This window comes from Ahaetulla prasina, chromosome 7, assembly GCF_028640845.1.
Source record: "Ahaetulla prasina isolate Xishuangbanna chromosome 7, ASM2864084v1, whole genome shotgun sequence".
Classification (NCBI taxonomy): Eukaryota; Metazoa; Chordata; class Lepidosauria; order Squamata; family Colubridae; genus Ahaetulla; species Ahaetulla prasina.
This window is the reverse complement of record NC_080545.1, coordinates 56,690,315-56,978,672: the sequence shown is the minus strand read 5'-3', so window position 1 is coordinate 56,978,672 and position 288,358 is coordinate 56,690,315. Positions and strand designations below refer to the sequence as shown.

At 38.5% G+C, this 288,358-nt stretch overlaps 2 protein-coding genes across 7 annotated transcripts; one reads left to right on the top strand and one right to left on the bottom strand.

The window, feature by feature from the left end:
• The first annotated feature begins 57,778 nt into the window (after window positions 1–57,778).
• On the top strand, window positions 57,779–218,282 carry MGAT4C (MGAT4 family member C). The gene is made up of 7 exons (XM_058191306.1): window positions 57,779–57,895; window positions 59,394–59,454; window positions 102,097–102,153; window positions 150,950–150,994; window positions 200,218–200,364; window positions 211,493–211,640; window positions 217,011–218,282. The coding sequence occupies exons 5-7, from the start codon at window positions 200,266–200,268 to the stop codon at window positions 218,165–218,167; spliced, it is 1,404 nt and encodes a 467-aa protein (XP_058047289.1). The 5' UTR covers window positions 57,779–57,895; window positions 59,394–59,454; window positions 102,097–102,153; window positions 150,950–150,994; window positions 200,218–200,265; the 3' UTR covers window positions 218,168–218,282.
• Window positions 218,283–253,465: 35,183 nt separating this feature from the next.
• Window positions 253,466–287,901, bottom strand: NTS (neurotensin). Of its 6 annotated transcripts, XM_058191539.1 has the most exons (5): window positions 287,674–287,901; window positions 284,761–284,869; window positions 280,048–280,109; window positions 257,705–257,926; window positions 253,466–256,684 (listed from the first exon to the last, which is right to left on the bottom strand). In XM_058191539.1, exons 2-5 carry the CDS (start codon window positions 284,843–284,845, stop codon window positions 256,535–256,537), a joined length of 519 nt encoding a protein of 172 aa, XP_058047522.1. In that variant the 5' UTR covers window positions 284,846–284,869; window positions 287,674–287,901; the 3' UTR covers window positions 253,466–256,534. The 6 variants fall into 6 exon arrangements, with proteins under 6 accessions (XP_058047522.1, XP_058047526.1, XP_058047523.1 ...); XM_058191543.1 differs by lacking the exon at window positions 284,761–284,869 and having other exon boundaries at window positions 287,674–287,896; XM_058191540.1 differs by lacking the exon at window positions 287,674–287,901 and having other exon boundaries at window positions 253,466–256,681; window positions 284,761–285,143.
• Window positions 287,902–288,358: the final 457 nt, after the last annotated feature.

Genomic DNA, 288,358 nt, shown 5'->3' with positions numbered 1-288,358 from the left:
TGCAGTATCCTTCCCCTGCCACACCCACCATGCCACGCCCACTTCATGTTAAGACTAGTAGGGTAAAAACAAACTAATACTTTAAATGCTGTATTTGAAAAGCATGACATTATTGACTAAGAAGATGTATATATCTTATTGTAATATCACTTTCCACATTTATTTACACTATAATATAATAATGTAATGCATTATACCTTACATTGTATGCAGCTTACCCAAGAAACTGTCTTCTGTCTTCACATCAGCCCATCCCACTTAATCAGGCTGGGATGGTATGTTGCAGATGACTTCAGTTAAAGAATTCCAATCAGTGGACTATTGCCCCCACCCTTGGGAACATCCCCACCCCAGAGGTGAGGTAGGTTCCCACTCTCCTGGACTTTTGAACATATTTAAAGACCTAACACTGCCACCTCATTTGGGGCTTGCAGAGGAGCATGCAGTCATGCAGCTAGTTAGTGTCCTCAACAGGGGTGAAATTCACTTACCTTCCCTACCGGTTCACAAATGTGAGAGCATGTGCAGAGGGTCAAAATGGGACATGATGACGTCCGGGTGGGCGGGCGGAGCGTCCCACCACCGGCACTACCAGATCGCATGATCCGGATAGATCTGATTGAATTTCACCACTGGTCCTCAAGCCTCATCCCCACCTTTAATTAATATTGAATTTTAAACATATTTGCTATTATTTTAATTTTTAAAATTTTGTTATATTCAGTTTTTATATTTTTACCATTTTTTCCATATACTATCTAGAGGCAGTTTGTAAATATGATAAATAATACATTAAAAAAAATCTGTACAACTCATTTGCCAATATTCACTTTTATATGCGGTAGGCATTGTAAGGTCACAGACTGAACTAAGCCTCATTAAGGTAAATCTAAATTAGTGGATTTGTGAGATACAGGTAAAGGTAAAGGTTTCCCTGTCAGTTGTCTCCAAGTCTAGGGCACAGTGCTCATATCCATTTCTTGGCTGAGGGAAGAGTGTTATCCAAAGATATTCTCCATGGTCATGTGGACAGCTATATGCCAAAGGCAGATGGAACACTGTTACCTTCCACTGAAGTGGTACCTATTTATCTACTCACATTTAAATGCCTTTGAACTGCTAGGTGGGCAGGATCTGATATATCACTTTTGAGATATAAAGGTACAAAAAAGTGTTTTAACGAAGCACTGTTATTCCCTTGCATGCAAACATCATTCCACATATTACTTTTTAGTACTTCAAACATGTAGCTTTATCTCATTAATATTGTTTCCTAGGGCAAAGTAAATGCTTTGCAATGGATTTCTTTCTCTCTTCTATTCTTAAATCCCCAGTGAAGTTTAAGATTGGCTTTGAAAGATTAACTTATGTTCATTGCAACTTTTATGGGAGCTGAAAGGGGAGAGATTATATTTCCCCATCTTAATTCTGCTGATGAAAATTCTTCCATCCCCAGAACAACCTTATTCGGTTTTATCCATACTGTAGTATTCTCTTCCAGGGACTTAAATATCTCTCTGAATTACTAAAATTAGTTACTAGATTGTCAACAGTAGAGATAGTGTTTAACAGTCCAAAATGCCATGAGGAATAATCTAGCTAATGAAGGCAGCCTTCATTACACTAATGTGCGGATAATATGAACTTCAAATACATTTTAATTTCTACATTAATTGTTTGGGTAATGAGGAAGGCATTTTGTAATGGAATAGAAGAAATGCTTTCCCAATAATAGGTAAATGTCATGCATTCATCCAATTCACAAAATCAATTTACATTGATAGTGCGATACATACATGGCCAGTAATGATATTTTTCTCCCAGCCATTCTGCTATGCCCTTTCAGTGTCCATAAGGATATGCAGCTTGTAGATCATAATATAGATGCTTATCACAGCTGAGACATTTAAGCTGTATAGCACTTGTCTGTGAGTCAATAAACCTTTTTTCCACAATTTTCCATAGTTTTTTTAAAAGTACAATTGCATTAAGTGTTGCATGAACTTTAATGAGTGGATTCTTTAAAGCAGTGGCTTTTTCTTTTTTAGGATTGTGCAGAAATGTGAAAACAATTGGGCTAATTTAATTTAATTTAATTAATTAATTTACTAATTTACTAATTAATTAAAAAACTAATTTAATGAATAACCGCATTTGACTTTGGAAGAATAGAATAGAATAGAATAGAATAGAATAGAATAGAATAAGAATAGAATAGAATAAGAATAGAATAGAATGTAAAAAGATATGATTTCTGTAATAGAGTTGTCAAAGTCTGGAATGCTCTACCTGATTCAGTTGTTTCAGCTACAGGTTTTCACAGTTTCAGTCACAAATTGATTTCCATGGACCTTATATCATACTTAAGCGGTCAGTAGAGGGGGCGTGCATAAGTGCACTAACGTGCCTAATGTCCCTGTCATTGTATTTTTATTCTTTTATTCTTGCTCTTTTTTTTGTTTGACAAATTCTAGAATAGAATAGAATAGAATAGAATAGAATAGAATAGAATAGAATAGAATAGAATAGAATAGAATTTGTTCAGCAGTAATCCTATACCATTTCAGACAAATGGTTGTCCAGTCTTTTCTTAAAAACTTCCAATGTTGGAGCATTCACAACTTCTAAAGGCAAGTTGTTCCATTGATTAATTGTTTTAACTTCAAAGATTATAGATTTTGATAGGTTTTGTTGTAGGCTCTAATATATTTGAGAAAATATATTAGAGAAATATATTATGAGAAAATAGAAACTGGAAGCTGTTATCAGGCATGTTTGCCATATAGGCATAGGAAGTATCTCAGACCTTGATAGATAAAGTGGTCAGAGGATATTACTAACATCACAAGCAGAAACTTATGAAAACTTACAGGCGCAGTTACTGAAAGACAATTCAGGTAAACTAATGTCCATTGGACCATGGGAAGTTGGTAGCGATTAAAAACCTGAACAACAAGACCAACTACCCCAATATTTACTGTTATCTACTCTTATTGATACCAGTTCTGCTGTTGGTTTTACTTCAGGATGTAATATTTAATATGTAATTAAATTTGTAATATTTAGTACCTTTAAACACAGAATTTTATCATTATATGCTGTCTCTTTATTGGACATGAAAATCCCTGAATTATGGTTTTGTTATTAGCTCATAATTGTCAGATTGCAATTTGGGTTCAGATAAGTACAAGGAAGATGCATGTCATTCTTTTACAAATCTCATTACTGTAAATTGGATAGCACAGTATAAAATATCTTTTTCAAAAAGACCCTTTTCCAAGACCAGTTGGAAATGACCAGAAGGTAGGTGGCTGTCAAATTAATCCTAACATTTTAGGCTAGAGATATTGTACTGTTTGGAAACAGTGTCTACCTCACTATATAATTTATATATAAATTAATTTTGTCTGGAGAATCCAATAAAACTTGTCTTCAGAATAAGAGCACTGGTAAAAAGAAAAAAGAAACAAAAAGAAAGCAAAGTGTCAAATTTATCTAGTCTGGAAGACCTTTAAAACCACAGTAATAGCAGCAGAGCTAACATTCATTTCACAGACAATCAGTGTTGGGAACTATTAAAAAAGGGAAGCCAGATCAAAAAATTGAAATCTTGCTGGAAAAGGGGAGGAAGGAAAGAAGGGAAAGGTTAATAAAAACCTGCAAGCAGACAGCAAAGATTCAATAAAGGATTTTGAAGAAGATATTATTGTTAATATTTAGTTCATGCAAACAATGCATAAGAAGTAAGGTCATTGGAAGACAAAAGAAGAAAAATAGTAAAGAAGTTGAATGAATTGTTTTGCGACTATGTATGTAACTAACACGTAGTTTTCTTTTTTAAGAAACCTATGAAGCCTCTGAATTCCATTAAATACCATAGTTTCCTTTTTATTATGGTATATTCCTTTCATTCAAAATCTTGAGCATTTATCCTTTCTTATGCTAAAATCTTGTTGAATAAGGCAGTAGGTTGGAGGTTTTGTTTTGTATTACTTGTTTCTGGTTAAACAGATTTGCAGATTTTCATCCAGCTGGAACATTGCTTTCATTCAGCTGGTTGAAGATTCATTAAAAACAAGCTTATGAAATCTTTATGTATAAACAATGAAACAAATGGAGTTATGGCAGAAGAAATTTGTTCTATAATATTGACTATAATTCAGTGCAATGGATATTGAAGCCAAATCTCATTAGTTGTGTATATTTTTGTTTGCTAAATTGAAGTTTATTGCATCAAGCGTTTGGTCCTATGAGATTTTATTCTTTTTTACTTTGATTTGGTCTCTACATTTATGTTTTTTCAGGCTTGTCTTTACAAAATCCAGGATAAACAATCTTATCACATGGTAACAGACAGACCTACTCAATAAACCCAGATGGGTAGAATAGCATAACATCTCAGATTTATAGCAGAACTCATCATTGCTGTAGAAAGGGATGACCTGCACTACTACACATTTATGTGCTTGGTTGTCCACTGTTGCTGTATTTGCCTACCTAAGATGCAGTAGAAGATTATTGTCGATCATGGAAGAATGAAAAAGGTAAATATTAGTAGAACTATAAACATTTAGGGCTCAGAAATATTTAAGAACCTTAGAAAAATCCTCTTGCCTATCGGTATCAATTGCGCTGACTAAAAAAATTACAAGGGAAAATATTGGGTGAGGGAAAGTTGTTCGTTTCTGCAATTGTATTAACAGCACTCATTTCAGATCAATGATTCCTCCCTCTCCCCACCAGCCTACAAAGCTTTATCATTTGACAATGTACCCCAAGCTGGTGTCATCCCAATTTATTAGTACTTTTCTTGAATTTCCAAAAAGAATGGCTAATATTAGTAGTAGAAGTGATCTTTTAGCCAATGAGAAAGGTTCTTATCTATAATCTCATCTTTGATTAATTAATCTCTGCTTTTATGCAGAGTACCTATTAGGATTGCACCAAGCAACCAGAAACAATTTATTTAGCAAATGCAATGCATGAGCTTACTTGGTCCCATAAGCAGCCATAATAGCCATACCCTCAAATAATTTTAGAAATGCTGACAAATAATACCTAGAAAAAAGTAAGTACTAACCAATGAGATTCTTCAGATGTTTAGTTAGATATCAGTAGGATGAACATTGGAATCCCTATACATTGGAATAAATAGTGTAAATATTTGAAGCATGTCATCTGTTTTATGCCATGCCCATAAATATTCCAGGTCATTAAAACAACAACTACCACCAGTAAGTCTATAGCCTTAATTTTGTTAAAGCTGATACAGAGTAAGTGATCTCTTTAAAAGTATGGCACAGTTTTCATTGCTCTTTTTAGTCCTAATGGTGATTTATATACAGATGAACTTAAAGTTGTGAACAGCCAAAAAAAGAAACTAATGGATCATTGAAGTAATCACCCCAGAGTTTTCTCTCAAGGAACAAATAACCAGGTTCAAATTATCACATGTGAAGACATAGCTCTCTGGAGAAGACCCGAATACCGGGAAAAGTAAAGGAAAGAGAAGAGGATGATCAATAGCAAGGTAGCTGAATTTGGTTATTGTGGCAATACGTACATTGATGAAAGACTTGCAAAAATAGGATAGAGATAGGTGATCATGGGGAAAATCTATGTGATCGGTAGGATTCAAAGAATGACTTGATGGTACATAATCAAGTTGCCTTTGGTTTACTGGATTAACTTTGGAAGATAGCATTCCTTTGGTTAAATGCCCCATTATCAAGTTGATGGGAAAACTGAATGCTATTAGGGTAGTTTATTCTACTCTCTGTCTAGTTAAACTATTTATATAAGATGGCACCTTAATATTAGTCTGCTGTTCTTATATAAAATGCATATGAGGGCAAAGAAGTGATGATACATTAAGTGGAGTATGCATTTATGACAAAGGTATGTTCCTAGATTTTGATTCAAGAGATACTTGCACTCTATAAAGGAAGCATACAAATCTGCCTTAGGCAATTAATGGTAAAGATGAAAGTCAGTTTGGATGACTTGACTAAATTTTTGTTTATTTGCCTGTATTCTCTTCTTTCAACCAAATCATTTGTAATACAGATATTTGACATAGAACATGCTAGTAATAGGCTGATAGGATTAAAGTAAACGGAGTCATCTGTCTTGCCTTTCTTCACAATGTAGTCAATTATGTCCAAACTTTACTTTGCATAGATTAGCTTCTCCATCAGTATAAGGTGGGTACTGTCTTTCATCTGATTGGAATGAGGATTGTCTTCTTGGTTCAGCGCCCTGGTAAGAAGGGCATATTCCTGACCTGCTAGTCTTTGTAAGGCACCAAGGACCTGGTTTTCCCTTAGGCATTATATTGACAGCTCCTCTTTAAGGGACAGGTAGGAAGGTGACTGCCCAGAGGCACATGTTTTATGTGCTTCCCCCCCACCCTTATTCTCTGCTTGATATATTTGCAATTTTAAATCTTATTAGGCATATAAAACTTCATTTTTGTATTGGACAAGCATATAAATTAGTAAAAAAACCAAAAGAATGAGACCCGGATGGATAAGCACCAATCTGAACAATTTCGTATCAATTGGAGGATATTAAAAACTGTCATAGTGTCTTTCTGGATTTGAGTTGCCAAAATGTTCTTAAACCATGACTAGTTCCCAGTCAAGCAATTGTTTGTCATCTATGTCCAGTCAAAAATTATAAATACAATATATAAATGTATTAACAAATTATTGATATTAAACTATGGATATTATCTTGGAACTACAGGGGACATTTACTAATGAACAAGTCATGGTAAAGCTTAAGCAAAGGAGTCTGGACATAGAATTTCAAACTGAATTTAGCAATATTTTTACAAGGACTGAATTTTTACAAGAATCAGTTAAAGTAGATTGGTACCTCAAGCAAAAAGTAACTCACAATTATCACAGGTCTTTCACTGAAATATAGTTGATACCATAACCTAAGCAGTTCTTGAATATAGATTCAAAATGAGCCATTTTGCAGAAAGAATCTGGCAGTATAGAGTTGTAATAAAATTGACTACTTGGCATCAAATAATTGGGCTGTTTCATCCAAATTAATTATGAGGCAATAACTAACAAAGTGATCTACGATCAATATGGAAAGTTGCTCTATATTATTTGAGAGTTCAAATGTTGATATATTGCCAGAATTAATTTAGTCTTTGATCACTTCATTCTATTTATTTATGCAGTCCACTAATCAAAGAGAGATGAATTAGCAATATTTATCACTTGACTGACTTTGTTTTAGATAAAAACAAGTGACAAAGCAATGTTAATGAGACTACCGCAGTATATTTACAGTTTCAATTTACTGCTGAAGTGAGCTTTAGTGGAGGAGAAAATTCATGGATCATTTAAAATTGATTTTTGAGTTTTCTCATGCACTGATCCATTTCCATATTTTGACTGCCGTAAAAATCTAAAGTATTTTGCATTCCATTCCACAAATATTTATTTTTCTCCCTCATTAACACCTACTCTGTTATAATATAATGTAACATTAATCAATAGATTTAATATATTTTTAAAAGCTAGTTATATTCTTTGTGTGGGGAGATACATCTGGGGGAAAAAATAACCACTGAGTGTGTTACAGGCTAAAGTAAGTGTGGTTACTGGTGGAATGCAGACTGTTCCAGTGCCACCTTTTTGAAGTCTTCAGAGCTCCTTAGATTCATGCCATGGTATTCCATGGCAAAGTAACAGTTTTGGGGTTATATCAGGGGTGGACTGCTGGGGGTTCGCAGGGATTCGGGAGAACCTCTAGCTAAGATCCGCTGCAGTTCAGAGAACCCCCAAATCCTACTCCTGGCTGGCTCCTCCCACTCCACCCTGCCCCTCCCAAGAGTCTCCACATGGCCCATTTTGGATGCAGATAAGTGCAGGGCATGTTCGGAGGCTCAGAGAGGGAGAAAAATGGGCCTACCAGAAGTTTGGGAAGGCCAGAAGTGGGCCCGTTTTGGCCTCCAGAGGGCCTCCAGAGCTTGGGGAGCCATTTTCGCCCTCCTGGAGGCTCAATGAAAGCCTCCAGAGCCCAGGGATGGCAAAATGCCCCTAAGCCCACCCAGGAACTGGGAACAGAACCCCTTGCTAATTTTTTTGAAGCCCACCCCTGGGTTATATTAGATTTTAATTTATGTTTATTTGTTGTTTTCCAAAATGAAGGTAGAAAGTAATCCCTTAACCTTTTTTGAGGCAAAACATGCTCCCTGCATATTTTAAAACCCACCATCATGGAATATGAAATAATAATAATATCAAGTCCAGAGACATTTTCAGTAACAACCTCTCACAGACTTCTTTGTTGACAAATTTTGGGTGTTCCATTTCAGATGATTGTTATGCTTCATGAAAAATATGTGCAGAAGATGATGGTCAATGTCATCATCATTTAACTGTAATTTCACGCAAAATTTTATTTTGTTTCCTACTCAATATCTACATGAAAGAACTAGAAGAAGATACCAGATACTTTGGTAATATTGATACTTTGGTGATACTTCACATGACATATTAGTACCACTTTATAAAGCCTTAGTGAGGCCATAACTAGAATACTGCATCCAGTTTTGGTCACCACATTACAAAAAATATGTTGAGATTTTGGAAAAAGTGCAAAGAAGAGCAACTAAGGTGATTAAAGGCCTGCAAAATAAAATATATGAAGAACAGTTTCATGATTTGGCTTTGGCTAGTCTAGAGAAAAGAAGGACTAGGGAGGACATCATAACGGCATTTCAGTATTTGAGAGGCTGCCACAAAGAAGAGAGGGTCAATTTATTTTCCAAAGCACCAGAGGGCAGGACAAGAACCAATGGATGGAACCTAATCAAGGAGAGAAGCAACCTAGAATTAAGGAGAAACTTCCTAACAGTGAGGATAATTAACCAGTGGAACAGATTGACTTCAGAAGTTGTGAATGCTCCAACACCGGAAGTTTTTAAGAAGAAACTGGACAGGCACTTGTCTGAAATGGTATAGGGACTCCTGCTTGAGCAGGGGTTGAACTAGAAGACCCCCCAAGGTCCCTTTCAGCTCTATTCTGATTCTGATTGATTTGCAAATAGTTTTCATTACTCTTCTGGAGATGAGATGGAATACAGTATCTGGTTAAACAGAGAGAGACCGTTGTAGACCATGCTATTACTATTTTCATTTCCTTCATATATACAGTATGTCATTAGGAGAGAAGAATATCTACTCTATATGATTTAGAAATCTGCTCTTAATTTATTCTACATGTTCATACTACTGAACCATTTGTGAAGGCTAGTAAAACTGATGATTCTATTTAACATGATGATGGTGGTGATGATGATCATGATCATGCTAATGATTATAATAATGCAGATCTGCATACCTAAAATCTGGGGTTTTTTTTCCCTCTGAGGCAACAAAAATAATGTGAAATAATCCTGCATAAGGAAGAGGGATTGGGAAGTGGCTGCCTGTCCTTAAGAAGAATTTTGCCTGAGTACACCCAGTATTAGGAGTCTGAAAAATGGACAGCATGAGATCTATATAACAGAGCAAGTTTTTCTGGCGGTTGAGAAAAGTGACAGGATGTGGCTGCTGTGTAAAATGTTTAGTAAGCTCCCCAGGCACCTATAGTCAAAGCAATTTCATTTGCATTCTTCTTGTGTTGTAAGTGGTCATTTCCCCAATGCTATCAACCAACTATAACTGGTGACAGTTTTACAAACCAAGACAGGATCTCTAACAGAAAAAAAATGTAGTTATTTACTAGCTTCAGAAACGCATCTATATGAGAGAGGGCTGGTAAATCATATTTTTTTCCAGATTGTCTGCTCAGAGCATTTTTGTCAACATGTATAGAGAGGCATTCGGAAGACCCAGAAGATTTTCCCAATGCCAGGTCCCCTCTTCTATTTATATATAATTCAACACACATTTCCAAGTGCCTGTCTTTAGTTGAAAGAAGGGTAGGAAGATTATTTTGCTCTGAGATGAGATGAGATGAGATTGCTATAGAGTAAAAAGATTTGATCACCATTAGTGTTTTTATTTTATTATGTATGTATGTCAGTTTATTATATGTACAGCCGTAGGTCATTACATAATATTGATATAGAACAGGTTCAGAATAGACAGCTTAATCTTTTTAAATAAATACTGAATTAATATGAGGTTGAATTAATCACGTAAACTAGAGTCAATACTACAGAATAAAAGCACTTTCTAAAAGCTAGCTTCTTAGTCCTAGACCTATTCCAGACACTTAATATCTGCATTTGATTCAACAAAGATATTCCAGGGAGAAACTGTCATTACTTCAAATCTACAAATATGCTGATTTCTATATCTGCTGATGCTTCAACATGTTGAAGTACTGATAAACTAGGAAATTATAATCTGCATGTTTCATTTTTGGTCTTTTATCAAAATTTTGTGACTATTAATTTTCACTGAAGAAATTTTGGCAGAATGCATGCAAAATCTAAAATGGATGGGTGGGTGAGTGAGGGGTGGGTGAATGGGTGGAAGGAAGGAAGGAAGGAAGATTTCTGATGTTTCCTGCTACCCTGCTATCCTGCTATCCTGCTTAAAAAAAACCCAACCCCAAGGGGAAGCTGACAGGAAGTTGGAAACTGTTCCCATTCCTAGGTATATCTCTAAAACAACAACCCAACAGGGAACAGGTTGTCTGATAGAAAGGAAACCAGGCAGGGGTGAAATCCAAAATTTTTCCTTACTAGTTCTGTGGGCATGGCTTGGTGGGCATGGCAGGAGAATGATATTGCAAAATCTCCATTCCCACCCCACTCCAGGGGAAGGATACTGCAAAATCTCCATTCCCTCCCCTCCTGGGGGAAGGATATTGTAAATTCTCCATTTCTACCCCACTTTGGGGCCAGCCAGAGGTGGTATTTGCCAGTTCTCCGAACTACTCAAAATTTCCGTTACAGGTTCTCCAGAACCTGTCACAACCTGATGGATTTCACCCCTGAAACCAGGTCTCTTCCTCTTGGGACTGATGGATAAACAATTTGAACTTCATTTTTGTATATGATAACCACAGCATAATTAGTGTAGGCATAAAGATTTGGCAATATCTACAATGAGTTGGTGAAGATGCTAGAATTTGTTGAGGTTGCCAAATTGCTTGATTAACAGTAACAGAGTTGGAAGGGACCTGGGAGGTCATCTAGTTCAACCCCTGCTCACGCAGGAGACCTGTACTAGGGATTCAAACCGCAGAACTGCCAACCTTTCTGATAGACAAGCCACTGAGCCACCTAGTCAGTTTTTGATTAGAGAAAGAACAATATGTACTTTTATTGTTGATTGGAAAGCCTTTATGGACTTTGCATTCAAAAAAATCTTACGATTTGTGGTTTTGATATTTAAATAAGGTTATAGACAAAAGAGAGTCATGATGTAATTTTTTAAAAAGGGGGGATTTATAATTGTACTTATAACTGCTATTGAGAAGATTGGAAGCCATTTCTTTGTATCTTTTTTTCTTTCTTTACTATTATTCTTTTACGTTTTCTTTCTTTCACTTTTAGCTCTTTAATTTCTTTATTTTATTTTCTTCCTTACTCTATATTATACTGTATTCATTTTTAATCTTTACATATTAAAATGTCAGGTAATTTTCTCTACTTTCGAACATGCTTCAGCCTCTTTTGGGTAAGAAATATTACACATAAAAACGTAAGAAAAAAAGATTATAGGCAGGAGATCAAAGAAAAGAAAAGAAAATATTTATTATGTTTGCTCTTTTCAGTTTTGATGAAATGTAGATTAATATGGGAATCACTGCAAGGGCAGCTAATAGATAGTAGATGATCATCATCCAAAGGATTTAAATCTTTGCAAGTACAGATTGACATGGCATATAAAATGATGGAAATGTTGGTGCATATTTGTAGATGCCTTTTGTCAGTATATTCATTGATTTCTGACTGAATTTCTATTTCTATTATTTAATATCTGAAAATTATTATTCTTTTAACGGATAATAAACTTTAATAAAGTTATTCCCTTAAACATATTTGTTTCAGTAAAATACATTTGTGTGGGTTTTTTTTATTTATACAGTCAATGTTTGAACATATAAACATTTATATTAAGTATAAATAAAAGAACAGGACTAATCAAAGTCCCCCCCCAAAAAAACCCCAACATCAGACAGAACTGAATAAGAAGAGGAATAAAAGATTTCAAATAAGATACTGCGTATTACTTGAAATGTATAGTACATGTTGAGTAAACTGAGATGGTGCCATCTTTCTAAGGTGCAGAGGTGGGAGATGCTTATAGAGAGGCCAAGTTAAAATCTACCAACTCTTGGAAAGCTTTTTCTCTGTGTATCTAAACTAAGTGACCCCATCCAGTTTCACGATGCAAATATTTGTGATCTCTGACACTAGAAGAGATTCACCTATTCATTTCTGAGATCTCAGACTACACAAACCAACAGGAGGCTCATCATTTTCACATGGAGAACTCTGTGTGATAAATAAGGAATTAGACAGTAACCTGCCAATCTGTAGAGCAGTGAAAAATAGTAGATTTCAATATGAGTATGTGATATTGTTATTGTTACTTTCACTATGAAAGAACCTGTTTTTTATCATCGATACTATGGACTAAAGTTAACAGGTTTCTACCTAATTAAAAGTGTAATAGTGTGCTTGTGACTTAAAATAAATCTGTTTCACATGACTATATAATTTGTACTTTCACCCCTTCCTAAACCCTTTTGAAACATTTTTTTACATTTTATCAATGGTTTCAAGCAGTGGTGGGTTGCTACTGGTTTGATCCAGTTCGGACAAACCAGTAGCAACGGCAGCAGGAGGTTCCGCCCACCTGCCCGGATGTCATCAAATGATGTGCGTGTGAGCGAAGCATGCAAGTGAACTGGTAGCAAAGGTAAGTGAAACCCATCACTGGATTCAAGAGCTTAAAAATTACTGTCCTTGGGTCTGGTGTAAGGATTGGATGCACAAATGGAATGGAATAACTGCCCATTATCCCTCACATACATTTTAGACAGTGTTTATATCTAAATCTGAGGTTTAGAAATAGAAATCTGAGAATTGTGGCAAGTTCATTTCAGAAGGAAAATAAATAATCATCTTACATCAGTACATTTCAAAGAGTGCAGCTACTTCCAGTTTGCAGAAGGCTTGTTATAATTGTCTGTTTGAGTAAACTTTAAAGCAGTTAAAGATGTTAGCAACAAAGGAAAGGTGGCAATTTATCTTTTGAGGGTGGGAAGGAAATTGGAAACATCCTAATGAATGGGTTAAGGTTTTCTTTCACTCATTTCCACACCCAACCTTCAGAGATTTTTGTACCTGTGTCTGAATTTCTTTCTGTAAATTTTTATGTGATGATCTACTGTGTAAAACCTCCCCGCTTTTTCCAGGCATCCGGGGAAAGAAGAAAACATAATCATGAAGAAAATGATCTTCTGGAGCTTTTTCCAGATAAGCAAGCAGGGATAGGCAGGGAGGTACTTCATAGTAAAGATAAAGGCAACCATTCATAGCTTCAAAGGATGGTTTAATTTGCCAGAAGCATCCAACCTGGGTTAACCTTGCTCTTAGGACCAATTTCTGAATGTACAGTTTTCTTCAAATCACAGTTTTGGCAATCAAGATACTACAACCCTATTTAAATTTTCCTTTACAAGTCCCCATAATACTGGATCCAGCACTACAACTTGTATATTCTCCAGGACCAAAAAATATTACATTTGATCACTCCACCCCGCCAGAAGCAGCAAATTCACCAAAAAGGACTCCTTTTTCCTCTTCTTGTGATCAAACAAGATTTTAGGTTCTTGTAAAAATCTTACACATTTGGTGAAATGCCAGGGGCTTAGAAGGACATTCCTATCTTCACTAAGTATATTCATACTTAGCAATTATAAAGTGTTTCCTGCATTACCTGGGGAGGCTGACAACTATTCAGTATAGTTAGCTTATTTTTGAACTGATAGAATGCAAATTATCCAATATGCAGTTAATTATTTGATTATCTTCAATCTCTGAATAATGGCTTGTTTCATGTTCAAGAAGTACCTTTTCTTCATTTAATTTTCAGATAATGGTCCATTGGGAATCTAGATGGGATCAAGGTCTCTGGTAGTAATGCAGAGTATAGATCAACCAGTGTCAGCAGCTTTGTGTGAGAGAATTTAATTTCTCTTTGTCTCATATGTGTATACTTTTCAACATTTATACAGTCATGTGATATGTTGTAAGCAGCTTTAGACATGTTAGATTCATGCTGCAATATTGAGGTTAACTAATTATAAATAGGTGACGTGGTGGCTTAATGGCTAAGACACTCAGTAACACTGAGCTTGTCAATTGAGAGGTCGGCAGTTCAGCGGTTCAAATCCCTAGTGCCGTGGAATGGGGTGAGCTCCTGTTGCTTGTTTCAGCTTCTGTCAACCTAGTAGTTCAAAAGCATGTAAAAAATGCAAATAGAAAAATACGGACCACCTTTGGTGGGAAGGTAACAGTGTTCCGTGCACCTTTGGCATTTAGTCATGCTGGCCACATGACTGTGGAGTTGTCTTCAGACAGCGCTGGCTCTTTGCCTTTGAAATGGAGATGAGCACCACCCCTTAGAGTCAGAATGACTAGCACATATGTACAAGGGAAACCTTTACCTTTTTAATTACAAATGCCTTTGACCAATATGTGCTCCTTGGAAGAGCTTTATAGCTCCCGCTGCCTTAAGAAAATCCAAAACTTTCTTAAAGACCCATCTCATTCTGGGCACCCTTTTTTTAAAACTATTACCATCTGGCAGATGGTACAGAATAATAAAAAGAAGGACAAATAGGCTGAAAAACAGCTTCTATCCCAGGGCAACAACTATATTCTACTATATAGTGCAATATTAATGCAATATCAAGGATTTTCAATTCAATTGTTTCGAATGTGAAGAATGTGTGTTTTTGTTTTATTTTTATAATTATAATATACACTGAAGATGGCATTTAATTTCATTGTATGAGGTGAAATGACAATAAAGTAAACTAACTAACTATATTATAAATGAACAGGGTGATAGGGATATTTTACAAATCTCCTTGGCAGTCTTTTTTGTCCCAGTAAAAAGAAATTGTATTAGGCTGTCATAAGTAAGGCTGAACTTCTTGGCATCCTCAGGAGTGCCATACCAAAAATAGGAGGTTATTCAATAAGCCTTAAATGCACTTTTGTTGGTGTGTATTTTACAGACTACTTGGAATAATCTGGATTATCTGAGAGAAGATTACAGAGTGGCACAGAAAATGCATAATATAGAAAGAGGAACATACTGGTCTTGAATTGTGATCATAGTAACACTTGCAAAATAATTATGACCAATATTTGTTTTAGAGTCCAGATAAAATCAAGGTCAGCCATAAGCGTCTAGCTTTATCCTTCATCCATTTGACTATATCTTTTATCCATACAAGTCCCTTAAACAATAATAAAATAATCTGCATAACAATATATAGTTCTCTTCAATTCCTTTGCATTCCAGCAATCTGAGTCAATAGAAGGTAGTATAGAAGGATTCTAGTATGGTTCAAGATAATGCTATTTAGGTCTCCAATGATTCAGGTGTACTCCATCCTTTGACTAGGTATGAGCTAATCAAGAATGATCAGAACAAACTTTTTTTAATAACAGTTTATACTGCCGAGTTACCTAACAAAGAATTATCTGGCTTTTTGAGAAATTTCACCCGTCTCTATTCTGCCTCCAATTAAACCTCAGGATTAGGGTATTATCCATCTGTGTCTGAGTGTGCACCCATAAAAACATGCATGCATACCTACATACACATACACATACACATACAACAAATACATATATGCATATAATGATACATTTTCACATGCATATGAGGCCACTGCCCATGTTTAGTAGCTTAGTTCAGAATAGCAGTGAAGCTTTTTTTTTTCTTCAGTTTTCTCAATTTGTTGATTATCTGCTTGATTATTAGAAGCATGCCAACTTGAATATATGAGAAACAGCTAAATATTTCTGGTTTAATCTTTTTTAAAAAAACCAACCATGAAAACTAGGTAATGCCATCAATTGTACAATATTGGAAACCACATAGTGTCATTCATGGTGTTATACTGGGTAGCTTTCACACAGCTGTTCTAATTTTAACCTCTCGCTTAATCTTTCTATATTTATTCTTTTGTTGGTCTATGTACATCTGTTTCTAGGTAGGATGCCATGACTATCCTTTTCTTTCTTGCCCCTGCAGTTTAACTAGCAGTGATTCAGAGTTATGACTTAAGAGTTCTTATCCTACTGTGACTGATAGAGAAAATATTCAGTAAAGACTACTTGGCGAAAGGGGCTTCAGCTGAAAAAATCTAAAAGAATTGCAACATATGGGAATTCAAGAAGATGCAAAGGTTTCAAAAGGTTTAATTGACATAAGACTACCACTTATGATTCAGAAGACATTTATTTTTAAAGCACTAATTTTTTGCCAAATATTCAATTTAACTATAGCTCACATATCCACTTTTATTGCTATTTCTGATAGCAACATATTTAAATTCAGTTTGATTATTATATATGGGAATTTTCAGTCCAATATATTGTTGCTTCTGGGCATCAAAGGAATTGTATAAAGAAAACAGAGTTTAATTATAATTGAGATCAATTAATATATCTATGTGGCTTCAAACCATTATATATAGACATATCTATATCAATACATAATTTCAAACACAGTTATTTTATATTACTTGATGACTTTTATCCAATCACTATTCTTCATGTTAAAAATTCTATACTTATTAATGGATATGAAAAAGTCAGACAGACCTATCTTACACATTCTTCAATGAAAAAGGCATAAATAGAGTTTCTTTTATATCCTCTCGTGATTCTTGGAGCGAATAAACATTTTTTTAAAAAAAAATACACATTTTAATATTTATGAAAAGACAACATTGAAAGAAAGAATAGACATTTGAATAATTTTGTCGAAGTCTAATTCTGCATGCAATGAGAAAATCATTGACCACTGTTACTACAGAAGTTCCAAGATTTATTATTAATTCTAGATTATCATCAGGGGTGGGTTCTACTTACCTTTACTACCGGTTTGCATTGTGCCCACATGCGCATGCTCGTGCTCTTCTGCGCATGCGCAGAAGAGATTTGATGATGTTTGGGTCAGTGGGCGGAGCCTCCTGCTGGTTTTATTACCAGTTCTATAGAACCGGTCTGAACCGGGGGCAACCCACCACTGAGTATCATCCCTGTCTATAAGCAATGAATCCTAATATATAATTACACAGGAAAAAAGTTTGAGTTGAATCTGTCAGTCAAATATTCCCATAACTCTACTTTCTAATACAATATAGATTGTGCTGGCTTATTTTAAAATAATTAAATATTACCCATGAATGTAGATTTTATGAAAAAATATTTAAAATAATGCCATTTCTTCTGTAGTTTTGCTTTTTTTAAATTGAATATTGATATAGAAATATAATGGAATGGAATTCAATGGACTTGGCATAAACACATTGAACTGGATTTAACTTTTTCATCTCAAGAGAGTGAAAATTTTAGTGTGTTCCTTTTTTGCCTTTAGCATTGATCCAAAAGAAAATATTTTGAGTACAGTAAATTTCTACAAAAAGCTAGAATCTTTTTGTGGGAGTGGGAAATGGGACATAAATGTTGACATTAGAATATATGCCATATGTTTTAATGAATATATCACAAGTACATTAACATTGATATTCTGAAACAAAAATGAAAGATTTATATTATTACAATTAATAGCAGTGCCCTAATTTTAATTCATTTGACACTGGACACAAATCACTTAAATTATCTCTAAAGAGCTTTATCAAAATTGTCAGAGCTTCTTTTCTGACAGCAAGTTTCAGCTTACTTATAGGAATTATCTTAACAGATGAACAGTCATGGTAGGCAGAGAGGATAAAATGCAACAGTTTCCAATGAATAGGACAAAGCAGTGTAGGGAAAAGAATTCATCCCATTCTATAGGATTAGTATCTAAACAATGTACAGAATTTGAAGTGCGAATGCCTATAAATTCTGCCCTGTCTGTTCCATGTTGACTGCTTATTCATTGTCAGTTTGTGTTATGGCTGAAATTCCAGTAAACAACAAAGATTTAGTTCATAGCTGTGTTAGTCCAAATCTGTGGGGAGCTACTGCCTAGTTCATCCTACCTTGGGGAACTCAACACAATTCTGTCAAAATAGCTTCATAGAATGTTACTTTTATTTTCTATGCTGTAACTGAGAGCCAGTTTGGTGCAGTAGTTAAGGCATCAGACTACAAGCCTACCTTAATCATGAAGCCAGCAAGTGAATATGATCCAGTTATCTCTTTCAACCATAGAAAAAGACAGGGGCAAAAACATCTTGCCAAGAAAACTGCAGGGATTAGTCCAGGCACTAGCTGGGTGTCAACACCAACTCAAATACATTGTGATGTAATAATTGATAAAATATCAGGCTGGGTGCCATGGTTTCATATTTTTTTTACTTACCTATTTTTCTTGAGCCCTTCACTAGTTGTCCTGTCCTACCCTTGATGGATTTGTTTGGTTTATAAATAAATATGAATTTAACATTGTGTGTATATATATTTGTGTGTGTGTATGTACAAATCCTTCAGAGGTTCTATTTTCTTCATGACAGCACTTAACTTTACTCATAGTAAGTCAGTCAATCATTTTATTCTGTTTATTCTGTTCATTGACCAGCAAAACAAAACAAAAGACACTGCTAATAATTAAAGTAGCAATGTCTCCTTTCACACTTCTTCACAGGCTTGAAAAAGGTTTTAAGGAATCAATTCATTAAAGCAACTTTAAAAGCAAAGGTACCATGAGTCTGAAATGAGAGAGAGAGAGAGAGAGAGACGAAAGAACAGAATTTTGAACTAAGGTGGTGTGAGACTAAATATTAATATTCTGTAAGAACATTCTTTTCAATATCTATAGACAGACTAAGTGCATACTTTTCATGCATATGCCAGTTGTATTCCTTTTCCTAATGATACAGTACTAAATTACTATTTTGGTAATACATTTATCACTTAAGAAGGCTTTAGTTTCTGCCCTCCTATCCCATTTTCTTTATATATTAAAACTTTTTTCTGAGGTTTGTCTCTTGGTAAATCCAATAAAATGTACTTTATAAAGTTAACAATGCACTATGTTCATTTATTTCCTATTTTTACTTAGTGGCAAGTAGAAACGGTGCCGATTACAAATGTTGCATTTGTGTAAACTCACATTTAGACTCTTCTAAAAGAGTAAATAGGTTCATCTAAAAGCTGAAATTTAAAAACTTCTTTTCTTACTTAGTTGTGGAGAGAAATGAAGAGACTGAAAAGGAGTCTAGGGTGGATATGTGGAAAATTGGAAGAAGAATTGAATAAGTAAGAACTTACATTCAAACCTTCGTGGTGATGATAAGGGTAATAAATTCTTTTCCACATTTATTGCATCCACAGATTCCTAACATGTTCCCCACTGCCACACAGTATTCTTATTTAAAATTAACAAGGCACAAGAGAAATATAGTTATACTCCTTGAAAGAGGATAGCTGGATTACCTAAACAAAGATGTGAGTCTAGAAGAATATTGCCAGAGAAAACCTAGATCTATTGGCAGATGTGGAATGTGCTGAGAAACAACAGTTGAGTTAATATAAAATAAAACTATGTTTAAGCTAGTAAAAGAATAGGGGGAAATAAGCTAAAAAGTGAAGTTTAGAAAAGTAAATTTTAAAGTTGCAGTAATCATCTCTTGGATTTCTGAATGAACTTGTTTGTATCTCCTGGACAAAGTATTGATCAGAACATCCTTTTTTAATTTCACACTTTCCTAGAATTTATGATAATGTGTTTTATCCTAAAATATACATATACAATATAAAATGTATATTTTAGGATAAAACACATTATTTTGAGGGTTCATTTCTTTGTGCTACAATATGACTCTTCCAAGACTTCCAGAGGATGTATGGGGAACTTTGCAGGCCCTCCGAGAGGATTAGTAAGTGCTGGAACAAGACTAATATGCACCCGCCCCCCGTGTATGCACATGTGCCCCCCCCGCACATGCATGGCAGAGACCCGTGCACACGGGTCAAAATTCAATAAATTACATAAATAACTGTTCACTAAGTTTCAGATTAATTAAGGTTATGTCAAAGAAGGCTGCAAGGTGGTTTTGCTATACACACAAAGTATAAACTATGAAGTATATATCCAATATTGTTTTTCTTTTTAAAAATTTGGTTTTGTAATATTTTTTTTTAATCCCCTTCATTGCTCCCTTTGAGCTCCATGGGCCATGGAACAATGTACCAGATGAATAGTGGTGAAATGCAAAATTTGTTACTACCGGTTCTGTGGACGTGGCTTGGTGGGGGGTAATGTGACTAGGTGGGCACGGCCAACTTTTTTTTTATTACTTTTAATAGCATTTTTTCTACAACCTCTTCAGCTAAAGAAGTTGTAGAAAAAATGCTTTTAAAAGGCTCTAGCGATCCCAGATGAGTTGCCTGATCATCAGAGGGTTTTTTTTTCTTTTAAAGGCAAAAAAATGCTTTTAAAAGAAAAGGCACTTTTTTTTGTCTTTAAAAAGAAAAAAAGCTCTAATGATCAGGCAACTCAGCTGGGATCACCAGAGCCTTTTAAAAACATTTTTTTACACTTCTTCAGATGAAGAGGTTGTAGAAAAAATGCTTTTAAAAAACTCTGACAATCCCAGCTGAGCTGCACGATCATCAGAGGCCTTTTTTATTTTTAAAAGCATTTTTTCTACAACCTCTTCAGCTAAAGAAGTTGTAGAAAAAATGCTTTTAAAAGGCTCTGGCGATCCCAGATGAGTTGCCTGATCATCAGAGGGTTTTTTTTTCTTTTAAAGGCAAAAAAATGCTTTTAAAAGAAAAGGCACTTTTTTTTGTCTTTAAAAAGAAAAAAAAGCTCTAATGATCAGGCAACTCAGCTGGGATCACCAGAGCCTTTTAAAAACATTTTTTTACACTTCTTCAGATGAAGAGGTTGTAGAAAAAATGCTTTTAAAGGGCTCTGACAATCCCAGCTGAGCTGCACGATCATCAGAGGCTTTTTTTTTTACTTTTAAAAGCATTTTTTTGGCTGAAGAAAAAATGCTTTTAAAAGTAAAAAAAAAAAACCTCTGATGATTATGCGGCTCAGCTGGGCATGGAAGCGGGACTACCATTGCTACCGGATCAGGTGATCCAGTCTGAACCAGGAGATTTTCACTCCTGCAGCTGAATCCCTCTCTCCTCAGACTTGCTCCTTTGACCTAGTTGCAATTTAACTAATTTGACTAATTGACTTGTGCTTGAAGCCCAGGCTCAAAGGAAATTGTGGTGAGAAAGGTCCTTTATAGGCAGTTTATCGGTCAACTATGGACTTCCCTTTTCTACTCATCTTCACCCAAAAAATCATACTAAGATTTAAAATAGCTAACAATAACTAACAATATAAGTAATTATTAAATATTAAATTAATGTTAAACCACAGCTTCCCAATATACTAACCAATATGCACCATGATGAAGCAAAATATACTTGAAGGTATTTTGTTAGGGGGGTATTTAATTTGCTATTAGGTTTTAAAATGTGTAATACTAGAGGTAATTTGGGAAGTAACAGAATTATGTGGCAAATCTGGATGCTTATTGCCTTGCAACTGGTGCTGGTTTTTTAAAATTATTATTGTGGCAGTAATGAAGAAGAAATTAAAATGTTTATTTGAAAACAAACATAAGATATAATAATTGTTAAAAAGTAATAGATAGCACCTGCTTTTTGTGTGTGTGTTTTACCATGTCAAAACACAGTAAATCATAATATTCCAATCATAATTAGCAGTTACATTGACCTCCTTTGGGGCCATGGCAGTGGGGTTGTTTTTTGTTTTTTTTTTACTTTTAAAAGCATTTTTTTGGCTGAAGAAAAAATGCTTTTAAAAGTAAAAAAAAAAAACCTCTGATGATTATGCGGCTCAGCTGGGCATGGAAGCGGGACTACCATTGCTACCGGATCAGGTGATCCAGTCTGAACCAGGAGATTTTCACTCCTGCAGCTGAATCCCTCTCTCCTCAGACTTGCTCCTTTGACCTAGTTGCAATTTAACTAATTTGACTAATTGACTTGTGCTTGAAGCCCAGGCTCAAAGGAAATTGTGGTGAGAAAGGTCCTTTATAGGCAGTTTATCGGTCAACTATGGACTTCCCTTTTCTACTCATCTTCACCCAAAAAATCATACTAAGATTTAAAATAGCTAACAATAACTAACAATATAAGTAATTATTAAATATTAAATTAATGTTAAACCACAGCTTCCCAATATACTAACCAATATGCACCATGATGAAGCAAAATATACTTGAAGGTATTTTGTTAGGGGGGTATTTAATTTGCTATTAGGTTTTAAAATGTGTAATACTAGAGGTAATTTGGGAAGTAACAGAATTATGTGGCAAATCTGGATGCTTATTGCCTTGCAACTGGTGCTGGTTTTTTAAAATTATTATTGTGGCAGTAATGAAGAAGAAATTAAAATGTTTATTTGAAAACAAACATAAGATATAATAATTGTTAAAAAGTAATAGATAGCACCTGCTTTTTGTGTGTGTGTTTTACCATGTCAAAACACAGTAAATCATAATATTCCAATCATAATTAGCAGTTACATTGACCTCCTTTGGGGCCATGGCAGTGGGGTTGTTTTTTTGTTTTTGTTTTTATGGAGCAATGTGAAGGGCAAAAACTCACCCAATGAGTAAGGATTTCCCTTTGTTACCATAAAATGAAAAGAAACCCTGGGAGAGCAGCATTTAAAACTTTCAAGAAGACAATGCTTAAAGAAAATCTAGACACTGAAATGCTATTTGTGTTTATATTGTTTTTCCCTGTTCTGAAGGACTTCACTTTATTTCTTCTGCAAATGCCATCATTTTCCTAAATTTTTGATAGAAGACTCTTCCTTCGAGGGTTTTTGATAGTTTTTATCCAGAAGAACTTACTAAAATAAATGCTTTGGATAAGAACGTATTACTGGCTTAACCATAAATATCACTCAAGGAAGAAAATATATGATTCTGAATATTATATGTTAGTTGAGCTTTGTGGTTGCCTATGCAAACATCTGAAATTTGGGGACTATAAACTTCATTATTTCATTATCTGATAGCAGGCTTATTTGTTGTTCGCTTATTGTGCAGGTGTATTTTTTGCTGGCCCTAGATTTGTCTAAGATGCCAGATTTCCACTATACTTTGATCTTTTCTCTTTTTTTTTAATCCTTCATTTGTGGGACAGATCACTGATCCACTTGAAAATATATTATTTTGTCATTAGCTATCCCATGGGAGACCCAAGCTTTCAACAACAACAACAAAAAGAGCTTTCCATTGCCTAAGTATTAATAGATGACTCCCAGCTGTTCCTTCATTCTTCTTCTGTCAGGAAAGATGTAACTACATGATTAAACAGCATGCAGTTCTGAAGCTCTTATCAATTATACTAATTAAGGTCAAATAGAATGCAACAGCAGCTTTTGCAAAATAGAAGAAAAAAAGCAGATTTGAAATATAAACTAAGATTAATTTGAAGGTATCCTATGTACAAATGATACTTCTGTAGTCTTCATTATTAATTATTTCAAGATGATCTTTTTCTTTTCCTTTTTTAGAATCAGAGCTATTTCAGTTGTTTTATCTTTGTTTTCCATGGGGAAAGATACACAAAACAGGACCTATCAGTATCAATGCATTTTGAGTAACGTTGACCTAATTTTTCTCAGAAAATTAGTCTGTTTTGTTGTTGGCAAAATACATAGACATATCCATGCACATGTATTTTGTTGTCACAATACATGTACATATGTACATGTGTATCTTTTAAACTATATGATGTGAATAGTTAGTTAAAAGAAAATATGGATTGAAATTCATTTCATCATTAAAGATGAAGTAAATAAAAACATCCTGAAATACAAAGAGCAAAAGAAAAGTAAAATAGTTCTTTGCTGATGTGCTGATAATACCCATAGAAAGGCAGAAAGTTAAAAGCAATGGACAGAAGTATATTTTCTCAACTAAATGCTGAATGGAGAAAACAGCAAGAAAAGACCAGAAGGTATTTAGAGAATAATAATAAACTAGAAATTTATTTATTTATTTATTTATAATTTAATTTCTATACCGCCCTTCTCCTGAAGGACTCAGGGCTGTTTACAGCCATATTAAAAACCAACACAGAGTACAAACAACAAATTTAAAAGCAAAATTAAAATCAAATATTTAATAGGCCAAATCAAACTAAAACGGTCATAGACCGACATAAAACCCATTTAAAATTTCGATTTAAAATTTCGCTTAGTCCAGTCCCGCACGATGAAATAATAAGGTCTTAGGTTCACGTTTGAAGGTCCGGAGGTTGGGGAGTTGGCGCAACCCCGAAGGCAGCTCATTCCAAAGGGCCGGTGCCGCCACAGAGAAGGCTCTCCCCCTGGGGGCCGCCAACAGACATTGTTTGGTTGACGGCACCCTGAGAAGGCCCATCCTGTGGGAGTGCACAGGTCAATGGGAGGCTATCGGTGGCAGAAGATGGTCTCGTAAATAGCCCGGTCCTGAGCTAAATGATATTTATTTTTAAAAAAATAATTGTAGAAAGAGAACCTTCTATCTCAGAAGCAGAACAAGGAGTAAAGGAAGAGAAGTGTGAATATGAATAAGAGATAATAATAATAATAACAACAACTACTACTACTACAACAACAACAACAACAACAACAACAGAGTTGGAAGGGACCTTGGAGGTCTTCTAGTCCAACCCCCTGCCCAGGCAGGAAACTCTACACCATTTCAGACAAATGGTTATCCAACATTTTCTTTAAAATTTCCAGTGTTGGAGCATTCTGCAGGCAAGTTGTTCCACTGATTAATTGTTCTAACTGTCAGGAAATTTTTCCTTAGTTCTAAGTTGCATCTTTCCTTGATTAGTTTCCACTCATTGCTTCTTGTTCTACCCTCAGGTGCTTTGGAGAATAGTTTAACTCCCTCTTCTTTGTGGCAACCCCTGAGATATTGGAACACTGCTATCATGTCTCCCCTAGTCCTTCTTTTCATTAAACTAGGCATACCGAGTTCTTGCAACCGTTCTTCATATGTTTTAGCCTCCAGTCCCCTAATCATCTTTGTTGCTCTTCTCTGCACTCTTTCTAGAGTCTCAACATCTTTTTTACATCATGGCGACCAAAACTGAATGCAGTATTCCAAGTGTGGCCTTACCAAGGCATTATAAAGTGATATTAACACTTCACGTGATCTTGATTCTATCCCTCTGTTTATGCAGCCCAGAACTGTGTTGGCTTTTTTGGCAGCTGCTGCACACTGCTGGCTCATATTTAAATGGTTGTCCACTAGGACTCTAAGATCCCTCTCACAGTTACTACTATTGAGCAAGGTACCACATATCTGGTACCTGTGCATTTTTTGGCCTAAAAAAGTAGAACCTTACTTTTTTCACTGTTGAATTTCATTTTGTTAGATAGCGCCCTGTCGTGTCCCACTCCTCCACTGACGGCTGGGTCAGGGAAATCCGAATCAGGCTTGCCTCTGCAGCTCTGCCCAAAGTCCTAGCAAAGTCCTCAGAGCAGGCAGGAGACCAGTAAGTGACTTCAGCAAGATAAGTTCGACTTTTGCCTGACTCAGAGACTGCCAGAAAGTAGATCCTTTATATAGGCCATGGGGTGTGGCTCCATGACTCAGCACTCATTAAGGCCTGCCCCTCCCTTCCTTCTGTTGCCTCCGCCTCTCCAATCTTCTGATGCGAGGGTCACTCCAATCAGCTGTTGTTGGGAGTAAACCCTCCTCAGGCTCACCTGCTGTGGAGGAGGGGGAGGGGTCTAGCTGCTCCGTTTGCCTGGGCATGGAGTCAGGGCTGGGGCAGGGAGATGCTCCTTCTTCTGCAGTTTGTGTGGGCATGGAGCCAGGACTGGGGCCGGGAGGCATACATTCCTCAGTGTTCGGGAGCAGGTAAGAAGGCCCCGGCTGCTCTGAGGGCGGGCAAGACACAACACGCCCAATGTTCTAGTCTGTCAAGATCTTTCTGTATCTTGAGCCTATTTTCTGGAGTGTTAGCTATTCCTGCCAGCTTGGTGTCATCTGACTGGATACTGGGCCGAAAACAGAGCCTTGGGGTATTCCACTGCATACTTCCCTCCATGTGGATGTAGTTCCGTTGAGGACTACACATTGAGTGCAGTTGGTCAGCCAGTTACAAATCCATCTGGTGGTGGTGCTGTCTAACCCACATTTATCTAAAGATGATGTCCATATGAATACTATTCATAAAGATTTGATATGGGACTCCAAATTTTCTGGAAAGGGAAATTAAATGGGGCTTAGAAAAATCTGCAGAAATGGAACATATACCAGAAAAACTGTTTAAGGGCTTACAAGATGATGCAATGAAAGTGCTGTATATGGTTTGTAAGCAGAAATGGAAGCAGCCAAAGTATTGGAAAATATCAGTTTATATTGTAGTAACTAACAAGGGCAGTGTAAAGAAACATTCTGAAAGCTACTGAAAATCGAACTGCCAAGCAACAGTGCCAGTAAATTTCATTTATTTATTCATTTAAACTTATGACTCCTAATTGCTAAATGAGCAAAAATTGACAAAACTACTTATTATTTATGTGTACTTGTTTACAGAGTCAAAATAAAATCACCTATTAGTATCTGTTAAGAGTTAATTAGCTAGGCAGCAGCTATGGCATCTAATGCTTCCTTTGCATGGTAAGGACGGTGAAAACTATTGGAAAATCTTAAAGACCAGGATAAAACAACTTAGCAAATAAGCATGGGGCCATGTAGATCATTACATGGTAGCAATCAATAAAACCTGCTGTTGAAAAAAACAAATTAGGAGTGTCAAATTTGGATTGTATGATATTGTCAAATATTAGTAGCCACATTAATGAAAAGGACAGAAAATGTTCATGTGAAGGAGAAAGTTCTTTAAAAAACAAAGGCCTTAAAAATGTTACATGCTTTAAAACAAACTACATAGAATGCTCCTTCATTAGTGCAGTAATCTATTGATCATTGCAGAAGGAAAAGTTTCCTTTGGTATATCTTTCTTCTTTTTTCTCAATATTTCCAAGGCAACAAGATTGTTTTGCTTCATGAAACTGGCTTCCACTTACCAAAACCTACAAGACATTGACTATAATAGCCTCTATGAATCTCTCATGGGTATAAAGAAAGGCCAATTCAAGATCAGATAATCAATAATAATTATGCACATGTACTATATTTGTATGTAATTATGTCTACAAAGCCAGAATTGAGAAAACAGCAACATATAGCAAATGCTGCTTCTGCAAAGATGCTAAAGAAACAGTGGACCACTTAGTTGCTGCTAGAAGATCAGATGACTTAATTACAAACAACATCATGACAAAGTAGCAACAATTGGAATAGCTGAAAGAAATATCATTTTCCTGCAAACAAGAATGGGAGATCACAACATAGATAAAATAATCAAAAAAGAAGATGCTAAAGTGCTTTAGGACTTCCAAGCACTACAATCCCTAATTATATAAGGAGGAAAAACTACTGATAAATTAATCCACCTCTTAAAGTTTTAGCTTTCTCCACGTAGCCATGAACAGAAATGACAAATAAATGGACAAATACAAATTTTAAAAGATTCAGGAAACATCTATTAGCTAAACTAACCTCACAAAGTTCATTGTGGAAAACATTTTGATATCTACAGCCATCATAGCCATCTTCTACAGAACACATAGTACATTACTACAAAACTCTACTTCATCAGATTAATCCCTCAATTACTCTGTGCCACTATAGAGATAGTTCAGCCAATGTTTCTACACAAATTATTGAGCATTTCTTGAAAGGTTCTAAATGAAGCTTTGCCAAGGGAAGCAGTAAGGAAGATGCCTTTGACAGAATGATGCAGGAACTCTTGCCTAGGCTAAATAAGGGGTTAAATAATTTTCAAATCCAGATATTCAGAAGTGGCTGAAACCATTGAATGTTCATTGAACTTGGAGAAGGAGGAGGAGGGGAGGAGGAGGAGGAGGATGTACAGCAAAACCAGACTTTCAACGTTTTGTGACAACCAATCTGTTTTTTAAAAATAAAATAATTTGTAAGTACAGGTAGTCCTCAAGATATGAAAGGTCACTTAATGACCATTTGAAGTTACAACATATGACCTGTTTCAAAGTTATGAGATCGCAGCACCCTCGCAGTCATTTGCTCTTAAAACTGATTGCAGGAACACTGCAGTGGCCCGCCCTCTCTTTTCCCCTCACCCCGCCCTGACTGGTCCCTGCAGTGCTTGGACCTATTTCCCATGCCTTTTGGAAGCAGCTGCCCTTTTTAGTGCTCCAAAAATTCCTTGTGGAATTGGAGGCTGCTTTTGGAGCTTTCTGCCCTGATCAGCTGGCCATCTGGAGACTGCAAGCCCCTCCTGGCTTTTGCTAGTCTTTGCGAAAGCCAGCTAGTAGGCAACTTCAGTACCAGCTTTCTAAAACCTTTCCCCTATTTAACCCTTTCTTTTCCCCAGAAACCCATATTTCTTTAATAAAGAAAACAAAAAATCTGGGAAGGATAGACTTGTTGATCCCTCACATTAGAGTCTGAAACCGAATTCTTTATCTTATGGATTCCAATCTCAGTCCTTTTTAACTACCTCATTTACTGAATTTACTGCATTCTTGGAAAAAGAGTGACAAAATCTCTATGTTATTTACCTTGATGAGTGATTGCCAGGCTAAAAAATAGAGGAGAGGAAGAAAACAAGCAAAGATTTTTTTCCTGCAGCTTGTTTGCATTGAGGAGTTGAAGAAAAAGTTTATCTCAAAAGAAAAAGCAGTTAAACCATAAACATGCAGAAAATGGTTGCAGCAGAAGCTGGATCCTAAAGTCAGACAGACAAGAAAATATTGCTTTTCTGCCTCCTTTAGGGACCCAGTGGGATGGAAAGCTTTCCAGGTATTAGTGGGTTTCAAATCCCATCACTATTGGTTTAGTCGTGGGCACGCACAATGCTTCCCCACCACCACGACTACCAGTTCGCCTGATCCGGGGCAAACTGGTAGCAACCCACCACTCCTTGCAGGGCCTCCCCCATCCATGATGTACCCCATGCTCATTTAACAATCCTCAGATTTGTTTAATGGCCACATTAGGGAAAGCAGGGAGTATGGTCATTAAGTGAGGCTGTCTCACAATGTCACTGCTTATGTAAACATAATGGACAGGCTCCATTGTGGTCATGGGCTGGGAACTACTGTAAAAGGTTACAAATATAAAGATAAAAAACTAATACCAACTAAGAAAAATCTATACAAAACAAAGAAAAGAAAAAAAGTGTAAAGAGGTAGAAAAAAGGAAAACAAAAAAGAAAATGTATGTAAAAATGGCTCGCCCTACAAATATAAACAATTTCAGAAATTTAACACCCTCTCTAATATTTTAGTTTAAAAAATCCCTTCTTCCCATATCTCATTCTTTATCAATAATTGTTGTGTCTGGACGGTGAGCACGTGACAAAGAAGAGCAGCCAATTGGCTCTTTTGATTGGCCCCGCCATGACAGCTCAGTATAAAAGAGCTGTCTATGCCTCAGAAAGGCCGCTTGCTCTCCAGGATTGTTAGCAAACCGAGTGAGTCACTGTTAGCTTACTGTTGTTAGAAAATAAACAGTTTGTAAACTGTTACCCTGCCTCGCCTCCTTCGTACTCCTTGTTCATCAAATAGAACAATAATCAAATTATAAAAGTTCACCATTTATTCCTATTAAAAGCTACCAGCTATCAGCTAATGCATACATATTTTTAACCTTAGTCAAGTAAAACAATTTCATATTTCAACTTGTCACTTTCTCTAAGAAACAAAATAAATTTCTTCCCATTTATAAACAGATCTTTAACCCTCCATCATTCAGTCCTAGTTAAAAAAACATCCATTAGAAGTTGCCAGAAACCACAACACAAAAATTTAACTGGTCAAATAAGTTTACTTTATATTTCTCCTTTTATTTTTTAAACATTGATCATAAATCCCATTATAATGTCCCCAAGTTTATTTCTCTTCGTTTCTATTAAGTCTGGTGTCCGATACCAGGAAGAGTCCAGTCAGGGACTGCTTTAACAACTTTATTAAGCAACGTGATAACAACAAGAGAACTCTGACTAACTAGAAAAACCCTTGACAGCTCTTATATACCGGCTGCCAGAAGGGCTGCACCAATGACAGGGCTCCAAATTTCCCGCCTTTCTTGTGGCGCGTCTCAACCAATCAGCGGACGCCTGCCTGTTGCCAGGCTAGAGACGCATCGTAACTCTGAGGACTTTACACCCTTCCCCTCCTGGACCGCGCATGCGTAATCAGCCAAGTATGTAGGCCGCCGTCGGCTCCGCCCAGATCTTCTTAGTTCAGGGGCGGTAGCTGCCGGAGGAGGAGGAGGAGGAGTGGCTGAGTCTTCTGCTGGGAACGACAACTCCACCCCTAAAGGAGGCCTGGCCCGTGCGGGAACTTCGGAAACTTCAGGTACGTTTCTCGACGAGATCGATCCGCCTTGAGGGTTGGAGTCCCTCCCTGGCCTGCAAGTCCGGAAGGCCGGGTTCCCGAAACGGGCCGGCGTGGTCGTGGTTTCCTTCCAGGGCTGGTGGCCTGGGAGGTGTAGCTGGAGCGGCCAGCTCCGATGTTCCTGGGTAGTCCTGGTCATAGATGGGCCCCTCCGTGCTGGCTGTCCGCCGTCTGAGTTGATTTATATGGCGGCGCCACTCTCGTCCGTCGGCCAGCCGGACCCTGTAGGAATAGGGCCCGGTTATTTGTATAATGGTGCCTGGCACCCACTTGGGTGATGACCCAAAGTTCCGGATAAACACGGTGTCCCCTCCCTTGAACCCCCTAGTTGTGATTGAATTGTCTGGCCCCCGCTCTGTGTCATATTGGGGGTGTAGCCTATCCAGAGTCGTCATAACCGCCTCCCCATCAGTAACTCGGCTGGGCTGAGGTTGGTGACCGGGCACGGTGTCGAGTGTTGTGCCAGCAGGTACCGGCAGATCTTGTCATGCCAATTCGTGGGTCCCATGCGACCCAACGCCTCCTTGGCCGATCTAACGGCCCGTTCTGCCCCGCCATTCGCCGGGTGGAATGGCGCCGTTGGTGCATGGCGAATGCCATGCTTGGCCAAGAACATCTGGAAGGGTGCCGATGCGAATTGTGGCCCGTTATCGGTAACCACAAGGTCTGGTAGCCCATGGGTCACGAACAATCGTTCTAGCACCCTAATGGTGGCTTCCGCGGTGGTAGATGACATGCATGCCAACTCCACCCACTTGGAGTAGGCGTCAACTACCACCAAAATTGACTGCCCTAAATATGGTCCCGCGTAATCCAGGTGGATTCGAGACCAGGGTGAGTGGGGGGCCTCCCATTCCCTGATGGGTACAGCTGAGGGCGCTGCCCGTGATTGCTGGCAGCTCAGACACCCAGCCACACATCGTTCGATGTCCTGGTCTACCTTTGGCCACCACACATAACTACGGGCCAAAGTCTTCATTCTAACAATGCCCGGGTGGGCCTCGTGGAGCGTCGTAAGAACGCTCCCCCTTTCCCCTTCTTGGAAGTGGCCTTAAGACGGCGGACACCGCTGTCATCGTCAGAGGAATCCGACGGGTCCGAAGCGACATGAAGGACAGCTGAGCCTTTCCCGGAAATAGCGGGGGAAGGTTGGAATTTATGGATCTCCGTCGCAGACTTCTCAGCCATCTCAGCTGCTCGGGCTTCGTCAATCGCCGCGGCCAAAGTCACATCTGCGCGCGCCAGCAGCCGCCTTTGCAACCGCAGGTCGGCAACCCCGCTCACCAGCTGCTCTAGGAGGGCCTCATCTAGATCGTGGAACTCGCACTCTAAGGCGGCCGTGCGCAAAGAAGCCATATAGGTGTTAATCGATTCGCCCGGTTGCTGAATCCTTCGCCGAAACGCGTGTCTTGAACACGGGAGGAGGGGGGGAGTAGTGGCTCCGCAGCTTGCCTAGCAGAGTGTCCCATGGCACCTCAAACACAGGAATGGGAGCGGCCAGAGCTCTGGCCGTCCCGAACATGTCTCTTCCACAAAGACTGAGGAAGTAGCCACGCTTCCTTTCAGCTGACAGCTCAGCGTAATCATTTGCCCGCAGGAAACATTCGAAACGGTCGAGGAACGCTTGCCAAGTTTCAGCGTGAGGCTCGAAAGGAGCAAAAGACGGCTGGGTTGCCATCTATGAATCAATTCGATTGGAGGCGATAACCTTGCAGGTCCGACTTGACCCTCGTCGCCAGTATTAAGTCTGGTGTCCGATACCAGGAAGAGTCCAGTCAGGGACTGCTTTAACAACTTTATTAAGCAACGTGATAACAACAAGAGAACTCTGACTAACTAGAAAAACCCTTGACAGCTCTTATATACCAGCTGCCAGAAGGGCTGCACCAATGACAGGGCTCCAAATTTCCCGCCTTTCTTGTGGCGCGTCTCAACCAATCAGCGGACGCCTGCCTGTTGCCAGGCTAGAGACGCATCGTAACTCTGAGGACTTTACAGTTTCCTTTCAGGAACAGCTTCAGTGGTTTAACATGTCCCTTTGAAAATGTAAGATATTCAAGCTTTCCAAATGACTCTTTTGATTTATTATTCATGCCCTTTTTAGTTATTAAGACATCAACCAGTATCAAAGGTAAATCAATTGTATTACCGCTTTCCATATTATTCTTATAGCTTGATTTTTGAAAATCCATTTTCAAATCCATAGCACATTTTTCAATATCACTCTTGTAGTCAGGACTTGTTCTTATCACTACAGTCATTAAAGTAATGCTTAGTCCAACACTACTTTCCTAGAAGTCCTGTTTTGATAGCAAAACTCAATAAAATGGTTTAGCCTCCTTGTGGAGTTGATTTCCTGGTCTGGTCCATCTAGTAGGTCTGATACCAGCCTTATAGACCTGACTGGGCTCTATTTCCTCCTCCTTGTTTATAATTCACTGAATTTTGTTTTGTTTAATGCATCTTTCCCCCTCTTATTTATTTTTCTATGTTATAGCAATATAAATCTAAAAAGCAAACCAAGAGGAATTAATTAAATCACAACTAAACTAACTTATTGATTTGTAGAATCTATAGTTATGGATCCCACTTCAGTACTTCAGTGATTAATGTTTTACAGCTGCTTTTGACATTGGAAATATTTTTTTAAAAAATGTGGTAGAAGGTATTGAATGTTACAATTACTAGAGCTGAAAGTGATTGTTTAAATAGATATTGTGAATTTATGGATAATAAACCAAAAATCATAAATATGTTAATAATTGTTCTTGTCTACCTCTCAGGCTTTTCATTTAATTGTTGTAAACTGGACAATTTTACTGCACATTCAATTATTATGACTAGTTTAATGGTCAGTCAAAAATGTATTTCACTTTGGTTCAATGAGACAAATAAAAAAACTGAGGGCTAGGCACTTACGTATTTAGATGGAAACAATGAGGTTCCTATGCCAGACCCAATACTTAGTGTAGGTCAACCTCAAATTCAGAACATGACGCCTCATTTGCAGTATTATCATATCAGAAAAAATTAAATACAGGAAAATTAAGAGAAAGAAAGGTTTGCTTTATCCAACAAACTGCATAAACCATCATTCCCAAATATATTCATTTTTGGGGTTGTTTTTTTCACCACACCCCACTTTCTCTCTCAAGGTCTCTCAAATCCTAGTTCCAATATAACAAGACATTAGTAATTGAAGATGAAACTGTGTTTACAACTGCAAGAACTGTTCTTCCTTAAATAGGACACAGATTCATGCAAAATGTTTGCTTAAGTAACCTAAAGCTCAGTCTACAAATACATTTGCTGTGTTCACCTTGCATTGTAATAAAATTTTTAAATGTATTATGACTGAATATGTTGGTCTGGTTCACCTAACATGCTACAGCCTACCTAATCCAATTTTATTTTAGCCCAATATTTTGTATGAACCCAGCTTTTCTGTATAGGTACCTAGAGGAGAATATGTTAGCTCAGAGTTTAGAATTGAAAGGAGGAATTCTTGGTACTTTCTAAGCTTGATTGTTTTCATGCAGATGTTTCATTACTTTATGTAACATCATCAGTGCTAGTAGGAGTGGGGTTTACTCTAATTTTATATTCTGGTGGCTTGCCTTCTCAGTTTTGGTGAAATTGGTCTTGGTTCTTTGGTTGGGCTGTTTACTGTTGGCTTGTTTGGCAGTTCATTAATTGGGGTATTGTTTTCTTCTTGATTGGGGTATTAAAGCAACTCCCCTGAGTTCTTCCTTCTATATAATCAAAATTAGAATATGCAAAGGGTGATAAAGGGAGAAGGTGAGTCAGTATTTCAACTACTTAAATCTTCAAGTATTTATTTTTTACTCAATCAGTCACTGAAAATAGCTGAAGGAGGTTTTGCAATTTAATGTTCATTTGTAGTATAAGAATAATACAATGTCAACAAGTAAATGCGTAGTCTACAATGTATGCGTATACACATATACTTTTCTCCCAGCTGAGGCAACTGAAATCTTTCTAAATCTCTTATATGTCATGAAATCTTGCAGTGTAGATTCCTCAGTGTGTTGATTGTTTGCTTCATTTAGTTTTAGTCTATCAATTTCTTTCTGAAACCTTAATATTTCCATCATTTTGAACATAAACTGCCATTTCTTTAAATGCCAAGAAGATTTTGTCATTCAGTTCTATAATAGTTTTTGGCTATGGGTAGCAGGGTTTTTTGGTTTTTTTTTAGATGTGCTTTCTACTATGCATTGCTTTAGAATGGCAGGACTGAAGCAAAACTAGGCAAAGCAATATAAAAAGATTTATGTTAGCAGACATAAAGCAGGATTAATCTGTAATAATTCACAGGAAGAAAGAAACACATTCATCTATAATTTAGAATTTTTCAGATGAATTAGCTTTTTAATTGTGCTTATAACCAAACGGGGAAAAAAATTCTCTACTGTGTTTTGAGAAATACAGTAATATATGGCTATAAAGTTTGCCCATGGATACAACAGCTTGATAAATAAACTGGCATAGGGAGGCTGTGCTTTGGCTAATAAATCCAAAGACAAGCAATGCTATAGTAGATAATAATAGTTACATTAAAGGAAATTCAGGATGCCTGTTCCAATTATTTAAGCTTCACCTAAAATTAGACAAAATATACCAAACCAATTTTAAAAGGTTCTAATCTCATAACCACTGTTTTGAGTAATTCAAGCATGAAACAAAAATATAAGTATATGCTATAAATATAGGTATAAAATATATGCTATAATCAGTATGACCACTACTACAACTATCACCATGGTTATTTCAGAAGGCGTCTTTGGAGTATTACAACTGTTTTAAGCACTGAAGTTGGACTGTGGCTTATGGCTGAGCCTTTTTTTTGTGTGTGTGTGCAAAGCCAATAGAACTTCAAGTCTAACCAATAGAACAACAGTAACCAGTCATGCCCTTTCTATTTTTAATTTTGGATGAATGGAGTGATGAGCCTGAGAAGCGTTAGGAGGACAGACGCAGTTAAACACATGGCCAGAGAGAAGACTTTTCACGGCTGCTATATGACAGCTTGCCTATTAAATTACTTTTATCTTTTCTTCCCCATGGGAAAGTCAGAGTTCATGTGGGTAGATAGTAGATTGCCAGTGTATATTCTTGTAGTATATTTCCTGACAAGTAATGCAAAGGATGCATTTCAGACAAGTAATGCTAATATGTTAGGATTGTGTAAAAGTTATTTTTATTGGTTAATTATGTTTTAGTATGGAACAACAGTCTATGTATTCCCTTAAATCTTCCAAGAGATACATTTGCTCTTTTTAAATGAAAAGATTCTATGTTGCTTTGGGTTGATTTGTTCTTGTAAAGATTCAGTATACACTCTTGTAATTTGATATTGTACAGCTAATATTAATTCTGCAAATAGGCTGCATCCCTCCCCTTCACCTTCTTCCTCCCCTTCTTCCTCCCCTTCTTCCTCCCCTTCCTTCCTTCCTTCCTTCCTTCCTTCCCTCCTTCCTTCCTTCCCTCCCTCCCCCCTCCCTCTTTCTTTCTTTCTTTCTTTCTTTCTTTCTTTCTTTCTTTCTTTCTTTTTCTTTCTTTCTTTTCCTTTCTTTCTTTCTTCTACCCTTATCTGTAGTTGAAAACTTTTCATACAGATAAAGAGAGCAGCCATAATCCACTATAGCCCATCAGATCATAAAACACACAAACAAATCATCTATAAGATACTGTCCAGCTCATCCGATCTTCATACCTCAGTTCAGACAATTCTTCATTTTGTGGAGACACAAAAAAGTTTTCTACATTTTTACTAGACAGGTTGGTTCTATATGAAGTGGCAGTGTTTCCAATATTTGGAAACAAGTCATATTAGTTATAGTTTTATAAGACCATATAAAGTTTATAAGTAAAACCAGTACTTAAAAACCAGGAAAACAATTTCATAAACACAGGTGTAATGTGCTCATGCATTTAGTATTGGTTTATTTATTTATTTATTTATTTATTTAATTTAATTTTTATACCGCCCTTCTCCCGAAGGACTCAGGGCGGTGTACAGGCAAGATAAAAACCAACAATACAAATATACAAGTTAAAATACCCTTTAAAAAACTTATTTAAAATAGCCCAAAGTTAAAAAATTGCCATCAGTTAAAACCCCATTTAAAATTAATAAAATTCCCCTTATTAAAATCCAAATTTAAGCCAGCCCCGCGCAAATAAAAAGATGGGTCTTCAGTTCGCGACGAAATGTCCGAAGGTCAGGTATTTGGCGTAAACCGGGGAAGCTCGTTCCAGAGTGTGGAGCCCCACAGAAGGCCCTTCCTGGGGCCGCCAGCCGACATTGTTTGGCGGACGGCACCCTGAGAAGTCCTCTCTATGGGGCGTGCGGGTCGGTGGGAGGCGTGTGGTAACAGCAGGCGGTCCCGTAAGTACCCAGGTCCTAAGCCATGGGCGCTTTAAAGGTCGTCACCAACACCTTAAAGCGCACTCGAAGGCCACAGGCAGCCAGTGCAGTCTGCGCGGGAGGCGGTGTTACATGGGAGCTCTGGCGTAGCTCCTCTATCACCAGCGCAGCTGCATTCTGGACTAACTGAAGCCTCCGAGTGCACTTCAAGGGAGCCCCATGTAGAGAGCATTACAATAATCCAAGCGAGAGGTAGCAGGCGCATGAGTGACCGTGCATAAGGCATCCCGATCAAGGAAGGCGCAACTGCGAACCAGGCGAACCTGGTGGAAGGCCCCCTGGAGGCGGCCGTCAAATGATCTTCAAGCGACAGCCGATCATCCAGGAGGACACCTAAGTTGCGCACCCTATCCTTTGGGGCCAATAACTGCGCCTCCGACAGCCAGCTGCGGCTGCAGCTGACTGAATCGGGATGCCGGCATCCACAGCCACTCCGTCTTGGAGGATTAAGCTTGAGCCTGTTTCTCCCCATCCAGACCCGTCGGCTTCCAAACACGGGACAGCACTTCAACAACTTCATTGGGGTGGCCGGGGTGGAAAAATACAGCTGGGTATCGTCAGCGTACTGCTGGTATCTCACCCGAAACCACTGATGATCTCAGCGGCTTCATGTAGATGTTGAACAACAGGGGCGAGAGAATCGACCCCTGTGGGACCCCACAAGTGAGGCCCCTCGCGGTCGACCTCTGCCCCCCCGTCAACACCGTCTGCGTCCGGTCGGAGAGATAGGAGGAGAACCACCGATATACGGTGCCTCCCACTCCCAATCCCCCCAGCCGGCGCAGCAGGATACCATGGTCGATGGTATCAAACGCCGCCGAGAGATCTAATAGGACCAGGGCAGAGGAATAACCCCTGTCCCTGGCCCTCCAGAGATCATCAACCAATGCGACCAAAGCTGTCTCCGTGCTGTATCCGCGTCGGAAGCCGGACTGGAACGGGTCTAGATAGATATATGATCCACTACATTTTGAATCAACTTTAGTTTTCAGATGGTAAATAAAGGCAGCCTCAGGTATAGCACATTGTCTAATCTAACTGGTGACAATAAAAGCATGAATGTTGCAATTTAATTCAACTCTGGTTCCTAATAGGCTTCTGATGCACTAAATGAAACTGAGCAAAGACCTTCTAGCCATAGTCTTACCACCCATAGAGCAAAAGATGTGAGTTCAAATGGACTCCAAGACACATACCTAGGAGTGATGCTATATTTTGGAGACACCATTAGGTTGAGCAGAAAATCATCTGAATAAATAGCAACTCTACCTTACTGGGATGTAGGTTGCTTGCTTCAGCCTATTTCCTCCCATTCAGATCTCAACAGGCAAGTACAAGACTTTAGTGGATTCACTGAAATGGTCCAATATCAGCAACATATCGTTATTATTTCAAATGGACAGATGACCTCTCCCTGTGGTTTCATATGCAGTGGTGGTATTCAGCTGGTTCTATCTGGATTGGGAGAACTGGTAATGGTGGCTGCAGGAGGCTCCACCTACCCACCTGGACATCATAACATAACATAACATAACATCAGAGTTGGAAGGGACCTTGGAGGCCTTCTAGTCCAACCCCCTGCCCAGGCAGGAAACCCTACACCATCTCAGTCAGATGGTTATCCAACATTTTCTTAAAAATTTCCAGTGTTGGAGCATTCACAACTTCTGCAGGCAAGTCGTTCCACTGATTAATTGTTCTAACTGTCAGGAAATTTCTCCTTAGTTCTAAGTTGCTTCTTTCCTTGATCAGTTTCCACCCATTGCTTCTTGTTCTACCCTCAGGTGCTCTGGAGAACAGCCCAACTCCCACTTCTCTGTGGCAGCCCTGAGATATTGGAACACTGCTATCATGTCTCCCTAGTCCTTCTTTTGTTAAACTAGACATACCCAGTTCCTGCAACCGTTCTTCATATGTTTTAGCCTCCAGTCCCTAATCATCTTTGTTGCTCTTCTCTGCACTCTTTCTAGAGTCTCAACATCTTTTTACATCGTGGCGACCAAAACTGGATGCAATATTCCAAGTGTGGCCTTACCAAGGCATTATAAAGTGGTACTAGCACTTCACGTGATCTTGATTCTATCCTCTGTTTATGCAGCCCAGAACTGTGTTGGCTTTTTTAACAGCTGCTGCACACTGCTGGCTCATATCTAGATGGTTATCCACTAGGACTCCAAGATCCCTCTCACAGGTACTACTATTGAGCAAGGTACCACATATACAGTACTGGTGCATTTTGTTTTTGGCCTAAATGTAGAACCTTACTTTTTCACTGTTGAATTTCATTTTGTTAGATAGCGCCCAATGTTCAAGTCTGTCAAGATCTTTCTGTAACTTGAGCCTATCTTCTGGAGTGTTGGCTATTCCTGCCAGCTTGGTGTCATCTGCAAATTTGATGAGTTCCCCATCTATCCCTCGTCCAAGTCATTGATGAAGATGTTGAAGAGTACTGGGCCTAAAACAGAGCCTTGGGGTACTCCACTGCATACTTCCCTCCATGTGGATGTAGTTCCGTTGAGGACTACACGTTGAGTGCGGTTGGTCAGCCAGTTACGAATCCATCTGGTGGTGGTGCTGTCTAACCCACATTTTTCTACTTTTTCTAGTAGTAGGTTATGGTCTACTTTATCAAATGCTTTACTGAAGTCCAAGTAAATTATATCAACAGCATTCCTCTGGTCTACTAATTTTGTCATTTTGTCAAAGAATGCGATAAGATTAGTCTGGCATGATCTGTTTTTGACAAACCCATGTTGGCTTTTGGTTATTACTTTGTTTGCTTCTAGGTGTTCGGTGATTCGTTGCTTGATTATCTTTTCCAGAATCTTCCCCGGTATTGAGGTCAGACTGATAGGTCTGTAGTTTCCTGGATCTGTTTTTTTTCCTTTTTTGAAGATGGGAACTACATCAGCTCTTTTCCAGTCCTCTGGCAGCTCCCCTGTGCTCCAGGATCTTTGAAAGATATAGTTCAGTGGTTCTGAGATCACGTCTGCCAGTTCCTTCAGAACCTTGGGGTGTAATCCATCCGGTCCTGGTGATTTGAACTCGTCTAGGGTAGACAGGTGTTCACTTACCATTTTCTTCCCTATTTTAACTTGTGTTTCTAATCTGTTTCTAATCATCTGTTTCTAATCATCACATCCCATTTTTGACACTCTGTGTGTATGCATGGAAGGCTCTTCCACGCATGCTCACATTTGCGAACCAGTAGCGAAGGTAAGTGAATACCACCCCTGCTTCATATGGATATTAAAAATAATGAGAAAATCAGATCCTATGGCACATGTAAGAGGCCATTTGGTTAAATTGTCTCCACTTACAACCACCAGCTAAAACTGCCCTTTGGAAATGGGTAGATCCACTGGACCCTAGTACCCCAATCTCAGTCCCCAGAAATATTCTAGAAGGAGATCATTGTGGATGATATTGAAGACTCTTGGAGGTCTAATAGAATCAGAAGATATAAACTTTCTTATCTAGGTTATATCAAGTGTAGCCAATATTGTTTCTATTCCATGAGTCCTGAATTACTGAGTTGAAAATTGTCTAAATAATCATATACATTTTTTTAGGTATTCTGAGGTTTCTTCCCTTTAATAGCCATAACTTCTGCCAGATGTTTCCCAACACAAAGGGAATTTGACACCCTAAACAAGGTATCCTCCCCAATGAAATAAGGGAGGGGAAGTAAAGCCTCTCTTATTGGTTTAGTGTAGAGTTAGATGTGAGCTGAAACACATTGTAGATCAAGTTCATTTCTGGTCTTTCTCTCTGGTGTTACTCCTGAAATAACGTCTATCACTTCTATCTGGAACAACTTCTGTCACTTCTATCTCCTGGCAGTCCTCAACAAAACAAGGGGAAAACAAACTGAACCAAGAGAGGTCACTGAAGGCCAATCAAGAGCTTGGGTCCCCTCCTGTTGCCAGTGGCAACTGACAGAACTGCCCATTGAATTATCAGAAAGATACTCAAGAGTCCACAAGAATCCATAAAAGGCATCTGGAGCAGGCCACATGAATGGACATGAGGTCAGAGGAAGCAGCCAATCTTATTGTGACAGGGAAATGATCAGATCATGGGAAAGAGCTAGATATTATGCTATCCGCATCCAGATAATTAAACATCTGTTCCAAGGCAAGTTGCAGTCTCCATACAGCTGGAGGGAACTAGACTGGGGAAAGCTGGAAAAATGCTCTTGGCAAGAATTCAAGATGAGCAATCTATTCAGGTAAGATGTACAAATAGAAATATATATATAAGAAAACCAAACTGACACTTTATGATATTTCTCTATCATTACTGGCAACTGACTAAATGGAAAACAAAACAAAATGGTTGAACTGTGCTTATTTATTATAGGACTAGGAATTACAGACCGGCTATTTTATGCATAAAACCTTATTAATGCATTTGAACTAGAATTTTTCCAAGGAATAGTGTAGTTTGGATGAGGTATTGCCTTGAAATGTGTCATAGAAAAAAAAAAACAGAATATGTGGGCTTCTCACTTCTCGATTGAAAGAAAAAAGAAGCTGTAGCTGAATGAACCAACCACACACTGATTTCTATTGAGAGTGTTTCTCTTCTTGACCTTGACTATTTATAGTAGTAAATTTTCAGAGGAATATAATTTATATATACGATATGCCTAAGCAGATTTTATTTCATAAATAATTCTTTTAATCATGGCTCATATCACCTTAACAATTACTGTGCTTTATTTTTTATCATTAATCATTAGAAAACCTCTAAAGTTGGCATCCCCATTGTCCAAATTAATCTTTTTGATCACTAATATATCATTTTGCATGGCAATGAATCTTGTTCTCTCTATATATTTCCATCTCAAAATCCACATTTTGAGCCAGAAATAAATGAGAAGTTTTTATTTCCACTTAAAGTACATTTTCACAAATAGCTTGCATTGGACCTTCCCATGGAAAACAGTTGTTTATTAAGTGTCCTGAAATTCAAGTCCTGAATTTGAACAAAGAATCACACGGCAACAATGGAGTGATTTATTGAATTTATATCTACTGTTTTTTAGCTGTGTCTTCTTTGTAGAGGATGAGAATGTTTAGCTTCGAAGCAAAACAAAACAAAAATGAAGGGATAACCTGGATACAGAACTAAATGTGTTTGCAGTATTTCCTCAAACCTCAGGTTTAACCACATAGAGATCCTGAGAATGGAAGAAATAGCTCAGCAAGAGTGGTTCATATAGTTGACCTTGGCTGATCTGTAAAATTCTGAGCTGGTTAGATGAGATTCCTAAGAAAATACCAGGGCTGCAGACTATACTGGGAAATTAAAAAAAAAATTCTTGGAAAAAGCAATACCAGGATTCAAAATTGACTTAAAGAAAGATAGCAATTGGCAGTGCTCTCTTCTGTCCGGTTCAGGTTTGCATATATTATGCTTAAGTTATCCATCCAATGTTTATATAAAACAGGTTTTCATAGTATCAGTTATTATCTTAATAGAATAGAATAGAATAGAATAGAATAGAATAGAATAGAATAGAATAGAATAGAATAGAATTCTTTATTAACATAACATAACATCAGAGTTGGAAGGGACCTTGGAGGCCTTCTAGTCCAACCCCCTGCCCAGGCAGGAAACCCTACACCATCTCAGTCAGATGGTTATCCAACATTTTCTTAAAAATTTCCATTGTTGGAGCATTCACAACTTCTGAAGGCAAGTCGTTCCACTTATTAATTGTTCTAACTGTCAGGAAATTTCTCCTTAGTTCTAAGTTGCTTCTTTCTTTGATCAGTTTCCACCCATTGCATCTTGTTCTACCCTCAGGTGCTTTGGAGAACAGCCGACTCCTCTTCTTTGTGGCAGCCCTGAGATATTGGAACACAGCTATCATGTCTCCCTAGTCCTTCTTTTTGTTAAACTAGACATACCCAGTTCCTGCAACCGTTCTTCATATGTTTTAGCCTCCAGTCCCTAATCATCTTTGTTGCTCTTCTCTGCACTCTTTCTAGAGTCTCAACATCTTTTTACATCGTATGACCAAAACTGGATGCAATATTCCAAGTGTGGCCTTACCAAGGCATTATAAAGTGGTACTAACACTTCACGTGATCTTGATTCTATCCTCTGTTTATGCAGCCCAGAACTGTGTTGGCTTTTTAACAGCTGCTGCACACTGCTGGCTCATATCTAAATGGTTATCCACTAGGACTCCAAGATCCCTCTCACAGGTACTACTATTGAGCAAGGTACCACATATACGGTACTGGTGCATTTTGTTTTTGGCCTAAATGTAGAACCTTACTTTTTCACTGTTGAATTTCATTTTGTTAGATAGCGCCCAATGTTCAAGTCTGTCAAGATCTTTCTGTAACTTGAGCCTATCTTCTGGAGTGTTGGCTATTCCTGCCAGCTTGGTGTCATCTGCAAATTTGATGAGTTCCCCATCTATCCCTCGTCCAAGTCATTGATGAAGATGTTGAAGAGTACTGGGCCTAAAACAGAGCCTTGGGGTACTCCACTGCATACTTCCTCCATGTGGATGTAGTTCCGTTGAGGACTACACGTTGAGTCGGTTGGTCAGCCAGTTCTGAATCCATCTGGTGGTGGTGCTGTCTAACCCACATTTTCTACTTTATCTAGTAGTAGGTTATGGTCTACTTTATCAAATGCTTTACTGAAGTCCAAGTAAATTATATCAACAGCATTCCTCTGGTCTACTAATTTTGTCATTTTGTCAAAGAATGCGATAAGATTAGTCTGGCATGATCTGTTTTGACAAACCCATGTTGGCTTTTGGTTATTACTTTGTTTGCTTCTAGGTGTTCGGTGATTCGTTGCTTGATTATCTTTTCCAGAATCTTCCCGGTATTGAGGTCAGACTGATAGGTCTGTAGTTTCCTGGATCTGTTTTTCCTTTTTGAAGATGGGAACTACATCAGCTCTTTTCCAGTCCTCTGGCAGCTCCCTGTGCTCCAGGATCTTTGAAAGATATAGTTCAGTGGTTCTGAGATCACGTCTGCCAGTTCCTTCAGAACCTTGGGGTGTAATCCATCCGGTCCTGGTGATTTGAACTCGTCTAGGGTAGACAGGTGTTCACTTACCATTTTCTTCCCTATTTTAACTTGTGTTTCTAGTCTGTTTTTGTAGTGCTGTTTTGATAGGTTGGATTGTTTTTCCTTTTGTGTAAAGACAGATGCAAAATATGAGTTAAGTAGATCTGCTTTCTCCCTGTTGCTTGTCATCTTCTTGCCACTTTCTCCCAGCAATGGGCCAATTGTTTCCTTGACTTTTTTCTTGTTTTTAACATGTTGGAAGAAGCTTTTTTTGTTATTTTTTACTTTTGTCGCTAGCCTTTGTTCATTGTGAGCCTTAGCTTTCCTCACTTCATCTTTACAGGCTCGGGCTATTTGCTGATATTCTGCCTTAGTTATTTGCCCCTCTTTCCACTTTTTATATTTGTCCTTTTTGTCTTTCAATTTGTCAGATAGTTCTTTATGCACACAAGGAATTTGTCTTTGGTGCATATGCTCTCAGTGTACATAAAAGGCATCTGGATGAGGTCAGAGGAAGCAGCCAATCTTATTGTGACAGGAAATGATCAGATCATGGAAAGAGCTAGATATTATGCTATCCGCATCCAGATAATTAAACATCTGTTCCAAGGCAAGTTGCAGTCTCCATACAGCTGGAGGGAACTAGACTGGGGAAAGCTGGAAAAATGCTCTTGGCAAGAATTCAAGATGAGCAATCTATTCAGGTAAGATGTACAAATAGAAATATATATATAAGATAACCAAACTGACACTTTATGATATTTCTATCATTACTGGCAACTGACTAAATGGAAAACAAAACAAAATGGTTGAACTGTGCTTATTTATTATAGGACTAGGAATTACAGAATTACTTTATGCATAAAACCTTATTAATGCATTTGAACTAGAATTTTTCCAAGGAATAGTGTAGTTTGGATGAGGTATTGCCTTGAAATGTGTCATAGAAAAGAAAAAAAAAAACAGAATATGTGGGCTTCTCACTTCGATTGAAAGAAAAGAAGCTGTAGCTGAATGAACCAACCACACACTGATTTCTATTGAGAGTGTTTCTCTTCTTGACCTTGACTATTTATAGTAGTAAATTTTCAGAGGAATATAATTTATATATAATGATATGCCTAAGCAGATTTTATTTCATAAATAATTCTTTTAATCATGGCTCATATCACCTTAACAATTACTGTGCTTTTATCATTAATCATTAGAAAACCTCTAAAGTTGGCATCCCCATTGTCCAAATTAATCTTTTGATCACTAATATATCATTTTGCATGGCAATGAATCTTGTTCTCTCTATATTTCCATCTCAAAATCCACATTTTGAGCCAGAAATAAATGAGAAGTTTTTATTTCCACTTAAAGTACATTTTCACAAATAGCTTGCATTGGACCTTCCCATGGAAAACAGTTGTTTATTATGTCCTGAATTCAAGTCCTGAATTTGAACAAAGAATCATCAACAATGGAGTGATTTATTGAATTTATATCTACTGTTTTTAGCTGTGTCTTCTTTGTAGAGGATGAGAATGTTTAGCTTCAAGCAAAACAAAACAAAATGAAGGATAACCTGGATACAGAACTAAATGTGTTTGCAGTATTTCCTCAAACCTCAGGTTTAACCACATAGAGATCCTGAGAATGGAAGAAATAGCTCAGCAAGAGTGGTTCATATAGTTGACCTTGGCTGATCTGTAAAATTCTGAGCTGGTTAGATGAGATTCCTAAGAAAATACCAGGGCTGCAGACTATACTGGGAAATTTAAAAAAAAATTCTTGGAAAAAGCAATACCAGGATTCAAAATTGACTTAAAGAAAGATAGCAATTGGCAGTGCTCTCTTCTGTCCGGTTCAGGTTTGCATATATTATGCTTAAGTTATCCATCCAATGTTTATATAAAACAGGTTTTCATAGTATCAGTTATTATCTTAATAGAATAGAATAGAATAGAATAGAATAGAATAGAATAGAATAGAATAGAATAGAATAGAATAGAATAGAATAGAATAGAATTCTTTATTAACATAACATAACATCAGAGTTGGAAGGGACCTTGGAGGCCTTCTAGTCCAACCCCCTGCCCAGGCAGGAAACCCTACACCATCTCAGTCAGATGGTTATCCAACATTTTCTTAAAAATTTCCATTGTTGGAGCATTCACAACTTCTGAAGGCAAGTCGTTCCACTTATTAATTGTTCTAACTGTCAGGAAATTTCTCCTTAGTTCTAAGTTGCTTCTTTCTTTGATCAGTTTCCACCCATTGCATCTTGTTCTACCCTCAGGTGCTTTGGAGAACAGCCCGACTCCCTCTTCTTTGTGGCAGCCCCTGAGATATTGGAACACAGCTATCATGTCTCCCCTAGTCCTTCTTTTTGTTAAACTAGACATACCCAGTTCCTGCAACCGTTCTTCATATGTTTTAGCCTCCAGTCCCCTAATCATCTTTGTTGCTCTTCTCTGCACTCTTTCTAGAGTCTCAACATCTTTTTTACATCGTGGCGACCAAAACTGGATGCAATATTCCAAGTGTGGCCTTACCAAGGCATTATAAAGTGGTACTAACACTTCACGTGATCTTGATTCTATCCTCTGTTTATGCAGCCCAGAACTGTGTTGGCTTTTTAACAGCTGCTGCACACTGCTGGCTCATATCTAAATGGTTATCCACTAGGACTCCAAGATCCCTCTCACAGGTACTACTATTGAGCAAGGTACCACATATACGGTACTGGTGCATTTTGTTTTTTTGGCCTAAATGTAGAACCTTACTTTTTTCACTGTTGAATTTCATTTTGTTAGATATCGCCCAATGTTCAAGTCTGTCAAGATCTTTCTGTAACTTGAGCCTATCTTCTGGAGTGTTGGCTATTCCTGCCAGCTTGGTGTCATCTGCAAATTTGATGAGTTCCCCATCTATCCCCTCGTCCAAGTCATTGATGAAGATGTTGATGAGTACTGGGCCTAAAACAGAGCCTTGGGGTACTCCACTGCATACTTCCCTCCATGTGGATGTAGTTCCGTTGAGGACTACACGTTGAGTGCGGTTGGTCAGCCAGTTACGAATCCATCTGGTGGTGGTGCTGTCTAACCCACATTTTTCTACTTTTTCTAGTAGTAGGTTATGGTCTACTTTATCAAATGCTTTACTGAAGTCCAAGTAAATTATATCGACAGCATTCCTCTGGTCTACTAATTTTGTCATTTTGTCAAAGAATGCGATAAGATTAGTCTGGCATGATCTGTTTTTGACAAACCCATGTTGGCTTTTGGTTATTACTTTGTTTGCTTCTAGGTGTTTGGTGATTCGTTGCTTGATTATCTTTTCCAGAATCTTCCCCGGTATTGAGGTCAGACTGATAGGTCTGTAGTTTCCTGGATCTGTTTTTTTTCCTTTTTTGAAGATGGGAACTACATCAGCTCTTTTCCAGTCCTCTGGCAGCTCCCCTGTGCTCCAGGATCTTTGAAAGATATAGTTCAGTGGTTCTGAGATCACGTCTGCCAGTTCCTTCAGAACCTTGGGTGTAATCCATCCGGTCCTGGTGATTTGAACTCATCTAGGGTAGACAGATGTTCACTTACCATTTTCTTCCCTATTTTAACTTGTGTTTCTAATCTGTTTTTTGTAGTGCTGTTTTTGATAGGTTGGATTGTTTTTTCCTTTTGTGTAAAGACAGATGCAAAATATGAGTTAAGTAGATCTGCTTTCTCCCTGTTGCTTGTCATCTTCTTGCCACTTTCTCCCAGCAATGGGCCAATTGTTTCCTTGACTTTTTTCTTGTTTTTAACATGTTGGAAGAAGCTTTTTTTGTTATTTTTTACTTTTGTCGCTAGCCTTTGTTCATTGTGAGCCTTAGCTTTCCTCACTTCATCTTTACAGGCTCGGGCTATTTGCTGATATTCTGCCTTAGTTATTTGCCCCTCTTTCCACTTTTTATATTTGTCCTTTTTGTCTTTCAATTTGTCAGATAGTTCTTTATGCACACAAGGAATTTGTCTTTGGTGCATATGCTCTCAGTGTACATAAAAAGGCAAGATACACTCGTCAAGAATCACAAGGCACAACACCCCGTGACAGTCATAGGGTACAATAAGCAATCAAATCATACTAGCGAACAATCAAGATCAATATAAATCGCAAGGGTACAAGCAACAAAGTTAACAAAAGAAACCCATTTTAGTATATTTAGTGTGTACAAATACCAGCACATTGTTTTTGCAATGAAGAACACCATCCAGATCCTTCAGTGTTGATAGGTGAAGTGGTTCAAATGGCAGAGAGTCCATAGGGCAGACAGGGGGTCAGGATGATAATAGCTGCGTCACAGTTCTGCAATCCAAAATTTTTAGACATTCTAAGCAAAGCAGCAACAGTCTCTCAGCACTGCTGGGCTCAAAACAATGTAAGGAGAAAAGTATTTAAAAAGCTGCTAGGGAACATCCCGGCACCAAAATAGGGCATATCAAAGACATGAGTTGATTGTGATTTTCTCAGCCCAAAACCAATCTAGCCATTAAGATGACCTAATTTGGAATAACAATATTAATAAAGTTCAAACAGGCAAGCACCTGTCATGTAACACCCCAGACTTATTATCATTAAGAAAGAGAATTCTGGATTGGGTCTGCTACAAGTACCTGGAGATAGCAGAATAGAAGAGGTAGGAGAAAACCACAAAATAGAAAGAGCTGCAAATAGAAGTAGAATGATGGTGCCAAAAAAAAAAAAAAAATCAAAGGTAGTACCAATTGTAATAGGCACCTTGGGTGCAATTCCAAGGCATCTGGAGTACCACTTGAACACCATCAGCATTGACAAGACCACCATCAGTCATTTGAAAAAAAAATGGCTTTACTTGGAACAGCTTATATCCTGTGACAGTACCGTTAACATGATTAAACACATCATCTGCCTATCTTAGGTCCCACAGACTGTACGTGTATTTGTATGTATGTGAATACCAACCCAGACACACCCTAGACCAGTGGCGCCCAACCTTTGCAGCTTGGCAGCCCAGCTGAGGAGAAGAGGGAAACCAAGTCACCAAGCCACCAAGATTGGGGACCACTGGTCTAGTATGTGTCTGGGTGGGTATTCACATTTGTGCAAGCTGAGCTATGTGCACACCAGACAGCAGGTTGTATGAGTTCAGCTGTGTGAACATATACATACTAGCCGGTTGCTCATGCAGCACATTGTGACTATGCCATGGCTGATAGTGGGCCACAGCCCCAAAGTTGCACTAGATAACTCATGTCCTGTTGTATCATCATTTCCTGATTAAACAAAGTGTGTCTTTGCCTAAACAAAGAAACAGAATGACCATGGGCTGATTGTTATTGTTTTGGTTTTAAAATTAAAAAAGGAAACATCATTTTATTAAAGAAGAAAAATGTATAGTAAGTTTTTGTTTAACAAAGAATGCTTTTATGACAACATTAGTAGTTAATCTGCCATTCTTTAAAATACTCTAACTTTTACTTCCTTTTCCGTGGCTTCAGGTAAGACCATGCTGAAATACCGGTTTCTCCAACTAGATTAGCACATTCTTCATGGTTTGTCCTTGTGTTTTATGTATAGTGAGAGCAATGCATGACTGTATTGGGAACCATTTATACTGAAGAGGGACATTTTCACCTTCTCATAAATTTAGCATAGTTCTTGGAATCATAACAACGTCATTTTTGAATGTACCAATGTTTATGTTTGGTACAATGACTCTTATTGCATGTACCAGTTTTCCAACACATTGAGATTTTGCTGAAATGGGAGCTTCATCACTTGAGACTTTCAAGAAAAGATTGGATGGCCATTTGTCAGAAATGGTATAGGGTCTCCTGCTTAAGCAGAGCGTTGTAGTATATGACCTATTAGGTCCCTTCCAACTCTGTTAATCTGTAAATATGGATCATGTGCTTCAATAGCACTTTATGTGGGTCTGGACTTTTTGGGTGTTGGTATTTCAGCTTGCACAAATGTATCATAATGTTGTGATCTTGGCTTGGATGTTTCATCAAGCCCAACAGACAGTGCAAATGAGGCAGACCCCACTTGGAGTAGTCCATACTTAACATGTAAGCAATACACCTACCAAGGTGGTCATGTGTTCCAGTGAGGTACTTCAGGAACAACTTTCTCTTCAAGATGAATATTTTTGTGATTAAATCTGGCTGATTATTTGGCTGCTGACTCAAAAAAAGATGCTGTTGTATTTCTGGCCTGTTTGGATTGCATGTCAATGTGAAAAATTAAGCACTGCCATACTCTCTATATGCCACCTGTTAGGTTCTGGAAGTAACGAGGCTGGAGACCAGGGTAGTGACAACAGCTCTTTAATATAGGGTGAACCCAGCAACTGGCTGGGAGAAAAACCTCTCCTTTTATACAGTTCTCTTGGAGGCTTCGTCCAATCAGCAACGTGCTGATTTCCCGCTCAAATATTTAAAGGTACAAACATAAATACATAACACTCCTCCCCTCCCAGAAAACACTTTGTTCTATTTACATATTTATTTACATGTTATTTTTCGGCGTAGTCACGCAAATAACCTGGGCGTCTCCTAGTTCTTTCTGACCTCGCGGTTCAGTTCTGGGTGGTGTTTTGAGCTGATCGGAGGGCTTTTTCTCCTCCCAGCTCTTTCTCTGGGCCAACGGGCTCTGGATTATTGGCCGACTCTTTTTCTTGGCCATCCGGCCTTGGATTACTTTTTAAAGCTTTTCCTGCTGTTTCCCTCGGGACCTGATGGCGTCGCTGGAACTCTGGGACCTCAGCTAAGTCTTGCGCCTCCCGGGTCATTGTCAGCTGTGAATTCAAATTGGCATTGGTCATGATTTGTTTCGTTTGGTTCGATTTGGTCAGTTATGCGTTTCCTTAACTGATCTATGTGGCGCCGCCACACTCGGTTGTCGGGTAGCTCTACTACATACGATTTTGGGCCGGTTATCTTTATTATTTGTCCTGCGAACCAACTAGGGCCGTCCCCATAGTTTCGGGCCCACACCTGGTCACCTATGCTCAGTTCCCTTGTTTTTTCTAGTTTCCCCTTATAACCCTCTGGTGTGTAATGGGGATTCAAGCGTCAAGTGGGCACCGGAGTTTGCGTCCCATTAGTAATTCGGCTGGGCTTTTCCCGGTAGCCGTGCTTGGGGTTCTGTGCTGGACGGCTAGGAAAAAGTCTATTTTTGTTTGCCAGTCACCTGGCTTGATCCTGGACAATGCCTCCTTAGCGCTCCGGACGGAACGCTCTGCAAGGCCATTCGACGCAGGGTGGAAAGGCGCAGAGAGGGCATGTCGGATGCCTTCCTCTGCCAGGTATTCTTCAAACTGGGCTGCCGTGAACTGGGGCCCATTGTCGGACACCAGAGTGTCCGGCAACCCGTGAGTTGCGAATAGGTGGCGCAGAGTTGCGATTACTGCTTCGGCCGTAGTGGACTTCATGAGTATGATCTCCAACCATTTAGAGAATGCATCCACAACCACTAGGAATGTTTGGCCGTGGAAAGGGCCAGCAAAATCAATGTGGATCCTTGACCAGGGCCCTTGGGGCTTTTCCCATTCTCTGACTGGGGCCGTTGGGGGTAGAGGTCTGGACTCTTGGCAAGCTTGGCATTTCCCTACCCTCTCAGCAATCTCTGCGTCCATGAGTGGCCACCATACATAGCTTCTAGCTAACCCCTTCATCCTTACGATCCCTGGGTGACCCTCGTGGAGGAGGTCCAATACCTTTCCCCTTAACTTCTCAGGAATTATTACACGATCACCCCATAACAGGCACCCCCCTTGAGCCGAGAGCTCATCTCGTTTTTTAACAAATTCTTTGAACCGTTAAGCCCGGTGCAGCGGCCACCTCTCTGTACCCAACCGGTACAGTCCTTAACACAATGTCGGTATGATGCCGAGCCACTTCCTTTGATGTGACTGGGCCAGAGTCCAACGAGTCAATAAGTAGGATGGGCGTCCCGAGTGGGGTCTTGATCGCCCCTGGTAGTGGGCATCGGCTCAAGCGTCTGCATGCCCCACTTCTTTTCCTGGTCGATGCTGCAGCTTGTATGATAAGCGGCTAAGAATATAGTCCATCGGGTCAAGCGTGGCGAAAGTGCCACAGGCGTTGGTGATCGCCAGCCAGTATCCCTAGTAGCGGTCTGTGGTCAGTCACGATTTCAAAATTCGCCCAAAGACATACTCGTGGAATTTTTGACCCTGACACAATGGCTAGTGCTTCTTTGTCTAATTGGCTGTAGTTCCTCTCTGGGGAGGACATCGTTCTAGAGTAGAACGCTATAGGGGCTTCTGTGCCGTTTGGAAGTCTATGGCTGAGTACAGCCCCCACCCCATAAGGGGAGGCATCGCAAACCAGCACTAGGGGTAATGAGTCGTGATATTGGATGAGCAGGCTATCACTTGAGAGCAGGTTCTTTACTGCTTCAAAAGCCCTATTTTCTGACTTTCCCCAAGACCAAACAGTATTTTTTCCTAAGAGCCTATGCAGCGGTTCCATAGCAGTTGCTTTGTTCTTTAAAAGACCGTAAATTTAACCAATCCCAGGAATGCCTGCAGCTCTGCTTTGTTTTTGGGCGCTGGAGCCTTCCTAATTGCCTTAACCTTGCTCTCAGTAGGGTGAATTCCTTTCTTGTCTATCCGGTAGCCCAAGAAATCGACGGATTCGACCCCTATCTGGCATTTGTTTGTCTTGACTTTTAATCCGGCTGTCCGGAAAATGCTCAAGACCTTTCTTAACCGCTCCCCCAATTCCTCCATGTTTTCCCCTGAAATTAGGACATCATCGAAGTAGGGAACTACCCCTGGGAGCCCTTGCAGTAGTCGTTCCATCAGGTTTTGGAACAGCCCTGGTGCCACACTGACCCCAAATTGCAATCGGGTGCACTTGAAGGCCCCCCTGTGCGTCACAATCGTTTGGGCTTCGGCTGTGCGGGCGTCTACTGGCAGTTGTTGGTAGGCTTGGGCCAAGTCTAACTTTGCAAAGACTTGCCTTGCCCCAAAGAGTGCAATAAGTGTTGCACCACTGGAACCGGTAAGCGCTTTTCTGTAAGGCTTTGTTAGCGTGCCTTGTAGTCAGCGCAAATTCTAATTGACCCGTCCGGTTTTATGGGGTGACGATTGGCGTCTCCCACTTTGCGTGATCGACTGGCACCAAAATCCCTGATTAATGAGCTTATCCAGCTCCTTATCGATTTTGGTTTTAGGGCAAAGGACTCTCCTCGCCTTAAGCCTAATGGGGGCTACCTGGGGTCTAAGTTGAAGGAAATAGGGGTCCCCTTGTACTTGCCCAGGCAGTCCTTGAAGACATCTTGAACTCGTTAAAGAGAATGTCTTTCAGGTTACAGTCACTTCTGTAGATGCCAGTCACTCCCATGCCCAGGGCACGAAACCAGTCTAGTCCCAACAGACTGGGCAGAGTTCCTTCGGCGATCGTGATGGGCAGGGTCTTTTGTGTGGACCGTGCTCGACTCGGACGGAGGTGGTCCCTCGAACAGGGATGCGATTCCCTGGTAGTCGTGGACTCGTAGCCGTTGTGCTTGCAGGTGGCGCCGCGACGGACGGCAGCGAGCCAAAGTGTCCCAGGACATGATGGTGATCGCTGATCCCGTGTCTACTTCAAGCCGGCACCGTACTCCCTCTATTTTGGCTTGGTGAAGATCTTCTTCTCCACTTTGGTCGGTGACCTATGACCACAGTTGTTTGGTTGGAATCCGCGCCTTTTTGTTGAACCAATCGCGGGTCGCCTTGCCGATTCCGCGCTCTGATTGGCGATTTGAATTTTCGGCGGGAAGGTTGGGCGCTCGACAAACTTGAGCTAGGTGCCCTTTCTTCCCACACCGCCGACACGTCGCGTCTTTAAACTTGCAGCGTTGGCGCTGGTGTTGACCCCGCAGCTTCCGCGTCGTCTCGGTCCCCTTTGTCGCGTTTCTCGGTCGGCAGACCCCTTCCTCATCTTCACCGTCGGATTCGGTCTGAACCTCCTCCTGGTGCACGGGTTGCCTTGCGCTCGCCTTTTGTGGGACCGGCTTCTGCAGTGTCTCTGCCGCTTGGGTGGACATTTCATGTGCTCTGGCTTCGTCCAGAGCGTTGGCCAGTGTGAGGTTGCTCTTTGCTAGCAGCCGTCGTCGCAAACGGATGTCTTTGACCCCTCGGATGAGTTGCTCGAGGAGCACCTCGTCTAGGTCGCGGTATCCGCAGTCCTTGGACGCTTTTCTTAGGGCGGCCATGTAGTCACCGATGGATTCGCCCTCCATCTGCCTTCGCTCTCCGAATTCAAACCGCCGCACGTATTTGGACGGCGTTGGTGCGAAGTGATTTTTTAGCAAAGTCTGCAAAGTTGGCCATGACACCGACTGCAACGGTGTTGGCTCTGCCAGGGCTTCCGCGATATCGATGACCTCCGGACCACAGTGGCTTAGGAAATAAGCCCTCTTCCGGTTATCTGGAACTCCGTGCAGTTCGTTGGCTTCTAGAAAGCTTTCGAAACGGGTCATATACGTTCCCCATTTCTCTTTAGCCGGGTCAAACGGTGCGGGCGGAGTGTAACTGGCCATCTCCGCTTTTCTGCCCTGGGTTTGCTGGGTTCGGGTCTATCGTGCTTCAGCTCGGTTCTGGTTCTCCTCAGCCTCGAGATCCCACCTTCGTCGCCAATGTTAGGTTCTGGAAGTAACGAGGCTGGAGACCAGGGTAGTGACAACAGCTCTTTAATATAGGGTGAACCCAGCAACTGGCTGGGAGAAAAACCTCTCCTTTTATACAGTTCTCTTGGAGGCTTCGTCCAATCAGCAACGTGCTGATTTCCCGCTCAAATATTTAAAGGTACAAACATAAATACATAACACCACCACAGCATCTTTCCATCTTTCCATCATCTATCTTGGTTTACCAAATGTTAAAGATATGTTAAAGAAATGTTAAAGATAGGATGATGCACTTTCGGGTTGCTTCTAAAATCATCATCATCATTCAATACATCAGACAGGCCTCTTATACGTTGTTGATCTCCAGACTGCTTGATTCATTTGGATGTAACTCAGTCTTTTACCTTCAATCTTAGCAGACATACCAACCACATACTGTTGGAATAGAAGGTTATTAGAAGGTTATTAATCTCATTTTCATGCTTAGAAGGTTATTAATCTCATTCTCATGGTTCATTATTCAATATGCATAATAACGTATTGCTATTCATTTCTTGTTGTACAACATTTGGAGCTGATGATTCCAGCCAGCATCTCCAAGAGGAAAGAAAAGTATGCATTGAAAACTGTTATAAGAGCTTGAATGAGAGTCTGAAATTATTTGCAAACAACCTTCTTGGTATTTCAACATAATGTGCCTTTATTGATTCAGTTCCAGTGTTGTTTGGTACAATGATGGTGACTTTGTTGTCAATATGTGCATTAAATCATCTCCCAAGTTCAAGTAGTGGCCTCCAGTCATGATCAATGACAATGAAAGCTTCTGACTTTCTCAAATTTGTTCATTTGCAAGTGAAAGAGATGCAATGTACAAGTTTCTGTGTTGTACTAGTTTCTCCAATAATTCAACGATCTCAACAAACAATCTCAATGATGAATTCCATCATTGTGGAGTAAACCCATTCTCAATTCTACATTGTCTTAAGGATCCAGGAGGTAAATTTGAATAAATTTGGCTTGATGGTTAGAATCCAGCATTAAAATGTCTGATATAATGACAAATTTTCTCTTGAAAAGTCACAGAAGGGCTCCATCTTTTCCTCATTGGAAGGACATCTTTGGCCCAAGAATATATTTGGAAGAGGTAGTTGTATTGTCTGATGTTCTTCCTGAACCTGTTTCAGTAGGTTCACCATTGCCCTATAAAATGAGACGTTCACTAGATAGAGGTTGTAAAGGGCCTCTGGTGGCTCAGCAGACTAAGTCTGTCTGTTATTAACACAGCTGCTTGCAATTACTGCAAGTTCAAGTCCCACCAGGCCCAAGGTTGACTCAGCCTTCCATTCTTTATAAGGTAGGTAAAATGAGGACCCAGATTGTTGAGGGCAATAAAAGTAGACTTTGTATATAATATACAAATGGATGAAGACTATTGCTTAACACAGTGTAAGCCGCCCTGAGTCTTCGGAGAAGGGCGGGATGTAAATTCAAATAAAAAAAAATAATTGAACTATCCTGACCTTTCCCTTTATACAACATAAATTGATGGTTTCTTCAGGAATAGAAATGCATGACAGTGAGGGTAGACTTTGGCCATAGCATCAACATCAGCAGAAATATTACCTTATGCAAATCATGTATGGAGTATTATGTATGTGCCTGAACAATGATGGGACTGATGTGCATGTTTGTATGCCAGAGAAGAGCACATAAAGCAATAAAAAATATCCAGGCCTTTCTTCATGCACCTGAACATTGTTGCTTCTTTAAGAGCTGTATGATGAGTCAATTCATTGCTGCTGGGTGGAGAAAGAAGCAAGGGATTGTGAGACTGGCTGGGAAACTGTCAAAGAATGTTGAAAATGAAGATCATGTAATTGCAGTAGCAGCCACACTGTACAGGGGTAATCAGTAGTACTGAATCAGTCACACCTTTCCCAAATTTGATTCCCTCTGGAGTCATGAATCTTGAGTTTTGGACACCTGTAACTTAGCTCATTTGAGCATCTTAGTTCAAAAATTACTGGTCTATAACTGTTTCACCCAGGTAATGATAATGATAGTTTTGTGTGTGTGTGGGTTGGGAAGGAAGATGTTTAGATAACAACTAGACTGATGGCAATGTAACCTATAGCACATGCAGAAACACAGTTGAGAAACTGGACAATAAATATGATGTTGAATTCACTTCTGGGAAGGTAGAATCTTGTGACTGACTTTGGATGGTGATTTTGATCAATTCTAGTATCATAGACTTGCAATTTGAACTTTATCTTTTCATTTAATTTGACTATAAACTATTTTAACTCCAATTTCATATACAGATGAGAACTTTTTATCTGAGTATTAATTACATTGACAAAAAATATTCTATAGAAGTCCAGTTCTGGCTTCAACAACCTTAATTATAACCATGCTTGCAAATTATTTGCAAACTATGCTTATCTCACTATTTCTTTTTAAGCATGTTTTTGTCAGCAAGATTATGCCAAAAGAAAAGACAACCCTCTAAATGCAATGGTATGCAATGTGTTATCTTTCCTTTAATATCCATTCTCTATGAGATTGTGATTACTACTGTCATTTAGTAAACAGAGTGTAGGAATGCAATTACCAAAGCTTTAATTGTATAAGCAAATTAGGGGGGTTAACTGCCTCCTCCCTCCACCAGCATTTTGTTTTCCCTCTTTAATTAATAAACACCTGTTACTCTCCTTTCTCAGATTGGAGAAACTCTGAGCATCTTGCCCCATCCCCAAATGAACAGCAATCCCGTTCAAATTTGCAGCTGCCAGTTTAGGGTTAAGATATGAATCCAGGTAACAGAAACCAATGAGAGTACACCCAGTTGATGTTTGTGACATCATCCTACAGTCAGAGTACATAGAACAGCTGAGGTAGCTTTCAGCTTCAGTTCCAGTGCTATTATGATGGATGTTTACATCTCTTCATTGAGAGCCAATTATTTTGCTTTTGTGTGAGGCCCGAGAATCACTTGTGTTGCCTGCCTGCACAAAGCCTCATTCACAAAGCCTCAGTTGGATGCAGCTGAACAAATTGCTTTTTCTACTCCGGTGGTAAGAGAGTATTCTGCTTTTATCTTCCTTTTCAAAATGAAGGTGATGATGGATATCTGTCGATGCCTAAGAAAAAGGAGCTTGGTTTAGAATCCCGGAGCTCCTGCTGTTATGTTTAAATATGGCCTTTGTTATGAAAAGGTTAATTTTTAAAGAGAAAGAAAAACACGTGTGCCTGCCTGCTTGCCTGCCTGCTTGTCTGCCTGCCTGCCAGAGTGAAATTCTATCAGCGTGACAAGCCTATGCATATTTCTCTAAATATTTGGCACTCTCTGGATAAATCTGTAATTCTGATCAGTTATTTGCTGTAGTTTCCTGCCTGCTCTTTGTATGCACTTTAATCACTTCAGTGGAATGTATGGAAACGCTTTTGTGCATAGAAGAATAATTTTACATCAAACTTTTTTTAAAAAAATGCTCTGGAGTAGTTTTGTATCAGTGATATGATTGTGATAGTCATGATTACCAAATACGTTGTTTGCCTTCTTTATGAGAAGGCATACTGGTTGTGTATTCCTCATGATCAACATGTAGAATATACAGCCTGAGAAATATCCTCTATATATGCATATATGGACATATGTTTGAGTGTTTGTTTATATGTGGAATTAAAAATTGCTGTTCTATCATGTGCAAAGTAAAGCAGTGATGATTATCTGTGGTTGTTCTTTATGAGTCTACTTATATGTATCCACCTAGGTTTTGTAACAGAGTAAACACATGTAAAGCTCCTGAACTGATGTGGATTTAAGAGATTAGCTGTGACACGGACTCTGACAAATCAGATACAATACATGTTTAATTGACTGAGAGAGTTGAAGGCTACTGTCTGAACAATCCAATAACCAGTTTAAAGAATCAAATAGTGTGAATAATAAAGACTAAACAGCAGACCAATTTAGAAGTTTATGTAGGAAAGGTTTGATTATATTGAATATTTACCACTTAGCTTCTGGGTGCATTTTTTAAACTAATCTGAGAAACTACAGTAAAAGTTGTTTTCTAATTACTGGAACTTTTATGAGGGAATGTCAATTATAATTCCATTACTCCTAATCTATAGCTATGATTTGTGTTGAGATATTAATGCTCTAGGAGTTACACTAAATTGAAACAAAAGATTGTTACTAATACAATAGTTTGCAATCATGAGCTTACTTGCTCATTTTTCCTTGTCTCAGAAGTGTTTTCACAGCAGCTTAAATTATTTACCACACCTGATTTAACTGTTTTGATACATACATGTCCAAAAAGATATGCTCAATGGAATAAACTGATAAATATACAGTATGACAGATAAATATCAGATTATAACAAAACTTCAGTTATTGAATTTTCCATCTTCCTATCATGAAAATAATAATCAGTGAGTGGCATCCTGGCTAATGGTTTAAGCAAGGAGATTCATAGAACTATGACATTGGATGATAAGTGACAATGTAGATTGAATCTAAACTTGTGGAGTTGAGATCACATAACTATCTCATTACGTTTCCAGATCCCAGATTTTCAGTGTGAATGGATATTTCCCCACTTCACAGCCCAAACATCTGGAGATGGTAAGCAAAACCTATACTGCCATTTTTCTTCAAACAGGCATGAGGATCTGAAGACAGACCTTGTTCATCCAACCATGGGCCATATACCATCTTTGAATCTATCTTCTTATTTTTCTCTGCTGTTTATTTACAAGTACATATTTATTTATGGAATATTATTTATTTATAACACTATAACTAACATTTACTTTAAAAGCTTCGGTTAGTAGTTGTACTTAATAGATTTTGGAAACACCAAGGAGGCAGCAAGACAATTCAGGAATAAAACAACGCTCTTACAGAAGAGAGTCTTGAGTCCAAGGAAGGATGGAGACTCAGAGTTACTCTACCTTAATTACGCTAGATAAAATTTGTGCAGGAGAATTGCTCTGGAAGGTGTTCAAGATTCTGTTCCATTATACCTATTAGCAATGAAGACATTTCCCAAAGTCCAAGTGGTTCTTGTTTCCTAAATTTGTAGGGCTTGACATTAATTTTGAAAGCCTCCTAAGTAATTCTATCACACAATTTATAGGGTAATTAGGGTGGAATAATTCTGAAAATCTTCCAAACTTCCTCCCTCTCTGGACTATCTTCTGTAATAACCCCATTTCTTCCTTAATTATTTTTCTGCTTTTCTCTCTTTGTATATCTGTTAGGCAGTGCAGTTTGTTTGATTCTAGCTGTGCTATGAATGATCACAGTTTCTTTTAAGAGGAAAGTGATACATAATATAGCAACAACATCAGAAATATTCATTTTACAGTGAAAACATTACTTTTGCTTTATGACCCAAATGGCCATTAGGAGGAAACTATTGAAGCAATAATTTAGGACCTGCTTGCTAGCTTCTCATGACTATGATGTTTATTGAGCAAGAAATAGAGCTACTCCGTTTAGAACCCTAAGGCTGTAATCCTATATCCACTTACTCAGTGGGATTTCCTTTCAAGTAGAAATGTATAGCATTGCAGTATTAGCCCACCGAAGGAGAAACAGATATATCCATACATCATTTCACCCCATCATAACCATAATGGCTCTCTGCGTCAGATTTCATATACTGGATTTATAGTCAGTATCTTAAGCATTTTAAACAAAAAAAGTAACTCCCAAATAGCACTCTACTTCTACTGCTAATATATTAGAGCAAAGGAAAGTCACTGTGCTTTTTCTGCACAAATAAAAGGATCTCATCCCTCTCTATTTTGCATCAGGATGCTTTATAAGCTCATCAAAACTCACTTCCATCAGAAATGAGATTTATTGTTGTGGATGATGATATTTATTTATTTATTTATTATTTATTTATTTATTCAAATTTTTATACCGCCCTATCTCCCAAAGGACTCAGGGCGGTTTACAGGCCGGTAAAAAATACAAATATAATACAAGGTAAAACACTAAATTAAAAAAACTTATTTAAATAGGCCAAAATTTAAAATTACAATTAAAATGATATAAACCCCATTAAAATTAAATTTGAAATTAAAATTCTAGTCCAGTCCTGCACAGATAAATAGATGTGTTTTAAGCTTGTGGCGGAAGGTTTGAAGGTCAGGAAGTTGGCGGAGTCCTGGGGGAAGTTCATTCCAGAGGGTGGGAGCCCCCTCTGGAATGAACTTGCTTTTAAGTATGAGAAAACAGATAGTATGTGTTGTTGTTAGAGTGATAGAATACTACTAGATAGACTGAGCTCAAAACCATAATCCATGACACATACTCAATGACTCAGGCTGTTGCTTATTCTAAAATCTCACAGGTTTGAGAATGAACTATGTATGGTGCCCTAAGGGGAAAAATAAATAAGATAGGAATAATAAAATTATTAATAACAAACCATATATCATTAGCAAGATTTCATGAGAAAGTCTAGTTTCTCAAATCTAATATTTCAGAAGTTTGGAATAATCTCCAACTATATGCAATTCCAGCTAGCATGGCCAATGATGAGGTATTTGGGCGTTTATAATTTGACAATTGTTTGGCTCCCTATTTGCATAAAAGTAAAATATATAGTCCATGTGATTAGAAATCACTGACAATTGTATTCTCAGTGATTTTTATAATTCCATTTTAACATTGCCCAGTTGGACAACCATTACTTGATTTAGGAATAAGTTCTACTATGCTTCTGAATAAACCTGCAAGACATGTTTATAGAAATTACATGTAATTTCTAATATGTAATAACTTATGTAAAAGAAATGCCACATTATGATTGTATACTATTATTAGTTCCTATCTATCACAGTATATTATTATTAGTTCCTATGTATCACAAAGGTTTTACAACAGATGCTATTTTCTACAATGCTTAAAGGAAGTGTTTGGAAAAATATGTAATGTTAAATATCCTGAATAAATATTATATTTTTCAGAAGATGTTTAAAGATATTACAAGTACATTTTTTATTTATATACGGAACAGATATAAATAGAAGTTGGTTGTTGTGTCTTTTTATATATGAAATATTTTCATAGTAACTGGGAATTAAAACCGCTCAGTCATGCTTAGGCATCTATTTGCATTCATGTTTCCACTAAGTCTTCAAAAAAGCAAATTCTTATTGTAATTCTCCATGTTGGGAGATATATAAGCAAAGTTACATTGTGGATTTTTTTTAGCATTTATGCATCTCTTCTTATATTTATGGCGTGATTTGGCCTTGGGGAGATCAGGATTTGTGGTAAATCCAGAAAGGATTAAGTTCTAAAGGGTGAACAAATAACAAGAGCTAAGTATTATAAAGATTAGAGCATACTACAAACCAATGTTTAAGAGTAGTGATAACATTAAAACTAACCTATATGTTTAGTTTTCATGACTGCTCGTTTGTATCCGCATCCAATTCAGGTTTTCTGAATTTACTTTTAAAGCTCATAAATAAGTTGGGAGACAAAATAATTTTAAGAAGCATTCACCCATTTTTCCCATATTGGTTTCCAAATGGGGGTCTTAGCCTCATTTTATTTTTCTATAATATGAAGCAAGTCTTATTTATTATGGAGTTCCTACTATGGAAACTTCTATCCCTAGTGCTAATTCTACCATGCATTCATGGTATCATAGAAACAAAATTATAGAATCATGAGTTGAAAACGCCTGTTTAGACCATCATGTTCCACCCTCTGCAAACTGAAATAATTTCAACTAAAACATTACTAACAAATAGCAGTCCAGTTTCTGTTTACGCAGATTCAATAAAGATGAGTACATTATTTGATGATGATAATTAATCATCAAAGCACTCTCACTGTTTTGCTTAATATTCAAGCAGAATGTATTTTTTCTACTTTGAGACAATTGTTCCAAATCCTGCATTCTTTCAAAATCTGGAATGATTTTGATTTTAGTCTTACATTCTCAAGGTTAAATTTATTGATGTCTCTCAGTTCTGAATGAAGTTACAGACTCTTCATCTTGTCAATCTTCTGTGAATCTTCTGTGAATTCTTCAAATGAAAAGAAGTAATATATTGCCTCATATTCCAGCTCCTTCCTCACAAATGGCACAAATTGTAAGAGCATTTAGTAAATTGAGGATTACAAAGTGGCCTTATTTATTCAAATGATATACCTTTTTTTGATGGTCCATATTCTATTTTCCTTGGTGATATTTATGTATGTAATTGGAACATTTAAATATTACTATGTACTAAAACATATTGAAAAACATAATAAAAATGCCAGAAGATTTGGGAGTTAATTTTTTGAAACAAAAAGTTTGGTCATAATAATGTGCTTAATGATACAACTGTATATCTTAAAAAACCCCAATGCTAACTTTTGTTTATCACAATGCAAATTCCTTCTTCTGGGATGGGCATACATTTGCTTTTAGATTCTGAAATGTGATATACAAACCTGCTTCATTATTAATTCTTAAAAAAGTATTCCATAAGGGCACCAGCTACTTAAATCTTTTATATTTGTAGCAACACTTCATTGCATCTCTATTCTCTTTCTCTTATACAAACACAAATATAACAAAGCACCAAGGCTCAACTGTCAAGGACCACACTTCTTTACCTGTTAGAGAGAGAGAAGGAAAAAAGGAGGCCTGCATTTATTTACATATTTTTTTAATTTGGCTAAATTAAATCTAACTATCATGAGACTTATGTGTTAGAGTACTTTTCTTTGGCTGATGACCAAATGTTTCCCTTGAAATGTAGACCCCGTTCTATTCACCCCAAGCCAAGTTCCACACATCTTGGTGTCTTAACTTTAGGTGATAGGTTTTAGGAATTGGAGCTGAGGCAGCAACTCCTAGCTCAGACCAGTGGTGGGTTGCTACGAGTTCACCCTGGTTCTGGTGAACTGGAGTAGCAGTGGTGGGAGGCTCTACCCACCTGCCTAGACGTCATCAAATACCCTCTGCAAGTAAACGGGTAGCAAAGGTAAGTGAAATCCACCACTGGTTCAGACCAGTAGTGGGTTGCTCCCGGTTCTGTCCGGTTCTTGTGAACCGGTAGTAAAAAGGCAAAAGGGTCTGCCCATCCACCCAGACGTCGTAATTGACGATCTTCACATGCACAGAAGCGCACGTGTGCACTCCCATTGCAAACCTTGTTTTGCAAACCTTTTTTGCAAACCTCCCATTGCAAACCTTACAGAACTTGTTCTGTAAACAAGTTACAGAAAGGTCTTGACAGACTTGAACATTGGGCGCTATCTAACAAAATGAAATTCAACAGTGAAAAAAGCAAGGTTCTACATTTAGGCAAAAAAAAAACACCAAAATGCACAGGTACCGTATATGTGGTACCTTGCTCAATAGTAGTACCTGTGAGAGGGATCTTGGAGTCCTAATGGATAACCATTTAGATATGAGCCAGCAGTGTGCAGCAGCTGCTAAAAAAGCCAACACAGTTTTGGGCTGCATAAACAGAGGGATAGAATCAAGATCATGTGAAGTGTTAGTGCCACTTTATAATGCCTTGGTAATATTGCATCCAGTTTTGGTTGCCATGATGTAAAAAAGATGTTGAGACTCTAGAAAGAATGCAGAGAAGAGCAACAAAAATGATTAGGGGACTGGAGGCTAAAACATATGAAGAACTGTTGCAGGAACTCGGTATGCCTAGTTTAATAAAAAGAAGGACTAGGAGAGACATGATAGCAGTGTTCCAATATCTCAGGGGTTGCCACAAAGAAGAGGGAGTCAAGCTGTTCTCCAAAGCACCTGAGGGTAGAACAAGAAGCAATGGGTGGAAACTGATCAAGGAAAGAAGCAACTTAGAACTAAGGAGAAATTTCCTGACAGTTAAACAATTAATAAGTGGAACGACTTGCCTGCAGAAGTTGTGAATGCTCCAACACTGGAAATTTTTAAGAAAATGTTGGAAAACCATCTGACTGAGATGGTGTAGGGTTTCCTGCCTGGGCAGGGGGTTGAACTAGAAGGCCTCCAAGGTCCCTTCCAACTCTGTTGTTATATATATAAACCGGTAGTAAAGGTAAGTAGAACCCACCCCTGGTTCAGACATTCTGAAATGTGAGCTCTCCACACTGCAACTCCCAGAATTCCAAACTTTTGCCCATGCTGAATGTCTATGTAGATTCTCAATCATCCAAGTCATGATTGTCCCAAAGATGCTTTTCAAAAGGCAATGGACTTTTTGGTTTTTTTTTTCTTTAAAGGAAAAAAAAAACCTTTTCCTTTTGAAAAGCATCTTTGGGTTTCTCCATGCTACTTTCAAATTTTGGAAATTATAAATATAGCATATCTGAAGCGTGCAAGGTGGACAAAAGCTGACATGCCACACTTTTGCCAGTTTGATAATCTTTCTCTTTTCCCCTCTCTGTCTCTCTTTCTCTGTCCCTTTTTATATATCTGTTTTTCTCTCTCTCTTTCTCTTTCTCTCTGGGTGTGTGTTTTATTTGTCTGTGTGCTTGTATGTGTCATGCATCTCTGTCTATCTTCTTTTTTTTTGTCACAATATTATATATAAGCACATACAATGAAAGGAAACAATAGGACAAGAATGGTAGGCACTTTTGTGCTCTTATGCACGTCCCTTATAGTCCTCTTAGGAATGGGGTGAGGTCAATGGTAGACAGTTTTTGGTTGAAGCTTTTGGGAGTTTGAGAAGAGACCACAGAGTCAGGTAGTGTATTCCAAGCATTAACAGCTCTGTTTGTTTTGCTGTGGATAGAGTAGAGCTTATATGGCAGTTAACAGATTTAGAAATCTGTCTGTCTGTCTGTCTCTCTCTCCTTTCATCATATATCAACATACTGCATTCCCAATTGATTTTAACAGTGGAGGAATTTACCCACTTTTTGTTTATTAAATTTCTTTGTCTCCAACTCACTGCAAGGTGGCTCTGGGCAGCTTACAATATCAAAATAAAACTATACATATATATACCAATGTATTAAATTACAATAAAATCACAATGAAAATACAGATTATAAAAACTAAAAGGTGGGAAGGAAAGGAGCAGAATGTGGGGGGGGGGAATGGGAGCTGTTATTGTTCAATCAACCACCTCCAATATGGCATTCCATTATTAGGGGCCCAAATCAACTGGGAGAACCAGATCTTCAGGTTCTTGTGGAAAGTCAGGAGAGAGGGAGCCAAGCTCACAACCAAGGTCCAAAGGGCTGGGGTCATGGCAGAGAAGGCTCTTCTTCTGAACCTTGCCAGCCAAAATTCCTTGACTGATCAGTATGCCTCCTCTGCCAGCATGGGTGGGATGGGCCTGTCCCATAGGGTTCCTCAAATAACTTAGACTCATGCCATGCAGGGCTTGATAGGTGATAACTAAAACCTTGAATTGCATTTGGAAGGAAGCCAACAGCCAGTGCAGCTCGTGGAACAGCAGCGTAACATGGGCCACCCTACAGCAGCGTAACATGGGCCACTCTAAGCCCCCCCCCAAAACTGCCTGCACTGCACTGTGAAGCCTATCAATTGTAGTTCCACTTTCGGTACTTTCCCTGTCTTGTCAAAAAAAAATTGTTCCACATTTATCATTCCCTCATTGATATCTTTTGGACAGAATTTGTATATAGAAGCAGACATCATTATGAGCATTGTTGATATTGTAGCTACTAATTTTTGGGTTCAGTCTGAAAAGATCTTTAATATTCCAATGTTATTACTTTTTCTGACATTTTGTAGTTAAGGTAAAGGCTCCGCTGCACATGTGTGCTAGTCGTTTCCATCTCTAGAGGTGGTGCTCATCTCCAATTCTAAGCCAAAGAGCCAGCACTGTCCAAAGATGTCTCCATGGTCATATGGCCGGCATGACTAAATGCCAAAGGCACACAGAATGCTGTTACCTTCCCACCAAAGTGGTCCCTATTTTTCTACTTGCATTTTTTATGTGCTTTTGAAATGCTAGGTTGGCAGAAGCTTAGACAAGTAATGGGCGATCACTCCATTTTGTAATGCTAGTGATTCAAACTGCTGAACTGCCAACCTTCTGATCAACAAGCTCAGCAACTTACCCACTGAACCACCACCTCCCTATATTTTGTAGTTAACCAATACCAAAAGGTGGCTTGTATTTTTTCTTCTTTCTGCTTAGAATCTTTAGTCCCGTCTAGTGCCCACTTTCTAAAATCATAAAATTATTTATACTTGTTATTCAACAAGATAGTCAAAATAGCTCTCATTCCCATGATAAATTATTTATTTTTTATAGTTAACTCCCATATCTTGTAGTAAAAGTCAATGTTCCAAATATAACTCAATCTTTAATCCATTTATAACTTTCTTAGATCAAAATCTTGTTTAGCTTTTCACTATTTCAAATTCCTTAAGTTCTTGTAATTATTATTATTATTTGTTCAGAGGCAGGGGTGAAATCCAGCAGGTTCTGACAGGTTCTGGAGAACCGGTAACGGAAATTTTGAGCAGTTCGGGGAACCGGTAGTGGAAATTTTGAGTAGTATGGAGAACCGGCAAACACCACCTCTGGCTGGCCCCAGAGTGGGGTGGGAATGGAGATTTTGCAGTATCCTTCCCCCGCCATGCCACACCACGCCCACCAAGCCACACCCACAGAACTGGTAGCAAAAGCAATTGGATTTCCCCACTGTTCAGAGGTGAAATTAAACTCCTCTCGCAACTTTTCAAACTTGTTTTATGAAGGCCTCTAATAGCTGAAAATGGTTAATAGGCAATTTCTGAAAATGATTAGAAAATGAGGCTTGCAAACTTAGTGTCCTTTAAAACACTCCACTGCAGTTGCTTTGTCTTCCACTATTCAAACCAATTGCAGTCTCCTCTGTGGAGCATCTGTCTGAAGCACACATGGGCAATTTGAGAAATTATGTATACCAGTGTATATGCATGTGTGGGAGTTCTTAAAGGAAATCAACTCTGACTGTTCTTTGGAGGGACAGATATGAAGCTGAAGCTCAAATACTTTGCCCACCTAATGAGTGTACAGAACTCATTGGAAAAAATCCAGATGTTGGGAAAGATTGAAGGCAAAAGGAGAAGGTGACAACAGAGAACAAGATGGTTAGACAGTGTCATTGATAAAATGAACATGAATTTGGACAGACTCTGAGAGACAATGGAAAATGGGGGGGCTGGCATGCTATGGTCCAAGGAATAGCAAAAAGTTGGACATAGGTATGTCTATATTATATTATATTTCCTCTCTCTATCCTCTCTCAGAGATGAAAGTTCTTAGGACAATTTTAGGTTGATGTGTGGTGCATTTAGAAGCATGACAAACTTTAGATTTCACTTTTCAGGGGTTTTTTTTTGCTTCATAGTAAGATGGGTGGCATATAAGCTTAATAAATAATGAGAAACTTTCCTCAAGTATTACTTCTGACAACCAAGTTTCTGCCCATCAATGGAGAGGTTCTGTTGAACTGTTTATACAACATTCAAAATGAATACTTTGGAACAATTCAATCCAGTCTACTAAAAGAAGGTAGACAGTTGGGAATTGAGTACGGACCTTTTTCTCTTCCTTTTCTTCTTCCTTTCCTTTTTATAACTTTAGACATGAATTAATTTATATATTATTATATAGTATGATCCATTGATAATTCTAGGACTGCTATCTCAGCCTGAAAGCTTTATTTAAGCAGATGTTCCAAAGTTTCAGGGTAAGCTAATAAACTTCCTTTTCTTAGTATTGCCATATATCTGCCAGTCAAAGTCATATGTATTGGCTCTTGCTTAAAATATATTGATGCTTTATTTATTTTCCCCCTCTACATCTCTATGAAGTCTCAAGATTCCATTTGTAGTGTTTCTTATCCATTTCTCCAAGACTCCATCTGTAGTGACTCTTATGCATTTTAATAGCATAATTTATACAGATGGTGAGAGATATACTCAGTGAGGTCTTTCTTCCACATATCATGCATCCTTGGAGTAAAACCGTTGAATGAAACAAGACTTACTTTTGAGTAAATGTGAATGAAATTTAATTGACACTGTTATTACAGTACTTAATTTATCTACTATAGATCTGCAGCAATTTACACTAACTTCTTTAAAACTTTCTCTTTAATGATATAGCAGTGCTTCTTCAAGTAATCTTTAGTTAATGAGTGATTTACTGACTTATTTCCCAAAATTTTATTTTGGCTAGTAAGGTGAGCAATCAATCTGCCATGGAAATAGAACTAATTGTTTTCTATAGCTACTAAGAGATCCCCAACTCACATTAATCATATGAAAAAAGATAAGCTCTTGCATTATTAAATAATCATTGCTTTGGAGACATTCCAAGTAAAAATCTCAATCTATCTCACATTAGTGTCTTCTTATGTCATTGAAATATTGGTAAGTGTAGCTTTTCAGTGGTTCCAAAGGACAGGCATTAAAAATCAGATGGTGGTTCAGTGATATAGATTTCAGAATGAAGAACATGCTTTTATCCAATAACCCAAAGCTTTAAACTAAACAAATTACTAATAAAGGAAAGGAAAGGAAAGGAAAGGAAAGGAAAGGAAAGGAAAGGAATGGAATGGAATGGAATGGAATAGAATAGAATAGAATAGAATAGAATAGAATAGAATAGAATAGAATAGAATAGAATTCCTTCTATTGAGTCCAAAAATTATGTTACTAAGCAAGACAATTATTAAGTGAATATTTCCCCATTTTACAACCTTTCTTGCCACAGTTGTTAAGTGAATCACTGCAGTTGTTAAATTAGTAACATGGTTGTAAAGTGATTCTGGCTTCCCCATTGACTTTGCTTGTCAGAAGGTTGCAAAAAGTTATCACATGACTCAAGAACATTTCAACTGTCATAAATATGAGTCAGTTGCCATGCATCTGAATTTTGTTCATCTTCACTTTTTTTAGTGCAATTTTAACATTGAATGGACACTAAACAAACTATTGTAAGTTGAGGAGTAATTGTACTGTGTTTTATAATAAATAAGCTAGAGCTATATTTTAAATAATTTCCTTTAGTAATTTGATTTTCAAATAATTTTTCAGGAGAGTGGAAAAATAGCTTTCTATTGCTGGGTTCCTAATAATAAAATATTTTTTCTTTCTTCTGTTTTATCTATAAATAATATGGAAAAAAGATTTAGAATTGAGGAAATGACATGATCAATGACAGTTGTTAAGAAAGAGGATGAGGAGAAAGGAGAAGGAGGGTAACAGTGGAGAGTTTTGAAACCTGAGGTGAGGGTATCTTTATGTCAGCCTCAAGTGAACAATAGGCCTCACACTATCAAGATCCCCATTCGAGTAGTTGAGGAAATATATCAGATTTTTCACAACTTGAAACTGCTCTAAATTGCTGTTTCCTTTAAGAGGAAAACAATGTTAAAATTGAAATACTTTACATTGACATAGCCTGATTTCTCATGAGCTAAGGGAAATATGATGACTGAAAAAAAAGAGATCGGTGAGACATGTTTGTACCAGGGATGATCAGATATATAATTAAATAATCAAGTGTGGATGACTACAAAACACCAAGTTAACCCCTATCCTCCAATAATGAAAAAGTGACCATAAAGAAAGAGAAAACTAGAAGATAAGACTCAGAAGGGGAATAAAACCAGCAAACCAGTCCTCTTCTGAGAGCTGACACAAAGAACGAGAGAAGGAAATAAAACACAGAGATGCATTCCTTGTTAAACAGGAGAATGAAACTATCCGCTTAGCTAAATATGAAAAGGTTAGGGGTGTCACCTGGTTGCCTTGGCAATTCTCCCTAATGTAATGCAATTAGTGTGTACTTTTTCATGATATACTTGTTTTGTGCATACTTTTATCCACTCTACATATTTTAATACACAATTTTTTACTTTATTATTAATTCTAGAAAGTACTTACATGGATGTATAATTTATCTGATTAAATCAAAGGGGAAATAGTTTAAGTTCACATTAAAATGGAAATTGAACAAATCCACATTCATTCCGCTCACAGTTTTAAATCCATTTCTATTCAAGAAGATATTCTGCTATGCTGCACGAGTTGAAACTTAATGTATATTTGTTTGCATTCATCATGCTCAAAGATTGTTGTTCTGCATTAATGAAATGTTGTTAAAGTTTCAATTTAAGTAGCTAAATTTTATGTACTTACTTATTTTGTCAATGGTGTAGAAATAATAGAAAAATCGTGCAAAATAAATGTCACTGAGGTTAAGAATGTTTCCTTCCTTCCTATTATTTTTGACAAACTAATCATAAGCATGAGAATGTGAGAGGGGACTGTAGGGAAGAAAATACAGGTAGTCCTCAACCTATTACCATAATGGAGCTCAAAATTTCTGTTGCTAAGTGAAACATTTGTTACGTGAATTTTATGACATTTCTTGTCACAGTTGTTAAGTGAATCTGTTTCCCCCATTGACTTTGGCTGCGAGAAGGTCACAAAGGAGATCACATGATCCCAGGACACTGCAACTGTCATAAATATGAGTCAGGTGCCTGGTGTCTGAATTTTGATCCCCTGACCATGGGGATGCTGCAATGGTTGTAAGTGTGAAAAAAAGTGATAAGTCACTTTTTTCAATGCTGTTGTAACGTTGAACTGCCACTAAAGGAACTGTTGTAAGTCGAGGACTACTTGTAGAATATACTAATACAGTTCTTTGATTTGCAGTAGAGTTATGATTACAAATTGCTTAACCAAAGCAATAGTAACAAATATTAGATATCTCAAGCATGATTTCAAATTGTATCCCTTCTGCTAGCATTTTAAAATATATATTTAATTTGTAAAAAATAATTTGAAAAGTCCAAAACATGATGAAAGGGGATCCCCTAAGGTATGATGATAAGAGAAGAGAAGGTTTTCCACCTTCATTACATTTTTCAAAGTATGTTGTTCTTGATAATGTTGATTTAAATCTGATGAAACCTACTTATTTTCTTTAACTTTCCTCCCACAATCTGTGCAAATCATGCTGTATTAATTTGAAATTTCTTGAATTTTGAAGGTTTCCTCAGTTTCCTCTGCCTGTATTTATATCAGAACAGAACAGAGTTGACCAGAACTGGATGCAGTATTCTAAGCGAGGTCTTTCTAAGGCTTTACAAAGTGATACTTCATATGATCTTGATTCTATCCCTCTGTTAATGCAACATATGATTGAGTTGGCTTTTGTGGCTACTGCTGACTCATATTTAAGTGTTTGTACACCAAGACTCCAAGATCCTTCACGCAGTTACTGTTATTAAGCCAGGTTTCACCAAAACTGTAACTATACATTTGATTTTTCTTGCCTAAGTGTAAAACCTTACTTTTCTCTACATTAAATTTCATTTTGTTAGATAGTGCCCAGTGTTTAAGCTTGTCAAGATCCATCTGGATCTTGAGCCTATCTTCTGGAGTGTTGGTTATTCCTGCCAGTTTAGTGTTGTTTGCAAATTTGATGAGTTCCCCTTCTATTCCCTCATGTAACTCTACATATCAAGATAGATAACTAGATAGATAGATAGATAGATAGATAGATAGATAGATAGATAGATAGAGTGATAGAGTGATAGAGTGATATATTGACAGTTTGGAAGATGGAGATTGGCCTCTCATATTTCAGGAACATTTATTCTAAATTAAAGTGAATATTTATTACATTGCATACAAGGGGAAGAGCTGTAGCATAGTGGTGGATCACATAATCCACCTTAGGGATGTGAAGGACTGTTTTGCTTTGCTGGAGCTTCAAATGAACCACTGCTTCAAAGGAAAATGAAAGTGTCACCTCAATTCTACATATAACAGTAAAATAGTTGCCCTATTTCAAAATGATGCCTAGAATTAACATAATGCCTTGCTGCTTCACTTTGATGTGGTTGGTAACAGATTGGTAGGACATATTTTATTTATATTTTTTATTTATTAAACATAATTAAATCACACAACAGCTGAAGCTCTCTGCATGGTTTACAATAAAACAGTGCAATGGCTGAATAAGTTAAATCAGTTCCAACTTGGTATCTATACACTATTAAAACTCTGATTCCATAAGGACTAAATTGACTTTAAATCCAATATTGGTAGTTGGACTTTTGTTACTGATATATTGGAAAATGTAGCACTGCTTATATTTGAAGATTGGACTAATTTTAATGGATTTAATGGATTTGAAGATTGGATTTCAATGGATTTAAGAAAGAAAAGAGAAACTTTAATATACTCAAAGAATCTTCAAGGAAGATATACACTGGAATGAAAAATTGGATCGACTACATTTAAGGCAAATTTTAGATTGAAGTGTTGAATAGTTTAAGAGTGATTGTAAGAATTGTATCGTATTAATGTATTTGTTTATAGGGGAAAGAGGAGTTAATGTTTTAAAGGGAGAGGAGAGATTATGGATTATGATTTATTGGTGTAATTTAGCTTATGATTGATAGATGCAATAACCTGTATTCTGCTCTGGGAAATCCTGGGGAGTGTGGATGGAAGGGTGGAGGGGAGGAAGAAAGGGAGAGGGAGGAGGGTGGGGGGATGGGGGGGAATTAAGTAGTAAATTTTTTTGTAAAACTTTTTTAATAAAAAAAAAACTCTGATTCCAGTAACCTTAGGAGAAACCTTAGCTGAAACAGTGTCCGATAGGGCAAAACTTTTGGTACCAAGTACATTGGATGGGTTAACTTATAGAATGTGTCCAAAATTTGGCACTCCATGACTGCTGTGGAACTGAAATCTGACAAATTGTATAAAAAATTTCATGACATAAAAATTATCCTAAAACAGTTTATAACATACTGTAATTCAAAAATGTCATAAAACATTTCCTGGGTTGATGTTTGACTATGCTATATAGGTCAAAATGGGCTGAACAGTTTATGACATAATACAAAATGTCACAAACATTTCCTGTGCTGAAGTTTGACTATATTATAGTCTTTCAAGGCAGATACATCTCTGAATGCATCCCAGTTTTTCCAGTGAAGGCAGAACATGAGAAATTCTGTCGTTGTTGAAGGCACTGAGGAATCTGGTAAGGAAATATCTCTGAAAGGATGACTCAATTGGACACAGGTTGTCTAGATTCAGTTAGAAACTTCAAGAAGTGCAAACTTATGCCTCAAGATAAAATGACTTGCTTTCTTAAAGCAACGCACCCAATTAAACTAATCTACACAGTCCTACTTGAATATAAAAGATTCTGGTTTAGTGTCTGGTGTTTACAAATAACAATGGCTATTTAGTGTAACTAAACTTAGCTTGTCGATCTAAAGATCGGCAGTTCAGTAGTTCAAATCCCTAGTGCCGGGTAATGGGGATGAGCTCCTGTTACTTGTCCCAGCTTCTGCCAAAATTGCAGTTTGAAAACATGTAAAAAATAGGGACCACCTTTGGTGAGAAGGTAACAGCATTCCGTGTGCCTTTGGCATTTAGTCATGCCAGCCACATGACCACAGAGACATCTTCAGACAGTGCTGGCTCTTCCGCTTTGAAACAGAGATGAGCACCACTCCCTAGAGTTGGGAATGACTAGCACATATGTGTGAAGGGAACCTTTACCTTTACATTAACAACAGTTTGACTGATCCAAGTATTTTCAAGTATCTTTATATTTACCTTCAAATATTTCTTGTCCAAAAAACTATTTTATTAAATAGAGGAATGACTGAGGTTTTTATTACTATTATTATTACAGAAAGAGTTTCTTTTTTCAAATTGGCAAATATCAATCCCTTTACTATTAAAAACTTTACCATAAGGATTTATGTGTTGCATATTCTACATTTATCAAACAACTAACATTTACTTCTTTATAAACAATAGGGACAATGTGTTAATTTTTATTCATAATATATTATTTGGTCCTTGGAGGAAAAAAAATCCACTATAACTAGAAAAGAGAAGAGTTAAACCCAAAGCTTGAGTCAAGGGGGCCAGTGCATTAAATTTCACGAGCTGGTTTCAGTCTCCTGATTACACTTTATGCTGGTTATTGCAAAAAGAAAGATAGATTAATGAATCAGTGGCAGATCAATTAATATTAATACTGAATCAGAAGTCTGAATGGAAAAGGATTGAATCAAGCTTTGAAAACTGTGTTTAATAATATAACTGAACACAGAGTTTAATTGAATCTTAAATGTATTTTAGCATTTAGATAAATGGGACAGAGGGAAATACTAGATCTAGGTTTGAATGAAGTATAAAGTTGGACCAGCACACTAAGAGGTATTCTAGGCACACGGATTTGCCAAATAGCAACCCTCCTCTCATGCCACATCAGATATCATCTCTAGCTATTCTGTTACATAACTTATAAATGAACCCTACTTGGTTTGACCAAGTACTTCCTGCAAAAAGCTTCTATTTGGGCTGATCAAGTAGCCTTGAAAAGTGCTTAGAGTTAACTGTAATTTCAATGTGCTGATGATATATCTTAAACTTCCAAGGTTTACTACATATAACTATTAAATGCTTCTAAAAATGTTTACCATGAGGAAGATCCCTTTTCAAATCAAGGGATGAGCACCCTGGAGTGCCATTGGCTGTTTTTTGGTAACCACAGTGGTGGGTAAACCATAAGTGATTAGCTACAGCAACCTATTTATCACCTGCAACACATGGAGTGATTTAGAGTAGAGCCAGTCCAATGGAAAGGTAAAAATCAAGAGAAATGGCATGGTCCTTGCTAAGATGATTCCTGTCAACATCTTTTAGCACCTGGCTCTCTAGAGGACATTTCAAACTTATTGTGTAGAATCATTTAAATTACATTGGTTTTAATGGAAGAGATGTATATCATAGTTGTTTTATGCATGTCAATTCTGAAAAAATCTCCATTGGGTTTTGTTTCCAGGCAAGTATAGCAAGATTTTTTGTTTGTTTGTTCAATCCTGCTTTTATTATTTATATAAACAAGTCAATGTGGTGAACATATTTAATACTCCTTCCACCTCCTATTTTCCTTAGAGCAATAACCTTGTGAAGAGAGTTGGACTGAGAAAAAGTTACTGGCCCAAGATCACCCAGCTGCCTTTCATGGTTAAGCCAGGATTAGAATTCATGGTCTCCCAGTTTATAGCCTAGTGCCTTAACCATTATTTTATTTATAATCAAATTTGTATACCGCCCTTCTCCCGAAGGATTCAGGGCGGTTAACAGCCAGTTTAAAATCACAATATAATGCAAGTTAAAAACAATATAAAATTAATATAATTTATGGCCAAAATACTAAAAACTAACAATAATAATAAAGCTAAAACCCCATTAAAACTACATTTTTAGGCTAGCCCTGCTCGATGGAATAAAAGAGTCTTCAGCTCGTGGCAGAAGGTCCGGAGGTCGGGGAGTTGACGAAGCCTCGGAAGCAACTCATTCCAGAGGGCAGGATCCCCCACAGAGAAGGCCCTCTCCCTGGGGGCTGCCAGTCGACATTGTTTAACTGACGGTATCCCAAGGAGGCCCTCCCTGTGGGAGCGCACAGGTTGATGGGAGGCTGTTGGCGGCAGTAGGTGGTCCAGCAAATAGCCCGGTCCTAGACAACTCCCATTGAATTCTTGCGCTGAAATCAACAAGCCTTTAAAGATTTAATTCCTGCTATTTGGGCCAAACATGTGTCTTGTCTTTTCACAAGATTTTTCTAATAAAAACATATTTCATAACGTGTTAGAATGGGGAGATTGATATATACAACAATAAACAGGAAACTCCTCTTGTCTTTTTCCACTTTTCCGTGACTGATTGATATACAGGAAGACTTGGGGCTATATGGTATGGAGGCAAACATTTGCTTTGCAAGCCCTTCTGCAGTCATTTCTAATAGTGATTGGAGTAAAAATATTTCTCAGAGAAGACATTGTATTGGGCTATTTCAATATTGGCTTCATTTGTGGATTTTTTAATTACCTGTATCCAAGACAGTAGAAATCGTATCGTTGTGTAAAACATTATTCTATATTCATTTCCAGCATTATTTCAGTCTAGGAGAGAGTGAACAATGATTTTAGAGTAATATCCAATTAAAATCCTGACTTAGAGCTTCTATCCAACTTTACATTTCAGTTAATTGACAGTCCGATTTCCAAGAAAGTTGGGATGCCTTAATAACTTGTTCACATCAGATAAATGTTCAGTGAGTAACAAGGACACTGTGGCTCCTTGTTTCATCATCTTGAATCTAATATGCAGGTTAAACAATCAGATAGATTGTTCTGAATACAGTATATTGGGCTTTGGATATCTTACATATTGTACAGGAGTAAATCTTCAATTGATAAAGTGGTTAGTGACTAAAGAACTACTGCTGCTTCTGTGATTCTATCTCCTATATATGCTGAGAGCTGGTGAATTGTAACAGAAAGATATTAAAGGATTTTATGCTTACAATGTGGGTTTACAATCTTTTGTCAATCAAATGGAAAGATTGATCAGATAAATCTGCTTAATCTTTATAATCTTCGTAAGGTACACATTGCATCTCCTATTTCCCATTACCTTTTAAATTGGAATGCAGAAATTTTTTTTTATCTGAGGGCTGCACTTGAGTGAAGTGCCAGGAGCAAAACAACAAGAAAAGAAAAAGAATATATGGCACCAAAATTAAGATTATATTTCATTTTATTTCCTTTATTAATTTTCTTTACACTTAACTACAGATAAAATTTATCTTTTTATACCAACTTTGTAATGATCAGAGCCAAAGCTTTTAGCAGTTTCATGGCACATCTAATGATACACTAAGACAGAAGATATATTTTTTCCTCAGAGATACTTTCTGGGGCCCACTGTTGACCTCCATTTTAATTGCTATCTTATGATGCAGTTTTCATATTACTTCTAAGCTTCCCAATAACCAAAATAATTGTGACAATCATAAAATTATAATATTAAAATGATATAACACAATGAAAGCCCAAAAGGTGATGGACAGAAATTATATATATATATATATATATATATATATATATATATATATATGTATATGTATATATATATGTATATATATATATATATCTGAAGTTTTTGTGGGTGTTTGTATGTAGGTCTTTGGTTATTCAGGTTTTCTCCCACGTAAAATTGGAAGTGTCCTGGCGACTTTTCGATGAAATCCCATTCGTCATCTTCAGGCTAGCTGTTTACAGCTTCGTGCTTCTAGGAGAAATGTGTGATCGCAGCTGTTTCTTCCTTTTAACTGCTGGTGGGGGTTTGAACTGATTGGTTGGGAGCTTGGCTGTGTTCTGATTGGGTGGAGGTGTGTTCTGATTGATTGGGGGTTTGGCTGTGCTCTGATTGGATGGTGGGGTTGGCTGTGCTCTGATTGGATGGAGGTGTGTCCTGTTTGGGTGGGGGCTTGGTTGTGCTCAGATTAGTCTGAGTTGCAGGGGGATTTGAGCTGGTGAGCTGCATTGCTGTTGTTTGGCTTTGTGTTTGTGGTCGTGCTACATCTTCATGGTGGGTGTCAGTCTGCTGCATGTATGGATTGGAGGGGTTTGAAATGGCTAATTTTGCAGTTGCGGTCTAGCTTCTGATCCTTGGTTTTGCTTCATCATCGGTGTGGGTTTGAGTCTGCTTTCTGGGTGGATGTGTGGTGGTGACATCCTGTGTGGCCCTCATGAGTGTAGGTCTGGTGTCATTCCTCGTGTTAGGGATTCGTTTGTCGATAAGGGCGGGTTTCCAAATGTCTGGTAGGCAAGAGGTATCATCTCGTTTATTCATGCTGTGTGGGCGTTTTTCTATCTCGATGGCTTCTCTGATTATTCTGCTGTTAAAGTGTTCAGTTTTGGCGATAGTTCTGGTCTTTTTAAAGTCAATATCATGTACTGTGGCTTTAAGGTGTTGGATCAGGGAAGAAGTTGGCTCCTCTTTTTTGACTGAGTTCTTGTGTTCTTCAATGCGTGCACTTATTCTTCTGTTGGTTTGTCCGATGTATGTGGTGGGGCAGGCGGTGCATGGGATTTAATATATTCCTTGATTTTCTAACTCAATTTTGTCTTTGGAGTTTCTTAGGATGGTGGATATTTTTCGGTTAGTGCAGAATGCTGTCTTGATGTTGTGTTTGTGGAGGATATTGCTGATTCTGTCTGTGGTGCCTTTTATATTTGGGAGGAGGGATGTGCCATTTTCTTGTTCTCTGTTTTGGATTTTAGTGGGGGTTTCTTTTTGGATTAGGTTGGTAATCTTATTTCTTTGGAATCCATTGGATGTTAGTAAGTTAGTGAGAGTGTGTAGTTCGGTTTTTAGGTGTTGTTTGTCAGCTAAGCATTTTTTATTATTACTATTTCATTTTGTCACAACAGTATACACAAACATTGTCATAAATAAAACAACATATCATGAAGAATATGTGTGTGTGTGTGTGTGTGTGTGTGTGTGTGTGTGTGTGTGTGTGTAAAAAAAATATGCATCAGCTATAATAATTTGATATAATGAAGGGAACAATAGGACAGGAACGGTAGGCACTTTTGTGCTCTTATGCACGCCCCTTATAGTCCTCTTAGGAATGGGGTGAGGTCAATAGTAGACAGTTTTTGGTTGAAGATTTTGGGATTTTGAGTAGAGACTATGGAGTCAGGTAATGAGTTCCAAGCATTAACAACTCTGTTACAGAAGTCATATTTTCTGCAATCAAGTTTGAAGCGGTTGACATTAAGCTTGAATCTATTTTTTGCTCTTGTAATATTGCGATTGAAGCTGAAGTAGTCTTTTACAGGAAGGATATTGCAATAGATGATTTTGTGTGTTAAACACAGGTCATGTCGAAGTCGACGGAGTTGTAAATTTTCTAATCCCAGGATTTCAAGCCTGGTGGTATAAGGTATTTTGTTGTTTTCGGAGGAGCGAAGAACTCTTCTAGTAAAATATTTCTGGACGCGTTCGATTGTATTTATGTCAGAGATGTGGTATGGGTTCTAGACGGATGAGCTGTATTCAAGAATAGGTCTGGCAAATGTTTTGTATGCTCTAGTTAGTAGTGTAGAGTTTTTGGAAAAGAAGCTGCGTAAAATTAGGTTCACAACTTTTAGAGCCTTTTTTGCTATGTAGTTGCAGTGGGCTTTGGCATTTAGATCATTTGATAGGAAAACTTCAAGATTTTTGACAGGGTGGGGGTCGTCAGTAAGGTAATGACCATAGAGTTTGTACTTGTTGATAGGATTCTTTTTTGCTGGTTGAGATTTGGATTTGCCAAGTTTTAGACCAATCGGAAACTAAGTCGAGGTCTTCTTGAAGGGTAGAAGTATTGTTAGTGGTATTAAATAGTTTGACATCGTCAGCAAAGAGAACACAATAACTTGAGATGAGGTCACAGAGATCATTTATGTATAGTATGAAGAGTGTTGGTCCAAGAACACTACCTTGCGGAACACCACTTTTGACAGGAACAGGATTTGATATAGCATTGCCAATTTTGACCACTTGTTGTCTGTTTGACAGGAAGGCATTTATCCAATTGTGAAGAGGTCCCGAAATGCTGTAGGATTTTAGTTTGAGGAGTAGTTTATCATGTACTACTGAATCAAAAGCTTTGCAGAAGTCTATGTAGATTGCATCTATTGCTTTGCCTTGATCAAGGTTGGTAGTCCATATGTTTTTGCAGTGGAGAAGTTGTAAGTTACAAGACAATTTTTTTCTGAAACCAAATTGTTTATTAGAGAGAAGGTTGTTTGCTTCAAAGTGGAGTGTAATGGATTGGTTATGGTAGATTCCATTACTTTGCATGAGACACAACATAGAGAGATAGGTCTGTAATTTTCAACTAGGCTTGGATCTCCTTTTTTGAAGATAGGGATGACTGTGGCTAGAGACCAGAGTTTTGGAAGGGAACTAGTTTTGAAGGCTTTATTAAACATTATGGTTAGGGGTTCAGCTATATTAATTGAAAGTTTTTTTAAAAAGTATGCACATAGTCCAGCTGGTCCAATAGATAATGATGGTTTCAGGTTGCAAAGGGCTTTTTCAACATGATCTTCTGTGAAGTCTATATGTGTTAGGTCGTTGTTATCTTCTGTGAAGTCTATATGTGTTAAGTCGTTGTTAACATTTTTGGTACGATTGAGGAATGTTGGATATGAGCCATCACTGTTTACAAAGACTGAGCTGAAGAATGTGTTAAAGAGGTTTGCTTTAACTGTTTCGTCAGTACATTCTTTGCCGTTAGGTTCTTTTAGTGGAGGAATGGATCTTGTTTCTTTAAGTTTATTGTTCACAAAATTATAGAAAGCCCGATTGGAATTAGTGCATAGAAGGTCTTCTTCTTGCTTGGTGTGGTAAGTGTTACATTCTGTTTTTATTTGGTTGCAAATATTTTTGTAGCAGTTTTTGAAGTTTGCTACATAACCCTTTTTGTTTTTTTTCCAGAGGGATTTTTTTTGGATTGCAGCTTTTTTATTGATATGGGTAATTTGCTTTTCCTTTTGATTTTGGTGGTGATTTGTGGTATGTATAGTTTGATGATTTTATTGATTTCAAGTAGGAATACTTTATAGTGGTCTTCTGCAGTGATACAGGTTGAGAATAGATTTTGCCAGTCAAGAAATGAGAGATCATTGTTTATAAGGTCATAGTTGGCTTTTTTAAAATTGTAGTTTGGAGTACTATTGTTGAGACGATTTATGCGAGGGCGTATGTTTAGATAAAAGTCTATCATGCAGTGGTCACTGTTGGAAAAGGGTTCTTTTACTTGTAGTCCATAAATTGAGTTCGCGTTATTACAAAAGATGAGGTCAAGGCAGTTCATGAGTCTAGTATTATTAGTGACTAGTTGTTCAAGGCCAAGGTTTGTAACTGCGTTGTATAGTGTAGTATGGATTGGTTCGGTTGTACATTCATTTGTTATCCAGTTTATAGAAGGTAGATTTAGGTCTCCCAGAAAGATGAGAGGATATGGGCAAGAGGTAGCCCATGTTAGTAGTGTGGTTAACATATTTGCATGAGCGATGTCGTAGTCAGGGGCTCTGTAGCATAGTATGAATCTAAGTGTGGTGTTGGTGGACAGGTCACATACAATAGTTTCAGGTAGAGAGAGTTTATGTGCAACTTGAATATTTTTTAAGTGCAGTGATTTTTTGTAGAAAATAGCTACTCCACCACCTCTGCGGTGTTCACGATCTGATCGAAGGACTTGGTATTCTTTGTTTGAAATAATGGAGTTAGGGAGGGATGAGTTTAGCCATGTTTCACAAACAAATATGATGTCAAATGTACCATTGTTTAATAAGAGGATAAATTCAGGTAATTTGTTTACAATACTTCTTGCATTTATTAATTTACATTTGAGACCTGTGGTATTTAGTGTAGGAGAGGTAAGGGGCGTGCATACTTACTTTTGATTGGTAGTTGATTGAGGGTTTTTTGTAACAGGTGGTGGAAGGTAGGTTGGTTGAGCAATGAGTGGTTGATCGTTGGATGATTGGAGGTTTTGAATGGGTGGTTAAGTATTTGCAGGTTGATCGATGGGTGAATGGGTGTTTCGATTTATAGATGGATGTTCTGGAGATGAGTGTCCTGCCTACGGAGTTGATCTGTGCTGGGTGGTGGTGTGAGAGTGCATGCAGATAGCGGTTTGTGTGTGTTTTCTTCTGGTAGATGGTGTGTCCTAGGGAGACATTATAGACTAAGACATCCAGGAAGGGAAGTTGGTTGTTAGTTTCCGTTTCCATGGTGAACTGTATTTTGGGGTGTAGGCTATTGAGGTGTATGAGGAAGTTGTCAAGTTTTTCTTTCCCGTGTGGCCAGATTATGAAGGTGTCGTCTACGTATCTGAGCCAGAGTTTGGGTTTGTGATCAGATTTTTCTAGTGCTTGGGATTCAAACCCCCACTAGCAGTTAAAAGGAAGAAACAGCTGTGATCACACATTGCTCCTAGAAGCACGAAGCTGAAGCCTGAAGATGACAAATGAGACTTCATTGAAACGTCACCAAGACACTTCCAATTTTATGTGGGAGAAAACCTGAATAACCAAAGACCTAAACTTGATGATAAATTGATAGACCTCTCAGATCTGCCATTTATACTATTCCAGAATCAATTCTTGTATCCCATGATGATGTCTCTGTTATGAATATGAGGCAATTAATTTCAGACTGCTAAAAAGTAAATTTGTTTTTTTGAGATATAGAAGCTGAGTGGTGTTTGTGGATGGACCATTTCTTCTTTTATGGAAACACCTCATCACATTTCCTAGTTCCTGGCCTGTAGCCATGTTGGCACATTTTTAAAGGAAAAAAAAAAGGTTAACAGCTTTTCAGTTTTTCCACATGGAAACCACTGACATTATTTGAAACAATCAAAAAAATTACCATTACAAAAAGGATATGGTTTGATGGGATGGAAAGTGGAAAATAATTTATTTTCCTTCTCTTTAGCACAGAGTGGGATTGAAGGGTTGTTGCTGGTTTGTTTTTTGCTGCAGAATCTACTCATGGTGCAGCCATGATTTGTGTTTTTTGTTCTCAGCATTTTTGAACTGGCAGAAAGGAAGACACGTTCAAGCTGTTTTTGAGTACTATGGTGTGAAAGCATTTTAACCATGTGGAAGTGTCATATAACCTGTCAAACAGGCTGTCTTTCTGTCTCAGTCAGGAATAGAAACTGAATTATACTTCCAAACATTTCCAGCATCACACATGATGAGGGATGTTTTTAATTTAATGAACATTTAGAAGGCTACAACTTCCTTATCTCTCATCTACAGAGTGGCAGGGTAAGTCAGCCAAAAACTAAAATAAGTTTACAATTCTGCAATACTGTATCTGCTATACCCAAAGATAGTAGTATTTATCAGAGCATTTCAAAGATATTCAGCTATGCTTTCAATACTCCTGTGGTATCATTACAAGAAAAATTGCAGCTGCAATCAGATTTCATACATCATTGCATGTCCTGTACAGTAATTTGTAGGAGCTCTGCTTTTGGAACAGATGTTATTGAATAACCTATTTATTTTCTTGAACTTTCATATAAAAGTAATAATTCTCTATGCCAGGTATTTCTAAAAATAAATATGCATCACTGTCCTAATTGTATCATGTGATTCAGGATATTCTTAGGATAAATAATAAAGTGTGTGTATGTATTCAGCACAGAGGTTTTATCATATCACATTCTTCTATTCCAGACATTAAAATAACTATGATTAGAAGAAAATCTATCTTTTAACCATGAAGCAAGGAGAATCTTTTTTTCCCCGCCAATACAAAAAAAATGTTAGAATTTCAGATAGTCTGTCTGCTAGTAGATAATGATAAAGTGTTATTTTATATTAGCACATTAAAATTTCATTTTTGGTTCTGAAAATAACTTAGACTATTATGATAAATGCCACTGTTCCATGGATGAAAATTCTATTTTCATGGACAAGATTAGATGGAAATCACTGTCTGCCTAAATTATTTCTAACTTTACTAAACCAATGATTCAGTTGCATTCATTATATGGCATACTTTTAAACTTCATCCATAAACTTCAAGAAATAGCATATCTGTTTTAGAAGAATATTTCATGGTAGATTTTAGCATATATAAAATTACATGAAGGCATAATGCACTTTTAAAAAAAGTTTCTGATTTTGCTAGCCTAAATGTCTATCCTGAGAGAAAGAAAAAAAGAAAGAAAAATGTGTGAGGAGGAGGTTTTTGAAAATTGCCAGTAGTCCAAAACAATAAAACAATCTAAATAACACCCTTGAGTTAAATGAATATCGTAATATTTATTTGTTTTTAATAAACTGCAAATGACTAAGCCAGATAGACTAAGTTTATTAACTGTCAACATGCAGACAAAAGAGAAGACATTGAAAGCTAGAAGTCACTTCCTCGTCTATCCCACTTTCATGAAGTTCAGACTATCTGAGCAATAATCTAGAAACAGGGCAAGGACTGTTACTATTGTCTGCATGAAAGACAATATAAACATATTTTACACACATATTTAAATCAATACAATGCTTCAAACATCTCTGTATATTTTGAGGCTAGTTAGCTATGCTTCTTATCTGTCAAGCCCTTCAAGACTGGGAAGTTCAGGAAATCCAACTGCTTGGATTTTTGAAAAGACCTTTATTGTGAATATAACAGAATCTTGCAAGCCCATCAAAGCAATTCTCCTGCACAACTTATACCTAATGTAATTATGGAGGAGTTACTGAATCTATTTCTGATGCTTCCTCCCTTTTCCTGAACTTTAGAATTTCTTCTTTAAGAGCCCAGTTTCCTACTTTAATTGCCTCAGCTGTGTCCCCAAGATCTGATAGGCATTCCATCACACTATCTTTAAGGAGCCAGGCAATCTCAAAGTATGTTTGTTCATATGAGTTGGGTGAAGTCAGTCCTTCTCCCATTCTTCCACACTTTCAGATGACTATAGAAAATTCCTATGCTTCCATTGTGTAAGGTATCACATTGTTCACCAGTATTTTTACCAGTATTTTATAAGTTATTATTAGAATTGAACTAGTTCTCAAAATAGTGTGTAGAAGTTCCAGGTGTGTTAAAAATGTTGCCAACTGCTTTAGGATACAGGATATTTTACAAAATGGCTGATAGTTAAAATGTCTCTTTAATTTGTCGATCATGATGAATAGCAGGAAAAGTTTCTAAAATGCATATATCTATAAAATCTATTACATGACACTATCCAATTATCAGTCCAGTTCATAATTCAGCAGAGCTTAGTTCTGGTCACCTCTTTTAATTTTTTTTAAAAAAATTAATTCATTTAAAAAAGGGAGCAGTTTTAAAGCTGGAAAATATAAGAAAACAAACAAATCATTTGTTTACTACTGTACTAATTCAACTATGCTTTCAACCACATCATGTTATAGCCCTTTAAAATTGAGAGCAATTGTTCCTCAGCTTTGATAAATAAGAACACATGACCTAAATCTCAAAAAGAGTTATTTGTGTTACAGTGTGCAATAGGCATCTCCCAACCCAAAACCTCAACTGAAATGAAGGGGACATGGATGTCCACAGAGTGTGCTAAAAAAGAAAAAGAAAAGTCAATATGGTTGCATATTGAAAAAATACTTGCAGCTTTGATCACTTTATTGTGGCCATTAGCGTGATTTATTTAACCATACCCTGCCTGTTCTTGAAAAAGACCAGAAAAAGGCCTGAAAGTGAGAAAGATTCTTTTTGAAAATATTGAATGACCATCTGGTTTGTACTACTGATCTGAAAAGTTGCACTGAGTTTGGGAGGCCAGTGTCAGGTCACAATGGGACAGTTTGCCTAGTAGTTTTAACTTAGGCTTTCTATAGAAAACATAGCATTATTGGAGAATTTTGTCATTTTGTATAGTATACCGGCGATGATGTATTGATGATTAATCTATTCCAATCACTGATTATTTTGATCCTGGAATAATATACCTGTTAACACTGAAAAGAGGAGGATGATCTGTTCACATTCCAGTAGCTGTGCCTTTCTCCATTTCACATATGAATTAAGTAGAAATGCAATAGAAACATGTCTGCATAAGGCAAGTATCTGATAAAGGTCAAACTTTCAGAAACATCTTCGTGACAGGTCTGGTACAAGCAATTACCATGTACCTTTTTATTTCACGTACCGGGCTGATGGATGACTTGACTTTCTCTACTAGACCAGTCTTTTTCCTCTAAGAAAAGGCAGTTTAAAAATGACAGCTCCATGGGGATAACAAAGAATGGTCGGATGTTTTAGCTGTATGGCTAGCTTTTGAGTTTCATCATACTGAGCTTCCTTCTGTGAAGACATTATTTTTATGTTTTCTCTTGCAGACAGGTGGATTTTGCTTTATTATATGAATGGTTTTTACCTTAACATTTATTTTACTTAGTATATTTCTCATGACTCGAGTACCATCTAGAGATCTGAAAGAAAATGAGAATGTCCTTAACACTTAGTGAAAGTTCTCATGTTCAGGCTTCCAATTTGAAACAGAAACTTCATCGTTCTGTTTGCATAGTTACCTTTTTTCTTTCCTATCCTCATACCTTCTTTCATTGATCAACACAGTTTTAACAGGTCAGGGCTAATTCTTAATTTTGCTTTTACATTTATTCTTCTACTGTTATACTTTTTTGTTGTTTATAATACAGGTTTATAATCTGTATTCTTATAGCCATTGAACTTTTCTTCCACCTAAACTTCCCTAGGATTGCTTAGACTAATTTAGTCCACATTTACACCTTTGCATCATGGAATTTAGTAGGACTAAATAAATTTAAAACATGATGCTAGGAAGCTGTGGGGTAATATGAACAAATTCTTTTCCTTCCTAGAAATAGCAAAACATTTGGTGGATGAAATTTAGTTTTTAAATTTATTGGTTTTAATGGGGTTCTTAGTATTTATATTGTTTTTTATCAATCTGGCTATTGAATAAGTTTTTTATGTCTGATTTTAAATTGTATTTATATGTTTGTTTTTAATTGCCTGTGAACCGCCCTGAGTCCCTAGGGAGATAGGGCAGTATATAAATCTGAAAAATAAAATAAATAAATAAATAAACAATCTATTTCACAGTCAGACCCATCCCAAAAATTGGAACAGTCTTCTACTAATATTCAAAGGGAAAGCTTTGGAATCAAAGTGATTCATCCATGAAACATTTTCTGCATTATAGGGTTCATCTGTGTGCTTTATGTTGTCATCTTTTTAAAAATTGCATGAAATTCCTGGAATTAAGAGATGTAGAGATCAGTCCAAGTTTTGCTTAAATTATGTATGCATTCATAAATTCATTTCAACTCATTTATTCATAAATCAGAATGAAAAAATTATATACATATAATTTCAAAATGTTAAAACCTGAGGTTGTTCCAACTCAAGATGTGCCCTTAAAGTGAGGAGTAAATTGCTCTAAGCTGGGAAGAAATGACAAAGAAAGTCCTACCTGGAAAAGCACACATATGGAACCATGCATGGATTAGATAGTGGTGTATGTAAATCAGTTCACTTATAATCAACTCAATTTTTTCATACCATACAGCAGTAAAAAAAATCACAGCACTAGAGATTTTTGGAATGATGTTTAAACTTCAACAGCCAGCTGTTGCAGTTTCATTCCTATTTGTATGCTAAGGAATCAGCTTCTATTGCTGAGGACATTTTTTTTTAAAAAAAAAAAGCTCCCCCTTCTGTTCTATTTAGAATAGGTGTCAAAATGTCCTCTAAGAATGAAATAAAAAAACTGGGTATCAGTTATAATGGAATCAAAAATATTACGGACAAATCACATGTAGTGGAACACTAAGGATGAATTGGTATTCAAATAACAACCATCTATAACATGTGAAGAATATAATCAGAAGGATATGATGCGCCCATTTAATTTTATAGTTCTATATAGGATTTTCAAAGGTATCATTAAAATCAAACCTCCTACAGACAGCACAAATAATTCAAGAAAGGAATGATCATCTTGCATTGGCAGCAGACAAATAACCTGCAGACAAGCTTTTCCTTTAATTAGATTTTAAATTAGGAGTGATGTATATTAGACCAGTTTCCCTGATTTTAATGCAGCATGTTGAAATCTGAAGAGGTAAATTCATATTAATTTAGAAATACTGTTTGTTCATTGGGAAATGGCATGATGAAATAATGTATCAGGTTAATTGTTCTTATGCAGCAGTTCAATATTCAGGTGATGATTGTTCTCTCTCTTATATACATATAAGCAATGATAATTTTTTATGTATATATAAATTAACATATATGTATGTATGTATGTATGTATGTATGTATGTATGTATGTCTTGGCATATTCAGGTCTTTTCCCATATAAGGTTGAGAGTATCTTGGCAATGTTTCGACGAGGTCTCACTCATCATCTTCAGGCTGGTGCTTTCAGCTTTGTGCTTGTGTGAGCAAAGCGTGGTCAGAGCTGCCGTCTCGCTAAAATTAAAATTAGTCACCAAGATACTCTCAACCTTACACGGGAAAAGATCCAAATATGCCAAGATTTACATACCTACACCTGCAAAAACCTACACACACACACACACACACACACATATATATATGCAAAGCAAGCGGACACCCACCAGGAACACATGACAGGACCTCGGACTCGGAGCCAGGCCAGGGCCCGGGATGCTCATCACAGCCATCTGCTCAAAACATCACATCACAGAACTCCAGAGGCCACAACACCAAAGCTCAGGAACAAAAGACTAGGACCACACCCACACAGGATGCTGTGAGGCAGCCGACCAATCTGCAAACACCCACTCCATCTACCAATCAAGATGCAACCACACAGCCAACCAACCCGCTCACAGCAACACTCCCCACCTCCTCACCAGTATTTATAGAGAGATAGCAGCTCTGACCACGCTTTGCTCACAGAAGCACGAAGCCAAAAGCACCAGCCTGAAGATGATGAGTGAGGCCTCATTGAAATGTCGCCAAGATACTCTCAACCTTACACTGGAAAAGACCCGAATATGCCAAGACATACATACATACATTATATATATATATATATATATATATATATAAGAGAGAAATCATCCCAGAGAGAAATCCCAGAGAGAAATCATCCAGATGCCCTAAGCTCTACGGCCTCCCCAAGATACACAAAGAAGGAACCCCACTCAGACCCATAGTCAGCTCCATAGGCTCACCTCTACAAAACCTAGCCAAATTTCTCGCCAAACAACTACAGCCCTATGCAGAATCCATCGCCTCACACGTCCAAAACTCATTCCAGTTCATAGAGATCATAAAGAAACAAAACTTACAGCCCAGCGACCTACTTGTGAGCTTTGATGTCATATCCCTCTTCACCCAAGTGCCAATCAAAGAAGCCTTGACAGCTATCCAAAACAAATATAACCCCCCCAAGCACATCCTAGATCTGACCAACCACTGCCTATCCAACACATACTTCATCTATAATGGACAAAAATACAAACAAATAGAAGGAGCACCCATGGGATCACCCCTCTCACCTGTCATTGCCAACCTCTACATGGAACACTTTGAAACCCAAGCTCTAGAAAAATCTGATCACAAACCCAAACTCTGGCTCAGATACGTAGATGACACCTTCATAATCTGGCCACACGGGAAAGAAAAACTTGACAACTTCCTCACACACCTCAATAGCCTACACCCCAAAATACAGTTCACCATGGAAACAGAAGTTAACAACCAACTTCCCTTCCTAGATGTCTTAGTCTACAGGAAACCCAATGGCTCCCTAGGACACACCATCTACCAGAAGAAAACACACACAAACCGCTATCTGCATGCACTCTCACACCACCACCCAGCACAGATCAACTCCGTAGCCAAGACACTCATCTCCAGAACAAAACGCTTAGCTGACGAACAACACCTAAAAACCGAACTACACACTCTCACTAACGTACTAACATCCAATGGATTCCAGAGAAATAAGATTACCAAACTAATCCAAAAAGAACCCCCCACTAAAATCCAAGACAGAGAACAAGAAAACGGCACAGCCCTCCTCCCATATATAAAAGGCACCACAGACAGAATCAGCAAGATCCTCCACAAACACAACATCAAGACAGCATTCTGCACAAACCGAAAAATATCCACCATCCTAAGAAACCCCAAAGACAAAATTGAGTTAGAAAATCAAGGAGTATATGAAATCCCATGCACCGCCTGCCCCACCACATACATTGGACAAACCAACAGAAGAATAAGTGCACGCATTGAAGAACACAAGAACTCAGTCAAAAAAGAGGAACCAACTTCTTCCCTGGTCCAACACTTTAAAGTCACAGGACACGATATTGACTTTAAAAAGACCAGAACTATCGCCAAAACTGAACACTTTAACAACAGAATAATCAGAGAAGCCATTGAGATAGAAAACGCCCACACAGCATGAACAAACGAGATGATACCTCCCGCCTACCTGCCATTTGGAAACCTGCCCTTATTGACAAACGTGTCCCTAACAAGAGGAATGACACCAGACCCACACTCACGAGGTCCACACAGGATGTCACCACCACACATCCACCCAGAAAGCAGACCCAAACCCACACTGATCATGAAGCACGACCAAGGACCAGAAGCCAGACCGCAGCTGCAACATTAACCATTTCAAACCCCTCCAATCCATACATGCAGCAGACTGACACCCACTATGAAGATGTAGCACGACCACGAACACGAAGCCAAACAACAGCTATGCAGCTCACCAGCTCAAATCCCCCTGCAGCTCAGACTAATCTGAGCACAACCAAGCCCCCACCCAAAGAGGACACACCCCCAGCCAATCAGAGCACCAAAAACCCCCCATCCAATCAGAGCACATCCAAGCTCCCACCCAATCAGTTCAAACCCCCACTAGCAGTTAAAAAGGAAGAAACAGCTGCAGTCACACATTGCTCCCAGAAGCGAAGCTGAAGCCTGAAGATGTGAATGAGATTTCGTTGAAACGTCGCCAAGACACTTCCAATTTTACGCAGGAGAAAACCCGAATAACCAAAGACCTACATACACACACACACACACACACACACACACACACACACACACACATATATATATATACATACATACATACATACATACATACATACATACATACATACATACATATATATATATATATATATATATATAATATATATTTGTTTTCTGAGGTTTTCACGGGTGTTTGTATATAGGTCTTTGGTTGTTCGGGTTTTCTCCCGTGTAAAATTGGAAGTGTCTTGGCGACGTTTCAACGAAGTCTCATTCGTCATCTTCAGGCTTCAGCTTCGTGCTCCCAAAAGCTGAAATAATTAAATAAATAAATAATGTAAATAAATAAATAATGTAAATTATTTATTTAATGTAAAAATTAAATAAATAAATAATGTAAATAATTTTTAACTATTTATATCAAATAAATGTAATCGACTGATTATTTATTACGTGGGGGAACAATGGTTGGCTCTATCCCAACAGATGAGAATGAGAAAGACTTGTATAATAATTGAAGGATGTAGCTCATAAAATTTGCAGATCAATTGATTGGTTTTCTAACAGCATTGATGCTAAATTTTATTTTAGATTGTTTTCATAATGCATGCTTATTAAGCACATATAAAACTGAGTTTAAATTAGTAAATGCTAGAAATAAGCAGAATAACAGTGTATCCTGCATACTCAGATGTCAACTACAGTGAACAATGGGATTTATATCCTCATAAATGTCTATGTGATTGCAGTTATTATCTTCTGCTCATTCATTTAGGGAAATATAATTAACTTGTGACACTGAATAGACATGCACAGATTGCTATCTTTTGGCAAGTATGATTTTTTTATACAGATGTCATAGTCCTGAATATTAAATGAGATGAGATTTAGGGAAACTAACATACTAATAGAGAGATATTCCATGATGCAGTTTGGAAGAACATAATAGCTATACACAATACAAAGCTTCATTACTGTGTTCTTTTATATATGGACAATTTATCAATAAAAAATTTGAAAAATCTCTTTGATGTTCTCATATTGGGACATAATATGTGCTTCTGCTTAAAGATGGCCATAAAATAGACATTTATGTAATTTTCTTTCTTCTTTCCTGTGTTTTGATATTGAGCCAAGTATCATCCACATACCTATAACAAGATCAAAGAATCAAGATCAAAACACAGGAATGGAAGTGTTCACCAAACAAATCATCTGTCAACATTGTGGACAGATACATCAAATTCACATGGGAAGATGTTAAGGAAAATAATCTAGTCTTCCTGGACTGTGCGGTACACATTAAGGAAGACAGAAGCCTTAACATTGAAGTTTATAGAAAACCCACACAGAGAGATCAATATTTACATTTTGATTCCCACCACCCACTGGAGCACAAAATGAGAGTCATCAGAACCCTACAACACTAAGCTTAATTCCTGCCTACTAACAAAGATGGGGAAGAAAAAGAATGAAAACACATCAAGGAAGCCCTCAGAACATGTAGCTATCCCAAGTATGCCTTCATCAAATTTATTTATTTATTTATTTATTTATTTTGTCACAACATCATACAAAAAGATTATATAGTATATACACATATAAACATATATAGGAGAAGAAAAGAAAAACAATAGGACAGGAACGGTAGGCACGTTTGTGCGCTTATGCACGCCCCTTATGGTCCTCTTAGGAATGGGGTGAGGTCAATAGTAGAAAGTTTTTGGTTAAAGCTGTTAGGATTATGGGAAGAGACCACAGAGTCAGGTAAAGTATTCCAAGCACTGATGATTCTGTTGCAGAAGTCGTATTTTCTGCAATCTAGATTAAAGCGGTTTACATTAAGTTTAAATCTATTGGTTGCCCTTGTATTATTGCAATTAAAGCTGAAGTAGTCTTTGACAGGAAGGACATTACAATAGATGATTCTGTGAGTTAAACTTAGGTCTTGTCGAAGGCGACGGAGTTCCAAGTTTTCTAAGCCTAGGATTTCAAGTCTGGTGGGATAAGGTATTTTGTTGTTTTCAGAGGAATGGAGAACTCTTCTTGTAAAATATTTCTGGACACGTTCAATTGTATTGATGTCAGAGATGTGGTGAGGGTTCCAAACAGGTGAGCTGTATTCTAGAATTGGTCTAGCAAATGTTTTATATGCTCTGGTTAGTAGTGTGGTGTTTTGGAAAAGAAGCTACGCAAAATTAGGTTTACAACTCTTAGAGCTTTTTTGCTATGTAGTTGCAGTGGGCTTTGGCACTTAGATCATTTGACATGAAAACTCCAAGGTCTTTAACGGGATGGGGTCGTCTGTAAGGTAATGTCCATCTAGTATGTACTTAGTTTTAGAGTTCTTTTTCCTATATGTAAGACTGAGCATTTGCTGGTTGAAATTTGGAGCTGCCAATTTTTAGACCAAGCGGTTAGATGGTCAAGGTCATTTTGAATGATAGAAGTGTTGTCTGTGGTGTTAAATAGTTTGACATCGTCAGCAAAGAGAACACAATTACTTGAGATATGGTCACAAAGATCATTAATAAAGAGTGTTGGTCCAAGGACGCTGCCTTGAGGAACGCCACTCTTGTCAGGAACAGGATTTGATAAAGCATTGCCAATTTTGACCACTTGTTGTCTGTTAGACAGAAAAGCAGATATCCATTTGTGGAGGGGTCCTGAGATGCCATAGGATGTTAGTTTAAGGAGAAGTTTATCGTGTACTACTGAGTCAAAAGCTTTGCAGAAGTCTGTAGATTGCATCTATTGATTTGCCTTAATCTAGATTTGAAGTCCATATGTTTTTGCAGTGGAGAAGTTGTAAGTTACATGATAACTTTTTCCTGAAACCAAATTGTTTGTTGGAGAGTAGGTTGTTAGTTTCTAAGTGTGAGGTAATGGATTGATTGATGATAGATTCCATGACTTTGCAGGTGACGCAGCAAAGGGAGATCGGTCTGTAGTTTTCGACTAAGCTGGGGTCTCCTTTTTTGAAGATGGGGATGACTGTGGCTAGTGACCAAAGTTTGGGAAGAGAACTGGTAGTGAAAGCTTTATCAAAGATAATACTTAGGGGTTCAGCTATATTAATGGAAAGTTTTTTTAAGAAATATGCACATAGACCATCAGGTCCAATAGAAAGCGATGGTTTTAAGTTGTGAAGAGCTTTACCAACGTTGTCTTCTGTGAAATCTATATGAGTTAAATCATCATAGTCATTGCTGGTTCGTTTGTGGAATGTTGGATATGTGTTATCGGAGTTAACATAAACTGAGCCAAAGAAAATGTTGAAGAGGTTTGCTTTGACTGTTTCGTCATTGCATTCTTTGTTGTTAAATTTTAAATGTTTAAATTTTTAAATAAATCTTTGTTGTTAAATCTCAAAAAAAAAAAACTACAGGAGTTTCTCCACAACAGATAATGAAGAAAACAATAAACAAAGCAACATTGTCATTCCATACATTGCAGGTATATCTGAAAAGCTCAGGAGAATCTTCAGCCAACATAACATACAGGCCTACTTCAAACCCAAGAATACACTAAGGCAGAAGCTTGTCCACTCCAAAGATAAAACACCCAGACATAAACTGAGCAACGTGATATATGCAGTACAATGCAGTGAGTCATGTGCAGATCTGTACATTGGGGAAACAAAACAACCGCTTCATAAGCACATGGCACAACACAGGAGAACAAACACACCAGGACTAGATTCAGTAGTCCATCTGCATTTAAAAGACACAGGCCACTCGTTTGAAGACAGAAAAGTTCACATTTTCCACAGAGAAGACTGCTGGTTTGAAAGAGGTGTCAAAGAGGCCATCTATGTCAAAACTGAACAGCCCTCTCTCAATGGAAGGGGAGGAATACGACATCATCTATCCCCAATCTACAGCACAGTCCTTTCAAGAGTTCCAAGAAGGCTCCACACCAATTTGCACCACTCATCTGATGACACAGATAAATCTTCAGGTGACCTTAATGACTCACTAAAATAATGCAAATGTCCAGCTGTCTGCAAGGAATATAAATCCTTCCAATCCCCACCATCTAGTCAGAGCTGAAGAAGCTTCTTTGTTGAGAAGTGAAACATCTTCAATAGAAAAACAGAAAGTCCAACTGCCTCTTGAAAAAGCACCTTTGAGACAACCATGACCTGAATGACTGAGAATCTCCATAGGCATTAATCATTAGAGTAATAAGGGTCATTTCTTTATTCATTTTTAATCTGTAACATTCATATGAATAATTATTTTAAAATACTGATTATATATTTTGTTAAGCTTTAGTAGATTTGTTGCTGTAATTCTAAAGGGCAAGTCACCTGCCACTAGAAGCAAAAATCCAATCTGAAACCTTAGTTCAGGTCTTCTTTTGTGAGGTGGGGGGACTCAGACTAAGGACTGTAATGTAGCTAGGGAACAGGAGTTGAAGGTTTTGAAAGAGATCCTCCCAAGATGTTAAGGGATAGAAAGGACTTTACATTTTTACACAAGAACTTAAGAAATACCAGATTCAATTTAGATGGGAGGTTCCAGTTGGCTTGACAGTGTATTATCAGGAAGAAGATATCGTATTGACACAGTGCTTAAGGCCAAAGATTTTCTTTCTACAGTGCTGAAATTTGAAATAGAAATAATAGAAAAAGAATTCAAGAGACTCAAATGGGTGTGGAAGCTGAGGTGATTCCAGTGATGTTACCATCAGAGGAACAACCACAAGAACAAAGACTGACGAGGGGAGCCCTTAAGCGTAAAGAAAAGGAGCAACAAACTCAAAGTAAAGTTCAGGACTCTGCTACAGAAGCGGTGGGAGGAGCACGGCCGAAGATACGGGAGGACGATCTTCAGTTGATTGCCCAAAGGCTTCAGCAGCCCAGTAATGGCAAATAAAATCTTGACTTGGAATGTCAATGGTTTGAACTCAGCTCAGAAGAGAAGAAAAATATTTCATTATTTGAAACAATTTAAAAATGATGTTATTTGCTTACAAGAAAATTATCAGATCAAAATATTAAATTATCAGATCAAAAGTACCTAATAAACTCAAAGTTAGGTAAACATTTTGTTGCTTCAGCTTTGGAGAAAAACATGGCATAGTGGTTTATTTGAGAAAAGATATACCAGCCAAGTTAATAGAGGCAGATATTTATGGAAGATATATTGCTATTGAACTTACAATAGAAACAAAAAGGACTCTCTTGCTTGGTATATATGCACCCAACCAGCAACAAGAAAAATTTTATAGAATGTTATATGATAAGTTGATCTATGGGATTATAAATCGTGTATTATATTGGGAGATTGGAATGGAGTAATAGATACACGAAAGGACAAGAGAACTTCTTCCAAGAAGATACCTGCACATGCAAAGCTGCCTAAATCCTTTTTTGATATGATAGAAGATTTTGAGTTAAGAGATGTATGGAGACTGCGGAATTTGGAGGAAAGAGACTATACTTTTTTCTCTGATAGGCATCAATCCTTCTCACGTATTGATTTTATTTTAATTTCTAATGATTTGCTTTTTAGGGTGAAGAAAACTAAGATATTTCCAAGATGTTTGTCTGATCATAGTCCTGTTTGGATGGAATTGCAATATGGAAAAGAGGGTAGAAGAACTTGGAGATTAAATGAAAATTTGTTTAGATATCAGGATAATGTAAATCAATGTAAAAAGCAGATGAAAGAATTTTTTGATTATAATTTGAATAATGAAACATCGATAGAAATGGTTTGGGACTGCAGTAAAGCTTTTATGAGAGGTGTATTAATATATCTTAATAATAGACAGAGAAATAAGCAACAAAGACAGCGTAGGTATTTAGAAGAGGAAATCTATAAGAAACAACAATTATTAATACATAACCCACATGATCAAAAACTTAAAGATGCAATAAAGTTACTACAGAATCAATTTAATATGATAATGGCTGATCAGGTGGCAACAAATATACAATATGCCAAACATAATACTTTTTGTAACGCAAATAGACCTGGTAGGTGGTTAGCATACACTTTAAGGAAAAGACAAAAACAACGTACTATAGAAAAAATAGAATACAAAGGTAAAGAGAGATATCAACAGGATAAAATTAAAAAAGCTTTTTTAGAATATTATACAAATTTATATCTTAAAGATAATATATTGAATAGGGATATTGATAATTATTTGAAGGAATATAAGGTTAAAAATTTAACTTTAGAACAAACGGATGAATTGAATCGGCCTATAACCTCGGAAGAAATTATTTTGGTAATTAAACAATTAAAGATGGGGAAAACTCCTGGTACGGATGGGCTTACAGTTAGTTATTATAGGAATTTACAGGATGAGATGTTAGGTCCACTTAAGGAATTATTTAATCAGATACAACTAGGAGGGGGAATTCCCCCCTCATGGAGAACCTCTTTTATTTCATTGATACCAAAGAGGAACAGGATTGTTCTAAACCTGGGAATTATAGGCCAATCTCACTTTTAAATAATGATTATAAGATTTTGTTAAAATAATAGCTAATAGATTAATGTTGATTCTGCAGCGAAGAATTCATAATGATCAATCTGGATTTATAAAAGGGAGACAGATGAGGAATAATGTTAGGCAGATTGTTAATTTACTGGAGTACTTAGAAAAGAAAAATTTTATTCCAGCAGCATTTATTTTTCTCGATGCAGAGAAAGCTTTTGATCGATTGCATTGGGATTTTTTATTTAAATTAATAGAAAAGATGCAATTTGGAGATGGTTTTTTAAGAATAATTAGGGCAATTTATGGAGAGCAAACAGCACAGATTATAATCAATGGTAGCTTAACAGAACCTTTTAAGATTGCGAAAGGAACAAGACAGGGATGTCCTTTATCACCATTATTGTTTATTTTAACTCTAGAACCATTATTGGATAAAATACGAAGTAAAGGAGATAGAGGGAATTAGAGTTAGACAGTATGAATATAAGTTAAGAGCTTTTGCAGATGATTTGGTGATTACTTTAACAAACCCTATAAATTCTAGTAAATCTTTGTTGGAAATAATTGATCAATATGGGAATGTCTCAGGGTTTAAGGTAAATCAGAAAAAGACAAAAGTGATAATAAAAAATATGGCCAGACAACAGAAAGAAAAACTAGAGGAAGTAACAGGATTTGAAATTGTAAAGAAGGTTAAGTATTTAGGGGTTTATATTACGTCATCAAATGTGAAATTGTATAAGAATAACTATGAGGTTTTATGGCAAAAAGTTCAGAAGGAGTTGATTGTTTGGAAAAAATTGCAATTATCTTTGCTGGGGAGAATTGCTGCTATTAAAATGAATGTTTTACCTATTTCATTCCTCTTTCAGATGATACCAATAATTAAGAAAGATAAGAATCTTGAGGAATGGCAGAAGGGAATTAACAAATTTATATGGGAAGGTAAAAAAGCTAGGGTTAAAATGAAAATAATTCAAGATTCTCGGGAAAGGGGAGGTTTAAAAATGCCTAATTTTAAATTATATTATGAAGCAGCTGCTCTCTCTGCAATAAGTGATTGGTTTAATTTAACAGAGGACAGAATTTTGAATATAGAAGGTTATGATTTGTTATATGGATGGCATGCATATTTAATTTATGACAAAAAAGTGGATAAGGCCTTTAAAAATCATGTGCTAAGAAATGCCCTTCTGCGTGTTTGGAAAAAATACTCTTATAAACTAAATTATAAGGTTCCTATATGGGCATGTCCTAGACATACAGTAGAAAATATAAACATAGAACAGAATCAGGAAATGATTACATATAAAGATCTTTTGTATACTGAAAGAGGTAATTTGCAGTTAAAATCTCTGCAAGTATTAAGAGAGGAAGGGAAAAATTATACTTGGTTTCAATATGAGCAATTACATGCTAGATGGAAGGGAGATCAAAAAATTGGTATAGAGCAGAACGAGGGAAATTTGGTAAAGCAAATTAGAAATCAGTCTCAGGAGCATATAAAGAGATTGTATAATGTGTTACTTGAAATAGATTCTGAAAGGGACTTGGTAAAGGACTGTATGATAAAGTGGGCACAAAATTTTCAGGAGCCAATATTATTGGAAACGTGGGAAAAATTTGGGTTAGAAATGTTAAATTCACGCAGGCACAGAATCTGAGGAAAATTTTTATAAAATGTTTTATAGATGGCATCTAGATCCTAAAAAATTATCGTGTATGTATCCAGAAATGCAAGCAAAATGTTGGAGATGTAATTGTGATGACGCTACATATTTTCACATTTGGTGGACTTGTAAGGACATAAAGGCCTTTTGGATAAAAATTTGGTGGATTTTACAAAATGTTCTGAAAAAGAAGATAAAGTTCCTGCCGCAATTTTTCTTGTTGGGAATTATTACGGATTGTACAGTAATTGAGACTAAATTGATTTTAAATCTAATAACTGCAGCAAGATTACTAATAGGACAATATTGGAAGAAAAAAGAAGTACCAACAATACAAGAATGGATATTGAAAGTTGCCAATTTGGCTGAGATGGCGAAGATATCAGCCTTTTTGAAAGACAATACGCAAGAAAGATACTTAAAGGAATGGAAAAAATGGATTGACTATATTCAACGTAGATATCAGACTAAGAGTTATCAGACTGTTTTGAATGATTATGATGTATTATTTTGATTGCTTTTGGGGAAGTTAGGAATTGATGATTGTAGGGTATAATTAAGTTGGGATGAAAACTTTTAGCATATGTTTGTTTTATTTTAACTATACCTTGTGCTCGTTCCGGGAAGTCGGGGGGGGGAGGGGGGTTGCGAAGGGAGGGGGGAGGAGGGGGGGAAAGGGGAAAAAAAAAATTTTGTAAAACTTTTTGAATAAAAAAAAAGGGTCATTTCTTTATTCATTTTTAATCTGTAACATTCATATGAATAATTATTTTAAAATACTGATTATATATTTTGTTAAGCTTTAGTAGATTTGTTGCTGTAATTCTAAAGGGCAAGTCACCTGCCACTAGAAGCAAAAATCCAATCTGAAACCTTAGTTCAGGTCTTCTTTTGTGAGGTGGGGGGACTCAGACTAAGGACTGTAATGTAGCTAGGGAAACACTAGTGTTAATGTTGTTGAAGTATTTGTTGTGATAGCATCAATACAGGATTTAGAAATGTTAACTTTTATTCCTTCCATCATATTCCACTTCTCTCTCAAGACATCATGTGGTTAAGCTGACTGGTCACTCATTGAAAGTATAGATAAAATAATAACCCACAATTTCTGGAACAGTGTTTTTTTTTTCCTACTATAAGGAGAAGCCTCCCAGTAAGCTCCATTTTCCTACATCTCAATCCAGATCCAAATATGAGGTAAGATGCAGACTGGGCTAGCTTCAGAAGCCCTAAAGTTATATATAAAGAGCACATGCAATAAAAAGAATATGATTTAATGCAGCTACAACCGTTGAGGTTTTTATTTCTTTATTCTTCTAAACAAGACAAAGTCTGGATCCCGAAATATCATATTCATATCCATAATTTATATACATTTAAATATAATGTGATCTGAACCATGTAATACAAAATATAAACTATATCCAGCTTTTGAAAAGGAAATTTGTTTTGTGCATTTGCTTGTAATCTTCTATCACAGGAAAAAAAACTACAGGAGTTTCTCCACAACAGATAATGAAGAAAACAATAAACAAAGCAACATTGTCATTCCATACATTGCAGGTATATCTGAAAAGCTCAGGAGAATCTTCAGCCAACATAACATACAGGCCTACTTCAAACCCAAGAATACACTAAGGCAGAAGCTTGTCCACTCCAAAGATAAAACACCCAGACATAAACTGAGCAACGTGATATATGCAGTACAATGCAGTGAGTCATGTGCAGATCTGTACATTGGGGAAACAAAACAACCGCTTCATAAGCACATGGCACAACACAGGAGAACAAACACACCAGGACTAGATTCAGTAGTCCATCTGCATTTAAAAGACACAGGCCACTCGTTTGAAGACAGAAAAGTTCACATTTTCCACAGAGAAGACTGCTGGTTTGAAAGAGGTGTCAAAGAGGCCATCTATGTCAAAACTGAACAGCCCTCTCTCAATGGAAGGGGAGGAATACGACATCATCTATCCCCAATCTACAGCACAGTCCTTTCAAGAGTTCCAAGAAGGCTCCACACCAATTTGCACCACTCATCTGATGACACAGATAAATCTTCAGGTGACCTTAATGACTCACTAAAATAATGCAAATGTCCAGCTGTCTGCAAGGAATATAAATCCTTCCAATCCCCACCATCTAGTCAGAGCTGAAGAAGCTTCTTTGTTGAGAAGTGAAACATCTTCAATAGAAAAACAGAAAGTCCAACTGCCTCTTGAAAAAGCACCTTTGAGACAACCATGACCTGAATGACTGAGAATCTCCATAGGCATTAATCATTAGAGTAATAAGGGTCATTTCTTTATTCATTTTTAATCTGTAACATTCATATGAATAATTATTTTAAAATACTGATTATATATTTTGTTAAGCTTTAGTAGATTTGTTGCTGTAATTCTAAAGGGCAAGTCACCTGCCACTAGAAGCAAAAATCCAATCTGAAACCTTAGTTCAGGTCTTCTTTTGTGAGGTGGGGGGACTCAGACTAAGGACTGTAATGTAGCTAGGGAAACACTAGTGTTAATGTTGTTGAAGTATTTGTTGTGATAGCATCAATACAGGATTTAGAAATGTTAACTTTTATTCCTTCCATCATATTCCACTTCTCTCTCAAGACATCATGTGGTTAAGCTGACTGGTCACTCATTGAAAGTATAGATAAAATAATAACCCACAATTTCTGGAACAGTGTTTTTTTTTTCCTACTATAAGGAGAAGCCTCCCAGTAAGCTCCATTTTCCTACATCTCAATCCAGATCCAAATATGAGGTAAGATGCAGACTGGGCTAGCTTCAGAAGCCCTAAAGTTATATATAAAGAGCACATGCAATAAAAAGAATATGATTTAATGCAGCTACAACCGTTGAGGTTTTTATTTCTTTATTCTTCTAAACAAGACAAAGTCTGGATCCCGAAATATCATATTCATATCCATAATTTATATACATTTAAATATAATGTGATCTGAACCATGTAATACAAAATATAAACTATATCCAGCTTTTGAAAAGGAAATTTGTTTTGTGCATTTGCTTGTAATCTTCTATCACAGGAAAAAAAAACTATTACATGAAATACCATGTTTTCCCCAAAATAAGACCCTGTCTTATATTTTTTGAACCCTGAAATAAGCACTTGACCTTATTGCCATGCGCTCAAAAGCCTGATTGGGCTTATTATCAGGGGACGTCTTATTTTGGGGAAAACAGAGTAGCACCTGTGTGATAACCACCCTCTTGTATTTACAGTAGCACTTCTCATTTAATTGGATTTTGAAAAAAAAAAGGCTGCATGACCTATATTAGCTCACTTTTATGAGTCTGAAATTCTGCATATCAGAGTCCTCTGGATCAGCCCCTTTATTCATCATACAAGGAGCAATCCTACTCTATTGAGTGTGACTTGAGCCATAGAAGGCAGTGTTCACAACCTGGGAACAACAGAAGACTCAGTTCTCTTGCTAGGTAGGCCTATAGGAGAGGATGTTGCTGTAGCCTAATTGATCTGTCAATTTAGATCAGTAATGCTACATGCTAGAAGGGCAAGGCTATCAGGAAATATCTAGTAAATGAGAAAAATAACCTCCAGCCACCAATTTATCTTGATAGCTGGCACAAATAGCAAGTGTTAGTTCAGCTATTATCTAGGGGGAAAAAGGGATGGCACAGAGTCCACAGAGGCATGCCAGTCCAGGCAGAGTCACTTTTCACTAATGTGTAAATTGAACATCTTTCTTTTATTTATTTATTTTTTTCTGAAAAAAGAGTTTATTGAACTCTTTGAAAACTAACCACGTCCTTCTTTCTTGGAGTATCTGGTTCACTTTACCAATACAGATAGATCTCTATGTCTATGTCTATGTCTATGTGTATGTCTATGTCTATGTCTATGTCTATGTCTATGTCTATGTCTATGTCTATCTCTATATCTATCTATCTATCTATCTATCTATCTATCTATCTATCTATCTATCTATCTATTTATCTATCATCTATCTATCATCTATTTATCTATCTCCATCTCTATCTATCTCCATCTCTATCTATCTATCTATCTATCTATCTATCTATCTATCTATCTATCTATCTATCTATCTATCTATCTATCTATCTTGCATTACCCAAAAAAATTCAGTGCAGGGTTATCTGTATCTTGCTCCTATTAAGAGACAAACAGCATGGCTGTCTTCCAATGTTTCTTTTTCTTAAGTGTAAAGAATGTTGAATGATATTTCCTGAGAATGTAGTTTTCTGTATTCTTAACATGAACTTATATCCTTTAAAAATAGAAAAGTTAGTTAAAAATTCTAAACTACAGTTGTATTAGAACAATGAATATATAGAATTTATATCTTATTGTTGGTTTCCATTCTAGAAAAAGTCTGTGGTTTAATATTTCAATTCAAGTAAGATGTTGATTCTCTTAATGTTAGCAAAGCTTGAGATTTCATAGTGTTTAAATGATTATTTCTTGTTAATTTCCATTAGCAAATTTCCCATTTTTCAATCCAATGTAAAATAAATTATTTAAATTATATAAATCAAAATCTTTCTAAAACCTAATTATTAATTCAGATTTCAAAGTGTATTTATAAATATGGGTATATTTTTAAAGCATAAAGGAAGTAGAAAAGGCTTTTAAAGAGCAACAGCTCCACAGAGCCTCAACTCAGCCAGAGGAATTTTGAGTATGATAATTCTTTATAAAACATTCGTCCTTAAATAAATATCGTGTTTCCCCCAAAATAAGACCTTGTCTTATATTTTTTTGAACCCTGAAATAAATGCTTGGCCTTATTTTCGGGGAGGTCTTATTATTTTAGGGCATGTGGAGCAAGACGTGGCTCCTCTTGCCATCTTACCTGATTTCTAGCTCTGTCTCCATAACTCTAACCAGAGGAAATGGCAGGGACCAGCTGCGCATATGTTTAAATATTTTTTGGGATGACTTATTTTTGAGGAAACACAGTATAAGATCCTGAGCAGTTTAATGCTTGCTTAAAGCAGCATTCAAACAAATGTAACCTAGAGGCAGTTCAGGATTTAGGATTTCGGGACTGCAAATTAGAATGATATAATTCAACTCCTGTAAAACCATGCTTCCTACCAACTGAGGCTCAACAGCAATATTTAATAATTTTGCTTTATTAGTTGCATTTAAAAAATACTCACATTGCAAGTCTGTTTACAATTATCCCTTCTAGTCCAAATTAAAGTTTTTTGTGGAAACTTGATTCCAGTCATAAGAACTGTATCAAGTCATATTTAGTGGGGGGGGGGAATTAAGTTTTAAATCTATGTCTTTACCAGAGCATTTCCCTTAGCTTTTCCTGCCCTTGATAGGGTTATAGGGCCTCTTTATTCAATCAAAACAAGTATGCGTACACAAGTCATCTTTTTTGGAGTGAAAATGTGTTGATGCTTTGAAATGAATCAAGTTTCCTGTGCAGCACAAAGCACCTGGTCAAGACAGAATACCATTTTGCATATCCTAATTTTTATCTCCTAATTTCCCAACAATAACAAATGTCTACTGTTAGATTCAGGGTACATATTAACAATAATATCTATCAGGTTTTATTTGCTAAATATAAGTACTAAGAAACTAATTCTCCAGCTGTCTATTGAAAACGCCTGAGTTATCTCAATTTTTCACAGTTGCATTCTTTGTTTTCCTTTTTTTATCTAACTCAGAAATTACACAATTCAATCAACAGCTACATCTCCAATACTGTCAGTCTGTATTTTAACCATGCCACAGATGAATGCTTCCTGATTTCATTAAAAAGTGAATTAGCTTTTGGTATCCCTAAGAAACTGTTATCTGCCCATTACTATCTAGTCATGTGCTACAATGATCAAGGTGGAAATTCCATTACAAAATGAACCTGCCCCCATTTTCTGCCTTGCAGAATTAAAAACAAAACCACAAAAAGCAAGCAAGCAGGTCTTTCACATATTACATCCTTTAATGTCATCCCCCTCCTTGAATATAGAATATTAGCACAAAGAAACACAAAAACAAAAATAATTGATTTTTAATTTAAGTATTTGGATTATATCCAATGATATTTGTTATTTGGCAGAAGAACAAATCCATAGCCAATGTGGCTTTTAGCTAAGTTGTTGGATAACCTATCAAAGGATCGTAAGATCTACAGGTTAATTAAGGAGAAGTCCCATCATTCAAATATAGGCTACTTTGCAATGTACTCTCTATCCTTTAAATCCTATTTTTTCAAGACAAAGGCCTTTTAAAAATCAGCTTTTAGCATAAACCATAAGAAATAAACTAAAAATAATTGTGGAAAAATAACATTCAGTAAAATCAATAATTCAGACATTTATACTACAATTATAACATTAAAAGAATAACCATTTAAACATGCAAATATGTACTTTGGTTAAGAATACATCAAAACTAAGATGAAGAAGAATTTAATCAGTGTAAAACCTAATTCAAAACTCTAATTAGAGCAGAACATATTGCAATAGAAAAAAATCCAAGACTTATTGCAAAGGCAGTAAGGATTTGAATCATATACAATATATAATATATTCCCTAAGGAAGTGTTCCAGCTACATGGAAACAACATGGTTTTTGCTGTAAACTGAAAACTTCCAAAACTAAATGATTAAAAATAAACATAAGAAAAATATTTTAAGAACTATATCACATTAGAGCAGGTTATGTTGATTTTTCAAAAGATGCTTTGTTCTGAGAAAATTTGAGCAAGCTATCCTCACTAAACTACTCCATAAAGCAACATGGCACTCCTCATTTCTAATGCCTCACTTTGCTTTGAGTGCCTCATCAAATCTTTGAAACAAATGGAAAAGACTTTAGGGCAGTGATGGCAAACCTTTTAGACACTGAGTGCCCAAATTGCACGCGTGCATGCCCAAACTGAAAGGTGTGCATGTCTGTCTGTGTGTGTGAATGCGGACCTGCACAGACGTGCACAGCAGAGACCCAAAGACCAGCTGGCTAGCAGGAGGTGGAGCATCCCAAAACTGCTGGCAGCGCAGCAAGAGGTAAGATCTTTTGCAGGGAAACAGAAGCTCACGAAAGAAACACCATGGAGATCTGACCTGGGGTGACGGCGCGCATGCCAGCAGAGAGGGCTCTGTGTGCTACCTCTTGCACACATATCATAGGTTCGCCATCACGGCTTTAGGGGTTGATTGAGAAGTAGGTGTTAAGAAAGGGCTTATCAAGGCAAATTTCACCATATTTTCACCTTGGTAAGGATAATTGTATCATCTCTCTGATACAAAATGCCACACAAATGCCAGACAAAATTGCCTTCCTTTGGTCAATTCTAACATTATATTCTGCAAAACATCTTGAAACTTTTTTTGAGAGAGAGCTAGAACTCCATTTGCTAATTGCTAAATTTGATATAAAGGACTCACCTCACAATTAAAAAAAAAACACCTCCCTTCTAAACACAGTCATTTAAACAAACATTTTTGTGATATATGTTCTAATTATAATAAGTGACAGGGTTTAGCTAAAGGAAGTAAATTGTCCTACAAAAATCTATGCTCTGGAATTTATTGTCTTTTAAATAGGTTATAAATGAGAATTAACAGAATAAAGATATGAGAGTGAGCATAATTGAGCTTTTGAGGTTTTGAGACTTGGCTGATCTGTTTTGCCAGTCTCAATTAGCACATCTTCATTTACCGGCTCTTTCTTGCTTAATATAAGTTTAATATTTAATTCAGAAAAAAAGAAGACCGCTAATTTGACCTGCTTTTGTTTTAATTTACTCATTTTTAGCACATCCTCGTCCTATAGCACAGTACAAACATAATCTCACTTAGTGACTAATATATTAACTATATGCTTATAAAATATTTCTACTATTCTATTTTACTACTTGAGAACGGAATGAAATTGGTAATGATGTGGCTTTAATTATGTAGTGCATTATAATTAACTACGTATGTATGTTTTCTGAACATATTAAAACAGATAATAAATAAATTGCACTTTAATTTACCAAACGTTTCTTTTAAGAATTTATTCTCTATTAAGAATTGTGTTATACAAGGTAAATATTGGTGGTTCCATCAGATAAATTCCTGAATATAACTTTAAACACATTAGCTAGCAATTTAAATGCTACTAAGGCAACACAATATATCCCATTTTCACTTCTGATTTTCTCTTTCCATAGAGCTATCTCTATGCTTGAATGAGCTGCATAAACTTTAGTCCCACAGATGATTAGAATTTGCAATCACTTCACACCATCTTTTTATTCAGTGGTTTCCATTTGTATATATGTGCTTTCCTTATATTGTCATAATGCCGTAGAGAAATACAATGAAGAAAAGCATGTGTATATTTTAATAAATAAAGTATTCTGTATTCTTAACTCCTGGAATATATACAAGAAATGCTTGAAGACTCGCGTACTATAATTGTGTATGTGGTATTTCATAGTTTCCAGAGATTTTTTAATTCTAGAGATGATAGAAATCCTGCTAGACCCTATTGCTTTTTTTCTCTCTGAATGTTAACAATTTATTGTTGCTTATTTGCATTCAAGTGATTTCTTTTATCACAGAGGCAAAAACAGGATGTTAATTAGGAAAACATAGTTTTTGCCTGTAGATGTTTACTCTAAACTAGTGGGGGAAAGAAACATATATTTCTCAGTGACTTTGGGGGAATGTTATAAAATAAAGGAAATTGTCAAATTTGTCTTTAACAAATTAAATAGAATGTGTAAATAGCTTACTTTTTCTCAAAGTTCTCCAGTATCTGTAGAAATTTGATTTCATGAATTTTATCAGTAAGCCATCATAACTTGATTTGAAATAAAAAAACACAGAAGTTATTATTGTTTTGCTTCATTGGCTATGCAGAACTTTGTAAGAATACTTCACTTTGACAAGGATTAGGTGAAGGACTTCATTCAAGAACCTTGTCCAATCATGTTGTCAAAGGGCTGACAGAGTAGAGTAGAATAGAATAGAATAGAATAGAATAGAATAGAATAGAATAGAATAGAATAGAATAGAATAGAATAGAATAGTTGGAAGGGACCTTTGAAATCTTCTAGTCCAATCCCCTGCTTAGGCAGGAAACCCTATACCATTTCAGACAAAGAAGTAGGTGCCACTATTGGACTTCTTTCCAAGTAACCAAAGGTCTTCAGGTTGCATGACTTTATGATTGCCCACAGCATGTATCAATGCTACTTGATCCAGATGACCCTTAATATAGCCTAGGAGACCAAGATGTGTCCAAACTATTATATTCAAAGCACACATTGCATGACAGAACTGTCCAGTGTGAAAGACCTTAGATGCACAAAGTTTTTGACAAGCTATCTCAAGGAAGTGAGGGCTACATCCCAGGGGTGAAATCCTGAGTACTATTCAGGATGTACTGGGGTGAAATGCTCCTGGATTAGACTGGATCGCATGATCCAGTAGCGATCGTGGCTGGTGGTTCGGTGATCCGGTAGCGATGGCTTACCTTCCTTACCGGTTTGGAAGTGCACGCGCCGTGTAAAAAACACCCGGGTGGGTGGGCAGAGCTTTGCTCTGCCATCGCTACCGGATCACCGAACCACCAGCCACAATCGCTACTGGATCATGCGATCCAGTCTAATCCAGGAGCATTTCACCCCGGTACATCCTGAATAGTACTCACCAAAGGGAAAAAATACCACCTTCTCTGCAGTACAACATATTCCAGCCAGACAGGATTACTGAAGCTACCCAACCTTGAAAACCTTAAAACATGCTGAGAGGTTTCCAAGCTAACCACTTTAGTCATATTGTGGGCATTTGCTAAAGGGCTTTTTTTCCAGTGCTGTGGGAAAAGGTTCCTCTCAGCCCTTACAATTAGAAGTGAAGTGACCTTATAAAATTCTGGGAATATTTATTTCAAATGCTCTTTTGTAAATTTGGAGGACTGCATTGCAGTTACAAACACAGGATAATATTTCAAGTGGAAAATGAGAGTCTATAGAAGAAAGGAAGTGACAATCACAAATCAGACATAAATGAAATCAGACAGATGGAACTAGGACATATTGCCATTTGTGAATTATTAAATAATACTGGGAAGTTGTGGATGAGAAGATGCTAGGAACAATTTTCTTTTGTTATTGTGTTTAAGAAGTTGCTTTTATAACTGTTAACAAAAGAATGCAGGGCATCATGCATTTGGGTCTTGTTAAAATCTTTAGTGGCATAATTAAAGGTTGGTTTAAATTATATTAAGTTCAGAACAGGAGGTTCTAAGCTATTACAAACCTTTATATATCCATCAGGATCTTTTATCTCCCAAACCCACCGAAATTTTTTTAAAAATGGGTTTCACTAATCTGATAAGATCACTCTGCGACTGCCATATTTCCTGAAACTTTCAGAGCTTCAAGACTCATAAACAAATAATAAAAGAGCAGCCAAAACCAATCTAAACTTTGTCCTACATAAAGGTAAAGGTTCCTCCGCACATGTGTGCTAATCGTTTCCTGCTCTAGGGGCAGTGCTCATCTCTGTTTCTAAGCTGAAGAGCCAGCACTGCCTGAAGATGTCTCCATTGGCTGGCATGACTAAATGCTGAAGGTGCACGGAGAGCTGTTACCTTCCCACCAAAGTGGTTCCTATTTTTCTACTTGCATTTTTTATGTGCTTTTGAACTGCTAGGTTGGCAGAAGCTGGGACAAGTAATGGGAGCTCACTCAAACCGCTGAACTGCTGACCTTCTGATCGACAAGTTCAGCAACTTAGCCACTGAGCCACAGTGTACTTTAAACTTTGTTCTATATTGATTTAAGCACTTCATTTTTTTAAAAAAATATTCTTATTAGTGTTACTTGAATAAAATGGTAATTCTTATTTATGGAACTAACAGGCTGTTGTTCTCTGATTTTTTATGGATTCTTTCAGTCCTTTGAATGTCTTTGACATCTATTAACTATCATTTTCATGACTGATGAGGAAATTGTTTCAGCTAGAACTCCATGGTCATATGCTGTCCTGAACTTAAGAAGTCTGAGGAAATAAAAGAAGAATGTATTTCCTGTCCAATTACTTATTTTTTTCTATACAAATTTTCAAGTGGTACTTTTTGTGATATTTTCTCAATGTAGCAAAGATTGTGATATGTATAAAAACAAAAGTCTGTCTTTTCACTATAAAAGCACAATATTGAGGAATTACAGATGGTAAACATTTGTTCTTCAGAGATATGATACAGATAGTTTGGTATCTGCCCTACAAAGCGACCTTGACCATGTGTCAGAATGGTCATGCATTTGGCAATGCCAAATCTCAACTAAATAAATGCTCCTACACATTGGCAATAAAAATCAGAACACCAAATACAAGTTGGGCAGAAATTACCTTGTAGACCACCCTCATTCTGTCAAGGACCTAGGAGTACTCACCTCAAATGATCTAAGCCCCAGTGCTCACTGTAATAGCATTACCAAAAAGGCATTAAGAATTGTTAATCTAATTTTGCAAAGCTTCTTCTCCAGTAACATTGTATTACTAACTACAGCATACAAAACCTTTGCCAGACCAATTCTCGAATACAGCTCATTTGCCTGGAACCCACACTGTATATCACAATACAATTGAGGGGTCCAGAGGTATTTCATGAGAATAATACTCCATTACTCTACTCACAATAGAATCCCTTATGCTACCAGGCTTGAAATTTTAGGCTTGGACAATCTGGAACTGCACTGCCTGTGGTCCGATCTAAGCATAGTACACAAAATTGTCTGCTACAATGTCTTACCTGTCAATAACTTCTTCAGCTTCAACCTCAATAATACATGAGCAAACAATCAATGCAAACTCAAAGTAAACTGCTCCAAAATCGATTGCAGAAAATATGACTTCAGCAACAGAGTGGTCAATGCCTGGAATGCTCTTCCCAACTCCGTTGTTACATCCTCAAACCGCCACAGCTTCAACCTTAAACTGTATACCATGGACCTCACCCCATTCCTAAGAGGTCCATAAATGGAGCGTGCATAAGCGCACTAGCGTGCCTACCATCCCTGTCCTGCTGTCCCCATTTATTTGTATTCATTTCCCTCATTCATGTCCATGTTCATATTCATACCTGCTATCTCGTACATGTTTGACAAACTAATTAAATAAGTAAATTAGTAAGGTTCTCTTAATTTAATTTAAAAGAAGCTTCACCAAACTACTGACCTCCAAATACACTAGGTATTTAACTTTAATAATTCTAATTGTCATCAGCATGTTAGAGAACTGGCTTCGTCATGATTCTTTTTAAAAAAAATGCTGATTGATTTGAATGGTTGATTGATTGATTGCGTCATGAAGTAAGTGTTGATTTATAACAACTACATAGGTAGAGCTTCTTCATGATGACCTGTCCTTTATTTGATTTTTCAAGGAATTTTTCAGATACTAAGGTGAGCCTTTCAGATCTTAAAGTGAGGTAAACAAACAATAACAATAATAATAATAATATAGTTCTTAGGTAGATGGACAAAAATGTCAATCTTGTCTAAATATCTGGTTGACTGTGTAACTAATCATAATAATAATAACAGTAATAGTAATTATTGCACAACCAAGTCAAGGAAGCTACTTCAACAAAAATACATAAAGTCCACAAAATCTTGAGATCAAAGCTGAGCAGAAGGAATGTCATAAAGGCAATTAACACCTTGGTAGTGCATGTTAATATGATACTTAGCTGGAATAATTGATTGGACTTAGCTAGAACTTGGTAATTTGGACTGAGAGCCAAAAAAACCCAAAAACCTAATGACAATAAAATAGAATAGAATAGAATAGAATTTTTTATTGGCTAAATGTGATTGGACACACAAAGAATTTGTCTTGGTGCATATGCTCTCAGTGTACATAAAAGAAAAGATACCTTCATCAAGGTACAACATTTACAACACAATGATAGTCATAGGCTACAAATAAGCAATCAGGAAACAATATCAGTATAAATTGTAAGGATACAAGCAACAAAGTTACAGTCATAAGTGGAAGGAGATGGGTGATGGGAATGATGAGAAGATTAACAGTAGTGCAGATTTAGTAAATAGTTTGACAGTGTTGCAGGAATTATTTGTTTAGCAGAGTGATGGCATTCCGGAAAAAAACTGTTCTTGTGTCTAGTTGTTCTGGTGTGCAGTGCTCTATAGTGTCGTTTTGAGGGTAGGAGTTGAAACAGTTTATGTCCAGGATGTGAGGGGCCTGTAAGTATTTTTACAGCCTTCTTTTTGATTTGTGCAGTATACAGGTCCTCAATGGAAGGCAGTTTGGTAGCAATTGTTTTTTCTGCAGTTCTAATTATCCTCTGAAGTCTGTGTCTGTTTTGTTGGGTTGCAGAACCAAACCAGACAGTTATAGAGGTGCAGATGACAGACTCAATAATTCCTCTATAGAACTGGATCAGCAGCTCCTTGGGCAGTTTGCGCTTTCTGAGTTGCACAGAAAGAACATTCTTTGTTGTCTTTTTTGATTACGATTTTGATGTTAGCTGTCCATTTTAGATCTTGCGATATGGTAGAATCTAGACATTTGAAGATTTCTTCTGTTGATACTGTGTTGTCTAGTATTGTGAGAGGTGGAAGTATGGGAGGGTTGCTCCTAAAGTTTACCACCATTTTTATGGTTTTGAGTTCAGTTCCAAATTGTTCTGGTCGCACCATGAGGCTAGTCGTTCAACCCTCACCCCCTGTATGCGGATTTATCATTGTCTCGAATGAGACCGATCACTGTTGCGAACTTCAGTAGTTTGACAGATGGATCGTTGGAGATGCAGTCATTGGTATACAGAGAGAAGAGAAGTGGGGAGAGCACACAGCCTTGGGGGGCCCTGTGCTAATTGTACAGGTATCTGACGTGATTCTGCTTAGTTTCACCTGCTGCTTCCTGTTTGTTAGGAAGCTTGTGATCCACTTACAAGTCTGTTCAGGTACCTGTAGCTGGTTTATGCACCATGTTCTGCACACAAAAAGTGATATTGAACTCTTACAGGTGAAACAAACTGTGAAAGAAGGAAAACGCAGCTTAAATGGCTACATTAAAAAAACAAAAGAGCCTTTGCTGAAGGAGGTGAACAAGAGAAACCTCTTGAAAAACAACAAGAATGAAAGCAGACTATCAAAAGGAAACTACTGAGCATCTAATTTTTAACTGGAAAAAGAAGCCTATGCACAGTCAATACTTGAAGAACATTGAAGGAAAGGCAAATACAAAACTAATATGGAGCTGATAGAAATCAAAAGTGCACAGATGGAATCCCCGGGCACAGATGGACTTACAGCAATATATTATAAAAAGTTACAGGATGAGATAGTTGGTCCACTTATGGAGTTATTTAATCAGATACTGATGGGAGGAGGAGTGCCACCATCATGGAGGACTACTTTTATTTCATTGATACCAAAAGAGGATCAGGATTGTACTAAGCCTGGGAATTATAGACCGATTTCACTCTTGAATAATGATTATAAGATTTTTGCGAAAATAATGGCAAATAGGTTAATGGAAATTGTACAACAAAGGATTCATACTGACCAGTCTGGTTTTATAAAAGGGAGACAAATTTATTTATTATTTATTTATTTAATTAATTAATTAAACTTTTATACCGCCCTTCTCCCGAAGGACTCAGGGCGGTGTACAGCCTACATTAAAACAATTAATATACACACTAAAATAACAATTAAAAAACTTATTTAATAAAGGCCGAAATTAAAACCGTCCAATTGACCATATAAAATACCCAATAAAATTAAAATTTAAAAATTTAAAATTTAAAATTTAAAAAATCAGGCCAGTCCTGCTTGAGGAATAATGTTAGGCAGATAGTGAATTTATTGGAATATTTGGAAAAGAAAAATCAGATTCCAGCAGCGTTTATATTTTTGGATGCAGAGAAAGCTTTTGATCATTTGCATTGGGAATTTTTATTTAAATTAACAGACAAAATGCAATTTGGAAATGGTTTTATACGAATACTTAGGGCAATTTATGGAGAGCAAACAGCTCAGATAATAATTAATGGTAATTTGACAGATAGTTTTAAAATTGCGAAAGGAACAAGGCAGGGGTGCCCTTTATCACCTTTATTGTTTATTTTGTCTTTGGAACCTTTATTGGATAAGATAAGAGAGTTAAGGGAGATAGAGGGTATTAGAATTAGAAGACATGAATACAAAGTCAGAGCATTTGCAGATGATTTGGTTGTTATGTTGACTCAGCCTATAAATTCGAGTGTATATTTGTTGGAAGTAATTAATCAATATGGAAGAGTCTCAGGGTTTAAAGTGAATCAAAATAAAACAAAAGTGTTAACCAAAGATATGATTAAGAACCAGAAAGAAAAACTAGAGGAAATAACAGGATTTGAAATTGTAAAAAAGGGTAAATATTTAGGAGTCTTTCTTACTTCATCAAATGTAAAATTGTATAAGAATAATTATGATGTGTTATGGAAAAAAATTCAGAAGGAAATGAATACTTGGAAAAAAATTACAATTATCTTTGTTGGGGAGAATAGCAGCTATAAAAATGAATGTTTTGCCTAAATTCTTGTTCTTGTTTCAGATGATACCAATAATTAAGAAAGACAAAATTTGGAAGAATGGCAGATTGGAATTAATAAATTTATATGGGAAGGAAAAAGCGAGAGTCAAAATGAAAATAATGCAAGATACACGGAAAGAGGAGGATTAAAAATGCCTAATTTAAAACTGTATTATGAAGCAGTTGTTCTTTCGGTAATAAGTGATTGGTTTAATTTGACGGAGGAAAGGATTTTGAATATAGAAGGTTATGATTTATTATATGGTTGGCATGCATATTTATTGTATGATAAGAAAGTAGATAAAGCTTTTAAGAATCATGTGTTGAGAATTTCTCTTCTGCGTGTCTGGAAAAAATATTATTATAAGTTAAATTATAAAATTGCTATATGGGCAAGTCCTCGGCACGCAGTAGAGAATATAAATATAGAACAGGAACAAGAAATGATTACTTATAAAGATCTTTTATATAATGAGAGGGGAAATCTACAACTAAAATCTTTGGATACATTAAAAGAAGAAGGGAGGAATTATACTTGGTTTCAATATGGACAGTTAAAGGCTAGATGGAAAGAAGATCAGAAAATTGGTATTATTCAAAATGAAGAAAATTTGGTTAAACAAATTAGAAATCAAACCAGGGGCATATAAAGAGATTGTATACTGTGTTGATAGAAATAGATTCTGAAAGAGATTTAATAAAGGATTGTATGATAAAATGGGCACAGAATATTCAAGAACCAATAATGTTGGAAACATGGGAAAAAAATTGGGTTAGAAATGTTAAAATTACATAGCGAAGAATTTAAGGAAAATTTTTATAAGATGTTTTATAGATGGCATTTAGATCCTAAGAAATTATCATGTATGTATCCAGATATGCAAGCGAAATGTTGGAGATGTAATTGTGATGATGCTACATATTTTCATGTATGGTGGACTTGTAAGAAAATTAAGTCTTTCTGGATAAGAATTTGGTGGATTATGCAGAATGTTCTGAAGAAGAAGATAAAGTTCCTACCGCAATTTTTCCTTTTGGGAATAACAACGGACTGTACAGTGATTGAGACTAAGTTGATTTTGAACTTAATAACAGCAGCAAGACTGTTGATTGGACAATATTGGAAGAAAAAAGAATTACCCACAATAGAAGAATGGATATTGAAAGTTTCCAATTTGGCTGAGATGACTAAAATCTCAGCCTTCTTGAATGACAGTACTAAAGAAAAATATTTAAATGAGTGGAAGAACTGGATTGATTATATTCAAAATAGATATCAGATTAAGAAATTTCGGATTGCCTTTGAATGAAGGATGTTGTTTTTAATTTTAATGGAAGAAGTCAGGTTATGTGAGAGAGAAGGATTATAATTGTGTTAGATTTTAAAAATTTAATGTATGACTGTTTGTTTATTGAACTATACCTTGTGTTTGCTCCGGGAAGTCGGGGGGGAGGGGGTTTTTGGAGGGAGGGGGGAAGGTGGGGGAGGGGAGGAAAAAAATTAATTGTTGTTGTAAAACTTTTTCAATAAAAAAAAAAAGAAATCAAGAGTGCTGAAGAAAGAAACTGAAGGCTTCATTTTGGCTGTTCAAGAACAAGCCTTGCAGACTAATTCTAGTATCTACTAGCCTCAGAGTTTTGTTTGCAATGAGATTATTACTTGGAACCCTGACAATACGATTTATACAATCTGAAGAGAAACCAAAGTAATAGAAATAAAGAAGTTAAAATGCTCTAGGATTTTAGAGTTAAAACAGACAAGCACTTGTCACATTAACAATCCAGACTTTAAAATTGTCAATAAGAAAGACAAAAAGATATAGTTAATGGACATGGCAATATCTGGAAGCAACAGAATCAAAGAGAAAAAACTATAACAAGATTATTTTTTTCTTCTTCTTCTCTTTTTGTTCCAAAAATAATTGCCTTCTAAAACAAGGCTCTGTTCTTTATATTCATAAGTTTATCTACTATATGTTAGTTTATTGTTTCTCTAAATAATAGGGTACTGGTTGCATCAGTCAAGAAGCAACGTATAGCATGGTAAGTTTTGATTACAAATATTTCTATAGTCTGCTCTTTCAATTTAATGAATTTAAATCTCTACAACTATCTTCCATGTGTTAATTACCATTATTTAATCACATTGGAATGTAATTATAATAGATAATTTTTTAAAATAATTAGGATGATATGCAGATTCATTAACATAACTAGGAATATAGCCAAAATGTACATATTAAATTTATGATTAAAATATCATAAGTATAAATGAACAAGTAGGTAGATGTTAAATTCACATTACTGCACATTTATTTTTGTACCTATTTTCAGATAAACTTTTTTCAACTGTTCCTACTTGACACAAATCAAACCACAGTATATTTTGCAAAACTAATAATTATTAGTTTTAAGAATTATAAGAATTCAGGTTCTGAATTATGTAGATAATCTATCAAGTAAAGCAGACTCCAATGTAGAGTGGATGGTGGAAAGGGTAGAGTTAAAGGATTGAGTTACCAAAGAAAAACAGCTTCTTCCCTTTAGTAAATATATGATATATCTTAACATTCTGTAATCCTGAGACCTGAGCGATGTAAGTTGGCAAAAAATTTCTTACTTTTTATGTCATTAAGAAACTCTCTTCTTTAAATACCTACAGACAGACTGCTTGACCTTGAACTATCCGAGGCTTATTGTATGTTCTAAAGCCAGTACTTTCAATGGGGGCCCTGAAATGTATCATAATTAATTGTTGAGATGGCGGAGAGATATCCTTCTTACTTCAATTTTTTGTGTATACAGGCTAAAATTTCCATATTGCTTTCAAAGTTGAGTTTTCATAAAATGCACAAAAATCTTTTGATATTATGTGTGAACAAATTTTAAATTTTTAAATTTTTTAAATTTGATAGTGTATTTTAAATTTTTGGGGATTCTTGTCGTTTTATTGGCTGTACACCGCCCTGAGTTTTCGGAGAAGGGCGGTATAAAAATATGAATAAATAAATAAATAAATAAAATAAACAAATGATAGCTGTTTAGAAAACATTTCTTTAGATACAGATTTGACTATAAAAATGGCCTGGCCAAACAGTTTTACTGTAAAGAGGTGCAAAGACACAGAGGCTTCATTTAGCAACTGCCTTATTTAACGACCATTCACAATTACAGCGGTGAGGAAAAAGTAAATTTATGAGTAATGACTTTTGCACATCTGTAAAGCAAAGGAAAGCTATAGTAACATACACACAGTGAGAATTTCAAATAGTGACTACTTCACTTAACGACCAAGTTGTTGGTCCCAATTGTGATCGCTAAATGAAGACTACATATATTCTAGTTTTCTCTTAATCATCCAGAATGCTGAAAAACATTTCCTGTTTTGGAACATATACTTACAAAAAACAAAGGACCATTTCCAGTGTGTGAAAGCAATTTGTTCCATTTAAAAAAACCATTGGTAATATGTATATGTACCATGCTGGAATACGTCAGGACTGATGCATAGAATTCTGAACACAACAAATCCATTGATATACTTTTAACATTCTTTAATAAGTCTAGTTTAGCAAAGTGAGGTCATGTACACTCTCTTTTTTTCCTTTGAGCCAAATAAACTTTTAATGATATTGTTGCAGGGCTTCACAAAGCAATTAATTTGTTCTGAGAGTCGAATAATTCAAGTGCTAACCTCATTTAGGACTGAATTTCTGTTCCCCGCTCCCTTTCAAACTGCTTTCCAAAGTATTAATTTTCAAGTCATGGAAATTGATAGATACTGTTGATCTTTGGGTGCTTGAGATCTATTACTTATGCCGTTGCTATGTTATTATATGTCATTATTAAATAAATGATTTTTGCATTCATGCAAGGAATATTAATTTTGTCTTTCAGATACATATGGTGGCAGGAAGAAACTTAGTATATAGTCGCAGCAAAATCCTTCAATCCATAGTAGACCTTTATTGACAGATGTGCAAAGGGATGTGACTCCAAGCCCCACAGAGCTAGGGGAAATTGAGAAAAGAATTACATAAGCTTCAGTAAGATGTTTTTAACATTAGAATTAGGGATAAATTTTAGAAATAGTAATAATTTCAACACATTATTAGTAAGTTCATTAAGATGGAAACTCTTAGAATGTTTTGAAATATTTATCTCTAAGATTGTTGACACTTTGACTCAGAAGTATTTACAGGATGGAGAGCTGCGACATCACTCTGGCAGATGCCACTGGGCGATCTAAGCCTTGCCCTTTTTAATATGTGCCACCTGCATCACATTCAAAGGGTTTCTATTAACTAGTCATGCATGCAACATTTATGTCAATTACTTCCCTTCCAGATGCCTCTTCCTGGATTTAGTTGCCATTTAAGAGACAAAGTATGAATGGACTCTTATTTCTTGTTGCTTATGTCTAACATTCCTCTAATTATTTATAAGCCTTCTCACAATCCCTGAAACACATTGCAATAGGCATTTTGACTGAAGTTAATCTCAGTGAATTGATCTCTGCTGCTACGTCTAGAGTAACTTTTTTTTTTTTTTAGTAAAAAGGGGGTTTAAATTTTTCCTATAGGTCAACTAAGAGGGATAACATGTTGTCAATAAGAGATATTCTACAGGAAAATGTCATTATAGGAATATGATTTGAAATCAATCTTAATCTTTGTTTTCTTCTCAGTTATATCCAAATTCTGTTTACTTCTGTCCTTTCTGATTTCATTCAGTGCCCAGGCTTTCTTCTTATTGTATTTAGAGATTCTCTAAATAAGTATCTTTCATAGTCAAATGGATATAATACGCCTTATGGATAATTCTATAAATTGATAAACTGAGCTGAATGTTAATTGTTGACTGCATTTTTAGTGATTAGTGAATGGACGTATAATATTTAACTTGTGATAAAAATTCATGGTTAAAAATGGCACCTGTTTTAAATCAAATATTTACTTAGTAATTCATGCAGCCAGGCCATCAAAGAGTTTTGAAGTAGCAAGTTTAGCTGTGCTGTTCAAGCCTTTATCTTTTCTGGTTCTGTTGATGCAGTATTTCCTCCTCTTTTGCCTAATTTTAACCCAAATGTACTGTTTAAAATGTAAAAGTCTATTCTGTTCTAAGATGCATTGCACCATATTGTACAATATATGCTTTTGACACCAGTATTATTTATTAAAATCTTAAATAAAGTTTCAAGCAAAAGATGGCTTGAAAGTTGTTAAGCTGTCCAGATTGCTATAATGAAATGTACCCCCTTATTTCCATAGCGAGTAGCAGGTTTATTAATAATAAACAACACCTTTCTTTTCATGAATATTTCATTGTACAGTTCAATGATCTACAGGGGATAACATCTGCTTTTTCATAAGCAGAGTATTTAATGACCTGAATATCTTAGTGAATGGCTGATTCATGTAAAACTGACTTCTAAATAAACTATAAGCCTCAGGTTAAGAACTATATATTTATTTCCTATGCTCATAGACATTCAAAATAATCTAAGATTATTTTTTTTATTTCCTCTTTCTTACTGGAATTTGTTTTAGATTTTTCTATCTATCTTATTGTTACAGCTGATCATGCCCCTATCATATTAACTCTTCAATTTCAAAAGTTTAAGCTTATGGAAGGTAGCATTTTAATTCTTATTGCAAAAAGAGGCTTTATATTAGACAATTAACTTTGCCATTTTTTGAAATTAATTCCATTTCACAAAACAAATGGGATGCTTATAAGGCATATATGCTCATAAGACGAAATGAGAAAAATGTCTTCTGCATCAATTGCTAGACACTTTAGTTAAAGAGAGACTGTTAGATTATGAAAAATAGGTCAGGCCTAATAATACGTTTTTATTAGCCAAACTACACTTGGGGGAATGTTCTGCTGACAAAGTAGAATTCTCATTGAGTCAACTGAATTATTGGGAGTTCATTGACAAAGCCAATAAGTTGTTGGCATAGCATTTTATTCAACAAAATTAACCATTTAATTTTTGCAAATTGCGTCATTTCATGTCAAGTGGTCTGATTTTAGAAAAGTGTCCCGCTTGACCATCATGGATTTTGATGAAATTTTGTGTGAACATGCACAGATGTCCCCAATGAACATTGGTAAAGTATTACATGTGCCGATGCAATACTTGTGGTAAAGGTTCCCCTCGCACATATGTGCTAGTCATTCCTGACTCTAGGGGGTGGTGCTCATCTCCGTTTCAAAGCCGAAGAGCCAGCGCTGTCCGAAGACGTCTCCATGGTCATGTGGCCGACATGACTCAACACCAAAGGTACACAGAATGCTGTTACCTTCCCACCAAAGGTGGTCCCTATTTTCCTACTTGCATTTTTTACGTGCTTTTGAACTGCTAGGTTGGCAGAAGCTAGGACAAGTAATGGGAGCTCACCCCATTAGGCGGCACTAGGGATTCAAACCGCTGAATTGCCGACCTTTTGATCAACAAGCTCAGCATCTTAGCCACTGAGCCATCATGTCCCTTGTATATAATACTTGTGGAGATATAGGCATTTGTGTGACTCCATACCACAGCCTTCTACAGTATGACTCTGAGGTTCCAGCAACTTTCAGACATATCTCCAGCAATATTTTGTTGAGAGAAGCAAAACTTGGCCATCTTGTACAACTTTTTGTGCTCTATTAAACAAAATAATAAAAACATTCTCATGAGCGATCTTCATCTAGATAATTTGGAGCAAAGTTGGACAAAAATAGTGCGGCTCAAAAAAAGGTTAAACTTTGGCTTTTTATATCTCTGGAAGGAAGACATGAGACTTTGTGCATAATAACTTAATAACACAAAGTTTTCAAATATAAAATTTCATTCTCCTACTGCTTTCCAATCATTTACAAATTGAGTGTAAAGTTGACATTTTTTGTAAAAACACCAAAAATAGGGTATTTTCAACCCACTTTTACAAAAAAAAGACCTTCTGGAAACTCTGTTAAATCATTCTCATTAGAAAGAGCATGTTTCAACCCCCCTAAAAAGGTAGGATTGATTTTTCATTGCTGATGTATAAAGCCCTAACAATAGGGACAAAGTTGAGGATGTTGCTATGGCAACGTCACATGCATTCAACAAGGTGTCACATGCATTGTCAACAAGATGACAACTTTGTCATCTTGTTTGTTTTATATAGACAACCTTACTACTATTATATTGTGTTGGGCCATGGTGACATTGTCACTACCAGTTCAGGCAGTTGAACCAGCAACCCCATTGCCATAGGGAATATTCACGGAATTAAATATATATACATTCCAAAGGAAGAAATTGAAGAAAGCAGGATGCTGCAAGAAGAAAGATGGAAAGTTAGCAGCACAATAGCTGGCACAAGAGATCATCACCAGTTTGGGCCAGTTGATTCAAATTCGATTTCTGTCAGCAAAGTTTCAAATGACACAATTAACTTTGTGGCCAAAATGTCCAATACCATCAATCTGAATTTAATATTGGCTGACATATTTCAGTTGTTATGTTGCCTGCATTTATGACAAAAAATGGTGGATAGGCAATGTTGTGGAAATTTCAATCGAACAAAATGATGTGTTGGTAACATTTATGCATCCCACGAGGCCCTGCTCATTCATTTTATTGGCCTGAAAGACATGGTGTTTGTTGGATTCCAGAACCACATCTTACCTGCATGCATCCGGTGCCTTTAGTTACATCATCAGGTCAACAGTATCAATTCCCAGAAGCGACACTATAGAACATGGCTCATAAATTCAATAATAAATAAGTGATCATTGGAATTTAGCAATTCATATGAACAGTACGGACTTCGGCTTGGGAACGGCTATATTTCCGCAAGTATTGCATCGGCACATCTAACACTTTACCAATGTTCATTGGGGACATGTGTGCATGTTCACACAAAATTTCACCAAAATCTGTGATAGTTGACCAGGGACCCCCAGACCACTTGACATGGAATAACCTAATAGATATTGAGGAGGACCAGACTGATTCAGAACTTATCAGAGTTTTTTTCCCCCTGTAAATTAATATATAGTTTTGATGATAAGGTGAATTATATGAAGCTTAATTTTTGAGTCAGGTGAAACAATTCTTATTGTTTAACTGCTATACTGAAAGCTCTTCCATCATTTCATGAACTATTTAATTCTATGTAATTGCTGCAAAATAGTAAAAGCTCCTGGCCCATATGACTTTTCAGTGCAATGGTACAACACATTTGAGGGTTTGCTGGACTATATACTTTTGAAGATATATAATGAATCTTTTAAGCAGGGGTGAAATGTAAAATTTGTTACTAATGGTTCTGTGGCCGTGGCTTGGTGGGTGGGTAATGTGACTGGGTGGGCATGGCCAACTTTTTTTTTAAACTTTTAAAAGCATTTTTTCTACAACCTCTTCGGCCGAAAATGCTTTTAAAAGCCTCTGATGGTCAGGCAACTCAGCTGGGGTCACCAGAGGAGCCTTTTAAAAGCATTTTTTACAGCCTCTTTGGCCGAAGAGGTTGTAGAAAAAATGTTTTTAAAAGCTTCTGACAATCCCAGCTGAGCCGCGCGATCATCAGAGGCTTTTTTTTTTTTACTTTTAAAAGCATTTTTTCTTTGGCTGAAAAAATACTTTTAAGAGTAAAAAAAAAAGCCTCTGATGATCGTGCGGCTCAGCTGGGCATGTGGGGGGGGCAGGGATTTTTGCTACTGGCTTTCTGAACCACCCGCCACCATGACTACCGGATCAGGTGATCCGGTCTGAACTGGGAGCATTTCACCCCTGCTTTTAAGGCTGCTAAATAGCCACTATGGAATATGCAGGGTTGATTTTAAAACCAGATAAAGATCCTAAATCCTAAAGTTATAGCCTATTTTGTTGTGGATATTCAGAATTTGGGCACTTTATTGGCAAGACTGCTGCAGAAGGTTTTATCAAATATAATTCACACTCCACAGTGCCATAAAGCATCAGACAATTTATGTTGATCAATTGATACATTGAATGTAGCTAAAGATAGGATGAATCCTTCTGTACTTTTACCTCCAGATCTATACATACTGCATTTGTAGGAGAATAACGGTAAACCATATGTATTCTAATAGTTGACATAGGCTTACAATGTATTGTACAATGCCATCAAGGTACTAAAGGCTTAAATTAAGGATTTACAGCTCTAATAAGGCCCATTGCGAATATATTTATTTAACACTCAGACTTTATAGCTATGTACTGTATCTTTATAGCTAGTACTGATCACTTGAATATTGTGTTACCAGTTTTCATAGTACATAACTGATTTGATTATGTGTTAAACTGCAGAAAAGGAGAATTAACAGAAAACTGCAAATACCATTAAATTTATGATCTATTTTTCAAGGAAAAGAAATAGGAGAAAAAAGACTTGAGTAAATGTTGAACGTATATTTTTAAACCCTTAGCAGTGCTAAATTACTGAAATGAATTTAAACACAAGATAAAATAAACTGAGGTATTACAGTTTAGCTCATCTGGCAGTGAAGTGGTGGCGATGTTGTAATGTGTTTGTATACATATGGATTATATAATAATAAAGATTCCATAAGGTGGTCCCAAAGGTATTTTTTTCAAGAGGCAGCTGGACTTTCTGGTTTTTCTTTGAAGATGTTTCAATTTCATCCAAGAAGCTTCTCCATAGACATTCCATAAGGTAGAAGGAAGTTCTTCACTAAATGAAGTATTTGGAAAATTATGTTCTTGAAAAGTACAGGAGCCCTAATGGTAGTTTCCTCATAGCACACTGTATTTATAAGCATTTGTTCTTTTTGTACACTATTTTTTCCTAATAGTGACAGATTGTGGCATGATTGTATAATAATTGATGGAGTTGTTCATTTTTGCATGACTGTGAAGATTGGTGAAAGTTATTGCTAAGACAGTTAAAGTTTCTATTTTTTTTTCATTCAGTGTTTTTCATTACATCCCAGAAAATCAAATTTTCACCTCTCTGCATTATCTGCATTTTCAGTTTACAATACCTCCTGCTAGAATTAAACCAAATAACAGAATTTAAAGCTAATAGATCATATTAATGTAGGATTTTAGGATTTGAATGGCTATGAGTGTCAAAGAGGTAAGATGAGTTTTTGTAATGGATTCTATATTACACACGTAAAACACAGTATATTCACTTTCATATGGCAGTTTGGATTTTTTTAACCACTTAATATATCTACAGCTGATGATATTTAGTTTTTTTTTAAAAAATATGAATATACTACTACATGTTTCATACATATACAGTCCTTGATAACTCTTACTTTTTAAACTGGCTACAATTATTTTTCATCTTAAAATTCCATATTTTCACTCAGCGATTTGTTTAGTGGTAGTGCAATGATTAGAATGCAGTAGTGCAGTTACTTCTGCTGACTGCCAGCTACCTGAAATTTGGCAGATCAAATCTCACCAGGCTCAAGGTTGACTCAGCTTTCCATCTTTCCAAGGTTAATAAAATGAGGACTCTATAAACTGCTTAGAGAGGGCTGTAAAGCACTGTGAAGTGCAGGGGTGGGTTCTAAAATTTTTAACTACTGGTTCTGTGGGCGTGGCTTATTTTGTGGGCATGGCTTGATGGTCATGTGACTGGGTGGGCATGGCCAACTCAATGTCACTCATGTCAAGGGGTGCCTCATGTGGCTCCTCCCCTCCCAGCCATTCCAATGTATCTATAGTTCTGTAAAAATGTTGTTCACCTTTTTTCAATTTTATTATCTACATACTATAGATGCACTTTCATAGACCATTGAAAGGAGGAAATGGCTCACATGCTTTGCCCAAGAGTGTGATAGGCAACAGGCTTTTAAGGGGCTGCCAGAAAGAAGGGGGGGCAATGTATTTCCCAAACAGTGGTGGGTTTCAAAATTTTTTACTATCGGTTCTGTGAGTGTGGCTTGGTGGGCGTGGCAGGGGAAGGATACTATAAAATCTCCATTCCCTCTCCAATCCAGGGGAAGGTTACTGTAAAATCCCCATTTCCTCCTGATCAGCTGGGACTTGGGAGGCAGAGAATAGATGGGGGTGAGGCCAGTCAGAATTTTTACTACTGGTTCTCCAAACTACTCAAAATTTCCGCAACCGGTTCTCCAGAACTGGTCAGAACCAGCTGAAACCCACCTCTGGTGAAGTGGTATAAAAGTCTAAGTGCTATTGCTGTTTAGAAGAGCTTCCTTCCCTCCATCCATCTTTCACATCCTCCTCCCTGAAGCTCAGCACTGGCTCTCCTCAGGGCTATGTGCTCAGTCCCTACCTGTACTCGTTGTACATATACAACTGCATATCTTCTGATCCATCTAATATGCTAATAAAGTTTGCAGAGGATACCACTGTACTGGGTCTTATTACAGGAGAAGACAAATTAGCATACAGGGAAGAAGTCCTGAAGTTATCCACATGGTGCTCAGTAAACAACTTGCATCTAAACACCAGCAAGACAAAGGAGATGGTACTAGACTTCTGGAAGCAGAGGAGAACCCTGCCCCACTCTCCATCAAGGAGGCTGTGTAGAGAGGGTCTCCTCTTTCAAATTCCTGGGAGTCCATCTTAGCCAAGATCTCACCTGGAAAAATAACATATTCCAGGTGGTCAGGAAGGCTCAACAGAGACTCCATTTCCTTAGGATCTTGTGGAAAAATCGGGTGGAACAATGACTGGTGACTTCCTTTTACCGGTCTACGATAGAAAGCATCCTCACATATTGTGTTTCAGTATGGTATGCTGGCTTGACAGCTGTGGACAGAAAGGCATTACAGAAGGTGATGAGCACAACACGAAAAATCATGGGCTGCCCTCTGACCTCACTGGATGACCTCACCGGGAACCACTGCAGTGGTGGGATTCAAGTAATTTAACAACCGGTTCTCTGCCCTAATGATTTCTTCCAACAACCAGTTTGCCAAACTGCTCAGAAAGTTAACAACCGGTTAACCGGTTAAACTGCTCAGAAAGTTAACAACCGGTTAGGTGGTGTGAACTGGCTGAATCCCACCACTGAACCACTGCCTTAGCAGAGTGAGGAAAATCCTCAGGGATGATTCACACCCTGGTCAGCACTTCTTTACTCTCCTACCATCAGGTAGGAGATATAGAAGCATAGCCAGCTGAATGAATAGGCTAAAAAATAGCTTTTATCCATGGGCCATCAGACTTCTGAATGCAAAATAACACAATTAGGTTTAATATGATAGACTTGCAGGGACAGCGCAACATGCAACATGTTCATATCGGTCAGGGGTGGGTTACACTTACCTTTTCTATCAGTTCACAACGGGAGCGTGAGTGCGCTTCTGCGCATGCACAGATCATCAGTGATGATGTTGGAGTGGGTGGGCGGAGCCTTCCGCCACCATTACTACTGGTTCGCAAGAAACAGATTGAACCGGGAACAACGCATCACTGATACCAGTGTAATATAATATAATGTATATGGGAATGTGTGTTATTTATTACTTATTTTGGGTTTAGGGATTTCTTTTTCTTTTATTTATTGAGTTATTGTGATGTATTCTGTTTCCGGTGGGCTGCACCAAGGGAGGCTCATTCAATCTCATTGTACACATGTTGTGCATTGACAATAAAGGTTTAATTTGATTTGATCTTAAAGCTAATTTTCTTACTATAATTTATTTCATGAGCCCAAGTTCAGTTCATAAGAGCAGAAAGAAAATGTTTTCCTGTCTTTTTTTTCCAATTTCATGAAAAATTTTGGGGGAAGAACTTTGAAAATACAGGCAAATAGCGATGGAAATAGAATATTCTTTTCAAATTTCTGATGACACTATCAAGAACTATAAAAGGGCTAACATTTGTTGAAATTTTATCCTATTATATATTGCATAATTTAATGCAATATCAATTTGTCTTGAACAGATCTTAAGTACATATGGACATTCAAATAATTCATTTGGAACATTAAATTCAAAGGCTATTATTTGTTTGAACTTTGTAGTACCAGTTTCAAAAAATTAACTCACAATTTTTTGAGTGACTCACCACTTCAACTCAAATATTCAAAGCAAATCGTTGAACTGATCTGATGTATTGCATTAAATTGAGATGCTTTTAAATAATTTTGAAAAGTTTAGACATGATACCATTTGAGTAGCCTCCTCAAAACAGCAACTGTAAGGGCTACTTGTGGGAAATTTGGCTCAGACAAAATTAACACTAGAGCTCTCTAGTCTGAGAAGTAAAACAAAAAAGAAAAAGAAAGTGCATTATTCAGAGCATCAATATAGCTGGGTTTAAAACTTGTACTCAGGATTACAAATCCTGAATAATCCTGGTATTCCTGAATAATCCTGAATTACAAATCCTGAATAATCCTGGTATTATTTTTAATTTGAGCTGTCAGTTGTTTTCTTCCTACAGAATACATCTATTTTATTTTCATATTGTTTCTTTTTCAATAATTTTATTCATGTTATAATATTGTATTCTGCTTATTTTTATTGTATTTGCTGCAAACACTTATAATTATAAAAAATAATACATAATAAATGCACATGAATGTTCAGATAAATAATAGTATTTGCTAACTAGTATAATTTTAAAATTGGATGGATCAAGGGCTTACCAGAAACTAACCTTCTATTTGTTTATTTGGATTTTTCAGTATGTTTTATTTCTGCTGACATGCGGTAAATTTTCATTTCTATGTACATCACTTGTTATGTATGCTAGTTTTATCCTCTTCTTTTCCTGTCTCTTGAGATTGCTAAAAGTGATTTCTCAGCATAGTTAAGACAGCTAAATCAACATATCCTTCTTTTTGCATTTCCTTGACATGTTATTAATTCGAATTCATTATGGGTATATAGAGGTGTTCTGAATTATTTACTTTGATCTATTAGCTGAAAGCTTTCTCATGAACCAGTCAATAAATAATTCATAATTTTTCTTGTTGCTTCTTATGCCTTGTGTTGATTTTAATGTAACAATCATTGAATTTATTAGAATATATACATTCAGTAATTTTTAAATGGTGCTTTGCTTGTGTGTGAGTTTGTGTATATTTTTGTGTAAAGAGAGAGAGAGGTGAAAGAAAATAGAGATAGAATGAGATAGAGATAGGGATGATAGAGATACAGAAGATAGAGAGAGAAAATAGAGAGCTAGAATGAGATAGAAACGATGAGATGAAGCAAGAGGGAGAGGGTATGGAGGAAGGGAGGGAAAGAAAGAAAGAGAGGAGTTGTGAAGAATATTGCATTTGGAATCAAGCTTTGGAGAGAGTTCACATCAATTTCTTGCAAGCCTGTAAGATAAGATCAGGAGGAGAGGGTGCACTGTATTTCTAACACAAAAGATGGAGATTATATGATTTCTCTTAAGAGTTGCATTTGTCCTCTACTCTCACAGTATTTGGAAAATCTATAGACACCTGTTTTTTTCTCAGACTGTTAATTATCAGCTATTTAATACGTGTGTGTGTGTGTGTGTGTGTGTGTGTGTGTACTTTTGAGGCAGTGTTGATTCCTAGCAACTGTTCATCAAGATTTCAAAAGTGGTTTGTTATTGTCTTTTTTCTATAGCTGAGAGAGTGACTGGCTAAAGGTCACCCAGATACCTTCATACCTAAGGCAGGACTAGAATTTAATTCCCTGATTTCTTGCTTACTGCCTTTAAGACCATACCAAATTGGTTTTCATTTTAGTATCTAGGTTATTGTTCTTCTCAACCTATATTGATGTTTTATATTTTCTTTTGGCTTTTCAACTTTCTTAGACACTTTGAATGCTTACCAAAGTAGAAATATACAATATACAATTTATTAAACAAGGAAATAATGTAATATTAAATCTTTGCACACCGATATTGATGTACCATACCCAACATACATTCAGACAGTCTTCCAAGCCCAGACATATATAATCCCACTTCCCACACATCTGCAACAAATACTTGGTGTGGGTCAGAGGAGTAAAAGAATGAGGTATAGTTCTACTGCATTAATGGAATTCAGCATTTTCTTTATGAATATATTAATTGTACTGCAATCCAAGCATTTCTTCTTAAAAATATCACTAGACTATTTCTAGAACATAGTAATCATAATAGTAGTTTGAATAATAATGGACACATCTGGTATTTTGTGGGTTGAATTCCATTAATGCACTGAACTATACTAACAGTGACCATATATCCCTTATTATAAAGTACAGTCCTTTATTTCAGAAAAGTCTCATTCAAATTTATTTAATTCCTTGTTTTCTTGGCTTCAATTTCTCTTTTGCAAAGCAAAATTATAAACATAAACATTTTTTATCAAGTCAAGTAAGCTTATTGCAGTCAAAGACCAGAGACCAGAACAAGTTAGAAACACTAAAGGAATATCCAGTTAAAAATTATAGAATAAAAGAATAACATATAAAATCTATATTACAATTTGGTACCCAATCTGTTAGTTAGCCATGAACAAAACACAGCATGGCTTAATTATACTATCATATGATTCCTTAAACTGCAAGAAAATATAGCCATTGGAAATATAGTTTTTGGAAGAAGGCAATTGGATTTATATTTTCAAGTTTTTGGAAATATTTTGTTTCCCATCCAAGAAGCTTAGGTGTTGTTGTTGTTATTATTATTATTATTATTATTATTATTATTATTATTATTATTATTAATCACATTTATATACCGCCCTATCTCCCGAAGGACTCAGGGCGGTTCACAGGCAAGTAAAACATATAAATACAAATTAAAATAACAATTAAAAAACTTATTCTAAAAGGCCGAATTATTAAAAAGCAGTATAAATAATAAAACCCATTAAAAACCAATATAAATTTAAAATCTAATCCAGTCCTGCGCGGATGAATAAATGTGTTTTAAGCTCGCGACGGAAGGTTCGGAGGTCCGGAAGTTGACGGAGTCCTGGGGGGAGTTCGTTCCAGAGGGTGGGAGCCCCCACAGAGAAGGCCCTTCCCCTGGGTGTCGCCAGACGACACTGCCTAGCTGACGGCATCCTGAGGAGTCCCTCTCTGTGAGAGCGCACGGGTCGGTGAGAGGTATTCGGTAGCAGTAGGCAGTCCCGTAAGTAACCCGGCCCTATGCCATGGAGCACTTTAAAGGTGGTTACCAAAACCTTGAAGCGCACCCGGAAGGCCACAGGTAGCCAGTGCAGTCTGCGCAGGATAGGTGTCACACGGGAGCCACGAGGGGCTCCCTCTATCACCCGCGCAGCCGCATTCTGGACTAACTGCAGCCTCCGGATGCCCTTCAAGGGGGGCCCCATGTAGAGAGCATTGCAGTAATCCAGACGAGATTACTGCGTGCCTTCTAGACTATATTCAAGTTGATCAATAAACTAAATACAACCAAACTGATATGTCCACATGCTACACCATTTTAATGCAAATTTGATCATTTGTGACACTTTTCTAAGTAAAAATGTAAAATCTGTGTAGCAAAACTTGGGCTGGAACATCTCAGTATTTAAAAGAATTTAAAAGGATTGGCTAGGTTAAAAATGTAATTAAAATTGTTAATGCATTTTTTCATGAAAATATGAGGACTTGACATTTCATTATTTTTTTGAAATGCATGTTTACAGTTTAAGTCAAAAATATTTAATCGGGTTTCAAATAAATATAAACTGCTTAAAATAATTGTTTAATATTTTATAGTGAAAGTTTATATTCTATAATCAAACTAAAAGCTTCAGAGCAAAACATATTGGAATGGAAAGACTTTCTAGACGTATGTGTGTGTGTGTATGTGCAGAAAAATATAGAAATGATAAAAATTGTAAAGAAAATTGCCATATTTTTCATGGTCTTATCAAAATGCAAATGTAAGCACTCATATGAATTCATTTCCATGCAGGTAGATCAGAATTGAAATTTACCTCATTACAGTTTCAAGCCAGTGAGTTTGTCTTCCTCATACAGATACCATTAAATTAAATAATATAAGTGCCTATAGTATATGCTAAATATGACTGCTGTATCAGCTACATATTACAGTGCAATTTTAATGATGTTCATTTAATATTTAACGTTTATTATTTTATCATTATTCTGATTTTTTTTAATTTTTAATTTTCCTTTTTTGTACCACAGCACAGATATTAAAGAAAACCTGTAAGGCAAACATTTGCTCAAAAAAAAAATCAGTTCCCTATATACTTCAGTGGAAATTCTTCCTCAGGTTTAACTTATGGAGAACTAAGGATAGAACAAGCCCAGAGATAGTAAAACTTTTAAATGTGCTTGCTGAATTAGAACTGAATCCATGGAAGAAAAAAATCCCCAGCATATTACCAGTCAAAGCTCATCTAAATATCTGATTAATTACATGAAATCAATCTGAATATAATGAGAATCCTGTGATAAAAACAATTGTTAGAAGCTAGCAGAGAAAAGGGTTCTTATAAGCATTTTACACTGCGCTCCTATATTCATGATGGTTTAAGTCAGGGGTGAAATCTAAAAATTTTCCCTACCGGTTCTGTGGACGTGGCTTAATTGGTGGGCATGGCTTGGTGGTCAGATGGCTTGGTGGGCATGGCCAATAACAACAAATAATAAAAATAATAAACAAAGTATAAAAAAACAATAAGAGGTACCAAAAACCAACTTTCACACTTTACACACACACAACACAACTGACTCACACACAGTGTAAAAGCAGCTGCACTTCACACTTCACACAGCCACAAAAAGCTCAAAAACCAATTTTCACACTTTACACACACACAACTATACACACACACACACACACACAATACAGCTTTCTGAGATTTTGTGTGTTTGTGTAGTTAGAGTGAAACACTACAGAAACACACCAAATCTCAGAAAGCTGCACAAATATTTTATTTTATTTTATTATTATTATTATTTATTTTATTTTATTTTATTTTATTTTATTATTTATTTTATTTTATTTTATTTTATTTTATTATTTTATTTTATTTATTTTATTTTATTGTGGACTTCAAATCCCAGAGTTCTTCAGCTAGCAAAGCCAGCCAGTTGATCACTGAGGAAATAGATTAGCTGAGCGATTGATGCTGTCTGGCTGAAACTGAAACTGCTTTCGGGCTGTGGCCATGCGTTCCTCAGTAATCAGGTAAGTGCCTTAGAATCTCTACTCTTACTTGTAGAAAACATGTTTTCTACAAGTACGAGTACAAGTAAGGTTCTGCTGTTTTTTACTTTTAAATACCTGTTTTGGCTGAAGCAAAACTGGCTTTTAAAAGTAAAAAAAAGACCTCTGCAGATGCTGCGGCTCAGCAGAGGCAGGGGGGCAGGGCCAGGGATTTTTGCTACCGGTCCTCCGAACCAGCAGACGCCATCGCTACCGGATCGCGTGATCCCCTCCGATCCGGGAGCATTTCACCCCTGGTTAAGTCTAAGCCAGTTTGGGAGTGGGGACAAACCTGTTTCTAGAAGCATTGAAAAGAATGCTTGTAGAGATGATGTAGCCCTAGACTTACTAAAACCACACAAAATGGGAAATAGAGAGGTCAGGGGAAAAGTAGTGATTAGAAAACCCAAAACATTTCTGCTGAGTTTCAAACTAGGGATATTCTATTAGTAAAATAAGTGTTCTATGATACCACAGTGAAACAGAAAACATTTTCTTGAAGAAACTTTTTTGCAAATGAGGTAAACGGTTGTTCTTTCTGCCATGAAAGACCCACTGAACTGCTTGGATTAGGCTAAAAGGAAGTAAAATAAATAGGGAGACAAAATAGATTAGGAGTCATATGGGGAAAAGATTGTGTTAAAACTGCAGTTAAGAAAACACATGGAGAGGTCGTAATTGTGATGGAGGCGAGTAAAGAGCAACTTCTGTTTCTGCTCTCTAAAAATTGTTGTGATGTTCCGCAACAGGGCAACTTAACAGTAAGTCCTATTAAGTTCTCTTCCAAATTTAGACCCAGTTTCCGACCTTTGTAGTCATTCTAATGAGTCTGAAATAACTAAAATGAAAAGATTTTACCCCTCTTTTCCTAATTTCTACCTGTACAGTCTTAAATACATTTCTTAAACTCAAGACAGATAATTTAAACTGCTGGGCTAGGAACAATAAGTCAATACCTTTCTGCTATTGGAAGCAATAATGCCTTTCTTCTTCTTCTAGCAGCCATTTCTCATAGGTAGTGATTGCAGTAAGGGAGAAGCAAAGTATTGATGTGCAACAGATAAAGTAGTTCTTACTTAAGGTGGTAGTGTATGTGTTCCATAATAATAATAAACATTCAGCTTTTGGACATTTCAGTTCTACAATCCCAAGTCATTTTCTCTTCATTCAAGAGAATTAAATGAATTTAATTTCTTATTAATTCCATTGCTAAACCAACCATCCTCCAACCACCCATCGTACAGATCCTCCAACCATTCAATGCTCAACCATCCATTGTTCAACCAACTGTTGTACAACCATCCAACCTCCAACCACCCGTCCTACATAACCCCCAACCAACTATCTTCCAAAACTAGGTACGCACTCCCTTTACTTCTTCTACACCAAACACTGTAGATCTTAAATGCAAATTGATAAATGCAAGAAGCATTGTAAACAAATTGCCTGAATTTATCCTCTTGTTAAACAATGGTACATTTGATATTATATTTGTTTGCAAAACATGGCTGAACTCATCCCTCCCTGACTCCATTATTTCAAACAAAGATTATCATGTTTTTCGATCAGATCGTGAAACCCACAGAGGAGGTGGAGTGGCTATCTTTTACAAAAAGTCACTGAATCTAAAAAATATTCAAGTTGCACATAAACTTGCTCTTCCTGAAACTATTGTATGCGACCTGTCCCTTAACATCACACTTCGATTCTTACTATGCTACAGAGCTCCTGACTACGACATCGCTCATGCAAACATGTTAACCACACTGCTAACGTGGGCTACCTCTTGCCCATATCCTCTCATCTTCCTGGATGACCTTAATCTACCTTTTATTAACTGGATAACAAATGAATATACAACTGAACCCATCCATACTACACTATACAATGCTGTTACAAACCTAGGTCTTGAACAGCTAGTAACTAACAATAATACAAGACTCAACAACTGCCTTGATCTCATCAACTGCGCAGGACTGGATTAGATTTTAAATTTTACTGGTTTTAATGGGTTTTATTATTTATATTGCTTTTTAATAATTCGGCCATGTAGAATAAGTTTTTTAACTGTTATTTTAGTCTGTATTTATATGTACTTTTTATTTGCCTGTGAACCACCCTGAGTCCCTAGGGAGATAGGGTGGTATATAAATGTGATAAAATAAATAAATAAATAAATAATAAATAATCTTCTGCAACAACACAAACTCAATTTATGGACTACAAATAAAAGAACCCTTTTCCAACAGCGACCACTGCATGATAGACTTTTGTCTCAATATATGCCCTTACATAAATCGTCATAATAATAGTATTCCAAACTACAATTTCAAAAAAGCCAACTATGACCTTATAAACAACGACCTCTCATCTCTTGATTGGCAAAATCTGTTCTCAACCTGTATCACTGCTGAAGACCACTGTAGAATTTTCCTACTTGAAGTCAACAGAGTCATTAGACTTTACATACCACAAACCACCACCAAAATAAAAAAAAAACAAATTACCCATATCAATAAAAAAGCTTCAATCCAAAAAAAAAAATCCCACTGGAGAAGAAACAAAAAGGGCTATGTAGCAAATTTCAAAAACCGCTACAGAATTATATGCAACCAAATAAAAACTGAATGCACCAATTACCACACCAAGCAAGAAGAAGACCTTTTGCGCACAAATTCCAATGTTGCTTTTTATAATTTTGTGAACAACAAACTTAAAGACTCGAGATCCATCCCACTACTAAAAGAATCTAATGGCAAAGAATGTAATGATGAAACAGTTAAAGCAAACCTCTTTAACACATTCTTTGGCTCAGTCTTTGTTAACAGTAATGGCTCATACCTGACATTCCCCAATCGTACCAACAATGAATACAACGACTTAACACATATAGACTTCACAGAAGATAATGTTGAAAAAGCTCTTCGCAAACTGAAACCATCCCTATCTATTGGACCTGATGGACTATGTGCATACTTCTTAAAAAAACTTTCCACTAATATAGCAGAACCACTAAGCATAATCTTTGAGAAAGCTTTCACGACCAGTTCCCTTCCCAAACTTTGGTCACTAGCCACAGTCATCCCTGTCTTCAAAAAAAGAGACCCCAGCCTAGTTGAAAATTACAGACCAATCTCTCTATGCTGCGTCACCTGCAAAGGAATAGGAATCTATCATCAACCAATCCATTACACTCCACCTAGAAACAAACAACCTACTCTCTAATAAACAATTTGGTTTCAGAAAAAAATTATCATGTAACTTGCAACTTCTTCACTGCAAAAACATATGGACTACAAATCTTGATCAGGGCAAAGCAATAGATGCAATCTATATAGACTTCTGTAAAGCTTTTGACTCAGTAGTACATGATAAACTTCTCTTAAAACTAAAATCCTATGGCATTTCAGGACCCCTCCACAATTGGATAACACCTTTCCTGTCAAACAGACAACAAGTGGTCAAAATTGGCAATGCTCTATCAAATCCTGTTCCTGTCAAAAGCGGCATTCCCCAAGGCAGCGTTCTTGGACCAACACTCTTCATATTAAACATTAATTATCTCTGTGATCATATTACAAGTAATTGTGTTCTCTTTGCTGACGATGTCAAACTATTTAACACCACCAACAATGCAACTACCCTTCAAAAAGACCTTGACTTTGTATCTGAATGGTCTAAAACTTGGCAACTCCAAATCTCAACCAGCAAATGCTCAGTCTTACATATTGGAAAAAAGAACCTAAACACTAAGTACAAGCTTGATGGACATTACCTTACAGATGACCCCACCCTGTTAAAGACCTTGGAGTTTTCATATCAATGATCTAAGTGCCAAAGCCCACTGCAACTACATAGCAAAAAAGGCTCTAAGAGTTGTAAACCTAATCTTGCATAGCTTCTTCTCCAAAAACACTACACTACTAACCAGAGCATATAAAACATTTGCTAGACCAATTCTTGAATACAACTTGACTGTCTGGAACCCATACCACATTTCTGACATCAATACAATTGAACGTGTCCAGAAATATTTTACAAGAAGAGTTCTCCATTCCTCTGAATACAACAAAATACCTTATGCCACCAGACTTGAAATCCTGGGTTTAGAAAATTTAGAACTATGCCGCCTTCGACATGACCTGAGTTTAACTCATAGAATCATCTATTACAATGTCCTTCCTGTCAAAGACTACTACAGCTTCAATTGCAACAATACACGAGCACACAACAGATTTAAGCTTAATGTTAACCACTCCAATCTTGATTGCAGAAAATATGACTTCAGTAACAGAGTTGTTAATGCTTGGAATAAACTACCTGACTCTGTGGTCTCTTCCCAAAATCCCAAAAGCTTCAACCAAAAACTGTCTACTATTGACCTCACCCCATTCCTAAGAGGTGTGTAAGGGGCATTCATAAGAGCACAAGCGTGCCTACCGTTCCTGTCATATTGTTTCCTTTCGTTATATCCAATTAATATAGTCATTACATACTCATACTTATATATATGATTATATATTGTATAATTATTTCATGCTTATGCTTATATATACTGTGTGACAAAATAAAATAAATAAATAAAAAACCACTGAGTGTTTAGATTGTAGAGGAACAATAAGCTATCAACATTTCAAAAGCTGCCCAGTATTGTACAAAATGTACTGTCATTATTACATAATTGACAAAGGCAGCAGTATTTGTCCATTAGGAAATGCTAAACCTACTGCTATGCAAACTAGTTATCCATGGCACTCATGCTTTTCAAAATGACTGCTTAACTTCCCCTCTAATGTGTTACTGCACTGTAGGAAGCAACTAAGCCAGCAATTTAAAGCCACACGGAGACATAAATACAACTATCTAACTTATTTTGTTTTTCTTAAACATTCTGCAGCTGTATGAAACCTCAGGTTCAGACTTATGACATAGACAAATACCATAATAGCAATATGGAAACAAGACCCAACAATTGTTTATGCTAGGGATATGGGAAATATATACACTGTGCAAGCTATCATCCAACATTGAGTAGATTGCCCTTGCTGAGGGGATATATTTTTCCCTTATATATTACTCCAATGATCTATTTTCACATTGGACCTTATTCTATGGTGAAATATATCATTGGTGTGATGACATGAGGTGTAATACTTCACCAAAAGAGCAGCTCTTAGTAGTCTACTGTACATCATCCAAATGACAGTCTTCTGGTGGTCTGTAATACATAACCATCCTAATTTCATTTTGGGCTTAAGTGCACACTGTTAACTGATATTAATAATAATGCAATGCTTCTTGGTTTAATATAGTGAAGTTAATATACAGAAGTTGGCAGAGAATCTGAAGTTCAGCCTGCATCAGCCTGTTTGTGAATAATTTCTTAAGAATTTTTTGCTTTGCGCTCCTTGATTAAAGGAAATAATTCACATGCTGTATTGCAAATATACATGTTATCATTATCTTCTCCACTGTGGTTGACAGAAGTTAGATGACAATAAAAAAAATCTTTAGGAAGGCCTTAAATCTCATCATTTCACATCTCATTTTTATGTATCCTAGTTATGAGAGCTTGAAACTTCTTTATGATCAAGGTAGCATACAATTTATAGCTGCCCAAAAGAATATTGCATGCCACTTTCCCTGCCATTAATTTATAGCTGTCATCCTATTTTTCTCTAGCATGTAATATCTTCTGTGAAGATGAAAAAGGAGGAATCATTTATTTTAGCATACCTCAAGCTGTCTATAATAGTATGATGACACCCCTGCCTTTCCTACCTTCTATCAAATAATCTGGGAAACTATGTGAGGCTCAATGTCATCTCCCAGAGTCAGACAAATGATTAATTCCTTCTTGTGACTCCGGGAAGGAAAACATTTCAAAGTTAGGACTTTAATTTTAAGTGCAAAACTCTGAAATATCCCAGCAGACTTGGGACACTAGACTTCTAAATCTTGGCAGGAAAACAATGTGAGCAGGGCTTAAAATATTGTAACCAGAGGATAATAATATAAGAGAACAAAGTGGTTTAATAAACTCAATGTGGTATTTGTTATTCTTATTTTGACAAATGATTGGTCATTGCATTTTGCATAAAATGTAACATCTTTAAAAACAATCCCAAAAGCAACAGCATAGCAGGGATGTCCACCAGGGGGAGGGGGGAGGACAGCAGGCAAAAAAGTCAAGATGGCCATCACAACCATGTGATCAAAGCTTCACCCTTTTCTATGTGCATCACAACACACATTTAAAGGTGGCAAAGCTTTGATTGCATGATTGTGGCTACCATCTTGACTTTTTTGACTCCTCTGTGATATATCTGTATCATGTTGTTGTTTGTTGCGAAGTCATGTCCGACCCATCGTGACCCCATGGACAATGTTCCTCCAGGCCTTCCTATCCTCTACCATCCTCTGGAGTCCATTTAAGCTCATGCCTACTGCTTCAGTGACTCCATCCAGTCACCTCATTCTCTGTCGTTCCATTCTTCTTTTGCCCTCAATCTTTCCCAGCATTAGGCTCTTCTCCAGTGAGTCCTTCCTTCTCATTAGGTGGCCAAAGTATTTCAGTTTCATCTTCAGGATCTGGCCTTCTAAGGAGCAGTCAGGGTTGATCTCCTCTAGGACTGACTTGTTTGTTTGCCTTGCAGTCCAAGGAACTTGCAGCAGTCTTCTTCAGCACCAGAGTTCAAAGGCGTCAATTCTTTGGCACTCAGCCTTTCTTATGGTCCAACTTTCACAGCCATATATTGCAACTGGGAAAACCATAGCCTTGACTATACGCACTTTTGTTGGAAGGGTGATGTCTCTGCTTTTTAGTACACTGTCTAGATTTCCCCAGGAGCAAGCGTCTTTTAATTTCTTGGCTACAGTCCCTATCTGCGGTGATCTTGGAGCCCAGGAAAATAAAATCTGTCATTACCTCCATTTCTCCCTCATCTATCTGCCAGGAATTGAGAGGGCCAGATGCCATGATTTTAGTTTTCTTAATGTTGAGTTTCAAGCCAACTTTTGGACTCTCCTCCTTCACCCGCATCAAGAGGCTTTTTAGTTCCTCTTTGCTTTCTGCCATTAGAGTGGTATCATCTGCATATCTGAGGTTCTTGATATTTCTCCTGGCAATCTTAATTCCAATTTTTGATTCATCCAGCCCCGCCTTTCTCATGATGTGCTCTGCATATAAGTTAAATAGGCAGGGCGATAGTATACAGTCTTGCTGGATTCCTTTCCCAATTTGAACCAATCAGTGGTTTCATGTTCAGTTCTCACTGTTGCTTCTTGACTTGCATACAGGTTTCTCAAGAGACAAATAAGATGGTCTGGTACACCCATCTCTTTAAGAACTTGCCACAATTTGTTGTGAGCCACACAATCAAAGGCTTTGAAGCAGTCAATGAAGCAGAAGTAAATTTTTTTTGAACTCCCTAGCTTTCTCCATGATCCAGCATATGTTGGCAATTTGATCTCTAGTTCTGCTGCCTCTTCGAACTCCTGCCTGTACTTCTGGTAGTTCTTGATCCACATACTGCTGGAGCCTAGCTTGTAAGATTTTAAGCATAACCTTGTTAGAATGTGAAATGAGTGCAATGGTGCAATAGTTTGAACATTCTTTGGCATTGTCTTTCTTTGGAATTGGAATATAAACTGACCTTTTCCAATTCTGTAGCCACTGCTGAGTTTTCCAAATTTGTTGACAAATTGAGTGTAGTACTTTTACTGCATTGTCTTTTAAGATTTTGAATAGCTCAGCTGGAATACTGTCTCTTCCACTAGTTTTGTTGTTGCTCAGATTTCCTAAGGCCCATTTGACTTCACATTCTAGGATGTCTGGCTCAAGATCAGTGATCATCCCATCGTGGTTATCAGGGATATTAAGCTCATTCTTGTATAATTCTTCTGTGTAATTTTGCCACCTCTTCTTAATCTCTTCTGCCTCTGTTAGGTCCCTGCCACTTTGGTCCTTTATTATGCCTATCTTTGCATGAAACATTCCCTTCACATCGCCAATTTCCTTGAAGAGATCTCTGGTCCTCCCTATTCTATTGTTTTCTTCTATTTCTTTGCACTGTTTATTTAAGAATGTATTCTTATCTCTTCTCACTATTCTCTGGAATTCTGCGTTCAATTGGGTGTATCTTTCTCTTTCTCCCTTGCCTTTCACTTCCCTTCTTTCCTCAGCTATTTGCAAAGCTTCCTCAGGCAGCCATTTTGCTTTCTTGCTTTTCTTTTTCTTTGGGATGGTTTTAGTTGCTACCTCTTGTACAATGTTGCAAATCTCCGTCCATAGTTCTTCAGGCACCCTGTTTATCAGATCTAATTCCTTAAATCTATTTGTCACCTCTACTGTATATTCATCAGGGATATGATTTAGTTCGTACCTGAGTGGCCTGGGGCTTTTTCCTACTTTCTTCAATTTAAGCCTAAATTTTACAAGGAGAAACTCATAAAGCTGCAAAGTCAGCTCTTGGTGTTGTTTTTACTGACTGTATAGAGCTTTTCCATCTTTGGCTGCAGAGCACATAGTCAATCTGATTTCTGTGTTGACCGTCTGGTGATGTCCATGTGTAGAGTCATCTCTTGGGTTGTTGGAAAAGAGTGTTTGCTGTGACCATCATATTATCTTGACAGAATTCTATCAGCCTGTGCCCTGCTTCATTTTGTACTCCAAGGCCAAACTTTCCTGTTATTCTGGTTATCTTTTGGCTTCCTGCTTTAGCATTCCAATCCCCCATGATGATAAGGGCATCATTTTTTGATATTAATTCTATAAGGTGCTGTAGGGCTTCATAGAACTGGTCAGTTTCATCCTCTTCAGCACCAGTGGTTGGGACATAGACTTGGACTACTGTAATATTGAATAGTTTGCCCTGGATTCGAACTGAGATCATTCTGTCATTTTGGGGATTATATCCCAATATTGCTTTTCCTACTCTTTTATCGATTATGAAGGCTACTCCATTTCTTCTGAGGGATTCCTGCCTGCAGTAGTATACCTGATGGTCATCTGAATTAAATTCACCCATTCCTGTCCATTTTAGTTCACTGATTCCTAAGATGTCAATGTTCAGTCTTGTCTTCTCTTGTTTGACCACGTCCAGCTTACCTTGATTCATGGATCTTACATTCCAGGTTCCTATGGAGAAAATTTTTTTACAGCATCGGACTTTCCTTTCACCACCAGATACATCCACAGCTAAGCGTCCTTTCGGCTTTGGCCCAGTTGCTTCATTCTTTCTGGCACTACTAGTACTAGCCTTCCACTCTTCCTCAGTAGCATATTGGACACCTTCCAACCTGGGGGGCTCATCTTCCGGCGTCATATCCTTTTTCTTTTTTATACTGTCTATGGGGTTTTCATGGCAAAGATAATGGAGTGGATTGCCATTTGCTTCTCCAGTGGATTACGTTTTGTCAGAACTCTCTCCTATGACCTGTCCTTCTTGGGTGTCCCTGCATGGCATAGCTCATAGCTTCATTGAGCTACGCAAGCCCCTTCGCCACAACAATCACGCAGTAATCCATGAAGGGGATTTGTATCATACAAATTACAAATGTTAGGTCTTATTAGCCTACAATGATTTTAAATAATCTGTATCATACAATTTATTTAAAATCATTGTAGGCTGATAAGACCTAACATTTGTGGCATATTCACTTCAAATAGTATATTTTTCCTTCTTGAAGAAATCATACTCTGATTAAACATAGGTGATTTCTTTATCTGTATAGGAAATGTTATTCTTTAGAAGAGTTATGTGATTGTGATCCAAACTGGGGGAAAATAGACACCGCATGTTCATTGAACTAAAAATGGAATTGTATACAATCCCATCACATATAGAACATTTATTACTTATTCTAATCCTTACATGAGAATACGCCTTGTTGAATTCATAGTCTAGTTTGCCATATAATTAGGCTGTACATTTGCTGAATATTTTTCACTGAAATAAACCATCTATTTCACACCTCACAATAAACCATCTATTTCATACCTCAAACCTATACTTCCTGACAAGGGTTATAGAAAAGCTGACTGGATATAATGGGACTTATTTCTGACTTTTGTTATATGGATCTCATCTCCCTCTGCAAAGGTCATGTGTGGCTTGGCACACCCTCATTCAAGATATACTCAAGTTTGATCTTGGATTGTTAAACTTTTAATTTGAATGGACTAGTGAAGCAAAGAGTTCTATTGGAAAGCCTCCAGGGTTGAGTGACTTTTTTCCCCTCCTGAAAATGTTTGTTTATCTCTGTAGTTTTATGAATGTTAAGCAATGGCTTCTCAGAATGCCAAGGCACCTTTTATTTCTTGTAAGTGGACTTTATTATCACTTCAGGCTAAAACTGTTCTTCCATATGCCCAGATGTGCATGTTTTACATGATTTGTTTGTTTGTTTTTCTTCTTTCTTGCTGCTCTACATCGCTGAGAGAACAGGTTTCTTCTCCTTGTGAATCCATTACTCATTCACGAATAATGACATGAACTTGGCAAAGCTTTTGAAAAAGAGCCTTTTTATTATACTGTTCTAGCAACCGTTAATATCTCTAATACTCAGCAGTTTTCTCATTTTCTTTTGTGAAAGGACAAGCTGTAACTACATGACAGAAGGCCATGAGGTCCAGAACGATTACCGGTTTCATTAATGTAGGTGAAATAGGAGGAAATGAACAATAGCTTTCATTTTTGCAGCATAGTAGAAGTGTCTGCTTTGTCCTATAATCTGTTATCAGCTTTCAGCTGAATTTATAAACACTAATTAAACCAGAAAACTAGTGATGACAGACCTATCATTTTCTTCCCTTGAGTTCTGACAAAAGAAACAATAGAAATCAAAATGAGAATTGTCCACTGTTAAGATTCTGAATTTTATCAGAGTTTATAAGAAGGTATCTATTCTCTTACTTACAGGTCAAAACTTGTATTCCCTGTGAAGATTTGCTCTTTCTCAACAATATGTTAAATGGGTTTTGTATAAAAATATTAATATTGCATGCCTCTAGTGGTGGTGTTTTTTGTATTTTGACAGTGTTCTTTCTATGTGAGTACTAAAAATCATCTTAATTGTGGCAGCACAGAAATAAGTGTACTTGGTTGTTATTACTTCTTTCATTGGAGAGTGACTTGAAATATCAAATATTAAATAATATGCAAATATTAATATTTATTTATTTATTTATTTATTTATTTATTTATTTATTTATTTATTTATTTATTTATTTATTTATTTATTTGATTGATTTCTACACCGCCCTTCTTTCAAAGGGCGGTTTCCAGCCAGATAAAACACAATTATACATATAATATAAAATTTAAATAAGTCTATTAAAAAACTAATTCAATTTGTCCGAATTAAAGCTTAAAAACAGGAATAAAACTATGATAAACCCCTATTAAGATTACTAATTATTTCAAGCCAGCCCTGCGCGATAGAATAAAAACGTCTTCAACTCGCGACGAAAGGTCCGGAGGTCAGGGAGTTGTCGTAATCCTGGAGGAAGCTCATTCCAGAGGGCAGGTGCCCTCACAGAGAAGGCCCTCCCCCTGGGGGTCGCCAGCCGACATTGTTTGGCTGACGGCATCCTGAGGAGGCCCTCCCTATGGGAGCACACAGGCTGATGGGAGGCTGTAGATGGCAGCAGGCGGTCCCGTAAATAACCCAGTCCTAAGCCATGGAGCGCTTTAAAGGTGGTAACCAACACCTTGAATTGCACCCGGAAGACCACAGGAAGCCAGTGCAGCTTGCGCAGGAGAGGTGTTATATGGGAGCCTTGAGTCGCTCCCTCTATCACCTGCGCAGCCGCGTTCTGGACCACCTGAAGCCTCCGGGTGCTCTTCAAGGGGAGCCCCATGTAGAGAGCATTGCAGTAGTCCAGGCGGGAAGTGACGAGGGCATGAGTGACCGTGCATAGGGAATCCCGGTCTAGAAAGGGGCGCAACTGGTGTATCAGGTGTACCTAATAGAAAGCTCCCCTGGAGACGGTCGTCATATGTTCTTCAAAGGACAACCGTCCATCCAGGAGGACACCTAAGTTGCAAACCCTCTCCATTGGGGCCAATGACTCACCCCCAACAATCAGCGATGGCTTCAACTGACTGTACCAGGATGCCGGCATCCACAGCCACTCAGTCTTGGAGCGGTTGAGTCGAAGCGTGTTCTTCCCCATCCAAACCCGCATGGCCTCCAGACACCAGGACATCACTTCAACAACTTCGTTGGGGTGATTGGGGGTGGAAATGTATAGCTGAGTATCATCAGCATACAGATGGTATTGCACCCCAAAACCACGAATGATCTTACCCAGCGGCTTCATATAGATGTTGAACAGGAGAGGCGAGAGAACCGACCCCTGTGGCACCCCACACATGAGGTGACTTGCGGCCGATCTCTGCCCTCCTGCCAGCACCATCTGCGACAGGTCAGAGAGATAGGAGGAGAACCACCGAAAGACGGTGCCCCCTACTCCTAAACTCCCCAGCTGTTGCAGCAAGATACCATGGTCGATGGTATCGAAAGCCTCTGAGAGATCTAATAGGACCAGGGCAGAACAGTGACTCCTGTCCCGAGTCCTCCAGAGATCATCTACCAACGCGACTAAAGCCGTCTTCGTGCTGTACTCAGACCTGAAACTGGACTGGAACGGGTCTAGATAGACAGTTTCATCCAGGTACTGGGGAAGCTTTCGTGCCACCACACTCTCAACAACCTTCACCACAAAATGAAGGTTGGAGACAGGACAGTAGTTCACTAAAACAGCTGGGTCCAGGGAGGGCTTCTTGAGGAGGGGCCTCACCACCGCCTCTTTCAGAGCGGTAGGGACAACACCCTCAGTCAAAGAGCCGTTGACAATTCCCTGGAAGCAGCGTCGTATAACCTCCTGTGTGGCCAGTACCAACCAGGAGGGACATGGGTCCAATAAACATGTGGTCGCATTCAGCCTCCCCAGTATCCTGTCCATGTCCTCGGGAGTCACAGTATCAAACTCTTCCCAGATAATATCATCTAGACTTACCTCTGTCATCCCGTCTGAATCTACCCAATTTGAGTCCAAACCATCCCGAATCTGAGCGATTTTATCGTGCAGATATTGTCCAAAATCCTCAGCACACCCTTGCAAGGGGTCATCCCACACCTCCTGATGAAGGAGGGAATGGGTCACCCTAAACAGGGCGGCTGGGCGGTTATCTGCCAATGCAATAAGGGCGGAAACATAATCACGTTTTGCCGCCCTTATCACCACTAGATAGGTCTGAATATAAGACCTTACTAGTGTTCGGTCAGATTCTGAACGGCTGGCCCTCCATCCACTCTCTAGGCATCTTTTCCGGCGTTTCATCTCCCTCAACTCCTCAGAGAACCAAGGAGCCAGTGAGATTGACGCTGGGTCAGAGGCCGCAAAGGCACGACATGGTCCAAAGCCCCAGCTGCGCCCTTTCCCAGGCGGCGACTAGTTCTTCAACTGAGCCGTGGGCTAGATCCTCAGGAAGTGGCCCAAGCTCCGTCAGAAACCTCTCTGGGTCCATCAGGCACCTGGGACAGAACCAACGAATTGGCCCGTCTCCCTGCGGTGTTGGATGGCGGTACGAAAGTCAAGTCGAAGGAGCGAATGGTCTGACCATGACAGGGGTTTGATAACTAAATCCCCTAATTCTAGATCATTCAGCCACTGTCCAGAGACAAAAATCAGATCTAGCGTGTTTCCCCCGGTGTGAGTGGGGCCATCAACTAACTGGGTCAGGTCCATGGCCGTCATGGAAGCCATGAACTCCCGAGCTGCTGCTGATGCTTCACCGATCGACGGCAGGTTGAAATCCCCCATAACCATAAGTCTGGGGGTATCAACTGCCATCTCGGCTATCACATCTAACAGCTCGGGCAGGGCTGCTATCATGCAGCAAGGGCCAGGTATGTAATCAGCAAACCCACCTGCATCCTCTGACCTCACTTCACATAGAGCGATTCACAACCGGTTATCTGTGGTACAGTGGCCTCCCTCGGATCCAGACTCTCCTTAATAATAACCGCCACCCCCCCCACCCCTACCTTGGGCCCTCAGCTGATGAAATGCTTGGAAACCCGGTGGGCACATTTCCACAAGGGGCACCCCCCCTTCAGTGCCCAGCCAGGTCTCCGAAATCCCATCAGGTCCGCACCTCCCCCCGTATAAGATCAAAAATAAGGGGGGCTTTATTCACCACAGACCTGGCATTACATAGCATCAGCCGAAGGTCCAGGCTCTGGGGATTCCAGCCACTCAGGGAACAAGAGAAGTCAGAGGGACCGGAGTGCATGATCACTCACAAACAGTGAGTGCGCACTCCCCGAACAAGATGTGGTCCCCCGCTTCCGCCATATCTGCCCCTCCCAATTACCGTGCCAATGGAACAGCCCCTATAGAATTTAGTTCCAGCCTCCTCCTTCACCTCCAAACCTACTGCAGCTATGTCGCGAGCCCTCGCAGGGGCTGGCCCTCTCCCCGATGGGTTTCCCCCAACACCCATCCTTACCCTCCCTCCCCTTAAAAACCCTTTATTTAAAAAACCCCAAAGACTCTTCTTAGTCGCATGCCACCTCTCGGGATTCCAAAATCTGTCATCGAGGTAGGCCCTTGATAGCGTGGAGGGCCATATCTGCGAGAAGGGGGAATCTTGCAGACCAAGGAGTTCTGCTGCAAAATACATATGTGATTTGAGGAACGGCAAGTGTTCTCATCCCAGCCAGTCCAGATGATAAATCTCTGATTAGGAACAAAGTTAGATGACATTCAATCCAAGGCCCCAAGGGGAAAAAAGATGTCACCATCACCGCCAACGCCAACGCTGCCTCAAGAGCGCTGCCACTGCCATCGCCACAGCAGCCACCTGGTCCAGCCATTCGGGCCTCCAGGGGCCCCCTCCATGAAGGAGGGGGGGTTCCTTGGGACTCCTTGGGGCTCCAGGGTGGGAGACATCGCCATCGCTGCCACTGGCACCACTGCTGCAGAAACAGCGCCACCATCACCAAAAATGTCGGGGATATGACCACCGCTGCCAGATGACACTGCTGCCGCGACTGCCATGGCGGCGGCTGCTGTGGTGGCCACACCGTGGCGGCCACACCCCCAAACCCTGAGAGGGTTCCTCCAGGGCTCCGTGAAGCTCCGTGCACTGCGTCCATGGGGAGGGGATACCGCCATCCCCGTTGCCGCCGCCACCGCCTCCACCTCCTCCACCACTGGAAGCAACGCCATCACCGGGAACGCCGGGAAGGCCTCCCTCATGGCCATCAAAAGGCCCCACCAACAGAGCCACGGCTTCCCTGACTTCCCTCGACTTCCCTCGGCCTCAATTCTTGCCAGCCCTGCTCTCCCAGGCTGGCGAGATGTTCAGCTAACCGGGCAGGGGACCAAAAGGATTGAAACAGTCTCCCCCCGTTCGGACTGGCTGAAAAAGAACCTCCATTCCCCTTCACTCTCACGGAAACAGCGCCATCTTGAGCATGCGCAGTCGAATTATTTCAACTTAATGTTTTAATAAATATTACTACACTTAAATAATTATATATTTATATAGTGGTTATCCATCTGCAGGGTGGGTATAACTTACAATATGTTTTATAAAATACCCTAATTAATATAAACCTAAATAAGACATTCTATACACAATGTATATCTGATTTTCCACATATGTGAATTTCAAGAATCCAGGAATAGCTTAGCAACTCCCAACATGAAGTGTAAAATGCCAAGGTGAATAAAAATATGTTTAGAATGGGGACTGACTTTACTTATGTTGTTATGATTTCATTTTTCATAGAAAGTTAAAGTAATTTATAATTTTATATTGAAAGAGAATAGAAATTGAACAAACACTAGGACCATTATTTTACCATTGTACTTGGGGACTTATAGGCTAATGTTGTCATGGGCTGAAGAAAGATCATCTTGTGATTGAAATTTGCTATGTATAGAACTTCCATATGGTTTGCCCATCTAACTTCTCTACTGTGGTTATCATCTGGCTTTTGGGTGCAATTCAGGCTGTTTGGTTCTCACATTTAAATGGCTCATTTGGTATCTTTAAGATTGGTTTCTTCAATTAATATCTGCCTGACTAGTAATATTTACTGTAGAGCTTTCTTCAGATTCCCATTCTTAAGGAGTTCTTCAGATAGAATCAAGTTGGAAAGATTTTGCTGGAACAGCATTCCTCCAGAAGCTAGACCAGTGGGAGTCAACCTGGTTCCTTCCGCCCACTAGTGGGCGTTCTAGCTTTCATGGTGGGCGGTAGGGGTTTTGTCTGATACTGAAGCACTTTCCTTTTTTTTAATTTAATTGACTTTTTAAAAAAAATTCATAGCATTATTTAAAAACATTTTCATTAGGTTTTCATAAAATTCGCCATGACAATTTAAATTTCTGAAAATATACTATTTGTATCACCTGCACATAAGTTTAGTTCACGCTACATAAGTGAAACTAAATGGCGCTATGGTGCAACCACAAACAAAAGAGCCTCATCCCAGAATATCTCATGCATCTCCCACCACATCACCCCGCTGTAACAGACAAGCAGATAGCCAGTGCCCCCTCAACCCAATCCACGATGCGCGAGAGGCATGCACAGATGACGATACATGGTGCATTACTATGGAACCGGTGGGCGGTTAGAAAATTTTACTACTAACAGAGATACAAAAGTGGGCGGTAGGTATAAAAAGGTTGATTACCCCTGAATTAGACTATCCCCAACCCTATTAAGTTTTGGAAAAGCTATGAAGACCTAGAATTCTCAAAGGATATTTGGGATTTGACATGAGCATGTTAAATATATTATGCAAAGAATGTCACCAGAAGAGATTAACGGGCCTATGGATGTGGTATGCATGAAAATGCACATCGGGTCCACACATATTTGTGACCACTGAGCCAGCAATCTGTGCAAACCTCAGAATAAACAGTTTTGTGAGCCCATGTGATATCATACATAAGAGAGATCTTTCAACTGAGATTAATTATATCTTAACTATTTTAATTTTCAATTTATCTGAATTTGCATTCTTGCTTCATACCATAGAAAGACATAAGTTTCTCTAATAAAACACACTCTGGTATTTCTCTTAGAGACTGCCTTGAATCCTTCCTCTGTGGACCACTTAAAAGATTTCTTTAATCTCATCCTATTTCCTTCATCACAGAAATAAATCGTGATAACACAGAACACCAAAGGTTGAACTATATATGATCAATAGAAAATATCTCCAAATCCATTAAGCCACTCTCTTTTGACACTTAGGGAATTAAAAATTAAATTAACCCCATTTATAGGGGTAACATCCAAGCTGAAATTGTTACCAAGGCTGAAATTCAAAACAATGGATTCTAAGGCCAGTTTTCCTAGTTATGAATCCTCACGGTTCTGCTAAACCTGTAGTTGAGGCAACATCTCAGAGTGCTGGCAAAGCTGGTATTTCAGTAATAATCAGTAATGATCAAATGGCAGTATTATTTGCTTTGGTGTCTCTGTTTTCTTCCTTCTTCATATTGTTACAAAAATAATGAGGATGCTGAATGTTACGAAACAAAATAACACCTGTTCTATTTCCTTCATTAATTTGCTAAAAACACAAAAGGAAAGAGTTGCCCAGAACTTAAAAAGTCTTTGGATTAAAAAATCAGGGCATTTGTTGTATAAATGGACAGATACAATTCAGACAAGAACTAGCTGAAAGCAATCCAAATGACACATGCTGACAATGAATTTGTCAGACCGAAGAAGATACCAAAGTTTTGGTATTTAAAAAAACACACAACAATTCTGTTTTTTAGTTTTATATCACCATTCTGTTTGAGCATTTCAATCACCATTTTGTATCATCTTTCTTCCAGGAAACTTAAGGCAGCATCCATGGCTCTGTTTCATCTTGATGACAGGTGAGTTAAAATGAGAGATGGTAAGAGACGGTAAGCGTCTCAAGCTCACCCAGTAAGCATCTTGTATTTTCCCATTCATCCTCTAGCACTCCTAAACATTATATCGATATGATGTAAATGTTCTCTCACTAAAAGATGCCATGAAGAAATATATATGTTGTCCTGATATTGTCCATTATCCTTTCTCATTTCTAGTGGCAACTGATATTTGAGAGGGATAATCAATGTAAAGGTATTGTGAAAGATTTTAAGAAGGCTAGGAAAATAATAGAAGGGAAAGCAAAGTTTTTTAAAAATAGAACATTAAAGAGATAGAAGATACCCTCAAAATGACGCTATAGAGCACTGCACACCAGAACAACAAGACACAAGAACAGCTTTTTCCCGAACGCCATCACTCTGCTAAACAAATAATTCCCTCAACATTGTCAAACTGTTTACTAAGTCTGCACTACTATTAATCTTCTCATCGTTCCCACCATCCATCTCCTTCTACTTATGACTGTATGACTGTAACCTTGTTGCTTGTATCCTTCCAATTTATATTGATATTGTTTCCTGATTGCTTATTTGTACCCTATTTATTTATTTATTTATTTATTTTTCATATTTATATACCGCCCTATCTCCCTAAGGACTCAGGGCGGTTCACAGGCAATTAAAATACATATAAATACAGATTAAAAAACGACAATTAAAAAACTTATTCTATTGCCAAATTGTTAAAAACAATATAAATAGTAAAAAACCCCTTAAAACCAATAACTTTAAAATCTAATCCAGTCCCGCGCAGATGAATAAGTGTGTTTTAAGCTCACGAAGAAAGGTTTGGAGGTCCGGAAGTTGACGAAGTCCTGGAGGGAGTTCGTTCCAGAGGGTGGGAGCCCCCACAGAGAAGGCCCTTCCCCTGGGTGTCGCCAGACGGCACTGCCTAGCTGACGGCACCCTGAGGAGTCCCTCTCTGTGAGAGCGCACGGGTTGGTGAGAGGTATTTGGTAGCAGTAGGCGGTCCCATAAATAGCCCGGCCCTATGCCATGGAGCGCTTTAAAGATTGTCACCAACACCTTGAAGCGCACCCGGAAGGCCACAGGTAGCCAGTGCAGTCTGCGCAGGATAGGTGTCACACGGGAGCCACGAGGGGCTCCCTCTATCACCCGCGCAGCCGCATTCTGGACTAACTGAAGCCTCCAGATGCCCCTCAAGGGGAGCCCCATGTAGAGAGCATTGCAGTAATCCAGGCGAGACGTCACGAGGGCGTGAGTGACCATGCATAAGGCATCCAGGTCTAGAAAGGGGCGCAACTGGCGCACCAGGCGAACCTGGTGGAAAGCTCTCCTGGAGACGGCCGTCAAATGGTCTTCAAAAGACAGCTGTTCATCCAGGAGAACGCCCAGATTGCGCACCCTCTCCATCGCGGCCAGTGACCCGCCCCCAACAGTCAGCCGAGGACTCAGCTGACTGTACCGGGATGCCGGCATCCACAGCCACTCTGTCTTGGAAGGATTGAGCTTGAGCCTGTTTCTCCCCATCCAGACCTGTACGGCTTCCAAACACTGGGACAGCACTTCGATAGCTTCATTGGGGTGGCCCGGTGTGGAAAAGTACAGCTGGGTGTCATCAGCGTACAGCTGGTACCTCACACCAAAACCACTGATGATCTCACCCAGCGGCTTCATATAGACGTTGAACAGAAGGGGCGAGAGAATCGACCCCTGTGGCACCCCACAAGTGAGGCGCCTCGGGGCCGACCTCTGCCCCCCTGTCAACACCGTCTGCGACCGGTCGGAGAGATAGGAGGAGAACCACCGATAAACGGTGCCTCCCACTCCCAATCCCTCCAACCGGCGCAGCAGGATACCATGGTCGATGGTATCGAAAGCCGCTGAGAGGTCTAATAGGACCAGGACAGAGGAACAACCCCTATCCCTGGCCCTCCAGAGATCATCCACCAACACGACCAAAGCCGTCTCCGTGCTGTAGCTGGGCCGGAAACCGGACTGGAACGGGTCTAGGTAGACAGTTTCATCCAGGTGCAGGGGAAACTGATATGCCACCATACTCTCTACAACCTTCGCCGCGAAGCGAGGGTTGGAGACCGGACGATAATTACCTAAGACAGCCGGGTCCAGGGAGGGCTTCTTGAGGAGGGGCCTCACCACCGCCTCTTTCAAGGCGGCCGGAAAGACTCCCTCCAACAAGGAGGCACTCGTAATCGCCTGGAGCCAGCCTCGTGTCACCTCCTGAGTGGCCAGCACCAGCCAGGAGGGGCACGGGTCCAGTAAACACGTGGTGGCATTCAGCCTACCCAACAACCTGTCCATGTCCTCGGGAGCCACAGGGTCAAACTCATCCCAACAAATGTCACCAAGACCACCCTCAGACGCCTCATCTGAATCGCCGCAATTTTGGTCTAGACCGTCTCGAAGCTGAACGATTTTATCGTATAGATAACCGTTAAACTCCTCAGCACGTCCCTGCAACGGGTCATCCCGCTCCCCCTGGTGAAGGAGGAACAGGTCACCGAAACAGGGCGGCTGGGCGGTTATCTGCCAACGCAATGAGGGAGGAGGCGTAGCAACGCCTCGCTTCCCTCAGTGCCACTAGGTAGGTCCTAGTATAGGACCTAACTAGTGTCCGATCAGCCTCTAAACGGCTAGACCTCCAGGAGCTCTCTAGGCGTCTTCTCCGGCGTTTCATCCCCCTCAGCTCCTCGGAGAACCAAGGAGCCGGTTGGGATCTGCGCCGGTCAGAGGCCGCAGAGGCACGACATGGTCTAAAGCCCCAGCCGCAGCCCGTTGCCAGGCTGCGGCTAGTTCCTCTGCCGTGCCGTGAGCCAGACCCTCAGGAAGTGGCCCAAGCTCCGTCCGGAACCTCTCCGGGTCCATCAGGCGCCTGGGACGGAACCAACGTTGTGGTTCCGTCTCCCTGCGGTGTTGAGTGGTGGTCAGAAAGTCCAGGCGAAGGAGAGAGTGATCTGACCATGACAAAGGTTCTATGACTACATCTCTCAAATCCAGATCCTTCAACCACTGACCAGAGATAAAAATAAGGTCCAGAGTGCCACCCCCGATGTGAGTGGGGCCATCAACTACTTGAGTCAGGTCCAAGGCCGTCATGGAAGCCATGAACTCCCGAGCCACTGTCGATGACGAGCCGGCAGATGGCAAGTTAAAGTCCCCCATGACTAAAAGTCTGGGGGTCTCCACTGCCACCCCGGCAAGCACCTCCAGGAGCTCGGGCAGGGCAGCTGTCATGCAGCAAGGAGCCAGGTACGTGACCAGCAAGCCCATCTGACACCTATGACCCCATCTCACAAAGAGGGATTCACACCCGGCAATCTGAGGTACAGTGGTCTCCCTCGGCTCTAGACTCTCTTTAATAGCAACCGCCACCCCCCCACCCCTACCCTGGGCCCTCGGCTGATGGAATGCACAGAAACCCGGTGGGCACATTTCGACCAGGGGCACGCCCCCTTCAGTGCCCAACCAGGTCTCCGTAACGCCTATAAGATCCGCGGCGCCCCCCTGGATAAGATCGTGTATTAGGGGGGCCTTATTGGACACGGACCGTGCGTTGCATAACATTAGACGAAGGCCCAGGCTCTGAGGGTCTTGACCATCCGGGGAATGGGAAAAGTCAGAGGGATCGGGGCACGCGATCGCTTGCAAACATCGAACGCGTGACCCCCTAGACCAATACGATCCCCCCCTTCCGCCATATCTGCCCCTCCCACTTACCGTGCAAATGGAGCCACCCTCACAAAAAGGAACACATTCCCCCCCCATAACCTCCGAACCCACTAAATAATCGCCACGAGCACGCGCAGGGACTGGTTTCCCTCCCGACGGGCTACCCCCAACACCCGCCCTAACCCTCCCACCCCTTAAAAATGCCCTATCTAAAAAACCCCAAAGGCTCTTTCTCTTCGCATGCCACCTCTGTGGGTCCCAAGACCCATCATTGAGGCCGGCCCTTGGTAGTGAAACGGGCCATTCCTGCGAGGCGGGGGCACCTCGCAGGCGCAAGAATTCCTGTGCAGCGTAACGCATAGAAAAGTACGAATCGGTGAGGGTGCTAAGATGGTAACATCCCAGATGGTAAGACATTAAAAGATGGATCCTCCAACGGATGTCCAGATGTCAAAGAGGACAAATAAAGCTGGAACCAGATGAAGATGATAAGCCTAAGCAGGCAGACCGGCAGCCTCCATGGTAAACCTATGGAAAACGTTTCTACAGAAGGTCTTAATAAGGTAGAAATGACTGTCAGTCTGTTCACAGTCCATAGTCCAATCCAGTCCAGTCCAGTCCAGAAACCCGTGGGTATAAATACCTGACGACCCAGCTTCGATGGTCAAAAGTCCGGGGGGGGGGAGGAAGGCAGGCCATACAACAAGAGGCAGATGAACAAAGCACAATGTAAAGTGCCAAAAGTGCCAGAAGAGGGAGCCAAACCATAGCCTTGCCTCCGGCCTCATCTCCGACCGCGGCCTCACCACGCCCGCCGCCGATGGAACCGATGGGGCCGCAGAACACTGGACGCCGCTGGACAGGTGCCTCGCGGCCCACAAGGCCTCGCCAGGCACAACAAAGCGCCGATGGAGCAGGCGGGCCCACGGCCAGGCGAACGGGCCAGAATCCATGCCCCAGATGGAATCGGGCCGAATTCTCATCGCCGCTGGAATCGGCTGGAGCCGGGCCGAAATCAAGGCCGGAAATCGAGGCCTGCAATCAGCACAGGCAACAGCAGGCCTCCCTCGCCTCCCTCGCGTCCCCAAAATGGCCGCCACCAACCGGTCCGCCGCTCTTCCCTCGGCCCGTTCTCGGCTGCCGCACATCCGAGAGGACCAAAAGACCTCTCCTGCGGCTGCCAAGCAGATGATACAGCGCGCCGAGGGACAGGAGCAGCCTGGTAAGTCATCCGGAGTCCCCCATTTCGGGAAAAGCACCCCACGCCGATCCGAGCTCCTCTAGTAAACCGCCATCCTCGCGCATGCGCAGAGCCTTTATATCAAATTAATGACTATTAATTTGACTATGACTATTAAGAGTTGTACCTTATGATTCTTGATGAACATATCTTTTCTTTTATGTACACTGAGAACGTATGCACCAAGACAAATTCCTTGTGTGTCCAATTACACTTGGCCAATAAAAAATTCTATTCAATTTTTTTTCTATAAATCCCTTGGTAGTTAACTTATAAAGAGCAACTCAGCCCGTATGGCAAGAAACCTGCAAAGAAACCTTTCAAACTTTTCAAAGAGGTTCTTTCTTTATTAACTCATTACAAATGAAGGTAGGAAATGCTTCTTACAGTTTCCAAAATACTGCTACTTATTCAGAGACTAGCATTAAAGATAGCTTACAGACATCTGTAGCTCCTTAATCTTGTCCAGCTGTGTGGGACTTGACAGAAATCATGTTGCCATCTTTTTTATTACATTTAATAAGCAAGGTGATGATCTTACTTCCAAGACATTTCTAAGAGCTATGATTTATTATTAAATAGGGAACCCTACTGAATGGCATCTAACTAATTGAGGAATTTATTGCAAGTCCTCCCTTTTCAGATTTAGTAATTCAGGGGGTAGTGATAGGTCCCTCTGTCTCTCCTTTAAAAATAATATATAAACCTTCAGTATCTAGCTAATATTCATAGACACATCCTTATTCTGATGAATCTGATCATGGATGAGAATTATATACTTCTGAACTATATATAGTTCATTATATATACATAATGCGTGAATAATTAATAATTAATTATTTAATTATCTACTATTCTTCTTCCAAAGTAATGTCTCAATCCCCCCACCCCACTTATAGCCAGCAGCTGTTCCCGCAGCCTCTAGGAAGTTCAAATGCAATGGAGGCAGGTTCACTCTACCTTTGTCCTCTGTTCTCCCTCTCAGTTTCCCCCACTTAGAGACCCAAGGGGTCATACGATGAGGTGAGCTCCCATCCTTGTCCCAGCTTCTGCCAACTAGCAGTTCAAAAGCATGAAAATGTGAGTAGATTAATAGTTGGGAAGGTAACAGTGCTCCGTGATGTCGTGCTGGCCACATGACTATGGAAGTGTCTTCAGACATTTCATTGCTGGCTCAATGGCCTTGAAATGGAGATGAGCTCTACCCCTATAGTCAGCAACGACTAGCAGAATAAAATATGCAGGGACTATTTGCATCTCAAGAAATAATTTAAAATAATTTCAATTACTAACTCTGAATAAGAAGTAAAGTAAAAGCAAAAATAAGCCAGTGACTCTATTGCCTATTTTTGGGAAACAACAAAGGCCAGGCATTGTCGGGTTTAATATCAGTCCCCTGCCCTTCAACCACGTTTATTGAGTAGCAGCAGCAGGATGCAGTTCAAAAATTGCATTTGCCTATATCCACAAGGATGCAGTTATGTTTTCAATGCTTGGTCAACTACCAGCCAACAGGAAGGTGGACTGGTACCTGTGATAAAAGAAGTCTGCAGGGAGGCATTTTGTGCATATCACATACAATTGTAGCTTTGAGCCAACTCATGAAAAAACAAGAACTGAATTTGGTGCCTAGATTGATCTGCTGTTTATATTCTCGGCCACACAAATTCCTTTATTGTATTTTAGTTCATGTATCATTTCCCCCCACCTCCCCAGGAATGAGTAACATACATTTTAAGTCCTGCCAGACTTGTTCATTGAAAAATGAAATGAAATTTAAAGACTCAGCATAGCCACAGGGGGGAGTCACACAAAGTCAAATGGAAATATTTTTTTGCAAGAGTTAATAGTACAGTGACTCTCTCATAAATCTGTTATTGCCTGAGTACAGATCGGTTGATGCATTGACTTGGATTTTCTCTTACAACTTAACCCTTTAATAAAGGCATTACAAAGCCTGCAAAAAGAATGGGTGTGAAACACAATATTTTGATAAACAAAATCACCTCTTATTATATGTTATTTAATTGCAAACTATAGGGCTAATGATAAATTCTAGATTTTACATTTATAAAATAGAAACTATTGCCTGTGTCGTCTTCTTTATCCTACCATGAAATTTATGAATAAAATGGGAAAAGTTGTAATAAGGAGTTCTTCAATTTTGTATGAGTTCTAATAATGACAAGTTTACAGTTATAAGCTAAGGTCCTATTTGGCTCAGCCAGATGAATATACAAAAATTATCTTGGTTGGATGATATTAAAGCAATGAAATAATTGCAAAAGGGAGTGGTCTGAAAAGCGATTTAAAATGTTGTCACTTTTTGAAAGAAAAAAAGATGTTCGAAGGGCATCTTATCCATAATACTCAGAAGACATTTTAGAAGCATTTCTTTTTTATCTATATGAAAAATTGCCCAGAATCTAAAATGTTATTTCATGTTTTCTTTGTGAGTCCAGATTCATTATTGAAAATATATGTACTCATCCCAAACAATAATTGCAAATTTAATAGACTGGATTATTCAAGATTTCTGTTCAACCAGCTTTAGTGAAGATTAATTGAATAGTTCATGCCAGCTGTATCTTACCCAGATCTACTTATTAACAATGGAATCACATAAGGTTTTCTAAACTCAGATTACTCACATATACATATGTGTATGTGCAGAATCTCCGCATTCAACTCACATAAAATTAGGAATGCACTTTGAGAAGAAACTGAGACAAAAAAGTATAAGATGTAATAATGATGAATATGTTTTGTCATGACTCAGTTGAATACTTAATAAATGACAAGATTTGAGTTTTGTTATCCAGGTTTCCTTGGTAGTTAAAATTTTGGGATGCTGTCTGACTTGATTTCTCTGGATTATTTCAGCAATATTTTGGGATTTATCTTTTTGCTTCTCTCTTGACCTATAACAAGTTTATCATTTGTTGATTATGTCTTTTGACCACAGAATAAATAGAAGCACTGAACACTTGAATTGAATACTAATGTTTTTAGCTACTTTTCTGAAACTGATTTTGGGTAACTTTTTTCTTCTAAAAGATGCATCAACTTAACAGTTTGAGATGGGCAGGTAGAACATTGTCCTTTTTTCATTAGAATATTAAATTTGCTTGGTACAAACTAGCAAAAAAATTATTTCTTCTTCTTCTTCTTTTTATTTATTTATTTATTTATTATTTACATTTATATCCCGCCCTTCTCCAAAGACTCAGGGAGGCTTACAGTGTGTAAGGCAATAGTCTCATTCTATTTGTATATTTACAAAGTCAACTTATTGCCCCCCCAACAATCTGGGTCCTCATTTTACCTACCTTATAAAGGATGGAAGGCTGAGTCAACCTTGGGCCTGGTGAGATTCGAGCCTGCAGTAATTGCAGGCTGCTGTGTTTTAATAACAGGCTATCTTACAGCCTGAGCCACCACGGCCCTCTTCTTCTTCTTCTTCTTCTTCTTCTTCTTCTTCTTCTTCTTCTTCTTCTTCTTCTTCTTCTTCTTCTTCTTTCCTGCCTTCCTGCCTTTCTTTCCTTCTCTCTCTCTTCTGTCACAGGGAAGCTCAAAAGGATCATTAAGGAATCACTATGTCTACAGAAACACTTAAAACACTTAAAAGAAAAAAGCTAACATTTATTGGAAAGTTAAATGCCCCTAAAATATTTATTTATTTATTTATTTATTTAGTCAAGCATGTAATAGGTAACAGATATAAGTATAAACATGATTATGAATAAATGAAATGGATACATATAAAAGGGAACATTAGGACAGGGACAGTAGGCATGCTGGTGCGCTTATGCATGCATGTCTCTTAGGAATGGGGTGAGGTTGACAGTAGACAATCTAAGGTTAAAGTTTTGGGCATTAGGGGATGAAACCACAGAGTCAGGTAGTGCATTCCAGGCATTAATGACTCTGCTACTGAAGTCGTGTTTTCTGCAATCAAATTTAGCACAGTTTATAACAAGTTTGTATCTATTGTGCGCTCATGTATTGTTGTGGTTGAAGCTGAAGTAGTCATTGACAGGTAAGACACTGTAGCAGATAATTTTATGTGCTACACTTAGGTCTGACCGGAGGTGGTGAAGTTCTAAATTGTCTAATCCCAAAATTTGAAGTCTCGTGACATAAGGTATTCTGTTGCAAGCAGAGGAATGGAGAGCTCTTCTTGTGAAATATCTCTGGGCTTGTCTGATTATATTAATGTCCAATATGCAGCGCGGGTTCCAGACAGATGAGCTGTATTCAAGAATTGGTCTAGCAAAAGTTCTGTATGCCCTGGTTTGCAGTTCAATATTACTGGAGAAGAAGCTATGCAAGAATAGGTTAACAACTTTTAATGCTTTTTTGGCAATGTTGTTACAGTGAGCTCTGGCACTTAGATCATTTGAGATGAGTACTCCAAGGTCCTCACAGAGTGATGGTCGTCTACAAGGTCATATTCACCCAGCTTGTATTTAGTGTTTTGATTTTTTTTTTGCCAATATGTAAGACAGAACATTTGTTGATTGAGTTTTAGAGTTGCCAATTGTTTGACCATTCTGATAGATAGTCAAGGTCTTTTTGTAGGGAAGCAGCATTGTCAGTGGTGTTGAATAGTTTTACATCATTAGCAAAGAGAACTCAGTTACTTATAATATGATTACAAAGGTTGTTTATGTAAAATATAAAGAGTGTGGGTCCTAAAATGCTTCCTTGGGGGACACTGCTGTTAACTGGTGCAGGGTTTGATAGGGCGTTCCCTATTTTGACTACCTGTTGCCTGTCTGATTAATTTTTAATTAATTTAATTTTAATTAGTTAATAAACTTAATTGTAACCTTTCAGAAAGTTAAATCTTAGACATTATGTTTTATTCATAATGAGTAAATAAAGCATATAATTCATAGTTACACATTCAACCAATTTAATTTCTCTTTCTCTTAATGTCAGTGTGGTTATACAAAAAACTTGACATAAACTAGTCTGACAGCTGAGAAGACCCTGCAATATGACTCACAGTCCATCAGGCACAGAAGTACAATATTGGGCACTATAGGAGTTTCAATATCCTTTCATATACTGCTGCTGTTTTATTATGGATCTGGATTAAGCAGTAGAAATTAAATATAGAAAACTACTGTAAATTTGAAAAAAATTAAATACCTACTTGACAATTGTATCCTTTGAATCTGATGGAGTGCTCTTGAAATAGAGATATTTTATTTAGGGGCATCATTATTAATTATTGCTTTTTAGTAAAATAACAAAAAAATCACTTTCAAGAAGAAGCAAAAAAAATATGTATATTATTGTAAGGCAATCACAAACATGTATTGGGTATATTTGTAATTCACAGACTCAATGAAGTATAATAATTAAGTTATAGGAAAGAGAAAATTGGAAATATGATTTTTTTGATATTCTAAGTAGCCTTGGACAACTCACTGAACAATATGTATCACCAGCTATTCCATTTTCAAAATATCATGAAAAGTTCTTACATCTAACACCAGTTTTTAAACAACCATCTTTTTGCACAACTATCCAGAGTTTCAAACTATTTTTCCATGGCATTGAACTTATATGATGTTAGAATAGACTTCATTACAGGAAAGAAATAGAAGTAATGTTGGGAGGGAAGGAGGGAGAATGATTTGAAGACAGAAACTTTGGTCCTGATTAAGTCCTTGTGAAACACAATTTAAATCCAACCCAACCCATCAATATTGCAACGTATAGGGCAACTGAAGAGTTCCTTGTTTTATTTTTCCCCCCATTAATACCACTTCAAATATCTTTTTCTAAAATAATAAAATTCTTGATTTTATTCTTGTTCTTTGATCTTTCAGTAATAGAGTTTCTAAACAGATAACTGACCCTTTTAACAAGTGATTGCTATTCAGATGATAACTGATACGGGATAGTAATAGCTCTTGTGGCTGCAGCCTACTTTTATAATTCAAATATTCCATGTATGAATTCTCGCGTATTAGGGCAGAGTGTGGCATATAGGGATGGTCCATCAGTGCATCTCTGTTTCTGATAACATGCATTTTTTGTTCTTTCAGTTTGTTCTCATGCCATCTATGCAAACACATCTGCTTGATATTCATTGGCTGCTAGTGTACAACTAACATAATTTTGTATTTAGTTAACAGTGTAGCAATTACCATATTATAATTTTACTATAGATTTGCTTGTATTTCAGATCTTGGAACATGTAACTCTTCTGTTCTTTACAATAATTTTAATTTTTAAATTGCCATCTACTTTAGAAAGGTGATGTTTTTTTAAGGAAAAAATGTCTCATTTTATACTTAGCCATCTATGATTCTCTATTAGTTATTTAAAATAATTTTGTACTACATTGAACATTATGGTAATAACACCTGTAGATGCAAGATTATGACTCTTTTTTTCTATTTTCAATTATTTACCCTGAGGATTCAATAAAACACTTCATAAAAAGTTTGAACAAAATCAGTTGTTATTTTTGATAGTTTCCTTACATGCCCTCTCTTACATTATTTACATGTTTCCTTTATGGAACATTTATGAATACAAATATAGCATGAAACATTAAATTATTTAATGTTGCATTTGTATATGTCCATTTCATTTGCTGGGGGAGCTAAAGAAATAAACAATGTAGATAGATGCACTTTTTAAAAAAAATGCTAAACAAGAGAACAAAGATTTGTATATTAAGAGCCAGAGGAGGGAGGGAAGGAGAGAGAGAAAGAGAGAGAGGTAGGGAGGGAGGGAGAAGAATTTTATGAATATCCAAATCTTTACACATTTTTTTTTAAGTTTGAGTATGTAATAACTATATTAATTGGATAAAACGAAAGGAAACAATAGGACAGGAACGGTAGGTACGCTTGTGCTCTTATGCACGTCCCTTGTAGACCTCTTAGAAATGGGGTGAGGTCAATAGTAGACAGTTTTTGGTTAAAGCTTTGGGGATTTTGGGAAGAGACCACAGAGTCTCCTAAATAAATAAATTTAATAAATGAGGCTGAATTGTTTTCATAGCATCAATTAAAGAGTAAACCTTTGGCATAATTCCTGAATGATTTTGAGTTAGATAAATGCAGAGTTTCCCTTCCTTCCTTCCTTCCTTCCTTCCCAAGTCTTGAATAGAAATCATTAGGTACCGTAGTAAACCAGATTGCATTAGCCGTGCAGTTATTTATGATGTTATAAGACAATGAGCAGATGACATTTCAAAAGTGGAGGAGGGAATTTTTTTAAAAAATTATGTAAGAACAGTTCTTGAAGGGGGTTTAGTATCATTGGACTAATAAGAGATTGTTTTAATCTCTTATTAGTCCATTTGAATATTAGTCCAATATCCAAATGTAGGACTTTCAGCATTAATGGAAGAAAAAAAAAGGATTTCATGGGTCATAAATTCTCCCTCCATTTTATATATATAAATATATAAATGTTTTCTGGGGTTTTCGCGGGTGTTTGTATGTAGGTCTTTGGTTATTCGGGTTTTCTCCCGCGTAAAATTGGAAGTGTCTTGGCGACGTTTCGACGAAGTCTCATTCGTCATCTTCAGGCTTCAGCTTCGTGCTTCTGGGAGCAATGTGTGATTGCAGCTGTTTCTTCCTTTTTAACTGCTAGTGGGGGTTTGAACTGATTGGGTGGGAGCTTGGCTACACTGATCAGGAAGCACGACCAAGGACCAGAAGCCAGACCGCAGCTGCAACATTAGCCATTTCAAACCCCTCCAATCCATACATGCAGCAGACTGACACCCACTATGAAGATGTAGCACGACCACGAACACGAAGCCAAACAGCAGCAGTACAGCTCACCAGCTCAAATCCCCCTGCAACTCAGACTAATCTGAGCACAACCAAGCCCCCACCCAAACAGGACACACCCCTAGCCAATCAGAGCACAAAAAAACCTCCATCCAATCAGAGCACAGCCAAGCTCCCACCCAATCAGTTCAAACTCCCACTAGCAGTTAAAAGGAAGAAACAGCTGCGATCACACATTGCTCCCAGAAGCACGAAGCTGAAGCCTGAAGATGACGAATGAGACTTCGTCGAAACGTTGCCAAGACATTTCCAATTTTACACGGGAGAAAACCTGAACAACCAAAGACCTATATACAAACACCCGTGAAAACCTCAGAATATATATATATATATATATATGAGTGCCTGTTTGGTGTAGTTAAGGCATCATGCTGGGAACTGAGAATTCAAGTTCCAGCTTAGGTACAAGGTCAGGTGAGTGACCTTGAGTCTGTCATTCTCTCTCTTTCAGCCCTAGGAAGAAGGCAATGGCAAACTATTGCTGAAATCTTGCCAAGAAAACAGCAACTAATGTAGGTAGCCACCAGGAACCAAAAATACCTTGAAGGAACAAACATATACAGACACACAGAGAGTATATATACTCTAAATCCATCTCACTAAATCTGCATATCATTTTATCCCATGGTGAACTGTTCAATAGTTCCCATTGCAAATATGAGCTGAACCAATTTCAAGGTGATTTTGGCAATTCCTTGGGAAAACTTGGATTTCAAAGAAAATTCTAATATTTGACTTTATAATGATTTACTTAATAAGATAAATTTTAAGTAAGTGTCATTTTAAATACAGTTAAATATAGTCAAAACATTATCATGACTTAAGTTTTTTTGTTTAATAATCATGTCTTGTGTAGAGTGAAAAAGTTAGACGTTGAAAAAATTAGAAAATTTGCATTTTGTTATTTATAATTTTTCTGCATATAGCTCTATTATTTTTAAACGTTGCTATATTCTCCAGACAGGTGGGAAAACGGCAGTCAGGCATGGGTTAACTCTTGTGTCAAGCTTGTAGGACCGAGTCTTTAATTTGTTTCAAGCCCCGCCTTATCCTGTTGTCTCCCCAGTTTTTTACTCGGTCCCAAGCTGGACCAACGTGTCTTCCTGAGCTCCTAGTTAGATCTAGCTTTAGATTTATTTTGTGATTGTATTTAATCAAGTTTCAGCGTTATTTCCAATATTTACAAAGGATTCAGATTTCAGTCTTCAAGCGGCAAAGGAGAGCAGCAGAAGCTATTTATCTTGCCGGCTGGCAGATTCATTCCTCAGCAACCTCCGGGCTCAGAGAGGTTTGCTTAACTTCCCAACTCTGCAAAGGGGGCGGAGTTTTTCTGCAAGCTGCGTTTCACAGCCTTTGCTGAGCAGCTAAAACGGCGCACCGAGAGATCTATTACAGCCCTTATCTTTCCGATCTCAGCTGCAGCTGCGGAGAACAGTTTGGCTGACGCTACAGAACCCTCCTCACGCAAGTATACCACCGGCTGGTGAAATCGTGGGGGAAGTAGAGAAGGGCCTCTTACTTGAGCTTTGCCTCTGAGGCCACAAGGGGCAGTTTATATTGGCGCGATCTCTCGGAACGGCTAATTTTGGCGCGAAAAGACTCCGGGCGCCATTTTGGAGGCAATTAAAGTTCTTTAGCCGGTCGCCATATTGGGAAGCGATTCTTAATAAGCTTTTGCCTGCTTATTCCTGAGGATTATTAAAAAATGAGCAAAAAGACCAATAAAGAAAGAAATATCACCTCCCGGGTTCCTGAGGATGTCCCAGGGGAGGGAACATCAGCCCCTACAGGCAGATCTTCCAAAAGTAAGGGATCTGATCTCAAATCCAAACCACGGTGGAGGAAAGGAGGAGACATAAGGCATTAGAAAAGGCAGTCTCCAAGGCCCAGCTCCAGGCCTCTCTCACTTCCAGACCTCAGTCCACTGTGAGTACTACTCCTTCTCGGGAGGAGGAACAGTCCCCCCACAGGGCAGCATCAGTTACCTCTTTACCTCCTAATTGGTCACCAGATCAACCAACTACAGGATCTACTCCAGTCCCTATAGATGGGGCCCCTTTGTTTCAGACTATGCCAGAAACTGATATAAGACCAATCCAACATTCTAATACCAGGGAGCCCATTCAAACAGAGCCCCATTCCAATCCTATCCAGGGCCAGGGGGGCTTACAGCTTCCTCCGGAGTTTGGGATTCTCATTGCTGATGCAATTCGATCCAGCTTCAGGCAATGTTATCAGCAGGAGTCTAGGCCTCAAGCTCCTCCAGCCAGATCTCATCAGGAACATCTAGGTTCTGAAGACATCATGTCAGAACACGGTCAGACGGTATCTCCTGACCATTCAGATCAAGAATATTTGTCAGAGGGAGAGATCCCTAGGGATGAGGCCCTTTCAGAAGATGAAGGCTTAGATCTTGAACAACCAGCCTTCATTGGATTATTTAATCCTCAAGTCTTTAAATCACTATTACATAAGGCCCAAATGACCACCCGATTGGGAGAAGTGGCCACAACTAGAATTAGTAGGGAGAAAGGGGATGATCCCTCTACTACTTTATTTTCTGAACCAGCAATAACAGCAGACGCTGTACCGTCCCCCAAACTATTTACAGATGTGGTTCAACGACAATGGGAGTCCCAGGTTCTGGACCTTTTCCAAACAGCCTAGACAAACGCTTATATAATATGACTTCTGAAATGTCCAACCTCCTACAGGTACCGCAGTAGACAATCCTATAGTCTCTTTCTGCCACCTCCCACATAACGGGACCCCCAGAGGAATATCTTCGTCCTGAAGATAAAAGGGCTGAAAAGGTTCTAATAAAAGGGCATCAGGCGGCAGCTTGGTCAGGGAAGGGGGGTGCTTCAGCATCCTTTTCAACAGAGCAACCATCATTTGGTTGAAGCAGTTACAAGCAAGGACAAACCCAGCAGATACAAGATCCCACCAGGACCTTAACAAGATCATTGCAGCTCTGGAATACTCGGCAGATGCCACACTCAATGCCGCTCGTTTCGCATCCAAGGCCATAGGGTCTTCTATCACTTCACGCAGGCTCCTTTGGCTTCGTAATTGGCAGGCAGATGTCAAAAACAAATGGAGACTAGCCTCATCACCCTTTTCAGGAGAAAAATTGTTTGGGGAGTCACTTGAACCCCTCTTGATTGAAACAAAAGATAAGCGGAAGATTCTTCCATCATTGTCCAGGCGCTCTGACGTTCGCTCAACTCCTTATTCTCGTCATCAGTCCTTTCGGGGTTCCGATTCCAGCTTCTACCAGCCACGTCAACACAGACCTTTTCAACCCAGAGGCTCCTTTCAGCAGGACAATCAGGTCAGAACACCTTACAAGATTTCTTCCAGAAAGCCCTTCCGTGGGGGTAGGGGAAGGGGCTCCCGTAGATCTAAGTAATTCACTCTCTTCCCCTCCCATTGGCGGACGCCTGTCCCTTTTCTCCGCCCACTGGGAATCTACTATTTCGGATGCTTGGGTTCTACAGACTATTAGGGAAGGTCTCTTTTTAGAATTCACCTCTATTCCCCCTAGGTTTTTTATTCCTTGTCCCATTTCTCACGACAGTCATAACCGTGCTATCATGGAAGAGGCCATTACTCATCTCTCCAATATCAAAGCTATTCAACAGGTTCCACAGTCTCATCAGGGCAAGGGGTTTTACTCTAGACTTTTTGTAGTAGCTAAACCCTCGGGGGGATGGAGGGCAATTCTGGACCTTAAATCCTTAAATAAATTCATTGCTTATCGAAAATTTAAGATGCAGTCCTTACATTCTATTTTAGAAGCCATTCACCCAGAGGATTTCATGGCTTCAATAGACCTAACAGAAGCTTATCTTCATGTTCTTATTGCCCCGGGACATAGAAAATACCTCCGTTTCTGTTACAATGGCCAACATTTTCAATATAGGGCCCTTCCGGTTGGTTTATCTTCAGCCCCTAGAGTGTTCTCCAAAGTCATGGGAGCCTTAATTGGTCACATTCGCACTCATCCCATCCGTATCCAATTCTACCTGGATGATATTATCATCATGTCCCGATCTGAGCCCTTGGCTCATCGGGACCTAAATACCACTATTCATATACTACAGGAACATGGCTTTTCCATAAATTGGGCCAAAAGCCACCTCTCACCTTCCAACATTATCTTACACCTGGGAGCTATCATAGATTCCAAACAGTCATTAGTATTCCTCTCCCAGGATCGCCAGAATAGTCTCAAGGATCTGGTCAGACAGATCATTTATTCCCGATCCAGTCCTTGAAATCTCTTTCCCAACTATTGGGAAGATGGTTTCCACTTTTGGAATTGTACCCTGGTCTCGCTTACACAGCAGGGAACTACAATGGACCTTGCTCCCGTATCAACGAAGAGGCCAGTCCACATCACTAACAAGAATTGCCTTCTACCAAAGACACTGACATCACTCCAGTGGTGGCTATCAGGCGCTCTGTCCAAGGGCAGTCGATTCAGAGAACCCAACAGAATTGTCCTTCGACAGATGCCAGTCTCACAGGATGGGGAGCCCACCTGGGTCCAAATATGGCTCAAGGCTTATGGTCAGCACAGGAACGCAAACTCAATATAAACCTTCTAGAACTAAGAGCAATCCACAAGGCCCTTCTCCACTTCCACGACTTAGTGAAGGGTCAGGACATTCTTGTGCTCACAGACAACACAACAGCAAAAGCCCATATAAACAGATGGGGAGGCACACATTCAAGAACCCTCATGACAGAGACACTGACCCTCGGCCACTGGGCCGAATTCAACCTTCTCTCGCTTCGAGCTTCCCATATTTCAGGCACAGCAAATGTTCGGGCGGATGCCCTCAGTCGCCAGCAAATAGATCAAGCGGAGTGGAAACTAGATCCAGCTCTCTTTCAAAAGATTTCCCTTCGATTTGGTCTTCCCAAGGTGGATCTATTTGCAACTCCCTCAAATCGTCAACTACCCAGATTCTTTGCCAGGTTCCCGTCCCCAGGAGCGGAAGCGGTCGATGCGCTAAGATCACCATGGCCACCGGAACTGCTTTATGCGTTCCCTCCGCTTCCATTAATTCCCAAGGTAATCAGAAAACTCCTGGAAGAGAAGGCCGAACTAATCCTAGTGGCTCCTCATTGGCCTCGGAGACCTTGGTTTGCGGACCTCAAAGCTCTTTCAGTGACAACACCTTGGCGCATACCAGACAATCAGATTGCTCTCAGTCAGGGCGTTCTCATCCATCCAGAACCTCAGTGGTTACAACTCACCGTCTGGCGATTGAGCGGGACATCTTAGCGGGTCTCAACATTCCCCCAGACGCAGTACCGACAATTCAGGCGGCACGACGACCATCCACGAAGCGCATATACCAATTCACTTGGAAAGCTTTCTCGATGTGGTGCTCAAAGAGGTCCATTTCACCTAGGGATCCTGACCTATCTCACATCATTGGTTTCCTACAAGAGGGCCTGACGTCAGGTCTCTCTCCTAACACCCTCCGACGCCAAGTCGCAGCTCTTTCCTCGGTGCTTACCTTCAGCTCATCAGAGTCCCTGGCAAAGGATCCAGTCATCAGATTATTTTGAGGGGAGCCTTTAACTTGCATCCTCCTACTATTCACAGGTACCCATCCTGGAACCTTAATAAAGTTCTTAATACATTAATGAGAGCGCCATTTGAACCACTCCGAGAGGCTTCTTTACGACTCTTGACTTTCAAGGTGACTTTCCTTATTGCCATAACTTCAGCTCGCCGCATATCAGAATTGGCAGCGCTCTCAACACGCAAAGACCTTTGCATTTTCACCTCGATAGGGTAGTTCTGCGTCTCGACCCAACCTTTGTTCCAAAAGTTAATTCACTATTTCATCGTTCTCAGGAACTGATTCTCCCAAATTTCTGTCCCGCACCCAGACATCAAAGGAACATGAATGGCATCGTTGGATGTCCGAAGAGCCTTAAAGATATACTTACATCGTACTTCTCCATTTCAGAAACGGAAGCTCTCCTGGTTTCCTTCCAACCTTCTTCGTTAGGCTCCAAAGTTTCAGGACCTACCATTGGCAGATGGATACGGGCCACCATAGCCATGACATATGATTTGCAATCTCTTCCTCGGCCAAAGAACATCACAGCACACTCCACGAGGAGTGCCTCCACTGCAGCTTGGGCGACCCAGGCGCCCTTAGAGGAAGTATGCAGGCGGCAACTTGGTCTTCACCGTCGCCTTTCATCAGACACTATAAACTCGATACCTATGCATCGGCAGAAGCCTCCTTGATGAGCGAGTTTTGCAAAGTGTACACGACAACCCATGACTCATCGGCCTATCTTCACCCTCCCGGACAATCACCTAGCTTTGGTATGTCCCATGCCTGACTGCCGTTTTCCCACCTGTCTGGAGAATGGGCGTTGGTCTTACCTGAGGCGTCCTTTCTCAGCAAGGAGGAAAACGGCAGTCAGCCCCACCCTTCTGGGGCCGATGTTTATCCATGGGGGGGGGCGTACATTAATTGTTTGTCATTTCAGGAAGACACATAGAGTCTGAGACAGCTTCCTCGCCAAAAACTGGAGAGACAACAGGATAAGGCGGGGCTTGAAACAAATTAAAGACTCGGTCCTACAAGCTTGACACAAGAGTTAACCCATGCCTGACTGCCGTTTTCCTCCTTGCTGAGAAAGGACGTCTCAGGTAAGACCAACGTCCAATTTCCAGAGCTTCAAAGAGATGGTGATTTGGGGGGACCATTTGCTATGATGCCATGCTTTTTGAGTGACAGGTATCAATTGGTTCCTCTTGGGAAGCAAAATATCTTAGACCAGCCTTGAATATTCACTTCCTTGGAATTCTCATCATTTTATCCTTATGGACAGTCATGCTGAATTATACAAATAAGCTCCTTTATGCGACTAACTTTAAAAAAGCAGTGAAGTTGCTTACTAAAGAAAAATGCATTTAGGAATCTCTATGCTAAACTAAATAAAAGGGCAGTTTGGTGGCATGTTTTGTCATGCCCATGTCAGAGTCTGGCTCTGAGATGGAAGAGGAACAGCTGACAGAGAGCGAGTGGCTCCCTTGGCTGAGGAGGACACTGGGGAAGGGCAAAGTCAGGCTGGGCAGAGCAGGGGAGAGTTAGAACAAGAGAGAGGGGGTTTTCTTGAAGACCAAGGCCCACCTCCTCCTCCACCTAGGGCACACAGGGAAGAATGGAGAAGAGAGCAACATAGATTGCATGGCTTAAAAGGGAGGAGAGGGCCCTGACTCCCTTCACAAGATACACCTGGAGCTGGAGTTTAACAGGGAGGCAAATGGGAGGGGTGGTTGTCGGGAACAAATGCTGAGTTCATGTGGCTGCTTTATCTGTGTTCCTGGCATCCTCCCAACTGGTTTGATTTACTGCCATGCTACTTCAAGTCTGAACTTCATATCTTGCTTGCCCTGCCAGATTAATTACCTTATCTTGCCCTGTTGGATTTATAGTTGGAAGTTTTGTCTGCTTACAGGTTTGTGGGAGAGTTTTTCTCCAGACCAGAGGGTAAAGGGACCAAGTTTGGAGCTAACAAAGGGACTTGTACTTATTCTCTGACTGTGTTGCCTTTATGCCATGCCCCGGGTCATCAAAGTTTGGTTTTGATATGTCTAAGGAAAAAAAGGCTTCTTTTCTTTTTATTTGGAACACTGAGAAATCACAGTGTTTAAACAGAAATAAAATGTGTGGATTTTTTTTTAACTGTAGGTCAAAATTAGCATATCAAGTGACTTGAGATAGAGAAATTCATAAGGTGATATTTTGCTAATAGATACAGACATATTTGGAGACTTATAAAAGATTAGTAAAAGGAGTTATGATTATGAAATAGTTTCTTTTCAATATACTTTTTTTTTTCTTGAGAGTTCTAAAGAAGAATTCTCCTTCACACAGAAAATGTCATTGAAATACATGCTAAATACCATTTGGACTGAAACTATCTTCTAACATAGATGTCATATAATGTCTGATCCTAGCATTACCTCCAGGACGCTGCAAACAAATAGTATATATAACAATTACCTTAATTATTTATAATTAATTATTTTTTTCATAGTTAAAAACGTAATTAGTGAAATACTACCCTCTCATGTTATATTTAATTTTGGACAGAACTTAACTTAGTCAGTAGAACTGATTAAAATATACAAAAGAAACTTTTTTTTTTATTTAGAACATAATACTGTAATTCCTCTTCACAAATGTATGATAATAGCCACTGAATTGGATGGCTTTAAAAAATAATTGGAGAAGTTCAAAAAAGATGGTTTTAGTTAGGGCTATCAACCTTGCAATTCAGAGTTATATCTTAATTTATTTTTCTCCTAGCGACCCTTTGTAAGCAAATTCCAGCAGCAAAGCAGATATAGATAAAAGGGTGACATTCTCCCAAACACTCTAAAAGACAGATGATGAGACTTCCTGGATAGCTACTCGTATTGATATCAGAGAACACATTATATATCTCTAGCTCTTCTTAGCTCTGTGTGTAACCGGAAAGAAAATATTAATTATGCTTGAAGCAGAGTAATGAAGTACTAGAAACTCCATGAAACGACCATCACATTTCTTAAATGCAAAAGTATCTGATTGAGTACCTTAAATATGAAGTTACGAAGCAATTTGGTTCAAGTAGCAACATGACTGAATTCCTTTGAATAGAATCAGAGTCCCTTTAATTATATACACCTATATTGTCAAACTGAATGAGAGCATTGCAATATTGAATCTATGTGGAATATGGCAGTATAAAAATAAAGTAGACATGTCAATAAATTCATAAGTAAGGTAAAGTCAGTATCATTTAAATATCTTTCTCAGTAACTGGAAATATGGTACTTGCTTTTTCCAAAGCTTTTGCAATTATTGCACTTTTTAATTGAACAATCCAACATATCTGGTTTCTAGTACATGAATTGAATTTATCACCCCTGCCCAACTTTCCTTTATACTGGACATTATGAGTGGGTTTGATCAGTGGTGAGTTTCAATTTTTTTTACTACCAGTTCTGGCTTGGTGGGATGGGCATTGCTTAGTGGCAGGGCATGGTTTGGTGGGCATGGGCAGGGAAGAATACTGTAAAATCTCCATTCCCACCCCAATCCAGGGGAAGATTACTGCAAAATCCTCATTTCCTCCTGATCAGCTGGGACTTGGGAGGCAGAGAATAGATGGGGGTGGGGCCAGTCAGAATTTTTACTACCGGTTCTCTGAACTACTCAAAATTTCCACTACCAGTTCTTCAGAACTGGTCAGAACCTGCTGAAACTCACCTCTGGGTTTGATGTTTCTTCACTAATGGACTTGATTAATTTGACATCATCAGTAAACTGTAGACTGTTCCTTGTTCATGTGTATCTCCAGCTAGTTATGAAAAATGAAATAGCACAGTTTCCAAATCTGATTCACCAAGTTAAGAAACTTTAATTACCTTTATAATTTACTTCCTAATTTTAATCAATAACTGCTTAATAAAGTATTATAACTGCTTTATTTACTAAAAACTATTTGGTAAGAATTTGAATAAAAAATTTGGAAGTCCAAATCTATAATATCTACCATCCATTTCTATGGCTAAGTTTGTTCAAAGAATTTTCAAAGAATTCCAACTGTTAATGAAATTAGTGTTTCCTTTGGGGAAAAAAATGATTTTTCTTCAACAATAATTTATCTGGAATTTATATTAAGGCAAATTGATCTTTATGTATTTTTTGATTCCTTGTGGGGGTTTTTTTAATAGCATTTGTTATGTTGAAAGTCAACAATATGCAACCAAAGTCCTGGCTACATGTTTTTTTCTAGATATTACTATATATGGATTCTAGATTTTCAAAAATTTTCATAGAATTTTATCCATCTTTGATATGTCAATTTTTAATTTATCACATTCCTGCATAGAGACTATTTGTAGATTTGAATTGCTGGATTTCTGTGTTTCCTGATCTTGGTTGCTGAGATAACATCAAGAACTGAATCATCAATAAATCTATTAGCTCATCACTTGTTTCCCCCTTTTAATCCAGTATCTCAAACTCTGCTGGAAATATTGATCTGGCGATCACACTTACAGTATGTCCTCCACTGTAAAAAATGAAGAAACAATTCATTAAGGTTCAAAATAGTTCTTCTTTAGCAGTCTTGGTTTCAGGAACCACTGCTTTCATAAGGCATTGTGTTGGTTCTGTTAAAAACACATTTGTCCCTTTCTTTCTTTCTTTCTTTCTTTCTTTCTTTCTTTCTTTCTTTCTTTTTTTCTTTCTTTCTTTCTTTCTTTTCTTTCCATTATTAGCTCAGATTCATGTTGCCAAGATATGCTCAGAATCCCAATATAGTAGACATATAAACCAAGTATAAGCTGTAAAATTGTTCTGCATTGATTCAGAGGAACGCAGGGGAACGTACCAATTATCTATGTAGTTGTTTCATCTTCAAAAAAAATCAACAAAAAATTAGCTTGATCCAAATTAAACTAAATAAGAATACATATATTGATTTCAGTATGTTTTGGATACTGGCTACTTTGCTTTCTCTTAGTAGGAATGTCTTTCATCAATATCAAACTCTCATGCTTGTGTAATGTTTTCTGTACTATATGCATCTAGTTGCTGCCTTTAAAGCAATGTTTAAAGCAATGTTCTCAGGTCAATCTGTATCCATGATTTTGGCTCAATTTCAGCCATGAAAATTCCTGAATGGTGTATTTGTGGTTTCATACAAATTATATAAAACTGGAGAAGGTTGGATAGGGAGGCACGAGGTCACACAGGAGTTTGTAGAGTTTGTTTTTGAATTGGCTTTCCTCTTGTTTCACCACCACTCTCAGCTCTTGGACATAATGATTCCCTTTCCATTCTATTCTTCTATTGAAGAAAAGAAGAAGGATGCAATTTTAGTGGTGCATCATACTGATGTACAGAGCCATTGAAGCAGGTTGTTAGAATCTTTATAATATAGCACTTTGTGATTCCCAACTCCTTTTCCTTCTATAGTATGCTACTTCTGTTCTTTTTATAACATAGTTAAGGATTAAGAAGTGTTACTTCTGAGAAGTGCTATTTTTCTCTTACATCCTACTGCTTAACGCATAGAAACTCAAATTTGACATATTAGCTTGTCCCTTGATCACATTACCAAAGCAGCTGGGTTAGTTCTCTTGAAGATAATCCTAAGGAAGTAGTCTCAACAATGTGATATCTTCTACAAAAGAAAATAAGACTCAAATAGTTATAGGGAAGAAGAATTTTGATGATAGTTTTACTCTATCTGTCAAACCTGAGTACTTCTTATATTGGTGCAGCTTAACTTCCAGAATTCTCAACAGAGTCATGGGTGGAGAAGGTTGCATTATGGCATTGCTGAAGAAAAGGGCAAGAAATAATATGTAAAATGTTTATAAAATTTGGTCAACCATCTATACAGGATTACAACATTAAAATATAAATGGGTTTTTGGAAATGTAACTCTTGATGCATGATTTGGATTCTTTAGGTTCTTATGATTTTTGATGAAAGTCTCTTGGATTTTATATTTAAATAGATCTCTAGAGGTCTTCATTGACCTCTAGAGATCTATTGAGCATTTATTTATTAAGCATTTAAATTTATTTATTTATTGAGCATTAAAGCAACATAGCACACTTCCTGATACCGATATAGTTTGCTGATTGTCAATGGGTCTTCAATATTTGAGACAAAAAAATATTTTCCCAGCCCTTTGTGGGGATTGTGTGGGTGGAACCTGGGCTTTTTGCATGAAAAGATTGTGCTCTACCATTCATCTATTCAGCCTTCCCAAAATGTAACCTAATATTGTTTTAAATGACATCAAAACTAGGAATGGAAAGTACATTATGAAGGCTTGAATCATTATATTGTTTTTCAGTTAATAATGTTACAGAAAGTAATTATATGAGTTAGACATTTTCTCCATATCATAATTACATAACTGGAAAAAAATCTTACTATAACAATTGCCATAGTGCTAAATTCAATAGGAACCAATTTGCTTTTACCTATGAGGCATTTCACAAGATGGTTCCAGATTTGGGGCTCTAAATCAGGAGTGTCAAACCGTGTCATCTCGGCAGCATCACATAATGTATTGGGACATATTTCCCCTTCACTGAACAGGGCATGGGCGTGGCCTGCGCATGACACATCTGGCCCTCAGGCCAGGCGTTTGATACCCCTACTCTAAATGAACTGAGCATGTTGTCATCTATCTCTCACTTTGGTCATTAGTCTCTATAATCTGGCAAGCCAACATCTGTCAGAACAGACACTTTTTTATAAGAATCTCCATGCTTCTGGAGAAAATGGAAATACAACTATGTACAGTAGCACTGCTAGGACAAACAATGACAGTGTAGTCAGATGATCAATTTATGTATGAAGCAAAATGACAATAAATGACAAAAGGACTCCCAGAAACGTACATACTAAACGAAATAAATTGTATTGCATCTGTAGACAAAAGGGAAGTAGAAGAAATGACAGATTTATCTATAGCATATCTATTGTCTATCTACAGTATCTGTCTGTCTGTCTGTCTGTCTGTCTGTCTGTCTGTCTATCTATCTATCTATCTATCTATCTATCTATCTATCTATCTATCTATCTATCTATCTATCTATCTATTTTGTCTATTTAACACTACCAACAATACAGCTACCTTTCAAAACGACCTTGACTTTGTGTTGGAATGGTCAAAAACTTGGCAACTCCAAATCTCAACCAACAAATGCTCTGTCTTATACATTGGAAAAAAGAATCTGAACATTAAATACAAGCTCGATGGACACTACCTTATAGATGACCCCCACCCCGTTAAAGACCTTGGAGTTTTCATATCAAATGATCTAAGTGCCAAAGCCCACTGCAACTATATCACAAAAAAGGCTTTAAGGGTTGTAAACCTAATCTTGCATAGCTTCTTCTCCAAAAACACTACACTACTAACCATGGTAGTTATATGGTTTATACTAACCACTATATGGTTAGTATAAACCATTATATATAATAAACCATTATATGGTTTATACTAACCATATAAAACATTTGCTAGACCAATTCTTGAATACAGCTCGACTGTCTGGAACCCATACCACATTTCTGACATCAATACAATTGAACGTGTCCAGAAATATTTTACAAGAAGAGTTCTCCAATCCTCTGATTACAACAAAATACCTTATGCCACCAGACTTGAAATCCTGGGTTTAGAAAATTTAGAACTCCACCACCTTCGACATGATCTGAGCTTAACTCATAGTATCATCTGTTACAACGTCCTTCCTGTTGAAGACTACTTCAGCTTCAATCACAACAATACACGAGCACACAATAGATTTAAACTTAATGTGAACTGCTCCAATCTTGATTGCAGAAAATATGACTTCAGAAACAGAGTTGTTAATGCTTGCAATGCACTACCAGACTCTGTGGTCTCTTCCCAAAATGCCCAAAGCTTTAACCAAAAACTATCTACTATTGACCTCACCCCATTCCTAAGAGGTCTGTAAGGGACGTGCATAAGAGCACCAGCGTGCCTACCGTTCCTGTCCTAATGTTCCCTTTGATTGTATACAATTTCATACAGTTATTATATACTTATGGTTATATATATGCTTATATATCGTATAGTTATTTCATGCTTATGGTTATATATAATGTTGTGACAAATAAATAAATAAAAAAAATAAAAATCTTAATAAACATCTGACTTCCGAAATGGCTCAGCCCTTACTACTGTCAGTCTGCAGTGAGAATGCTTTTCTCCTCTTGTCAGAAGTTGGAGCTGTATCAATGGGGGGCGGGGAAATGGATGATAATCAATTCAGAAGACATTTCAAGACATGAACCCAATTAACCTGCCTGTTGCAATCTTCATGTTATTTTTTTTCCTGCAAAGCTTGTTACTCATTTAAACTATGGCACTGGCTTTAAAATTTTGAGAAGGGGTGGCTTTTAATGGATTATTCTCAGTCCTAACTCTTCATTGACATTCACAATGGAATGGTTCACAGCCCCTTTAATAAAGAGGAAAGCAAAGAACACGTATATGTTAAAATTCATTTTATGTTCCCTCATTAACCTAGACATTAATGGTATTTTAATTTGTTGTTACACCAAAGTTTTACACTTCATTACATGCCTGTGCCAATAGTTATGGCCTGTATTGATTTTCTGTCTTTTTAGGTATTCAGGAGTTCTTCAAGACTTGTCTCTTACTGGATTGTTTTTCTCACCCTAAAATGACATTATTAAGCTCTGGAAAACATGGTAGAGATTGTTTTAATTTGCTGTTCCTTTACCTTCTTTACCACCTTAGGAGTTAATAGTCAGATTGATAGAAGTTTACTCCATTCATTTTCAATGTCATTTCAATGTCCTTTTTTCCCCAACAGGTCTTAAACTCAGTCAGTGATTAATTTCTTTGTATTGTACAACTAAAATGGCCAGGTGGGAATTGTATATCCATCTTATACAGACTCATACCTTTTTTGCAGCTTTTTGCATGTTTCTGAAACTGTTCTTTATTTGCCAGTACTCCCTTAACCTGATCTACTCACATGTAGTTGATCAACTAGGCACATATATAGCCATGCTTTCATTTGTGTTAATATTCTAATTTGGAGGTTCACAATTTGAGTTCTCAGAGCCAAATATAAAACATAAAAACTTTGAATGCAATCTCAGAAGTGCTCCTAAAGTTGATACCAATTTAAAAAATTCAACATGCTAGCAAGAAGAAATGATTGCATAATAACAATGTCATCTATAATTAATTTAGTTTAGAGCAAGTGTCACTGTCTATATGTTTGTTCAGACCCCACGTGAATGCTGAACCTTGTATATGACTCAAAGGTCAAGTTATACACTCCTTTCCTACCATGTTTCCCTGAAAATAAGACCCTGTCTTATATTTTTTTGAACCCTGAAATAAGTGCTTGGCCTTATTGCCATGCGCTCAAAAGCCTGATTGGGCTTATTATCAGGAGATATCTTATTTTGGGGGAAACAAGGTAGTACATAGCTCACCTATGAATGCAATGTGGATGGGCTACATCTGGATTTGAATGTAGCTGTCCCACCTGCTTGTGAGTGCATACATAAAAGTAAAGTTAGAAAAACCCAACAACCTTGCTGCATAGAGCTGATGAGTAGGCAAAGAACCATGAGGATGGGGCAAGTTAAGTTAACTTGATTCTAATTGGAAATAGGCTAGGCCAGTGGTGATATTCAGCTGGTTAGCACTGATTCAAGCAAACCGGTTGTTAAATTAACCCCACCACCACCACTATCAAAGTGGATCCCACGCGCTGCTCTAGAATGGAGAAACGGGCAACCGAGCAACTGGCATAAGGAAAGGAGAAGGCCTCTTCCCCTCTTTCTTCTCCCTGCTCCTCCTCCTTCCCTTGTGCTGGCCGCTCCGTTTCCCATTTCTCCATTGCAGCGCAGCACCCAAGATCCACATTGCTAATGGGGGAGGGGTAATTTAACAACTGGTTCACTCAGGGTCAGGTTGATCATTGCAGGAGGTTTGTCCTGCATGTGCGGTGAAGCTGGAGGACGGGTATGGGCCACGCTTCCCACAACAGCCAACCTGACCCTGGGCAAACCAGTTGTTAAATTATTTGAATCCCACCACTGGGCTGGGCTGCATTCGTCTCCTTGCTTCCAATCAAACTGAAGGACAGTGTTTTGGGGTTCTTTGCATTTTGATATAATAATGAGGTAACATTTCAAAATAATTATGATCGGCTACTGAGAGATTTTTTTTGTAAGGGGAGAAATGCAGCAAGAAAAAGAGGATGATTTGCTTGGAACATTCACACATTAGTGAACACATTTCTTTTACAGGAAAGAAAAAGTTATGCAGTGCAACTTGTCTCTCTGGGTGAGTGAATTTCCTTCAGAATGCCAGCAAACTTGCAAAACGCTTTTGCTTGGTGCTGACTTTTTTCAGAGTTCTCAATTAGCTGTTTTTCTCGCACATGAAATTGGAACATTACAAAACTCTAAGCGTAGTGTTTCTTATTTCTGAATTTTATTCAGAGCATTGTATTGAGCTTCTCCACTTCTGTGCTGTGTTGATAAATCTGCCACATTCAAAAAAAGAAGCAAATTAGAGGCACAGCTTCCAGTAAAGAACAGCCTTCACCAACCTGATTCCCTCCAACTATAGGGCTGAAAATTTCATCAGCCATGGGTGCTACAAAGATGTTGAGCTATTTCTTTTTAAATAGTAGTTTAGCAATAGTCAATGCTTTTAACTGTAGGGTAGATATTATTATTGCATTTAATATTGATCAATATGATTGAGGTAGCAATATTTATTTCAAATAGTCCCAAGTATTATCTCATTTGAAAGGAATATCTCCATTGAAATAATAATTCTTTCATTTTTCAGTTAATTCTAATAAACAATTTGAGAGTAGCAGTCCATTATTTAGCATTCAGTTACTTGAAGAAGCACCTGCCTAAAAGAAACTTTGAATCAGAGAGAGGATTCTTGGGTACATGAAGAATTTGTAAAATTATACCTGATTTTCATGAATCATGTTTTTTTCAATTTTTTCAATTTTCGGAGAAATATGAATTCTCCATTCTATTGATTCATGGCATCAGTGTCTAACAGCTTCTTACACTGCAAAGAGATGACTCAAGATTAAGGGAGTCACCCAGCATGATCCTCTGCTTCAACCCTTCAAAGCAAGAATAGGAAAAGGGCTCCATATGTTTTTTCATAGTTTGACATAGTTCACTACTTTTGCAAAATGGATTATCTTCCACTTCAATGCTAGAAGCAATTGATTAATAATGCTATAGATTGTTTTTTTCCTCTGTTTGGCAGTTCCTTATTGTTTCTCTTTCCCTTTCTCTCTGAAGTAGGCTTTTTTCCCCCCTCTTTAATTACATTAATGTTGAGAAAAGGAGCAAAATATCCTGGGGATTCTTGTCGTTATGCTAATATATCAACTGACTGTGAAGAAAAATAGTTAGCTATCCATCACAGTGTACTTGAAAAGAAGTTTGGACAATTATGTATTCAGGCTTTGTGTTCTGGTCCATTTCCTATACTCTTCTCACGTCACTTGTTTCAGGAGAACATTTTTCACCAAAACTCTCATTGTGGTACATTTCATGCCACATTTCTCTCATAAAGCATTATCACTGAAAACAGAGAGAACATATGCTTTAAAAGAAGCCTTTATTCTTTTAATTTTTGTTGAATTACAGATGTCATTTTTTTCCTTAATGAAAATAATGTTATAATACAAAGAATTCTATACTCACATATTTTATGATCAATTTAACATGGCAGCAAGAATTTAATGCTAATTTCTCAATGCCACTTTCTTTTTGCAGACGTAAATGGCTTTGTAAAACTCCAAACATTGTTTACCCTCAATAGTGGTATTTTAGCTCAACCTAAGAGTGAATTCAAGAATGAATTGCCAGTGGAAAATACCAGCATAATGATCTTCCAGCATCCTTTAGGAACATTCAGCCCTTTATTTGACACAATAATTTAATTTCTATTTTGCCACTATTCTGGGTGTGCACATGTGAAGGTGCCTACAAATCTGATCTGGGCAACAATTAGTTAAGCAGGTTACAATTTTATTTAAACTTGCAAGAGCATTGCATTTAATGTAATTGTATTTAATGGTAAATGTATTGTATTTAAACTCTATAATTAGAGATTATAGAGATGAGCAAATTATAGAGATATATAGTAAAGTTTAGCAATTAGCTGGCTTTCTATTACTAGGAATAGGTTAAAAGAGCCTGTGATGCCTGGAAGAAAAGCAGAGGGCAACTATTTATTTATTTATTCATATTTATATACCGCCCAATCTCCCTAAGGACTCAGGGCGGTTCACAGGCAAAATAAAAATACATATAGGATACAAAATAAAACATCAGATTAAAAAACTTATTCAACATAGCCCAATAGTTAAAAATAACAATATACACAATAAAAACCAGTTAAAACCCATATAAATTTAAAACCTAGTCCAGTCCTGCGCAGATGAATAAATATGTTTTAAGCTCGCGGCGGAAGGTTCGGAGGTCCGGAAGTTGACGAAGTCCTGGGGGGAGTTCGTTCCAGAGGGTGGGTGCCCCCACAGAGAAGGCCCTTCCCCTGGGTGTTGCCAGGCAGCACTGTCTGGCTGACGGCACCCTGAGGAGTCCCTCTCTGTGAGAGCGCACGGGTCGGTGAGAGGTATTCGGTAGCAGCAGGCAGTCCCGTAGGTAGCCCGGCCCTATGCCATAGAGCGCTTTGAAGATCGTTACCAAAACCTTGAAGCACACCCGGAAGGCCACAGGCAGCCAGTGCAGTCTGCGCAGGAGAGGTGTTACATGAGCACCCCGAGGGGCTCCCTCTATCACCCGCACAGCCGCATTCTGGACTAACTGAAGCCTCCGGGTGCCCCTCAAGGGGAGCCCCATGTAGAGAGCATTGCAGTAATCCAGACGAGACGTCACGAGGGCATGAGTGACCGTGCATAGGGCATCACGGTCTAGAAAGGGGCGCAACTGGCGAACCAGGCGAACCTGGTAAAAAGCTCTCCTGGAGACGGCCGCCAAATGATCTTCGAAAGACAGCCGTTCATCCAGGAGAACGCCCAAGTTGCGCACCCTCTCCACCGGGGCCAGTGACTCGCCTCCAACAGTCAGCCGCGGACTCAGCTGACTGTACCGGGATGCCGGCATCCACAGCCACTCTGTCTTGGAGGGATTGAGCTTGAGCCTGTTTCTCCCCATCCAGACCCGTACGGCTTCCAGACAGCACCTCGATAGCTTCGTTGGGGTGGCCCGGTGTGGAAAAGTACAGCTGAGTATCATCAGCGTACAGCTGGTACCTCACACCGAAGCCACTGATGATCTCACCCAGCGGCTTCATATAGATGTTGAACAGAAGGGGCGAGAGAATCGACCCCTGCGGCACCCCACAAGTGAGGCGCCGCGGGGCCGACCTCTGCCCTCCTGTCAACACCGTCTGCGACCGATCGGAGAGATAGGAGGAGAACCACCGATAAACGGTGCCTCCCACTCCCAATCCCTCCAACCGGTGCAGCAGGATACCATGGTCGATGGTATCGAAAGCCGCTGAGAGGTCTAATAGGACCAGGGCAGAGGAACAACCCCTATCCCTGGCCCTCCAGAGATCATCCACCAACGCGACCAAAGCCGTCTCAGTGCTGTATCCGGGCCGGAAACCGGACTGGAACGGGTCCAGATAGACAGTTTCCTCCAGGTGCCGAGGGAACTGACATGCCACCACACTCTCTACAACCTTCGCCGCAAAGCGAAGGTTGGAGACTGGACGATAATTACCTAAAACAGCTGGGTCCAGGGAAGGCTTCTTGAGGAGGGGTCTCACCACCGCCTCTTTCAAGGCGGCCGGAAAGACTCCCTCCAACAAGGAAGCATTCGTAATCTCCTGGAGCCAGCCTCGTGTCACCTCCTGAGTGGCCAGTACCAACCAAGAGGGGCACGGGTCCAGTAAACATATGGTGGCATTCAGCCTACTCAGCAACCTGTCCATGTCCTCAGGAGCCACAGGCTAACTAATTTAGATTATCATTGTTTTAGACAAAGAGGAGGCAGAAAATTAAACCAAGAAGAGATCTTCAACTCTTTGTCCATACTTGTCCCTTTAGTGTCAAAAAGTCACGAAGTACTAAAGAATCAAAATAATTGGACTCAGATTTCAAAAAGTCACTCCTCCCCCACAAAAAAGAAAAGACTTATCTCTAGTCTTCCATTCAGAAGCTCAAGGTGCTGTAACTAGCACTCCCTCTAGTTTTCCACACAACAGTCATTTGTGTCTGAAACAGTCTCTTTGTTAATAAGAGTAATGAGGCCATGTTTTATGCATCTTCAGAGATAGTTGGTAATGCTAGGAAGATACAATAAGTCACTGGTGGAGAAATGACCTGAAAATGTTTAGCCTTGAGAAGAGAAGATTAAAGTGGGGTACAATAGCACTTTTCAAGCATCTGAAAGGAAATCATAGAAAAGAAGGTTTAGGTCTTTTCTCTATCATTTCAGAGGTAGGGCTTTAAATTTCAGAAAAGAAAATTCTAACTGAACATAAGAAAAAACTTCACAGCAGAATAGAAATTCAACAACAGAACCTAGAAAGGTGGTGGATTCCCTTCGTTGGCAGTGTTCATCTTTCAGCAATGCTTTAAATTGAATTTTTGTACTGAGAAGAGATTGGGCTAAATGGCCTAAATGATGCTTTTGAAATTTAATATTCTATAGTTCTTGTTATCAAGAGTATCTCTTTAGGCAGGCTACTTTCAGAGGATAAAGGGGAACAAGTGACTCTGAATATGAAGAAACCACTCCAACTGAGAGGAGGTAGTCAATTCTTAATGAGCTTAGATGCCAGAGAGAGGTCAGAACAATAGCATTTATACTATGGAGTTCCGAACACAGGAAGTATAATGTTCTACTGGTTATATTTCCCCTTATTTTGATATTGGAAGTATATAAAAGATAAGGAACCTTTTCTACTTTAACAGTTAATTGGCTACAATTAATTGGTTAAAAAGCCCTATTAGCAGATTTTAAAAAATGGTACATATCTGTCAAAGTTCTCCACTATTTCTTTCACATATTTCACTTCTAAATTCTAGTTTCAAAAATGGATTAAAATTCAATTTATACTTTAAAGCAGTAAGTTCATGTGGCTTTTGAAAACTGTGAGAACCACCTACATTCTTTTTATGCTCTTTTGTTTAATTTACACATTAATTATATATTATTTACCACTTAATAATAAATGTCACAATCTCAATAATTTCCAAAGAAATTATGACATATATTAATATAAGAAAAGTTAACTTGCTTCACTGTTGTACTTGCTGCATCACTTTTTCAGAGTCTAGATTTTCTCCTTGCTTTTAAATAATTGAAACAGAGGTTAGCAAAATTTCTTCTTTCTTTGTGTGTCTTCTGACTTTTAAGGGTAAGGTTATCTGCCTTTTAAGAATACACATGCCCAGAGAATATAATTATATATATTTATATAATTATACATGTACATTTTTAAAATATAGTTTTTTTTTAAATCACCCAGTGGAATTGAATGAAATTAACATACTGAAAATTTCCTAATTGTGGAATAAACAATTAGACTTTTTTATATCGTCTAGAACAGGGGTGTCAAATTCACAGGCCGGATGCATCACACATTGGCCACCCCCACCCCAGTTATAGCAAAGGGGAAAAAAGCAATACATCACAACACCCTTGGTCTAGACAATGTTATTGTCTTAACTTCTATAGCAACAGTGTCAATGTTAGGTATATTTAACCATGTTAAAAACACTTAATATTATTTCGGACAACTTTGAGAAAGAAATATCCCTCACACACAAATGAATTAATAGATATTTGTTTGCAACAATTAAATTTTAATTGGGTACACAAAGAGTATTTTCCAAGCAGCACCTATTAACTGAGATTTTTTTCCAGTATAAGTTAATTTTTTCTGTTACATAGATTGATTTGTTTCATCATTTCAAGGAGAATTTCTCAGAAGAAGAGGTTATTGCATGTTCCTTCTTTTCAAGTGAATGTCTGACAGATCTGCTAAAGCTCCATGCAAATTACAATATTATTATTTCATTTATATTGGTTGCTGTTCTGTCCCCTCCCCTCAGCCACGTGAGCTGGCTAAATGAGCCAGTAATTGAGTTCACCGCTGCTATCAGTCCTGGCAGGGAATCTGCAGCTGCCTGCCAAAGTCTCCCTTTTATCTTGGGGTTACCAGACAACCAGGAAGTCAGCAGTTCAGGCCAAATGTTCAGCTCAATTCTTCACGAGTCAAAAAGTTCAGCTCACTCCTCTACGAGTCAAATAGTTCAGCTCAATTTTTGCTCGTCACGGAGCAGAAGATCAGCCAGGGCTGCTTTTATACTCTGTGGGGTGTGGCTCCATGACTCAGCACTTCCTAGGCCCGCCCCACTCCTTCTTCTGTCATTCCCGCCTCTCCTGCCTACAAAACCTAGGGTCCAGCCAGGCCTGATTGCCATCAGCCGGGTCTGGAGGCGTGGCCTGGGGGGAAGAGTCAGGGGACGGAGGCCTCATTATCTCCTCCACCTGGCCTGCCTCTGGCTCCTGGAGCTGAGCCAGGGAAGCCAGTGCTCCAGAGGTAAGTCCTGATGGCCCTTCCCCCTCACTTTCCCAGTCACTTTCTGGCAGGGGGCCCGGCTCGGGGGGGCACAGACACAACAGGTTGCTATATCTTAAATTAATAGAAAACATGAAAGAATACATTTGAATTCCAAAAATTGATTTTGCACAATATAGTTTAAAATGGTACCTAATGCAGCTGATCGTTTATCAATCAAAATTTGTCTAATAAAAATACTCTATGCACACAAATGTACAGAAGTGACTTATTATCTGACATATTTCAAGTAATATAACTGAGGTTCTAAGGTAGTATAGCAAACTATCTATAACAAAGATGGCTTTTCTTTGAAAGAATTGATACAAAGTCATCCCTGAGGATATATAATACTTGAAATGTGTTGAGCAATAAATGATCTCTTCATTTTTGAAATCCCCTTCCCTTTCATTCATGTACTAGTGCTTTTCCTCCACACAAATACTTTCTTATATCCTTTTTTGTGAACTGAAAGAACATATAAACTGCTTGTATGTGAACAAGGATAAATAAGGTAGACTAGAAAAGCTTTGTATGAATTCCAGAATCTTGGCAGTGATGTGGCATTTTTATATGGCACCATCTCTATTCTTAAAATCTCATCAATGTGTTTTGAAGGCAGATATGAGATATTAACTGCCAATTGCAAACCATTTTATTCTCCATAAGAGTTCTCCTCATTTCTCCTAATTGCTGTGTATGTTTCTCCACAAGCTTGTGTAAACAATGCATTATGAACTCTAGCTGATCAGATTACGTGGGCTGAAATTAGATATCCAGATTCACTTCCCATTGTTTTAGGAGATTTTAACAAAGCTAACTTAAAGAAAGAGCTACCAAAATATTTTCAGCATGTCAATTGTCTCACAAAAGGCAAGAATACTTTAGACCATTGCTACACAACATTAAAGGATGCTCATCGGTCTTTACCATGAGCAGCTGTGGGACACACTGATCATTGCAGGATTCACCTTGTACCTGCTTACAGACAAAGACTTAAAACCATGAAACCAACAATTAAATCAATTATCCTTGATATATGAATAAAATACAAAAAAGTCATCCCTAAGCTTTCCTTCTAGGTAGTTCAATTTTAACATAATTCGAATTTTGTTAACCTCATCCTGGATTCTTTTTCTAGGTCACTAAAGGACAGAAGTGTTAGGAGTGCTGTTTGTCTTCAAGAAAAGACTACTCACTTTTGGAATAAGCTTGAGAGGTGAAGACTTTTTCTCAAATGTTTTTAGGAAAATGTGAAAAGGTGTCTCCCAAATGAAGATGTTAATATTTGCATTAATTAGTGGAAAACACTGAAAAATAAATAATAAACTGTGATGTAATAAATCATAAGATTTGCATTCATCAGATTTCAGTCCATTGACTCTTAGATGAACATTTAGAAACTTCTCTTTGGTCAGGGCTTGAGGAGAGACTTGACTGACATTTCTGTTATAAATAAGATGAAGGAAAATGAACACATTACTTGCTCCTGACACCTTGGTTCCTCTGTTCCCTTTCCCCCATCTCTGTCTGAAATCTATTTATTATGTGTGCTTAAATGGAAGATATATATTTTTTTGGCTTCTATTTTATGACACATCAGTGCAACCCATAAAATAATGATGAAGGCTGTGAGAATTACTTGACACTCTGGCTTTATATTTTTTATTTTTCAGAATGACTATAGTTTCTTCTTTGTAGCCTACTTTTGCATATGGACATTTAAATATGAAAATTACAACCACTCAGTTATTTATCTCTGTGGAAATCCAAGGACATTTTTGGAAATCACAAAACACATGCATAATATAAGCATTCTTAAATGTAGTCATTCTAGAGATGGATGGTTTTAGTTACAACTTGGCCATTTCCTTCCATTCCTTTCTGTCTGTCATACCTTTGGTCAAAGACAAACCAGCAGCAATGTAGAAAAAATCATAATTTGGCTTAACATAAGCAAATGGATGCACTTTAAAAAAATATCTTTGATTCTTTCCTTTTTGTAAATAATTTGAGCTATGGTGTGGATGTGTATCAATTATTATGGCTTTAGATGTGATGACAAGCTGGGTGCAATATGTCACCCCATTGAATTGGCTGGATAAGGAGAGATCTCCTTCTTTACTCACTACTCCCTATGTATCCCTTTTAAAGCTGTGTGCACAGTGGAAGAGGATGACTATGTCATATAAAATGAATGTACTGTCTTCAGTCAAGGGTATACAATAGCTATGTTCCTCTGCTAGCTCAGAGTCCTCCAAACAAGCTCAAAGTCAATATGGTTTTCTCTGAACAACCATAATAAGAGGGATTTATAAATATGGATGCTGCATCACTAGAAATATTCATATCCAAAAATATTTGTGCTACATATTGAAACTTGAAGCCAGAAAAAGTCTGATGCTTTGGGCAGAAAATTATGTAGACCATAAAGTAAATAGCAGTTCACAATTTTATATTAACTTGATTAAGATAAAACTGAAGAAGACACCACACAGGTCCATATGGATAACTCAGATGAGTGTTGTCATGTTTCTCATTTGCAAATGCTAACGGACCACAAGGCCTCCAGGATTAGTTTTGAATCTCAACAGATAAGTTTTTGAAAACATTGTCTGCAATTCTAAATGCTAACATATTTTGGAATCATCTGCAGTGAGAAGCTTACTAATAAATGACTTCATAAAAATCACAAGCACTACTACAAGTAGCTTGTCCAATGATAAATGGGTAACTATAAATACAGACAATCAATAATTAACTTAGATAACTATGTAAGTTAATGCTACTCACAAAGCCAATATGTTTTACATTTAATATTGCAATATTGCAAAGTGTTCAGAGATTGGAAACCAAGAAGATGGAATTAACCCTAAAAGAAAAGACAGATACTGATAGAAAGGGCAAGAAGAGGGAAATGAGCAATCATCTTGCAGTAGCTATAGTCCAGCTGAGCACCAGCCCAGCTCCTTGGCTATCCTACACAATCCAGACTGCATTTTCTGAAGTTTGCTTAAGAAATAACCAAGAACTGTTTAGGCTATGGTGCAGAATTATCCCTTCCTTCCTTCTCTCTCTCCCTCCCTCCTTTCTAGAAGAGTGTTTTGGTGACATTGTTTTACTCCTATTGAGTGGGGTGCTGAATTGTTGCATGTGTTACAAAGCAGCGAAGGAGAGCCTACAGCTTCCTATCTTTCATTTTATAAATGAAAAGATGGCAGGCAAAAGAAAATCTAATTCAGTCCTGTTGGAATAGAGTATGATCTTAATTACACAAATGCAAACGAAATCCCAGTCTGTTCTGCTATGAACAAATTAAAACATCTTGATCATGCTTTTCATTTATCCCTGATGAGCTTATGAACTGATGATATATGGAAAGCACCATGCAGTGAAGAGTATCTGGGAAATGATACTTTGGATTCAAAAACAACATAAGGGAATGATGTCTATTAGCTGTGGGTGGAAGAATTTATCTCTGTATATAATTCAGTTTCAAACCACAATCAGCTTTCAAATCAAAGGTCATTCTAATAATTATTTTGATATGTTGGAATTATTTGGAATATATACATACACACACAAGCATTTTTAATTCCGTCCTCTCCAGATATTCTAAGATTCCTAAGCCATGCTACATGGGAATTCTGCAAAATTGTATCCCAACACATCTGGAGAATTTTAAATTAGAGAAGGTTGTTATAGAGCATTTCCTAAAGGATCATCCATATTCATTTTATCTTGTTTTTCTTTGCGGGGGGAGTTGGATACAGAAAAAGTTGTATTATACTACAAAGAAAAATATTACTCTTTGCAGGTATTTTATCAGTATGTATGGGTGCTTGGAAAATATTTGTGCCTTGGGAAAAACAGGTAGAGGTTCAAAGTTCTGCTGTCAAGCAGTTATTCATTATTAGAATAGAATAACATTATTCATTATTAGAATAGAATAACAGAGTTGGAAGGGACCTTGGAGGTCTTCTAGTTCAACCCGCTGCTTAGGCAGGATTCCCTACACCACTTCAAACAAATGGTTATCCAATCTTTTCTTAGAAACTTCCAGTGTTGGAGCATTTACAAATTCTGAAGGCAAGTTGTTCCACTGATTCATTGTTCTGTCAGGAAAATTCTCCTTAGTTGCTTCTTTCCTTGATTAGTTTCCACCCATTGCTTCTTTGGAGAATATTTTGACTCCCTCTTTTTTGTGGCAGCCCCTGATTATTACATTTATGTAATGAGAAATATAGACATAGCCGCAACATATTGTGTTTCCCCAAAAATAAGACCCTGTCTTATATTTTTTTTGAACTCTGAAATAAGCACTTGGCTTTATTGCCATGCGCTCAAAAGCCCGATTGGGCTTATTATCAGAGGATGGCTTATTTTGGGGAAAACAGGGTACTAATGAAAATAGAATTTTGAAGACCTATAGATACAGAATATATTGTGTTTGAAATAGAATCAGTACTTCCAAAGTGATTTATATACTATTATATGACTCTAAACTGGGACGCGGTGGCTTAGTGGGTAAGACGCTGAGCTTGTTGGCAGTTCAGCGGTTTGAATCCCTAGTGCTGCATAATGGGGTGAGCTCCCGTTACTTGTCCCAGCTTCTGCCAACCTATCAGTTTGAAAGCACGTAAAAAATGCAAGTGGAAAAATAGGGACCACCTTTGGCCACGGAGATGTCTTCTGACAGCGCTGGCTCTTCAGCTTTGAAATGGAGATGAACACCACCTCCTAGAGTCGGGAACGACTAGCATGTATGTGCGAGGGGAACCTTTACCTTATATAACTCTAAATTCATAAATGTCTCTGCAACTAATTTTCAATATTTGTATTAAGATAGAGTAACATTTTTAAGCTTTCTGAGGTGAAGAAATATGAATATCTCCAAATATTTACATAATTTTGTTCTACTGAAAATAATAATAATAATAGTAATAATAATAGTAATAATAGTAATAATAGTAATAATAGTAATAATAATAATAATATCAGAGTTGGAAGGGACCTTGGAGGTCTTCTAGTCCAACCCCCTGCCCAGGCAGGAAAGCCTACACCATTTCAGACAAATGGTTATCCAACATTTTCTTAAAAATTTCCAGTGTTGGAGCATTTACAACTTCTGCAGGCAACTTGCTCCACTGATTAATTGTTCTAACTGTCAAGAAATTTCTCCTTAGTTCTAAGTTGCATCTCTCCTTGATTAGTTTCCACCCATTGCTTCTTGTTCTACCCTCAGGTGCTTTAGAGAATAGTTTGACTCCCTCTTCTTTGTGGCAACCCCTGAGATATTGGAACACTGCTATCATGTCTCCCCTAGTCCTTCTTTTCATTAAACTAGGCATACCCAGTTCTTGCAACCGTTCTTCATATGTTTTAGCCTCCAGTCCCCTAATCATCTTTGTTGCTCTTCTCTGCACTCTTTCTAGAGTCTCAACATCTTTTTTACGTCGTGGTGACCAAAACTGAATGCAGTATTCCAAGTGTGGCCTTACCAAGGCATTATAAAGTGGTATTAACACTTCACGTGATCTTGATTCTATCCCTCTGTTTATACAGCCCAGAACTGTGTTGGCTTTTTTGGCAGCTGCTGCACACTGCTGGCTCATATCTAACTGGTTGTCCACTAGGACTCCAAGATCCCTCTCATAGTTACTACTATTGAGCAAGGTAGCACATATCTGGTACCTGTGCATTTTGTTTTTTTGTTCTAAATGTAGAACCTTACTTTTTTCACTGTTGAATTTCATTTTGTTAGATAGTGCCCAATGTTCTAGTCTGTCAAGATCTTTCTGTATCTTGAGCCTATCTTCTGGAGTGTTGGCTATTCCTGCCAGTTTGGTGTCATCTGCAAATTTGATGAGTTCCCCATCTATCCCCTCGTCCAAATCATTGATGAAGATGTTGAAGAGTACTGGGCCTAAAACAGAGCCTTGGGGTACTCCACTGCATACTTCCCTCCATGTGGATGTAGTTCTGTTGAGGACTACACATTGAGTGCGGTTGGTCAGCCAGTTACAAATCCATCTGGTGGTGGTGCTGTCTAACCACATTTTTCTACTTTATCTAGTAGTAGGTTATGGTCTACTTTATCAAATGCTTTACTGAAGTCGAAGTAAATTATATCGACAGCATTCCTCTGGTCCACTAATTTTGTCACCTTGTCAAAGAATGCAATAAGATTAGTCTGACATGATCTGTTTTTGACAAACCCATGTTGGCTTTTGGTTATTATTTTGTTTACTGCTAAGTGTTGGTGATTCATTGCTTGATTCTCTTTTCCACAATCTTCCCTGATATTGAGGTTAGGCTGATCTGAGGAAACTATAGCACATAAAACTGAAAATAAGCATTTAAACTGATGCAGACCATTGCTATATCTACTCCAAACTAATTGTTCACTGTGATTTTCCTTTTTTCCAGACCTGCTGCTTGTAATATTTTAACTATTATTTTAAAAGGAAAAGATTTTTTATGCGAGGGTTCATTATTTTGGGAACATTTCCTTCTTGGCTGCAAAAAAGGATGTCAACAGTTCCATCTGGGATGTTAGTCTTTTATTTCTTTTGCTTAATTTGAACTAGGATGCATATCAGAAGAGAAAATATAGAGCCACCAATGGCATAGACTATTGTTTTCAACCTTTGGAATTTTAAGATGCTTAAAGTTCTAACTTTGGGAACTTAAAAATCCCAGAATTCCACAGTTAACATGCTGATTGGGGAATTCTGGGAACTGAAATCCATGCACCTTAAATTCCCAAGGTTGTGATAGAGTAGACTGTTCTAGATCCTTTTCTTGAATCAGGATATGATTCAAGAAAATGAATGAAACAGGATAACAGGAGAGCAAACATCACATTTACTTCAAAAACAAGGCATTTGTTTACAGGCAAGATGTTGGGACATGGCCAATTGCAACATCTTTCCTTTGCATCCTTGCCAAAATGTGTTTCAAGATGGATTCTGATGGGAATAGAAGTCAGAATCATCCCTAGCAATTATATTTACTGGCATCTTCTCGCTATGTGCCTCCTCCAAATCTTTTGATGCATATTCTCCTTTAAATCTAAAAACATTCTTCCTCTGTGAAAATAGGGGCCATTTTCAAAGTGGAAACTACTATTTGGAAATAGGTTTTTCATTTGACTTTGCATTTTGAGCTTCTTTTTAAGCCCTACATGGCTTGTAGATATGAAAGTCTGTTCTTGACTTTGCATTATCTGAGGACAAGCTCACTGCAGTTCCTGCAGGATTATGAGAATGATGAGAGAGAAAAGCAGGGCTGCTTCCCTAAGAGACCATTAGTTCTTTGAGAAATACAGGAGGGGTGTTTTTTTTTACTTCTTTGCTTTTTAAATTAAGCCACTTTTTAAATGAAGTAAACAGTGGAAGGGAGGGAGGGAAGGGAGGGAGGGAGGAAGGAAGGAAGGAAGGAAGGAATTTTTTTCCCAACTAAACCTTCCACAGCTCCCACCTCACCCTATCCCAATCCTGTCTTGGACCCTCTCTTCTCTTCTCTTCCTTCCCCTCCTCTTCCCTTTTCTGATTGATAATAAATGTACAATTTGAGGAGAACTGCCATATTTTTCTTTTGGACAATAAACTTTTATTATAAATTACAACCTATATTTTGATCATCGATATACTTTTTTTTTGCCTGCACTGTTTTCATTATCATTATCAAGAAATTCCACAAATCTGTTTAATAATTTTGAAATTATGTGTCCTATTTAATTTAATTTAATATTATCCACGGGAAATATACTGTTATTTTGATAGCGTTTTGAAATATCTCTTCTGAAGTTTGATGAAGGCAATAATATATAGGCCTAGGGGCATCATTAACAGCTTTTAAAAAGAAAGAATAGAAAGATAAAATTGAACATGCTTGAAGATAAGTGATCATTTCAATTGAAAGATGCAATATGTTGCAACTATCTCAGGAAAAAAAACAATATGAAGTAATATGTTCAAGAAATGTAGATGCAGGAGCCAGTTTGATCTAGTAGTAAGGCAACAGACTAGAAACTGGGAGATTGTGAGTTCTAGTCCCACTTTAGGCATGAAAGCTGACTGGATGACTTTGGGCCTGTCACTCTTTCTCAGCTCAACCCACCTCACAGGATCGTTTTTGTGAAAAAAATAGGAGGACAAAGGGGTATTAGGTTTGTACACCACTTTACGTTATTTATAAAAATAATGAAGACAATATAAAATTAACTAAATGCTTATAATATCAGCCAAATATTGATGGGCATACATATTTTAAGTTTCTTTGGTGGTTAAATTCTGATGCATTGTTTTAAAATAATGTATCAATATATGTCACTCTAATATAACTGCTGGTAGAGAGCCTGTAATGTCTAGAAAGTATAGCACTCCCATAGATACAAACTTAATACGGATCCAGTATGCAAATGGAACCTTTGTCATAATGAAAAGGAAAAACTAGAGTAGACATATGAAACAATCAACAACAATCAGTGATTAAAACCAGGATTAATTCCAGACCAACAATCAAACATTAAACAATAGCCTAATAAAGGAAATACTAAGAACATTTTCACGAACACTGACAGGGCAAGCCACTTGTATATAAACAGAGAGCAAACCCCATTTCCTTCTAGCACCAATCATATTATAATATAATATAATAACAGAGTTGGAAGGGACCTTGGAGGCCTTTTAGTCCAACCCCCTGCCCAGGCAGGAAACCCTACACCATCTCAGTCAGATGGTTATCCAACATTTTCTTAAAAATTTCCAGTGTTGGAGCATTCACAACTTCTGCAGGCAAGTCGTTCCACTTATTAATTGTTCTAACTGTCAGGAAATTTCTCCTCAGTTCTAAGTTGCTTCTTTCCTTGATCAGTTTCCACCCATTGCTTCTTGTTCTACCCTCAGGTGCTTTGGAGAACAACCCGACTCCCTCTTCTTTGTGGCAGCCCCTGAGATATTGGAACACAGCTATCATGTCTCCCCTAGTCCTTCTTTTTATCAAACTAGACATACCCAGTTCCTGCAACCGTTCTTCATATGTTTTAGCCTCCAGTCCTCTAATCATCTTTGTTGCTCTTCTCTGCACTCTTTCTAGAGTCTCAACATCTTTTTTACATCGTGGCGACCAAAACTGAATGCAGTATTCCAAGTGTGGCCTTACCAAGGCATTATAAAGTGGCACTAACACTTCACGTGATCTTGATTCTATCCCTCTGTTTATGCAGCCCAGAACTGTGTTGGCTTTTTTAGCAGCAGCTGCACACTGCTGGCTCATATCTAAATGGTTGTCCACTAGGACTCCAAGATCCCTCTCACAGGTACTACTATTGAGCAAGGTACCACATATACGGTACCTGTGCATTTTGGTTTTTTTGCCTAAATGTAGAACCTTACTTTTTTCGCTGTTGAATTTCATTTTGTTAGATAGCGCCCAATGTAACAAAATATTACCTGGTTGGATAATGAAATGTCTGCAAGACAACAAACTCAGCACTAAAGACCAGTGGTGAAATTCAAATCTTTTTACTACCAGTTCTGTGTGCATGGCTTGGTGGGTGTGGCAGGGGAAGGATACTGCAAAATCTCCATTCCCTCCCCACTCTGGGGCCAGCAAGAGGTGGCATTTGCTGGTTCTCTGAACTACTCAAGATTTCTGCTACCGGTGCTCCAGAACCTGTCACAACCTGCTGAATTTCACCCCTGCTAAGGACCCCACAGATTATAACCTTTTTAAAAAGTACATGTTCTTCATAATTAGTCAGATTATCTCTTCATATAAAATCTAAGAGATTGTACTTTGTAAAAAACAATCCATCATATTTGACAATAATCTCATTAACAACCAATGCTTTCTATACAAAAAAATGGAAAAGCCTTTACTGAAATAATAGCGTGCTTAACAAGGCACTCTGTGAAGTGAAACCAGACAGAACTTTGCATTTCCTTTGCACCATCCATATTTTCTAAGTAGCACTTTAATGTAAGATAGTGCAATTTGATGGCTCCATAGATATGACAAACCGGTTTGCTGAATAGTGGTATAGGAGAAGATGCAGCAACATGCTAGAGCTGAACTATACCCTTCTACTGGAATGAGAAGAAAATGTGTCCTTGTATATGAGTGATGGGGAGCATCAGCTCCTATAGATGATGGCCTCAGCTAAGCAGAGTATGAGATGAGCTATAAAGCATAAAGATATATATTTAGAGTGACACCAAGGAAGCAAACACTCTGCATTGTTAGTACCCAGTATTGTTGGGGTATTTCTTTTAGTTTTAGATTGATAAGTTATTACTTTTTTAAAAGCTGGGATCATTAGCAAATATGTTTAATGTGCATATTGTTTTAGAGCTAAGATTATCTTGTAATTACTTTAGCATTACAGAAAAGCTCACACACATGAGTTCTCTGTTCACATACATTTTAATGCCATGCATTTTATTTGAATGTTTGCCAAATAGCTTGTCACAAAGCCTCCATTTGGTTCTAGAAAAGGAGCCAAACTAAAAAAATCACAGAACAACCAGGAATTAACTGATGCAATTGTTACAGTTCATATATCAGTACCTTAGAACAAGGGTCTCTGACCTTGGCAACTTTAAGACTTGTGGACTTCAGCTCCCAGAATTCCTCAGCCAGCTTTGCTTTAAGTCCAAAGTCTTAAAATTGCCAGGGTGGGAGACCCTGCTTTAGAATATCAATTGATATAATTAAAGTCTATAAATATTGTACATTAGTCAGAGTACAACAAAGAAGTTGGAAAGTGATAAAAATCTATAGGATTTTTAGTATTTTTTTTGCCCTTATTCTCTTTCTCTCTTTTTTGCATTCTTTGCTTTTTATGGTTAATTTCTAATATGTGCTGTTCCAATTGTACAACTTTGGGAATTCCTTTGTTTACTTATATATAATATTTATATGTCTGTATGTAATATAGAATAATATAGAATATAGAGTAATATTATTTTTTGCTTTCTCTTTTATCTTGCTGGTTCTCTCTCTTTTTATTTTAAAAATGATTAATAAACAAACAAACAAAAAGCAGTACAGTTAGTATCCTACTTTTGAATATCCCCTAAGTATCTAGTTGTGGGAACAGATTGGTAGACCAGATAAGTCTTTGATCCCTTGTAGCAGAATTCTGATGCTTAGACTTTTTTTACATTTATCTCATTGTCTTGTGGTGACCCAACAGTTGGATCACCCTTTGTGACAACTTTCTTAATGACAGTGACCAGAAGCTTTAGACATATTTTTAAGATAATTCAACAGTAAAGATAAAGATAACTTTTAATAATAAATTTTATACTTTGAGTCAAGCAGGAAAAACTTAGAAAAATGAGGAGATATTCCCCATCCTTAACTTTTTGTAGTATGGACCGCTACAGAACAAGTGAAAAGAAATAAGTTGGTTATTTTAATTGAGGTTGGCAGTGTAGAAATGGAATGAATGAACGAACGAACGAATGAATGAATGAACATATCTCCCATAAAGAATCTCCAAATTAATTAATAAAGCTGTATCTCTTACTCAGCCAGCCTTATTGCACTGCATCTTTTTTCATAGATTTGGAGATGAAATAATATGTATATTTTGCAAAATTTATCTGCTTATCTTTTCATTCCTCCTGGTTTATTTTCTTTGCCTGGTTTCACTCTTTTCTTGTAAAGTATGTGTAGTTAATCTCTTTAAAATGCAACACACAATTTCAAATAAATTATTTTCACTGTTCTATTTCTGTGACATATGCAGCTATGTAGTTAATGAATTTTGGAAATAGCTTTTTTAGTGAACAGACAGCTTTTGTCTTTGCCTCTCACCCAGAGGGGAAAAAATCCCCATCAGTTTTGAATTCTGATGTAACCTTTTTAATATGCTGTAAGTTTCTTTTGAGAAGAAAAATGTTAAATCAGATTTGGTCCAAAATGTGTTAATGAAAAGAAAAAGTGAAATGATGCATTTTTTGTAACCTAATTGTAAAGAGGTAAAATAGATGCAGAAACAACTATAAGTCCATACTGCCATCTAGTGATTTCAGAACAATTAATGAAGTTAGGATTTTTTTAAAAAACAAAGTGGTATTACCATTCTAGATATAAAAAGCATCTTACTTTGTTTTATTTTTAAAACTTTGCATTTTTGGTATTATTTTCTTTCAGATATTGTATTTAATGTACTATATTGTACATAAATATGGGAATTTATTTGCCATCTCCATATATATCCATAGAGTTATATAGTTTTATTTTTCCTCTAAAGCATGAGGAACAAAATGGCAATGGTCCAAATTAGTGCACTTTCAACTTTGAAATATGAATTAGACTTTTTAACTTGTGACACAGCTAATGCAATCCACTTTACTTGGCACCACCTATTAATAATTTGGTAACGCATGATGTTTTAATTGCAGCAAAATCTCTTAGAGTATTATTGAGTTGTAGAACTTTACTTGTGCTTTGAAATTATTTGCAATGCATGAGAGCAGGTTCAAAGCACCTTTGCTTAAATCAGTGGTTCTTAACCTTTATAGTGCTGCGACCCCTTTAATACAATTCCCCACGATGTGGTGACCCCTTTAATACAATTCCCCATGATGTGGCGACCCCAACCGTAAAATTATTTTCATTTTGAATTTATCGCGCCTGAAGCCATATTAGCTAGCGATCTGAACTGCTTGCGATTGCCTTGAGGACGGAGGCATCCTCCCCTATTAAGTTTATCGCGTCTGAAGCCAGATTAGGCTAGTGATTGGAAGTGATTGCAGCTGGCTTGAGAGGGAGACATCAGAGCAAAGATTTCTCTCTTTTTTAATTCATCGCGCCTGAAGCCGAATTCGGCTAGCGATTTGAAGATCCTGCAGCTGGCTTGTGGAGTCAACCACTGGAGCGCGATTCTCCGACTCGCAAGTATACTTCCCATATTTCCAATGGTCTTAGGCGACCCCTGGCAAATCGTCATTCGACCCCCAATGGGGTCCCGACCCACAGGTTGAGAACCGCTGGCTTAAATCATTAAAGAAGCGATATATTTTTTCCATATTTTTATTCTTTAGAAGGCGTCACAATATCATGTGTATTATACAGGATTTATTTCAAATCATCAACCATCCAAATGGGTTATTTGGGCCCTAACAAGATTTTTAAAGCATTAGTAAGTTAAAGGTAAAAGTTCCCCTGGCACATATATACTAGTCGTTCCCGACTCTAGGGAGTAGTGCTCATCTCCGTTTCAAAGCCGAAGAGCCAGCGCTGTCCGAATATGTCTCCATGGTCATGGGGCCGGCATGACTAAATGCCAAAAGCACACGGAACGCTGTTACCTTCCCACTAAAGGTGGTCCCTATTTTTCTAAAATTAGTAATAAATGTTATTTTTAATAAAAAGGAATTTTATTGAGCTGCTGTGGCACAGTGGTCAGAATGCTGTACTGCAGGCTACTTCTGCTGCCTGCCGGCTGCCTGCAATTTAGCAGTTCAGATCTCACCAGGCTCAAGGCTGACTCAGCCTTCCATCCAAGGTTGATAAAATGAAGAGCCAGATTGTTGGGGAAAATATGCTAACTCTGCAAACCGCTTAGAGAGGTCTGTAGGGCTATATGAGTCTAAGTGCTATTGCTATTATTATAACTTCATTACAGAAAAATCAAAGCATGTCAATTATTTTATTCCTTCCTAATTTCCTTTAACTAACATATTGTTTCCTTCCTATGTAATTTGACTAAATTATCTAACCACTTGGTGTTTCAAAGCAGTAGGCTGCAAAGGTTGTTTTCCATTTAAACAGAGAAGCAATAATACCAATTTTTAAAAGTTTAAATTCTATGTAGCATTTAATTTGCCCCAAATTATAGTCTTCTGTGAAAAAAATGAATATAAATTGTTTTAGATTAGTTTTCATGATAATTGTGTAGAAATTCCAGTGAATTATTTCCATATCTGGAGTACTCTATTTCTTAGTGTATTCCTTATTTTATCCAAGATAGAAAATGTAACTGATAGACCAATTTTAGCTAAAAAATTTAAAAGGTCAGTTAAAGTAGCTAGAAACAGATTTTACAAAGCAAACAGATTAAAACAAAAATGCCTACCAAACCATTTCAAGATTGTGAGTATTAAGGAATAACGACAACCTGGAAATGAATTTAATATTGTTTTGTTTAAAAATGTAACCAAAAAAGCAAATTTCCAGCAATAGCTAAATGCCCCAAATTTTACTACATGTTTCTCTCTCAGGAGGTGCTGTATCTCCATGTGAGATGTACATTGAAGCTTTGGGACAAAATGAGGTGCCTGCGCAAGCGATCCGCTGTATCCTTTCTAGGAGTCCTTGTCATTTGCTTGTTGTTCTTGAACTTATACATTGAAGATAGCTATGTCTTGGTAAGTAGAATATTATATAGAATTAATTGCTCTTTAATTGCACAGGATAGCAAAAACAAGCAGGCTTTCTAAACAAAAGCAAATAAAGTGCAATAGTCCAAAGGAAGAAATGAATTCGTTTGGATAATGTAAAGTTTGGCTTCAATTTGCATAACCGATTCGGTTCAAATTTTCAGTTGATGTTCTGTTTCTAATTGCAATTAGTTTGTCCTGGATTTTTAAATATTCTTAGTAAAGCCCTTCCAAATCATCATCATCTTTTAACGGCCCCATAATCCCTTGCGGGGTGGAGTCTGGGTAACTGAATGGAGCTAGCAGAGTCTTTAATGGCCAGATGCCCTTCTTGTCGCCAATGCGGAGTTTTGTTCAGCAGATACATTCTCACTGTGCCCAGAGAGAGAAATATCTAGCTTTATCTAGGATTGGACTCACAGCCTCCTGATTGTGAGATGAGAGCCCCACCTCTGGTGAGAGCCCCTAGGCCACTTCACCACTCCAGCAAAGCCCTTCCAAATCACTGAATTAATTTGGAGCCATCTAATATGAAGGTTTGATTTAAATTGTCAATCCATTTTGGAAAGGCAATTCCTTTCAGAAACTTGGTCAAAACTTCAAATCAAACCTCTGTGCAATGCTAGAAAGGGGGAAAAAAGCATTTATACAAACTCCTTGTTTAACAACTACAGTACATCAGTTAGTAACTGTTTGAAGATAAATCAGTAATAAACTGTAGTAAAACAAAAATCATTTTCTGATGAATATGCAGACTTGATGTCGTGTCCCACTCCTCCGCTGACGGCCGGGTCAGGGAAATCCGAATCAGGTGTGCCTCTGCAGCTCTGCCAAAGTCCTAGCAAAGTCTTCAAGGCAGGCAGGAGACCAGAAAGTGACTTCAGCAAGATATGTTTAGACTTTGCCTGACTCAGAGAATGCCAGAAAGCAGATCCTTTATATAGGCCATGGGGTGTGGCTCCATGACTCAGCACTTATCCAGGCCTGCCCCTCCCTTCCTTCTGTTGCCTCCGCCTATCAAGTCTTCTGACGCGAGGGTCACTCCAATCGGCAGCTGTTGGTAATTGACCTTCCTCAGGCTCACATGCTGTGGAGGAGGGGGAGGGGTCTAGTTGCTCCGTTTGCCTGGGCATGGAGCCTGTTATGTATTCATGTTTGTACCTTTAAATATTTGAGCGGGAAATCAGCACGTTGCTGATTGGACGAAGCCTCCAGTAGAACTGTATAAAAGGAGAGGTTTTTCCCCCAGCCTGTCGCTGGGTTCACCCTATATTAAAGAGCTGTTGTCACTACCCTGGTCTCCAGCCTCGTTACTTCCGAACTTAACATTGGCGGCGAGGTGGGATCTCGAGGCTAAGGAGAACCAGAACCGAGCTGAAGCACGATGGGCCGAACCCAGCAAACTCAGGGCAGAAAAGCGGAGATGGCCAGTTACACTCCGCCCGCACCGTTTGACCCGGCTAAGGAGAAATGGGGAACGATATGACCCGTTTGAAAGCTTTCTAGAAGCCAACGAACTGCAAGGAGTTCCAGATAACCGCAAAAGGGCTTATTTCTTAAGCCACTGTGGTCCGGAGGTCATTGATATCGCGGAAGCCCTGGCAGAGCCAACGCCGTTGCAGTCGGTGTCATGGCCAACTCTACAGACTTTACTAAAAAACCACTTCGCACCAACGCCGTCCAAATAGGTGCGGCGGTTTGAATTCGGAGAGCGAAGGCAGATGGAGGGCGAAACCATCGGTGACTACATGGCCGCCCTAAGAAAAGCGTCCAAGGACTGCGGATACCGCGACCTAGACGAGGTGCTCCTCGAGCAACTCATCCGAGGTGTCAAAGACATCCCTTTGCGGCGGCTGCTAGCAAAGAGCAACCTAACGCTGGCCACGCTCTGGACGAAGCCAGAGCACATGAAATGTCCACCCAAGCGGCGGAGACACTGCAGAAGCCTGTCCCACCAAAGGCGGCGAAGGCAACCCGGTGCACCAGGAGGAGGTTCAGACCGAATCCGACGGTGAAGATGAGGAAGGGGTCTGCCGAACCGAGAAACGCGACAAAGGGGACAAAGATGAATGCGGGAGCTGCGGTGGTCAACACCAGCGGCAACGCTGCAAGTTTAAGGACGCAACCTGCCGGCGGTGTGGGAAGAAAGGGCACCTAGCTCAAGTTTGTCGAGCGGCCCAACCTTCCCGCCGAAAATTCAAATCGGCCAATCAAAGCGCGGAATCGGCAAGGCGACCCGCGCTTGGCTCAAACAAAAAGGCGCGGATTCAACCAAACAACTGTGGTCATAGGCGCGCCTCGACCAGTGGAGAAGAAGATCTTCACCAAGCCAAAATAGAGAGTGCGGTGCGGCTTGAAGTAGACACGGGATCAGCGATCACCATCATGTCCTGGGACACTTTGGCGAAGTCACTGCCGTCTGTCGCGGCGCCACCTGCAAGCACAATGGCTACGAGTCCACGACTACCAGGGAATCGCATCCCTGTTCGAGGACCACCTCCGTCCGAGTCGAGTACGGTCCACACAAGAAGACCCTGCCCATCACGATCGTCGAAGGAACTCTGCCCAGTCTGTTGGGACTAGACTGGTTTCGTGCCCTGGGCATGGGAGTGACTGGCATCTACAGAAGTGACTGTAACCTGAAAGACATTCTCTTTAACGAGTTCGAAGATGTGTTCAAGGACTGCCTGGGCAAGTACAAGGGACCCCTATTTCCTTCAACTTAGACCCCAGGTAGCCCCATTAGGCTTAAGGCGAGGAGAGTCCTTTGCCCTAAAACCAAAAATCGATAAGGAGCTGGACAAGCTCATAAATCAGGGGATTTTGGTGCCAGTCGATCACGCAAAGTGGGAGACGCCAATCGTCACCCCCATCAAACCGGACGGGTCAATTAGAATTTGCGCTGACTACAAGGCGACGCTTAACAAAGCCTTACAGAAAAGCGCTTACCGGTTCCGTGGTGCAACACTTATTGCACTCTTTGGGGCAAGGCAAGTCTTTGCAAAGTTAGACTTGGCCCAAGCCTACCAACAACTGCCCGTGAGCGCCCGCTGGCGAAGCCCAAGCGATTGTAACGCACAGGGGGCCTTCAAGTGCACCGATTGCAATTTGGGGTTAGTGTGGCACCAGGGCTGTTCAAAACCTAATGGAGCGACTACTGCAGGGGCTCCCAGGGTAGTTCCTACTTGATGATGTCCTAATTTCAGGGAAAACATGGAGGAATTGGGGAGCGGTTAAGAAAGGTTTTGGGCATTTTCGGACAGCGGATTAAAAGTCAAGGCAAACAAATGCCAGATAGAATTGAATCCGTCGATTTCTTGGGCTACGGATAGACAAGAAAGGAATTCACCCCACTGAGAGCAAGGTTAAGGCAATTAGGAAGGCTCCAGCGCCCAAAAACAAAGCAGAGCTGCAGGCATTCCTGGGATTGGTGAATTTTACGCGGTCTTTTAAAGAACAAAGCAACCGTTGCGGAACCGCTGCATAGGCTCTTAGGAAAAAATACTGTTTGGTCTTGGGGAAAGTCGGAAAATAGGGCTTTTGAAGCAGTAAAGAACCTGCTCTCAAGTGATAGCCTGCTCATCCAATATCACAACTCATTACCCCTAGTGCTGGTTTGCGATGCCTCCCCCTATCGGGTGGGGCTGTACTCAGCCATAGACTTCAAACGGCACAGAAGCCCCTATAGCTTTTACTCTAGAACGATGTCCTCCCAGAGAGAAACTACAGCCAGCTAGATAAAGAAGCACTAGCCATTGTGTCAGGGGTTAAAAAATTCCACGAATATGTCTTTGGGCGGGATTTTGAAATCGTGACTGACCACAGACCGCTACTAGGGATACTGGCTGGCGACCGCCCAACGCCTGTGGCACTTTCGCCACGACTGACCCGATGGACTATATTCTTAGCCGCTTATTCGTACAAGCTGCAGCATCGACCAGGAAAAGAAGTGGGGCATGCAGACGCTTTAAGCCGATGCCCACTACCAGGGGCAATCGAAGACCCCACTCCGGGAACGCCTGTCCTACTTATTGACTCTTTGGACTCTGGCCCAGTCACATCTAAGGAAGTGGCTCGGGCATCATACCGACATTATGTTAAGGACTGTACTCGGTTGGGTACAGAGAGGGTGGCCGCTGCGCGGTGAGCAGTTCAAGAATTTGTTAAAAAGCGAGATGAGCTCTCGGCTCAAGGGGTGCCTGTTATGGGGTGATCGTGTAATAATTCCTGATAAATTAAGGGAAAGGTATTGGACCTCCTCCACGAGGTCACCCAGGGATCGTAAGGATGAAGGGTTAGCTAGAAGCTATGTGTGGTGGCCACTCATGGACGCAGAGATTGCTGAGAGGGTAGGGAAATGCCAGGCTTGCCAAGAGTCCAGACCTCTACCCCCAACGGCCCCAGTCAGGAATGGGAAAAACCCCAAGGGCCCTGGTCAAGAATCCACATTGATTTTGCTGGCCCTTCCACGGCCAAACGTTCCTAGTGGTTGTTGATGCATTCTCTAAATGGTTGGAGATCATACTCATGAAATCCACTACGGCCGAGCAGTAATCGCAGCCCTCGCCACCTATTTGCAACTCACGGGTTGCCGGACACTCTGGTGTCCGACAATGAGCCTCAATTCACGGCAGCCCAGTTTGAAGAATACCTGGCAGAGGAGGGCATCCGACATGCCCTCTCTGCACCTTTCCACCCTCGTCGAATGGCCTTGCAGAGCGTTCCGTCCGGAGCGCTAAGGAGGCATTGTCCAGGCTCAAGCCAGGTGACTGGCAAACAAAGATAGACTTTTCCTGGCCGTTCAGCACAGAACCCCAAGCACGGCCACGGGAAAAGCCCAGCCGAATTACTAATGGGACGGAAACTCCGATGCCCACTTGACCGTTTGAATCCCATTACACACCAGAGGGTTACAAGGGGAACTAGAAAAGACAAGGAAATGAGCATAGGCGACGGGTGTGGGCCGAAACTATGGGGCGGCCCTAGTTGGTTCGCAGGACAAATAATAAAGATAACCGGCCCAAAATCGTACGTGGTAGAGCTACCAGACAACCGAGTGTGGAGGCGCCACATAGATCAGATAAGGAAACGAATAACTGATCAAACCGAACCAAATGAAACAGATCATGACCAATACCAATTTGAATTCACAGCTGACAATGACCTGGGGGAGGCGCAAGACTTAGCTGAGGTCCCAGAGTTCCAGCGACGCCATCAGGTTCCCGAGGAAAAAAGCAGGGACAGTTTCAAAAGTAATCCAAGGCCGGATGGCCAAGAAAAAGAGTCGGCCAATAACCCGGGGCCCGTTGGCTCAGAGAAAGAGCTGGGAGGAAAACAGCCCCTCCGACCAGCTCAAAACACCACCAGAACTGAACCGCAGGTCAGAAAGAACTAGGAGACGCCCAGGTTATTTGCGTGACTACGTCGAAAAATAACATGTAAATAAGTATGTAAATAGAGGCAAAGTGTTTTCTGGGAGGGGAGGAGTGTTATGTATTCATGTTTGTACCTTTAAATATTTGAGCGGGAAATCAGCACGTTGCTGATTGGACGAAGCCTCCAGTAGAACTGTATAAAAGGAGAGGTTTTTCCCCCAGCCTGTCGCTGGGTTCATCCTATATTAAAGAGCTGTTGTCACTACCCTGGTCTCCAGCCTCGTTACTTCCCGAACTTAACAGAGCCAGAGCTGGGGGCTGGAGATACTTGCTCTTCTTCAGCCTGTCTGGCCATGGAGCCAGGGCTGGGGCCGGGAGATGCCCCCTCCTCAGCCTGTCTGGGCATGGAGCCAGGGCTGGGGCCGGGAGGCATGCTAGGACATTCTTCAGCGTTCGGAAGCAGATAAGCAGGCCCCGGCTGTGGTGAGATTGGGCGAGACACAACACTCATAACCAAATTTCTATGCCTGACAGTAGCGCATGCTGGAGTCACAGTGATGCTGGCATAGCTACATGAGAAAGCTTTGCCTAAATTAGACGGTAGCAACTAGCAATCTTCCCAGTCTCCCTTCCTCCTCTCTCCTCCCTCTGGTCACATGTTAACTTAGCAACCATTCTGCTCAGCAACAAAGTCACAGGAACAGATTACAGTCACTATATGAAGAAAGGGTGTACTGACAAAAAGACAAACTGAGACAAATGCAACAGTCCCTGTTAGAACCTTATTCCTGCATGAATTGTTGAGTACATCAGGAACAGCAAATCTATATAGTGCTAAAACTCTCATTCCCGTAACTTGAACTGGGTGAAACAATGCATCACAGGGCAACAATTTTTGAACCAAGGTACCTGTAAATAGGCTAACTTAGATGCGCATCCAAAATCCAGGACCCAAAAGGAATGAAATTTGGGGAAGTTGTGTCTGCTTCGGGGTTGCTGGTATGATGCTCATTTTGAACATTCCATGATATTTCCCAGTTTCCAGCCATTGCTGCAATCCTATGTCCCCTCCCATACATAGCAGCAGTCACTCACCTGGGAAGGGAAGATTTCTAATGCTCCCTTCCAGCTTCCTAGAAGAAATTTCAATGTGGAAGCCAGCAGGAAGTCAGAAAGCACTTCTGCTCCCACTACCTTGTTTGCTCTCCTGTGGTCATTCAGTTTCTCTGCTAAGATAAGGAAGCATCTCTGAAAAGATGGCTCAGCAAGTCAGGGGTTGTCTGGTATCACCCTAAGAACCCATGTTCAGTACAATGATAGTTACTATTGGTTAGATGTGGTAGCACTGTGGAAATAGAATTCCACATTATGTTGTAAAGATGCTCTTCTTTCTCAGAAACTGGATTCCTTCAAAAAATTTCAGCCGCAGTAAGAAATATCAGGGCAAGGAACATATAAATTGCTTTCAGGCTTAGCTCAAAAGTTTGTCTATACCACCATACTATTTTTGACAGTATCTAGCTAGATTTCGCTGTGAGCCAAAGATATGGAATTGATGGGTAATAATTTGATGTTCACATCTGTACAGTCAAAAATGACTTCTGTCATTGCTTCTTTGCTTGGGAGACTTCTAAAGAATCTGGATTTTTAGGACCATTTCCCTTAATCAAAATAGCTTTTCCAACTGACTATATGATTCATGTTCGATTTGACACACATTTACCACTGATAAAATATTCCAGTTTCAATCACATTTTTTTAGAAATAAGGAAACGCCCTCTTTAGCCATTTTCAGTCCACTAGGCTTTTGAAATATGGCTTCTTCTAATGGCATTGTTTGCATTAAAACATTTTGTAGGATTTTATTTATTCATACTCCCTCACTTGTGATTAAATTTTGTCTGGCTTACACCATGTTTTTGTCACATTCATTGATACCCACTTTGATTTACTAATTATTCAAGATCCTCCTGTTGCTTTCTATTTGTTGCAGTTTATGCTATTTCTGTTTTGCTTGTTTTCAGATCTTTATGTGAACTTCCCAGATGGCATGATGTCTTACACTTAATTTGTCTTTTTTTTTAATAATAAAAAGGTTTGTCCCTCATTGTTTCTTTCAAAACAAAGCTGATACATTTAATTGCCAAGTCTCAGCTTTGCTTGTCTAATGCTCTTGAAATTTGTAAGGCCCTTTTGGCAGTTGCATTTAGATATATTATGAAACCAAGTTTTTGCTGACTTATAGATGAGAACACAAATTATAGGATAAGCAGGCAACAAGCAGATAAAGATTGAGAATGTCTATTTTGCTTTGATGTTTTTCATCACCTCAAAACTCAATTTCATAAGTAATTTTTGATTGACTCTGAATTCACATTTAACAGCAAAGTACCTTTAGGATTAATCAGATCAGCTTTTATAGTTTCCATAAAGCTACCAACCTATCAAAATTCAAATATCAAAATACAGAGACATTGTTTCCTACCAATTTTACAAACTTTTTTTAGAAAAAGAAGAAACTCTCCTACCTTTACCAAATATTTCTCTGCAATGTTTCTTCAAGACAAGCCACATCCAGCTGTGAGACATTATGAATCAATGATATTATGACATCATTGTCATTGTTTCTACAAAACATTACTAAAAAATTAAGCTAAATATGATGTTGGCTCAGTTATAGCTCCCAGTAAACAGTGTGTTTTTCCTATTTCTATTATCATACCATGTGAACAGGAATTCATAGCTTATTGATGGGTTAGTTTTGTGCTGCAACAAATCTGTAAACAATCCACAGAGGTTCAAGGCAAGAATGCATTAGAAAGGATATGCAACAAATCAGGAATTGGCCAAATGATTACCCTGTACATCTGCCTTGTCTTTAGCTTATTCAACAAACCTTGGTTCAAATAATTCATGATTTTATTTTCATTTGTAATACAGTGTGTAAGTTGACCTTTATCAAGCTTTTGATTTCTTTGTTTGTTTGTTTGTTTTGCTTTTTTTCTCCTTGTGAGCAGAGCTCTCAGCATTTCTGATTTCCCCATTATATCATTTGTCTTCTGATTAATGAAGAAGATTAATGATTTCATTATGTTTTTTCCAAAAGGTTTTGTATTCAAAATCCAAAAGCATAGGAAAACAACAAACATTTTAAAACTCTCCAGGTGTACTTAGATGTTAGTCCTCAGGACCCTGAATGAACATGTGAAAGTGATTGAGGCAGTGATAATAAAAGCACAACACAGGTTAGAATGACCTTCCTTTGGAGGCCAGAGTAGTGTTAATAATATTTGCCTTTTGTACCAGATGAAGACCTGGTTTTAATCATTCACTTAGGATTTATGATCCATCACTGCTTCTCTGGCACTGAGACATATGTAGTATATATTTCACTTTAGTTCATTATGCATTACACTTAGTCCTATTGTTTTGTCTTAATTAATATATCCTATAATCCTTCAGAGAATGAGCAGTTTATAAATAAGTAGAGAGGTAATGCCAAGGAAAAGTGAATGTAGACACTTTGTGTTAGACTAGAGCTGAAAAATGTCTAGCCAACCCTCCTCTCTTCCGCTATCAACGGAGTATTTACCTCCTTCTTTGGTGAATACTAGTCACCTTTTTCAAACTGACTCAGAGAGAGGATAAGAAAGAAGTTCAGTTTGCTTTGTCATCTTCTCTTGGGTAAGGTATAGGGAAAAATAAATTGGCACAGGCAGCCAAGAGACAGAGGAGGAGGTGAGAAGTCACACAGCTGTCAGAAGTTGGAAATAGATTGCATTACAGCTGAGACTTCTCAAAAGATGCAGAAAATATGCAAGGAAATTGACTTCTTCAAATTTTCAGCAGTTATGCAAATTTCTTTTCCATGTTTCTAGACATGTGCTATGACTAAAGCTGCTTACCAGCATTAGCCACATTAAGCTGCCATGAAAAAAGGGACAAAAATCTCTATTTCAACGCAATGTAACAAAGTAGTTTTTCCATGAATATCCCCTGATAAGTGGAAAGGAATGCGAGTAGAGGAAGCCTAGCTTTGAGATGCATTAAAGAAGACACTTGTACAGAAGAGATATATGAATCACAAGGAAGCATTGTTCAAATTGCCAAATTTTGTATTAGTGATTATTTCAAAAATAATCCGAGATCCTGGCTTCTAGCCTGATTTCCAGGAGGAGGAGAAAGGAGATTATACAACAAAAGTATCATATTATTCTCTTTTTATTAATCTACAGTAAAAAGCCAAGAGTATGTTGAGCATTCTATCTGACTTAGTTAAATGAAATATTAATTAACATTCAAAATATCCACGCATAGTAAAGCAATAACAATAACCATATCAAAAAACAACATCTTGATTTATGATTATTTAGCTAAATAATGAAATATCGACTATCATCTTCAGACCTTTAAGCTCACCAAGCAGGGCTGGCCTAATGATATATTTTTAATCGAGGATTTTAGTGGGGGTTTTTAAGGGGATTAATCTATTTTATAATTTTTTTACTTATTAATTTTAAATTTCTCAGCTTATTGAATCAGATTTTTAATGAATATTGTATTTTAAACCTTTTTGATATTTATATTTTATTTCTGCTGAGTCTTCGGAGAAGGGCGGTATAAATATACGAAAAATAAATAAATAAATAAATAAATAAATAAATAATAAATAAATAAATAAATAAATAAATAAATAAAATAAATCCAGAGATGGTTTTGAAGGAGAAAATATGACCACATCAAACTGGAGTGAACTCATGGGACTTCCACATTAAGACATTCATGTTGTTTTAGTATGACATGTTAGGCAACTGAGCAGACTTCCTTCTGTATCAGCTGTGCCATAAGAAGAATTTTCAAACTTTCACTTTCAAGTCTAAAACACTGGAGTTCCATGCAATTTGTAGCCAATCAATTTTTCCATTTACAGGAAGCTCTTATCTTGCCTATCTTCTAAACTCAGAGCTTTCTGGCAGATAAGACTTTATCCTTTAGCCTAATTTAATCCTAGAAATCAGAAACTTACTGGTTTTAGAATCCCTTGATTTTCCCTCGTTATACAAACTTAGTCACTTTCATAAATCCACTAAAACTTTCAATTTTTCTCTACTAATATAAACAACATCCACTAACCTCTTTCCTATAATTTTGGGTGCAACTGCTGGAAAAAAGCAGTAGGCTGCAGATTGAGATATATCCAGTTAATGCCTAGATAGCTAGATAGATAAACTAAATTTTGACTTCTGGCAGACTTGCTGTTCTTATAGAGGGAGTATTATTGACTCCTGTGATTACCTGCCACTGATTCAAAGGGATCAATGTTAATAAATGTGAGAGCTGGTACAGTTCCAAGCAGACAATTCAGTCTGTTACAAAGCAAAACAATAGATATCATTCTTCTCAAACAAAAGAGATTCTAGCCCATTACATTTTGGAGTATTTAACACTACTTGCTTTGTCCTTTAGAGTATTTGCTAGTTTCACACTTGAGTAGTATCTATAAGAGCCTATATATAGGCCTGAACATATCTGACATAACATGATATATGGCCTGTTTTGGTGCTGGAAAACATAGGAAACATTATATATGTGTTAAACATGCCCGTACCTGGATTGGATATAAAGTAAGATTGAAGCAGATAAATAATACAAGATATTGTTTGGATTGCTTCCTTCCCCTTCTTACAATAGTTATGCTGTGTGTCTTTTATTTTGTTTTTCTTTTCTCTTGCAACTTCTAGAATGGAGATAAGCAGTTAATCAGAGATACAGCAACACATCAATTAAATTCCGAGCGGTATGTTCACAGTTTTAAAGATCTGTCCAACTTCTCAGGATCAATAAATGTTTCCTATCGCTATCTGGCTGGCACACCTTTACTAAGAAAAAGTAAGTAGCAGAATTCTTCCATTTTCTTAACAACAAATAGGGTTTTTATCCATTCTAAATGTCACAAAGAAAATGTGGCAGATGTAAGTTCATCAGCTTTTTAGAGGGCAATGAAAAAAGCTTCAAGTTGCCATTAAATTAATAAGCTCCTTTTCCACAGAACATAAAAAGCTTATATGCAACTCAGAAGAAGAGCTCTGTAATCTTGCTGAACTGGGGAACACCCTTTTGATCCATCTAGAATTTTACCTTTACATGGTATAAAAGTAAAAAGTCCTCAATATGAGCTCAACTCCTGGGGGACCCCTGGACTGCTTGCCAGCTGTATTGAAGTAATTTGTCATTGCTTTCTTCCAGAAGAATGTTTCATATTTTTTTTACTTTCCCTGCCTAGTTTATTTCTCTGGGGTTCATTGGTTAATTCAGGTACTAACCAGAATTAAACTTACTCAACTTCTAAGTCTAGAAAAGATGAGTCAGATGTTCTCTGTCTCTGCTGTAGTTCAGATATAGGAGAGCTCTGCCATTTCCCTTTCAAAAGTGGGATATCAAACAAATAGAGCAGCTCTGCTTTTAGAAGTTATGACATTTTTCATAGATCTGAGAATCATTTCTAATATCCCATATTCTCATTAAGCAGCCAACAGCAATTTTGCTCATATATTGCTCCCACAAACTACCTGATCATACAGGTAAATTAAGGGAGAAAAGCTAGTTTACACATTGCAATAAGTTATTTTTTTAAACCAAAAATAATTGAATCAACCTCAACTTGCTAGAATGTGCTGAGGCATAATTATGTTTCCATACCATCATGAGTATGGAATTCTAAAATTCTAAAGCAAAAGCAAACAAATCATATTTTGGCCCAGGTTGCAAAAGAAAAAAAAAATGGGGGGAGAGGGACCTACCACATCATTCCATTTCTCTCTAGGATCCAGAGATTTATAAATGGGTTTATGCAATCTGGAAGTCTAAAATGAAGCTATAATTAATAATCCATTAGTACATTGTATTGAGAAATATTTAATCCAAAAGACATATAATGCAATCAAATAATCCTTTGATAGTCCATATCAACAGTTAATAGTTTCAGACAGCATTCTTAAACAATTACAGTCCAAATGCTAACCCAGAAAACTTGAGCTGTGAACCATCTATGGGGAATGAAATTACATTGAAAAAAAGAGAATGCAAGTTCAAAGAAAGGAAGTAGTGGAATTTTAGAAGTGATCTTCTTTAATGGAACATACAGAGAATTTAGCCATAGACTGAGTAAGTAAAAGCAAGCAAGCAAAGAAATATATAAAAAGATGTGGTTTCTTGCTACAGCAGTGAAGAAGAAAAATCCTGAGGCTTATTGTTATAACAAAGAAAGAAATGTACAGAGGTAGTATTAAATTTCTTGCTACAGCAAAAAGAAAAAAAGTAAAGATTTTAAAGATGTAGCATTACATTAACATCACACACACATATTTAGATGCTAAGCAGGGAACATTTGAGCATGCTGAAGCTCACAGCTTAACTTGGAATCTGAGAATAAAAAGAGGTTGCATTCTAGGCAAAAAAGCTAGAAAAGCCTCTAATTAATGAGGAGAGAATGGGAGAAAGATAAAGAGAGAGAGAGAGAGAGAGAGAGAGAACCTTTTCTATCAGTGCTAGGTAACCTTTCCCCATACATGGACATAACCTTATCTTTCTTTCAGGGATTTCTGTCCTGAGGCACAGTGAGTGGCTACCTAAGAAAAATGGAAGAAATAAAAATGATAGAAATTAAAAGAATATCAGGAAATGATTGGTTTTGCCAGCTGAGTTCTTTTATGTCTTTTCTCCTGGCATGAACAAAGGATTACAAAAGACATTGTTAGTTCTGGCTTCTTCAAAGAACTTGTTTGGGAAGAATTCATTGTTAGGACACATTCCCAAGAAGACATTTTCCTGCTCAGTCTTTCATTGCAGTTTCAGAGTTCAACAATCTTTGTCTGCCCTTGGAATTAGGTGGCTGTTGAGGAACACCACAAATAGTTTAACTTAATACTATTTCATTTTCATTTCTGGATTACATGAGAGATGCAGTTTTCTACCAAGGTCCTCTGTTTATCTAAAGATAGAATGATAACCATATTTAAGATAACAGTTGCATTCTAGAAAGATTTAGTGTCATCAAAAACCTGTGATGATGCAAACATACAGTTGAAGTTGACAGGCATATCATCTAAAGTAAAGTTATTTATTAGATGCGATGCAAAATATGTCATAAAAATATACCATCAGCAGAGGACTCTTAATAAAAATCTGGGATCAATTTTGTCCTGATAAATCCGAACTAGCAACATCTACAGATCTCCAAAGAAATACAAACATACAATCTGTGTAACTATGCTGTATTTTAATAATGATAGCTATAGCTTAGAAATAGCCAAAACTTTGTAGAAATTAAGGGAATTCTTAATTCTTCTTTGTTTCCAGGCTCCTAAAAATAGGTTTTTGTTTGTTTGGATGAGCATGAGGAACCATCCCCAAGGTTCAGTATCCACATTCACTACATGGTAATTTTGATACAACAGCAATTGCTTTCTCTGCTTGTTCAAGAAGTGGCTTCAATTCTCCTAAAATGAGAAGGCAAAGATACTAGGGTGAAATAGAGAAGATATTATTTATAAAACTGTTGAGTTTGGTGTGTTTTTTTTAATTCATTTTATTTATTTATTTGTCAAACACAACAGTATATATAAGTATAAGCATGAAATAACCATACAAATTGGATACAATCAAAGGGAACATTAGGACAGGAACGGTAGGCACGCTGGTGCTCTTATGCACACCCTTTACAGACCTCTTAGGAATGGGGTGAGATCAATAGTAGATAGTCTTTGGTTAAAGCTTTGCGGATTTCGGGAAGAGACCACATAGTCAGGTAGTGCATTCCAGGCATTAATAACTCTGTTACTGAAGTCATATTTTCTGCAATCAAGATTGGAGCGGTTCACATTAAGTTTAAATCTATTGTGTGCTCATGTATTGTTGCGATTGAAGCTGAAGTAGTTTTCGACAGGAAGGGCATTGTAGCAGATGATTTTATGAGTTATACTCAGGTCATGCGACGGAGTTCTAAATTTTCTAAACATGCCAAGTTATACTCAGGTCATGCGACGGAGTTCTAAATTTTCTAAACCCAGGAGTTCAAGTCTGGTGGCATAAGGTATTTTGTTGTGATTAGAGGAGTGGAGAACTCCTCTTGTGAAATATTTCTGGACACGCTCAATTGTATTAATATCTGAAATGAGGTGCGGGTTCCAGACAGGCGAGCTGTATTCGAGAATTGGTCTAGCAAATGTTTTGTATGCTCTGGTTAGTAGTGTAAACTTTCTGGAGAAGAAGCTACACAAGATTAAGTTTACAACTCTTAAAGCCTTTTTGGCAATGTAGTTGCAGTGGGTTTTGGCACTTAGATCGTTTGATATGAAAACTCCAAGGTCTTTGACGGGGTGAAGGTCATCTACAAGGTAATGTCCATCAAGCTTGTATTTAGTGTTCTGATTCTTTTTTCCAATGTGTAAGACAGAGCATTTGCTGGTTGAGATTTGGAGTTGCCAAATTTTTGACCATTCTGACACAAAGTCCAGGTCTTTTTGAAGGGTAACCACATTGCTGGTAGTGTTAAATAGTTTAACATCATCGGCAAAGAGAACACAATTACTTATAATATTTATTTATTTTATTTATTTATTTATTATTATATTTGTATACCGCCCATCTCCCGAAGGACTCAGGGCGGTTCACAGTCAAAAAACAACAGGAAACATATAATAGATAAAAAACAGCTAAAAGAATAGATAGTTAAATTCGATTGATGCTCTAACTTTTAAATACAAATTTAAAACCTCATTTAAACCCCTTTTTTAAAAATCCCAATTTAAAACTACATTCAAGCTAGTCCTGCTCTTCGAAACAGCAACGTCTTCAGCTCGTGGCGGAAGGACTTGAGATCGGGGAGTTGACGAAGCCCCAGAGGGAGCTCGTTCCAGAGGGTAGGGGCCCCCACAGAGAAGGCCCTCCCCCTTGAGGTCACCAGCCGACATTGTTTAGCTGACGGTATCCGGAGGAGGCCCTCTCTGTGAGAGCGCACTGGTCGGTGAGAGGCTAATGGTGGCAGTAGGCGGTCCCATAAATATCCCGGCCCTAGGCCATGGAGCGTTTTAAAGGTGATGACAAGTACCTTGAAGTGAACCCGGAAGACCACTGGGAGCCAGTGCAGATTACGCAGGAGGGGTGTTACATGGGAGCCAAAAGGTGCTCCCTCTATCACCCGCGCAGCCGCATTCTGGACCAGTTGGAGTCTCCGGGTACACTTCAAGGGGAGCCCCATGTACAGAGCATTACAGTAGTCCAGGCGGGATGTAACAAGGGCATGAGCGACCGTGCATAAGGATCCAGAAAGGGGCGTAACTGGCATATCAGGCGAACCTGATAAAAGGCTCCCCTGGTGACGGCTATCATATGATCTTCTAAAGACAGCTGTGCATCCAGGTCTGTGTATATCTGTATATCCGTGCATAATATGGTCACAGAGGTCGCTAATATGAAGAGTGTTGGTCTTAGACGCTGCCTTGGGGGACACCGCTATTGACAGGAGCGGGATTTGATAGGGCATTGCCTATTTTGACCACTTGTTGTCTTTTTGACAGGAACGCTGTTATCCAATTATGGAGGGGTCCGGAAATGCCGTAGGATTTTAGATTTAGAAGAAGTTTGTCATATACCACTGAGTCAAAAGCTTTACAGAAGTCTATATAAATTGCATCTATTGCTTTGCCCTGATCAAGATTTGTAGTCCATATGTTTTTGCAGTGAAGAAGTTGTAAATTACAGGATATTTTTTTTCTGAAACCAAATTGTTTATTAGAGAGTAGGCTGTTTGTTTCAAGGTGGAGGGTGATGAATTCAAAGTGCCAAAATTATGTATCCCAAGCAATTTTGAAAGCCAATTCAAAATTTATTCTAACATGAACCCAGATAGACTTAAATACAGTTAAATCAATGGAAGAGCTACAGTAGCACAGTGGTTAGAGTGCAGTACTGCAGACTACTTCTGCTGATCACTGGCTGCCAGCAATTTGGCAGATCGAATCTCACCAGGCTCAAGGTTGACTCAGCCTTCCATCCTTCCAAGGTGGGTAAAACGAGGACCTAGATTGTTGGGGTCAATATGAAGGGTTGTTTCAAAAGCAGCCAAAGCAAAAAGGGAAACATTTCTTGGTTACGTTTTTATTTTCCAGATCATTAGTTATGCATAACAACTAAATTTGCTTTTATTGCTCAGTTCTATAGAGCTTAAATATTGTTTTTATTTTTGTTATTATTCTTCAGGATATCTTACCATTGGACTATCTTCAGTCAAACGGAAAAAAGGGAATTATTTGCTGGAGACAATCAAATCCATATTTGAACAGTCAAGTTATGAAGAACTGAAAGAAATTGCTGTGGTCGTACATCTGGCAGAATTTGACTCCACCTGGTGTGATAGCATGGTTCAAGATATTTCACAGAAATTTGCCCATCATGTAATTGCTGGCAGATTAATGGTAATCCATACACCAGAGGAATATTATCCAGCTTTGGATGGACTTAAGAGAAATTACAATGATCCAGAAGACCGGGTGAAATTTCGCTCCAAGCAAAATGTAGATTATGCATTCTTGCTTAACTTTTGCGCTAACCTTTCTGATTATTATGTAATGTTAGAGGATGATGTTAGATGTGCAAAAAACTTCTTGACTGTTATTAAGAAAGTCATAACTTCACGAGAGGGAACCTACTGGGTAACTTTAGAATTTTCCAAGTTGGGGTACATTGGGAAATTGTATCATTCCCATGATCTCCCTCGTCTGGCTCATTTTTTATTGATGTTCTACCAGGAAATGCCTTGTGATTGGTTGCTGATACATTTCCGTGGGCTGTTGGCTCAAAAGGATGTCATACGTTTCAAACCATCCCTTTTTCAGCACATGGGATATTACTCATCTTACAAAGGAGCTGAAAATAAATTAAAAGATGATGACTTTGAAGAGGATTCATTTGACCTTCCAGATAACCCTCCTGCCAACTTGCATACCAATATGAATGTATTTGAAAATTATGAGGCGAGCAAGGCATATAGTAGTGTGGATGAATATTTCTGGGCAAAAGCACCCTCAACTGGAGATTTTTATGTTGTGGTCTTTGATAGGCCTTTTAAAATTAACAAAATCAAAGTTGTCACTGGTACTGAAGATAGACAAAATGATGTTTTGCATCATGGTGCTCTGGAAGTTGGAGAAAAAACTGTTGGGGGCAAAAAGGAAAGGCAATGTACTACCTTCTTGAGACTAGGAGAATTTAAAAATGGAAATTTGGAAATCACAGATGTGGAGCACAAAGTTCTTTTTGATATTAACTGCATGAGAATACTTGTTACCAAAAGCCAAAAAGAATGGTTGATCATTAGAAGCATTAGCATATGGATTTCACAGCTACCAAGTCAATAAGGAAAATCAGCAGTGGAAGCATATACCCTTGCCTAAATCCAATGAAATAGTGCCATGAAATGACTTTTTTCCCCCCAATCTTTTTGCTACAGATACTGGCAATCTGGGAAATCACAAAACAAATAAAAGCAATCTAGTTTTTACTAGTTCAGTGAGGCAATATTCAAGTATTACTTTGTTGGAATGTCTGAGTTTTACAGAATGTATAAACAAGTTTTGTCCATCACTCAAACACAGATCCACTTCTTTGTTGTTTTCTTCTCTTTGGGAAGGACTGGTTGTGTTTTTGACATCATACAATTTACGGATTTTGTGGGCTCATGCCCATCAATTGTCAAAGGAATTTAACTCCCTCATATTCATGTACAAATTAAAAATGTGGTGGTGGTTTGTAATTGTACAGTGGTTGGTGGCTTGTTTTGAGATAATTTTGATAAAGAAGACCTATTAATACAGCTGATGTTCTCTACGTGAGCATTGTAAAAAAGATATGTTGAAATTACATTTGAGATTACACATTTGGTTATAAATCTGTACTTATCCTGTAAACTGCAGTAAGTGTATCCACTGTTCTTGAATTATCAACAAACATTACTTGTTCTAGTCAGATTTATTACTTAGAATTGATGGGGTAACTGAATTTCATCTCTCTTTAATTTTCACTTTTCATTGTTCAAACCAGATTGATACCATTATGTGAAATATTATTCAAGGTTTTACACAAAACTATGATTTTTGCATTTGGGTAGAATGCAAGTGATTTTAGTAAGCTGAACATAAACCGGCAAGAATATTAAGAATTATGTTTTATGTGAGGTCACAATGAATTCTACCCATGATTTGTTATGTACACATATTCCCAGGAATATAAACTAAAGCTCTTTAGAGCTGCCATACAAATATGGGACCTCTCTTTCAGTAAATGAAATAGAACAAAATACTCAAAAAAAAATTAAACACAAGTTAGCATGATAAAGTATATGAATATAAAAATCTGCCTTATATTGACTACACTCCACCTTTTTATCTTTAGTGATAATATTTCAATCACCACTTTTCTGTAACTGCAGAACTTAAGAGCCCCAGTTCTATTTCAGCCTTGACCAAGCACAAACCTGCTTAGATTCAACAATACTATGTGATGTCTGTGAAGCCATGCTCCAGCTTTTATTGCCAATGATTTAGGCCAATGTTGTCACCAGCCACCCTAGTCAAACTCCTTTAGAACTGGAAATATTATAGATTAATGTTAGAAAGGTATATTTTTCCCCACAAAACGTGCTATGGTGCTGAGCTATAATTTCTCTCGATAGAATTTGCTGTCAAGGAGTCCAAGAACACCAATCTACAATCTCATGTATTGGGAATGGTTTATCAAATAAGCACCCTGCTTACAATGGATTCCTGCCAATTTCTGCATTATCACAAATACATAAAAGTGCTGTTGCATAGTTTCATTCCATTTCAATATGTCTTATAATATTTTATGCCCTGAACCTTTCTCGCAAACTATTAATAGGAAAATGTATGGATGGTTGCATTTTTCATTATACTATCTGTTACGCAAAATATTTCTCATGGTTCACCCAGCCATCCAACTCCATGTCCTCTTTTGTATAGAATTTTTGGTATTGCCCAATTTCCACAAAACAAGGTTTATTTGAATCTTGAGAATTCCATTTTTTCCTCCAATGTTTAATTCATGGAATGTATAATTTATTTTGCATCTTTGACCATAATCTTTTGTACACAGTGACCATCTTTTCTGCTACAAGGAAACTTGTGCTTCTTTTATCAGACTTTCTTGATGTGCCTTAAGGCTATTTGTTTGTCCTTATATTGACTGACATCCTTTATTTCATGTAATTATATTTCCCTGTTTGTCTGATGCCCTTAACTTTTTTATTTTCTGTGGTTTCTGTGATTTTTCATGTGACATATTTCATTACTCTATATATGCATTCCCATTGTACAAGGGCGGGGGGGCGGTAAATAACTGCTATGGCTATCAGGTCAGGTAGAAAATTTCCAATTTTTTGCTTAAGGGCTGTCTGTGAAAGAATTCCCTTTCGAATAAGGAAAAAAATAGGAGTGTCTTGATTTTATGCTATGGAATTGCTAGAGTAATCCTTATACCTCTTCCAAATCTTTTTGAGTTATCTTTCATATATAAGCTTAACATCTTTCTTTAAACCTCCCATTCCCAAAACACATACACAAACTCTAGTGATATTTCATACTACTAAGCTAGAAGTAGTTGTCATTGTGCACAGACTGTGAAATTGGCATTTCTGAAGCCTTATGTTGGAGGTGATGTTCATTGTGATAACTGATGTCAATTGTGACAGTAGCAGTGATAAATCGCTATGGAAACAACTGTAAAGAATTTCCAATCTCATATTGATCTAGCTGACAAAATGGAAAGTAGTCTTCCTTGAAATGTAAGTCTTTTTAGTTTATGCTACTCTACAAAGAGAAAAAAATGTTTAGCATTTCAACAAATGAAGTTATATGCCCAGGTGTAAATATCATATTTGAATATACCTAAGAAAAAAACTCTATCCCTCTTATCAGAAAGAATTAAAATCTCTTTCAAAGTTCCATATTCTCAATCAACTGACAGGGTTTGGAGATCTCATGATAGAGGTAGGTTCTACCCTCGCCGTAACTTACCATGACAGCTGGCCATGTTATGTATATACTTGATCTTCATTGAGTCTTTTTTCCTATTCCATTGTTGCTGTCATAGAAACAAATTGCAGAGGGGGGGGAGAGGGAGAGAGAGAGAGAAATATTGTACAACTTCAAGTATTGAAATAATTACAAGATGATAGATAGATAGATAGATAGATAGATAGATAGATAGATAGATAGATGGATGGATGGATGGATGGATGGATGGATGGATGGATGGATGGATGATAGCTGGAAAGAAAAAGAAAAAGAGAAAGAAAGAAAGAGAAAAGAAAGAGAGAGAAAGAGAAAGAAAGAAAGAAAGAAAGAAAGAAAGAAAGAAAGAAAGAAAGAAAGAAAGAAAGAAAGAAAGAAAGAAAGAAAGAGAAAGAAATTGATGACAGACATACAGGCAGGCAGTTACTCACTTGAATGAAATATATTACCTGATTACTTCAAATGCTTAACCATACTTTCAATGGAGCATCATCCAGGTGTGGAATAGGAACAATTTTCCTCTCCTACTCCACTTCCCCTAATCAATATTAGAATTCTTCTAATATTTTGTGCATTTGAATCCTAACCTCTGAAGTCCAGTCTTTTGCTTAGTGTCACCCCTTATTTTTTGCTTTAAAAATACCCAAATATGGAACACAGGATAAATGTGTTTATATGTTAGCAGTAGCAATATCAGAAATGTTCTATGTGTGAACTGTTCTATACAAAGAACTTTAAGCCTGGCGGACTTCAACTCCCAGAGTTCCCCAGCCAGGTTTGTTCCAGGCTTAAAGTTGCCAAGGTTGGAGACCCCTGGGCTAGACCATTCCCTATTGGGATTTCTTCAACTGTTTCATACTACTAAATTATTGCAAACATCAACCATTGGAAAATCAGTGAGATGATTATTTTTTATTAACCAAATGGCCAGTAAGATAATCTAAGAAAAGAGGATATGACAAATTAAAAGAGAACTATGATGATTTGTGATTGTTTTTACAATTAAATGCACATCCAGATTAAAAAACATCCTACAATTATACAGCCTGTCTACTCTTGCCCAACTTTCTTTCACATGCATAAGAACTTTTCTTTTTTTTCTCTTCCCCTCCTCACTTTCTCTCAAATACATTAAAATACATGGTATTTGGATGAGCCTCGCTGTAATGTTACTGTCCCCCAGATTTCATCCCACTGGTTGTCAAGAAAGTACAGCTACTGAGTTTGGATAATCAAAATATGGATGACTGAAAATGGCAGCAAAAAGATGTTTAATTTTTGAAGTTATCTATAGGTAGTCCTCAACTTACAACTGTTTATTTAGTGACCATTTGAAAAAAGTCACCTGTGACCGTTTTTCACACTTATAATCATTGATGCATCCCATGGTCACATGATCAAAATTCAGACTCTTGGCAACTGGATCATATTTATGACTGTTGCAGTGTCCAGGAGTTGTGGGATCACCTTTTGTAACCTTCTGATAAGCAAACTCAATAGGGAAGCCAGATTCACTTAACAACCATGTTACTAACTTAACACTTGCAGTAATTCACTTAACAACTGTGGCAAGAAAAGTCGTAAAATGAAGTAAAACTCACTTAACAAATGTTTCACTTAGCAACAGAAATTTTGGGCTCAACTGTGCTTGTAAGTCAAGGACTATCTGTACTAGCCAGTAATATTTTTGCAGTCTAGGTCTGGCAGATGGAAGATTGCACTAGGTCAGGGGTCTCCAACCTTGGCAACTTTAAGACTTGTGGACTTCAACTCCCAGAATTCCCCAGCCAGCAAAGCAAAGTCTTAAAGCTGCCAAAGTTAGAGACCCCTACACTAGATCACAGGTGTTAAACGCACGGCGTCACGTTGCCGTCACCTGACGTATTCTGACATTTTTCCCCTTCATGGAGCTGGGGAGGGCATGGCCTGCATGTGATGCATCCAGCCCAGGGGCCGCCATTTTGATACCCCTGCACTATACAAAACTATTGACAAAGGTGGATATGACAGAGGGTAGAGATGGACAGAGCAAAATTATCCAGACACTCCAGCATAAATCTTGACATCTGCCCATCATTTTAATGTGATTTACTTCTGTATTGATTCCCAGACTGAGTCAGATTTATGAACTGCATTAAACAATGAAACAGCATGACTTCACAGGCTACAGATCATAATTTAACTACTTTAGGAAACACAGAAATTACCTTATTAGGGTTTAACATATTGATCCATTAAGTTGATACCATCTATGCTGATTGGCAATATCTCTCTAAGGTTTCAGAGATGAATATTTCCTATATCTATATCAAGATGGTAGGAACTGAGACTGGAACATTAGGCTTTCAAATTATATTTTTGTCAAAAAAAGGATGGTCCATTACATATTATACTTTGCCACGTTATGGAATGCATATTATCTACATTATCCCAATTCAGTAGCCCTATGACAAGTAGCTGCAATTTTTTTATGCAGCTGCACATTTCCTAGTAAGATAAACAGATGGACAAATTTTTACCTTCTTTTTAGATTCTTGCAAGGCTTTTCATATTTCAGAGGGATACAGGTAGTCTTTGACATACAGCAGTTCATTTAATGACCGTTCGAAGTTACAGCATCACTGAAAGAAGTGACTTATGACCATTTTTCACGCTTACAATCATTGCAGCATCCCCTTGGTCATGTGATCAAAATTACAATGCTTAGCAACTGACTCCTATTTTCGACCGCTCATGTGATCACCTTTTGCGACCTTCTGACAAGCAAAGTCAATGGGGAAACAGATTCACTTAATGGCCAAGTTACCAAATTAACAACTGCAGTGATTTTCTTAACAAATGCGGCCAGAAAAGTTGTAAAATGGGGCAAAATTCACTTAACAAATTTCTCACTTAACATAAATTTTAGGCTCAATTGTGGTCATAAGTGAAAGACTACCTGTACAAATGTTTAATAAGATTTTAAGATTTAAATGTTATCATATTATGTGCTTCTTGTGATTTGTGATTTAAAAACATGAACATAATATCTAAATGAGTTCTGTGTCCATTAGAAAAAAAAATCTTCCTAAAGGATTTCCAAGCTGAGAGATTGGTGTGTTTTTCTCTCCTCGGGGTATAATTAGGTCCCAATAGTCAACTCATGAAAGGTAGCACAATAAATTCTTGTATTGGTCCTCTTAGGAATGCAGTCACCATCCATAATTGGAAAAATTGGTGCCATTGGCATTGCGATGATTAAAATTTACGATAAAGGAATGTCTGTACAGTCATGCCAACAGGGAAAGAAGTCAAATTCTGCATTGCACATGCCAGTAAGGCTCTTTCAAAAGGACAGATTATTCATGTGGCTGCCAGACGTAGTAGGCCAATAGCTTTCTTGAATCATAAATCAAACTAACTTTAGATGTGGCTTGGCAAAAAAAAAAAAAAAAAGTGGCTATTTAAAGCACAAAGTTCCACAAAATAAATGATCCAACAAACAGCCCTGGAAAATGCACAAAAGTTTCTCCTTCTCAAAGAGAAGAGCCTTTGTTTAAATTTCTTCTATTTCCTTAGCAACCATCCATGTCACTAATCCCTAGGAAAACAGGATATCTGAAGTACCTCCTGAAGCTCAGTTTCAAATGCTGATGTGATTTGTGCCAATTAAAACACCCTTTGAACATATCAACATATACTTTAAAAACGTATTTGTTTTCCAAGTTCTATTTTATAATTCTCCTATGACGGAAGACACAAATCTTAAGGATACATTTCTTCATTTTTATTTCTCTTAATGTCAAATATTAGTGACAAAGAATCTGATCACAGAATACTGAATCCCTAACAGTTAGAAAATGAGAAGGAGGTGTTGAAAACTGACCTATGTTTATATCCCAAGCACAGTCTGAATCAGCACAAACAGTACATGCAACATTTCAAGATATAAGTTATCAGTTTAATCAAAGTCATTTGTGATTTAGAGACTTTGTTGTGAACTGGATGTTCTATTCTTGCAACAATTTTGTCACTGTCTGTATATCATCTATGTCAGTAATTTATTCGTTCACTGCTGGAAATAATATACTGTATAATTTTGGGTACCTCACTGTAACTTGTTATGTTTTACAGCTAGTAAAGAACAGAAGCAGATTTCGTCTTTAAGGAGTTGGTGTCAGTGAGGTAATTAGGAACTCAATTTGATGCAAAACATTGACTTGGAAGTGATTCATTGCTCTTAGAAATATTGATTTCTATCAGTTGTCACAAAGTATTGCAAAAAATTGAACTTTGAAGTGGGTTATTTAATATAACTGTTAAAAAAGATTTAATATATTAACTTGTGTTAATCAATGGTATGCACAAAAGAAAGCAAGAAACTTTGTCCTAAACTTGGAATAAATTGCCCCAATTGGATATTTCTTTGGAATGTTTTGATTTGGCTGGGGTTGGTTGGTTGGGTTGGTTGTTTTTTGAAAATTATTGTAGCTAATGACCAGTTTAGTATGTATCCACCACACTCCCACTCAATGATTCACATGAGAGCAAACACAACTGCCAGTCAGTTCAGCTAGCAAAAATATAGTTTGAAGTTTATTTGTTAATATTAGCTAATGTCAAAATTGCTAAGTGGCAAAACAGATAGAAAGCAAGGAAGAGACAATTGGCAAGACATACAAGGGCGAAGGACTTTGCAAGGACAATCTGTATTCTCAGTTCTATCTGTTAAAGGAAATAATTGCTCACTGTCACTCATGTCTTGTTCACTTGGTCAATGCACTCTACATGGGGCTCCTCTGAAGACTATCAGGAAGCTTCTGGTTGATGGAGAATGTGGCAATGCAGGAAGATATGTATGCCTTTAGAATAGCACACATTATACCTCCACTGCAAGAGCTACATTTGCTGCCAGTTTGCTTCTGGGTCCAATTCAAGGTGCTGACTTGGACCATCAAGGCATGGGTTTAGGTTACTGTGTAACTGCCTCTTCCCAGTGACACCTGCCCATCCTATCAGATCCGAGAGAATAACTGCTGTGGCTCCCATCAAATAAGGAGTTAGATTTGGTGGGACCAGAAGATGGGCTTTTTTTCTCATGGTACCCACTCTGTGGTCCCCCCACCCCTGAACACTTGGCTGTTCTCTGCTCATTCCCTGACACCCTTCCAGAAATCCCTGAGCACTTGGCTGTTTCAACAGGTGCCTGGGGTGTCAGGGAATGATTCTCTGCTGAAGTGGTTCTACTGTTCATAACATTCAATGTTCTTGCCTAGGCTTTTTAAAATAATGACATCTATATTTTTAAATCACATCTATTTTAATATTATTTATGGTTTTATTGTATGTCACCCATAGTCACATTCTGTGAGATGAGTGGCCATATGAATATGATCGTTAAATGAATAAATAAATATTCTTTCAGATCCAATGGAAACAATACTGTAGAAAACACATTCAGACTTGCAAGATTCTGCTACTCTTGCTGTTACAATTAATGTAACATTAATTATTGTCTGTCTTAATTAATTCTCATCTGTCTGGAACCCACACTGCATATTGGACATAAATACAATAGAGAGAGTCCAGAGATATTTTATGAGAAGAGTCCTCCACTCCTCTACCTGCAATAAAATACCTTATGCCACCAGACTCCAAATTTTGGGCTTAGACAATTTAGAACTACACCGACTTCAGTCTGACCTAAGCATAGTACATAAAATTATCTACCACAATGTCCTTACCTGTCAATGACTACTTCAGCTTCAACCACAACAATACATGAGCAAATAATAGATACAAATTCAAGGTAAACCACTCCAAATTCGATTGCAGAAAATATGACTTCAGTAAAAGGGTAGTCAATGCCTGGAATACACTACCTGACTCTGTAGTTTCTTCCCCAAACCCCCAAAACTTTAACCTTAAACTGTCTACTGTTGACTTTACCCCATTCCTAAGAGGTCTGAAAGGGGCGTGCATAAGAGCACCTGCGTGCCTACAGTCCCTGTCCTAATATTCCTTTTTATTTACTCTTTTCATGTATCCAAATTATGTTTATACTTTTACCTGTTATCTTATATATTATTGACAAAATAAAAAAATAAGATAAATAAAATAATGTAGTTCCAACATATAGGACATCGGTTTCTTTTTCTGGCCTGATTTGTAGGGCTGACAAATGCTGTGGATAGTTAGTATGGGCAGTTTGAAAAGGAGCACCTTTAGCTATCTAGTTTTAACCCTTTTATATACATAAAAATGCATAATAGAGAAGGAAAGCAGAAATTGGCTGATCCCTCCTCTGTTCTGCATCATGAAGCAAAGCATTTTCTAGGCAGAAATGCTGTATCCACCAGTTCTGATAGAACAACTTAAAATGGAACAATGGGAAAGCAAAATAAGTTCCTTTCTGCTTAATTTGTCCTCTTAGACCTCAAAAACAGATGATTGCTAGTCCATTCCAAATGCTATTTATCATCAAACTATTTTTAAAAATGGCAGCAGGAATTTTTGTTTAAAAAAATGAAGAACATTTTTACTATTTTTATAATAAATTGTGGAAGCAATTTGCTACCTGCTTTCACAAAGGGACCCTGAAGTAGTGGAACAAAAAAGCAACAACAATCGATTTACTTGAACAGCACAGTCTATAAATAATATAATAACAGCAAATATATATTTCTGTGGTAATTGGCCTGAAGTCCTTAATCCACACACTTGCACTCTTTGACCCCGCTTGCAGAACTCAATAAGCAACAAACCAAGGGAGGTTTTACATTTGGCAACCCATGTTCTCAATAGCATATTGGTTATTTATAATGTCCACATATTTCACAGTTAGCAACCTGCTTGCGATCTCAATAAACAAAGCACTTCATTTTTGCAAAGCTTGACAGCAGATCAACTCTAACTTAATGCATGTGCACTATTCACATTTGGCCACCTGCCTGTAAAAAAAAAAAGCATAAAACACATGTAACACAGAGAGACGTTCCTTATTTGACTTTTCCTCACCCCCACCTCTCCACCTCTAAATTAGATCCAAATAAAGGCAGCACAAGTAAAACCAGCTGCTACTGCACTCTCCATATTTCAATGGTGAGTGTGTGTGTGTGAGGCACAACATTCTCCAAATGGCCACTTCATATCTCGAATGCTGAAGGTATGGTCAGTAGAGCGCATTTACTTATCTGGAAGTAAAATGTAGGAATAAGAAGTACCACTTTCATTCATTGGATCCTGCAGGACAGAGATTTTAGTCTCTGTTCTACGGAATTAGGAAAGTGGATTTTCCATATTTATTTTATATTTGTTCTTATTTATTTTAAAACTTCATCAAATTTAACCCTCTCCCCCCACACATTTATTTATTTATTTATTTATTTATTTCGATTTTTATACCGCCCTTCTCCCGGAGGACTCAGGGTGGTGTACAGCCAAGTAAAAATTCAATATATAAACATTAAAAAGAAGTTAAAAAGAAATATTATAATGTGGCCGAAATTTTAAAACCATTTAAAATCTTAAAACATAAATACCCCAATAAAATTTCAATCCAGTCCCGCTTGAATAAATAGGTGCGTTTTCAGCTCACGCCGAAAGTAACCAATACTAAAAGGTTACTCCCCCCATTAATATGCTTGATTAATTTCCCAAAATCCAGATAATAAATATTAGAGGAGTGGGCAAAGATGAGGCAGACAGGCAGGCATCAACATCAGTCTTTATTAACCAGCACAACAGGCGCTGAACAAGAACAATCAGACATCAACAACAGAACTCCGAGCGAGCCTTCTGACAGATTTTATTTATTTATATTTATTTATTTTTCAAATTTATATACCGCCCTATCTCGCTAAGGACTCAGGGCGGTTCACAGGCAGTTCAAATACATATAAATACAGATTAAAAAACAATTAAAAAACTTATTCTATTGCCCCAAATTTAAAATAGTATAAATAATAAAAACCCCTTAAAACCTATAACTTTAAAATCTAATCCAGTCCCGCGCAGATAAATAAGTGTGTTTTAAGCTCGCGACGAAAGGTTCGGAGGTCCGGAAGTTGGCGAAGTCCTGGAGGGAGTTCGTTCCAGAGGGTGGGAGCCCCCACAGAGAAGGCCCTTCCCCTGGATCTTATATACCCGGCTGTCAGAAGGCTGTGCCAATAGCTGCGCCTCGGATTTCCTGCTTCCTAGCTGGCTCGCATCTTAGCCAATCAGCAGCCATCTGCAGTTGGCAAGGCTTGAGCCGGCTGTGTGAGTCCGAGGACTCTACACCAGATATTTATCATTCAGATTTTGAATCGTAGTATTTAAGCAAGAGAACATGGCTGTCTAGGTTTCTAAAGATATAATAAGATTTGTAGTTATGAGTATATATCTGAAATATCTCTGTGGACTCAGATTGTTCTAATTGTGAAGCCCCAGAGAAATCAAAAGATCCAGGTCAGGGTTGTCAAACTCAAGGCCTGGGAGCCAGAGCCGGCTTGTGTGGTGCTTAGATTTGGCTTGTGGGGCTGCCCTAGAAACAGCAAAGGACCGCCCCATGGTGCCTTTGCCAGCAAAAACAGAGCTCAGGAAAGCCACATGTGGCCCTCCCAGGCTCCGTTTTCGGCTGTAATTGCCTCTTGCCACCTTCTGCCAGTGAAAATGGATCATGTGGTCCCCTGAACCCAGTTTTCACTGGCAGAGGGCAGCAGGAGGCTGTCACAGCTGAAAATGGAGCTCTCGAGTCCGTTTTTGCTGGCAGAGTGCTTGGGCCACCACAGACACCCCTGACATTCGTGATGTCAAGCTGGCCATGCCCAACCTGGCCATGCCCACCCCAGCCTTCAAGGCAGGGGTGAAATCTAAAAAAATTTCCCTACCAGTTCTGTGGGCCTGGCTTAATTGGTGGGCATGGCTTGTTGGTCAGATGACTGGGTGGGCATGGCCAATAACAAAAAATAATAAAAATAGTAAAGTATACAAAACAATAAGAGGTACCAAAAACCAACTTTCACACTTTACACACACACAACACAACTGACTCTCTCTCTCTCACACACACACACACACACACACACACAAAATGCCACATACAGCTTTGTGAGATTTTGTGTGTTTGTGTAGTTAGAGTGAAACACTACAGAAACACACCAAATTTCAGAAAGCTGCAAAAATATTTTATTTTATTTTATTATTTATTTATTTATTTTAGATCAGGGGTCTCCAACCTTAGTAACTTTAAGGTTTGTGGACTTCAACTCCCAGTTCCTCAGTCAGCAAAACAGGCAGATTCAGTTGCTCACGAGAAGATGGATTTTAGGCAGGCATAGTCAGTTGCAAGCTGATGCAACTGATTACAGTAGCTGAGGTAAAGCATGGCTTGCCAGCCCGAAAGGAGCAGTAATTATAGGTAAGTGAGGGGGCATTGGGTGGGCATGGGTGGGAGCTCTTGTAAGTGGGGGCTGTTAAAAATATTTTAAAAGCCTGTGAGGATCAGGAAACTCATCTGGGATCGCCAGAGGAAAAAAAGATTTTAAAACTTCCTCTGACAATCTCAGCTGAAGTTGCCTCATAGCAGCCCAGAACCTCTTAAAATAATTGTTTTAACAAGCTCTTCGGCTGAAGAGGTTGTTAAAAAAAAACTTTTAAAGGGTTCTGCCGATGTCAGCTGAATTCTCAAAAGCTTTTTTTTTACTTTTAAAGGCATATTTTTGGCTGAAGAAAAACTGCTTTTAAAAGTAAAAAACAAAACCTCTGCTGATGGTGTGGCTCAGCAGAGGCAGGGGGCGGGGCCAGGGATTTTTGCTACCGGTCATCCAACCCACCAGCCACCATCACTACCGGATCGGGCGAGCCAGTCCAAAGTGGGAGCATCTCACCCCTGCTCCAAGGTCAAATACAACCCTCAATGAAATCGAGTTTGACACCCCTGATCCAGGCAGTTCAAATTGGTATAAAGATTTATTGCAACCTTAAGCTCTCGACAAGAATCTGAACTACTAATGTCCAAAGTATATTGGTGGCAAATAAGAATCAAAGGAATTCAAGGTGCGCTGGACATAGATCTCTTGTGAGTGCAAAGGGACTCATGACTGGTGATGCGTTTGATCTCTCCCCCCAGGCTGCGGACCCCTCCCTCAGCCTGGCCATCTTCTACACTAATGTTCTAAAATTTACCATTTATTCAGCTACTATGTAACTGAAGCCCAGCATGTGTCAGCATCTGGGTTTATCTTTCATTTCAGTGAAGGATCCTCATCTCTACTTGTTCTTGTTAAGTTCTGGAAGTAACGAGGCTGGAGACCAGGGTAGTGACAACAGCTCTTTAATATAGGGTGAACCCAGCAACAGGCTGGGGGAAAAACCTCTCCTTTTATACAGTTCTGCTGGAGGCTTCGTCCAATCAGCAACGTGCTGATTTCCCGCTCAAATATTTAAAGGTACAAACATGAATACATAACACTCCTCCCCTCCCAGAAAACACTTTGCCTCTATTTACATTTTATTTACATGTCCTTATTCGACGTAGTCACGCAAATAACCTGGGCGTCTCCTAGTTCTTTCAGACCTGCGCGGTTCAGTTCTGGGTGGTGTTTTGAGCTGGTCGGAGGGGCTGTTTTCTCCTCCCAGCTCTTTCTCTAGGCCAACGGGCCCTGGATTACTTGCAGACTCTTTTTCTTGGCCATCCGGCCTTGGATTACTTTTGTGATTTTCCTTGCCGATTCCCTCGGGAACCTGATGGCGTCGCTGGACCTCCGGGACCTCAGCTAAGTCTTGCGCCTCCGGGTTATGGTCAGCTGTGGGTTCAAATAAGGATTGGTCACTATCTGTCTCGTTTGGTTCGGGTTGCTCTGTTATTCGTTTCCTTATCTGATCTATGTGGCGCCTCCATACTCGGTTGTCTTGTAACTCGACCAAGTATGACTTTGGACCGGTCGCTTTTATGATTTGCCCTGCGAGCCAACTTGGGCCATCCCCATAGTTGCGGGCCCACACTCTGTCGCCTATACCCATTCCTCTCATTTTTTCTATTTCCCCCTGGTAACCCTCTGGTGTGTAATGGGGATTCAAACGGTCAAGTGGGCACCGGAGTTTCCGTCCCATCAAGAGTTCGGCTGGGCTTCTGCCTGTAGCAGTGCTTGGGGTTCTGTGCTGATGGCCAGAAAGAAATCTACCTTTGTTTGCCAGTCACCTGGCTTGAGCCTGGACAATGCCTCCTTAGCGCTCCGGACGGAACGCTCTGCAAGGCCATTCGACGCAGGGTGGAAAGGCGCAGAGAGGGCATGTCGGATGCCCTCCTCTGCCAAGTATTCCTCAAACTGGGCTGCCGTGAATTGCGGACCATTGTCGGACACCAGAGTGTCAGGCAACCCGTGGGTTGCGAATAGGTGGCGCAGGGCTGTGATTACTGCCTCGGCTGTCGTGGATTTCATGAGTATGATCTCCAACCATTTAGAGAAAGCGTCGACAACCACTAGGAAGGTTTGGCTGTGGAAGGGCCAGCAAAATCAATGTGGATTCTTGACCAGGGCCCTTGGGGTTTTCCCATTCCCTGACTGGGGCCGTTGGTGGTAGAGGTCTGGACTCTTGGCAAGCCTGGCATTTCCCTACCCTCTCAGCAATTTCTGAATCCATGAGTGGCCACCACACATAGCTTCTTGCTAGCCCCTTCATCCTTACGATCCCTGGGTGACCCTCGTGGAGGAGGTCCAATACCTTTTCCCTTAATTTATCCGGAATCACCACACGATCACCCCATAATAGGCACCCCCCTTGAGCCGAGAGCTCATCACGCTTTTTAACAAATTCCTTAAACCTTTCGCCCGGCGCAGCGGGCCACCCTCTTTGTACCCATCCGAGTACAGTCCTTATCACAATGTCCCGGTATGATGCCCGAGCCACCTCCTTAGAGGTGACTGGGCCTGAGTCCAAAGAGTCAATCAACAGGACAGGCGTCCCCGGGGTGGGGTCTTCGATCGCCTCTGGTAGTGGGCATCTGCTTAAAGCGTCCGCATGCCCCACTTCTTTTCCTGGCCGATGCTGCAGCTTGTACGAATAAGCGGCTAAGAAAATAGTCCATCGAGTCAATCGTGGCGAAAGTGCCACAGGCGTTGGCGATCTCCTGCCAGTATTCCTAACAGCGGTCTGTGGTCAGTCACAATTTCAAAATCCCGCCCAAATACATATTCGTGGAATTTCTTCACCCCTGACACAATTGCTAGCGCTTCTTTATCTAACTGACTATAGTTCCTTTCTGGGGGGGACATTGTTCTAGAGTAGAAGGCTATAGGGGCTTCTGTGCTGTTTGGGAGTCTGTGGCTGAGCACAGCCCCCACCCCGTAAGGGGAGGGATCGCAAACCAGCACTAGAGGCAATGAGTTATGATATTGGATGAGCAGGCTATCGCTTGAAAGCAGGTTTTTCACTGTTTCAAAAGCCCTACTTTCCGACTTTCCCCAAGACCAAACAGTATTTTTTCCTAGAAGTTTGTGCAGCGGTTCAGCAACGGTCGCTTTGTTTTTTAAAAAAACCGCGTAAAAATTCACTAACCCCAGGAATGCCTGCAGCTCTGCTTTGTTTTTGGGCGCTGGGGCCTTTCTGATTGCCTTGACTTTGCTCTCAGTGGGGTGAATTCCCTTCTTGTCTATACGGTAGCCCAAGAATTCGACGGACTCGACCCCTATCTGGCATTTGTTTGCTTTACCTTTAGTCCGGCTGCCGGAAAATGCCCAGAACCTTTCTTAATCGCTCCCCAGTTCCTCTCGTTTTCCGCTGATATTAAGACATCATCAGTAGGAACTACCCTGGGAGCCCTTGCAGGAGTCGTTCCATTAAGTTTTGGAACAACCCCGGTGCCACACTCACCCCAAATTGTAGTCGGGTGCATCTGAAGGCACCCCTGTGAGTTACAATCGTTTGGGCTTCAGCTGTGTTGGCGTCTACGGGCAGTTGTTGGTAGGCTTGGGCCAAGTCTAACTTTGCAAAGACCTGCCCTTGCCCCAAAGAGTGCAGTAAGTGTTGCACCACGGGAACCGGGTAAGCGCTTTTCTGTAAGGCTTTGTTTAGCGTCGCCTTGTAGTCAGCGCAAATTCTAATTGACCCATCTGGTTTTATGGGTGTGACGATTGGCGTCTCCCACTTTGCGTGATCGACTGGTACCAAAATTCCCTGATTTATGAGCTTATCTAGCTCCTTGTCAATTTTTGGCTTAAGGGCAAAAGGGACTCTCCTCGCCTTTAGCCTAATGGGAGCTACCTGGGGGTCTAAATTGAAGGAAATAGGGGTCCCCTTGTACTTGCCCAGGCAGTCCTTGAAGACATCTTGAACTCGTTAAAGAGAATGTCTTTCAGGTTACAGTCACTTCTGTAGATGCCAGTCACTCCCATGCCCAGGGCACGAAACCAGTCTAGTCCCAACAGACTGGGCAGGGTCCCTTCGACGATCGTGATGGGCAGGGTCTTCTTGTGAGGTCCGTACTCGACGCGGACGGAGGTGGTCCCTCGAACAGGGATTCGATTTCCCTGGTAATCGTGGACCCGTAACCGTTGGGATTGCAGGTGGCGCTTCGCGACTGAAGGCAGTGACTTCACCAAAGTGTCCCAGGACATGATGGTGATGGCTGACCCGGTGTCCACTTCGAGTCGGCACCTTACTCCCTCTATTTTAGGTTTGGTGAAGATCTTCTTCTCCACTCGGGTTGAGGCGCGGCCTATAACTACAGTCGTTTGGTTCGAATTCGCGCCTTTCTTATTTGAGCCAATCGCGGGTCGCCTTTCCGATCCCGCGCTCTGATTGGCCGATTTAAATTTTCGGCGGGAAGGTTGGGGAGCTCGACAGACTTGAGCTAGGTGCCCCTTCTTTCCACACCGCCGACATGTTGCGTCCTTAAACTTGCAGCGTTGGCGCTGGTGTTGACCTCCGCAGCTTCCGCATTCGTCTCGGTCCTCTTTGTCGCGCTTTTCGGTTCGGCAGACCCCTTCCTCATCCTCACCGTCACCGTCGGATTCGGTCTGAATCTCCTCCTGGTGCACTGGAGCCGGCTTGGTGCTCGCCTTTGGTGGGGGAGGCTTTTGCAATGTCTCCGCCGCTTGGGTGGACATTTCATGTGCTCTGGCTTCGTCCAGAGCGTTGGCCAGCGTTAGGTTGCTCTTCGCTAGCAGCCGGCGCCGCAAACGGATGTCTTTGACCCCTCGGATGAGTTGCTCGAGCAGCACCTCGCCCAGGTCTCGGTATCCGCAGTCCTTGGACGCTTCCTTAGGGCGGCCATGTAGTCACCAATGGACTCGCCCTCCATCTGCCTTCGCTCTCCAAATTCAAACCGCCGCACGTATTTGGACGGTGTGGGTGCGAAGTGGTTCTTTAATAGGGTTTGCAGAGTTGGCCACGATACCGATTGTATCGGCGTTGGCTCTGCCAGGGCTTCCGCAATATCGATGACCTCCGGACCACAGTGGCTTAAGAAATAAGCCCTTTTGCGGTTATCTGGAACTCCCTGCAGTTCGTTGGCTTCTAGAAAGCTTTCGAAACGGGTCATATACGTTCCCATTTCTCTCTGGCTGGGTCAAACGGTGCGGGCGGAGTGTAACTGGCCATCTCCGCGTTTTCTGCCCTGAATTGCTGGGTTCGGTTCTATCGTGCGTGCTTCAGCTCGGTTCTGGTTCTCCTTAGCCTCGAGATCCCACCTTCGTCGCCAATGTTAAGTTCTGGAAGTAACGAGGCTGGAGACCAGGGTAGTGACAACAGCTCTTTAATATAGGGTGAACCCAGCAACAGGCTGGGGGAAAAACCTCTCCTTTTATACAGTTCTGCTGGAGGCTTCGTCCAATCAGCAACGTGCTGATTTCCCGCTCAAATATTTAAAGGTACAAACATGAATACATAACAGTTCTCTTCCGTTTTTGCATATATTTATAGCCATTTCAGAACTTTTGCACATAAACAATCAGACCAGGACATGCTGGTGTATTTCTTTGTAGCTACAAGAAGCAATTTGTTTTCAGCAAGTGAAACAAAACAAAATTTATTTCTAAATATTAACCAATAGCACAGATACAAGGAGTTGCTTACCCTATTGAATATATCTAAATATCCTAGGGTTATTTTTATTTAAATGTTAATAAATGGTTTATTGCAATTACTGATTTAATACATTTTTTCCTGAAATTATTGTTGAAACTAATTGATAGTTCTAAACCAAGGGCATTACTCACCATGAATGAAGAAAAGACCATTATTAATGGTCACAATCTGTGAATAATCATCAAACATTATTAATACCTTTCATATTGGTCATTGTCTAGGATTTTTCAAAGATAATAAAATCAGAATCTTATTGTATTTAAAATACTTTTCAAATCCTTATAAACTTCAACACTATTATGATGAATTCATAAAAACCTGCTTAGCTATTTTAGAAGTAAATAGATTTCTTTATAAGAAGTGAAATTCCTTATCTATTTTATGTATTTGCAATGTTTGCACCAAATATCTCATTATGCTGAATGAAAATAACTACGTGAAAGACGCAAGCATAAGGTACTACAGGATTCACAGAAATATTTATTATACTGTACTTTTGAGTCCAAGCAATTTTGATCTTCATTGTTGCAAGTCTGACTCATATTCCAGATCCCTCATATTCCATGTATGATTTAATTGCAATTAATTGTCATATATCAATAATCAGGCCATGTAAAAGACTCAAGTAGCAATTGGACAATTTGGGTGGAAAGTTGGTCGATTGTTATAAGTAATCTATGGTTTAAGACATGGATGTCCAATTTTTGCTTGCCTGGGCCAGACTGAGTGAAAAGGAATTGTCTTGGGCCACATATAAAATATATAATAGAGTTAATGTATATATTGCAAAATAATGTTAAAAGTTTATGATCTTATCACATTACTAGCTGTCCAGGGCCACCTGTGGTCCATAAACTTTGGGTTGGACATATCTGGTTTAAGATTAGGTGAATGAGACTAAAGTAAGTTCAGACAAAAGTGATTAGAAACATAATTTCACACTTTTCTCGGACCTCCCCTTGTTTCTTTTAATTTCTTGCCTCCAGCCTTTTTCCTCTCGCCTCTGGTTGAAAACTGTAAAGAAAGAACACTTTTTATTCAAAAAGTGATATGACCTCTTGTAAATTGCTTTTAAAGTTAGATTGTGGGATACATGAAATTAGATTAAATATAATTGCTAGTGCTAAAGGCTGTTCACTAATGTCTAAATGGAGAATTTAACTTCCATTTTGCATTTCATGATATATGATGGGTTGTTACTCAAAATTCTCCAGTGTATGTTTCTACCTTTCTCTATCTCTTTGTGTCTTACTATCTGTCTCCGTGTACTGTATTTTTATTGCTGGATTAAGCTGAAATCTAAGACAATTTTTTTTTTTTTGAAAAAAGGACCATTCAGCTATTCATACATGGATACCATACATGGGTAAAAAAAAAAAAAAACACTTCTCTGTTGTTACTAGATTGAACAATCAGGGCTATGAAAACCACTTGCAGGTAGTTTCAAATTGTCCTGCAAAAGTGTTTTGGGGCTTGCACAACTCTAATAGCAATATATTCTTTTAAAAGATGAAGTCAAAGTTTTCTGTCTCTTAGTTAAGGAACAGCTACTTGATAATTCTTTTGGTCACAATATCTATTAGCCTTTCTCTACATTCAATACCCAAGTGACTTCCCTCACAGCATCCTCTTTAGTGCTGCTTCTGGCATCAATTGCGATGATTTGTTTAGTTTTATAGACTCTTGCTGTGGGCAAGTTGAGTCATTCAGACAAATTATTGATGTCTTTCTACATCGGCAGACTGTGGAGAAAAACAGATTGATGAGAATAATGATCATGCTTACAAACATTACTTACAATTCCATTTGCCCATTTTATACTTGCCCTGCTAAAGTCCTTTTCAGATGCTTCCATGAATAAAGGGGGACGAGGTTGAACACGAATGAAGGAAAGGCCATGCATCATTGCAGCCCTATCTCCCACATCTGACTTTCATGCATTTATCTTGGAGATCTTAAAAAAATAGCTAATATATTCTGGCTTGAATGCAAATATATGTCTCCATGTAGCCCCTGATAGATCTTACAATGAATCTGAGAATTGGTTTTTAACATGCTTCTAAGTTCTCATGTATTCAGGACAGAGGTAGTATTCAGCAGGTTCTAACCAGTTCTGGAGAACTGGTAGCAGAAATTTTGAGTAGTTCGGAGAACCAGTAAATACCACCTCTGACTGGCCCCACCCCCATCTATTCTCTGCCTCCCAAGTCCCAGCTGATTGGGAGGAAATGGGGATTTTGCAATAACCTTCCCCTACCATGTCCACCATGCCATGCCATGCCCACCAAGCCACGCCCACAGAACCAGTAATAAAAAAAATGATTCAGGAACAGGGCTAGGTTTAATCTAAGGCTAAATAGGCACTAAAGCTTAGAGGCTACAATGTTGCCCATACTTCCAAATCATTTTAAACATGAAAATCCTTGCATCAGTGGGAAAATCCTTGCATCACCATCAGCCAGTTACCCAGGGGCACCAGATTCCCTTGCACCAGTTTAAGATGACATTAAATAACAATCACTTATCAGGATTTCCTAATATCACAGTTTATGCTGTGACTTTGAAAGATAAGCAACAACTTTCCCAAAGATAACTATCTAGGTTACTATTTTCTATTTTAGAATTGGGGTTTTGACGCTTGGGAGTCTGTTTCTAAGAACTCCCTCAGTTAAAGGCGGAGTACAGGTAGTCTTCAACTTACAACCTATCATTCAGCAATCATTTGAAATTACAGCAGCATTCAAAAAAGTGACTTACAAACTGTCTCTGCACTTAAGTCTAGTGCAGGATCCTTTTGATCATGTGAACAAAGTTTGGACACTTAGCAACTGGTATATATTTACAATGTTGCAGCATCCTGGCATCATGTGATCACCATATACAACCTTCCCAGGTGGTTTCCAACAAGCACAGTCAATGGGAAAAGCTGGATTTGATTAATGAGCCCATGATTCACTAAATAACTGCAGTGATTCATTTAACAACCATGACAAAAAGGTTGTAAAATCGGGCACAGTTCACTTGACAACTGACTCGCTTTGCAATGAAAATTCTGGTCTCAGTTGTGTTGTAAATCAAGGACTATTTGTATTTAGCCCCATTCATTCCAGAGCTGTGACAAAGTCACTTGGCACACCTACGAGAGTTACCAGCAGAGAACAAAGAGAGGTCTGATGCCAATTGTAAACTCCTACTCTGTTGGAAGAGCTAAAAACTGATTTAAAGAGAAAATAACATGTAAGAGAGCAAATTATCCTGCTTTTAGCATATGGGCAACAGTCTAAGCAGGACCTAAACTGCTTGATTGCAGTTGTCCACGCTGTGTCTTGCAACTGCATTGTACAAACCTTCATTTTTGAATTCTATTCAGTAGATTTTCCAAATAGGAAAGTGAAATGAAATAATTGAATCAAATGTTATTGAACTGATTTGACAATTGTATTACACTGTCAATTAACAATTCAAACCAACTGTTTCTATGCAACTATGTAAGCATCATACTTGTCCATTTTTAATGATGCATCCCCTGTATTTATTCTTACAACACTACCTACAGTTTACTTATAATTGGATACTAGGCAGCCTGTGCTGCATCGGGTCATCATTTCAGTCAGTTAATTACCCAAAACCAAGAAACAGAATGACCATGGGGAAGCAAAAAGGGAGTGGGAACAGGGCTGACCTCAGACTTCATGTGAACTTCTCTATTGAGTTTTCTTGTGGGAAGCTGGCAGGAGATTTAAAAATCTTCCTTCCTTCCTTCCTTCCTTCCTTCCTTCCTTCCTTCCTTCCTTCCTTCCTTCCTTCCTTCCTTCCTTCCTTCCTCCCTCTCTCCCTCCCTCAAACTCCTGTCAGCTTCCTCTTTTATTTTTCTTGTAGGAAGCTTGCTAAGTGAAAGTCAGTAGGGAAACAAGCAGGACATTCCAAGTCTAAAACCAGCAGGCAGGTAAGTGGCTATTGATGGGTGAACGAGCGAGTGAGTACAGTACAAGTACAGCAGTACAAGTCAGGAATAGGACCTGGGGATGCACAAGAGGTGCCATATGTGGTAGAAAGGGTGTGTGGGTGTGTGGAAATGTTGTTGAGACAAATAAAAAATATTTACACTGCTGGCTTTTCCTCATTTCAGCTTCTCTCCTAAATATGCCAATTGAATTAGTACAACGTTCTTTAGATTTGTGGGTTGTTGGTTGTTGTGGATGGTTCATCACTGTTGTGGATGCTTCATCACCGGATTTTTTTTAAGAAGAAACTGGACTCTTTTAAGAAGAGAGTTGTCTGAAAAGGTATAAAGTCCCCTGCTTGAGCAGGTCCAAGGTCCCTTCCAACTCTATTCTGACTGATTGATTTGTACTATGGGAAATGCAGAAATGGGGTGGGACTCTAAACTCTTGTTAACTGTTTTTATTCTCATGCCAGTTGTCTTTAAACGTTATTTCCCAACCACAAAGTAATAATGAAAATTAAATTCCAAATGAGTGATTCAGTGATTCAGCAAGTCATATTTATTAAACAAAAATTGGTCACTTTCATTTTTGGCTTGAATATACTTTACCTCAAATGTACAGTTACCCAACAAAATGGTAAACTGCCAGAGGTAACATGAACTAACCTTATGTCAGCCCCCTCAAGTACTCCAGAGAAGAAAAATGACCTGGTGAGCTATTTCTACTTTATTGTAAGGCTACTTTAACAAAATCTTGCAAGTCTGAAAGTACAACTCTCTTGCCATCTGTTTTACTGCCTGAGAAGTTATGGACATTTCTTTCTGTGTTTCTTTCTCTAACTATTATGCAGAAGCAGGCTATGGCACCTTCCTCTTTGATCATTCTCTAGGCCAGGGGTCTCCAACCTTGGCAACTTTAAGACTTGTGGACTTCATCTCCCAGAATTCCTCAGCCAGCTTTGCTTTGCTGACCGAGGAACTCTGAGAGCTGAAGTCCACAATTATTAAAGTTGCCAAGGTTGGAGACCCCTGACCAGAGGTGGGTTTCAGCAGGTTCTGACCAGTTCTGGAGAACCGGTAGTGGAAATTTTGAATAGTTTGGAGAACCAGTAGTAAAAATTCTGACTGGCCCCACCCCCAACTGTTCTCTGCCTCCTAAGTCCAGCTGATTGGGAGGAAATGGAGATTTTACAGTATCCTTTCCCTGCCATACTCACCAAATCACGCCTACCAAGCCATGCCACGCCCACCAAGCCACACCCAGAGAACCGGTAGTAAAATTTATTTATTTTATTTTATTTATTTGATTTGATTTTTATACCGCCCTTCTCCCGAAGGACTCAGGGTGGTGTACAGGTAGAAGTAAAAAAGACAATACAATGTACAGTTTAAAATGTAAATTAAAAAACTTATTATAATTAGCCCGAAACTTTAAAATATATAAAAACTAAAATCCCGTTTAAAATTGATATTAAAATTTAAGAAAATTTAAAAAACCAATAAAATTCAAGCCAGCCCCGCGCGAATGAAAAGATGTGTCTTCAGTTCGCGGCGGAAGGTCCGAAGGTCAGGTATTTGGCGTAAACCCGGGGGAAGCTCGTTCCAGAGTGTGGGAGCCCCCACAGAGGAGGACCTTCCCCTGGGGGCCGCCAGCCGGCATTGCTTGGCGGACGGCACCCTGAGAAGTCCCTCTCTGTGAGAGCGTACGGGTCGGTGGGAGGCATGAGGTAACAGCAGGCGGTCCCATAAGTACCCAGGCCCTAAGCCATGGAGCGCTTTAAAGGTCGTAACCAAAACCTTAAAGTGCACTCGAAAGGCCACAGGTAGCCAGTGCAGTCTGCGCAGGAGCGGTGTTACGTGGGAGCTACGAGTAGCTCCCTCTATCACCCGCGCAGCTGCATTCTGGACTAACTGAAGCCTCCGAGTGCACCTCAAGGGGAGCCCCATGTAGAGAGCATTACAATAATCCAAGCGAGAGGTAACGAGCGCGTGAGTGACTGTGCACAAGGCATCCCGATCAAGGAAGGGGCGCAACTGCCGAACCAGGCGGACCTGGTGGAAGGCCCTCCTGGAGACGGCCGTCAAATGATCTTCAAACGACAGCCGTTCATCCAGGAGGACACCTAAGTTGCACACCCTATCCTTCGGGGCCAATAACTCGCCTCCAACAGTCAGCCGCAGCTGCAGCTGACTGAATCGGGATGCCGGCATCCACAGCCACTCCGTCTTGGAGGGATTAAGCTTGAGCCTGTTTCTCCCCATCCAGACCCGTACGGCCTCCAAACATCGGGACAGCACTTCAACAACTTCATTGGAGTGGCCCGGGGTGGAAAAGTACAGCTGGGTGTCATCAGCGTACTGCTGATATCTCACCCCGAAGCCACTGATGATCTCACCCAACGGCTTCATATAGATGTTGAACAGAAGGGGCGAGAGAATCGACCCCTGCGGCACCCCACAAGTGAGGCACCTCGCGGTCGACCTCTGCCCCCCTGTCAACACCGTCTGCGACCGGTCAGAGAGATAGGAGGAGAACCACCGATACACGGTGCCTCCCACTCCCAATCCCCCCAACCGGCGCAGCAGGATACCATGGTCGATGGTATCGAAAGCCGCTGAGAGGTCTAATAGGACCAGGGCAGAGGAATATCCCCTGTCCCTGGCCCTCCAGAGATCATCCACCAATGCGACCAAAGCTGTCTCCGTGCTGTATCCGGGTCGGAAGCCGGACTGGAACGGGTCTAGATAGATGGATTCATCCAGGTATTGGGGTAGCTGTCGCGCCACAGCACTCTCTACAACCTTCGCAACAAAGCGAAGGTTGGAGACTGGACGATAATTACCCAAAATAGCTGGGTCCAAAGAGGGCTTCTTGAGGAGGGGTCTCACCACCGCCTCTTTCAAGGCGGCAGGGAAAATTGGAAACCCACCACTGCCCCTGACCTAGGCAGCAACTCTTCCCCTGCACCCAAAATCATTCACACATACCATTACACCTTAAGAAGCAACACTCATGCCAAATAATTTCATGAACATTCACATTAGTGTGCAAAAATCTTGCAAATTTTGGGAAGTAGCCAGATCACGATGCTGCTTGGAACCAGAAAAAAATATCAGATTTAATGCAGCTCCTCTAATAAGTCATATATTGTTGTAAACTTAGTTCATAACAATTGAAATAAGTTTTTACATTTGAATGTTGTTTTGGGATTTTCCATTTTGTTTTCCGACATGATGTTTAGAGTTAGAGTAACATCTAGTGGTCACTGAAAGCCTTGTTTACTGCAAAAAGAATCCAGAATTTTTGCTTTGCTTTGCTTGTTTGCCTTCATAGAAATTTGATAGAGCATAATTAAGACTTTATTCTTAATGATTTTGTATGCAAAATTAATAAATGAGAGTCTATAATACACATTCTGAATTATTTCAATTACTTTTTCTCCTATTAAAATTGTAGCATAGCATACTTGCATTATCTCGGAACAAGAAATAGGGACATGATACAAGAATCAGCTAAATATGGCATTGGAAGTATGTCCCTTCCATGGCCAAAGGAGTTACTAATTTAAAATGTCATACCCACATCCAGAAGATGCTGAGAGGCTTGCATAGGTCTTTACAAGCTGAGCCAATTAATCTTTAACTCTGTTGCTGCTCCAAAGAAAATAGTACAAATGCAGTTTCTCAGTGTTTCTTCTGTGGTTGCTAAATAAGTACCGTGTTTCCCCGAAAATAAGACCCTGTCTTATATTTTTTTGAACCCTGAAATAAGCGCTTGGCCTTATTGCCATGCACTCAAAAGCCCAATTGGGCTTATTATCAGGAGATGGCTTATTTTGGGGGAAACAGGGTAGTTTAGACTTGTTGGGAATCCCCATCTCAGCCTACTTCACCAGCTCCTCCACATTTCTCCCTGCTTAAAGCCAATTAGTGCTTTTCCCTAACTGGCCATACATAAAGGGAAGATGGGGAGAGGAAGGAGGGAAACAGTGAAAACAATAATGGGGTGGTGTGAAAATGTTGCAGAAGGTTTGAGTAGATGAAACCAGTCTCTGCGTGAAAATCCCTAGTCAGTAAGAGTTAGATGGAGGGGTTTTTTTTAATTTACATTTATATCCCGCCCTTCTCCGAAGACTCAGGGCGGCTTACAGTGTGTAAGGCAATAGTCTCATTCTATTTGTATATTTACAAAGTCAACTTATTGCCCCCACAACAATCTGGGTCCTCATTTTACCTACCTTATAAAGGATGGAAGGCTGAGTCAACCTTGGACCTGGTGGGACTAGAACCTGCAGTAATTGCAGGCAGATGTGTTTTAATAACAGGCTTCTTACAGCCTGAGCCACACCGCGGCCCTAATTTAAGTAGATACTTCCTTCTTTGCCTGACATTTTCTTCATAAAGCAGATATTGTTGCTTTGTAATATTGATTGAGTTGGTTCAATTTGTATAGCCACCCATTACATGACTTCAGCATCTTACTGGTAAAATGATATAAAATACACAATATAAAGATAAAAGATAAAAATGAAGCACATAGCAGCTGGGCATCACCTAACCAATCATTTTTATCTTTATTGGATGGGTTTTTAAAATTTTGTGATTTTATGGGGGAGTATGTTTTTTAACATTTGGGCATTTAAATTAGTTTTTTAAGGGATGTTTTTTAATTATTGTGTGTATTTGTATTTTATCTGCCTGTTCACTGCCCTGAGTCCTTCGGGAGAAGGGCGGTATACAAATTAAAATATTATTATTATTATTATTATTATTATTATTATTATTATTATTATTATTATTATTATTATTATTATTATTATTATTATTATTATTATTATTATTCACAAAGCCAGGTAACAGGCTCTAATGCTTATGCAGGGCCCAAACTTGAGAACAAAGCCAAGTTTTCAAGTTTTACAAAAGGCTAACAGGGACAGGTCAGTCTAACCGGAGGGGGAAGATATTCCAAAAAGAAGGTGCCACAATAGAAGAAAACTTCTTCTGGTCCTGCCAGCTGATGCTTGCTAGCCAACATACAGAGATGACATCAAAAGTAAGTATTCAAAAACTTCAGTGGCACTGAGTTATGCCAAACATTGTTAGGTAATAGAGTGTACATAAAGGAGCCATTCCTGCTTGAATTTGGTTAGAATTCTGCAGCATTTTTTTTATGACTGAATATTCTTCAGCTTTAATCTCCCAGTACTGATAGCAAGATTTCTCTTTTCCAATATTGTACCGGTTTGACTCTTGCCTCTGTCAATATATTATCTTAATAAAAGATGCTTTTCATTTATATTTTCTGGGATAATATCTAATAAAATATTTATGGTGTCAATTCAAATTTTAATTTGTGAAATTTCTAAAAGTTTTGGGTTTATTTTTCAAGTACTTTTCTGAGGTAAGTGTACTTTCGAAAAGCGGACCTTATTTTAAAGTAAAAGGTGTTTCTTCCTATTGCAATCATACCATTAATGATTGAAACTGCAATTAACAGATAACATCTGTGATTTAAATGGGGTGAAGACCAAAGGTCATTTACTTTCTTGGTTCAGAAAAACTCATAACATTTGCAGGACAAACATAACCATGATATCTGTTATTTAAAGTGAGCATCTTTGTGTAGCATTTTAATGCAATAGTTGCAGGTTAGACTACCAATTGCTTAGGTGTTGATGTTCACTTATTGCCAGTGATTTGTTGGATGTGATGTACTAAAAAAAACTTACATGAAAATAGTAAACATACATTCTTTAGCATTGAGTGGAGTCATTAAACAAATTTGACTTATCATGCACCCACACAAAAAACACACATTGCAACCTGTTAGCTTCACCTATCTTTCTTGCAAACTTCTAGTTTGTTATTATACCCTCAGGGTGGTTTTTCTCTGAGATACAAGCTTTTTCCTTTATGTAGTAATTCTTATAATATCCACCAGATGGCGGTCTAATATTAAACATAGCATTGATTCCCTATAGATAGTTTCAAGTGGCTTCTGAAAAGGCTCTTGAAAAACAAAAGATGCAATTATTTTACTTCCCAAACACGATGTGCCTGAAGATCAAGTGTGATTTTCCTCTTTCTACTTATTTGTCATTCTGGAAATCATTGTGCTCAGTTTCTTCAGCATTAACAATTCCTTCCTCTCCACTCCAATGAAAAAGAAAGGAAAAACCTTTCAGTTGCCTAGCGATTTGGAGTCCACTTGCGGTTGTTGAAGAAAATCAATAATTAACAAAGTCTTGCTGATTTTCCCCAGAAGCAACTGCAAACCACTAAGCTATATCTGTTGAGAGCATCTATAGTTTATGAACCAGGAAATGGAGGAGGGGAGGGGGAAGCTGCTGCCAAAAGTCAAATAAATGCAGAATGTCTTTCACAACCACCACTACAGCAAAGTGTGCAGGAATTTCAGCCACATTACACCTGAGTGGAAAATAATTCCTGTCAACTTTCTACTAGAGTGGAAGTTACAGAAACTCAGAGGTGTAAAGCAGTGGTGGGATTCAATTTTTTTTACTACCGGTTCTGTAGGCGTGGCTTGGTGGGCGTGGCAGGAGAAGGATACTACAAAATCTTCATTCACTCTCCACTCCAGGGGAAGGTTACTCTAAAATCCCCATTTCCTCTCAATCAGCTGGGACTCGGGAGACAGAGAATAGATGGGGGCGGGGCCAGTCAGAGGTGCTATTTACTGTTTCTTCAAACTACACAAAATTTCCACTACCAGTTCTCCAGAACTGATCAGAATCTGGTGAATACCACCTCTTGTGTAAAACTGCTTTCAAACTGGTGCAGAACTGTCATGTAGAAAGGCCGAAAAGCTACCTTCCTTATGTTCTTTATTATTAGAATGGTGGCTTTTACTTTTACTTAGTTCTTTATTATTATTATTATTTACTTTATTCATTAAATATGAAACTCAGTCAACTGAACATTCAAAAATGCATCACAAATACCATTGACTAGTGCTAATGGTTGATATGGGTTGCTGCCAGCGTCCTAGGTATCAACCAAGTACCTTCTTAAAATGTACGATGTTCCAAGTAGCGCAGTTTTTTGCAGTTCTGCTGGTGTTATTGCAGGAAGCTGCAATTTGTTGATGTATCCTATAAAATTCTTGGACATGGTACCAAATGCCCTGATGACTATGGGTATCACTATTATTATTATTATTTACACAAAAGGACAGTATACGAGATAACTATGCTGGATTTCGTATCACAGATCACTAGTCGAACACTATTATTATTATTATTATTATTATTATTATTATTATTATTATTATTATTATTATTATTATTATTATTATTATTATTTTCATTAACAGTGAGCATCGGATTCTATTGGAATTTAATAATGTTGCAGTGATTAGAGAGTGCTATATATAATTTTTAGAGATCTCTAGAGTTTAAGTCACAGAATCTATTCTCTCATGCCGCGGTGTGGCTCAGGCTATTAGACAGCCTGTTATTAAACACAACTGCTTGCAATTACTGCAGGCTCGAGTCCCACCAGGCCCAAGTTTGACTCAGCCTTCCATCCTTTATAAGGTAGGTAAAATGAGGACCCAGATTGTTGGGGGGGCAATAAGTTGACTTTGTATATAAATATACAAATAGGATGAGACTATTGCCTTACACAATGTAAGCCGCCCTGAGTCTTCGGAGAAGGGCGGGATATAAATGTAAATTTTTTTAAAAAATTACTATGTACACAATTGTTGCAAATGTGTAAAGATGAAACAATCTCTGCTTAGATTGATATCAGCCTAAATTCTTGTTTATATTGGCCACTGTATTCCTTTTCACTTCACTTCATACATTACCATTCAAATATTGCAGAGTCTGAGATCATGATATTGATATCAATTGATATCAATAATACCATTACTGTATATCATTAAATATATCCAGGTCAATCACTGGGTATGTTTATACAGTTGCATGCAAATATTTTGACATCTCCTGTCAAACTGTGTGTTTCAATGAATCCTTAGGTGAGCAGAAGCTGGCAGGACTTCTCCATGATATGAAGTCAAAAATAATATGTTGATCACACACAGCAAACCAAAATACTTCCAAGTGTCATATTTCAAGAATGGAGTTTCTTAGAAAGAATAAATTGATGGGAAAGGAAAATGACTTGTGTCTTATAGACTGCTTTGGGCCATAGAATGTATTCCTTCAGACACTGATTTAATTCTTGCTGCCTATGCAGCAAGATGACTAGTTTCAATTTCAGCATAAAATTACATAATAGTTATCAGCTACTATTTGTGATCAACATGTTTTATATAAACCTAAAAAGATATGAACATCAAGATCTCCCTAAAGTGGTTTTGTTTTCCGAATTTGTAAAGTACTATGTGCATTCAAATTTGAAAAAACATATACTTTTGAGATCCAGCTAGATATAGGTGAGAGTTGGACAAAAAATTGCCAGAGAAACAAGAAATATTTCAGGAAAAAAAGTGTTGATATTCATCATCATAAAAAAACCAAAATTCACTAATTTACCATATTTTTCGGAGTATAAAACGCACCAGAATATAAGACGCACCTTAGTTTTTGGGGCGGAAAATAGGGAAAAAAAATTTCTGCCTACCAGGTATTCATCTGGCTAGTCATAGCACATTAGTTCGCTCACTGGTTTTGAGGTTGGGGCTGGTTGGGGCATCAGCTTCAGCACATTAGTTCACTTGTGTTGTGGGTCCAGGGCCCCCACCCCGGGCCTGGCCCCCTGCCAGAGAGTGACTCAGAGAGTGAGGGGGAAGGGCCATCAGGGCTCCCCTCTTTAGGACCAGCCTCTCTGGCTCAGCTCCAGGAGCCAGAGGCAGGCCAGGTGGAGGAAGTAACGAGGCCTCTGTCTCCTGTATCTCCCCCCGCCCAGGCAATGCTTCCAGACCCAGCTGTGGACAATCAATCCTGGTTAAGTCATAGGTTTCATAGACAAGAGAGCAGGGGAACAACAGAAGCAGGGGTGGGGCAGGTTTAGAAAGTGCTGAGTCACGGAGCCATACCCAACAGGGTATAAAAGCAGGAGGGACTGCTATACTACTTCGTGATGAACAAATCAACTGACTGGAGAAAACTTGAGCTGAACTATTTGACTGAGCATTTGGCTTGGAGTGCTGTTTGTTCCTGACTTCCTGGCTGACACGCCGGCATCAAGAAAGATAAAAGAAAACCTTGGCAGACGCTCACTGGTTTGCTGCCAGAGCTGATAGCTGCCGTGAACTAAATTGCTGGCTAACTGAGTCATTTCATGTGCCTCCCGGACTGAGGTGGGGGGACAGAACAACTTGCTGGTTTTGAGGTTGGGGATGGTTGGGGCTGTGCTTTTAAAGCATAGCTGATTGTCAGAAGGAGCAGCAATTAGAAAAGCAGGCAAAGCATGGAAGATCACTTTGCTCACGTTGGGGCTGAAAAACAGCTTCAAAAGCACAGTTGATCCTCAGAGGGAGTTCCAGTGACTAAAGCAGGCAAAGTGTGGAAGGGGTAAGAGAAAGCAGCAATTCTTCCAGGTAGCCATTTTGGGCCCTGCACAGGGTTACATTCGGAGTATAAGATGCACCCAAATTTTCAGCCTCTTTTAGGAGGCAAAAAAGTGTGTCTGGTAGTCCAAAAAATACGGTAATTCATTACTTTAATTCTCTTTACTATTTCCATTCTTTCATGGTGGTTCACAATTAAAAACATAACAAGAAAATTGATTAAGCCCTTATAATTAATACTAAAATTAAAGCAATCAACAGTGTTGCCATTATCTCTCTCATTCTGCCTTTCCAGTGGCAGCTGTTATGGCTTTAACATTAGGGAGAGTCTCTCTCTTTTCTTTCATCTACCCGCACTGTATAAGACTGAGCTGCATAAAAATGTAATATACAAATTATAATAACAATAACAATAGCAGGCTATATTATCTGGATTGAGAGATTGTCATATCTATCTCGATTTCTCCCATATTCTACTTTTAATAATTATTTCTACCCTATTTATGAAGATGTTTGGGAAAACTTATTAAAAATAGAAATGAACATTCTTTCTTTTTAAAAATATATATTTTTATTTTGTTTGAAAAAAGATTAAAATACAGAATACAGAACTCCCTGCCCAAAAAAAAAAGAATCCAAAAAACCCCCTAAAACTATAACATGCAAAACAATTAAAAAAGGAAAATGTGCATAAAAAAATCCCAACACATATAACACATAATATTCCCTTTAGCTGAATACTGATTAATAGATCCTAACGTTGTACAAAGGAACATCCTCATTGATTTTTGCTCAAAGTTGCCATCTAAAGCTTCACTTCACAAAATTCTCCCTTTTGATGGTTTATAAAGAGTGACAGGAAAGCAGAGCTCACAAAGCATAGGATTTCAAACAGACTCAACATTAACTTTTATTATTGCTTTCATCGTATTCACGATGAGCCTTTGTAGAGTGTGGTGTTATAAAACTGTACTATATAACTACAGACAGAGAAAAAAAAAAAGAAAAGCTGTGGTACCAAAAACTCTTGGGTTCATAGATGCCAATGTACGTATATCCTAATAGGAGCTTGCCTGCTCTCTAGGCTTCTAATCCTGTCTGATTGGAGTTGAAATCTTTAAACAACAAACCAGGAAAAGCAGAAAGCTTACTCTAGTAAGAATCAATGCCAAGTGGCAGAAAAACTCAATTTAAATTGCAAAAAGAATAAATCCATTCAGAACTGGAAGAATGCGACATTTAGCCAGTATGGTCTGGAAAAACTAGACAAGAAGGCAGATGATTAAACAAATGTAAAACAAGACAGTTTTGAACAAAGTATTCTTAGGTGTTGAATTATTCATCTAGAAAATAGATAGAAGTATTTGGCAGCTTCACAACAGACCCCCCAAAAATTGTAAACAACATTTATTCATAAATGAAATTAAATTCACATCCAGGAAACTGGAATGTTTACATAATGAAAATAAAACTTGTCCAGTTCAATCTCCGAAATACTACAGTGATTTCATTTTTCTTCTATTTTTTACAAATTATACATAATGTGGAAAAAATAGACACATTCTTTTCCGTGTTCCTTTCTCAGAATAGAAAAATTCAGAGTGAATAGATTGATGGGCTGTCAGGGTTCCAATTATCACTCCCAATGAAGGAAAACTCTGAGGCTTGAGTTTCCTCAAAGTTACATTTTATTAGAGATGTCATATTGGCACATCTGGGAAAACCTGAACCTGAAAGTTTCCACCCAAAGAAAAAATTGAAGTCCCTGCCTAACACCCACAAGTTCCATCACATGTTCCAATCAAACATCGTCCCAACTGGGGATGCCTCCCAGTTCCAACCTTCCAGGTGCAGGGCAAGTTGTCCTTGACTTCTTGAGAAAGGAATGTTATTATGACTATGCATCATCCATGTTCCAGACAATCCCCCCTCCCAGTTTCTCACAGTAGAAAATGTGGCAGGTCTGAAGGCCTAATACAAAATATGGCTTCCAGGCCTGACATGGGCAGTATTGATCAACATTTGATATCTGCTACTATCAAATTAATATTTGAAGGGTAAGCAACATTTGTGATGAGTAGTAAACTTATCAAAATTGTAGCTATAACATCTATGTTATTGCAGCATGCCTTTCATGGGCTATCCATGAAAACCACTCAAAAACTGCACTTAATCCAGGATGTGGGTGTGCAAGAAATTATTAGTCTATCTTGGTTTACCCATGTAACACAACTACTGTGTGAGCTGTACTCTTTACTAAGGGGCCTCTGGGTAAAATTCAAAGTGCTAGTGGTTCCCTATGCCATTCTACATGACACAGACCAAGGATATGTACAAAACCTTTTGCCTCCAATTATCTCTGCTTGTCTTATTATACCCAAGAGAGTTGGATAATTTGGATCCCATCAATTAAACAGTGTAGCATTATGTGGTCCAGGAAAAGTGTCTTCTCTGTCAAAGGGCTTACCTTACGGTATAGCCTCCTACCCAGATAATGTGGTTTACGTTGATGCTGCCAACCATTGAAAAAACTCTAAAGGCCTTGTTCTTACTGCAGGGTGCTATATGAGTCAACTGTAACCAGTGGTGAGATTCAGCCAGTTCGCATCACTTGGGAGAACTGGTTGTTAACTTTCTGAACAGTTTGGTGAACTGGTTGTTTGGCAGATAACTGGTTGTTAAATTATTTGAATCCCACCCCTGATTCTAACTATATATGGGTCTGGCCCTCAGTACCGTCATGCTTTATTTTATGTTTTTTTTATTTTATCACTTGCATTTGTAGCTGATTTTTCTGAATAGAGTCACATGGCAAGTGGGCAGCATTGTCAATTGAACAGAATTAAATAAATCTGTTCAGCACTTCCATAACGAAAAATAAAGCAGCTATTTGATTTGGTGACTAGGGATGAATAGTGAATAGTGCAGCCAAATGCCATTCATTGTGCTTCTCACCTCTTGCCTGGAATTTTTTTTTATTTTGTCACAACATTATATACAAGCACATACAATGAAAGGAAACAATAGGACAAGAACGGTGGGCACTTATAGTCCTCTTAGGAATGGGGTGAGGTCAATGGTAGATAGTTTTTGGTTAAAGCTTTTGGGATTTTTTTGCTGCTTTATTGTGCCAAAGGCAAGCTGCCAAAGTAACAACCCTACCCAAACCATCTCCAAGTTGTATTACAAATCTTACAGAGAGATGCCCATAGAGCCCAAAATAAGTAGCAATGATGATGCCACTGAAGAATGGCTATCAAAGGCATGAAAAGGATAGTATGCAGATGATTCTTAGTCCACAGAGATTCTTGCAAAAAGATCCAGAATAATAGAAGCTGATTTTTGACAAAACACTCTTTTCCATTACTTACCTATGACAATAGCAGCAGGAGCTGGGCAAGAGCCATGTGAAGAAGAGGGAAAGATTGCACTGTATGTAGATATTTCAAGATTTAGTTTATTATATTTTATAACAAAACTTGTGTGTATGTGTGTGTTAAAAGGAATAGAATATGTGTGATAAAAAGGAATTGAATCAACTGTTATTTTAAGTCTTTTCCAATTATTTCAACACCAACTTGCTTATTGCTTAGAGCTGGGCATTAGTGATTCCAATGGGGGTTGAGATATTATTATGTTAAGGTCAAAGTATTCTCTGAAAGTGGTTGTTGGCAACTTCTTAAAGAAGAATCAGAGATGCTACTTCCATTTGATATGTCCAGACTTGTTTCTATTCAAATAGTTCTAGATTGATGAAGTTACAAGTTTTGCAAAACCATGGGTTTTCTAGTTAGCACACATAAATAATCTTTGAGTACAGTGCAGTAGACCATGTTTCTTAACCAGAAGAATATATATTATTAATGGTCAATTAACTCCACACAACAAAATTATAAAAGGACACGAGAGAAGAATAGAAGAACAGAAGTGGAGGACAAAGCAAAGTCTCCAATAGAATATCCAGGGGCAAAATGGAACTGAGTAGTTCTGGAAAGACTTCCTTGGAGACAGGAACTGAAGCAGTTCCTGAAAGGTCTGAGTTTAGCAGCTAAATTAAAATAATATAAAGTGCTAGAAAGTGCTCCCTCCCTCCCTCCCTCTCTCTCTCTCTCCCCCACCCCTCTTTGAGCTTATATGACGACTCTTCCCATAATAAACATTGCTTCAGCTCAATTTAGGTTTTACGTTATTTTACAGTTTTAGCAGTGAAAATTCTTACCAACAATAATGTTGTAATATTCATCTCCTTAAAATCTTACCATAACTGATAATTTTAGTAAAACTGCTAATGTATATTATGCACGTCTTTGAAAAAGGACCCTTTTTGTTTTTAATCTTGATGGTTTTTTTGATGAGGAAGGAGGGAGGGGAACATAAGTTTATGGAGCAACTAAGATGATAGCAAGATAATTAAAAGATATTGTGACATCATAGTGAGTGTTCTACTGTTTCATATTTACATCATGAAGTTGCATACAAAAGCAAAGTGTGAAAGTTGCAGATCCACACTATGTTTTGTTATTTCCCTCCCTTGTCACAGTTTTGCGGGCATGGTTGAGAATCAGTGTTGGAACACGTCCAACACGTCAGCACTATGAAAATTATGAAAAAGAGGAAAGCAATTTATTTGGCAATGCAATGTTTCTAACAAAAATTTTCAAAAGAATTCTACATTTCATGCAAATATGCCTGTAGATATTGTATATTTGCATACTCCAGAATTCCTGGCATATAAAAGTACAGGAAGTTTCCTTTGTACTTTGAAAAAGAAGTATTCCTGGCAGAGACACTATTCCATTGATCTTTGCAGAAGTGCTGCTTATGCCATCTAATTGGGTAACCCAACTATGCCCCTGGTAACCCAATGTATGTTTTATTAATGGAATATGCAAAGAACAAATACAAAATTGTAGAAGAAGAATATTCAATAGCTTAGACAAATGTTATTAAAATTCAGTCAAGTTGAGGTATGACGTGCAAAAAGGGGCCTTTAGCATGTAAAAAGATTAGTAGAGATACAGTATGTACCTATAAGATGGCAAAGAACAATGTGTGAGGCGAGGGAGGCCATAACTCTGCCTCCCAACTTTTTGGAATCCTAAAGCAGGGCTGTAATTATATTTATTTATTTTTCCACATATGGAGAACAAAGAGAGAGAATGGAAGCAGAAGGCCCTTGGGAGACAAATCTCTTCCATACGCATTTTTAACCATCTTCCCCTTGGTAGCAAAAATTTTAATGCAGGTTTTTGCTGCCATATTTGGGGGAGATGGGAATAAGACTACAAAGCAAAGCATTTTGTCTTCTGGAGGTCTTTTGCCTCTTTTGCTATGGGGGTGAAAAAATGTAACTTTTATCTGCTACCAAACTTTAGTGGCTCAATATTAAGATGCTGGAGTGGATCTAATGAAGCTTCAGAAGGACTCACATGGCATGCAAACTATTGGCAGCCCATTCCTAGTGTAATAGCTTGTTCCTAATTATGCAACTGTTCTTTGCCTTGTACAAATTGCAGAGTAAATTAGGGATTCATTTAAGCTGGTTCAGAACTCAAAATCTCTGGAAGAAGTCCTGCATGGGCAATATAGGCCAGAAAGGAAAATCCATGCATTAGGCTTTATGAATAAGGCATGCCACTTTCATAGTTTTTATAACCAATCATAGGGTGTTTGAATACAGATGAAAAACAGAGAGGGAAATGTCACATTTAAAAAACACAACTCGGGTAATAGAGTCAAAGGAATTTGGTCTTGGACTTTGCTACTGAACTGACACAATAGCATTGTTAGCTGAGGCTCATTTAGATGCATTTTTATAATAGGAATCCCAAAGAAGGAGCAAGAAGATTCAATTGTTAGAGTCTGTCTGTCTGTCTGTCTGTCTGTCTGTCTGTCTGTCTGTCTAACTAACTAACTAACTAACTAACTAACTAACTAACTAACTTTTAGGGTCTTTTCTTCTTCTCTTTTCAAATCTGCCTTATATTTTGATAACAAGGAATCACATTTCCAATTCAATTGTCAAATTCTTAATCTAAGGTAAAAGGTAAAGGTTCCCCTCGCACGTAAGTGCTAGTCGTTCCCGACTCTAGGGGGCGGTGCTCATCTCCATTTCAAAGCTGAAGAGCCAGCACTGTCCAAAGACGTCTCTGTGGTCATGTGGCCAGCATGACTAAATGCCAAAGGCGCCTGGAACGCTGTTACCTTCCCACCAAAGGTGGTCCCTATTTTTCTACTTGCATTTTTTACGTGCTTTCGAACTGCTAGGTTGGAAGAAGCTGGGACAAGTAACGGGAGCTCACCCCGTTACACAGAACTAGGGATTTGAACCACTGAACTGCCCACATTTCGATCGACGAGCTGCGCATCTTAGCCACTGAGCTACCGCATCCCTCAATTCTTAATCTATAATACGTCAAATGTCAAATTTTTTATCTACAAGCAATACGTACAAGCAGATAAAATTAAAGAGTTTAAAAAATGAAACAGAAAGAATTGTCATGTTATGTTTGGTGTTAGTTGTTACCTTGCTTTAACTGCTACAACAATACATTTGGTTAGAGTTAGGTGGTTTTTCCTACTAGCTGTAGGGGAAAAAACCCTGATGTTTAACCAATATGCCACTAAATTCTCCAAACTTTATATTCCATTTTGAACATCTTAAACTCTTCCATCTGACAAATGTGTCAACTAATTAAATGTTCATTATCTGTTCTTATGCTGAAATGCAAGCAAACGAATTTGGGTGGGATGTTATTAATATATTAATTCTATATTATTTAATATGAATACTCATTAATGATATTTTAAAATGTTTTAAGTAATCATCTATTTGCTTATGAAGACTGTATAATATAGCACATCATAAAATGGACAATTTTCATAAAACTATACTTTCATACAAACTATGGTTTGTAGAAACAGGTATGCAGTATAGAATAAATAACATTGCCAATTCTTTAATATTATCAATGGCATACAATACATAATGCTTAGAAACTAGATTTATTTGTAAATGTCCAGTTAATTTTAAGTAGGAAAAACATCACAATCAACTAACAACAATAGCAAAAAATACACAATTATGTTATCATCTTGATTGCGTTCTATAATATATTTCCACACATAAGATTTGAGGTTGAAATAAGGGAGACATAAAGCATAGTTAGTTATAAACTACATGTACATTATTTTAAAGACTGAGTCAGTAATATGAACTCCTCTTCAAGATGTATGGCCGTCGGGCTTTGTTAGCGTGTAATTGTCGTTTCAGAATGTATGGAGTTTTTCTCTTCATCAGATCTTTATCTTGACTTGCATTCTCTGGATCATAAATATCTTGCTGGAGCAACTGCTGGCAATAAGGAGAAAATATGGAATCATTATTTCCCCTGGAAAAAAATTTCTGTGAGGAATATTGTCCAAGTTGTCTTGAATTCTGCTACTTAGCAGAAATAGGGATGAATATAGCAATATAATTTGAAAAAACAAGAACACAATGAGCAAAGCTTCTAAAAAGGAAGAATTATGTTTCAGTATGATAACCTGGAGAATTAAGCTAATTTTAGCCATTCACTGTATTCTAAAGGAGCAGAAAGAAATAAGGGGGGAGGGGGAGCGAGAGAGAGAGAGAGAGAGAGAGAGAGAGAGAGAGAGAGAGTTTTCTTTAAAAGTTGCTTTTTCATTCATTTGTGCCTCTATACTTTTATTTTTTTTATTATTAATACTGAATATATGCTTTGCAATATGTTTTCAGTTGTAATGGGTAGCATATTGGTGCTAGAAGGCTGGGACACACATTTCCATACAAATAAAATACTTTGGCACATTCTTAATAACAGATTTTCTGAAGCCTTGCTTCACAAATGAATAACTGTACTCTAGTGGTCCAAACAGGTCCTGAAACTTTATGTTAAACTGAAGTCATGTTAATTTGTCTTAATAGTTTAGTAGTAAAACTATGAATATGCTCTAAGAATAAAAACATCAAAATGCCTGAGCTTGCTAAAATGATAGATTTCACTGGTAACTTGCTAAGTATGGTTCAAGTTAGAACTAAGGAGAAATTTCCTGACAGTTAGAATAATTAATAAGTGGAACGACCTGCCTTCAGAAGTTGTGAATGCTCCAACACTGGAAATTTTTAAGAAAATGTTGGATAACCATCTGACTGAGATGGTGTAGGGTTTCCTGCCTGGGCAGGGGGTTGGACTAGAAGGCCTCCAAGGTCCCTTCCAACTCTGTTGTTATGTTATGTTATGTTAAGTCATTATCCAAAAGAAAATAATTAACAGTACAGTACAGTATGAATCAAAAATTATTGCAATACAAATAAGATAATACAAAATAATAAGATGCTAATTGTTATTATTACCTCCCACTGCTGAAAGTTTCTGGTGTGACAGACTTTTTGAAGCTGATACAGTGTCAACATTGCTTCCAATGTGAAGCTCTCAGAAGTAGAAGCAAATGGTCTTCTCATCATAAAATCTTCTTCAGGGTCACCTGTTTCTTCTTCTGGATTGTTCAGGTTGCTTATGAAGTCACAAATATTCCAAAGTATTAGTTTCCACTGGGGTGATTTTGCTTTGTTTATCTGAAAAAGGCAAGACCCATGGTGTAAATTATTTGTCCTTCTATCAGCAGAAAGATATTATAGAGGAATGGGAGGGAAGTATAATTGAACTGCTATTATTTTTTTTCAGAATCAAATGACAACTTTGGCATGGAAATAAGACATTATAGGCAGAACCACATATATACATTAAGGAGGAGGGAACTATTCTATTGTAAGCCAAAAATGTATGCAGGTAAATAAGAATCAGGCCACATTGAGAGGTGGTTTTCAGCAGGTTCTGGAGTACCTGGAAGTGTCTTGGCGACGTTTCGACGAAGTCTCATTTGTCATCTTCAGGCTTCAGCTTCGTGCTTCTGGGAGCAATGTGTGATCGCAGCTGTTTCTTCCTTTTAACTGCTAGTGGGGGTTTGAACTGATTGGGTGGGAGCTTGGCTGTGCTCTGATTGGATGGGGGTTTTTCTGTGCTCTGATTGGCTGGGGGTGTGTCCTGTGTTGGTGGGGGCTTGGTTGTGCTCAGTCTAGTCTGTGCTGCAGGGGGATTTGAGCTGGTGAGCTGCATAGCTGTTGTTTGGCTTTGTGGTCGTGCTACATCTTCATAGTGGGTGTCAGTCTGCTGCATGAATGGATTGGAGGGGTTTGAAATGGCTAATGTTGCAGCTGCGGTCTGGCTTCTGGTCCTTGGTCGTGCTTCATGATCAGTGTGGGTTTGGGTCTGCTTTCTGGGTGGATGTGCGGTGGTGACATCCTGTGCGGACCTTGTGAGTGTGGGTCTGGTGTCATTCCTCGTGTTAGGGACTCGTTTGTCAATAAGGGCGGGTTTCCAAATGGCTGGTAGGCGGGAGCACAGACTAGACTGCAGCACAGACTAGACTGAGCACAACCAAGCCCCCACCAACACAGGACACACCCCCAGCCAATCAGAGCACAGAAAAACCCCCATCCAATCAGAGCACAGCCAAGCTCCCACCCAATCAGTTCAAACCCCCACTAGCAGTTAAAAGGAAGAAACAGCTGCGATCACACATTGCTCCCAGAAGCACGAAGCTGAAGCCTGAAGGCCCCTTAAAGTCATCTTAGGAATGGGGTGAGGTCAACAGTGGATAGATTGTGGTTAAAGCTTTTGGGGTTATGAGAAGAGACCACAGAGTCAGGTAATGCATTCCAAGCACAGATAATTCTATTACAAAAGTCATATTTTTGGCAATCCAAATTGGAGCGTTTAACATTAAGTTTAAATCTATTGGTAGCTCTTGTATTATTGCAGTTGAAACTGAAGTAGTCTTTAACAGGAAGGACATTACAATAGATGATTCTATGAGCTAAACCCAGGTCCTATCGGAGGCGACAGAGTTCCAAGTTTTCTAAACCCAGGATTTCAAATAGTTGTTTGGAGAACCAGTAAATACCACCTCTGACTGGCCCCACCCCCTTCTATTCTATCAGAGTCCCAGCTGATCAGGAGGAAATGGGGATTTTGCAGTAATCTTCCCCTGTCACGCCCACCAAGCCATGCCTACAGAAAAATGTTGAATCCCACCACTGGCTGAATTATATATATGTTTTGTAAGGCAGCCTGTCTTTGTCCACTCAGATCACTAAAGATTCCTTCCCTACTGGTATGGCAGTTGACAGTTCAAAAACTCTGTGTGTGTGTGTGTGTTTTTGTGTGTGTGTTGCAGTTTGAACTACAAGAATTGCTGTTCTTGCTTCAGTGACTCTCAAGGGGAAGAATGTCCTTATTGCTGTCATTCAGGCTGCAAATCAGAAATTATCGTTTATTTGTAGTAACATTCTTCAACAGTGGGTCCTTCAAATGTGCTAAATTCAGTTTCTCCTGCTCTTCTTTGCCTCATGAAACATTTTCCCCCATTTTACTTCAGACATTCATTCGGATGTTTTTCTGGTAGCCTTTTTTGAGCTTATTTGAAAGGCACATAATACTACTGGTACTACTGCTAATATTATGTTTATGTCTATGTGTATGTTTTTAGCCACATCACTCTACTGCAGAATGAAGGCCTCTGCATAGAAAGTTATGGACATGTTTCTACACTATAGCTCTAGTATAGCACCTTAACCACTATACTATAATAGGTCTCATCTATTTATATATCTATTTATCTATCTATCCATCCATCCACCCATCTCTCCCTGTCTCAAACATTCTTCCATTTTTTCTGGTTCCATCCTGGAATTAACAGTTTCCACACTGAAAACTGCTATGGAAGGTCTTCTTTTATGATATTTTTCCCTGGGACGATCAGCCTACAGACACATTAGTCAACACCCATATAATGAAATAAACTCATTCAAGTACTCTATGCCTGGAGTCTCCAATCTTGTCAACTGTAAGACTTGTGGATCCAACTCCCAGAATTCCTCAGCCAGCTTTGCTTTGCTGGCTGAGGAATTCTGGGAGTTGAAGTCCACAAGTCTTAAAGTTGACAAGGTTGGAGATCCCTGCTCTATACACTGAAATTATCTTCTTCTTTTAAAAAATGTGCATTTATTCAAACTGAATGAAAACTGATAGAAAAATGTATAAAACCTTTGACAGAACTAAATGAAATACATTTCTGCAAACTCCAGAATCTGAGTAGGAATGTAACTGAAACTATTGCTCAAGTCATCTGTGGTATATAAAAACTATACTCCTTGATTCTAACAATCATAACTAAGCTTCAGCAGCTATAAATTCTGGCATTCTGATGATGCAGTTAGAACCAAGTCCTATGCACAATTAATTAAGTCTTCAGATTGTTAATAATGAATAATGCTGTAACTCAGAAAGATGAATTAATTATGAAAGAAAACTAGCAGGCTTCTTCCCTCCCTAGCTAATATATTTTCATCCACACCCAATGCACCCTCCCCAATGACTTTTGCACATGATAGAAAAAATAATCTCATCCATATTTCTACTTAAGTATGGTTTGTTTGTTTTTTTTATACAAAATGATCATAGCTTTAAATAACTGGGGTTCATACTATGATTAACTATCATATCCTCTTGTCTTTCCAACTCAGTAATAAGCAGTCATGTAAAAAGCTGATCCCCATAGCTGCTGAGCTCTAAACCAGCTCTAAACCATCATTCTGGAAAAATGTCTTGTTACCTGAGATAAATTTATAAATTGAAGACATCCATATAAAGCAGATTATCTATGCGCCAGTATATATGCTTTCCAGAGTGAATACACTTCAGTAAAACCAAAACTTAATTTTAGGTTAGAACTTTGTTTCTATTTTGAGGTGTTTCTTGGATTTGTCTGTTATTGCAGTACATAATTTAATCATGGTGTCAACTAGCCTGCTAGGCAGGGACAAATTTGCATAACAATGTTTCAAAATGTCTTCCCTGATGATAGAAAATTGGCAGAACATGGCAGAGAATTTGAATATGTCTCTCCTTTAATTTCAAAACAGGACATTAAATAATTAAATATTTCTGACGATCAAAAGAAAAACCCTAGATACTTTTTTTTCATAATAAAATAGGATTACTCTTGATACAATGTGGGAAATATGCACTGATTGTGATTAATTTGAATATTTTAATTATTCAGCAGGTGTATTCTTGTCTATTGGCATGATAAACTCCAGTAGTGGCCAAAATTGTGGAAACCTTTTGGGAAAAGTATATTTTTTAGGTTTGATGACTAATAACCACATTTTTTTTTTTGAGTTTCAAGATAATCATATTCCACTGCTGGAATGGCCTGGGAAAATATATATATAAATATATATATATATTTGTACTTATTTGTCAATAAGTACAAGAAAACAAGTAACAGAATAGACATAGACATGGACACATGAAAAAAAAATTGGCACCAAAAAAGGATATAAATTGGCAAAATATAGCCATAAACACATAAAATGATTATATATAATTGGGAACAGTGGGACAGGGATCGTAGGCACACTGGTGCGTTTATGCACACCCCCGTAAGGACCTCTTAAGAAACATGAAAGGTCCACAGTAGACAGTTTATGGTGAAAGGTATGGGGATTAGAGAGACTAACAACAAGATCAGGTAGAGTGTTTGAGACATTTACTACTCTATTGCAGAAGTCATATTTCCTACAATTTACATTAGAGCAAATTTCATTGACTTTAAATCTATTGATAGCCCTTGTATTATTATGGTTGAAATTAAAGTATTCATTTACAGGTAGAATGTTTTGGTAAATAATCTTATGAACTAAGAATATGAATAGCCCAGACCTTAACCCAATTGAAAATCTATGGAGCCAACTAAAGAAACTTGTTAGTCAGAAGAGACCTAGCAACAAAACCCAATTAATAGAAGCTGTTCTGCAGCTGTTATAATTGTTTCCCCATTATAACAGCTGCAGAACTAAAAGTCTTGGTTCACTCCATGGGAAGATGTTGTAAGGCCATAATTCTTGCTAAAGGTTACCCAACTAAATATTAACTGACAAGATCACTTTTGTATATCTCATTTTTTCTATGGTGATATTTTTTGTATATCTCATTTTTTCTATGAATTTCACTTTTCTTCTTTATACTGTAACTGCTATTCTAATAGCAAATCTTTCATAAAAGTTATTGCATTGCATTCTTGATAAAATTATCTTTCAATTGATATATAATTTTATGGTACTACTCCCCCCAAAAAAGTGGTGTTCTTAGCTAGTTCTGTAAAATACACTTTTCCCAAAAGGTTTCCACAATTTTGGCCACTATTGCAGGGGTCTCCAATCTTGGCAACTTTAAGCCTGGAGGACTTCAACTCCCAGAATTCCCCAGCCAGCTTTGCTGGCTGGGGGGTTCTGGGAGTTGGTCCTCCAGGCTTAAAGTTGCCAAGGTTGGAGACCCCTGCACTATTGTATGTTCCAACACTTTATTGTGAAAAGGTGATGAGCCCGATTTTTTTTCTGAAGTAATATCAGCATCAAGCAGTTACATTAGTCATTTGTCTGCAAAAAAAACCTTTCTAAGTGTATTTCACTCTTTCTGAATGCCATATCTCCCTCTTTCGTGGTGTTTCTCCTTGAACCCATGGTATAATATATAACCAATGTTATATTGGTTTAATCTCAATAATACATTATGTTTTATTTTGTCTTTTGCAGCATTCAGATCATGAATAAGAGGCATAGTATGAACATGTGACTCTCCCCAGCACTGTCATTTTGTAAATCTCATAATTTTACAAGTGCCCAATGTAGAACTGAGAGAAGGTCCCACGTTAAAATGCAGTATCATTTCACTGGAATATAACTCAGAGAGTCTTCAAGTGGAATTGACCAGTAAAACTTTATCTGGATACACCTAATTTGTTTCAGATTTTTTTTTTTATTCGCATTTATATCCCGCCCTTCTCCGAAGACTCAGGGCGGCTTACACTATGTTAGCAATAGTCTTCATCCTATTTATATATTTATATACAAAGTCAACTTATTGCCCCCAACAATCTGGGTCCTCATTTTACCTACCTTATAAAGGATGGAAGGCTGAGTCAACCTTGGGCCTGGTGGGACTAGAACCTGCAGTAATTGCAAGCAGCTGCTGTTAATAACAGACTACATTAGCAGTCTGAGCCACAGAGGCTCATGCATTTTCTCTGTGGCAAGCTTCTTATGAATCAGGCTACAAGTCAAATTGACAAGATTATTACAAGTATAGACTAGAGCAGGAGTCACCAACCTTTTGGACCTCAGGGACCACTAACTTCATAATTTTAAATCCTGCAGACCACTAATATGATCTGCCTAATGACTGGCTGGGTGGGCATGGCTAGGTGGTCATATGTCAGGGTGGGCATGGCCAACTTGATGTCACTTATACTCACCCCTCCCCTCCCAGCCTCTCCTCACCTGCCCGCCCAGGCTCCTTAGTGTCCCAGCAGGAAGCAGTTGCTGGAGCTAAGCAGCCACCATGGGAAAGAGTTGGCAAAACAGCTGGCTCAGTTCAAATTGAATCTGACTGAGAAGGAGGCTCAACAGAAGCACCTCACCGAGGACTATGAGCATAGGCTTTCCAAGCAGAGGGATGACCTGCAGGAGTACAAGGCCAGGTACCGGCGTCTGGAGGCTCAGTGGGCTAAGATGGTAAGCCAGTTCCAAGCCATGATGCAGTCCCACTAGAATAAGGCCCTCTGGCGCTTTGCCACCAGCAGCACTCCCTCCAGCCTTCGCCCAAAGCCCCACACCAGGAAGCTGAAGCAGATCCCAAGTTGGAGTTTCTGCCCCCCTCCAACCCACATAAAAAGACCCCGAAAGGGGGAGACTCTCTGCAGCAACACAAACGTTCATTGCACCTATTCAGCCCATGGGTCATAGTTTGAGGACCCCTGATTTAGTGCAATAATAATTATTATTATTGATTTAGTGCAATAATAATAATAATAATAATAATAATAATAATAATAATAATAATAATAATAATAATAATAATAATAATAATAATAATAATAATAATAATAATAATAATATTATTTTAATTTTTATACCGCCCTTCTCCCGAAGGACTCAGGACGGTTAACAGCAATATAAAAATATAAATAATTTTTCTGTGGACCACCAAAATTTTCTCATGGACCACCAGTTGGTGACCACTGGACTAGAGAAAGACCAATATTGAATTAACAATATTTTGAATTGTCAGTCATTTTAATATATTTTAAAATGATAAAATTACAGATATATATTACAAGACATCAATAATGAGGTCTTAAAATTAAGCTTGACTATTGGACACTGAGCAGAAATCGACAACCTTTTCAGAGGCAGGAACTATTGTATTATGAAGTGGTGTGGAATATAATAAGGGCCCTCCCAATTAAAAACTATATGTAAAAATACTTTTTTGAAAAAGCAAATAAAACATTTAAAATAAAATAAATGAAATGGCTGAAATATCCTAATGTGCAATAGTGGCAAATATCCATACCTGAGGTGTAGGATAAAGGTAAAGGTTTGGTCTCCAAGCTTGTGGGTTAGTTTCCGAATGTTTCAATAGCAGACTAGGTAACATCTTCATTGAAGTTTACTAAATTCCACTGAAGATGTTACCTAAACTGGTAATGAAACCAACTCACAAGCTCAGAGAATGAACCTTCACCACCATATTCTAATTTTCTATTCAAAAACATAGAATAATAAATTTGGCTATTTTTGAAATATTATTGTCATGTTTTAATTGTAATCTGTAAAATGACCCATTGCTGAGTTTTCCTCTTGAAGCTTCCACCTTTTAGATACATCTAGCCATTGTTCTGTATTCTTTCTTGCTTCTCCCTTATATTCTGAATGAGATATGACAGTTCTGCCTAGTGTCCTATTTCTTACTAAATTATGAAGAGATATCTTTCCAATATGCAAAAGATGAGAAAAATACATTTTAGCTCACTACAGCACTAAGCTTTTCAATAGCTTTGTAAATTATTCTGTTTGTTGTTTTTTAGGTGCTGTTCCCCCCCCCCCCTAGAAAGAATGAACAATTATAATCCAGGCATTATAATAATGACTGAAGTAATTTATAATGTTTGTAAATAATAAATGGTTGAGTTTAGCTTGCATTTAATAGTATAATTCCCTTGCCGCAATCAAACCTCAGAAGTGTGAGGTCTTTTCAACGTATTTATCGCAATGTATCAATTTATCACAAGAATTGCAAGAAATGGCTGGGAAAATGAACTTTTCAATATCTTTCACAAGGTCTCACCTCCAACTTAAGCTATTCTTTCATAAGCGATTCAGTTTTAGTTCCCACCACTGCCATTACCACCTCTTTACCCCTGAATCCAATGACACAATCAATTATTGAAAGGAAAATTTCACAGCAAAGTCCTCTGTCTAGAGTCATTTGCATCAAAAGCCATGATGCATAAATGTTGGGAACTCAAAGTCCCCGCTCTTCAACTGCAGCTGTGGTGCTTAAGCAATAGCAATAGTAGCTAGACTTATATACCGCTCCACAGTGTTTTAAACATGGGTCTCCAACCTTGGCAGTGTTTTAAACATGGGTCTCCAACCTTGAATTCTGGGAGTTGAAGTCCACAAGTCTGAAAATTGCCAAGGTTGGAGATCCCTGTTTTAGAGAACTCTTTGAGCAGTTTACAAATGTCTGCATATTGCCCTCAACAATCTGGGTCCTCATTTACTGACCTTGGAAGGATGGAAGACTGAGTCAGCCTTGAGCCAGTCAGGATCAAATTCCTGGCAGTGAGCAGAACTAGTTTACAATACTGTATCACGGCTCTTAAGGTGCTGTAACAGAGCACAGAGACCCAGGTTCTTGCAAATCTTCAGTCACAAACGCTCACTTATCTCTGTAACTCAGTCACAGGGTTGTTTGTGATGGGGGGAAATAGGAGAAAGGGACATTATATACAAAAAGTCTAACAAAATCTGGTACAAAGCATAGATCAATTTAGCAAGAATATTCTAAAACAGAACAAAGGTACAATCACTTGTTATGCTTGTGGCAGTTTGTACCCAATGCTATTTCCCCCCATTTCTCATGGTTTTTTTGGACTTCTGCTTCTGCACTAAATGCCTTTAAGCTGATTTTGAAACTCAGTTGTTATTGCTTGTTGACCAAAACATATTGGCTACAATGTATCTCTCATTAGAACTTCTTTGGAGAGGTCAGAATTTTTCTGAGATCTTAAATGCAAGCCTGATTTTGCATGGTTTCCCTTGGCCACCCCCAACCTTACTCATCTTGTTTAATCTTTTTCAATCTTCTGTTTCTTTTACAGAAGAGCTTTAGCAGTATCAGATAGCTATAGTGAAGGAGACTATGGGAAATTTCCAAAACTTTATTAGGTCCAGAGGTTATGGGGGGAGAGTGTGTTCCTATTTGTGAGGGTGGTTCTATTGACACGGTAAGTGGGAGAGGCAGGTATGGCGGAAGCGAGGGGTCATATCAAGTTTCGGGAGCGCGTGCTCGATGTTTGAAAGCGATCACGCGCTCCGACCCCTTGGACTTCACCCGTTCCCCGGATGGTCAGGATCCTCAGAGCTTGGGCCTCCGGCTGATGTTGTGCAATGCCTGGTCCGTGGTGAACAAAGCCCCCCTCGTTTGTGACCTTATACAGGGGGGTTCCGCGGACCTTATGGGCATTACGGAGACCTGGTTGGGCACTGAAGGGGGCGTGCCCCTGGTTGAGTTGTGCCCGCCGGGTTTCCGTGCATTCCATCAGCCGAGGGCCCAGGGTAGGGGTGAGGGGGTGGCGGTGGGGATTAGAGAGAGTCTAGAGCCGAGAGAGACCACTGTACCTCAGATTGCCGGGTGCGAATTCCTCTTTGTGAGATGGGGTCATAGGTGTCAGATGGGTATGCTGATCACGTACCTGGCTCCTTGCTGCGTGACAGCTGCCCTGCCCGAGCTCCTGGAGGTGCTGGCTGGGGTGGCAGTTGAGACCCCCAGACTTTTAGTCATGGGGGACTTTAACTTGCCATCGTCCGGGTCGTCATCGGCAGCTCGGGAGTTCATGGCTTCCATGACGGCCTTGGACATGACCCAAGTAGTTGATGGCCCTACTCACATTGGGGGTGGCACCCTGGACCTGATTTTTCTCTCTGGTCAGTGGTTGAGAGATCTGGACTTAAAGGAATTAGTCATTGAACCTTTGTCATGGTCAGATCACTCTTCTTCGCCTGGACTTTCTGACCGCCATTCACCACCGCAGGGAGACGGAGCCGACACGTTGGTTCCGTCCCAGGCGCCTGATGGACCCGGATGGGTTCCGGACGGAGCTTGGGCCATTTCCTGAGGGTCTGGCTCACGGCTCGACTGAGGAACTTGTTGCGGCCTGGGAACAGGCGGCGGCGGGGGCCTTGGACCGTGTCGTGCCTTTGCGGCCTCTGACCCGGCGCAGGTCCCAACCGGCTCCTTGGTTCTCCGAGGAGCTGAGAGGGATGAAGCGCCGGAGAAGACGCCTGGAGAGTCTCTGGAGGTCTAGCCGTTCGGAAGCTGATCGGACACTAGTGAAGTCCTATACTAGGACTTACCTAGTGGCATTGAGGGAAGCGAGGCGTAGCTCGCCTCCTCCCTCATTGCATCGGCAGATAACCGCCCAGCCGCCCTGTTTCGGGTGACTCGCTCCCTCTTACACCAGGGGGAGCGGGATGACCCGTTGCAGGAACGTGCTGAGGAGTTTAACGGTTATCTATACGATAAAATCGTTCAGCTTCGGGATGGTCTGGACCAAGATTGCAGTGATACGGGCGAGATGCGTGAGGCGGTCTTGGTGACATTGTGTGGGATGAGTTTGACCCTGTGGCTCCGAGGACATGGACAGGTTGTTGGGTAGGTTGAATGCCACCACGTGTTTACTGGACCCGTGCCCTCTTGGCTGGTGCTGGCCACTCGAGAGGTGACACGAGGCTGGCTCAGGCGATTCGACTGCTTCTTTGGTGGAGGTGTCTTCCGGCCGCCTTGAAAGAGGCGGTGGTGAGGCCCCTCCTTAAGAAGCCGCCCTGGACCCGGCTGTTTTAGGTAATTATCGTCCGGTCTCCAACCTTCGCTTCGCGGCGAAGGTTGTAGAGAGTATGGTGGCATATCAATTTCCCTTGCACCTGGATGAAACTGTCTATCTAGACCCGTTCCAGTCCGGTTTTCGGCCCGGTTACAGCACGGAGACGGCTTTGGTCGCGTTGGTGGATGATCTCTGGAGGGCCAGGGACAGGGGTTGCTCCTCTGCCCTGGTCCTATTAGACCTCTCAGCGGCTTTCGATACCATCGACCATGGTATCCTGCTGCGCCGGTTGGGGGGATTGGGAGTGGGAGGCACCGTTTATCGGTGGTTCTCCTCCTATCTCTCCGACCGGTCGCAGTCGGTGTTGACGGGGGGGCAGAGGTCGGCCCCGAGGCGCCTCACTTGTGGGGTGCCGCAGGGGTCGATCCTCTCGCCCCTTCTGTTTAACATCTACATGAAGCCGCTGGGTGAGATCATCAGTGGTTTCGGTGTGAAGTACCAGCTGTATGCGGATGACACCCAGCTGTACTTTTCTACACCGGACCACCCCAACGAAGCTATCGAAGTGCTGTCCCGGTGCCTGGAGGCCGTACGGGTCTGGATGGGGAGAAATAGGCTCAAGCTCAATCCCTCCAAGACAGAGTGGCTGTGGATGCCGGCATCCCGATACAGTCAGCTAAATCCGCGGCTGACCATCGGTGGCGAGTCATTGGCCCCGATGGAAAGGGTCCGCAACTTAGGCGTCCTCCTGGATGAACGGCTGTCTCTAGAAGACCATTTGACGGCCGTCTCCAGGAGAGCGTTCTACCAGGTTCGCCTGGTACGCCAGTTGCGCCCCTTTCTGGACCGGGATGCCCTATGCACGGTCACTCACGCACTCGTGACGTCTCGCCTGGATTACTGCAATGCTCTCTACATGGGGCTCCCCTTGAAGGGCATCCGGAGGCTGCAGTTAGTCCAGAATGCGGCTGCGTGGGTGATAGATGGAGCCCCTCGTGGCTCCCGTATAACACCCATCCTGCGCAGGCTGCACTGGCTACCTGTGGCTTTCCGGGTGCGCTTCAAGGTTTTGGTGACCACCTTTAAAGCGCTCCATGGCATTGGGCCGGGCTACTTACGGGACCGCCTACTGCTACCGAATATCTCTCACCGACCCGTGCGCTCTCACAGAGAGGGTCTCCTCAGGGTGCCGTCGGCGCGGCAATGTCGTCTGGCGACGCCCAGGGGAAGGGCCTTCTCTGTGGGGGCCCCCACCCTCTGGAATGAACTACCCCCCGGACTTCGTCAGCTCTCGGACCTCCGGACCTTCCGCCGCGGGCTTAAAACGTATTTATTTAATTGTGCAGGGCTGAGCTAGATTTTAAATTATTGGTTTTAAATTGGGTTTTATTTGATATTTTAATTCTAAATTTACGGGCTTTTTAGAATCAGTTTTTTAATTGTTTTATATTGTATTTATATGTCTTTTAAATGCCTGTACACCGCCCTGAGTCCTTCGGGAGATAGGGCGGTATATAAATTTGAATAAATAAATAAATAAATAAAATAAATAAATAAATAAAACCAAATTATTTTTATGTTCTATATATTTATCATTGCTTCATCATTACTATACAAATGCTGAATGTCACATAAATAAAACTAAGGTCTAAAAGTAGACCCTGCCATGTAAGGAGAGACTATAATTGGATGTTCTTAGGGACACAGTGGCTTAGTGGCTAAGATGCTGAGCTTGTTGGTCAAAAGGTTGGCAGTTTAGCGGTTCGAATCCCTAGTGCCGTGTAACAGGGTGAGCTCCCGTTACTTGTCCCAGCTTCTGCCAACCTAGCAGTTCAAAAGTGTGTAAAAAATGCAAATAAAAAATAGAGACCACCTTTGGTGGGAAGGTAACAGCGTTCCATGTGCCTTTGGCGTTTAGTCATGCTAGCCACATGACCATGGAGACGTCTTTGGACAGCGCTTGCTCTTCGGCTTTGAAACAGAGATGAGCACCGACCCCTAGGGAACGACTAGTACATATGTGCAAGGGGTACCTTTACCTTTTTAGCTTTCAAACATGACAATAACAATATCCATTTTGGAGCACTTGATATCTTGAATTGATATCCCAAGCTGATCAACTGATCAGCTAATTGATCTAATATTTGTGAAAAAGACTATTTCGAGCCTTCAAAAGTTTGAATGTGACTCCTCAAAATTGACATCAGATTATAATTTTAAATATGAGAGGAAGGGAGAATCCTTGATTACCAGTGAGATTGAGTTAGGAATTAACGTGAGACTGACCAGATTTCAAAAGTGAGAGATGACACTAATGAAAACCTTAAAATCAGGACTCTTTTATTCCAGTTGGAACATGAGCTGTTTGTAACTGCGTATGTTGACAACTGATTGAATTAAGATCACCTTCCTCTTTGCTTAGAAGCTCTTCAGATAAAATCCTTCCACATTAAATGTCCAAATATTTTTTACACTCAATTTTTCCCTAAACGTATCTCTTTTTTCAAACAACGGGTTCACAAATAATGCCCAAGGAAGTCCAGAGATAAAACGATCCCGTTACATTTTAATGAGGGTCAGCCGAAATACAAACAATACAGATATGATTAAAAGTTAAGCACACAGGCTCAGATCACCAAAGGCTGAGAGTTATTATGGTTCAAAGAGTCTTGTGGCAAACTGCTGAAACAATTTATGCAGATATGTAGGAACTTTGATTCCTCTCCCTACTTTCATTTTCTTTGATTATTATGTATACAAAATGTCCAAGGTAAAGACAGAAACATAAGTTTAGTTGGTTATAATCCTCCATTCACTGCCATCCAATGGTTGGTTACTTTGTACTTTTTAGCACAACAACATCAAAACACCTGGGAATTTCTTTGTGGCTGTAACCATCATGTTTAATAGTAAACATTTAATATTATAGTGTTTTTTTTAATACATTAAAAACTTTTTATAGAAATTATTCACTTTTTATAGAAATTTTCTAATTTTTTTCAACCTCAAACTCCTCCCTCTTAAATTAAAATGCCTTCTTTTTTATTAACCCAATCATCAAAAATCATATTTAATGTCTTAAAATATGTAACTGTTCCAAATTGAATTGTTTGACTAGATTGAAAACTTTCTTGTTCCATGGTTTACTTTGATACTTCTTTTTTCTCTCTCTTTTGTTGTTGTTTCCAGACAAAGGATAATAGAATTTGGCACTTTTGGCACTGTTCCGTTTCAGAAAACTGCAGTACTTGGTAGCTAACCCAAAAAATCCAGCCTCCCTAAGGAAATATATATGCCAACCTACTGCCATAATGGTTGAAGTCATAATGTCATTAACTGGGTTAATCTTTGAAGTCATAATGCCATTAACTGGGTTTGATATGCTAACAATCAATATTTTATCTGAATGAGAAAGACTGTCTTCCCCATTAAGAACTTAGGCATGAGGAAAATTGTTCATTTTCTTTTTGAATAAACAAGATTTTACTTTTAAAATCTGGCACTGAGAAGACCATTGTGTCGGCCACTCTGCTGGGTTTGCTGTATGTTGCTATGCTGAGCAACCATAGCAATTAAAACTAATGTCAATGCAATGCAAGCAATAGGATAGCAGATGCCTTTAACGGATGCCAGGCAAGCTGCATGATACACATCACTCTCTATCTTCACAAGAAGAGAAGAGCTAGAGGAAATGAACCTAGGGGAACAATTTAGAGCAGGGCTCTCCAACCTTGGCAACTTTAAGCCCAGTGGTGGGATTCAGCCAGTTCGCACCACTTAAGCAGAACTGGTTGTTAACTGTCTGAACAGTTTGGCAAACTGGTTGTTGGAAGAAATCATTAGGGCAGAGAACCGGTTGTTAAATTACTTAACATAACATAACATCAGAGTTGGAAGGGACCTTGGAGGCCTTCTAGTCCAACCCCCTGCCCAGGCAGGAAACCCTACACCATCTCAGTCAGATGGTCATCCAACATTTTCTTAACAATTTCCAGTGTTGGAGCATTCACAACTTCTGAAGGCAAGTCGTTCCACTTATTAATTGTTCTAACTGTCAGGAAATTTCTCCTTAGTTCTAAGTTGCTTCTTTCTTTGACCAGTTTCCACCCATTCCACCCATTCCACCCACACAGTAATAACAAACCTTGGTTTACACCTAAACTTAAGCAGCTACGACATTCCAAAGAGGAAGCCTACAGAAAAGGTGATAAAATGCTGTACAATCAGGTCAGAAATGCACTAACAAGGGAGATAAGAGCAGCAAAAAGAAGCTACTCTGAAAAGCTAAAGAATCAATTTTCAGCAAATGAACCAGCAAACATGTGGAAAACTCTTAAAAATATCACCGGCTATGGCAAACCTCCTTCCCAGGCTGAAGGTAATCAACAACTGGCAGATGTCCTGAATGAGTTTTACTGCAGGTTTGAAAGGAAACTACAGCCACCTATTTCCACAACCCCCATCTCAGACACACCAACAACAGCCAAGCCTCCTACAACTGACCCCATTTCATTGGGTTCACAACCCCTAGTGATCACAGAAAAGGAAGTGCAGGACCTATTTCACAGACAAAAGCCAGGAAAAGCGCCAGGCCCAGACAAGATAACTCCTTCTTGCTTAAAAGTCTGTGCTGACCAATTGGCCCCCATCTTCACCCATATTTTCAATAAATCACTAGAGATGTGCTATGTTCCTTCTTGCTTCAAATGCTCTACCATCATCCCAGTGCCAAGAAGCCCACCATCAAGGAACTGAATGACTACAGACCAGTTGCTCTAACATCTGTAGTCATGAAAACCTTTGAAAGGCTAGTGCTTTCCTACCTGAAAACCATCACGAATCCGCTCTTAGACCCCTTGCAATTTGCATACCGAGCAAATAGATCAACAGATGATGCTGTTAATATGGCTCTGCACTACATCCTACAACATCTTGAGTCTCCAAAGACCTATGCAAGGGTCCTTTTTGTAGACTTTAGTTCAGCATTCAATACCATCATTCCAGACATTCTTCTAACTAAGCTAAACCAGCTACAGGTACCGGAACAGACTTGTAAGTGGATCACAAGCTTCCTAACAAACAGGAAGCAGCAGGTGAAGCTAAGCAAGATCACATCAAATACCTGTACAATTAGCACAGGGCGCCCCAAGGCTGTGTGCTCTCCCCACTTCTCTTCTCTCTGTATACCAATGACTGCATCTCCAATGATCCATTTGTTAAGCTACTGAAGTTCGCAGATGACACAACAGTGATTGGTCTCATTCGAGACAATGACGAATTCGCATATAGACGAGAGGTCGAACGACTAGCCTTGTGGTGCAACCAAAACAATCTGGAACTGAACACACTCAAAACCGTAGAAATGGTGGTAGACTTTAGGAAAAACCCTTCCATACTTCCACCTCTCACAATACTTGACAACACAGTATCAACAGTAGAAACCTTCAAATTTCTGGGTTCTATCATATCGCAAGATCTCAAATGGACAGCTAACATCAAAACATCATTAAAAAGGACAACAAAGAATGTTCTTTCTGCGCCAACTCAGTAAGCTCAAACTGCCCAAGGAGCTGCTGATCCAATTCTACAGAGGAATTATTGAGTCTGTCATTTGCACCTCTATAACTGTCTGGTTCGGTTCTGCAACCCAACAAAAAAAACACAGACTTCAGAGGATAATTAGAACTGCAGAAAAAATAATTGCTACCAACTTGCCTTCCATTGAGGACCTGTATACTGCACGAATCAAGAAGAGGGCCGTGAAAATATTGCAGATCCCTCGCATCCTGGACATAAACTGTTTCAACTCCTACCCTCAAAACAGCTATAAAGCACTGCACAGCAGAACAACTAGACACAAGAACAGTTTTTTCCCGAAGGCCATCACTCTGCTAAACAAATAATTCCCTCAACACTGTCAGACTATTTACTGAATCTGCACTACTATTAATCGTTTCATAGTTCCCATCACCAATCTCTTTCCACTTATGACTGTATGACTATAACGTTACTGGCAATCCTTATGATTTATATTGATATATTGACCATCAATTGTGTTGTAAATGTTGTACCTTGATGAACGTATCTTTTCTTTTATGTAACACTGAGAGCATATGCACCAAGACAAATTCCTTGTGTGTCCAATCACACTTGGCCAATAAAATTCTATTCTATTCTATTCTATTCATTGCTTCTTGTTCTACCCTCAGGTGCTTTGGTGAACAGCCTGACTCCCTCTTCTTTGTGGCAGCCCCTAAGATATTGGAACACAGCTATCATGTCTCCCCTAGTCTTTCTTTTTGTTAAACTAGACATACCCAGTTCCTGCAACCGTTCTTCATATGTTTTATCCTCCAGTCCCCTAATCAATCCCACCACTTAAATCCCACCACTGTTTAAGCCTGGCAGACTTCAACTCCCAGACTTCCCCAGCCAGCAAAGCTTAAAGTTGCCAAGGTTGGAGAGCCCTGATTTAGAGGTAACTAAAGGTAAGTAATAGGGAAGCGGTAGCTCAGTGGCTAAGATGCCTTGTTGATTGAAAGGTCAGCATTTCAATGGTTTGAATCCCTAGTGCCGTGTAACAGGGTGAGCTCCCGTTACTTGTCCCAGCTTCCGCCAACCTAGCAGTTTGGAAGCACATAAAGAATGCAAGTAGAAAAAAATAGGGACCACCTTTGGTGGGAAGGTAACAGCGTTCCATGCGCCTTTGGCATTTAGTCATGCCAGCCACATGACCAGGGAGACGTCTTTGGACAGTGCTGGCTCTTCAGCTTTGAAACAGAGATGAGCATTGCCCCCTAGAGTTGGGAATGACTAGCACATATGTGCAAGGGGAACCTTTACCTTTACCTTAAAGGTAAGTAACTCACTTTACTTAAGGTAGGGCATCTGTCCCTAAGAGGAATTTTTTTTTGCCATATCTGTTTCTATATTTCTCTCGGGTCACATAAATAGAAAGGAAAATACAGATAAACGCTAACTCATATATCATGTCTTGTATATTTTGGAAAAGGTAGTCCTCGACTTACAATGATTTGTTTAGTAACCATTCAAAGTTACAGCGGCACAAGGTGAATTATGACCATTTTTCACACTTATGATCATTGTAGCATCCGTATAGTCACATGATCAGAATGTGGAAGCTTGGCAACAGGTTCATATTTATGACGGTTGCAGTGTCCCAGGGTCATGTGACCCCTTTTGCAAACTTTTGACAAGTAAAGTCAATGGAGAAGCCAGTTTCACTTAACAACCATGTTACTAACTTAACAACTGCAATGATTTACTTAATAACAAGGTCATAAAATGGGGCAAAACTCTCTTAAAAATGTCTTACTTAACAACATCAATTTTGGGCTCAGTTGTGGTCATAATTTGAGGACTACCTGTATTAGTTTGTTTACAACAAATACAAAATTAAATATTGAGTGTCTTGCTGAATGAATTGAAACATTATATTTTAATGGTTATATAAATCACATATTTTGGTTTGCCTTTTTGGTGAAATCAATTCGGTTTTCATTTTTTTAATCAAATCAGTTTGTTTCATTTAGGGTTGATTCCTTGCTCTCTCTGAGTTTTCTTCCTCTTCTTCCACATTAACTAGCTTTTCTGAAAGTTTTTTTCTACTTTTCTTTGGCAATCTTTAAAAGCTATAGATCTTTGAGCTTAATCTCATGATAAATATTTTTCTAGCCATTGCTAGAAACACAAAATTATTTTTCTTAATTTTGACCATCTTGCTCAACAAAAATTAATCCCAAAAAAGCCAGTACATAACGGCTCAGTTTGAGGATCAAAAAGAAGAAATTGCTATCACAGCATTAGTATGCAGGTAGGTATCATCTGTCTAAGGTTCTAATGAGCTAGCACAATTCAGACAAAACAAAACTGAATTACATGGACAAAAATCTGAAATAATAATGACTTATGTTTGATAATATTTCTTCCATTTGGTGGGGATTGAGTTCAGTTAGCATTTAGGAAATTGAAGTCTATTTGTGTAACAGATTTTATTTAAAAACAATTACAGCTTTCTAAAGATTATTTGACCTCTTCAGTTTTTACACACACACACACACACACACACACACACACACACACACACACACCTGTTTCTTTCATAAAATTGAAACTTTCCATGTCAGTTTCATATAAACTATTGAATGACAATTATTCATTTTCAGAAAGTTTGTTTATTAATATTGATTCTTGACAGATGGAGAAGTTGAACAAGTTCGAACAAAATGCAACCCCCCCCCCCAAACGGTACACATTCTATTTATTATATGAACACAAAAGTTGACTTGAAATTTAATATGTGAAATAAAATGCTGGAGTCCTTATATCTGTGTTTTATTGTACATAAAGGCTGTTTGATGGGATGGGTGCTCCACCTCATCAAAGCATGACAGCAACAAGCTTCTCTTTATAAAGTAACTCTTACAGCAGATCACTTAAATTTTCATTTTCAGATAGATTATTGCCTGCCTAGGCAAAATCTTCAGTGTTGTGATCTGGGAGAAGTCAGAGATTGATTGGAGAATCAATTTTTCCCAAGATCATAGCACTTGAAGATATTGCCTAGACAGATAGCAAAAATGAAAAACTAAGTTCAGAGAACTACAAGCCAACTTTGGGCTATTCTCTACAACTGCAGTTTGTTTTCTTCTCTTTTCTCCAATGAAGCAATGTAGCAACTCTGTTCTGAGATGTCGTTTGTGGATCAGCTTCAAAGTGTTGCTTTATGTGAATTCTGACTGAAGAGAAGAATCTGTTCAAGTATTTATTTACTTCCTACTTTTATATGTATGCATCACTATGTTAGTATCATTTTTACTACTGGAGACTCTGAAAATGTACAGGATTCAGGTTTATGAGTTTATATAGAATCCAGGAAACTGTGCTTCATTTAATTATTTCTTATTTTCTTAATTGCAAAATATGCACTTCAATAATGTGAAATTTAAATCAATTCCATACAGACTGATCACTTATTACTTAAATATCCCAATTTACCATGCAGTCATTAACATAATGGCAGCGTTCTCCAAAGTAATTAAGTGCCTAAGAACATAGATTGTGAAAACTTAAAAAAAATCAGCCCACTCAACTTTCCTACCTAGAAAGATTAATTCTTGGTATCTTTTGGAACCCTTTATTGCCCTTCAAAACATGGGGCTCTCTGGGTATGGTTATTTTCTATTGGTTTAAAGTGTTTTATTGTTGTTGTTGTTGTTGTTTTTGTTGTTGTTTCTTTGTTTTAAATTTTGTATAAATGTAATCCCATATCACATTTGTTTTCTTAGCACTTCTGTTCAAATTTTTTATATGAAGGAATGCTATTTTCTAATGTTCCTATTGTGTTAATTTGAAACTATGAAGATGGAGGGGCGTAATTTGATTTTTAGCTGATGGTTTGCAACAGAGCAACTCGATTGATTTATCAATTGCCCTGCCCATTATCTTGATTTCAGTATTTTAGGCTTGAAACTGAGATTATATTTCTTACTAATCCAGTGAATTTAGTGAATGCTTTATGTTTTCCAGGAAAAAAAATCTTATTTTGTAATAAACCTAGAGAAAAAGAGATGGCATTTATTCAATTTAGAATAAGAGGAGTAATGGTGGATGCTAGCATAACTAGTGCCATTACTAGATGCAGACTATGATATTACAAAAATATGCAATGAAGTAAAAGGTTATAAATAATGGTCATTCGAATTTTCAGTGATGAATCTAAAATAATAATAATATTGGCTGCAGCTTATCAACATTTAGAGGAAATACATCCTTTTCTTTCTTTTTTATTCCTGGAAAAATATAACAAGCTGCATAAAAGGATTTCATGTTTATGCAATAATTTTTTGACAGCAAAATATTGAAAATTTGCATACATTCTCAAATCACAGATTAAAGTGTATTTAGATGATTTGGGAAGGGGGGAACTATATGCCTGTCAAAGCATATATTGTACATTTTGAATCTTTGAGATTCTGAGATGATTTGACCAAATATGAGGGACATCAAAATTCCATTGCACACAAATGTATTGTGTTAACAGAATAACAGAATTGGAAAGGATTTCAGAGATTGAACTCTCTGCTCAAGCAGAGGACCCTATACCATTCCAGAAAAAACGGATGTCCAATTTCTTCTTAAAAATCTCTAGTGATGGAGCACTACAACTTCTGGAGACAAGCCATTCCTCTAATGATTGTTCTCACTGTCATGAAATTACCCCTTAATTCTAGATTAGATCTCACCTTGGTTACAAGCTGACCCCCTCTTCTCTATGGCAACCCCTGAAATATTAGACTGGTATATATTCTCTTTGTTAGACTAGACAACCCAGTTCCTGCAACCATTCATCATATGTTTTAGCCCTCCAGTCTCCCAATCATCTTTGTCGCTCTTCTCTGCATTCTTTCTAGACTCTCAACATCTTTTTTTGTATAGTGGTGATCAAAACTAGATGCCATATTCCAAGAGTGGTCTTACCAAGCAGTATAAAGTGGGATTAATACTTCATATGATCTTGATAATATCCCTCTGTTGATGCAGCCTAGAACTGCATTGGTTCTTTTGGCAGCTGTAGCACACTGTTGGCTGATACTTAAGTGGTTGTCCGTAAGGACTCCTAGATCCCTCTCACATTTTCTGCTGTTGAGCCAGGTACACCTATTCTATATTTGTGCATTTGGTCTTTCTTGCCTAAGTGCTTTTTCTCACCACTGAATTGCATTTTGTTGGTAGTATGTGCCAAAAAACCTGTTAAGATTCTTCTGTATCTTGATTCTATCTTTAATATTTTAGCTATTCCCCCCTTTGCAAATAATATGAGTTCCCCTTCTCTCCCCTCATCTAAATTGTTTATGAAGATGTTGAAGAGTACAGGTAGTCCTCAATTTATGACCACAATTGAGCCCAAACTGTATGTTATTAAGTGAGACAGTGGTTAAGTGAATTTGCCCATTTTATGACCTTTCTTATCACAGTTGTTAAGTGAAACTCTGCAGTTGTTAAATTAGTAACATGGTTGTTAAGTGAATCTGGCTTCCCCATTGCTTGTCAGAAGACCCTGAGACCCTACAACCATCATAAGTACGAGTCAGTTGTCAAGTGTCTGAATTTTGATCACATGACCATGGGGATGCTAGAATGGTCGTAAGTGTGAAAAATGGTCATAATCACTTTTTTCAGTGCCGTTGTAATTTTGAACGGTTACTAAATGAACTGTTGTAAGTGGAGGACTACCTATACTGGGCCTAAGACAGAACTTTGGGGTATCCCACTTAATAATTCCTCGTAATGGTTTGATTGTTTTGGTGTGGTCAATTGATATTGTAAGAAAAGCTAATATTGCTATGTGACTTGAGGTTAACATAGCTTTTATCAAGCAAATTCTTCCTAGAAATATAACTTCTGCCAATAATTTGACATTATCCCATAATTGCCAGCTGGTGGGAATGTGCTAGCTAGTTAAGCATAATACAAAGAATAAAATATTATTCCACACTGTGTTTTTATTCACTCTTGTTCTTATTTATTGTATTTGATTTAAGGGCCCTTTTTTCTTCTTTCTTATACTCAACATTTATGTGTAGTATTATTATACATTTAAACATGTATCTTTGGTATGACTATTTCTGAATCCTAAAGGGGGGAGGGACAAAAAAGTGTTACCTTTGATGTATACATATTAGTCAATAAATCAGCTTCTAAGGCTTTCATTTCCTCTTCTGAATCTGCAAGTTAAACAGAAACATATGTTAACTATTGAACTATAAATCACCAGCATTTGGATTTCACATATAGAATTTAGAAATATCCCTTAAAGACAATTTTGGGTTAAGAATTGACTAAAATAAATGTTTGGCAAGTGCGCCTTTCTGTAATATATGTTTGTTAATTTATGCCATTTCATTGGGAAAATATGTTTAGTAATGAAAACAGCTTATTAACTGGTCAACTGAAACATTTAAAGAACTGAACACCAATAGTGAAAGTAGTAGGATATGAAATTACATTAAATTTCTAAATTAAGATACGTCTGCACTGACAGCATGTACTGTATATATTTAAAAAAAGTTTTTATTTTTTATAGATTGAATAATTTCGAACATCCTTTCAATGGAAGCTAGTTAACAGGTATCTTCTATGGGGAATATGTAAGTTACAGATATATTCATATATATTTACACTGATATATTATTAATAAGGATACAGTATATGTAGCACAAAAAGAGATTTAAAGTTTCAGTGAGTTTCATTGAATTTCCTGGTCATGTTCGGTGTTAGAAGGACTTGAAGAATGTCTTAATAAAAGAAGGATGATATGTTAAAACGGAAACTGTTTTATCATCATCATCTAAATACTATAGTTGAGCGTAATTGTGAGTGATAAAATAGCAGTCCTAGGCAGATTGAAAATAAGTCATTGATACAAATAGCTGAACTCTTATGAGTTGCTGCTGCTGCTGCTGCTGTTGTTCCATGTATATCAATAGACCCAAGTCATTAGTAACTTTAGTTGGATGGGCTCCAACTAAAGTAATGAATAGTATATTCCTTATTGAAAAACAGCAAATGGTAACTGGCTCATAAATGTATACAATGTGACTAATATATTGCTTTCATCTTGCTTTTCAGGTTTACATCCTCAGTACAGTACTGTAAAGTAAAACAATGTTATAAAATAGAGTCACTGTCTCATGGAAACCAGTGGTAAAATCTGTCTCTTTAAAAAAATATCAATGCATTTTAAAGGCACTATAGTACAAATGGCCCACAAAAAGTATAAAACATTACATTATATTAAAAAATAAAATGTTGCCAAGATAGTAGGGAAAATAACTAAACAATATTTTAAGATATTGTTAATCTTTAATTATAAAAAAGAAATAAAAGAAATAAATCAAAAAGTCGGTGCTGGCAATTTACAAAGTATCTGTAAGGGTGGAAGGTCAATGAGAAATAATATGCTTTATGGATCTATTTTTCAGGGTTATGCAGTGATCCAGATTTGAAGAAGAAACTATGATATGGGATATATGATCATGCACACACTGAACCAATAGGCGCTGCCTTAAATCAATTCCATCACCCTCCCCCCCAAGAATCATGCATGAGCCCAGACAAAGAGAGAGCTCTTTAAGGAGTCACCAACAGGTGCAATGTGTTGTCCATGCATGCTCTGAAATATATTTCCCCCCTTTGAATCCAAATTACTGTATAGTCTTTATAGGAAAACAAATCCTTCAAATGCCAATGACAAAGAATTCTGAACACAAGAGCTCAGGAAATAGGAGGTGGGGATTAGGGGAAGTTATCTGGACAGGATCCAGAAATGATATTATGAAAATATATTTCGTCAGAGTGAAGTGAAAACTACACATATAACGGTAATACCACTGAGAAAAAGCTAAACATATTCATCAGACTGTTTTACAGTCCACACATTGACTAATTCTTATAATAAATGTCATCAAAATCAGGGCTTCTCAGAACCTCCGTAAGTTCATTGCTCCTCCAATATTCAGGGATCACAGCAAAGTTGTTAGCACTAATACTGCCATTAATTTCCCTGAAACATTTTATCAATTTTCTTTTAATCTGACCCTTTGGATCAATACATTTTGAAAGAATGTATGCCTGGATTATGTCCATTATGATCCAACTCAAGGAATCACAATATTCTGTAATATGTTTCATTGATTTATACTAATAATCATTTCACAATTTGCAAACAATGAAGAACATAATTGTCATAATTGTGGTTCATGTAATTATATTTTTATTTGACTACATTAATCCTCAGGGCTGTAATTAGAACAGTTATTAAAATAAAGCACAGAAATTTAAAAAGCTGATATAGGTACATTGCCCTCAACAAACATAGGCATTATTTGTCTATCAAAACAAAGATTAAATACGATTGCTTTGCTTATTGATTTAGACTGTTATGATGCCCAAATATTTGAAACTACGTAGGAGTTTAGGAATGAGTTACAGCTAAATTTAATTTTTAAAAGTAGAATTATTTAATATATTGGATTGAAATAAATAAATATAAAAATATATTTAATTCTAAAATATTCTCTGGAAACAAAATTTAGCAGGCATCACTTAGTACAAAAATACACATCTGAGGTCTGACTGAATTATAAAAAAAAATAATAGGTTCATTACAACTGTACATTAAATTATGATTTTCATTAAGATGTCCGAATAAATAGGCAAAAATAAGTGTATATGGCATAAGCATATGAATCTAAAGACTGTTGTGTAAACTTATTTATAAATTTTATATTGCACTTGGAAAAGTTTAAATTTTAATCTATGATTTTACTTTTAATGATTTTTGAAGCAGAATATAAACAGAACAATCTTTTTTGATATTTACCCATGTACAGTAATAGGCAGTATTACTATTATCCTGGTCATCTTCTCAACTTTCTTACCTTCTCATCTTTCCTACTACCCTCTCCTTTTGATATCTTATGATTTATCACTTGTTTGTATTTTATGATTATGGGTGTAACTTATGATTTACGATCTATAACTTACCACTATGTTGTTTGCATATACACTTAGAGCTTATGCACTGGACACAAATTTCTTGTGTGTGCAGTCACACTTGGCCAATAAAGAATTCTATTCTATTCTATTCTATTCTATTCTATTCTATTCTATTCTATTCTATTCTATTCTATTTCCTTGATGCATGTATGTGGAAGTATATATGCTTGTGGGGGAGGTATGGATGCATGTTATACTAGAAGTACATTTTTTTTATTTATACCAATTTTTGGTATAAATAAAAATAACTGATTTAAAAGCAAATGCATAGTCCGATAATTATTGGTGTCTAAAGAACAACTTTAAGGAGGAATGAGCTTAGTTATATTGCAATAAATATTTCCCCTTATATCATTATGTAGAAATATTTCCTACTTTAACCAAACCTAAAGTTATTCATTTATACTCAGAATAACAGCTCAGGCCTTTTTGATTTTTAACATTATCATTGATTGATTTCAAGATTCTGCAATAAATAAAGCTGTAATTTGGGGCCGGGTGGAGTATTTTTTGGTAAAGCATCCCTACATTTTTTTTTAAAAAAAAGTCTTTGCAGTTATGTGGTATTCATTATCCCTGATTATTTCTATATAGATCACTGTTATAACTATTTTATTAGTGGAAAATAAAAAAATATATGATTTTTCCTAAACATTGCACAAAATTGTATGCATTTTTAACCTAAAAATATAAAGATTGATTGCCTTGGCACAACTCTTGATCTACAGTAGATTTGTATTATTATACACATAGGGGGCAATATTCACTCCATTTTTTCCCCCTCCTAATTTATTACTGGTGTGAATGGCATACCTTGGAGTTTTGATTTACAACAATATTAGCCCTACAAACCTCAGTCTAGACACTTGTGACATTTAATTCATCTTGTCATAATATAGCTGTATAATGAACCTTGCATACCCACATCTCCCAAGGTCTGGATTTTGTTTATCAGCCTTCTGCCATGTAATACATTTCATATTTGCTGAGTAACAACTCACAGAATTCTACAATTTGTAGCTCCAACATGCTAGGAAAAACTGGTCCATGATGATCTATGTATGATGAACTGTGAGCCTCTATGCCACAAACTCCAGTTGAAAAAGTCAGAGATGGGAGTAGGAAACTGTAATCCCTTTTAGCTAGACTAGTCCATGCAACCAAAGTCATAAATGCTAATGCTTCTTTTAATATAAAATAAAAGGAACAGAATCTTGTAAATCTGAATGTCTCTCCCCCACCCCCTTTATTCTGAAGAGAACTAAGGAGGGTCAGGTCTGAGATACTTTCCCTAATTACATTTCTGCCTCTTTTTATTTAATGGTTGTCTTGGTTGCAGTTCTTCCTCCTGCTGTTTAGGGTTGTTTCTACAGTCTATTACGGAATCCAAAAGTCTGGAGACTGGAAGCATGGAATTTCCTCTTCCCTGTGCTAACCTACAGGTGTATTTCAACAAGTCTGTAAATATAGTCCCTGTCCCAGGATGATCTGCCCCAAAGAACCTCTTCAGAAAGAGAGTAGTAGGTAGCTGTTGAGATACAATTCACCTATTTTTAGGGGTCAGACTGATAAATGAACTGATTGAAAACGCTTTTTAGAAACTCACATTTTAATCCTTTCTCAAAGCAATTATCCTAGAAGAACTGGTTTATATTTTATATTTGAAGCTAACTTTTTTGAAATTGACCAGACATTAGCCTCCCTGCATTGGACAACACAAACTCCTCCCATAGTAGCAGCACCGCCGGATTAGCCCAAATCCTTCTCCCAATCGGAAGGGAAGCCGTTCCAAAAAAACGAGAGAGCGAAAAAGCGCACCTGGGAGCTTACCTGAGCCCAGGCTCCAGGAAGCGGACGCCAGCAGCATCGCGCACACCAACTGCATCTTCACCATTCTTGCCATCCACTCTCTCTCGCCCTTTTCTCTCTATAAAGTCAAGTCCATATACAAAAAGGCAAGCTATCTGGATTGAGAGAGAGCCGCGCAGAAAAAAAGAGCTGCTGCCTTGAGCTGATTTTTAAAGAACTGGACCCTAAAGGGAGCTCCAGATGTCCCCTAAGTATATAAGCAAGCAGGGAAGGGTGATGTCACGAACGCGCAGCAGCCGCTCTCGTTTAACCAAGCGTCCGCCCGCCTGCTCGTGTGTCCCCCCCCCCCACCTTAGTTGGAGCGAAACTGACGCGGTTCCCCCATTAGTTGCGCTGCGCTTCACACTCCCTGAAGCGGAAAGAAAGGGGCAAGGGTGTGCGAGACAAACGGCACAAAAAGGACAGCTTCACCAGTTGCGCCCGATTTTAAAACCTTTGCCTCCAAGTGGGAGTGCGGGATTTGTGATTATTTTCCCCCCACACTTGCCTGCAGGCTGCAGGCACGAAACGCTATATAGCAGGCAGCATAGCTTGGTGATGGAAGTTGCAGTCCAGCACAATTGACCGATGTGCGGTTGGAAAAGGCTAGTATAAAGAATCTAATGAGAGTAAGTTAAATGTCGCCTTTGTATTTGTGTGCCCATCGCAGGTCACCTGTATAAGTCACTTAGCTGTTTCTATGATTCATGTAAACCAGGAAAAGAATTTAACCAAAACTTGAGAAATATAGTATTTCTCAAGTATAGTATAAAATAAATATTTTGCAATGTACGCTTAAGTCATTCTTTCTTTACTTATTTCATCTTATGCAAGAGACCAAACCAAAATGGCATTCAGAAGAAATGTTGGGACTGCAATTCTTAAGAATTCACAGCCAGAGACCATGAGGTTCCTATAGATTTGGAAACAATCACATTAGGGAAGATAAAGTTGGCACAGTGAAAATGAGCTTCCTCCTCCTCCTCCTCCTCCTTCTCCTCCTCCTTCTCCTCTTCATCCTCCTCATCACCATCGTTTTTGTCCCTGGATAGCCAACAATATTTTGCTGATTGCTACTTATAGATATAACTTATTTCTATTTTCCCAGACTACATTCCAGTAAGCATTGACTAAAGTCATCCTATGCATCCTAAGCACTGTGTGCACCAAACACAGGATTTAATAATTCAGATTATTGGTGGAAAGGTAGCTAAAGCTTCAAGATGCAACCCCATGCCCTGGATGTGACACTTCCTCTTCATTCACACTATTTAGATTCTTTGCTAATACTTTAGTTGTTTTAAATCAGCTTTTAATTGTTTACACTTGATTTTAGATTGGAAGTGCCTTTGGATATTTGATGGGTTAAAAAGCTAGATATAAATATTTGATTAATGAAACAATGATTAGTTGAAGAGAGACGCACACTTTACTTACAAGAATATATGCATATACATTTATATACATTCATTATTTAAAACACTTTTAGGTCTTCTTTGAATATAAATTTGCCATACATGGCAATGCTGAACATCACACAACGAATAGAATCAGTACTTTTCTTTCAGAAATGGCATTGAAAGTTGAATGTTTTTGGTGTCCTAAAATGCAGAACCGTATAGATTGGTTTTAAAAACTGTGCTGTTTAAATTATTTGATGGGTAGAGAATGTATGCTGTCCCATTTTAAATATAGCCCCTATGCATGTCTTTGTACAGCATTTAATGGGATAGTCTGTCAGGCAAGAACTGAAATTTCTGTATGTTTTTAATAAGATTTAAAATTTGGTTTGCAAAACAGACAATAAAGAACTTTATATGTGTTCTTCTTTATGAAGTAAGTAAAAATTACATAAAATCCAAATAACTTCATTAAAAAAAGAACTTAATGAATAGTTCATTAATATTTGGTAGCCTGCAATGGCAACTAAACATACCCTTGGTAGACAGATTCTGTAATAAAGAAATGTTTCCTTACTTTATAAATAAAGTTTCTTCATTTTCTATTTTTCCAGACTACATTCCAGTAAGCATTGACTAAAGTCATCCTATGCATCCTAAGCACTGTGTGCACCAAACACAGGATTTAATAATTCAGATTATTGGTGGAAAGGTAGCTAAAGCTTCAAGATGCAACCCCATGCCCTGGATGTGACACTTCCTCTTCATTCACACTATTTAGATTCTTTGCTAATACTTTAGTTGTTTTAAATCAGCTTTTAATTGTTTACACTTGATTTTAGATTGGAAGTGCCTTTGGATATTTGATGGGTTAAAAAGCTAGATATAAATATTTGATTAATGAAACAATGATTAGTTGAAGAGAGACGCACACTTTACTTACAAGAATATATGCATATACATTTATATACATTCATTATTTAAAACACTTTTAGGTCTTCTTTGAATATAAATTTGCCATACATGGCAATGCTGAACATCACACAACGAATAGAATCAGTACTTTTCTTTCAGAAATGGCATTGAAAGTTGAATGTTTTTGGTGTCCTAAAATGCAGAACCGTATAGATTGGTTTTAAAAACTGTGCTGTTTAAATTATTTGATGGGTAGAGAATGTATGCTGTCCCATTTTAAATATAGCCCCTATGCATGTCTTTGTACAGCATTTAATGGGATAGTCTGTCAGGCAAGAACTGAAATTTCTGTATGTTTTTAATAAGATTTAAAATTTGGTTTGCAAAACAGACAATAAAGAACTTTATATGTGTTCTTCTTTATGAAGTAAGTAAAAATTACATAAAATCCAAATAACTTCATTAAAAAAAGAACTTAATGAATAGTTCATTAATATTTGGTAGCCTGCAATGGCAACTAAACATACCCTTGGTAGACAGATTCTGTAATAAAGAAATGTTTCCTTACTTTATAAATAAAGTTTCTTCATTTTCTATTTTTCTTCCATTAGGGGGCAGAATGGCAGTATGAGAACAGTATCAGCTTCTTCTCTAGAAATAGTTTGCTGTTGAACCTATGTGGGAAACAAGAAGCAATTACTTCAGTTTATGATAAATCATTTATTCTGTAACATGTACTGATGAAACGTTTTTCATTTCTATTTCTATATACCTTTATACACATCCTGGACATAAACTGTTTCAACTCCTACCCTCAAAACAACGCTATAGAGCACTGCACACCAGAACAACTAGACCCAAGAACAGGTTTTTTCCCAAATGCCATCACTCTGCTAAACAAATAATTCCCTTAAAACTGTCAAACTATTTACTAAATTTGCACTATTATTAATCTCATCCTTCCCATCACCCATCTCCTTCCACTTATGACTGTATGACTGTAACTTGGTTGGTTGTATCCTTATGATTTATATGGATATTGATTGTTTCCTGATTGCTTATTTGTACCCTATGACTATCATTAACTGTTGTATCTTATAATTCTTGATGAAGGTATCTTTTCCTTTATGTACACTGAGAGCATATGGACCAAGACAAATTCCTTGTGTGTCCAATCACACACAATAAAAAATTCTATTCTATTCTATTTCTGATAGCCTACATGTTTTAAAATTCCATGCAGCATTCATATG

Bases quoted from the DNA above. Each gene is read 5' to 3' on its own strand.
- NTS (XM_058191539.1), bottom strand. From the start codon at position 284,845: ATGGCAAGAATGGTGAAGATGCAGTTGGTGTGCGCGATGCTGCTGGCG. The intron at 280,110-284,760 runs GTGCGCTTTTTC...TTTAACTTGCAG, and splicing joins GGGCTCAGGTAAGCTCCCAG to ATTCAGAAGAGGAAATGAAA. The intron at 257,927-280,047 runs GTAACACTTTTT...TGCCTTTTTCAG, and splicing joins CTAATATGTATACATCAAAG to ATAAACAAAGCAAAATCACC.
- MGAT4C (XM_058191306.1), top strand. From the start codon at position 200,266: ATGAGGTGCCTGCGCAAGCGATCCGCTGTATCCTTTCTAGGAGTCCTT. The intron at 200,365-211,492 runs GTAAGTAGAATA...TGCAACTTCTAG, and splicing joins TTGAAGATAGCTATGTCTTG to AATGGAGATAAGCAGTTAAT. The intron at 211,641-217,010 runs GTAAGTAGCAGA...ATTATTCTTCAG, and splicing joins CACACCTTTACTAAGAAAAA to GATATCTTACCATTGGACTA.